This window comes from Rattus norvegicus, chromosome 6, assembly GCF_021556685.1.
Source record: "Rattus norvegicus strain SHRSP/BbbUtx chromosome 6, alternate assembly SHRSP_T2T, whole genome shotgun sequence".
In the NCBI taxonomy this organism is placed as follows: domain Eukaryota; kingdom Metazoa; phylum Chordata; class Mammalia; order Rodentia; family Muridae; genus Rattus; species Rattus norvegicus.
Genome location: NC_141539.1, coordinates 112,044,766 through 112,333,123, shown reverse-complemented (window position 1 = coordinate 112,333,123; position 288,358 = coordinate 112,044,766). Strand labels below are relative to the sequence as shown.

Here is a 288,358-nt window from a genome sequence, read left to right as displayed (position 1 = left end):
CTGGCCATGTCTGTAGAAGGAACTTGGTGGATTAGAGCAGTTGAAGTGGGAAACCCCATCCTAACTGTGGGCAGCATCATGCAGTGGGCTGAGATCCCAGCATGAATAAAGGGAGGGGAACCGGCTGTGGAGACAGTGTGGCTAGTCCAAGTGCCCCTGCCGCCTGTTTTCCCAGTTATGATGGACTATACTCTCAACAACGAGTCAAAACAATCCCTCCCTCCTTTAATTAGTGTCTGCCTGGTGTTTGGTCATAGCAGTGAGAAAGGCAACTCACACAGGAGGGGCTCCTTTGTCTTGATTTTTTTTTTAGTTCAGGTTTTAACTGAGGGTCTAACCCGCTGCTAAGCACAGAGCAGGTGACAGGCTGGCCCCATGTCCTTTTCCTTTAATACAAAGTCTCCTTGACAATGGTCTTATTCTGGTCATCTCCATGCCTGTCAGGCAGACGCCTCAGCCCTGTCAGTTTATCCCCCTACTCCTAGCCGCACAGTAGAACAAGACAAAAGGGACCAAGGAGCAGCAAGGGTAGTTCTCCACTCTACTGTCAGTTAACCATATGCTGTAAATGGTCACTGTTTTCTCACACTTCCTGGAGCCAGTATGGGAAGTTCCAAGATGACCAGGGGAGCAAGTGGAAGGCACCTCCACCTTCACCCACCCGAGCGCCTCAGTAGCCTTTCCTGTGAAATGGCCACAGAAGCAAACCCGGCTGAGCTCTTGGATCCATTGTGAGGTGACTGGTAGGTATATCTGTTGATGTCCTCTGTGTGTTCCCTACACATGGCTTCCTGAACTCTTGGCACCCGCCAGCCCAGCCCATCGTGGTAGTGTGCAGAACTGAGGCTGCCTTTCCAGGAGGGGTCCCGCCATGGTAGCTGTCAGATCTGCCACCTTGGTGCCATCAGCACCACCCAGCTCCCCAAGCTGGCCCTGGCTTTCTCCCTCCTTGCTCAGGTCTACCCCGTACTCCATACCAGGAGATACCTTCTTCAGGATCCAGCTCCCATTCTTTTGGGGATCAGTGGATTGTAGCCTCTGAGGACGAGTCCTGCTCAGGAGTCAGGAGGTCCCTATTCACTAGCCCAGCACTGCCCTCTGGTAAACCTTTGTGCTCTAATGTCATCAAGGAAACCCACCCCCACCTCTCCAGATACCTCACTCTTGTGCTGATCCTCAATACACATTGCAGAATGGTTCTTATAATGTAGATGCACCGATTCACACACCCACCATCTCACAACGTTGTTTCCTTTCTTGTCTTTTGCTCCCTTTGTTGGGCTGGTTTTCCGTGATTCACATACCTTCTTTATAGTCTGTGCCTATTCGTCTTCTTATGGCTATGTTACAAACACCTTTTCCCTTGTGGTTTTCCCTTCACCCCTATTATATCTTCATGAACAAAAGAGCTCTGTTTTCATGTAGGAAAATGTATCAATTATTATCCTTACTGCTTCTGTTCTCTGCATATAGGGAAATCATTTCCCTCCTCACAAGTCACGAAGGAATCCTATTTCCTACCTGTTGCTCAATTAGGCTGCTCTCTTCTCTGGAGAGCCATCCCCGAGGCCCTCACTCATTCCTTTCTCACCTTGGACTTCGTTTACTTGTCTACCCAACCTGGACTGCGAACCGGGACCATCCATCATTGAGTTCTAACTACAACTCCCACAATGCACTGGTGCGCAGCACTCCTTTTCCTCCATGGCTGCCTCCATTTTTGCCTTTAGTTCCTTGGCAAAGAATTCTCAAAGTTACCTGCACATCCCGCAGGACGTTCTTTCTCACCTTATGCTTTCTGATTTAATGTCTGCCTGGGGTCCTGGGATCACGGTATGTATGTATGTATGTATGTATGTATGTATGTATGTATGTATGTATGTATGTATGTATTAATAGATAAGGTCTTACTATGTACGGAGGGAGGCTTGAAACTTTCAGTGCAAACCAAGCTGGACTTGAACTTACTGAGATCCACCTGCCTTCTGTCTTTCAAATGCTGAGATTACACCACATTGATCCTATCACCTCCCTTTTTTAATTTTTTAAAATTAAAATGTAATTATATCACTTCCCCCCTTTTCTTTTCTCTATAACACCTCCCGTTTCCTTCCAATTCAACCTCTCCCATGCCTCCCTCAAATTGATAGCTTTTAAAATTTGATTATTATTGTTACATATATAGTATATGTGTATGTGCACAAAATATATCAATATAACCTTCCAAGCCTTTTTTCTTATTTGTGTATATATTGATTTTTAAAAGTTCCTCAGGGGATGCTGTATGCCTTCATGGTCTGAGAACTCCCCTGCCATAGTTTTGTGGCAAAGGGCAGACCCCCAGCATCTTATCCATAGACTGACGTCTTAGCCTACTATGGCCTCTTAAGATGGAAAGGGTGGAATTTTGAATGGTAGCCTCAGAAAAGACCCCAGAAGGTAGCCTGCAAAGTGCCCACCCCATCTCTGTCCTTGAGGCTACCATATTGCTGCTACTGAGAACTGAGGGAGTGGAAGGTTAACTGGAGCTTTGGAAAAGGACGAGAGGGGGATGGTACCATCTGTGAGGAAGACAGAGGGATTGGGGGAACACTTTTTGGAAAGAGCCAAAGTTTTGACAGGAATCTGCCTCCTCCCCCCTCCTTCTCCCATCTGTTTTGGAGAAATGTGAGTGTGTGGTGTTCCCAGGTGACTGGCCTGCAGGGCCTCTTTGGAATTCTGTAGACTGGCCATCTGTCGTCCTATAATAAATGATACCTATAAAAGAAAGTGATTATGGTGCTGATACGGCAAGAGGCATTTGTTTATATTCTTATAATATGTATCAGATTGAATAGAAAGTATCACTTACAATTGACAAATGGAGTGCGAGTTCCCTGGGGAGGGACCCAGGGGCACAGTGGCAGTGCTGGAGCCAGGTGTCAGACACCAGCGCTGCCTCATGGGTCTCAGAGCACTCCAGGTTCCTGAAGGTGGGCACCCCGTTTTTCACCTTTTCTGGAGGGGTTGGCTATGCCTTGAGCCACTTTGCTGTGGATGGTAAGAAAGGTCACATGTCCCTTCCTACTAGGGAGGAAGAGAGGGTGGCTCTGAGATGTGCACATAGCTGGGCTGGCCGCACTATCCTATGGTGGCTTCTTGACCCCGAGGTGCCTATGTAGAGTGCACCCCCACCCCCACCCCAGTCTAGTCTCCTTAGCTCTATGTGAAAGTGGATTATCAAGGCCTCAGCACACCGGGAGCCAAGGTTTATAGAGAGCTGGTCACTTTTTGTAACCCACAGGTTAGGTGAGGAATGCTTTATTTCCAGCCTCAGTCTGGAGTCTGGACCATCAGAAAGGAGAAGCCAGACGCTCAAGATTGCACCTGAGGGACTAAGAAGCCATTTGCCCTCTTCCCTTGCAAGCAACATTCTTTGCTTGCGCTTTCCACCCACCAAGGGTACATTTAGTGTCTCCCTCCTGTTTTGACATTGACTGCATTCATATACACTTTTATAAACATAAAGTATATTCATATCTTGAACATATGTATATATAAGCAGATCAGAGATTCTTTTTTTTTTTTTTCGGAGCTGGGGACCGAACCCAGGGCCTTGCGCTTCCTAGGCAAGCGCTCTACCACTGAGCTAAATCCCCAACCCCAGATCAGAGATTCTTAGTCCAGAACTCCCAGCCTAACCTTATGTGACTTGCACACACCACACCAGAGTGTGTGAGGTTACCTTTGGGCTGTGCATAGAAGGTATGTATGATGCAGGTTAGGTATATAAGGTACCTGTGAAATGGGTTATGTATATGGGGTATTTGTGAAGCAAAGTTGAATTCCATGTTTACACTTGGGACTCATGCCTAATCTATACCATTACAACACATATATAAATATTCAAAAATTATGAAAACCAGAAATTCAAAACACATATGGTTCTAAGCATCACAACTAAGGAGAGCCAACTCTGTAAACATTTGTCCTTAGTTAATGCTCAGCTCCAGCCTTAGGAGTAGTCGCTCTGACCATCTTGATGGTCCGTGATCATCTTTGGGAGAGCCTCAGGAGAGATTCATGAGGACTTCAGGATTTTGGCTATAATCATTATATTCTTATATATAATATATGATATAGGTATCAGTGTGTGAATAAATTCCTCCATTCACTCTTTTCTCCCAGATTGGCTTTACTTTCTTGCTTTTTAAATTTTTGGCTTCTTTCCCTCAAGTTGGCCACTTTACAGGGATTTGACTGAAGCCCTTTTTCATGCCACCCGTTTTGACTTGTGAGCTCTTGTCTTGTTTGGGTGTGGTTATGGTTAAGACACCCTTCCTGGCTTTCTGCTCTAGACCTTGTCTGTCTATTATTTTCTCGACGGGATCAAAATCAACACCTACTTCTTTTAGAAACCACCTCTTGCACGGTCACCCCCAGTATTGACACATAAAACTCCACTATCCTCCATGACAGCCAACATACCTTGGAAGCAAACTAGCCAAACGAGACTCTGGAACAAGCAAGGACCCCAAATTCAAGGCATAACTTTAGCGAATTAAAATTGCTATTGGAGAGGAGTGCTGGGGGGTCGTCCATGATACGGTTTCAAAGTGCTCTGTGTCTTGAACAAAGAATTAAGCAAAATATGGGAAAAACTATAAGGAAAGTGTAGCTTTAAAAAGCAAAAACATGGGGTTGGGGATTTAGCTCAGTGGTAGAGCGCTTGCCTAGGAAGTGCAAGAACCAAAAAAAAAAAAAAGCAAAAACACCTTCAGGCAGGAATGGACTTGAGGAAAGATGTGGTTTAATGCCTCTTCTTTTCTGGGTCCAAGGTCTTTAATGACTAAAGGGAAGGGAGGGATTCCTTGAGGAGTGGATATTTCATTGACTGACACAGGTGATTGACACTGGGGGTTATACAACAGCATATTTAGTACACGTGCATCATCTCATAACCCTCTTATAATCATATGCATGAGATTCCATCCATATGCATCAGCACTAGGTCACCTTGGGACAATCTTTTTCCTCAGTGCACATACAAGTCTCTGGGGGAATCCTCTACTGGGTTTTATTCTCTGATCGGGTTCTTGTCTTGCCCTCCCTTCAAGAACGGAGCCGGCAGACATCTGCCATATTAGCTGGTGGCAGCAGGAGGGTACCAACAGGGATCTGAGCTCTATCTACTGCGGCAGCCAGGGCTGAAGACTGGGGGCGCAAAGACAATCAGACCTTCAGAGCCTAGCAAGCAAAGCTGAGAGTGGGAAGTATTCAGAGCCCTTGGTGGCAGCTAGATGCCATTAGAGAGGTTGGGGATGCTACGGCTCTGAGCTCTCAGCAGGCTTCCCGGTGCCCGGCTGAGAGGCTGGTGACAAGTGCTGCAGCAAGGATGACAACCGAGAGCAACCCATTGCAGAACGAGTCTGCAGAGGTCGGGTCATGAGAGAGAGAGCAGCAGGGCAGGCAGGTCATTGGAAAGGGCAGCAGGAGAGGCAGGCCGCTGGAGAAGCAGACCCCTATCTCTGGCAGGTCTTAAAGGCTGGGGCAGGAATGATGGATCTTGAAATTGAAGCAGTGACCTACCTCCCTACACCCCAAGGCAGGGATAAATTCCTTACAAAAGAAGTAGGTGCAGCAACTCTGGGAACTCTGAGCAAGTTTGGCTGCTGGTGGCCGGTCTCTGGGTGTCTCCTTCTGACACGTTTCCGGAACAGTCTTCCTTCTGGGGAGCATCCAGAAGCTGGGTGAGAGCCACACTCCAGGTGGGAGCTGGAGGTTAAAATCCTCTTTCTCTGTTTCCTCAAAGCATCTCACAATCTTGTTTATCTGCAACCTGCACACCCCGCTGTATAGAGATGGGTAGGCTCTGATGAGTGTGTGTGTGTGTGTGTGCATGTGTGTGTGTGTGTGTGTGTGTATCTGTGTGTGTTTCTGTGTTTGTGTCTGTGTGTGTATCTGTGTGTGTATGTGTGTGTCTGTGTGTGTATGTGTGTGTCTGTGTGTGTGTATGAGTGTGTCTGTGTGTGTATGTGTGTGTCTGTGTGTGTGTATGAGTGTGTCTGTGTGTGTGTGTGTTTGTGTCTGTGTGTGTGTCTGTTGTGTCTGTGTATCTTTGTGTGTGTGTCTGTGTGTGTGCATGTGTGTGTATGTGTGTGTGTCTGTGTGTGTGTCTGTGTTTGTGTCTGTGTGTGTGTCTGTTGTGTCTGTGTATGTCTTTGTGTGTGTGTCTGTGTGTGTGCATGTGTGTGTCTGTGTGTGTGTCTGTGTGTGTGTCTGTGTGTGTGTCTGTGTTTGTGTCTGTGTGTGTGTCTGTTGTGTCTGTGTATGTCTTTGTGTGTGTGTGCATGTGTGTGCATGTGTGTGCATGTGTGTGTATGTGTGTGTGTGTCTGTGTGTGTCTGTGTGTGTGTCTGTGTGTGTGTCTGTGTGTGTGTCTGTGTCTGTCTGTGTGTCTGTGTCTGAGGGCATGTGGGCAAGTGTGTGCCATTGCTCTATTCCTTTGTCCACCTTCATCTAGCGGTGCTGTGGTAGTGGGAAAAGCAGGAGGAAGTGGGAAAAACCCCAAGGCTTCCCCTCTTTCTCCTAAGCTCCACTGAGCTCATGGTAGCCTGTAGTTTGAGCTTACTTTTGGCCTTTGAGATCTTCATGCCAGGTTACCACAACAAAAGTCTCACCTCTGACTGGCCTGTATAAGCTTCCGCAGCACAGCAGAGCTGATCCTGCAGCTCAGTCCAGGGCTGATGGTCTGAGAACACTGGGGTTATTGGTACAAGTCCTAAAGTCCAAAGGCCAGAGAACCTAATTGTGATGATTTGAATGACCCCCATAGGTTCATCATTTAGATGCTTAAACAACAGGGAGTGTCACCATTTGAAAGGATTAAGAGAAGTGGCCTTGTTGGAAGAAGCGTGTCACTAGGGACAGGCTTTGAGGTTTCAAAAGTCCATGCCAAGCCCAGAGTCTCTACTTAGGAGGATGTGGCTCTCAACTACTGCTCCAGTGCCATGCACGCTACCATGTTCCCTATCATGATGATAACGGACTAAACCTCTGAAACTATAAGCAAGCCCCCAACTAAAAGAGTTACCTCGGTCATGGTGTCTCTTCACAGGAATAGAACAGTGACCTTGGACACTAAGGTCTAATGTACAGAGTCACAGGAAGAAGAGTCTCCCCACCTTACTCTCATCCTTCTTTCTGTTTGTCCTATTTGTCCTTCAGCCAATTGGACAACCCTCTCATTGGGAGGGGTGGAGTCTCCTTATCAGGTGTGCGACTCACTTGCCAATCTACTCTGGAAACACCTCCCAGACACACCCTGGGTAAAGACAACACTTTACCAGCTAACTGGGTATCCCTTAGTCCAGCCAACCAGCATGCAACTTGAGAATGGAGAAGGAAGAGGCAAGATGCCCTGTCTCATGCCAGTGAGAATATTGCACCCAAGAACCCTATGGTGCTCCACCTTGGAGGCCCTGCTGGGTGAAACCCACAGGCAATCTGTGGAGACTGGGAACATGAGTCATCCAGGGACCCATACCAGAAATTCCTTTCTAGTAGCTGTGAACAAAAGAACCCAGACAGCCTCCTGAAACCGAAAGGCAGAACAACAGATCTCTCCAAAGCTTCTAGAAAGTCTCATAGCCATGATGACCTTGGATTTTAGCTATGTTGGATCCATATGGGCTCTGATCTCCAAGGTTTAAGGAGATTTTGGGCTGGTACAACCCAGCTAATGGGAGTCTCTCATAGGTGGATCTGGCTGACATCACCAACTCCCAGCCCAGAGTGGAGCTAACCTGGACCCGAGGATGCCTTTACTCTTCTGGACTTTCTAAACCATCCATCTCAGGAAGGTGTGGGTGTTGGGGTGGTGGCTCCACTGTGAAGACTGGAGACTCAAAGCCTCAGCTGTCCCACCCAACTTGGCCGTTATTCTTTCCAACCCACGGGGCTTTACTCTCTGCCCCATCTCCTTCTCTGGAAGAGGGCACTCTGACTTTTTTGGCCTGATTCTCTATCCCCTTTTTGATCATTGGCCACATGTCAAGCTCTCCAAAGAAAACATACACATCATTTTCTTGTGATTTCCCACAGCATCCTCCACATACATCAGGATTTCTAGCATCTCCCATTGCCAGCTATGCCATTGGACAAGTTACTTAACCTCTCTAAACCCCGAGCTATTTGTCTATAATAAGCACACGATAAATGGACTCCCTCTGAGACTCATTATAAGGACTAGATGGGCCAATGACCATTAAACCTTTAGTACAGTAGCCTGCAGGCAGCACATACTAATAAAACTCAGCTCTGATTGGTGTGGTGGCTTTAGTCCCCACAACAGGTGGGGTCTGAAATTTCAGCACTTGGAAAACAGAGACAGAAGGATCACAAGTTCAAGGTCCTGTTTAAAACATACACACGGAGAGAGGGGGTGGGGAGAAAAAAAAACCTCAAAGCCGCAGCTGCCCAATACATTGAAAAGCTATGTTCTGGTCACATTTTCCATTGAGAAAACTGATATTCAAAGAGTGACAGAGATTGGTGAAGGTAACCCAGTTTGGGATGGTGTTGACTTGGAAACTAAACCCACTTGGTAAAGCCACGATGATGCATAGGTGACGTGCCTGGCCCAGCAGAGGCGCTTACTAAGGGATGCTTTTTCTTGTTGGTGTTAGTTGTCAATTTGATGGATCAAGAATCACCTGAAAGACAGGGCTGTGGGTGTGCTTTTTGGGTTTTATCTTGATCATGTCAATGGAGGAGGGAAAATCTGCCCACTGTGGGTGTGACCACTCCCTAGTTGGTGCTCTTGAACAACATAGAAAGAGTAGTTGAGCACAGGCATTCATTGCTCTCTTTTGACTATGACCATTGCTTCATGCTCCTGCTGCCTTGACTCCCCCACCATGATGACAATGTCTTGAACTATGAGCTTAAATAAAAACCACACCCCCAAATCTTCTTTTAAAAAAAAACATTCTTTTACTTTTGCAATATAATTACATCATGTACTCCTTCTTTCTCCTCCCTCCAGCCCTTCCTTCTTTAAGTTGCTTTTGTGAGGCATTTCATCACAGAAACAAGAAAGGAAACTAACACATCATTGCTTCTACTGCTGTAGTTCATGTCTGTTTATTCCATTAGCTTTAACTGAATACAAGCTACACAGGGGCCAGGTCCTGGCAAGAGCCTGAAGAACACGAAGATGAAAGAGAGGCCCTGGGTCAAGGCCAGCCAGGTGCCGAGATTAGAATCCCTGAAAATTAATAGTCACAGTGCAAAGAACCCACAAGTCAGGACTGGGGTGCAGTGGAGAGCAAGCACCCCACATGCTTCCTTCATGGTGCCTACTGGGGCTACTTTTCACCTCACGCACCCGAGTCTTGCTTTCAGCACTCAGGATTGCAATCCCTCTCCCGAGTCTGTTCCTGGAAATCTCATCATCCTTCAGATCCACCCAGACCCTGCTCTAGTTTTCCTCATGTGGCTCAATGGCCTCTTCAGGGTGATCATCTGAGCCTTGCTCACCAGCTACATAGACCCTAGCTAGTTAAGACCCATCTGCTGCAGATCTCGAGGTTCCATCCGGTTGGCTACCAGCACAGACCACAGACCGTAGATGCTACTGTTTTATATATGGGACTCTTCAACCTTCCATCTCTCTCTCTCTCTCTCTGACTGAACTAGAAACCCCCATGGGTTTCTCATAGCACCTGTCTAGCCCTTGCACCTTGAGTGCCTGTCAGGGATCTTCTCAGATGAAGATAATAGAACAAGCAGTTTGAGACAGACGGGGGAGGGGGAACCTTATCTTCCTCTAACACAAGGAGCCAGCAATGGGTTCTGTGCTGAAGCTTCAACAGCACCAACCAACTGGGCCAGCGCTTCTGTGGCTGTGCCTTCTCCCTCATGTTCAAATGCAATCGTCTCAGCTCCAAACTGGAGGAAAGGAACGCTGTGGTCAGCTTCTGCCCTGGATTCTGCTCTCCTTGTTTTATTGACCACAACAGTGTTCTGTGGCCTCCCTAGACTCTGAGGTTATCAGAGAAACAGATTAGCTGTTCATGTCCCCTCAAAAGTGTCAATATTCTTATCTATCAAGAGGACATTGGCCTTTGGGAGGTGATTGGATCCTAAAGATCAAGTCCCATGAAAGAGATCCTGGGGAACTCCATCACCCCTTCTCCATGTGAGGGATCCTGAAAAGATGATGGGTCAGGAAACTGGTTGCTGCTTTTTTGACTGCAGACTATTCAGCCTCTAGACTGTGAAAAAGACTTTCTGGTATTTATAAGCTACCAAGAAAGGGGTATTGTGTTGAGCAGCCCAAATGATCTGAGGCATTTGAGCATAGAAAAATTCCCTCTTGAGCTCCGAAGGGGAGGGGGATGGAAGTGGACATGGTGTTAGACAACTGACAGGGTTTAGGAATCAATGCATCAATCAATCAATCAATCAGTCAATCAATCAATCAATCAATCAATCAATCAATAGGAAGGGGCTGCAACCAAGACATGTATAGGGTAGAAAGGGCTCCAGGAATCTAGTTGTCAGAGCCAGCATGGCTGCTGAACCAAGGCTTATTGTGAATTTGCCCCCAACTTTCTCCTGGCCCGCCTTCCCTTCCTCAGCCCTCTTCAGAGGCTCCTCTCCAGTGCGGATCGCCAGCACAATGCTTCATGACAGGAGCAAATGGGCAGGGGTCTGTCTTTCGCCGGTCCCTGCCCCCATCCTGTCCATAGAAGATTGATAAATGAAACCAATACCTTCCAACAGCGTAATTTTCATATTTAATGAGCGTGACTCAAAAACTATTACATTAATTAGTCAAATCCCACAAACCGTTAATGATGCACTTGGTAATTAATATTGTATTCAATTAAAAAATGACCTGTTTGGGGGGTTGCTCCCAGGTTACGGGGATAGGTGTGTTGTAACGTTGCCTGACCCTGTTCACCTGCAGAGCTGGGCTGGCTGTTCTTTTCTGTTTCCTGTGACTCATGGAGGGAAAGGTCACCATGAGAGCCTGGTTCCTCCTCCCGTCAGCACCCTGGCCAGCGGCTGGCATCCCTGTGTCTCAGGCTCTCCTCTCTGCCTTTCCCCCTCTGCAGAGGCGGCAGCTGACTTGCTGTGATTTATGGGAGGGCCTGGCACAAGGCTCACAGACTGGAAAATTTCCAGTTTACACAAGAATTCCCTGAAAAATGAGCTTGGTTAATTTATTTCTTTCATTAACGAGTTGGAACTATGAGATAATCTTTCTGCGTGCTACTTCTGTGCCCACCCCACACGCCTCAGAAGCTGACAAGCTTGGCCTTTGCTTCTTCCTGGCAGGATTTGGTGGGGGGGATGAGGGGCTGATCTCGGTGGGTCTGTGCCTGGTGCTGCATCTGCTGGAACTAAGAGCCTTTTGCTGATCAGGAAGACCCATCTCATTGATCCTAGGAGTGATCAGGCCTGAACCATAGACCCCAGCATGGTGTTGACTCAATACAATTTCAGAGAGTACAGCTCTTTGCCAAGCAGGTGACCACTACCAAAGGGTGCGTGTCTGCCATGCAAGTCCATGATGACCATGGATGACCCTCTGAGTCATGAGCCCCAAATTAAATGCTCTCTATCATAGGTTGCCTTGGTCATGGTGTTTTACCACAGCATTAGAAAAGTAGCCAAGACAATAACTATAAAAACAATGTGGTGGGGAGAAATCATATAACCATTAATCTTTGTTGTCAACTTGACTGGACTTGAATCACCTGGGAGACACATGCCAGGGTGTATCCAGAGAGGCTTACCTGAGGCAGAGAAGACTCCCTGAATGTGGGCAGCACTGACCTATGGGCTGGTACCATGGGCTGAAGAAAAAGGGGGAAAAGGAGAGGCTAGTAAATCTAGAACTCATCTGTTTCCTAGTTCATCAAGATGTGAACAAGCAGGGTTGGGGATTTGGCTCGGTGGTAGAGTGCTTGCCTAGCAAGTGCAAGGCCCTGGGTTCGGTCCCCAGCTCCAAAAAAAAAAAAAAAAAAAAAAAAAAAAAGATGTGAACAAGCAGCCTCTCTCTCCTCTCATCACAGCCTCAAGCTACTGCCATGTCCGTGCCCTCACCAACATGGTGGACTAGACTCCCACAATAAACCCTTCCAGCTTTAAACTGTTTCTTGCCAGGTATTTGGCGGTAGCAAGGAGAGTCACCAACATAGGTCATGACAGTGATTTGGGGACATCTGTGCTCTTGGCTGTGGACTCAGGAGACACCTGGCTCTGTGGCTTACTTATCCAGGTTCTCAGGAAAAACACATACCCTACCCGATCCTAGGTGTTTCCGCCTACAAAGTAAAGATGTGCATAACCACCCTGTAGCCCACTATTCACAGTGAAGGAACAAGAACGGGTGAGCTCGTAGGCCTGGTCACACATTTTACCTGAGAAGGGCCTGTGTTCTATGTAACATCTTAGATTCATTGCAGTGTTTGCCCCCCACCCCCCCATTCTAAATAAAGATCTCAGTGGACAATACTTTATTTTCTATTTGAATATGAAATCCATAATGTCATGGTTTCCATAGGTGAGTAATCTGCAGATATTCTCACATTCCTAAATAAAACATAAAGAAGAAACAGTAAAACTAGTACGGCTTTTAAAGCGCGATGTTGGGTATAATTTTTTTAAAATGGTAAAACACAGGTCATTAGCAACAGGAGATTTATATTTTAATCTGTGAGTGATGGAGATGGAGGTGGCTGGTGACACTGAGGGACGTCTGCAGATACTTTCTGTTTTGATCAGAACTTGGAAGATGGCTCCACGCTGTGGGAACATAGTGCTTTCCTGTGCTCTTCATCCACCATCTTCTGTGACCGAGATTATCTCAGAATACAAGCTTCAAATACTTTTTCAATGTGTTCTGTATTTTTTCAGATCTTATAAATTTTTTAAAAATGTTTTTAAAAGTTGGAAGCTTGCATCACTGTGATTTTTTTTTTAAGCCAGGAACTCAGGAAACCCAGGTTGGCCTCTAATTAACTATGTAGCCAAGGTTGGCCTTGAACACTGGATCTTCCTGCCTCCACTGAGTGCTAAGATGGCAGGAATACACCACTGTGCGCGGATTCACTGTGAGTTTAATAGCTATAAACATAGACTGATCCTCCCAAAACAAAATACTTAGTGTCCCAGCATGCAGCTTTTTTTTTTAAATCAATGTCCTAAACAACAAATCTTAATTTTAATTTTCATCTTAATTTTCAAGAGTTGAATTCATGGAAAAATTGGAAATGTTAAAATTTGGAGGATTTCGCCTCTACTAGTTGGGTTTTGGGTTTTGGTTTTTTCAAAGACTAAGCAGTTTCGTTCAGAGCTAGTTTTTGAGGTTTCTCCCCACTGCCATGGAAGATCCATCAGAGAAAGTTGACCCAGTTGTGGACCCAGAAACTCCTTAGACGAAAGATAAAAAGGACCCATCGGTGATTCAGTCCCACAGCTACAAACACTATTAAAGGTCATGAAGAAGCTAACCCTGAAGCCCAGTGCCAAGCGGTTAGCACGTCATCTCAGTCATCGGATTGAGAGCAGACCTGTGGAGAACAGAAGTGAAAGAATCTTGAGGGAAGGGGCTGGAGAGATGGCTCAATGGTTAAGAGCACTGACTGCTCTTCCAGAGGTCCTGAGTTCAGTTCCCAGCACATCCCACATGGTGGCTCACAGCCATATGTAAAGGGATCTGATGCCCTCTTCTGGTGTGTCTGAAGACAGCTACAGTGCACTCATACATAAAATAAATAAATCTTAGAAAAAGAATCTTGAGGGAAGTTCAAAATGCCTTTCCCAGAGGAGTCTGCACACTGTGGTTGGTCGGTGCTGAGAGATCCTATAGCAAGGATGAGAAGATTTGTCTGGACTCATTTCCTTGAAGGAACTGAATATAAAGGGAACAGATTCAGATGTCACTTTCTGCCATTATCAAAGATGGGGCCCCTCTGAGAATGCTAAAATCGGTAAGAATTAGGACAGTCGGTTTAAATGTACACCGTCCTTGCTGTTAACGATGCCACACAGCAGATCTGAAAGCTGTCTTTTGTTTTTTTAAGATTAAACTTTTCCTGGTGCTGGGGAATCTTCTAACTGGTTAACTTTTTTTTTTTTTCCGGAGCTGGGGACTGAACCCAGGGCCTTGTGCTTGCTAGGCAAGCGCTCTACCACTGAGCTAAATCCCCAACCCCCTGGTTAACCTTTAAATTGTACAGGAAGTGCGATGTTTGGATTCATGTGAATGACTTAAATTTACCCAAAAAATCGAGAATGTGTCAAAGCCTTCTGTGAACTTTAGAAGTTCAGGGCTGAGAAACAATGTAACTAGAATTGGGGGTAGTTTGGTTTAGAAGGTAATTGGAGTAGATCTTTGGATTTTTCTAGTTTGCAGAAATTTGTAATCAGGGCAATTTTGTTATCTTGACTCTTTGTAATAAATACACAGAACAGATTAGAATGAGTCATTGGAGATGGGGGAATTGGTTTTACATATGTATGTGTGGGCGTGCACACTTGTGATATCCAGAGTTTGTTATGTGCTACCTGCTTATTTCTGTTTGAGACAGGGTCTCCATGAGGCCTAGCTGGTCTCTTAACTCTTAACTGCCTCTCTGTTTCCCAAGTTTTGACGTCGTAGACTTGTTGGCAAGATCTGGAAAATGCTTGCCTTGATTTTGTATCTGTTCATGCTGTGTAATAAAAAAAATAAACGATTGATTGATATGTTCCTAAATTTAAAAAACATGGGTGGGTGCTTTGTAAACACAAAGCAATGTTTAAAACCGAAAGTTCCAGACTCAGACCTGCATAGATCATGTTCCTCACCTACATGATGAGGCAACATTCAAGTTCCCAAGAGTCGTGAGGTGATCTTTCTTGTGTAGCTTCCTCTATGTGTGTCCAGGAGCTGGTATCCCTAGACAATCCCACTGACCCCCACAGGGAGATTGCCAGTGTCTACCATTCCCTCCCAGAAGGAAGACTCTGACCTCTTTATCTCTAACAGTGGGGCTGACTCTCTTCATGCCCCTAACCATGAACTTGGACCTGCAACGCCCTGAGTCAGCCCCTTGTTAGGAAATGGCTCCCATGCCTTCTTCTCAGTTGCTTTCTTGGGTCCATATTCCATTAGTGCTCTGTACATCAGAGTTTGTGATGGTTAATATTGATTGTCAGGCTAATAGTCAGGAGATAGCAACCTCTCTACCTCTTCCAGCATGCAGATAGCCATTGTTAGACTACCTGGTCCAAACTATGTAAAGCAATCTAGTCAGTACATATATGCATATGAGGCTAGCAAAGGGTGGTTCACAACTTGTTGGAAAACTTGACTCACAATCTAATTTGTCAATAAAGTTTTATAGACACAGGGCTGAGCACATATTTGCATATTGTCTAGTTCTGCTACTGATGGGAGATTTCTGTTCTTCAAAGCCTAAAATTTTTGTTATTTGGTCCTTCCCAAAACAATGTCTTGCTAACTCCTGGTTCATACAATCACTAAAGGCTCTGTCTAAAGAACACACTAAAGGACACTCTATGGCATGTACCCTTCTGTGGTGGGATTTCATAGGGAAGCCAAATCTGTCCTTTGCTCCTCTAATTTCCATCGTCTGCTCCAAAATTCATGCTTTATCCTTGGAATTCTCTTGATTGTCTGTCTCTCATTAGCATCTAAGGTTTCTTGGGAAGGTGTGGCAGGTTGATCCTTGGACTCCTTTCTCAGCCACTACTGGCTCTCTTAGCTCCATTCCTAGAGGTAATCTTTGATCTGCAGTGGGGACACCAAGTGGGTGTCCCCTGCCTCTTTGGAATGGGCATCACTCAGGAACTTATGTGGTGAGTGGAGACCAGCTCCATGCCTTTTTGTCAGGAGGTAACAATAACTAAATGTTGTTGTTATTATTACACACACACACACACACACACACACACACACACACACACACTGCTTTGGGTTCCGTCAAGATCTAGGATGCTCCAGGTTTTATGGAACCTCAGGACTTGTCCTGAAGACCATTCAGGAGAAGTCCCCCTCTTTCACAGTCCTCCCGTTCGTTCTCCAGGGTGGGTGACACTGTAATTCCAAGGCTCTATAATGAGTTCTTAGTTACACAGACACTTAATAGAATTTTCTGAGAAAGAGGTTGAGTCTACATAATTCTAGACCTCCTACTGACTTGGGCATAATTGCTGCCAATAGACGAAGAAGTAATTACTGTGTGTCCTGCCTTCTGTCTGAAGCAAACAGCCAGACTGCTGGGGAGCCGAGGTGTTCTATTGCTCTTGGTTGTATCTGGGCCTCTGTCCTTGAAAAGACCCTCTGATCCCATCAACCACTCATCTGCTGGGTCTCTGACAGGGAAGGGGCATTGAGTCGTGGCCCTCAATGCTGTCCACGTTCCTCTGATCCTTGGGATGTGCTTTAGTGTACAGTGAAGGGGTTGAAGGTTGTTGTGACGTTCCTGTGGAAGATTCTCTGGCTTGTCTGGTGACCCCATAGAATCTGGAGGGTCCAGATAGAATCATAGAATCAGAGGAATCAGAAGGTTGTGACCTGAGGAGGACCACGCCTGTCACTGCTGACTTTGAAGGTAGAAGGCAGAGATACAGAAGGGAATGCATTTCTGTGCTTGTAGAGTATTTGTTTGCCTAGCATGTGTGAAGCTCTCCGTTCTACAGTGGGGGGAAACAAAACAAAAAACATTGATGAGTGACCTCTAGAGCTAGAAAAGGTCTGAGGAAATGGTTTGAATGGTACAAATGCGTGCTGAGCAAGCTGAATGACCTGAGTCCAGAGACCATGGGAAGAACTAGATACAGTGGTGAGAGAGTGGCCATGTTCCCAGAGCACCTCAGTGGGAAGCTGAGGAAGGCTGGGCTGGAAGCTCCTGAGGCAGCTAGCCTGGAATAAGCCACACAGTAAGAGAGACGGCCTCAACGAAGTCTAAGGCAAGAACCAACTTCCCCAAATTGTCCTCTGACCTCTACACACACACACACACACACACACACACACACACACACACACACACCACACCGTGACATACAAACACACATACAAAAGAAAAAGAAGTTAAAATCTTGTTTCTACAAACTAGAAAAGGCAGGAGATGGAATCTTTCCAGAGCTTCTTGTGGAAAAAAAATCATGCTGGTATCTTGGTTTTACTCCAGGGAATCCCATGCTGAGTGTTTACCTTCCAGAGCTGTAAGATAATAAATCTGTTTTTCGTTTTTCATGTCATTAAGTTGCAACTTGTTGCAGAAGCCGACTTGTTAATCAGGTTCCTTACCAGAGGGCAGGAGGAGCCAGATTTGGGGCTCACCAATGTTGATTCTGGCAACAAAGGACCTGGCCCGACCCAAGCATCACTGTGGGACAGAACACAGCTGGTTTTCCCACAGGAACTTCTGCAGCTCCTATGCAATCCCCAGCACCCCCAGCACAACGTGGGCACCAGAAGCATTCGCTGCAGGATCCATGAACAGAGGCACTTCCTGTGGCCCCGCAAGGAACCATGGGAGTTCTCTTACTTCTGCTCCACGCCCAGCACCTCCTCGCTCTTCTGTCCACTGCAGCATCACATCCCCTCCTAAGAACACTTTGTCTGGCCCCCATTTGCAGGAACTGGCAGAACATTACATCCCTGTCCCACCTCTGGCCACGGACATTGATTCAAACACTACATGTGGAGGCCCTTTGAGAACGAGGTCCTCTTCCAGGAGACTCAGGGATCTGAGTTTTGGACAAGTCCTTAGCAGCTAGCTATGCCTGGTCTGTTCTCCCATTTGGAGAGAATCCCTGGGTATTGTTCATGTAAGAACCAACTGCCGATCCTGGAGGCAGATTTTAACTCAGGAACTTATGAGAGCAAGAAAGGAACTGTTCCAGAACAGACAGACGTCTATAATAATAGGCTTATAGGCTGTTTGAATAAACATGTAAAATACACTTTGCTTAAAGAAATAATTTTGTGGAGTCACCTCACCTTTTTTTTTCCCACAAAAGTCGCAATGTGAATGAACTTAAAATGCTAATAACCAGCAAACACCTGTGTATAATTTCTTATGGGAAATATCCCAAAGAGGCAAATCCCTGGAAACAGACAGCAGAGTCGAGGTCCCCCAACCCCCACCCCAGGGAAAGAACAATGACTAGATGCTGTTTGGGGATCACGAGATCTCCACTGAGGGTGATGTAAGTATTTGGAAGCGTTTAGGGATGGTGATGCCCCTAGGGTCACTCACTTGTAACCCTTGAGTGCCTGCTTTGGTATGTGAATTTCACCCCAGTGTTTGAAAAGATGCTCTTATGAAAGAAAAGTACCCATCACAGGGGTATCTTGCAGGTTCAGGGCTTTTCTGTGCCCTGTTCTTCACCTGTGGGGGCTGCTGCATCCTCAGAGACACTGGCAGCATCAGGTAACACAGTCCTTAGCCTCCCTCACTTCCCTTTGTGTTTCTCACCCTGCCTGGACACCTCTCCTGGCCCTGCTGCCTACCTGTCCCCCTGCCAGCAGCCAGACCTAACCTGCTTCTTCCTTTTCTCTAAGTCAGGTTCTATCCAATTTGACATGAACCCCTGAGGCGACTAGTCCCTACTCTCATCCTGCTAGGGCTGTGGCAAAGTTGTCACCCTAGGAAGGGGTTGGAGTTAGCATCCGGTTTTTCCTGGACCACTCTCCATCATCCAGTTCCACCTCAGTGCCGCTACGGTGTGGTAGGCTCTGAGTTATTTCCACTCTGAGGAGTCAAAATGATCTAAAGGGGCTTCCTACTCCTGTCTCTGCTGCCTGCATCTCCGGGTCTCTCTGAAACAGGACTCCCAGCCTTTGTACGATGGCTATTGGGAGCTGCAGCTTCCCCTCTCCATTCCTACATCACCTCTTCCCTCTGCGGCTGCCCCTCCCCCTCCCCCGCACTGTCCCAGAGTGAGCGAAGAGGTAGACAGGGAAAATCACAGGGACTCATTGCAAAGCCTCCTACTGCAGCTGGACACTACACCCAACAAACACATCAGCTCCACATTTAGAACAGGAGGGGGCGCCGTCTGGGAGGTGGTGTCTCTCTCCCCTTAACCTAGCTGTCTCTAAAACTAGAGGTTAAACACAAGTTCACCTGACTTCAAAACATATTTTGAAATCACCGTGCATCTGTGCTGTGCATTGGAGTTTTGACCTCTGCAGCAGACAGGGTTGAGTTCTGACCTCGATCTTCTCTCTGAAAAGAAATCTGTGCCGATGCAGTCAAGATAAGATGAAGCCATGATGGCGAGGTCTCCATAAGAGAGAAGTCTGTGTACAGATACCAGGAGGCAGCCCGGTCTATCTACAGGGCCAGAATCAGCATCATGGATGGATCCAAGATGATCGTATGCTCATGGATGGATGGATAAACAAAACCTGGTGGTAATTATAATCTCAAAATAAGATGGAAATAAAAAAAAATGAGGTCTAGCATCAGTGGGATATTATGAACTAAGGTCTCACGCGTGCTACAATGAAGACGGACTAGAAAGAGTGCAGTAATACACGGGAGTTAAGTCACCATGAACCAGAACAGCCCAGAGCCATAGGAAACCAGGAAGGGAAAGGAAAGTCCCTCATCTAGGCCTAACTGCAGGGAGCAAGGCAAAGCCAGACCCTCTGCTCTCAACTTCTGGCCTCCAGGAGCCTGAGACAATAAACATCTACATTTGGAGCCAGCCAGTTGGTGACACAAAGGCCTTAAACTAAAAACACCCTACGACATCAAGGCACACAGAGAGGAGCACCTGGAGGATCCAGCATTCATTGCTTCCCAGAGCCGCTGACGGCCGGAAAGGCAAACCAAGTGAGAGACAGGGTTTGGAAACTGTGACGTGCCAATCACACGCGATTAGGAAAAAAATTCTATTTACCACCATAGCAGGGGTGGTCTCTTATCACGCAGCCCTGATTTATACCTGGTAATGATTCCTCTCATTCCCCTTTTTCCTCTCCCTTCTCTCGTTCGCTGAATGTGTTGCAGGTATCACCCCCACGGTCTAGTTAGAGAAAAGGGACAGGTTAATCCACTTTCAAAGCCAGGCTAGTAATATATAGTTAACATCACCCCCAAGGAGCCTAGAGACCCCGTTTCCCCCTCCTGGGTGTGTAAGAGGGCACTCGTGTGCACCCCAGAGCGTAGGGAGCGAACCCAGTGATATTTCACACAAATGAGAAATGTTATTCTGCAGATTAAAGCCTCGCTGAGCCTGGTTTTGTCTTTATTTATGCTTTTCCATTTCCCTCCACGCTGACACGGGTGCCCACGCCAGTGAGCACTGAAGGACGTAATTGGAGTGGTGAAAGATGGTGGAGTGGCCCAGATGCTCCCGTGAAGGCCTGCCCCTCTCTCTGCCCCCATCTGTCACCATCTAATGTGACAAAGTTTTTATCGGGCATCAAGGCACGAGAGATTAAAAGTAAATACTGAAATCAGCAGGCAGCTGAGGGTGGGGGGGGGATGCAGAGCACTTCATGGTGAGCTGTGCCACTCGTGGGGCAGCCGTGGGGCCCTGGGGTGGGGCACATGGGAGGTGGGGCTCCAGGCTGGCAGTGCATGAGGACACTGGCCCGAGCAGAAGCACCTTTACTCTCCAGTGAGAGAGGAACGAGGCCATTTTATCATGTGTCTGGCTTACACGTATGTATTTTCTAATTTAAGTGTCAGAATAATAAAAGGAAGCTAGAATAGGCTCCTTTAGCAGGTGAAGAGTCTAGAACCAGTGAAATGGCTCAAGGAGTAAGAGCTGCCAGGTCCGACAACCTGAGGTTAATCCCAGGGACCCACCGGATGGAAGGAGAGATCAGATGCCTGGAAGCTGTCCTCTGACACCTCTCTCTCTCTCTCTCTCTCTCTCTCTCTCTCTCTCTCTCTCTCTCTCTCTCTCTTTCTCTCTCTCTCTCTGTCTGTCTCTCTGTGTGTGTGTGTGTCTGTCTGTCTGTCTGTCTCTCTCTCTCTCTCTCTCTCTCTCTCTCTCTCACACACACATACACACACACATACCACACATGCTTGCCCATGTGTACACATGTTTGTTTGTTTTTTGAGGCAGGTTTTCTCAGTATCTGGAGCTCACAATGGCTAGACAGGCTGGCCACTGAGCCCATGGGACCCTCCCATCTCCATTCCCCAGCACTAGAACTAAATTCCTGGTGTTTTCATGGGTGCTGGGGCTCTGAACTCAAGTCCTCAAGCACTTTACCCACAAGTCATCTCCCTAGCCCCTGAATGAACACTGGTCCAGTACTGGCCATGAGGTTCCTGCTAAGGTATAGTCCTTGGCCCAGCAATGGTACCACCTGCAGCTTACTAGAGATGCAGGGTCTCAGCTGCTGCAGCAGACCCAGGGTCACTCACATGATGCAAATGCCTGGGAAATTCTGGCCTATCTATAAGGTCCTTTGTCCTGATGGCCCAGGATGTCCCAGCTTATCACCATGGCCCAATGAGCTGGAACGCCACACCTGCTTCTGTGACGGTGCGGTGCGCCATCCATCAATTAGTCACTTTGTTAAATTTCTACCCAAGAAGTGTGCATGACTGAACACTGACTGGTCCCTCTGTAGCATCTCCTTCCCCCTCCTTTTTCCCCTCTGCCCTCCCTGCAGGACCAGTCTTGTTATTGTGACTGATACTGAATTCTTGAAGTCTCCTGTGGAGGCTCTAGACCTGGTTGAGATGCTGTCTCTTGCCTATGTAGACCCCAGCTCCTTGCAGCGCAGTCTCTGGGTGGCCTTCAGTGGACCCTTTTCTCCCCTTTTCTCACCATGGTTCTCAATAGTAACTGTAGTGTGTGTGGGTTAAGCACACAGCATGTGAGAGGAAGGGATCCCAGAGGTTTTGTCCTTCAGAGTTCATCCCATTGAGTCCCGTGACTCCCACAGGGCAACCCTTAGCATCCCCCACTATGGTATAAGTGAAACATGGGTGCCTAAGACTATCCGCCGATAAGGCTTCCTCCTTGAGACTTGAACTTACAGTGGGTCCTGCTGTCTCCTACTGCCTGCCGTGACTTGAGTAAGACATGCCCCCCATAGGTGTTTGGGGAGGTTGTGGAACCTTTAGGAAGCTTCATCCTTGCTGGAGGAAATGGGTGACTGAGAGGCAAGCCTTGAGAGTTGCAGCCTGGATTTGCCTCCTGTCTCCTGTGAGGTATGATAAACAGGACCCAAATTCCTGAGCCCCAGACACCATGGCTTCCCTGACCCCCACCACCAAGACAGACTACCACTTTAATCACTGAGCTGAAAGAACCTTTCTTCCCTTAGTGGGTTTCGTAGTGGGTTTTGTTACAGTAACAATGAAGGTAACTCACACACTCTTCACTCTGTGAGCAGTAACCCTCTCCAAGGACTTGCTCCACACAAGGATGCTTGACTCACAACACAGACCTTGCTCCCCATGCAGTGCAGGCAGTGGTGGGTGACATGTCTGGAGTCCCCCTTCCGCTGGATGGCATCCTCCCTCCTTGAAGCAGCAGGAGTCCTCTCTGGGATCGGTTATCAGTGACCCTGCGTCACACCCGAGGGCGCCTCAAGGATGTGAAAAAGAAAAAAGAAATCACTCCATCCTGCCAAAGTTTGAATGAAGTCAGCTTTTCCTGCTGGTGGTTCTTGGAGAAACAGAGCGGCAGTCTTTTGTGTGTACTTAAACCAAAGCCCTAGAAGGCCCAGGTAGGATGATAGTGCCAAACCCTGGGTAGTTTTTGTTCCGTGTCCAACTAAGAAGAAAGTTTCACTTCACTGTGCCTGTGGTTCGCCCCTCCACTTCTGCTGTAGACTTCTGAGATTCTACCGTCTGGGGACATACACAACAATCCGATACTGATCTCACCCTCTGACTCCTCATGTGACTTAGTGCTAGTGGCCGGCCTGGGCAGAAGCTGCAGCAGAGTGAGAATCATAAAACCTTACATTGACTACTGGTAGGATCCACAAATCTACAGCCACAAATAATCTTGTCGGGTACTACAAGCTCGAGTGGAGCTTTCTCATGTAATACTCCCCAAATCAACGTATAGTATATAGGAAGGCCTGATAGGCTGATTTGAGTTTTAAAAAATATTAAAGTTGGGATGGTAACTCAAAATATGGTGTAAGGCTCTAGCAGGCTAGGACACATCCCAGATGACAGCAGGAAATGTGTGAGTGGGAGGAATTGAAAGAACCTAGGTTCTGGCTGTCACACACTCTTGGGAGACACTCTTCAGCCCAGCTCAGCAAATGAGAGATACTGGGAGACAGGAACACAATCCAGAAGGAAATGGAGGACCAGTACCCTGCCCTTGCACTTACTCACATACATACAGGGACAAAGAGGGGTTACCCCAGAGCTCTGTGTGGATGGTTACTATACATGGAGGGAGAGTGTAGTAAATGACTTCTGTGTCCTTCCATCCAAGGTCCTACTGGCTGTGGGCAGAGTTCTGTCTTATTTCAGACATGCAGGCATATGAGGACTTTTTGTTGTCCACAGTCTCTTGTCTTGGCCTCCAGTCTCCCTTCTTTGATGAGTAACCTTCAGACTCTCTCTTGGGGACTTAGATCTCCAGTCAGGACATTCTACTCCTCTAATGCCATTTATATATATATATATGATTAGTTTAGGGTAAATGTGTCTTAGTCAGGGTTTCTATTCCTACACAAAACATCATGACTAAGAAGCCGTTGGGGAGGAAAGGGTTTATACAACTTACACTTCCACACTGCTGTTCATCCCCAAAGGAAGTCAGGACTGGAACTCAGGGAGGCCAGGAGGCAGGAGCTGATGTTACTTACTGGCCATGAACGAATGTTACTTACTGGCTGGCTTGCTCAGCTTGCTTTCTGATAGAACCCAAGACTACCAGCCCATGGATGGTACCACCCACAATGGGCCCTCTCACCCTTGATTACTAATTGAGAAAATGCCTTACAGCTGGATCTCATGGAGGCATTTCCTCAACGGAGGCTCCTTTCTCTGTGATAACTCCAGTTTGTGTCAAATTGACACACGCAACCAGCCAGTACAGTAGACATGTCTTGAGCTAATGCAATCAAGTGTTATTTTGTAGGTTGGCTCCCCATGGTATTGTGGTAGATGGCCTTGGCTTTCTTGGGAGTGTAAGCCATCTGCAGCACCTCTTGACTGGTAGGTATCTGAATGCCTGTATGTTCTAGCTTTGAGAGTGGCTTAGTTTGGGGGTAGGTGGGTGGGTGGAGACCAAACAAATGTGGCTAGGAGGTAAAAATCAATAGAGCTTGATTTTTGGTCCCTTGTTGGGAGCGATGCCCTTGAAGCCCTGAGTGATGTGAAAAGGAAGCACCCAGGCTACAGTCTGGGATTCTAGCTTTGAAAAGAGAGGCTGTCTGCCAGAGATGAGGAGCATGAGCTCAGGCCAGCAGACCTAGAGAAGGAGGGGAGGTTGTTTTCGACCACATTGACTCTTTTGAGGCTTTCCCACATTCAGTGGGATGTCAGAGGGGTACACGGCTTGGGAATCCAGAGAAGAGGCCAGGGTTGTCTGAATGAGAGGCTGTGGGTGTAGGAAAATGACTGAGGGAGATGGGCTAGGATGGGACACAGAGGACCTGACAGGGGAGCATCAACAGTTCAGGAAGCACAGCAGAAGGGGGACTCCTGGCAGAGGCATTCCCAATCTTGTTCTAGCAGGTGCCAGAGCCTGGCCTACAGTCTTCTACTATCCTGAGTCATAAACTGAAAACCATTAGGGATAGAGAAAGACTATGTACATCTGAAATCAGAGCCTTAAATAAAGGGCTAGGTTGGCCCTGTACTTTCTGTATGGGCCCCCTGCTCCCCCTGTACCCCACTCCCCGTGCACTCTTCTCCCCCTACACCTACCTTCCCAGCACCTCTTCCCCCATGCACTCACTTCTATTAGCACCCCTTAACTTCCCTTTCTGCACTCACTGGGGAACCCTGACTCCATTGAGCAGCTGGGACACATGCTCAGTTAAGGTGGAGGCTCTTGAGAGTGTAGAGCCTTGAGAGGAACTCTCAGCTGATGTCCAACGGTGGCTGAAGATCAACACCTTCTCCCCATTCCTCTGCTTGGTGTGGCTGGGACCCTCTGCCGCTGCTTCTAGGCAGAGACCCCAGCATAATGGGCTCCAAGTGCCTGCTGTGGTGAGTTGCACCCTCCCAAGATTCATTCTGTCCTCTTCCTCCCTCCCTCCCTCCCTCCCTCCCTCCCTCCCTCCCTCCCTCCCTTCTCCCCTTCCTTCCTTCCTTCCTTCCCTAGCATTTCCTACTTCCCACCTTTGTCCATGGCCCCATCACATAGTATCCCAGATTCTGCTTTCGGGAAGCCATCCAAGTTTCACTACCAATCACAGAGAACGGGTGTCAATCAAGCACTGAGCCAAGCAAGGAGTGCATTGGTCTGCACCGGGACACAAGATGGAGAGCGCTAACCCTGGGTGAGCTGAGAACTGCAGCAGCTATCCACTCCAGTCACTGCAGCAGTCCCTGACCCCCTCAGAGGTGGAGGTGGTTCCCAGACTGCCTTTCTCCTGCCGAAGGAAGTGACCTGAAGACACTTTGAGCCCAGGTGCAAGAAAATGGCAGAGGACCCTACGCTCCCAAAGGCAGCCAGTGGTCCTGCTCCCTTCTAGAAAATTCCACAGGAGTATGGAATGTATGTTACAAAGCAGGTTTTATTAGACACCCTTATACTATGCGGATTGGAGGTCCAGTGGTGGCTGTCTGTACACTGGAGAGGCTTGAGAACATGGCAATTGCTCAGTTCATGAGGTTGGATATCTCAGCAGGCTCAACCTGTCAGTGAAGGTTTGGAACACTCCTGGGGAGTCAATGGCCTCTAGTTCAAGTTGGAAAGCTGAAGAAGCTGGGTGCTAATGTTAATGAAGGATAATAGCAGCAGCAGCAGCAGCAGCAGCAGCAGCAGCAGCAGCAGCAGCAGCAGCAGCAGCAGCATAGCAATAGCAGAATAGATGCACTCACCACCAGGACATGAAGGCAGGCAGGCAAAACAGCGCTCCCCCAACCCCCTCGCCTCACTACAAACCTTTGTTTCTGGCCAGCTGCTAAGGGTGCCTCTGAGGAAAGGTCTTTTCTCCTCTGTTAATGATTCAGAGACCCACACATAAACAGGTCTGTTAGTTGGTCTTTCAATCAAGTTGACAGTTGAGTTTAAACATCCCCTGGTCTCCCGACTGTCTTTGTGTTAACACACTGTGCCATCTTTCGTGCTTTGCTGTGTGTTTGTGTATACACGGTGGCTGTCTGCCATGCTACTAATGGAAATACAGCCACGGATCACAACTCTCAATTAGCTCCCAGGGTTACTAGGGTGATTGCTGTGACAGGCAGTTACTGAGCAGCAGGGTCTACAGGAAAGGATTAATTTGTAGTACAGGCAGTTGGAGTTACAAGGTTAGGAGTGAGGCTCAACAGCCAGAGACCTGGGGAGAAGCATCTGAGACCAGCAGAACCCGGGAGAGCTCTGTTGAAGCCCTGACCTAAGATCAGAATTACAGTGATACCAGGGACCTTAGCTGAAAGCTGATAGGACATAGGACCATGTATCCTACCAGCCACTGGACAGGGAGTGGGGTGGTGGTGAGGGTGTTAGGGTGCTGGCTGCAGAAAGCCAAGTGATGGTCCAGGTGCCAGGAGCTGGGAGAGGGCAGAGCGCTCTCTCTCTCTCTCTCTCTCTCTCTCTCTCTCTCTCTCTCCCCCCCCCTCTCTCTCTCTCCTCTCTCTGTCTCTCTCCCCCCTCTCCCTCTCTCTGTTTCTCCCCCCTCTCTCTCCATCTTTCTGTCTCTCTCCCTCTCTCTGTCTCACCCTCTCTCTGTCTCTCCCTCACCCTCTCTGTCTCCCTCCCTCTCCCTCTCTCTGTCTCTCTCCTTCTCCCTCTCTGTCTGTTTCTCCCTCCACCTCTCTCTGTCTCTCTCCCTCCTTCTCTCCCTCTCTCTGTCTCTCTCCCTCTCTGTCTGTCCATCCACTCTCTCTGTCTCCCTTCCCTCTCTCTGTCTCTATCCCTCTCTCTCTGTCTCCCCCCTTCTCTGTCTCTCTCCCTCTCTCTATCTCTCCCTCTCCTTCTTTCCTTTCTGTCTCTCTCTCCCTCCCTCCCCCCTCTCTGTCTCTCTCCTTCTATCTCTCCCTCCCTCTCCCTCCCTCTCTCTGTCTCTGTCTCTCTGTCTGTCTCTGTCTCTGTCTCTCTGTCTCTCTCTCTCTCCCCCTCCCAGATAACAGTAATATTACAGGTAGAAGCTATGATCTATGGTAATAGACTTTTCTCCATGCTGGACAATGAGAAGGCCCAGGGGTTAAAACCAACAACAAAACCCCACTCATCCATTTAAACAGTGGCTCCAATTTCTAGTGTTCCTGGGCCAGGGTGACCTAGAGAAGGGGTTGTGTTAGAATTGATCTTAGAACACTGACATGCCTACCCTCCCAAACACCCACCATACCTACTTCCTTGTTTGTTTTTTCAAGATGGAGTTGCTTTGTGTAGCCTTGGCTGTAGAGCAGGCTGGCCTCGAACTCACAGAGATCCACCTGTCTCTGGGATTAAAGATGTGGGCCACTACTACCTGGCATGTACCTGTCTTCTTAAAGGAGTCTTTGCCTGCTTGCTTGAGTCAGAAACTAACACTATAGGCTAGACTAGTCTCAAATGCTGGCAGTCTCCTGCCTCAGCCTCCCAAGTGGGATTATAAAAGTGTGCCAGCACACCTAGGTAGCTCTTAGGGAAAATGTGTGTGTGTGTGTGTGTGTGTGTGTGTGTGTGTGTGTGTGTGACGTGTGTATGTGTTCTCTCTTTAATGGTAGACTTGAGGAGTTGTAACAGAAACAGTTTGCTCTAAAACCCTGAAATATATACCATGGGACTGGTACTGAAAAGTTTGTCAACCTTTCAGAGTTGTCTGGGATCTTCTCTTGTTGAAGACTGACATACCATCCCCCACTGAGTCCCGAGCAGCCCGCTTTACCTATAACTAGGAATCCACGTTGACTATCTGGGCTTTGTCTGCCCACAGGATGCATAGAGTTGGCCTGGCGTGGTAGCACGCACCTGTAATCCCAGCACTTGAGAAGTAGAGGCAAGGTGATCATGGCAGCGAGTGGCTACAGAGAAAGTCTGAGGCTAGCCTGAGCTACGTGAGACTCCATTTAACACCAACTTCTCCCCAAAATTTCACGGAGCGGCCATTGGCAGCAGCACCAGCCTGGAGAACAGCAGGCTCAAGTCTGCTGTGTAATCAGCTGCAATTCAGAACCCGAATCACATATGAGCTAGCAATGCATTCGGGGCGTCCATGATTAAAACCCTAAAATAGCATTCCCCAGAAGCACCGCCATTTGGAGAATTGCAAAGGAAAATTGAACTTAGAAATATTTTGCCAACAGGAAATCTAGAACACACACACACACACACACACACACACACACATACACACACACTCACATGTTTTAAACACATTGAAAGAGATCTTATACCTTTACCCTTGTAATGATTTCAATTATCAATCAATGCTGCAAATGCCACTTAATTACCAATCGTTAAAATCTTTGATAATTCTAACTCTATTTGAAATGCTATGTTTGATTGGTGTAACAATGAGATACCATTTCCTACCAACTGCACTGGGCCGCTAAGAGTTGGATTGCACCTGATGATAGCAGGGCGTGGTGACTGCTCCAACCTCATTGGCTGGGATGAGGCTAAGAACAGCTCAGCAGTCATGTGGGAGGGGCCAGCCTGTGCCAGAGGCTCACACCCAACCACTAGCAATGGCATCTGTTTACTGTGATTCCCCTAACCCCAGGGAACCCTGAGATGCTTCTGAAGGGAGACTCAAGGTTAAAACTCTCAGCACTAAGATGCTATTTGTCATCTGGAAGACACTTGGCCTGGTGGGGTAAGACAATCATGAGTCCACTGGTATGTTAGGAGCCCAGTGACCTTGAACTGTACCAGTTGTCATGGTGTCTTCCACCACCAAGCACTTCCCAAGGGAAACGACTCTGGCTGAGCAGCAACTTTTTTTTTTTTTTTTTTTAGTTAAAAACATCTTGAACCCAGATGGCTGAGATTAAGAGCATGCAGTGTTCTTGTAGAGGACCTGTTTTCAGTTTCTGGCACCTATGTCCAGCAGCTCAGAAATAGAGAGAGAGAGAGAGAGAGAGAGAGAGAGAGAGAGAGAGAGAGAGAGAGAGAGAGAAGAGGGGGAGAAAGGTAGAGAGAGGGAGAGAGAGAAGTGGGGGAGGAACTATACATAGATATATCATTAAAATTTTTTAAGTCATTTTTAGGGGGCAGGTGTTGGGCAGTGTCTCTCCATGTAGCTCTGGCTATCCTAGAACTCACTATGTAGACCAGGCTGACATCAACCTCACAGAGATCTGCTGCCTTTGCCTCTTGACTGCTGGGATTAAAACGATGCCCAGATTTAAAAAATAAAAATCTTGTACCCCAAATCTTTATCTTTTAGTGAATTTGTTTGTTTGTTTGCTTGCTTGCTACCTAGTCATTTATTGGGGTAGGGTCTAAGCTTGTGGGTGCACACATGACAGTGAAGTGTGGAGGTCAGACTGTAGGAGTTGGTCCTTTCCTTCTGTCCTATGAGTCCTGAGGCTCCACCTCAGGTTGTTAGTCTCAGTGGCAAGTGCCCTTACCCACCGGCTGAGCCTTCTCACTGGCTCTAAGTCCCTGACTTCTCATATCCTGTGTGGTAAGATGGAATCCAACACCACACATACACACACACACCATACACAGACACACCAGACACACACACACACACACACATACACACACAGACAGACAGACAGACACAGCACATACATACCACACACACACAGACACACACAGCACATACATACCACACACACACAGACACACACAGCACATACATACCACACACACACAGACACACACAGCACATACATACCACACACACACAGACACACACAGCACATACATACCACACACACACAGACACACACAGCACATACATACCACACACACACAGACACACACAGCACATACATACCACACACACACAGACACACACACATAGCACATACATACCACACACACACAGACAGACAGACACACCAGACAAACACACACACACACAACCACAGACAGACAGACAGACACACACAGCACATATATACCACAGACAGACAGACACACACACACACACAGCACATACATAGCACAGACAGACAGACACACACACAGCACATATATACCACGGACAGACAGACACACACACACACATAGCACATGCATACCACACACACATAGACAGACAGCAGACAGACACACCAGACAAACAAACAAGCACATTCATAGCACAGACAGACAGACACACACACAGCACATATATACCACGGACAGACAGACACACACACATACATAGCACATGCATACCACACACACAGACAGATAGACACACACAGCACATACATAGCACAGACAGACACACACACAGCACATATATACCACAGACAGACAGACACACACACATAGCACATGCATACCACACACACAGACAGACAGCAGACAGACACACCAGACAAACAAACACACACACACACAGCACATACATACCACAGACAGACAGACACACACACACACACACCATACACAGACACACCAGACAAACACACACACACACACACATACATAGCACAGACAGACAGACAGACAGACACACACACACACACACACACACACACAGACACCTCACACACCTCACAACACACATAGCTTTTCTGGTGAATATTTGGAGAGAAGCATGCCGTCGGTGTTGAAGAGTAAACTTAGATTTTCCTCCTGGAACACCATTTTTATCTGAAAGAACAGCAGGTTGATGACTGGGATTTGGATTTGGATATTTGGCAGACATTCTCTCAAAACAGGAAATAGCTATAATGCTAGCAGGACCTTATTCTGCCCTCGCCTCCCATGATCCCCTCTAATGAATTACATTAAGGTCCTCAAGTGCGGGGTAAAGGGCAGGTAGGGTGAGGTCCTCTCAAGGGACACAGGGCAGTAACCAGAGAGACACTCTCAGGGCTGACTGTGAGAGTCATAGCCAGAGAAATCATGGTGCCAGCCTTGAGGTTGGCTTTGGGTTTGTGCTGTTTCTTCAAGTCTCTGTAACAGTTTCCTGGGGGTTTGCTCTCTTGTCCAGGTGATTGACGGGTCCATTTGGACCAACTCTTTAGGAAGGAGATAATATGTCTGTTTTTTACCAGAAAGCTGCCAGATGGGTAGAAACCTCAGGACCCAGGCAGTGGTGGCGCATGCCTTTAATCCCAGCACCGGGGAGGCAGAGACAAATGGAGATGGATCTCTATGAGTTTGAGGCCAGCCTGGCCTACAGAGTAAGTTCCAGAACAGCTGGGGATACACAGAGAAACCCTGTCTCAAAAAAAGAAAAAAGAAAAAGAAAAGAAAAAGAAGGAGGGAAAAGAAAAGAAGGAAGGAAGAAATCAATCAATTAGCCATCAATCATCAATCAATCAATCCCAGGACCTTCCAGGCAACTTAGACTGCCCAGTTTCCTCTCAGAGCAGACCATACACTCAAATCCCATTGTGTTAGCCAGTGGTGACAGTCCTGCAGCTTCGGCTTCTGGCTGCACAAGCTGCTGCTGATGAGGGAAGAGGTTCATCGCCAAAGCCTTTATGCCTACTAATAGCTAACTAGCTGAAACCCAGCCGTCCAGCGAACAGGCCTGCTGCTGTCAAATCTGCAGTAACAGAAGTTACAGGCTGCACAGAGCTCTTCAGAGATCCCTATGGGTGCAACCTGGTTCTTGACTTACGCTGCAGAAAGGAATGCCTGTGGGCGCTAGTTGAAAGAAAACTCGAAATTTATCAAGCAAAGGAAAAGACACACTGAGTGCCCGGCTAGAAACAGGAAAATAAGCTTGGGCTCTTGCTACTTGTGTGTGATTGTGCTTGTTGAGGTTTGGTCTGTTGCTCTGCAATGCTGAATATGGTCCCTGGTTGCCTCAAGGATGAGAGAATCCTCACGGTACACAAAGTGATGCTACCTGACCTTGCTCCTTAATCTAGAACCATCGGTTGAATAAGGATGCGATGACTGAAGAGGCATAGGTGGGGTTTCAGTTCCTGGGCTTGGGGGGTCTGTGGAGGACATCAAGGGAGAGAAGAGGAGGAAGGTGGGGAGAGGAGAAGATGCCATGGGGGGTGTGAGTCATGAAAACAAGGCTATGAGGGTTGGTCAATTGAGTTAAGAGCAGCTTAAATGGAACATGGCAAGTAATAACTCAGGGTTATTGATAGGGAAGTAGGCACTAATAGCTTATAGGGGAGAACCCAGCCTAATACTGATTAAAGCTAAATATAAAAGTTTTTTGTCTTTTATCTGGGGACTGAATGATCTAAGGCAGGGAAAAAAACCCATGTTTGACATTAAATGTTTATAATTATCATCATCATCATCATCATCATCATCATCACCACCACCATCACCACCATCACTACCACCACCACCATCACCACCACCACCATCACCACCACCACCACCACCACCACCACCACCATCATCATCACTATCTTACTCAGGCTGGCCTTGAACTCACCATCCACCAACCTCACTCTCTCATATACTGGGATTATAGGTATGAGCCACCAGGCCTACCACTTGTATACTTATTTTTTTTTATCTAAAGCCTTTTTACTGTGAAGGCTCCGGAGACAGCTCAGTGGTTCAGAGTGCTTATGGTACAAGCATACGGACCTGAATTTGAACCCCCAGCACTCACATTAAAAAAAAAAGCCAGGGATGGTTATATGCGTCTGTAAGGAAGATCTTGGGAGCTTCAGGCTCAACAAGAAACTTTTTCTTGGGCTGGGGATTTAGCTCAGTGGTAGAGCACTTGCCTAGGAAGTGCAAGGCCCTGGGTTCGGTCCCCAGCTCCGAAAAAAAAAGAACCAAAAAAAAAAAAAAAAAAAGAAACGAAACTTTTTCTTGAAGGAATAAGAATAGAGCAAGACCATAAAGATCTTCCTCTGACCCATGAGCACACCTCTACATACAAATACATGGGGTGGGAAAGAAGAAAGGGAAGGAAGGACAGAGGGAGGGAGGGAAGGAGGGAAGGAGGGAGGGAAAAGGAAAGGATTTTTTTTCATAAATGAAGTTTTAAGGTGGTTTGGAGGATATCCAGGTTTATAGATGAGAAAGAAGTCCTTATAAGAAAGTATATTGAAAGCAACCAAACCAAACCAAACCAAAACACCTCAGTAGCCAGTGTGATAGCTTGACAGGTAGTGTGCCTGCTGCCAAGTCTAAAGACCCGAGTTTGAGTCTCAAGACCCACATGGAGGCTCTGACAAGTAAGACATCTGTCTCTCTTCAGCACTGCAGCATCCGTGATCTGACTCAGGCAGCAGAGACTCAGAAGAGGAAGAGGGAGAGAGAGAGACAGACAGACAGACAGACAGACAGACAGACAGACAGAGACAGAGAGGGAGAGATGCAGAGACAGAGACAGACAGAGACAGAGAGGCAGGGAGACAGAGAGACAGAGACAAACAGACAGACAGACAGACAGACAGACAGACAGACAGAGAGTAGCAAAGAGAGGGAGAAGGAACTCATGGTACACTTTACAGAGGTGTGAGGTACCCAGGGCAGGAACCCATCAGTGAGCAGAAAGGTTGAGGGCTGCAGGCAAGAGTTCCACTTCCATCCCCAGCACACAGTTGCGCCCCATTCCTGTACTCGGGGCTTCCTGCTGGTGTCTTACTTTATGCCTCTTCTACCGTTGAGCACCATTCCCTGCACAAGGACCACCACAGTGAACTGTTAGATCACAATGCTGTGACCTCAGGGAGTGGGCAGCCATCTGCTGTGATCCTGCAGTCATAAAGTGTCAATCTCGTCCGCTTCTCCATGCTGCTTGGGAAGAAAGCACTTCAGGCTACCTATTAACTTCTTCCCTGGGACCTCCTGTCCTTTAGAAACTTACAAGAGCTCAAACCATGGTTCCTGGTCTGCTCTGTCTCTGTGTCTCTGTTCCTGGAACTGAGGGCTATCTTCAGACTCCTTCCCTGATGTACACAGTGTTAATAACTCCTTAGGTCATCTCAAACCCCTAAAAGACAAAAGCACATCTCTCTTAAATTCCTCTTATTTCCATCCCCCAATTTGATCTAACATGAACAAGATGTTTGTATGAGGAGACAGGTCACAAGCACAAAAACCAAGTATTTAAATAGCGTCCATCTGAGCCAGCCCCAAGGCCTTGGGTACCTACTGTGCCCACTGAAATGCCATCCAGAGAGAACACACATAGGATGGTAAAACTTAATTCTAACAAACCAAGAAACAGCTAACCAGCCAGCTTTCCTTGTTAAACCATCATCCTTTAGTTGTTTTGCATTTTGCCTATGAACGCCTTTGGGGAGTTCTCGCTTGTGCAACTCCGTAGACCTTGTCCCCTGCTGCTTAGGAAATACTTCGCTAGCTCTGAACCTCTCTTTGCTCAAAACAAAGTCTAATGTGAATACATTTGTCATGTTTATAAAACAAAACATTGTCTTGGGGCTGGAAAGGTAGCTCAGCACTTAAGAGTGTATACTGTTCTTTCAGAGAACCGGAGTTCAGTGCCCCATGTCAGGTAGCTCATAGCCACCTGTAACTCCAGATCCGGGGGACCTGACCCTAAGGACACCTGCACACACATATGTACATATTCCATCACAGACACACACAGAGACACAGGCACACAGAGATGTATGCACATATTCCATACACATACACACACACGGGAGTCGGGGGACACACAGAGACAGACACACACACACACATGAAATTAAAAACTAAATCTTAAAACATAATCTCACTGTGTAGCCCCAGCTGGCCTAGAGCTCGCCATGTTGTATAATCTAGCCTTGAACATGTGTTCACCTTCCTGTCTCTGCCTCCCAAGAGCAGAGATTCCAGGAGTGTACCGAAATGGTCAGTTTCATTTAGTGGCAATTGCAAAGCTGAGGGTGTCATTCATTTAGCAGAGTGTTAACCTGACATGCACGAAGCGCTGGGCTCAAGTCCCAGTACAACACAAACCCCATGTGGGTAGCAGGAGGAACAAAAGATTAAGGACATCTCTAGATCTTAGAAATTCTAAAACACAGGCAATTTACAGAGTACACTATGGTAGAAGGTGATAAATACTTCTGAGGAAACTAAAGCACAGAAGGGAGCAGTGAATGCTGGCAGGCGTGTGTGTGTGTACGCGCGCGCGCGCGCGCGTGCGTGCACATACATGTACGTATGTTCACAGCATAACTTAAAACTCAACAGAGAAGATGACTTTTCAAGATTTCTTTTAGATCTTGCTCAACTGTCTCCAGTCAGATTTATGAGGCTGGGCACAGAAGACATTTAGATGAGAAAGAAATGCATGAATGAATAAAAATGGGAAAACAAAGTGAGTGAGGGGTTAGGAGAGATGTCTCAGCAGTTAAAAGCACCGGCTGCTCTCTTAGAGGGCTAGGATTTGGTTCCCAGCACCTGAATGGCGGCTCACAATGTGTAATGCCGGTTCCAGAACCAGACGCCCCCTTTTGGCTTCTGTAGGCGCTGCATGAGCATTACACATGCGCAGATGTGTAGGTAAAAAAAAAAAAACTTACACAAAAAGGAAAAGTAATAAATACGTTTTAAATGAATGAATAAACGAAAGGTGGGTGGTGTCCTGGGAGTCGTTAGTGCAGTTGCTCTCTTAGTCCAGATATCCAGGGAGAAACAGAGGGACTTTTGGACAAAGGGGAGCTCATCACCAGGGTAGGGAAGTGTAGTAGGTAGGGAGAGGGAAGGAGTTGGGGGAGGCTTGAGAAACCAGGAAGGCCGAAAACAAAAGATCAATAAGAACAGCCTGGAAGTGACAGCAGCCAGCTAGGGAGTGCTCCTCCCTTGATTAGAATTCATGAACTCCCCTCTTACATTAAGTCTTTATATGACACCTGGCCTTTAATGCAAAGTCGGCTGAGAACATTAAAAATTAAAAGGCGAAGGTAGGCCACATCCATCTCTGATAGCGCAGCTCCCCTCCTATCTGAGGCCTGCACAAAGCTATTACACATTGATAGATTATTTTGGGTAATAGCCGAGATATTACATTGTTTCTGAGTGAAGGTAAAATCTTCCCTGGACACGGGCATTTATCAGGAGTGCCTTTCATCGTATTTATTATGGGCCAGAGGAGCAGGGGCTGAGGCTGGCCTCTGGGGTGCTGGTCTGGGTCCTTTCTCTCCTCCTACCCCTCCTTTTCCCTCTGGTGCTCTCTAGATGAGGCACTGATGAGGCTTATGACAAGTTAATTATTAACTTAAGATGCGCCATTCACCTTTAAAGAGTGGGGCTCCTCCGGGAGAAGAGGGAGTTTGGTGGTGGGGCCTCCAGACCCCATAAAGCAGGCTGGGAGGAAACCATGCAGCTAGATCCAAATTCCATCCTGCCCAGCTTGCACCCTCTCCACCCCTCTGCAATCTGGCAACCAATCAGAATTGCTCAGCGTTTCTCTAGCAAAGATTTGAAGGGTGTGGGGGGCCGCACTGCCCTCTCTGAGCAGCATCCACAGCATCCCAAAGGTATGTCTTGAGCCTGGATGCCTTCCACACCTGCCTTCTTCCCGTCCTTGAAATAAAGGATTTCCCAGGGTAGAAGTAAGTCAGAGCTGAAGAAAGGACCAAGGTTCAATGACACTGGGCCACCAAATGTTGTAATCCTTATAAATAGATTGGTTGCTTTTCTGTTTCTGAGACGTATACCCTCACATGAGCAACATTTTGGCTTTTGGTTCCAGAGAGGATCCTGTCCATCATGATGGGGAAGGCTTAGCATGTGGCCAGCCTGGTTGTCAAGAAGCAAAGAAAGAACAGGAAGTTGGGGCGGGCTATAAAAACCCAAGCCCTGTGACATACTTCCTTCCCTTCAGCACAGCTCGCAGCTACCCAAGCAGCAGCATCAAATGATGACCAAGTGTTTGAACACATGAGCCTATTGATGACATTTTTCATATTCAGACGACTAAGACGGGTCGCTTACACAGTGCCCACCTTCTGTATTTGCATCCTGTGGGCTTTTCTTTCCCTGTGTTCGGCCCCTAGGTCTGAGGTTTTCATCTTCTTCCTATCGCTGGTTTCTTTCCTGCGCTAATCTTGGTAGTCCTGGTAACATTCGTATAGTCACCTCCCTCTCCTTCTGACTCCCCTTCCTCTTAGGGGCGTGGCGACAACGTCATCTGCTCTGGGTTAGAAAGAGAGGAGAGGAGAGGACGTCCTAGAAGGTGCGAGAGAGGTGTGGACTGATGGTGTGCCCAGAACAAGTACTGTGGAGAAGTGCCAGTCGTCACTATCGGCCAGTGTGTGTTTGGAATACTCAGTTCACCAACCCACAATACTTTCAGGAAATATTCCCTCCAGGGGTGTTCCCCTAGTGCCTGGTATTTTCCAAGTACGACGACACTAAATGCCAAGCGCTCTGTGCTGCGATGAGCTGCGCGAAGTGTGGTATGGGAGCGTAGTAAACAACATGGAAGGTCCGGGCCCTGCTCTAGAGCTGCTCAGAACCAACCTGCTGTTCTCAGAGAAAAAACCCGGGTGCTACGGATGTTTGTTTACTTGTTCTGCTTTGGTTTCGTTGTTTAGTTGTTTTTCCAGACAGGGTTTCTCTGTGTAGCTCTGGCTGCCCTGGAACTCACTCTGTAGACCAGGCTGGCCCGGGACTCTGAGATCCACCTGCCTCTTTCTCCTAGGTGCTGGGATTAAAGGTGTGTGCCACAAACACTCAGCTGCTGTGAATGTTTTAATCCCCCAAGATGAGGTAGCTCACTGGCCTTCCCAGCCCTTCACAGGAGTGAGCTCCAACTCCCACCAACTCACGCTGCTGGAGTGGAGGGTGACCAGAGTGGGAAATTTTGAACCTTGGTGAGCAGAGTAAGCTGCAGAGTCTCGCTGAGGCCCCAGGAATGAAAGCCTGCTTTCTAGTAAGCAAGCGCTACCAGCTTAGCTCACACGGAAGTGTCTTCCTCACAAAGCGCTAGTCACAAAAGGTGGCAACCCAGCAAAATAAAAAAGAAGCATCTGTGGTAGGCATTAAAGACTTCATCACTGTGGGCAGAAGCAGGGCGACTTTCCTATTCTTAGCATGCGACACTCACAAAACCCTAGCCAGCAGAGGACCGCTGCACCCAGTCACCCTCTCCCTCTGGGCTCAGTGTCTGTCTAGGAGCTGTCCAGAGTATGGAGTAGATGGGTGTGAGGAAGCCTGGAGCTAGGGGTCCAGGTGTCTGTGTCTGGACATCACATCGAGTTATACCGTTTGGGCCACCTCTCTCCCAGCGCCCCCTGCACCAATGACTCCCTCTCAGTTTAGCTTTCAGTCTCTCATCAACCTGGTCTTCCCTGCACCAATCTTCTTTCCCCAAATTCCACATGGGACTTTCAGCCCCAGCAGATGGATGAGCCTGGGGGGCGGGCGGGCGGGGGGAGGGGCTCTCTAAGTGCTGGCTGCTGATTGGCTGTGTTGCGGATGGCTGTCAGGCTAGTTCGGCTCCTTAACAAGCTTTGTCTAACTATAGGAGGCATGCAGCTAAGGGCTGACTGCCTGTCCCGTGGTACTTTCCTTCTCCCCATAGATTCTGATAGAGCGAGAATCACCTCGGTTGACTGCTGAGAACAAGCAAGTCTGAGGAGGCAGGAAAGGGGCTGAGGCCAAGACGCTATAGCTTCCCTTGTGTTAAGCAAAGTTAAAGGCCAATTTCAAAAGGCTTCCGGAAGGAACTCATTGATAAATGACAACAGGGGCAGCCAGAACCTCTTGGGTGTTCACCTCATGCCAGGTGCTCGGAACGTGTTGTGTTTTGTTCTCCTCTCTCCTTTTAATACTCCAAGGAATCCAGGAAGCTGAGGTTACAGAGGTTCAGAGAGACCTGCAGAAAGCCTGCTCCTAGATTTGATGCAGGGTCTCAGTGGAACTGTGCTGAAGGGAAGGAACTCAGGCCACTCTGGCCTCAGTTTCAGACAGGGCAATCCCTTGTCCTGGAGTCAGTGGCAGGGCTAGGACAGGATCCTCCGTGTTCATGCCAAGCTTTTCTTTGTTGTGCTGTGCATAGAACTTGGCTCCTCTCCCTTCCCTCATCCCAGGGCTAGTGAGACCTCAGCAGGGGAGAGGGTCTTAGAGCACCAGCAATGTGTTGTCAAACTATACCCAGCCTGAGGCGAGGTGAGGATGAATCTGCATGAAGCTGGCTTTAAGGATGGGAATCTGAAGTTAGCTGAACGCTGAGATGGATCCAAAGAATGAGAAAAGACCATGTCCAGGAGACTGCTGGGGCTAGGGGAGCTCTGAAAGAGAAGCTCAGCAGTCCGGGACCTGCTGAGGCAGAAGTCCTGGTGGTGTGGAGACAGAGCCCCTGAGGAAGAAAGGGGAAGGCACCACCTGCAAACTCAGGCTGACTCCGGCAGAGAGGTGCAGGCAGTGCCCAGCCCCAGTAGGAGGACAGAGGGAGGGAATCTGCTGACCCACAGGATGGCATGGTCATTTCCTGAGCCAGAGTCACTGCTGTTGTTTCCAGGACTTACTTGGCTCACGGTTGACCACTGGGGAAGAAAACAGATGCTAAGAATGTATTAGAGGTGCTTTCTGGTACTAAGTGAATACCTCTGTCTGCTACTTGGACAATAACTGCTGTCAATATTTTAATTTTGTTTTGTTTTCAACACATGGTTTCTCCATGTAGTCCCCGGCTGTCCTGGAACTCTCTTTATAGACCAGATTGGCTTCGAACTCGAGATCCGCCTGCCTCTGCTGGGATTGAAGGCCTACGCCACCATACTTGGGCTTATTTACATGTTTTAACCACTATTTATTGTTAACTTTAAAACCAGGGTTTTATACCAGCTAGCATTCTACCACTGAACTACACCTCGAAGCCCTTAATCGGTTTGGTCTTGAGACAGGGGTTTGCTATGGACCCAAGGCTAGCCTCAGACTCAGAATATGGGCCAGCTCCATCCTCTAGTCTCAGCCTCTCCGGTACCGGGAAACGGACATATGCCATCATACGAAGCTTTTAATCTCATTTTTCTAAACTAGATTTATTTTTAATGGAAATCTTGACAAACTTGTACAAAAAAAAAAAAAAAAACCTCTGAATTTTCAGCCAGTAAAGAACGGATTTTTTGTTTTTTTGTTTTTTTGTTTTTTGTTTGTTTGTTTTTTAAATCAGGGTAAGGGAATGCACATGCCAGGGCACACAGGGAAAAAAGACAGAGGTGGAACACGGAGAACAATAGCTTTCGTGTTCGAGGGCTGTGTTTTTAAATAAATGTAAGTTTAAAATAATCAAAGAGTGTAATAATTGTATACTCAGCGTCTAAGCCTAGAGACTGCTCCCTACCTATACAATTAAAATCTGACTTTTAATTTTAAAAAGTATTTATTTGGTCACTTAGTGTTTGAGATCTTATACATGTTACCCTGACTGGCCTGGGACTGCTGTGTAGACCATGCTGGCCTCGAACTCATAGATCCACCTGCATTTGCCTCCTGGGTTTGTATTAACAAACCTGTTTCTGTTTGTGTTTTTCTTTTTTAATGTTGGCAAGGAAAGGGATATAGAAAATTCACCGGGATTTTACTTCAAGTTTCCAGGTCATTAGAGGCCTCTCTACCTCTAAAATGAATGGTGCACTCAGGTGGGAAGGGGTGTGCTTTCTCCATTCCGTCCTGTTGACAGTCTGAGAGCAAGAATTTGCACATCTGATAGGCAAAGGAGTTGCAATCACCCAGGGCTCATAAGTAGGCTGGTCTTACCTCCAAAGCCTCTCTTAATCGCTGCAGTATCTCAAAGGGCTAGGCTTTAACCTGGCTATTTACGAGTTAATGTTGCCACGGGGAGGGGTGTGTGTGAAAGGGTCTAGGGGAAGGTGGGGGTGGGGGTGAGTCTGTATAAACCCAGTATTTCTGCATTCAGAGCCTAGTGAGGGGACAGTGGTCAGAAGGAAACAGAGAGAGAGAAAGATATCAAGTGTAGTAATCAGAATGAAAAATGGAGCCCCGGTTACTTTAAACAAGAGCTAATTCATCACCCAGCGAGTGGATAAGTAGCTGAGTTTCAGGCGTTCAGTAAGTTCCCCGTTCTGCTCCAAAAATTATTCCACCCCTGTCTGCATGCTCGCATAAATCATCCCTTCTTCACATCAGCTCCGATTACCAATTACTCCTGCCTGGGCCACGCTTCCCTTGCCCAATGCAGTCCGAAGCGCTTTGCCTTCTCATTTTACATATGCTTTAACCTCCCTCCCCTTTCTTTCTTTCTCTTCTGGTCCCTCCCCTCCCCCAACCGTCTAGTCTGTCTTCTCCTCTCCCTTCAGCCTCTTCAAGTCTCTTACCCGCCCTCTGCTCCCAGGCTCTGGCCAGTCTGACTAGAAGCCACAGTGAGAGCTAGCAGCACTCTCGGTGACAGCTTATGGGAATGTGACATCCCCTACCTTTGGATTTTATAGTAACAGTCATCCAACCCCATCCTATGTCCTGGTCTGTAGATGCGGACAGAGCTTTCCTCTAGGGTTCTCCTGAGCTGCAGAGGTGAAGAAAGGCTAGAAATGGCTGGCTGTCCCTGAAAAGAGGCTGCACCCTCCCCTGGGTTTTGCTAGGTGACAACAGTGCCATAAACAGAAACTGTGATCTGAGTCAGCCACTGAAGCCGTTGGTGGAACTGTGGCGGGCTCCTGCTCTGCCCCAGAACCAGCCAGATCTCAGCCACTAGAGGCTCATTCAGGGAATATGGCAGCATTTCAATTCCACACATATCCTATTTTCTCATAAAAATATACATTTATATTTATTCATTTTCAACTTTCAGAGGTTAATGCCCAGGTCTTCAGTCACTTCCCGTCTTATGTTTTGCGACAGGGCCTCTCAGGAACCTGGAATTTACTGACCTAGCTAAACTAGCCAACCAGCACATTCCAGCTCTGTCCCAGAGCTGGGATTACTGACACTGACTGCCATTGCTTCTTAGGTGGGTGCTGGGGATCAGAATTCAGGTCCTCAGGTTTACAGAGCAAATACTTTAATGACCAAGCCGTCTCCCCATCCACAATAAAGTAAAAACTTCACAGTGGACTAGGTAGCCTGAGAGCCTGATAGCCAAGCCAATCTCACTTCCAGGGACTTTAATTCAAGATTATATCCCAGGCCTAGAGAGGAAGGCATGCTTACCAGGTGTCCCTGCTTGTACTTCGAGACATTCCGGGCTAGCCTGTGCTCTCCATCTGATTTACCTTGTAATCTTAGGAAAAGCTCTTATTTCTTCACTTACTACTGGTTTCCACTGGATCCTAACTGTCCACCCTCCCTGATGGAGATCAGAGAAGATTGGGGCAGCTAAGAAGGGAGGGCTTCGAGCTCTCTGCTCCCAAACCCCGTGGGAGAGAGACCTCACCGCCTGATCAGGTGGGCACTCCTGAGGCTGCAGAGCGGAGGAGACCACCAACACTGCCCACCCCTGCCCACATCCCTGGCCCAAGAGGCAACTGTATAAGGCCTCTGGGTTCCCGTAGGGGAGGGCCCGGGAGCGGCAGGACCCCTGCGCCTGAGACACCGCCGGAACCTGAAGGAAACAGACCGGATAAACAGTTCTCTGCACCCAAATCCCGTGGGAGGGAGAGCTGAACCTTCAGAGAGGCAGACACACCTGGGAAACCAGAAGAGACTGCACTCTGTGCACATCCAGACGCCAGAGGAAAACACCAAACGTCATCTGGAACCCTGGTGCACGGAGGCTCCCGGAAAGAGCGGCGCAGATCTTCCCGGTTGCTGCCACAGCGGAGAGGACTTAGGCAGTACCCCACGAGCAAACTTGAGCCTTGGAACCACAGGTAGGACCAACTTTTCCCCTGCAAGAAACCTGCCTGGTGAACTCAAGACACAGGCCCACAGGAACAGCTGAAGACCTGTAGAGAGGAAAAACTACACGCCCGAAAGCAGAACACTCTGTCCCCATAACTGGCTGAAAGAAAACAGGAAAACAGGTCTACAGCACTCCTGACACACAGGCTTATAGGACAGTCTAGCCACGGTCAGAAATAGCAGAACAAAGTAACACTAGAGATAATCTGATGGCGAGAGGCAAGCGCAGGAACCCAAGCAACAGAAACCAAGACTACATGGCATCATCGGAGCCCAATTCTCCCACCAAAGCAAACACGGAATATCCAAACACACCAGAAAAGCAAGACCTAGTTTCAAAATCATATTTGATCATGATGCTGGAGGACTTCAAGAAAGACATAAAGAACTCCCTTAGAGAACAAGTAGAAGCCTACAGAGAGGAATCGCAAAAATTCCTGAAAGAATTCCAGGAAAACACAATCAAACAGTTGAAGGAATTAAAAATGGAAATAGAAGCAATCAAGAAAGAACACATGGAAACAACCTTGGACATAGAAAATCAAAAGAAAAGACAAGGAGCTGTAGATACAAGCTTCACCAACAGAATACAAGAGATGGAAGAGAGAATCTCGGGAGCAGAAGATTCCATAGAAATCATTGACTCAACTGTCAAAGATAATGTAAAGCAGAAAAAGCTACTGGTCCAAAACATACAGGAAATCCAGGACTCAATGAGAAGATCAAACCTAAGGATAATAGGTATAGAAGAGAGTGAAGACTCCCAGCTCAAAGGACCAGTAAATATCTTCAACAAAATCATAGAAGAAAACTTCCCTAACCTAAAAAAAAAGATACCCATAGGCATACAAGAAGCCTACAGAACTCCAAATAGATTGGACCAGAAAAGAAACACCTCCCGTCACATAATTGTCAAAACACCAAACGCACAAAATAAAGAAAGAATATTAAAAGCAGTAAGGGAAAAAGGTCAAGTAACATATAAAGGCAGACCTATCAGAATCACACCAGACTTTTCGCCAGAAACTATGAAGGCCAGAAGATCCTGGACAGATGTCATACAGACCCTAAGAGAACACAAATGCCAGCCCAGGTTACTGTATCCTGCAAAACTCTCAATTAACATAGATGGAGAAACCAAGATATTCCATGACAAAACCAAATTTACACAATATCTTTCTACAAATCCAGCACTACAAAGGATAATAAAGGGTAAAGCCCAACATAAGGAGGCAAGCTATACCCTAGAAGAAGCAAGAAACTAATCATCTTGGCAACAAAACAAAGAGAAGAAAAGCACACAAACATAACCTCACATCCAAATATGAATATAACAGGAAGCAATAATCACTATTCCTTAATATCTCTCAACATCAATGGCCTCAACTCCCCAATAAAAAGACATAGATTAACAAACTGGATACGCAATGAGGACCCTGCATTCTGCTGCCTACAGGAAACACACCTCAGAGACAAAGACAGACACTACCTCAGAGTGAAAGGCTGGAAAACAACTTTCCAAGCAAATGGTCAGAAGAAGCAAGCTGGAGTAGCCATTCTAATATCAAATAAAATCAATTTTCAATTAAAAGTCATCAAAAAAGATAAGGAAGGACACTTCATATTCATCAAAGGAAAAATCCACCAAGATGAACTCTCAATCCTCATCTTTGGTTGGTTTATATACAAGTGTGCAATTTCTAGGCTTGAAAGTAAAATGATGCTATCTGGTGCTGGATAGAGGAGCCTTATTTTTTATTATGGCAGCTTGCTATTTTTTTAACATGGTGATTTGGTTGAACACAATAAAGTACAGTAGTAACTGGAAAAAAAAAAAAGAGCACCGACTGCTCTTCCAGAGGACCTGAGTTCAAATCCCAGCAACCACATGGTGGCTCACGACCATCTGTAATGAGATCTGATGCCCTCTTCTGGTGTATCTGAAGACAGTTACAGTGCACTCACATACATTAAATAAATAAATAAATAAATAAATAAATAAATAAATAAATAAATAAAGAAGGGAGGGCTTCAAGGGCAGTTCTAAAAAGAGGGGAGGCGTGGATTGTTTCCCTCTCCACCTGCCCAGAACAGGGATTGAACCCCACCACGGGCTTCTGCATGGTAGCCTTCCAGATAGCTCATGGTTGTGACCACACTTGAACTGTACTTCCCCGGAAATTTGAAAAGTCTAAAGTCATGTCAACATGAAAATATAGCTGTCACCTCAAAACGAATAAAGGATAATTTATTCTGGAGTGGAGTATGAATGACCATAACCTGGACACACAGATTCAGCTTACCCCAAATATCATATTCCAGCTTGCTAAGGGCTTCATGAAGTTTGTTTTGAAAGGTATTTATTTATATATTTATTATTTATGTGTATGTATGAGCGTATGCACATATGCGAGTGTTTGTAGAGGCCAGACAAGGGCACTGAACCCTATAGAGCTGACAAGTGTTTGTGAGATACCCAGCTTGGTATGTGGGTGCTGGGATTTGAACTCTGGTCTTCAGGATTGCAGAGCAAGTGGTGCTAACTAAAACCATCTCTCCAGCCCCATGTAAAATGATTACAGTAACAGAACATAGAAAGTTAACAAATCAAGGCACTTCTCAAATACATGGAGTGGGAAGGGTTTTAGCAAAGTGGGGGAGTCTTTGCCATGTAGGCCTCAAGCACTAATGACATTCTTAGTCTTTGGGTTAATGGAAGCTAGGGGGTCTGTGCACTCCAAAAAGATGTCAGGTCAGACACAGAGGTGGGCACTAAATGGCTGTTTCGGGTCTGAAGGTCACTCACCAATGTTGTAACGTTCAATCTGCAACATTTCAACTCTATGACCAATCCGTCTGGCAGAATGTTCAACATGGATGTGGCTTTTTTTTTTCCTCCAGAAAGCACAGGTTCACAGTAGATTCCAGGCCATCTCTGTCATTTGCTATGGTTTTTTGTTCCCTCTAAAATTCAGTTGAAACCTAATCTCCAGTGCAGCAGTATTGAGAGGCGTGGCCACTGGGAGACGATAAAATCCTAAAGGTTCTGTTCCCATGAATCAAGTTAGGGGCCTTATGAAAGGAATCTGTCTGTCTCCTCTTGTCCTTCTTCCTTCTGCTAGGAGAGGACACAGCATCTCCCCTTGGTAGAACAAAGCATTCCAAGATCCACCTTGAAAGCAGAAGCCAGAGGACCATCGTGTAGATATGGAATGAGTCTGCTAGTGCCTTGATCTCAAACTTCCCAACTCCTATAACTGAGAAATATTTCTACTTTTATAAATGATGTAGACCTAGGTATTTTGCTATAGCAATACAAATGGATTCTGAGGCTGTTAAAATAAAAGTGATTTCTTGGCAAAATTTACCAAGAAGCTATGGAGTGGGTTAGAGTGCTCAAGCAAAATGACTGCAACATTTAAGGAGGCTCTTACTCTCGGGGGGGGGGGGGGAGCATTTTCACAGCCCTGAGAGTGAATGCCTCCTTAAATGCTGTGCCCTTACATGAGTGTCTTACTTACCTTAGCAGCCATAGTGTGGTGTTCCTGACCTAAATTCTTACAAGTCAGGGAGAAAGCAAGGGAAAGAGAAATCACAGTCACTGGGTTCTGCCCTGGAAACATCCTGAGAGTAAACTTGAGGACAGTATGGCTTAAAGAGTTAAGAAAGTAGCTGGGCAAGGTGGAGTGCTTCTGTAGTCCCAGCTGGGGGCAGAGGCTCATGAATCTCTGTGAGTTCCAGGCTAGCCTGGTCTACAAAGTTCCAGAACAGCCAGGGTTGTTACACAGAGAAATTCTGCTTCAAAAAAAAAAAAAAAAACTCAACCAATGAACCAGACAAACAAACAAAAGAGTTAAGAAACTTTGGGGGGCAGGGAGGAGGTGGGACAGGGAGGAAAGACAGGAGAGAAGGAGGCTGGGTGGTTTTTTTTCTTTCTCACCAATTACTAATTAAATTAAAGATGAGGTTAGGATGGACCCATGTCATTGTTGTACAGCAATTGCCTAACGTGTATAATTAATGTGTCTGCAAGGGGGAGAGAGAGAGAGGGAGAGAGAGAGAGAGACAGAGACAGAGACAGAGAGAGAGAGACAGAGAGAGAGACAGAGAGACAGAGAGAATTTACTCCATCTCTTGGATGAGTCCAAACAGAAGCTAGAGTTTTCATGTTTTTCTGTAGACTTAATAATTAATTATTTTGAAATTCCTCATTGCCAAAGAAGATTGCAGGTCACCTGTGTTCATGTAGATCTCTTTTTCTAACCACCAACTGTCGTAGAGCAGGCCACAAGTCAGACACAGCAAAGACTCATTCAATTTTGTTGAAATCTTGGGAGCCAGGGGAGTATGTGCACTCGGGATGAGTACGCGGGGGAGGGGGGCACAACATCATGAAGAAAGTTGAACAAGCTAAGAAACGAGCATTTCTTATATAAAATAAAGGAGGGGATTTGTATGCCAGCAAGCAGGCTGGGAGGACAGGCTTTCCCTGGTAAATGCGGACGTTTTCTGGTGGGTAGGAGCTTCCTGGTGTGACTCTGTGAGCCCAGAGCACAGCTGAGAACCTTTACCTGGCCACCATATCTTCACAGGACAGAGCTTGATGGCAGAGCATCAGAGAAGACACTGATAGAGTATGGTCCCAGCTGCCTCGCACCAGGAGGCACTTTGTACTGTTAATCTGCCCTGAATTCATCTTATAGCCTCACTTTTCAGTGTGGAAGGTTGAAAGTTCCCGCGGTGCTCTTATAAAGACCAAAGCTGTCCGCCATAGGGTGAAAACCACCTCTCCCTGCTAAATGGAGAATTAAATAAGTGACATATTTAAGATTTAAATTGCACCCCTGTTTGTTTGGGTGCGATTTTCCTAATGTCTCCTATTCCCTTAGAGCCATCTCTTTCTGCATGGGGTCCCTGTAGAGTTCCAGGGGAGAGACTTTCAGCTGAGGGTGGACACAGGAAGAGGATTCTTACATCATATGCCTGTAAGACTACTCTGGCAGAGCTGTCAGGAACAGCTCTTTGCTGAGAGGGCTCCATCTAGCAATGGCGGCCGGGAACAAGTTTCTCTTCTCTCTGAATTCTTCTGTGACCATGGAAAAACAGTAAAACTGCATTCTTCACATTCCTCTTCGTCATCCACACTCAGGAATGTGTCTTATCGCGTCTGATCTTTCATGTATTTCCCAGAAATTAGACAGAAGGCAGCCAGTCTTCCTCCGGAAGTGTGTAGTTGCTGTCCATGGTACTTAAACAGCAGCTCCGGAAGCCGACTTTAATCTCTTCATTTTACAGATGTGAACGGAACAGGGCCTGGCTCCAACGTCTCTGATCCTAGTTCCTTTGGTGATAGCCTTCCCTAACTTTTGGTGTAGCAATCCTGGGACTAATTACTTCAAGTTGAGACTAACAGGAGCTGAACGATAATTTTGAATACTTGATCACACACCAGGGTCCTCCTCTGTCGGGGCATAGGGCTGGGGTTGAAGTCTGGATCTCCTACTGTCTAACCCAGAGTTTCTCAACTTTGGCTACACTGTAGTAGGTGCACATGGAACTGGTTCTCGGGCTCACGCTGCAGCCCCGTCTTCAGAAGTTATAACCCAGCCTTCAGGCTCCTGCCATCTTGTCCCAAGGACTTTCTCTCCTCTCTTTCTCTGTTCTGGGTGTCTCAGTCACGTAGCATGCCTCCCTCCTCATCAACCTCCTCTTCCACTTCCAATCCATTCCTGGCCATTCTACAGAAGTTCTTCATTCACATATGCAGGGATGTTTCCACCTCAGAGCTGGGCTAGGTCCTTGAGAACCACATCACCCTGCACTGGCAGGACACCGAGTACAGCAGCAGGTTCTCAAGAGACACCGCACTTCACACAGTTGGCGAAAACTGACCTGAGTGTGGCAGGTGGAACTGAAAGCTGGGAAAGGCGGAGGAACCAAGTCTTGGGAAATATTGGGGGTGTTTGCTTGCTTTTTCCAAAACTGAGAAAACCAACTAGACTAGGAAAGCCACAAGGTCCTGCCACTTCGAGGAACACTGCTATTGGGTCATCAGGAGGCTGGGCCCTTCATAAAGGGCCATTTCTGAAACCTGAGAGATGGCTCAAATGCTTGATAAGAAGAGATAAATAAAATGAACTCTGTGTGTCCTCCTGGCCTCTTCCTATGGCACACATACCTAGATGTTCACTCTACTTCTCAGAGCCAGACCCTCAGGGACAAGGCACCCATCATAAGGAAAAGAGATCTGTTCCTGGGTGACTGGCAGGCTTGTGGAATTAATCGGAATCCTTGAGTGCTGAGAAATGAACTAGCTATTAAAACCTGTCTTTAATAAGAAAAATAAAGTTAGGAAATGGGCGCAATTAGTAAGTCATAATAAAGAAACAGGTAAAGGGTCACTTAGAAAAATTAAATGCCAGAGAGATACATAAATCACAGGGTTCTGTGGCATACAAATGGAACGGTCTGGTCAGGGTTAGCTGATGAACTGAGGGAGCCTTTGACATCTGCTTCCAGGGGACAAGAGTGGGAGAGAGAGAGAGAGAGAGAGAGAGAGAGAGAGAGAGAGAGAGAGAGAGAGAGAGAAGAAAAACAGGAGACTTGAAAAACAAGAAGAAGAATGATTCTAGCACCACCACTCCATCCCCTGCCACCCCAGGGAAGTTGTAAGTTCTGTTTGTAGACAGGTCATAGAGAAAAAATTTTATGATTAAAAATTTACGATAAATTTTATGAGTAGAAAATCCAGTAAGCAGCTGGAGGGTAACAGAAGCCGGAGCTGCCATCAACTCCGATGGCAGGTTTACACAGAAGTCATGCCGGGAAGCCATGATGGTTTTTTATGCTAACTAATTTGTAACGTGAGTGGGAAGAGGGGCAACCAAAGATTTAGTGCTTTTTGATTTTAGAAAAGCCTTTGATTCAGTGTCTCGTGAAATCTGACTGGCAAAATTAATTTCAATTGGCACGGACAGGGATCGTCCCTGAGATGGAGCTCAGCTGAAAGTCTATAAATGCAGGTGTGATAAACGGGGTGGGGGTGGGGGGCACAGACGAGGGGGTAAAGGGGAGGCCTGGGTTTCAGCTGGCAGGGCTGAGAGGAGGGAAGCAGACTCTTCCATCACGTGGTGCCTTCACAGATGTGAGGTCCATGGTCGAAGGGTGAAATGTGCATGTGTAATTCATCCAGGCAGACACAGAAAACAGAGGGAGGAGACATGAGAGATGGACACAGAGCAAAATGTGCCACCCACCCTAAATCAGCATGTGCTGCACAGAAGGGTGCCCAGCGCCTGAAGCAGCAATGTCCAGTTGGCAGCAGAAGTCTGAGTCCAGGTAAAACAGAAGGGCCCTAGAGGGGGGGGGGTTCACTCAGGGACTCACAGCTGACAGGAGCTCAAGGAAGAGAAAACAACAAAGACATTTCCATGTAGGGATCGGGAATAAAGGTGAGCTTCAGACACAGGAGCACCAAGTCCCTGGCTTAGACTCCTCCCCTCCACTCCCCCCTCCCTTTAGTCTTTTCCTCTCCCCCCTTCTCTTCCCTCTCTTCCCTCCCCCCTCTATCTCTCCCTCCCCTCCCCTCCCAGCATCGGTCTGTCTTAGTGTTCTATTGCTGTGAAGAGACACCAGGACCATAGCATTCTTTTTTTTTTTTTTTTTTTGGTTCTTTTTTTTTTTTTTTCGGAGCTGGGGACCGAACCCAGGGCCTTGCGCTTCCTAGGCAAGCGCTCTACCACTGAGCTAAATCCCCAACCCCAAGACCATAGCATTCTTATTTTTAAAAAAGCACCTACTGGGAGCTCGCTTACAACTTCAGAGATTTAGTCCATTATCATCCTGGTAGAGAAGCTTGACAGCACACAGACAGACATGGTAGCTGAGAGTTCTGCATCTGGATCTGAAGGCAGCAGGAAAAGAAAGTCACTGGGCCTGGCTTACACTCTTGAAACCCCAAAGTCCACCTCCAGTGACACATCTACTCCAACGAGGCCACACCTCCTAATCCCTCTCAAGTAGTGCCACTCCCTGATGACTAAGCATTCAAATATAAGAGCAGAAGAAGAGACTATTCTTATTCAAACCACTATACTATCTCTCCCTATCTCTCTGTGGGGGAGTGGGGGCATGGAGTGGGCATGGGGTGAATTGGGGGTAAGCTCAGGCATTGTCTAGCTTTCTTCTTAAGACAGGGTCTTTCTCTGACCAGCAGTTTTTGAGTGCTAGACTAGTTGGCTAGGGAGCCCCAAGGATCCACAAGTCTTCACTTCCCCACTGCTGAGATTACATATATGTACAGCCATGCCCTTCATTCTAAAACAGTGGCTTCTGGAGATTGAAATTGGGTCCATGTGCTTGCAAGCAAACATTTTACTCACTGAGCCACGCCCCCTAGTGTTGGCCTAAAGCTGGTTTTGCTTGTGACTGCAAGTCCCAATAATGAGACTACTGAGGTGGTGGTGATCCCCCACCCCCAAAAGGTTATGTTCATGCCCAGAAACATGTGAATCATTTTTTAAAGGAAGACTGAAACTTTTGTTTTTTGTGTTTTTAATTCATTTTTATCTTATGTACATGAAAGTTTTACCTACATATATGTTGTCTATTGTTATGATAAAACACCATGACCAACTTGGGCATTTTCTTAGTGATTGATGGGGGAGGGCCCAGCCCATTGTGGGTAATGCCATCCCTGGGTTGGTGGTCCTGGGTTCTATAAGAAAGCCAGATGAGGGGCTGGAGAGATGGCTCAGCAGTTAAGAGCACTGACTGCTCTTCCAGAGTTCAATTCCCAGCAACCACATGGTGGCTCACAACCGTCTGTAATGGGCATCCGATGCCCTCTTCTGGTGTCTCTGAAGACAGCGACAATGTACTCACATACATAAAATAAGGAAATACATCTTAAAAAGAAAAGAAAAGAAAGCCAGATGAGCAAGCCACGAGGAGCAAGTAAGCAGCACTGCTCCATGGCCTCTGCATCAGCTTCTATATCCAGGATCCTACCTTGTTTGAGCTCCTGCTCTGACATCCATCAGTGATGGACGACGATGCAGAAGTGTAAACCAAATAAACCCTTCCCTCCCTAGCTTGCTTTTGGTCATGGCGTTTCATCACATCAACGGTAATCCAAACTAAGACAGCCTGGAGCTGGAGGGATGTGGAAGGGCGAGGAAGCTACCACCATGGAGCCTTTGGAAGACATGGCTGTGGTGTTCCAGAACTATAGGAGAATGAGGTTTCTGTTGTGTTAATATTCGTTTGTGGAGCCTTAGTTGAAGAGTCTTGGGGAGATCACACAAGGCTTGCTGGGAGCAGCTGTGTGTGGTCAAGCTCAAAGTGAAGAGTTTCCAAAGCCCTGAGGAAACCTCCCTATACTTCTGATTGGCTGATAAGAGCCCAGGCTTGCCCTGGAACAATCCTGAGAAAGATGAAAGCTGCTCATCTCACAGAAACGGAGCCACAGCCACGGGCTGAGCACTCTAAGAGAAGTGGGGCCCCCATAGCCAGTGTTTCTTTATGAGAGTTCATGTGAATTAGATTTCTTTTAAAAATGCCCCCAAAGACTCATGTGTTAAAGACTTGGTCCCAGTTGCTGGCACTGATAAGAGATGATCCTCTCCCTCTCTCCCTTTGTCTCTCTCTCCCTCTGTCCCTTTCTCATTCTCTCACTCTCTCCATCTCTCACTCTCTCTCACTCCCTCTCACTCCCCCTCTGTCTTAGTCAGGGTTTCTATTCCTGCACAAAACATCCTGACCAAGAAGCAAGTTGGGGAGGAAAGGGTTTATTCAGTTTACAATTCCATATTGCTGTTCATCACCAAAGGAAGTCAGGACTGGAACTCAAGCAGGTCAGGAAACAGGAGCTGATGCAGAGGCCATGGAGGGATGTTACTTACTGACTTGCTTCCCCTGGTTTGCTCAGCTTGCTCTCTTATAGAACCCAGGACTACCAGCCCAGGGATGGCACCACTCACAATGGGCTGGGTCCTCCCACCTTGATCACTAGTTGAGAAAATGCCTTACAGCTGGATCTCATGGAGGCATTTCCTCAACTGAGGCTCCTTTCTCTGTTGATAACTCCAGCTTGTGTCAAGTTGACACAGAAAACCAGCAGTACACCCTCCTTCCTCTCTCTCTCTCCTTCTCCCTCCTCCCTCACTTCTTCCTCTTATTTCTGGCTTCATTCATTGAGCAGCTTCCCTTCCCCATGACGTTTTGCTTTGCCACAGCCCAAAAGCAAAAGAGTAGTGTATAGGACTGATACCTCTGAAACTGGAAACCAACACAACCCTGCCTTTTGTGTTTCTGAGATATTTCATCAGAACAATGGGGAAAACCTGATGAACAAAGACTGAGTGGAGACTACCACCCAGCCTGTGCCACCCCCCCATATGACGGGCAAGCACCTGAGGGGGAGCACAACACCTCCTGTTTAAGCCACCTCGAGTGCTGTGACCCAGTGCTCTTGTCTCTCTGCTGGTTCAGAGATTGCTAAAATCACCCAGGGAGATGGGATTCTGACCACAAGATATGAGAGCTATTCCCAGCAAGCAGAGCTGCAAGGGGAAGAAGGGGCCACTAGTCTGGGAAGAGTTTGTAGCTGCACCCCTGGAAATGAGTGTTAGAAGGCAAGAACAGGGCTCAAGAAGGGAAAGATGGATGCTCTTGAGGACAGACCTTAAATTTGAAAAGGAAGGAATAGAGGGTAGGTAGACGCTAGAACCGCAGGCAAGGGAGATAACAAGAATGGTGTGGAAATGCCATTAGGTGGTTTGTCAATAATCGATAGTGATTTTTTTTCACTTACTAGTGTTCGTTATGTGCCAAGGGGCCTGCTGACTGCTTCATCTCTGTGTCCTCATGGAAGGAGGAGCTAGGATTAACCCAGGTACTACCTAGATGAGCTGCAAAGAACCCTGGCCTGTGCCCTAGTATGAAATGCCTCTGCTCTGCCCCCAAGTCTCCTGCTGCACCCACGTGCACCTGCAATGGTGTGTTGTCCTGAGCATGGCTGTCCCTACTCTGTGCTGAATGGGCTGCTGACCTACTGTGGAGAAGATGATCCATGGTTTGAGCCACAGGCTTACACGTCAAGGCATGCATGTCCAGGGCATCTTGTGGCTTTGTGTAATAGGCTACCTTGGGAGCATTAGACTCAGTGAGACACATGAATATCCTGGGGAAGCCTTTAGGAGGTGTCACTCCACTGGAGAAGCAATGCCTGGTTCTGGGAGAGGGACAACAAAAGAAAAAAGTATCACAGCCCACACCATTGAAAGGTCTACCAAGACTGAGTTCAGGAAAAACCCAGTTAGGCTGCTGGGAGGATGTCAGAAGTCCAGCCTTCTGTTAGCCTTCCTTTGCTTTGGTCTCTCTCAACTTGGTAGCAAGGCTGACCTTGACCCTGGTAGCTCCCTTGGAAATCAGTGACCCCAGAGACTGGCACTAGGTATCTTTCCTATGGCTTCATCAAAATCCCCAGCTGTGACTGTTGCTGGCTCCTGGGCATGGTGTTCACATTAAAGACTGGGATAGGGTCTGCTCCGCCAGAAAAGCACAAGTCCAGAGCGACAAGCTGAGGGCAGCTCTCACCGAGCTTGTCCACGGATACACACTGAGACGAGGGCTTCAGAGTGAGCCTTTTGTATGGGAGGTGAGCCCAGGAGGCATGCACAAGAATATACAAGCGTAGGACTAGGGGAAAAAGAAAGCAACAGAGGGTGAGTCACAGCACAGGGCATGTCATGGACAGTGGGGGACTCTGTTCCACTGAAGCCCTGAGAACAGGGTTCAGGGGATGCTGAAGAACATTTATCAGCACACAAACTCATCACTGGTTGAGGGAAGAGCATTGGTCATTAACTCTCAATGCAGGCCCCTACTCCATTTAGGTAGCCAACCATATACAGTGGCTCATGTATGGCCTCTAGATAAGACCTCCCTGTAAGGTGGCAGTGTGCTTGGAACTGAGTGCTTAAAGAAGATCTGCAGGCCATTGATGGCCTCTGTAAATGGTCTCCAAGGAAAGATAGGGAGAGATTATCCAAGAGAAACAGGAATGCACAGGGTAGGCATAGTGTAGACACAGACTGCAGCTGAGCCCCTGGTAATATGAGCTCTGAGCAGTACAGGAAGCTGACCTCTGAAACTCCACCCCCAAATGTTGCATGTTTCTGCACAGGAGATACAGAAGTTGCATAGACTCCCGGACAAAGTCTTGTACTGACTCCAAGAATATTAAGAGCAGCCTGCCTAGGGGTTGAGTTGATCAAAGGTACACTCACCTCAAGGTTGAGGACTTACAGTGGACGGTGGCTGGCACACACAAGAACATCACTAATAGTTTAATTTTGGTCTCCATGAGAGCTGTCCAAATGAGAGAAATTCCTGGGGAGAAAGGGCATATGTAACATAAGACACCTCAGGTCTCACCATTAGGAGCGTTGCAAAGGGTACAACAGAACTACAGCTAAGAACAATGTCGACCTTATCTGGACCACAGAGTGCTCTGAGAGGCAGGAAGAAGTATTAGCCCCACTTCGGAGATGAGAAAACCGAGGCTCAATGAGCTAACGCAGCAGAGCAAGACTCTACTTAGCTCCATCAAAATGTCCTTATAAAATCCACCACCATGGGCTGGAGAGATGGCTCAGTGGTTAAGAGCTCCAACTGCTCTTCCAGAGGTCCTGAGTTCAATTCCCAGCAACCACATGGTGGCTCACAACCATCTGTAATGGTACCTGAAACCTTCTTCTGGTGTGTCTGAAGACAGCTACAGTGTACTCACATACGTAAAATAAATAAAAAAATCTTTTAAAAAAAAATCTACCGGTTGGGGATTTAGCTCAGTGGTAGAGCGCTTGCCTAGCTATTGCAAGGCCCTGGGTTCGGTCCCCAGCTCCGAAAAAAAAAAGAAAAAAAGAAAAAAAAATCTACCACCGTGTACAGTGATTGTATTCTAATTTCAAAAATTTAGATCCGCTTTATTGATTTTCCAGCTGCAGATATCTGTGCCCTCTTGTGTATGCACAAGAAGAACTTTCCAGATGTTCTGGGAAGCTGCACCTCTGGGCTTCCATAGCAGTGAATGGTGCGCTCCCCAGCTCTGCCGACCAAGGCATGATGGGCTTCCGTTTCAGAAAAAGGGATCACAAGTGTTTCCATGAAGTCTCTCACAGCCTTAACAGTGGGCAGAGGTACAACCCGTGTGCCAGGTTACCTGAGTGTGAGCCTCAGCCCTGACGCCTCCTGGTGTGTGATCTTGGTCAAGACTCTTGGGCTCTCCGTCACCTTCATCTCCTCTGCCAGAGGCAGGTTCTAATAGTTCTCGCCCTGGATAGGAACCGATTGGGTAACAAAGGATGCTTGAAACAGAGCCCAGCACATAGCACTCGATAAATGCTAGCCATTTAGATTATTAATGAGTGAGTGCTGTCTGAAAGGGGCCAGCAGTTTGCAGAAGGGGTGTCCCGGGAGGGCTCCTTACAATTTCTCAGCCATCCTTCTTACCACACCATCAATATTTGGTGAGCTGCCTGCAAGAACTGTTGCTGCTGCTGTTTCCCTGACTACCTGTTGCCCTGGAGATGCTTGGCTGAGGGTTTGGGGCGGGGACTGGGGGGGGGTCTTGCATAAAAGAGCTTTGAGATTTGCTGAAGTTTTGTTCCTGGGGGCGGGGGGGGGGGGGAGCTTGGGCAGCCTCACCTATGAAATCCTGCCATCAGTGATGGACTTAGGTAGAACTGGCAGAATTCTTTATTGGTCTTTAGCTGCGTCTCTAGAAAGTGTTTCTCAACCTTTGGGTCTCGACCCTTGTGGGAGGTTCAAATGAAGTTTTCCCAGGAGTCGCCTAAGACCATCAGAAAACACAGATGTTTACATTACAATTCATAACAGTAGCAAGATTGCAGATAAGAAGTAGTAACAAGAAAATTAATTTTGTAGTTGGGGTCACCACAACATGAGGAACTGTATTATAAGGTACAGTATTGGGAAGGTTGAGAACTACTTCTCTGGGTGGTAGTCAGTGGCCCCCCCTGCATTCCTTTCCTCCAAGAACTTGTTGAGGGGAAGTTACCCCTATCACAGAGTCTGGTTAAGGTGGCTCCTGATCAGACATTACTCTGGCTTCTCCTCCCCTCAGGGTCTTGACAATGAGTATTGAGGCCACCTTAGCTGCCAGTTCTGTGAGGGGGAGGGGGATGGAGAGGTAGTGGGAGGGTGGGTCACTCTCTGCACTCACTCTGGTCTCCTCAGGTATGGAGGATTTTGCTGTTCTATTTGATCTTCACAGAAGTCCCACGAACTAAGTACTATCTTATCTCAATTCTAGACTGGGGGTGGGGGTGGGGGTGGGGAACAGAACCGCCAAAGAGGGAAAGTACCTTGCTTGAGGTTACACAGCTATCACACAGTCAGGCTTCTAAACCATCTCTTGGCATCTGATTCTACAACAGACTCTTTAAACTGTTAACCAGAAACCGCAGAAGAACAAACATCCCTACCTCTGCTGGCTGCTCCCCTCTGTGAACTGCTCTGAAGTAATCACAAAGTGAGCTAGCTGCCTGATTAGATTCCAGTTCATGGTTGTTCCAAATGGCCCCCTCCCTGCCCCAGGGTGGGGAGGAGGAGCTTCTAGTATGGACAAGTGCACATTAAAGAGGGAAGAGATGATCCAGAGACCCAGAGAGAAGAAAAGCAAACTTCCAGCCAATTCTGAGTATGCCAAGAGCTGGCTTGGGCTGGCCCCTCCTTCTAATGTACCACAGACTGGACTGGCCAGACTGCAGAGAGAAGGTGCCCTGGGTACCAGGGTGGTTGTAGTCTAGGCTGAGCTCCCATGAGACACCTGCTTTTGCCTTGCATCCTTAGTGTCTAGTCCTGTACAGCTCAGCCACACCCACTACCCCTCCCCAGCCTCCCCAGCCTCCCCAGCCTCCCCAGCCTCCTCAGCCTCTGATCAGGATGCAGCATCACAATGGGTCTTTTTTTTTTTAAATCCTTTTGGGATCTCTTTTATTTTTCCCCCTTTGCTGGGCTTTCTGGGCTGTAATTTTTCCCTCTGTGTCATCCATCACAGACACAGCATCGCTTGTGCAAATTAAAATGCACCTCAGAATAATAAAAAAGGCTTTCTCTCTCCCCCTCCTTTCCTTTCCCAGCAGCAACTCAACACAAAACATTTGTCTCCAGCAAGAACAGAAGTTTTAACCCCATGTGTGCTGTCTCCAGTCCTGTATAACCCTGCAGGCACCAACAGCTGGCTCGGGATTCTATTGGTTTATCTGGACAGAAATCAGATAGCCAAGGAACAGCCCCTTAGTGTTGGTGGACTTGAGTTCCAGAATTTCACAAGATGGACTGCCTAACTCAGAGGTTTAGAGCTCTAACCCTGGAGGACTAAAGGATTATGACTCCTAGCCATCAAAGACAGGGGTGTATTGCTCTATTTGCTCAAGGTGCAGAGGCATATTGCCTAAGAAGTATTGCTCTGAGCTGACAGTATCAACACTGTGCAGCTAAAGCTGGAGCTCTGGAGCCTCATGTCTTTATCCCCCCCCACCCCCCCACCCCCCGCCAATTGCAATTGTGTAACGGTTTCCTCAAAAATTAAAGTGTTCATTCTATCCTGAAGGGAGCTCCTTACACAGGAAGGTAAACAACTCAAAAGAGCTACAGGAAGTTCCTGAAACTGAGCAAATTCACTAGGCCCCTCCCTGACAAAGTAAACAGTAAAAGTTGAGCAGCAAAGAAGGCTCTGAGACCAAACCAGCTCCTTGGAAGAAGCAGAAACCAGTGGCTGAGTTGCCTGAAATTAATTTAGACCAGAGTCACTTGGAAAGGACACTCTCCAACCTGATGAACTGCTTGCAGGCTGTACAGTGTGCTCCACATTCCTGGTTTTTGTGAGCTGGGTGAATTTTTGTAATACAGCTATCTTGAGTTATTTCTGCTGCTGTAAGTAACCTCTCCCATATTCCTGTAAGTAAACCCAATAAAACTCACTGGTAACCATACTTTTGATCTGTCACGAGCTCCCTATGGGGGTGAGAAGATTTGCATGTTGCATTTCCCAGAGAAAAGTTTTCTCACATAACACCCTGGCTTTTTTCTCTTTCAAACCTTTCTAGTGACTGAGGCTTTGAGCCCTTATAGCCTGGGTCCCTTTTTATTCCTCTTTATGCACCATTTACTACAACTTCACCCTCTGTCATTCCCTACTCCCCAAGAGTGTTAACTTTCAGGCTCTTCACTTCTCAGCTTCTGTGCTTGCCAGATCTCTTAGTTCTTTTCCAGTTGCTGGGCACACGATGACAAAGGCAACTTAAGGGAGAAGGATTTTATTTTAGCTCACAGTTCAAGCCGCAATCCATCCTGGCAAGGCAACAGGAGTTAAAGCAGCTGGTTATATTATACACATAGTCAGAAGAGAAATACATAACTGTTCTCTCTCTCTCTCTCTCTCTCTCTCTCTCTCTCTCTCTCTCTCTCTCTCTTTCTCTCTCTCTCTGTCCAGAGCACAGCCCATCTTCCAATGAAAAGAGAATTATACGAATTCTAGGTTTAGAAATATGAAATTAAAAGAGTAAGCCCCAAAAGCCACAAACTCAGGACTAAGCCCTGCCGCCAGGAATAGCAGGCCATAAAGATAAAGAAAAGGAATGCAGGAACCAGCTCAGGCTATCGAGGACTGACCCATAAACCATCCAAAGACATCCCCCCAGCTTACTCAGAGTCATACTTTAACCAGATGTCCTCCAGACCCTGATAAGCCCCTACTTGTGCTTTCCAGCCATTGTGTCCTGCAGAGAGCACTCCAAGAAACCGGGCAGCCCAAACCTAACCAGAGGTGTTTCAAATACAAATGCTCCATCAATTTTGACAAACTTTTAAAAATAATGAGGACCTGAAGACCCTACCCTTCTCCTGATTTAGTAGCTCTGTTCCAGGAACCAGGGGGCCATAAAACCTTCTGGTGTCACCTTATCTCCTGGAGCCATAAAACAATCTTGTAACTTGTGGTGCATTCCCCTTTGACATCCCCCATCCCCTGGTGCTCACAGCCTCTGCCTTTAAATACTCTTTTTCCCAGCCTCTCAGGGCCGACACCTCTGTCTCCTGCGTGAGAAACGTGAGAAACGTGTCAGCCCAGAGATCTCTGTAATAGGTCTCTGTAATAAACCTCGCCTTTGCTTATTACATCCAAAATGGTCTCTCTGTGTCTGGGGTCCGCGATTTCCCAAGACTTGAGTAAGGGTCTCTCTGCGTGGGATCTTTCACCAACATGAATTAATATGCCCAAGATAATCCCCCCGCATGTTCAGAGATCCACCTCCCTGAGTGATTATCAACTTTGAGTTAATAATCAAGTGGACTATTAATGCCAGCCATCAAGGTCAGCTTCTAGAACTTTTCAGCCTCTCCTAGTGTTACAGCCCTGAAATCTGGGCACTGGCAACGTTAGTTCTAAGTGTCTGGGCTCTTCGACTCTATCCTCAGAGGTACCATTAGGCCTGGAGCTGGGGGATTTATCTGTTCTTTGTGCAAGCATCTCAGCCCACTAGGCCCATGATAAAGACCACAAGCAACCCAAAGACCACTCAGGAGAAGCTGTTGTGGGACCTAATATTTCAACACTAGGTGTGTGTGTGAGGGAGAGAAGGCTCTATGACTAAGCCTACTAGACTGAGGAGCAGACAGGGGTGTGGCATGCACCTGTTTAGTTCACAGTTCTTCCAACAATGGCTCTACATGTGCATGGCTTCAAAATCTACCAATCACAAGAGTCTGCTGAGTCAGTATAGAGATGACACCAGCAAGAGTAGCTGCAGGGAGAGCAGAGTCATCTGAAGCTCACCAAAGGCTGTTTGCCTGGAGTGGAGCCTTCCAAAGCAAATGCAGGTCCCGTGGAGCAGCCGTGACTGGAGCAAGGCTTCTAAAGCAGAAGTCAAGACTGCCACAGCAGCTGTGATTTCAGTGAGCCTTGCAGTGGGGTGATCAGTGAGATAAGGGTCTGTCAACTGTCATCAGAGGGCCAGATCAACATGGCTCCAACAGCCTGCTTTATTTGAAGGAGAAGAATTAAAGTGTGTTCACAGCAAAGACTTAACATTCATAATGGTGCGTAACAGTAGTCAAGTCTTGGAAGTCTCCCTTTGAGAGAATTGGGTCCTTCGCCAGTCCTACAGCCAGTGGTTGGGCTGAGGTGGTTGAAAACACAGTAGAGGAGTCTCAGGTCTCCAGACTTTACCCTGGCTTCTGCTCTTATGTCCATTGTCCTACCTGAGAATCAGGTTCACACCACTGTCACTGTGAGAACACGTGAGCTGTGGATGGTTGGTAATTTGCTCACTTCTTTAACTGGAGTATTTGCACTGAAGGCCACATCCTACTCAGCGTGTGGTCCACAAACTGGTCAGTTCATGGACATCTCTTGGGGACTTTTTAAAACCAGTATAGAAGATAAAGAGCTTTCAGGTTAACACAAGGAAAGCAACTCATGGCCATTTACCGGAGATTCTTAAAGGCATCCTACACACAGAGGAGGGGAAAAGACAGTATCGAACACAGAGACTTGGGAAAGAATAACTTCATGAGAGGAATACACGAACGAATGAAAACCAAGAAAGTGTAAAATGTATTCAGATCAATAATCCAGCAAACCCCTACACTGAAAAGAGTAGGCACAAACAAACAATATTTGAATCAATCAGGAAAAGAACCAGCAAAATCATAGGAATCCGTGAGTACACTTCAACAATAACCCTATAAAAGGTCTTAACACTTAGGACTCAATTTAGAAGATTGGATTTAAAAGATCTGGGACTAAAGAGAGATGGCTCAGCAGTTACGAGCACTGTCTGCTCTTCCAGAGGAGCCAGGTTTGATTCCCAAAACCCACACAACAGATCATGACCATCTGTAACTTGAGTCATAAGGAATCCAACACCTTGTTTTGGTCTCTCCATGGATAACACACCACACACACACACACACACACACACACACACACACACACCATATCATATGAAACCCATAGTTCATATGATAACCTAAAAGATTAATGTGAAAAAATATAGCCTAGTAGCTAAGATTACTGGGTGCTCTTTCAAAGGACCCAGGTTCAAGTCCCAGCATCCACACAATGGCTCTCAATTTCCTCTAAATCTAGCTCTATGGGGTCCAATGTCCTCTTCCTGCCTCTGAAGGCACTACACCCATACATACATGCTGACAAAACGCCCATGCACTAAAAACAAAAATTTAACAGTTTATAAATAGCTTGAACATATTTATAATAAGTCATAAGGTTGAAACAATATTACAAAATCTGAGGGAGTGGGGGAGATAGCTCAGTCAATAGATCCTGCTGTGAAAGAAGGAGGACTTAAGTGCATATTCAGAGAGAAACATAGAAATACACATAGATACACACACACACACACACACACACAGTCACTATAGGAAAAAAATCAGTACTTTTATACAATAGTAATAAAAGTGTTGAGAGATCAATCAAGAAAACAATTCCATTTACGATAGCCTTAAATTTTTATCTAGGAATAAATCTAACTAGGGTGGTTAAAAACATCTATACTGAAAACATTAAAACACTGAATAAAGGAACTGAAGGAGACTTTATAAGATTGAAGAGGAGGCTTGGGGGCAGGATGCTAGCACACCTGAGGCCCAGGATTCAGTCCTCAGCACCACAAAGAATAAAGGATGGAGAAGCGCGAAAATAGAGACCTCTGGCGTTCATGCACTGTCAGAATATGTAGTGTGAAAACAGCTATCTATATTACTGAAAGTGATCTACAGATTTAATTCAATCTCCAACAGAATTCTAATGACGTTCTTCACAGAATTAAAAATCAGTCATGAAGTTCATCTGGAAGCACATATCACAACACCTAATCTCAAACTGAACCACAGAGCCATAGTAACAAAAGCAGCACAGTATGGTCATGAGAACAGACACACAGACCAGTAGAGTAACAGAGACCCACAAACAAACACACACAGCTAAATCTGCGGGCTGTAGGCAAACGTGCCCAAACCCACAGTAGCAAAGACAGCTTCGTCAATAAATGACGCTGTGGGGAATCTGGATGTCCACTCGTAGAAGAACGAAGCGTGTTCCTATTTTCACCCTGTTCAAAATCACTCCAAACGCCAGGGCGTGGCCGTTCTGCTCACCACCCAGCTAGGGTCTGGGTAATAGGGCTGCGGAAGGAATAAGATCAAAGAAGATAAGACAAGAGCATGCCGCTTTTATGGGAGGGAAAAAATGGGGCGATGCGGAGAGAGGGAAAGAGAGGTGCAATCGCCATTATTCTTGGACATTCCATGGTATATGAGAATAATCCAGTCATCCTGGGAATCCTAATTAGGCTTGATGAAGAGTAATCCATGTAAGACAAAGCCTGGAACCCGTAGCGTTTTGCCCTTTTTGTTTTGGGTCGGGGTCTTGTGTAGCTCAGGGCTGCCCTTGGATTTGCCAGGTAGCTGAGGCTGGCTTTCAACTCGTTCTTTCTACCTTCTAGGATTACAGCCATGCACCTTCACACTCGTACAAGGTTTTATGGGATGTTCAAACTCAAGCCGGGAGCACAAAGAGCATACTCCGTACCTGCATCCCGGGCCAGCTGCTGCTGCTGCTCTGTGGGTGATGAGGGCATTGAAAAGGCTTGTCTGGGTCTTTGCTAGGAAGGAGCAGTAGTAGCAGTGGGTACATTTCGTTAACTGTGAGATGTAGGAGGCCAGGGTATCATCTCTCTGTAAGCCCATGAAAGGCCCTGCTGCTACTGTCAGAATGAAGGGCTGTTGCTTAGGGCCTCTGACTGCTGACTCGTCTGGCACGAGCGGCTACAACAAGAAGCATCACCGGATGACAGGTGCCACACATGCCTTGGCAGAGTCACATCCATGGGACCTAGGAATCTGGTATGCTGCCAGCAAACCTCCGAGAACTGGTGGGATCTCCAGTGGCTGTGTGTCCCTCCGTTCCTCCCTTCCTCCCTTCCTCCCTTTTTTCCTTCCTTCCCTGTCAGTGTCTTGTACCATTCTCAAAGTTGCCATGTCATCCAAGATAACTTGGAATGCCTACTCTCCCTGCCTCTGCCTCCTGCATGATGGTGTAATCCTCATCCAGTCCCTGCAGTGCTGAGAATCGAGTCCCAGGCTTCACCCAGACTAAGAAGCATTCTACCAACTAAGCCACACCTCCAGACCCATTCCTTGTTTTTCTATTAAAAGCAACCTTGGCGGTGGATGTGGAGATGGACACACCTGTGATGTGGTTGGTCCACAGTCACTTCTTGGATTCAGAATTCACTGACTGCAAGGCACAGGCACTGATGCCAAGAGAAGGACATTTTCCTAGAGCAGCTCCCGATGACAGCCTGTTCTCAGGAAGGGGAGGAACCTGCATAGCTACAACCAGAGCAGAACCCTCAAAAGGTGCCATCACAGGACTGTGCCAGGGTCAGGGTCTGACTGGCCAAGCTCCAGCCTTGGTCCCACACCATGGGGAGGGCGGTATGAGTGGTAAAGTGGGGCATGATATTTGTAGTCGTTGCATTTGCGAGGTGGAGGCAGGATGATAAGGAGTTCATTCAGGGCCAGGCTCAGCTATAGTGAGTTTGATATCAGCCTGGGCTATGGGAGACACCATAGCAAAGTAAATAAATAAATGAGTTAATAAAGACAGCGGGAGGAGTGCCTAAGAGTACCCAAGGACACCCTGGAAGGTGGCTTAGGAGAGAGACCCTGGAAGGTGACTTAGGAGACCCTGGAAGGTGGCTTAGGAGACCCTGGAAGGTGGCTTAGGAGACCCTGGAAGGTGGCTTAGGAGACCCTGGAAGGTGGCTTAGGAGACCCTGGAAGGTGGCTTAGGAGACCCTGGAAGGTGGCTTAGAGTTGTTTACTCAGCCCAGCAAGTAAAGGATAGGACAGCAGGATCAAAGATATCTTCTTCCTTGGAGTCCTGGGCAAAGTGACAAAGATCAGTGCGGTCAGGCAAGCTTCCAGACTCTCATAGTAGGGCTGTTCCCTCATATTTCAGCTGCTTTTGACTCAAAATGCTGCCAGCCTGAGCACCAGGCAGTGAGTGCCTTGGGTTTGGAAGAGGATATCTCTCTGTTTCTTGTTGCTTGGTCCCCAGGAGGATTCTGTCCCCTCAGCAGGTAGACTCCAGTGTGTTCTTCTCAAAGCATCGTGACTTTAATAAGTAAGTCCTCTCCGAAGGAAAGCAGCACAAAAACCTCAATACCAATGAACCCCAGCCCCATCTGGCTGACCCCAGGCACGAAGTGACCAGTAGAGGTAAGTTGACTCACCTCTTGCCTCTCTCACCAACTCGGGGGTAGCCTTCTACCCAGTTTCAAGAGACACTCATTTAATATGATCATCCCCAGTTGTAGCCATTTTATTTTCAAATGACATGATCTCATCCTTCTTTATAGATGAGAAAAGCCCCCACTGATTACAGACCATGTTCTCCTCAGCCATCCTTTGTTGGGGACGCTTAGGTTGGCTTCATAGTGTCGCTGTTATGGATCATGATATGATAAGTATTGATATGAAGTTAGCTATCCCTGTGATAAGTCATCTGAAGTCCCATAGGTGAATGCCCAGGGGTGGAATGGCCAGGCCTTATTATTGTTCATTTTTTTGGGCAACTTCCATATTGATTTCCATACTGGCTGAACTGCCTTCCAATCCCACCAGCACAAGGTTTCCATTTTGTCCATTTTTTCCAGCACTTGTTGTTACTCATTTTCATTTTTTATTGGATTTTTGTATTTACATTTTAAATGTTATCTCCTTTCCCAGATCCCCCCTCCAGAAACCCACTATCCCGTCCCCCCTCCCCCTGCTTCTATGAGGGTGCTCTCTCACTCACCCACCCACTCCCTCCCATCTCTCCGCCCTGACATTCTCCAAACTGAGAACAGGGTCCCCAATGGAGGAGTTAGAGAAAGGACTGAAGTAGCTGAAGGGGTTTGCAACCCCATAGGAAGAACAACAATATCAACCAACCAGACCCCCCAGAGCTCCTAGGGACTAAACCACCAACCTAAGAGAACATGGAATGGACCTATGGCTCCATCTGCATATGTAGCAGAGGATGGCCTTGTCGGGCATCAGTGGGAAGAGAGCCCATTGGTCCCGTTACTCATTTTCTTAATAGCTACTGTTCTAACTAGACCAAGATGGGATCTCACTATAGCTTCAAGTTGCATTTTTTGACATTTTAGTTTATTTTCATTTTATCTGTTTGAGTGTTTTTCTTGAATGTATGTCTGAGTACCACGTGTGTAGTGTGTACTGTGCCAGTGGAGGCCAGAAGAGGGCGTTGGATCCCTTGGAACTGGAGTAACAGAGGGTTGTGAGCCAGGCTGTGCATTCAGGCATTTGAACACAGGTCCCCTGGAAGAGCAGACAGTGCTCTTAACCACTGAGACATCCCTGCATTCTCTAACTTCCAGAGCCAGTCACTATTGTTACAGGCTAGGAAACTTGACTTTCAGATAAGCAAAACAAAAGCCCACAGTGCCCCAGAATACACTTCTGTAAAAATGCACTCTCATGTACCTGAAGTTCAAAGTTAACTAGACTCATCAGGCATGGTGACTCAGACCTGCAATCATAGCACTGGGGAGGCTGAAACAGAAAAATGGCGAGTTCAAGGCTAATTTGTTATGGACTGGCAGGACGGCTCAGGGGGTAAAGGTGCCTGCTGCTGAGCCTGCTGACCTAAATTCAATCCCTAGGCCCTACATGGACGAAAGAGAACCGACTCCCATAAGCTACTCTTTGACCTCCCCATGTATACTATTCGTGTGAGGACACATACACATTTAACTAACTAATTAAAATAGTGAGTTGCAAACAGTCTCACTACAGCAAGACCCTGTCTCAGTAAACAAAAACAGGGTTAGAGAGATGGCTCAGCAGTTAGGAGGGTAGACTACCCTTGTAAGGACCCTGATTTGGTTCCTAGCACCCACACTGAGCTTTAAGCTGCCAGTAACTACAGCTCCGGGGGATCCAGTGGCTTCTTCTGGCCTCCAATGTCACTGTACTTACAGGGGTGTAGCCCACTCCTCACAAACATGTAATTTAAAATATCTTTGAAACAAAGGGCCTCGTGTATCATTTGGAGAGGCTTTCGGGCTGACACATTCTTGTATCTGAGGCTCCAGGCCCTCGCATTCACCATTTTCTTGGGGCAGTTGGTGGGGAATGGGCATCCCCTGTACTCCCAGGGAAGGCTTCTGACTTGCCACCTTGTTTAGATCCCCACCTTTTAGTTGCCTGCAGCATCAGCTCCATCCCGTATCCAAGACCTGCGGGACCAGGGATGCAAGTGACCACCGGGCCTAGATGGGAACCTGCCAACCTAGGGCAAGCTCCCGCCCCGTTTTGGCTCCTTATCTAGTCTCTGGCTGTGGTAAGCTGTTGTCTGCCCTGTGCTGTTCCTTGGGCACACTGCTGTCACCTACACACATCTGATTAGAGGATTGGCGTGACTTACAGGGGCTTCTCTTCCCTGGGGTGGGAATTTGCATAGAGTGATGGATGCTGAGACGTCTTTTGCGGACAGTTGTACTTTGCATATTAAACAAAGCAATTTCCAGAGGAAGCTGGGGGAGCTTGGCCTCCTTCCAGGGATGTTTCCTCTGAGTCAAAGTCCCTTTCATTTCAGTGCTTACCCGTTTAGTGCCCCCCTCCTCCCCATCCCCCATGGGCCCTGGATCCCTGGCATCTACTAGCCTCCTACCCTCCCCCATTGCAGGAACACCATCTTGGCTGCATGGGGCACAGGATGAAGGATCACATGGCCAGGACTAGGACAGTTATTCAGCCTTCTTCCTTACCTGATGCTGGTATCCTCTCCCCATGCCCCACCTCCCAGGAGGCCTATGACTAAAATAGGAGGGGAATCTTAGCCGGTACCAGTTCCCAAGAGACCTGGCTGAGGATCACAACATATCTGCCATCCCCACCCTCAAGCTGCAAGCCCGGGGCTGGCCTCTTGATCCTTCTGGGATGTCTGGAGACACATACTCCTGTCTGGCTGCTAAACTTGGACAGTGCACAGCTGAAATAATCTCTGCTTTAAATGACTCTCAGCTTTCCATCCAGGGACCTTTAGGATGCTGGGAGGGGGGGAAATGTCACAACACCAGCCATGGTTAGACCTAATGTTTTCTTCAAAGATGAACGGCAGAAAGTAAGGTTGGAAGTCTTCTATTTTTGCTTCCATTAGTGTAGACCGAAGGCTACATCAGTGATTGGGCTTCAGTGAGGCATGGCTTAGGGTAGTCACATTGCCACCAAACCAGCACAACAGTGTCTCCTCCAGTGGCCCCACTGGTGTGCATAGGCTGTGGGGGCACCTAGAAAGCTTCCAGTAAATCATTTGGAGCCCTTCCCCAACACACTTCTTATGCATATGCCTGAGCTAGCCCTGGCAGGGTGGGAGCAGACATCTGTGGCTACAGAGGGCTTCTGTGGCCTCATCATAACCAAGGAAGAGGTGAAGATGGAGGGATTTGTTGAGTGGCTACCCTACACTCAGCCCTTTCAGTGACTAGCCAGATTTAGGATATGAGGGTTCAAAGAAGAGACTTCCTTTGGAATTGTTCAAGACTGGGTATGAACCTGGCCTCTGGAACCTTAAGCCTTGCTAAAATCTCAGCCCCCGTAAAGTAAAGGCTGTGGTCACTCATCTAACACATCTGGGATCCATTGAGAAACCTACTGACATTGGTCATGGGCCCAGTGCAAGGCTCTATTACACAGAGGTTAGGGGAGGAGTTAATGCTGGCTCCTAGAATCCTGCTAACCTTGGACCAAAGGTCTTACATCATTCTTACAGCTAATGGTAGATCCATCATTCCTTGCTTGGGACTCTACATGGTTTGCCATTGTTCTGCGGTGCTGAACAGCCTCAAGGCTGACAAAGCCAGGACTCCTACAGTGTGCGTTCTTCTCACTTCCTGTCTTATCCTCTGCCACCAATGAGCTAGACTGTTCAGTGGGTAGAGGCACTTGCCACTCAATGGTGAAAGCTGGACAGATGGTCTGAGTTCAATCCCCACAACCCATCTAATGCTGGAAGGAGAGCAGGGACTCCATATAATTGTCTTCTGTTCTCTACATGCATAGTGCATGCACGCGCGCACGCACACGCGCACACGCGCGCGCACACACACACACACTAAAATAAAATAAAATAAAATAAAATAAAATAAAATGAATCTGAACCTTTAATCCCAGCACTCAGGAGGCAGAGGCAGGCAGATCTCTGAGTTCATGGCCAGCCTGGTCTATATAGTGAGTTGCAGGACACCTAGGGCTCTGTAAAGAGACCCTGTCTCAAAAAAAAAAAAAAATACAATAAAAATTAAAATTTTTAAAATTAAAGAAAATAAAAACCAGTTTTAAAAAATAGGGGGTTGGGGATTTAGCTCAGTGGTAGAGCGCTTGCCTAGCAAACACAAGGCCCTGGGTTCGATCCCCAGCTCCGAAAAAAAGAAAAAAAATAGGATCCAGTGCCTGCTGGCACTCAGACCTTTCTTGAGACTCCTGTGAAGTCTTGGATCATAGCTCGAATTTCCCAGGAAGGATCTTTACTAGAAGCTTCTTTCGGTCCTATTTATCTCACTGGTAAATAATGACGTACAAGGTGGTCCCTGAGTCCTTACTGCTCCACAAAGCAGGGTCTACCTCAGTCACCTCAGAGCCAATGCAGACATGCACCTCAGAGCATATTTCTTTTCCTACACACACACACACACACACACACACACACACACACACACACACACACACGCCCCTCTATGATAAAGTCCAACTTAGCAGGATAGGAGATAAGCAAGTAGTACTAATGAATGCAACAATCATGACAATACAATGTAATAAAGGTTATTTAAAAATTGGAAACTGCTTATTTTTGGAACTTTGCGTAAAGTGTTTTCAGTCTGGTAACTGGCAACTTCAACACTGCTGAAGGTAGCACTGGCAGAGAGAGCCTGCCTCTGTACAGTGGAGGTTGTGTGTTGGGGAAGGAACCCACCCCAGGCAAAGGCTTCCGTGAATCTGTTACTAAGGAAGCTCATGGCATTTCCTGGTTACCTGGAGCACCCCTCTTTGCCCTGATGGTGTCTCCCTAGACAAGCAATAGCATCTTAAACTTCACATCAGTTCTTCTGGTTCCAACCTTCCATCAAGTCCTCCCATCTCAACAGATACCAGCCCTCTCTTCCAGTCCATTTTCAGTGTTATGATTGACACCCCCCTGACATCCCCCACCCCACCCATGCATGCATACACACACACACACACACACACACACACACACACACACACACACACACACTGTTAAGCATAGGTAGCTGCTGGGTGCATTCCCGGGTGCTGAAATTGAGGACAGCCGATGATGGGGACCCTGTGTTGGTGACTTTCATATTTGTTGAAAGCTGGCCAAACTCTGAGCTGTCCACAGATGTGGGGTCTGTGGTCTGCTTCTGAGGGTTTCCAGGCCACTCCTTTCCAGTTGCTTCTCAGCAATGATGTTGAGTGGGATTTACTCTGCCCTCGATGACTAATGATTCCTCCAGGAGAAACCTTGAAACACTGGGATTGAGGATGAGAACCAGGCATTTGCCACATTTGCAATGAGAGATTCTCCCCACCCCCTCCCAGGGTATGAAATAAAACAACAAGAAATCCCTAATCGTCTCTTGCTCCCATGAAAGAAGTTAAGGATGAAGCAGACAGACAGGATTGAACTGACCCAGAGAAGCTGAGCACTCCACAGGAAACCTCCAAGCCATGCAAGGTTGAGGCAGATGAGGCACCCAGTTTCATGGACGCAAAACTACATTGTTCTCAGCCTCTCTGAGACAGCCATTGATGACAACCACTGTATCATGAGAGCTAATCTAATAAACCTCCTTTTACTAGACCTTTTTTTTTTTTTTTTGGTTCTTTTTTTCGGAGCTGGGGACCGAACCCAGGGCCTTGCGCTTCCTAGGTAAGCGCTCTACCACTGAGCTAAATCCCCAGCCCCAAGACTTTTAAAAGTCTAGCTAGAACTATATTGACTTTGCAATTCTGGATCAAACCCACACCTTCACACCAGTCTGATGGTGTCCTACTGCACACACACACACACACACACACACACACACACACACACACACACACACTCACCCTTCCTGTGGGAATTCCCCTTAAGTCAATTTGAGATGGAATGAATGTCCTTTACTTGTAACAAAAGGAATTCTTGTGGGTTTTCCTGGTCTTGGCAGGCAAGCATAGTGAGGTTGTAGCAGCCTTAGACTCTTGCTTAGTTTGAGCTAACCTTATAGCCCTTAGTTTGGGCTATCCTTACACCTCTCTCCCAAAAATGTACCTAGCATCAAGCTGCAGATATACCCCATTTCAAACAATGGAAAGTCGCTCCTTCCTAGTAGCCCCTTAGTGACTGCTCTTTTGTGATCAGTTCCCACTCAAACATATCCCAGAACACATCTGGAAGGAAACTAGAGGCAGAGCACCAATCCAGTCTGAACCAGTTTTGAATGCATAAACCCTATTTACCATGTACAGTTGGACATGCATATGATTAAAACCAGATGCACCATGGGCATATGAGCAGTGAGCTAAGTCTTAAATAATCCAAACCTGCCAATGAAAACAGAGAACCACTTACTTACCCCATGCCCCTTAGCAACCATCTCCTGCCCACAAAAGCAGTATGTAACCAGGGCTTTGTGTTCTCATAACTCAAGGAGCCTGTTTGCAAAGCAACGTATCTGCTTGATACTACCAACTAGCTTTTGAATGAAGTTCCTTGTGACTTTGCCATTTTGTTTCTGTAGGGGGGGGGGGTGACTTCAATGCTTTGAAGAGCCAGGAAGCATGAGGTGACTTAAAGCAGCCCAGGTAGCTGCTGTGCTTAGATTGGTGATGTCCCACCTCCCTGGTGAGCAGCAACAGAGTCTCTATGACCTCCATCTGATATCCCAAGTCACACACTCCTGACTGCTGCTGACCACACTTATGCTCTGCGATGCTAGGGATTAAACCTCGGGCCTCTGGCATGCTGGTCCCACTCACTGACAATCCATGCAGCCTGTACCCACGAGGCCTCTCGGGCACAGTGCTTTCTCCCTGACCTCTCCGGTTATCGAGTCCTAAGGGCAATGTTGTCCAGAGGGCAGTGCTCTCCAACACACAACGAATGTGTGGACAACACAGCAGACCTTTCCTTATTTATTAGATTTCAGATACATGGGAATGGATGGGATAATCCCAGGGCATGTGATTTACATGAGGGCTGTGGGACAACACATACGTACGGGGAGGCGAGACAGCGAGAAGGACTGCCGGTTAAAAAATATATACATCTTAAGTCATTCCAGCCACGACATCATTATCAGAAAATAAAGCAATCTCTCCACATAGTGCTTCTCTTTGGTGCCGTTCCATGGGCTTGGACTCTGGGCCCTCCTGTCTCCTTGTTGCAAGTCTGTCATCCTGGCCTGCCTCTGTATCCCATGGGCAGTCGAGTCTGGAAAAGGACCAGGCACAGACTCTGTCTGACCCAACTATCCCCAAATGAGAGCCTTTTATTGCTCAAGCTGTGTCCTAGGGAAGTCGTCTGTTTATGTACGCAAAAGCTGGGAGGCTTGCCAAAACCATCCGGAATCTTCAGAAAGGTTAGGGGACAAGGGGAAGAAATCCCAGTCAGCACCTCTCTCTCGCTTTTTCCTGTTTTCTGTTTTAAGCACCCTGGCCTCACAAGATCTTCCTCATCTGACTAGTCTTTGAGCAAGTGGGCTCTACCCTCTGACTCCAGGTGCCCAGGGGACCCTGCTTTCCCACGGGGTGCTCAACTGTCACTGGTCCATTCTCTTCACTTGCATTAAAGAAGAGTTCCTATCTAGGGACAGCAGATGAGCAGCCACGTCTGGTGACAAGTGTCCCATACAGAGGTACTTGCATTAGTAGACCAAGGAGGCAAGGCTGCCAACTTAACTGATGCTGCTTCAAAGCAGTGTCCCCTCGGGCAGCTGTGGGCGTTTGTCGGACTCTTGCTGGTGTGTCCCGGAGGCTGAGAAATAGGTGGAATCTTAGGGGACACCCCCTTTCCACAATTCTGGGCACACAAACAGTGTGGCTGAGGGGAGTTTTCAGAGGCCAGGATTATAAGCCCCACCCCTAAGAGTTAACCCAGCTTAATACAAAAGTGGTATCTACCTTGGATCAGGGACAAGGATAGCCCACGCAGAAGCATGAAAGCCTTGACATCCACTCGACAGTGGCTCTGAGATACAATTCCTTGTGGGCAAAAGGACAGGGAAAGGCTCTTCAGGAGAGGTTAGCATTAACTATGTGAAGTAACCAGCCTCTAATCTGGAGTCCTAGCAGCTTCTAAAGTGTCACCAGGGAAGCAGAGTCAATAGCAGTGACAGGTGCCAGAAAGCCTGAAAGAGGGACCCTTGGCACTCCAGGCAGGGATCAGAGTAGGTGAAGCCTGGAGGGCTTCTCAGAAAAGTGGCATGTCCATGTCCATTTTCCAGAATGAATCTCATCTTCTTTAGGACATCCTGTCAACCCATAAACACCAGGATGAGCTCAGGACTGCCCTTTGAGTGAGTGAATTGGAAGAAAGCTGTTTGTGTGCCTAGGACCGAGGGGTTTACTAAGACTGGGATGGGTTGATGGGCCACCCTATAAAGACAACCGGACTGCAGGAGGCTTGGTAGGAATTGACCCAGGAGGGCCACATCAAACAGTCCTGGTACAAACACCAGGAAGCTGCCCTCCCACAGCACAAGGCCTTGCCTTTTATGAGGTAAGGGAAGGGCCAAAGAGGACCTTTAGAACTCCTTCCTTTCCAAGGTGCAATGACACTTCCCCTCTACTCACTGTCCTACAGGCTATTCTACACCCCAACCTAGGCTGCTGACCTTGAGTGTCCTCTGATGGGGCCAGGTCCTGAATTCTCCATAGGTTTCTAGACTCGCCATGCCCAAGAGGATTAGGAGAAACAACAGGCAAGGGTGGGTATAGGACCCAACTCTTTTCTGAGCCAGCGAGTTCCCAGGTGCATGTCCTGGAGTTACCTCAGCTGGCTGAGGTAGGGGCAGGAAGCAGGGGAGGGGCCTCTTAGTGGTGGGGATGTGGCTACTCTAGCAGGAGCATCCACTGAGAGCTGGATGTACTAGGACAAGAAAGGGGGAAGGGGAGGGAGACAGCTAGACTGAGGAGGCACAGAGCCCCAGGAGAGGCCACAGAGACCTCCTGTTCCAAGGGCCTGCCCTCTGTGATACCAACACCTTCAGGAGCACCCAATCTAAGTCTCTTGGGCCCTGGGCACTAAGCCCTGCCCATCCAGGTACCTCCAGGTCCTAAATATGGAGTGGTCCAGAAATGGATCCCTTGCAGGAAGGGATGCTTCCTCCCGTGGTCTCCAGCCCTAAGGGAAGTCAGCCCCGGCCCAAGCCTTAGCACTGCCCATGGAGAAGGAAAAAAAAAATACCAAAGAAAATTCGGGTGACAGATGAGCCCCCCGCCCCCACCCTCCCATCCCCATCTCCCCATCTGCTGCCCCCCAGGAGTCTGCACATGGCCAGGAAGCAAGAAACCCCTTCTTCTGGGACAGCTCAGAGCCCCGATGCAGGTGTGAGAAAGTCGAGGCTGGTGGCCGTGGAAGTCTCCACGTGGATCGTGTCCATCCGTCTGCATGCGGGGCCATCACACCTTGGCCTCCAGCATCTCCAGGAAGAGTTTGTGCATGGGCACCTTGCCCTGCAGTTTCACACTGTAGAAGTGCTGGACGGCTTTGGCTGCCGTCTGCCGCAGCAGGGGCAGTGTCAACAGCAGCTTGCCCGCCCTCCGTGGCTCCTCATGGCGCTGGCTCAGCTCATAGTCCTGCAGCGCCTCATGCAGCAGGTCCTGAAGCTTCTGCACAGCCTCCAGGTTCTCGATGTACATTGAATCTGCAGGCACAGGAGAGGGTCGGTGTCAGTAGGGGTTGAGCATGGGAAGGCATTCCTGGAGTGGAGGACAAGACCAGCAGGCAGCCTGTCTGCCTTCTGCAAAAAGCTGACAGAGTAAAATGAGGATCTTCACTGCAGGGCTGAGTCAGAGACTGAGGGCTGAACTGAGCTCAGCCCTCCCAGAGAGACCAGGAACATGAGCAGACCTGTTGGATGTCCCGGAGGGGTTCAGGGGACTCTGGAATCTGTCTAGCACTGTTGGAGTCCTAGATCCCTCACTTTCAGGCTCTGAGACTTTAGGTAAGTTATAGAACTTTTCTGCCCCCCATTTTCCTAGCCATACCAACGTCATAGGGTTAGGAGGGTAACACAGCTAAGGGTTTAAAACAATTAAGTATCTGTGTCATAGAAGCCTCACTGTTATCACTGCAAACACCATCATGTCTTCACGATGATGCTGGGCCGTGGGTATCACCCACATGCAGTACAGCCACCAACCTTACAACTCTGGCTGCAGAACAGACATAAAGGGGCAGGAGTTAATACCTAGGTGTTGGGAGGCAAGGGGAGTAGGAGTGTGGTAACAGAGGGAGGCGGCAGGAGCAGAGCAGGGGTGGGTGCTTGCCCAGCACACCTGAGGTCTTGCTTGGGTCTGGCCCTCAGCACCATTGGCTTGGGATGTTTATAGCTCATGCACTCAGCCGTCTGAAACACTAGGATACAGCCGGGTCTCAGGAAAACACAAAGGGAATCCCCCAGTCCCGTGGGAGAACTACTCAGACACTTTTTTTTAAACATCCCGTGCTGCCCCCATGAACTGTAGCCCCAAAGCTTGCCGCGTGGACAGAGAGAGCTGAGCCAACCTTCTGCATTCCTTAAAGGAGTGGACGAGTCCAGTGCACACCTGAGCCAAACTGCCAAGGCAGCTGCACCAGCTGGCTGGTCATAGTGATGTGCATGCCCCTGGGTCTCCTCCCAGCCTGTGCTTTCCAGAATCCCTACAGGACTGGGCCCCAGCCACCTCTGACCCCATTTTCCGTCCCGTCACCCTCCCCAAGGAGCCACAATTGACAGGTGCTTTCAACCAAAAATGAAATAAAATAACATTGCAAGATCAATTTCTTTGCAATCCATCAGCAAGTCTGTATCGATGGCATTGATAAACTGTTAATTACAAAATCAATGGCTATGAATTTTTTCCCCTGCTGTCAGAGAGCCCTAGAGATGGCCGGGATGCAGGTGAGTGACAGCTGGCACACTCTCAAGGGGCCCGGGTCAGCTTCTGATGAGCTTTGCTCTTCTGCCAGGTACCTGAGTCACCCCATCCACTTAGCCATGGTGGGGGGCCCTTGTACTGCTGCCAGGAGGCCTGATTGGTCTCCTAGACATCTATCCAATATGCTCTGTAGGCTCCCAGGTCACTGTTCTGCCTTGGAAGAGTGACCTGCAGGGGCCATGTCCACCCAGATCTCCTTTCCTGGACCACAAGGTACTGGGCTTTAGAAACCAATGGAAGACAGGAGGAGTCTCTGGTGCAGGCAAGGGTCACTGCCATGAGAGGGTGGTATGCACCTATAATTACAATACTTGGAAGGCTGATGCAGGAGGATATCCATGGATCAGCCTGGGATATACAGTCAGTCCCAGGCCAGCCTGGGCGACAGACTGATGAAACCTTCAAAAACCCGAGAGGCATCAATCCTCATTGGCTTACTAATTGCAGCAAATTATCTAACACTGGGAGTGGAAAGAGTATGCTGAGGATGGGGAGGAACAGAGAAGACACATGGAATTCCGCGTGCTGTTCATTTATAGAGCTACAGCAAAAAATAAAACACGACAATCTGTGTTAGGTTAGGTCCTTAGGAGCAGAGCCTAAGGTGGGGGTTTAGGATTAGTCATTTATGGAGAGGGAGGGAAGGGGGAAGGGGCGAAGGGGGAGGGGGAAAGGAAGGGCAGGGGAGGAGAGGGGAAGGAGAGGAAGGGGGAGGGGATTTTCAGAAGGAAGAGGGGGCAGGCAGTCAAAAGGAACACAATACAATGCCAAGGCCTGAACCCACACAGATGTCCAAGGTAGACTGCTATGCTATGGGAAGCCTCCATCAGCTGACAATGCCTGGCTGGGGGCTGATTACATCAGGAAAGGCACCAGAGGGTGAATCTGGGGAGCGGAACAGCAACAAAGTCAAGTTGCTAAGGATGGGAGTTCCTGGGCTAAGAGACTTTCGGGGAAAGTCTGGCAAGGACCGAGGAGATGTGGAGTCTGCCTGTGTGCCTGTCTCCACCTGGGAGCCAGATTTCCCTCATCGTGTGCTGGGAGCGCCATTTCTTCCGATGTTCTAACATCAGTGACAATAATCAATATTTACCGGGCTTTCCTCTAGGCCTGGCCCTGGGCTGCATTATCCTTAGTTGATCTTTAATACTCACAGGTGCTTAAAGGTGGACCTGGGAATATCTCCTACTCAAGGACAGAGCTAACCAAGGTCATGCTCTGTGTGTGTGTGTGTGTGTGTGTGTGTGTGTGTGTGTGTGTGTGTGTGTGTTGTGCAAATATGTATATGAACCACGTGTGTGCAGTACCAGGTAAGGCCAGAAGAGGGCGTTGGATCCTTTGGAGTCAGAATTCAAAGTCTGAGTGCTGGGAAGGAAGGGTGTGGGTGCTGGGAACTAAACTCTGGTCCTCTGCAAGAGCAGCCAGTATTCTCGCTAGAATTTGAACTCAGCTCCATCTGGCCCCAGCCGGAGCAAGAAGTCTGCCACATAAATGCCCTGCAACTGGATTACAATTCTGTGTGTGTTCCTAGCACTACTCTCACACACGTAGACCTGTATATGTCTCTTTCCCCAGCACCTGCCCAGTAAGCCAGCCCCGCCTATTGCCTGTGCTGTGCTTGTTAGGCTCCCACAGAAGGGTCACGTGCCACCCTTACCTGAGTTGGCAAGGGCCAGGGCTTTGAGCATCACAAACTCTTCCTTCTCCACCTTGAGCTTCTTGTACCTGCGTACGAGCTGCAAGATGGCTCGGTAAAGCTCCAGCAGCCCCACCAGGCGAGAGTGTTCCTCATCCATGATATAGTCCTCCGCGTATGCCAGCTTGTCATCATAGGGAAGCGAGCGGTACACGATGCCCAGGATGAGGATCTCCATCCAGGCACTCTGCAGCAGGCTCATCTGGTCCCCGAGTGTCAGGTTGGAGAAACCTGACGAAGGAGAAGACCATGATCAGAAGTGGTCCCATGGGCTTCCTTGGCCATTGCTGGAGGGCAGCCTCGAGAATGGACTTTGTCCTTGCATCTCCAGACCCAGCAGGACGTGGGGGAGCCCTGTGGGGCTGTTGCCATCCCCTTAGTAAATGAGTCACACCAGAATTCGTGGAAAAGACTTACATAATAAGAGCTGGGTCAATGTTGACAGTTAATATCGCTACACTCATTGGCTCTAGGTCTTTCCCAGCGTGGAGAGACACACTGATTAATTAGGTGCATATGTAATTGAAGGAGCTGCTGAATTAATAGCAGGATTTGTGGGTGGCAAGATGGGTGTCTCCAACACCAGGGAAGCTCTCTGCTTTCATACCAGATCCTCCCAGCCAGGAAGGAGGATTCAGCTATCCATGGCCTGGGCAGAGGCTGCTGGGAAGGCAAGACTCCAAAGACAGCCTGTGAGCACTCTCTGGCTGCCTAGACTGTCATCACTCTCCCTTGAGAAGACTCAGCAGATGTGCTCTGGGCACTAGTACTTACGAATGCTACCCTCCTCCCTCCAGGGAAGGGAAATAGGTGTTAAAAGTGTGCACTGGCTGTTTGTGTGCCGGCTTGACACAAGCTAGAGTCAGAGAGACCTCAGTTGAGGAAATGCCTCCATGAGATCCAACTGTAAGGCATTTTCTCAATTACTGACTGATTGGGGAGGGCCCAGCCTATTGTGGGTGGTACCATCCCTGGGCAGGTGGTCCTGGGTTCTTTAAGAAAGCCGGGGGTTGGGGATTTAGCTCAGTGGTAGAGCGCTTGCCTAGGAAGCGCAAGGCCCTGTGTTCGGTCCCCAGCTCCGAAAAAAAGAACCAAAAAAAAAAAAAAAAAAAAAAAAAAGCCGGTGGAACAAGCCACTAGGAGCAAGCAAGTAAGCAGCACCCCTCCATGACCTCCATATCGGCTCCTGCCTCCAGATTCCTGCCCCACTTGAGTTCTGTTCTGACTTCCTCCAAGGACAGACTACGAAGGATCTGTCAGTGTAAGCTGAATAAATCCTTCCCTCCTGAGCTTGCTTTTTGGTTGTGGTGTTTGATCACAGCAATAGAGAGACCCTAACTAAGACTGAGGGCTCCATGACACTGCCTTGTCCAATGTACTCTGTAAGGTTGCCTGAGCTTGACCCTGACTGCCCATGTACTAGCTGTGGATGGACCTTGGTGAGGGCCTGTAACTTCTGCAAAAAGCTGAGCCTCTTTGTCATTGGAGTGAGCACAAGAGTGGGCACAAGAGCAGAGTGTGCTCCAGACAGTGGTTGGATGGGCGCCTCGCGGGAAGACAATTATAGAATACATGAGTTCTTATTAATGTTAAGACTGTGTCTGCCGGGCGAGGGTGACAGGGAGGGTGACACGCTGAGATTGAACTGTGTGTGTGGACTTGACAAAGTCACTGAACAGCCTGAAAAGCCAACAGAAAAGGGTAAGGTTGCTAATCTCTGCCATCATAACCACTAAACAGGAAGCAGGAACTTCTCAGGGAGGCTCAGAAATGGCAGCGGATTAGTCAAATTCTAAAGATTTATTAAGAGAAGGAAACGGCTGGACACGAAGGATACATGCCTATAATCCCAGTACTTAGGAGGATCTGGAGTTCAAAGCCCGACTTTGTCTCAAGCAAAACAAACAAACCAACCTGGGCTGAGCATGTAGTTGAGCATATAGTGAGCGTATAGAGCAGTTGTTGAGTTACACAAGTTGGCCTAACTTGTGTAAGACTCTGAATCCAACTCCCATGCCATAGAAGAGTGAGAGAAAAAGGAAGAGTCCACAAAGCCATTCCCACAATGTGCCATGTGCAATTTGAAATCAAGGGCTTCGTTTCTGGGTAGTCCCTGCCAGTGAACGGATTTGCTAGCGTAGGACTTAGCCCTGCCTAGTCACTGCTCACGACACAGAGGTGTCAAGAGGACGAAAGGCATGTATGTGTGAAGACCTCACATTTGTATGTGTGGCACACAGTAGGCCAGCATCCCTCTGCCAAGGATGACGGAGGAGGCTACCATTATCCTTCCCTGCAGTCATTATTACTTCCATCTCCTCTTTGGATTTGCCCAGTGCCTGGATGGCCTTTAGGGCCTGTGCAGTGGTCTCTTTCTTGTCACCCACCCAGGGTAAGTCCCTTCCCTCTTGGACCTGAGGCTGAAGGCCAACTATCTTGCCTTCATTTTCTAAGTCCACCCATTATGGGCCCTGGACCTGTCTATACAACCTTTGTCTTGGATCACCTCCTAACTGCCAGGCTCCATGGGTGACCAATCACAGAGCAGGAGTGCACCCACCAACCAGTGGGCGCTTTAGTGACCGTGCCTCCGTGGGGGTTTGGGTTGGTGGTGGTGGACAGGACAGAACACGGGGGTTAAACTATGTGTATCTGCCCACATTCCCAGTAGTACCACAGAGGGTATGTGGCTACGGGGGTGGGGCTGGGGGGCGGGGTAGGAAGCTGGAGGTAATAAAAGATAGAAATGGACATCCAATTTCCCTTATCAGGTCCGTGAGTAGGAGAGGCTTTGGGTGACATTAATTAACAGATACCAATCAGCCCACATGGGAGGGTGTGGGTGGGGAAGATGTAGACCGCACAGGGAGGGGTAGGCTTGGAGCAGAAGGACTGGGGAGGGTGGAGGAGGCACATGGGAAGGCAGCAGAGATGCCGGGAGTCGGGCACAGCCAGGCTCTGGGCTTGGGAACACGCTGGTGAGGCTCATCCCTCAAGGCATGGCCTCTGCAAGACTGAAGATGGCTTGCTCACACCATAACTCCAAGGCTTACCGTGGAGACCATGTCGCATGTCACTAAATGTCATCAACCATGGGGCGACCCACACCTTTATGAGGCCATAAACTATGAGGCCAAGTGAATCTCTCAGTTTGAGGCCAGCCTGGTTTACAGAGTAGGTTCCAGGACAGCCAGGGAGAGATATAGAGACACACTGTCTAAAAAAAACCACTAAAAACAAACAAACAAACAAACAAATTTTTAAAAAGAAAAAACGAAGACTGGAGGTTCTGAGAACATGCAACCCGTAGTGATGCTAAGGGGAGTCCAGGAATCGCTCGCTGCAGGATTCCCGGGGGCTGAGCTCTGAAGGGAAACCCCACAGAGGTATAGACTTGTTCCTGATCCCTATGCTCGCCTTCCTACCCGCCCATCCTGGTCAGCAGTCACAGCAGAAGATTGACAGATGCCACAGCCTGCCCCTGGGATAGCAGGAAGACAACCTAAAACATTTGCTTAGAGAGCCCATTAGATCCCATGTACGAGGTTGGGGGTGGAGCAGGAGGGTGGAGGGGCCAACAACTACCTGGAAATTTCTAGGCTGCTGTGGGAGAGACCGCTCAGAAGGCTAACTAACTTTCATAAGCTGGGCCAGCTGGGTGTGAGGTCTGAGTAGCAGGCTCACCCCTGGGAGGGAGTCCCTCCCTCCCTCTCCAGCATCTGAGAGGTCCGGGACAGAGTTCGGAAAACCCCAGCACACATGCGTGCGGCATGCCAGCCACCAGGCAGCAGCCAAGTGTGTGCAGTCACTACTTGAAACCGTTTTAATGCTTTCTAACAGTTGAGAAAAGAAACACTACGAGAGGAAATGGGGCTAGTTAACTCCAGGAGAAGACCAGGGTGGAGGTGAGAGAGGGGTTGTTGCGGGCTCACGAGCAGAAAATATGCCAGGCAGAAAACTATGGAAATGTAATGTGTGACACATGTATTAATTATATCAGCCCAACATGCGAGGGAGAACTATTTATGTAGATGTGCAAAGGCATGTTGAATGCACAGACTCCAGAGCCAACTGGTCAAAGTAGTCACTCCGCTGGCCACCAAAGGTTGACCCTAAGCGAGGCCACCTTCTCTGACCCTGTGTATCTACACTCCTCTGTAAAATGGGACTGACAATACCATGTTAGAGGTGCAGAGGTTAAATGTGCCCACACACAGAAGCCTTCTTGGTCTGCTTAGCACCCAAGTAGGGCAAGTAACTATCTACTATCTATCATTGGTGATAAAGTAGGGTGATACAGTGTTAAAATGTGAGCCCGTGGGGGGAGGGAACACACCTTGGCTGGCTGTGTTCTCCCTTCCCTCCCTTGAGCCCTCCATTCCCAGATGACTCCAGGTTTTCCACATTCACCTCTGTTACACCTGGTCTTAGCAGACAAGCAGATTCTCTTGTCATGTAAAACACAAGCACCTTTGGGAAAACACCCTGCACTTGTGTTTCCAATTGGGCTGGGCCTCCAACAATTCATCTGGGATCTGGGCCAGCAAGGTCCCTTGAGCAGAAAGTCCTAGAGCGGTTCAGGGGGCCAGGGCTCAGGACCAGCATGGCTGACCGGTCCCTGCCTGCTGCTCACCCTGGATGGCATTACCGAGTCCTGGACACCCTGGCTCTCAGGCCTCCCTCCGTATGCTCCCCTTCCCCGGGAAAACTGCCTTATCTGCACCAGTGGATCTAATAACAGCAGGCCCCATCCCCCCACTGATACTCTGCACTGCTACAATTTAAAGGAGGGGGGGGGAGCACATAATTTGTGGCAAGTGCAGTTCATAATCTGCTAATTTATGATAGTCTCTGCCGACCTGGAGGGCCATTAGAGAGGTAATAAAGGGAGATGTAATTATAGGATCTGGGGCCACTTCAGACACAGCTGCTGCTGCTCGGCGGTTCATCCTTCATCCAGCCAGACAGCGGTTCCCTGGGAGCAGGCTGTCCAGAGAGCCTTCCTGAAGAGGCCTCTGGGGACCCCCTTGCACATAGCAGCCTGGGCTGGGCAGGAGTGGGGACTCCTGATGAAGGTTCTGTTGGCCAAGGTGGAATCCAAGCTGCCCGGGGAGGGGCAGACGTCGGGACAAGACACAGGAGAGCCACACTCACTGTGTGCTGCCAGCAGCCTAGCTCCAGCAGCCTAGCTCCAGCAGCCTAGCTCCAGCGGCCTCAGGATCCAGCTCTCATCTCTGGGTCACACGGTTCATCAGCTGCCCCTCTCACGCCTAGGGCTTACCCTCCAGGAAGCCCAATACTTGGAAAAAATTCAACTCAGGGCAACATAGTGTAACCAAACAAGAACCGAGCAAAATGTTACTATTCTGACTGAGCCGGTGACTGCAGCATTGAGAGGGAGAGGTAGAAGGGAGGCGGAGCCCAACTTCAAAGCCAGCCAAAGCTACAGTAGTATCCTCATCTCCCAAACAGAAGAGGATGAGCAAAGCTAGTCGGCCCTCCTAGTTCTAGATTTTACTGAGATGCGGTAGAAAATTTCAGAAATAAATTTATTGTAAGTTTTAAGTTTTGCAACATTCTGTGGACTGTGTGACCTCTGTCAGCCTGTGCTACTCTGCTCCATACATCAATCTGGCTGTTTTCTGGTGTAGACAAGTGGTATGTGCTCCTCCCCCATGCTGTCCCAGGAAGCCACCTCAGTTGTGAAGTCGAGTATCAGGGTATGTATGCAGTGCACAGCTATGCTGAGGTGGACCTCAGTTCACTCACTAATGGTCCCAGGTGCAGAAGAGGCACCAGGACATAGACACACAAAGAACAAATAAAATCTAGTCAGTGAGATGATAAAAATTCAATCTATATGGGTTTCAGACACGGGAACCTCTTGGAGGTTTCAGGCTTCTGGGCTGGGGGTGGTGTCTCAGATCACCTCTGGTTAATGAGTGGGTACCCCCTACAACTCTGTCTAAGCCCCATCTTGAGAGAGAACCACTGTCCGGTGCTTACTCTGCAAGCAAGTGCCTTCTGTGCCTCTGGTTGTTAGACCACAGGCTAAAGACACGGAAGGGCGAGCCACCACCCAGTGTCTAAAGACAGTTTCAGAACTCCAGTCCCAGGCAGTCGGAAAGTCTCCCTTCTGAGTGTTCCTGACCAGAATAAACAAGACTCAACATGGGCTTGGGGCAGGCTCTAACATGTTAGCCCTCTAACCAACCTCTGCTTTCTCTCCCTCTGTAAGCCTGTCTTCTGTGTAATCAGAAATAGGGATTCAGTCACCAGCAAGGTCACTTGCTGCTTCTATAGGGAGGGCTCAGGATAGATTCCTAGCACCCAAATGGAGGATCACAGTCATCTGTAATTCCAGTTCCAGGGGATGACGCCCTCTTCTGGTTTCCTTGGGTACTGCATGCACACAGTGCACAGATTTCTACGTCCTCAAAACACTTACCCATAGATTGCTTTTAAAAGACACTTGGTCTTTCTTTGTCCTTAGTGTGAGGTTTACAACCAGTGTTAGGAGACCCTGATTACTTAACTTTACCTTAAACACCCAAGGGTCAAGTCCCAGTGATTGATTGAACACGCAGATTTATACGAAATAGGCATCAGTGATGGGACAGACAAGCAAGCCTTTGTTTGCTTACTTCACTTCCTCTCTGGCTGGCCTGGAATTGGCTATGCGGAATAGACCAGCCTCAACCCTTCGACTAGCCCACTGCCTGTTTCCAGAGTGCCGAGATGACAGGCATGAACCCCCACATTCAGTTGCTCTGTCTCTAATCCACAGGAATCCTGCTTTGGGGATGAAATGCCGGTGCAGGGAGGTTTGTGTCACTCAATTAGTAACTATGACAACCATGGCAGGCATAGCAGTTCTAGCAATATCCTCCCGGGACTCCTAGTGGGGATCTCTGTGGTTCCCATTTTACAGATGGGAACACCGAAGCTCAGAAAAAGCTTACACGAGGTCACCAAGGGCAGAGCTGGGACAGGAGGAGCCCCGCTTGTCTGGATCTAAAGCCTATGTCCCTGCCAACCATTCTTGCCTATCCCTTTTACTTGGCACAGAGGTGAAAGCTATCTGTAGGACACAGGGAGACCAGAGTCCCCTTGGATACTCCCTTCCCCCGTTAAGGGCTATAAAAGGAAGATGTACTACTGCCATAGGAGACGGCCCGCCAGGCGTCACTCCAGAGTCATCTCTAGGACACTGTACCTGTCTGACCGGGAATAGTAGTCTTGAGGGCTGGGCTGGGGTGACTGTGCCCAATTTGGCTTGGGGTTAGTGGAGCAATCCAGGCTGAGGTGTCTTAAGCATCAGCCTGTTGCCACATCTGTGCTGAGTCAGCATGGGGCGGATTTCAAAACTACTGAGTGTGTAATCCCCAGAGGCCGAGCTTCTTACAAAGGGCGTACGTACTAGCCAGGCTCTGGCAAACCCACCCAAGGGTTAGAGATCCGGGAGACCGTGTAGGAAACCTCTAGGCTTCCCAAAGGTCAGTGTTGGCAACAGCGTCTTCAACCCCTGTCCAAAGTTGGTACCTTCCCGTGAGGCATGTGCGAGTCTCACACAGGACCTGAATCACCTCAATCGACTGCTGGCATCCACAGGCCTGGACACCTCTGTTACCACGTGTGCTATGCTCACTTAAAGGGCCACAGCTGAGGAAAAAACTATGCACAGAAAGAAGAACCCATGTGTCACATAGCTAGAAAGAGGCCACAGTGTTAGCTCACTGCCAGAGCTAACAGCCCGTCTCCCACACAATCCACAGGGGCAGGACCTTGAACTGTACAGAGTTCCCACTGTTCACCTGGACTCACCAAGAGGCTTACAATGGGGGTCTGGGTCCAGAGAGTGAGAGGCCCACAGGGCCTGAAACACTGTGCATGCACTTCCTGTCATGGAGTCTCACCCATGAGACAAGGCAAAGCTCCAGCAGGTGGCCACGGTGAGCAGGCAGGTGACACTGGCCCATGCCAGCCAGATGCCACACCTGGGACTCATGACCTCATTTTGCCCGTGAGTTAAGCTAAAAAGGTCGTTTTCTCATATTCCCATTTGACGGAGTGATAGGCTCAGACCTCATGCTTCCAGGCCTAGAATTGGAATCTGAGCTGACTCCCCCAACCTGCTCCTAACTCCTTCTATCTGCCTGCAGCTAATGTTAAAGGAAGGGGAGGGGGGTGCTCTGATTGTAAACCTCTAATTGCAACTCCTCCTATAAAATGAGATGTGGTTCTAATGCGCCCTGGCAGTCCATAAACATTGCTGAGCCTTCCAAATGCTACTCCCTTCAACCCCACAGAAGAGAAAGGGGTCTTTAGAAAAGTGGGGTGGCAAACGTCTTCTAGGCTTCGCTGGGCCAGGGACCAGGCATCCAAGGCACAGCCATGGGACAGGGTGAGTCTAGAGCCCCTTACCATTCCTGCCCCCACCCCACCGTGACTCACCTGGGATGTGCTTGGCCCAGCTAATGAGGAACACAAGCTCCCGATCTGCCAAGTCACAGAGAGTGGTCAGGGCCTTGATATCCCCTTCAGGCACATCGTCGGGAGGCATAGCGTACAGCTTGTCCGGCTCGGCCACCAGTAGATACGAGACAATCTTAGTCACTGCAATGACCAAAGAGGGAGTGAACAATCAATGCCTGGGAAGAGCGGGGACAGAGCCCACGGGAAGGTCAGATAAGGCTGGGGTCAACATCACAAAACTGCTAGCAACAGTGGTGAGAGCACTGAGATGTTCCTGTGAGGGGAAACTACTTCCTGAACGGGAGAGGGCAGCCATGGAGACAAGGTCTGTGTACTGGGGCCCTTATTTCACACGGAGGTGGGGTTTGGGTCATCCCATATAGATGGGCCTTCTGATGAAGCCAGGCAATGCCAGGCACTGTTGGCTGTCTTTAGATCCACACTGCCCACCACCCAGTGTAGGGAGGGAAGACAGATCTGGCCAGGAAGATGCCAGGTATTCCAGCCTGGTACGCACATGGCTTTTTAGCAGGCGGGGAAATCTGTAAGCTCAGGTAGGGGCTGTTCTCCGAATCCAGCCGTCTCTTGTACTTCTGGCGGCCTCCTCGCACCCGGTCAAGGCGCACGCCTGTCAGACAAGAAAGATGTTGGCATCAAGAGTTGATCCAAATCTCCAGTGAATGAGCCCCGACTTGAAAACTGCTGCCCTGGATAAGAGTTTCACAGCCATGCCCAGATGGCCAGCATCACGTCAGACGAGGAGAAATCATCTGAAGTCCATCCCACCAGCTAGCCCGGGTCCTGCCTCTCCAGGTACAGTTCCATCCTAAAATCACCTTGAGACCTCTGAGACCTCAAGCGAGGGCTCAACAAAGCAAGTATCTCAGGTCTGCTTAATGAGCCCTCTCAGGGAGGGCTGGGTTCATTAAGCTAGGAAAAGAGGGCTAGAGATGCAGGTCAGTTGGTACCCTGCTTGCCTGGCATATGCAAAACCCTGGGTCTGATCCCTAACACCTAACAAAGGTGGTATTGGCCAGCACATGCCTGTAATCCCAGCACTCAGTGAAGACAGGGGGATCAGGAGTCCATGGTCAGTCTCAGCAACATAGGGAATTTATGACCAGCCTGGACTACATGAAGAGTGCCTCAGAAGTAAAAAGACAGATGGAGAAAGAGTCCTCAGAGAGAGAGGAAGCAGGGCTACTGCCTCCGAGGCTAAGAAAGTTCTGTACTTTCCCCTGAAGGAAGGCATCACACCTCAAAGTCTGCTCTTCCTTTTCCAGAAAGACTTGCAGATCTACAAGTAAAAGATGGTGGATGGTTGTCAGCGGCCTTAGCCTATACTCAACTCATACCACCCTGCAGAAGAGAAAGCTAAAGTGGCCACCTGATAGAGGGATAATTTACATCCCATTCATGCCCCGGGCTACTTCTTTGATAGTATATACCACTAGTTATGTGCAAACAGGCCAAGGGAAAAGAGGAAGCTGACCAGAGAATGAGAGCAATTGAAAGTGCAGTGATTTTGTAGGTGGAGCACGGCCTTTGGGGCGGAGGAGGGAATACACCCACACATCCACACCCAGTTTCCAGTTAAAGGCTGCAGCCCACATCCTCTCCCTGAAGGGAAAGCCGGTGCTGGAGCTAAGGCAGGAGCCAAAGTCAGCAAGCCCCTGCTGGAACTCCTTCTCACTGAGCCAATTCTCAGCCACATCTAGCCCAGGCTGGCCTCCAAAACGGACCTTGAACTTCGGATCTTCCTGCTTTCACCCCTGAAAGCAATAGGTGTGTACCACCACCCCAGGTTTACACAGTGGGGGAGGGGAGATTGAAGGCAGGGCTCCTTCTGTGCTAGGAAAGCACTCTATAGTAGAATTACATCCTCAGCCTTTTAATCCCTCACTGGAAACGTCTGTAAGGCACTACAGAAGCACAAGGCTATAGTGAACACTGGGGTGAGGAGGACTCAGCCCCCCCCCCCCTTACTTAATGCTAACTCCCATGTGGAGGGAGGGTCATCTTGTTGGAGGTCCTGTTCTGTACTTCCATTGGTAAGTCTGACACAGGCCCATCCAATGGGAAGCAAGAAGGGTACAGAGTGTGGGCGTGGATTCAGGCCGAAACATCCTGGTTACTCTCAGGCCACTTTCCTGAGCATTCTGGGACCTGCTGCTTTCGAAGTCGGGGTCCTTAGACCTCTTGAGAAGCCACCCACAACCCCCTACCTCTGTTTAAAGGGTCAAATGGTCTGCGTTGATTTCTCTAAGAGCGGAACCTGGGCAAAAGATGCACCTGCACGAAGCTGTGAGGGAGGGAGAAGAGAGGCCGTTCTCTTCTCTGTCAGCTCAGGCGGCTGGTACTCCTCAGTGCCTGGTGGTCTAGCCCAGGCTGAGCCAGTGGGTAGCCGAAGCTCTGGGGCAGAACCGAAGTCATGGGACGTTAAGTCAACACACAGACCAGTAGCACCACCATCATCCGGGACTTGACAGAAGAGCAAATTTCTCAGGCGGGACAAGCAAATAGGCCTTTCGCATTCGCGCACCTCTCTACTTGGCCTCCAAACTGCTGAGTTGCCAAGGATCGAGGAGATCCTGAACTCCTGATTCTCCTGCCTCTACCTCCCCAGGGCTGTGATTTTAGGCGTGCGACGCCATACTTAGGGTTCAAGTGTGGGCTTTGTGCACGATAGGCAAGAACTCTGTTAACTAAACCATATCCCCGCACCCAGAATGATCATCTCATCATGATGAGCTATGGTGCGCAGAGCACGGGGCGCTCTGGTGGACCTACTCTAGCTTCCGCCTTCATCACCATCCTGGACGTTAGGGGACAGCAGAAAAGCTCCATTCCCTCAGCACAGACCTTTGTGTCTCGCTCCTGGGATCCCCCGTAGTGGGGGCAGAGACACGAGTAGACAGGAGACTCCTGCTCAACTAACTGCTCTCCCACTAGAACTAAGCTCAGCTCACTCCTTGAAATGCCAACACAACCCAAGTGCAACCCCACCCAATTCACAGTGGACAGCAAGAATTCCCGGGGTACGTACCCTGCATGTGCCAGGGGCTGAGAGGCTGTCGTTCTGAACCCACTTTCCCCACTCCTTTTCCCCACAAGTCACTCCACGGGAGTCTCCTCTTCCCCTCGCTCACCTAACCCTGAAGTGGCTGTTAGCTAGAGAGAGATTTGAAACAGAAAGAAAAAAAAATGGCCAGTTGCCACCTCCACTGATGTTCCTTCTGGAATGTTCTCTGACTTGATTAAAGGCCTCAATAGGTGTTCAAGAAAGACCTCATGTATAAGGGCACACACACCCCAGACCCAGGCCCACTACCAGTAACACACACTGTATTGTTTCTTCACAGCACCAGAGCCTCTCCTGATGACTAGGTAGGTGTCCCTTAAGGCCAGGTTCTGCCATGGTACCTGGTACCCATTGGGTGCTTAGGAAGAGCACTGTGTTCTAAGTCCTATCAACAAAGGTTCAATGCTTCAATGTCATCCTCTGGTTAGAGAAGGCAGCAAGGGTCATCATACCCACTCTGCAGGAATCGGGGCTTTCCCAACAGTTGACCTTGAAGGGGGCTGCAGGTGACCTTGCTGCTCTCAGGCAAGGCTACTACCACAGGCTTGTTCCCATCATGCTGTGGATTCTATATTCCCTACAGTTCGGCACCAGCACAGTCAGGATTTGCTAATGATCTTTTGGAGCAGGGGACATGGGCCTGTGCTTCACGACCTGTGGAGCATAGTGCCACATAGTCGGTGCCACCTCCAAATCCAATGACTTTGTCCTCCTGGCCCACTGCTTGAAGCTCAACTTTGCAGCTGTGTACGACCAGCAGCAAAAAGCAACCTCATAAACCAGCTGTGCCGGTTGGTACCTGCCTGTGATACCAGCGCTTGGGACTGGGGGACAGAAGGATGAACACTTCAGGGTCACGCTCAGCTATACAGCCAAGCTTGAGGCTAGTCTGGGCTACCAGGGACAGAAGGGGGAAAGCATCTCCATTTGCTGATGCTTACACTACCAGCTATCAGAGGATGTGGCAGTAAAGAGCTATCCCCACTGACTGATACAATGAACCATTACTTCTAAATTAGAATGTGACTTCAAACTGGGGAGAGAAAAAATGGAGTCTTTAAATAAGAATGTCTTATTGTTTGTGTACTTATATTAGCAAAAAAAAAAAAAAGCAGCCAGGAAGTGCAAAGAAAATACTAATTAACTTATACTGACTGTCTCAGATTAATAGATCCTATCATTGAGACTTTCCAAATATAAAAAGGTATTAATCATGCTAATATGAAAATCCTTGCTGATCTCCAAATACTTAGTAACACATGGCCCTTGTCCTAACTACTGTCAGATACCGTTTAACCCCTTCAGATGTACAGAGAAATTTAATGCCTAGATAGTATCTCATGAATATATGTGATTGGTAATCAATGCAATTCATAGCTGTGGGCAAACAAGGTCCTTGGAGTTTTAGCCAGAGCTAGACTCCTGGACAAGTGTGATAAGTTCCTAGTATAAGCAGAGTAGTGGCTAGGGCAGATCTGGGTCAACCCAGATGGACCAACTACCTGAGTGGTACTGGGTAGGGAGGGATCTTCCCCTCTTGTACCTCCACTTCTTGGTGTCTAAGATGGGGTAATCGTGCCAACCTCACAGGGCTAACAGCTCATTTAATCCTCATGTCACTTCTTGTGAGCATTTGAGAACCTTCAATGACAACTGAAATAAAGACAATTAAATAAATGCTAATACCAAAATACCTCAACCTGAAGGGGGTTCTGTGTCGCTGCTGTTACTAACATCAGCATCTTGACTATATAAGTGTTACATTTTCAGGACACCGTGATGGAGAAACTGGGTGAAGGGTACACGGAATCACTATGAATTTTCTGACTACTGATCTCAATGATCTCAAAATGAAAAGTTTAAAAACTTCTAGAAAATTCTGGGAGGTATACAATAGTATATATGCTGGTAGCTCAAAAAAAAAAAAAAAAAAAAAAAAAAAAAAAAAAAAAACCTACCCAGAATCACCACAAGCCCCACTCCTAGATTTCTACTCCAACTGAGGATGGAAAGAAGCCAGGGTTAGCTCAAAGCAGGGAGCAACCTTGTGGCCATCAGATGCCATAGGCAAACAAATGTGGCCTATAATATTGGTCTACTATTCAGTCATCCTGAGTGAAATAAGACAGAAAGGCAACTATAGGCTAGTTCCATCTTTGAGGTTTCTGGAGTCGGCAAGATCAGACACAGAAAGCCTAGGGAGAGGGTGGTTAGGAATCTGGAACATAGACTTAATATGCCCGGGGTCCCACTTGGAGCAAGCATGGGGGTTTTGTGCTTGTAGCATTTGAGAAGCTGGGGCAGGAGGATCAACGTGAGTTCCAAGTTAGCTTGGGTGTTACACTGAGTTCCAGGTCAGCCTTGGCGACAGTTTGAGACCCCATTTCAAAAAAAGTAAAAGTGTCAAGTTGCCAGACAGGACAGCAACAGAACCCAGCACCCACCTCTGTCCAGCCCAAGGACAGAACTCTTGGCCTTGGCTAAGTCACACTTGCTCCACCCTTCACCAGCCTTATAACAGGAGCCCAGGAGCCTGCAGGGGCCCAGTTCAGAGCCCAGAAATCAGCATACAAGATTCACACACAGGAGGGGAGGGTCTCAAATCTATGCCCCACCTCCTGGCCTCTGCCATCCACGGCAGGCACCTCAGAGCCGCAGATCAGGCACAGATTAAATGGACGCCACGACTTCGTTGGGCTACTCGTTCTTTCTTTCTTTCTTTCTTTCTTTTTTTTTTTTTTTTTTTTTGGTTCTTTTTTTTCGGAGCTGGGGACCGAACCCAGGGCCTTGCGCTTGCTAGGTAAGCGCTCTACCACTGAGCTAAATCCCCAGCCCTCATTCTTTCTTTCTTTTTTTTTTTTTTTTTAGCTGGGGACCGAACCCAGGGCTTTGGGCTTCCTAGGTAAGCGCTCTACCACTGAGCTAAATCCCCAGCCCCCCCCCCTCATTCTTTCTTAATGGAATAGCAACACTTCCCACTTCCCGCCACCCACCTGCCTTGCTTCTCACTTGCAACCCTCCTCCCCCAGGGCTGGATGGGATCCCAGTCTTTCAGAAGCAAAAATAGCTGATCGCACTGGGGTAGCAGCCAGTTTAAGTTTCTTTCATTTACACTAAAAATAGCCAACTGAGGCATGGTACCACCACCTGGCCCCAAGCCTGTCCCGGTGCTGCCCTCTGACTATATGTCTCTACCCTTGGGGGTGGGCGGGGCTGTGTGTCTGGAAGCCAGTATCCTTCCCCCATTTCTGTCCCAGGTTAAAGCCAGGAAAAATCCCTGTTGACCTTGCTGAGGTATTCAGGGTTGACATGCTTCCTCTCCAAAACCCAGCACCACCACTGACCCCACCATCTTCTGTTTCTTATTCAGTGAAGTAGGCCCTGAACGGAATGGGCTCTGCTTATAGAGCTGCTCATCTCATTTTTGAGCTGCATGACAACCCTGGGAAGGGGGAGAAAAAAAACAAGACTAGAGAAAGGTCAGGCGGACTTGGGGGCACAGCTCAGGCGATAGAGTGCTGGCTTAGCACGCATAAAGCCTTGCATTCAGTCTCCAATGCGGTATAAACCTGTGCGATGGAATCTGCCTGGAATCCAGTCCTCTTGAAGGCTGAGGCAACACAGCCTGAGGAATGCAGGGTCATTTTTGGATACTTTATGAAGTTCAAGGCTAGCCCGGGATACATAAGACCTGAGTGAGGTCACTCCACCAGAAAGCCCAAAGGATCTGCGGATTTGTGGATGACCAAATGTTAGTCCATTTCAGTCCTCCATGGTGAGTATGGCCTGGAAGGAGACTGGAGGACTTGTTCCTTGAAGACACTGAGCCTGGGGGCTCTGGGGTCATGTATTCTCTACAAGAGTTTAAAATTCTGGTGGTTGTATGTATACTGGACCTGGGTCTTTATGATACATTTATTTTCGCTGAGTATTCTTCCCTGGGGGATTATGGGTTGAAGCTTAACCTGGTGTCCCAGTTTGCTGTGATAAACACCATGGCTAAAAGCAACTTGGGGAGGAAAGGGTTTGTATGGCTTATGGGTTACAGTCTATCGTTGGGGGACTCCAAGGAATGAACTCAAGGCAGGAACCTGAAAGCAGGAACTGAAGCAGAGACTATGGAGGGATGCTGCTTACTGGATGGCTCCTCATGGATTGCTCAGCCTGCTTTCTTATACAACCCAGGTCCACCAACCAACCCAGGGATGGCATCACTCACAAGTGGGCTGGATGCTTCTGTATAAAGATAGCACACCCATAGACTTGACTTGCCAATGTGATGGGGAAATTTCCTTAGTTAAGATCACCTCTTCCCAGATACATCTAGGTTTATGTAAAACTGACGAAAACTAACCATACATCTGGTGATGGGGACAAAGAGGGGGATGAGGAGGGGGAGAAGGAAGTGGGGAAGGGGATGCTCTCCTGGTGGGTAAACAAACACACCTCTACCTTATATGTTTCCAGGCTCCTGCCAACTCTCTGTACCAGGTACTCCAGGTCTAACAGCTAAAGGGAAACTCCAGTATTGTGTCTGTCTACTACTGTCACTTTCCTTCCTCTAGACCCTTCTGGTCCATGGCATCACACTAGTGATGACACTTTGCCTGTGTCATCCCTGTGTTCCCACCGGCCAATACCTAAAACTACCATCTACCATGGAAAAGTCAGTTCAGCCAGGCCCTACTCCAAGCTTGCTAGGGAGGGACTGCAGGCTCCTGCTGGGTAAGGAAAGCTCACTGAGGTTAGAACCAGCTCCCTACAAGAAGTCTAGGTTACACCCAGCTCTGTCCTGTCCTAGCTGTGTAGGTCTAGGGGGAAAGAATCACCCGGGCGTACCTGGACCAGATCAAGCATGGCGGGTCTCATCCCTGTGCCCCAGCCTGCCATTTCCTTGCCTGGGATAGACATTGCTAATCAATCACAGTACTGCAGCCTGCTGGTCTCAGATACTCCACTGGGGCCTCTCAATCATGCATCCTACCACCCTGGAGCTGACAGGCTGGTGGAGAGGCAATTTGCCACCCTGCTTCCTGAATTAAGAACAGGGATGATAGGAGATGGCAGAATAAACAAAATAAGCTAAGTGCATAAACAAAACGAGGTCATTTCTCGAGGAGGGGGAGTTCAATGACAAGGTCTTCAAGGGCCTTGACAGCAAGTGATGGGGATGCTGACATCTACATGGAAACTGAAAGGACAAGAAGCCTGCCTTCAGGAAGGCAGGCCAAGGCAGGCAAGGGAATTCCTAAGGAGAGAAGTTAGTCATGCTCAGAGACTGAAAGCCAGCCCACGAAAGTCTAGAGCTTAAGGGATTGGAGAACGGAGAGGACACGGTGGCGAGGTTGATGGCGGAGTATCAGCAGACCTGAACCGTGTGGTCAGATTCTAGGCATTATTCTAAGTGCAATGGAGAACTTCAGGAGGATAGAAAACAAGACGATAGACTCTCGTTAAGGCTTTTAAAAGGCTCCTCTGAGCTGGGTGAGGTGGCACCTACCAATAAGCCCAACACTTGGGAGGCACAGGTAGGCGAATCTCTGAGTTCAAGACCAGCCTGGTCTACAGAGTGAGTCCCAGGACAGCCAGAGAAACCTTGTCATGAAATCGTAAAAAGCAAACAAACAAACAAATAAACAAAAGCTAGCATGGCTTCTAACCCAGCACTGTGTGGGGGCAGAGATGGGGAGACTACTCACTGTAGCTTGCAGGTACCTGCTTAGCTCCAAGTTCTGCAGTCTAAGGGGATAAGGCAAAAAGTGACAAAGCAGGGTAGTCGGTGTCCTCTTCTGGCCTGGGCACCGATACATACACACTATATACTATGTGCTATATACCATATATACCATATATACCATATATACCATATATACCATATATACCATATATACCATATATACCATATATACTGTGATGGTTTGCATATGCTTGGCCCAGGGAGTGGCACTATTAGAAGGTGTGGCCTTGTTGGAGGAAGTGTGTCACTGTGGGGTGGGCTTAGAGACCCTCCTCCTAGCTGCCTGGGGATGCTCAGTCTGTTCCTGGCTTCCTTCAGGTACAGATGTAGAACTCAGCTCCTCCTGCACCATGCCTATCTGGATGCTGCCATGCTCCCCTGCCTTGATGATAATGGACTGAACCTCTGAACCTGTAAGCCAGCCCCAATTAAATGTTGTCCTTTATAAAACTTACATTGGTCATGATGTCTGTTCACAGCAATAAGACCCTAACTAAGACATATACTATATATTGTATATTACACACACACACACACACACACACACACACATCCTGAGCTGAAGTTGTATTCCAGGTCCTTCTCCTGGGAAAAACTAACAACTCTTCCACATACACATCTAGGAAACAAACATAAGCACAGTGCTTCTACGACAGCCTAAAGCCCAAATGCTAAGGAAGGGAGTTAGTACACTCCAGTCCAAGGGCCAAGTCCAACCTCCGCCCTTTATGAAAACACTGCTCAGCTGATCATTACATCAGTGGGGTTGAGTACTTATGGCAAAACAACCTGTTTAGTAGCTTCTGTTTCAGAGAAATAAAACACCTTCTTAGCAGCACTGCCTAGGAGTCACTGGCTCCTGTGGTAGGATCCTAGGCTAGAGAGATGCTGCAGTAGTCAGGAACACCGGCCGCTCTTTCAATGGACATGAGTTCAAATCCCAGCAGCAGTGTCAGGTGACTCCCAGCTGCCCAATTCCAGCTCTGGGGGGGGGATCCAATGCCCTCTTCTGGCCTCCAAGGGTACCAATGAACACGTGGTACACACAGACAAACACAACTTTTGTTTTGAGGCAGGATCTCAGACCACCCAAGAACTTAATATGTAGACCAGGCTGTCTGCCTCTACCTCCCAAATGCTGGGATTAAAGGCCTGCAAACCTACCCCCAGCACACAGAATAAAGACAAACTCATGAGTGTACTCCAAAATAGACAGCACTACATAGCGAGGCCCTATCTCGAAAAAACAAAACAAAACAAAACAAAACAAAACACAACCACCTCACTCCACCCCTCCAAACATCACACAAAGTCATTACAAGTAAAGGCCAAAATACTAGAATAAAAAGAAGCTCGGTGAGATGGCTCATCCCTGTAATCCCAGCCTTGGGGAAACTGAGGCAGAGGATTGCTGAGACTGTTACCCTGAGCTGCAGAATGAAAGCCCTTCCCAACAAACAAAAACCTCCAGATGAACCTGCAGGGAAAGGCCAAGAGAAAATAATGCAATAGCCAGGATAATGGTTTCTTCCAAGAATCTGGAGGTGGTGGTGGGGGGGGGGGGGGTGACAGGAGGAAATGACAGGGAACTTTAATGGTGCTTCTACCTTCCTGTGGTGGAGGTGTCCATATTCTTCCTGTTTGGCATGTGCTCACACCTGTCCTGGACCCCTGAGATGGCCCACCAGGTAAGGGTGGCACGACCCAACCTGATAACCTGGGACCCACATATTAGAAGGAAAGGACTCCCGAAGATGACCTCTGACCTCCATGGCATGTGCAGGCACACACATAAGAAATAAAGGTAAGAATGTATATTTGAAGATGTGTGTACTTTAGAAGACGTGAGTCTTTTTTTTTTTCTTTTCCGGGGCTGGGGATCGAACCCAGGGCCTTGCGCTTCCTAGGCAAGCGCTCTACCACTGAGCCAAATCCCCAACCCCGATGTGTGTACTTTAAATACCCTTCTTCCTTACCAACTGGGCTTTTGTGCAGCACACCACATTCCAGATAAAGAACGATTCCCAGAGTCTTCTACGGAGGGGGGATGGTCATGTGCTTAGGCTCTGCCAAGTCTGTGAATGAAAGGACCCTGTGTCCTGACTACCTTGAGAACTGGAGTCATAGGTATAGATCACAGGCTTGTGAGGATTGTGGAGCTGTTACCCTGTCCTGTACAGACCTTTGAACTACTATCTTTCTATTCAAGAGAATCAAACAAAAGGAGCTGGGGTGTGGTGCCCCATGACTTTAATCCTAGCTCTTGGGAGGCAGAGGCAGGAAAATCTTTTTGAGTTTAAAGTCAGCCTGGTCTACAGAGCCATACTCCAGGACAGCTGGTCCTGCAAAAAGAAACCCTGTCTCAAGACGGAAACTGATTTGATACATGGGACTGAGGCAGAAGACCTTCCTACTCAACAAACAGGGAGGACTCCATGGGAGATGGATAAAAAGTTTCCGCCTGGCCCAGAGCTGCTACTTGGGAGGCTGAGGCAGAAGAGTCAGGGTTCAAGGCCTGCCCAAGGAACTTAGTGAGATCCTGTCTCAAAGGGGAGAGAGCTGGGGTTGTAGCTCAGATAGGAAGAACAGCTGTCTAATATACATGTGACCCTGGGTTTTACTCCAGCACTTATTAATTGGAAATTTTCTATTTTACTATTTCTACTTTCAAGACAACACGAAGCAGGGGTCATTAGCTAAGTGTGTATGGGGACCCCAAACTGCTTTCCAGATTACAAAAAAGAAGAGAATCACTTTGGGGGAAGATTCAAACAAAAGAGCCAGGGAAGCTTTGTCTGCACTGCCTGGGCTCACATCAAATAAAGCGATGCACTCAGGTGTCAGCTAATAAAGAATTTTAATGACAAAATGAACTGGCGACATGATAGGTATGTTCGGTAATATGCTTGAATCTTCATATAGTATTTACATAAAGCCGAGGGCCACAATGTGCCCTATAAATGCAGTCACCCACCAGTTAAAAATAAAACAACCACAAGAATCAATGCTATTCCATGAAGACTATCTCTCATCAAAAGTCAACACTGGACAGCATGGTGGAATCCCAGAGGCATCCCTGGAGATGGGGAAAACAAGATGACAATAACCACGCCAGGGTCCTCATTTTCCGGAGGAGGGAAGTGAAGCTTAGGGGCGTCTAAGTGGCTTTCCCACAGAGCTGCTAAATGGCCAAGCAGGGTCTGACCCAGTGGGGTGAACCTGTGAACCAATGCTCTGGCGTTAAGTGCCCGGAGTGAAAGGTAATAAGAATTCCACACAGCCACAAGCAGCTGTCTGTATTCAATCAACACCTGTCCAGCCAGAGTGTGGAGAAGGCTTTAGGAAGACCATGTGAGCTAGCAGATTGGGGGGCTGGGAGGGCACTGTGTATAGGCAGAGAGTAGTTCAATGGTGTCCTCTGACATGCTGGAGAGTTGGTTTGTTTCAAAACATAAATATATTTCGGAAAAGCAAAAGAATGTCTCCTCCTTCATCCACGAGGCCAGAACAAGTAGTATTTCTGGCACAGACTTGAGGCAGAGCACTCTATAAATACAAAACTATTAGATTCCATGCAGTCGGAACCTGATCAGGGCCCCCTTTTAATTCCCTGACATGAGCTGGCCACTAACCCAATTACCCAGAATCCCTGGAGGAGCTCTCCGCTTTTCCATCGCTCACAGAGAGAGTGAAAGCATATTGCATGGCCATCAGCCCAGCCTCTCACTGAAATCAGATTTCTTTCAGAAAACACTTGGGAAAGAGGCAGGCAGGGCTGGACAGGGAGGAAACAGCAGGAGCGGCTAGAGGGTGGGTAAGTCGGGCAAGGTGAAGGTAGAGCTGGCAGGGAGAAACCGGCTGGGGGCGGGGGTTCAGAAGCTGAACCGAAGACTTGGTGGGGTGGGGCGCCTGATAAACGCAGCAAGTGAGTTGGTCTTCAGAGTTCTGATCTGGAGACTAAATCAGCCCACACCTGAGATGCCAGGGGACCATCTGACTCCATCCTGATCCCAGAACTTAGCGAGGATCAGCTCAAGGTAATGCCATCCCCTGTAGAGCGCCCCCAACAGGTCCAAAGGAGATCAATGGGTCCTGTCAATCTCACTCAACTCTGTGGGTGGTTGAAGAAAAGACAAGCAGAACCGGAGCCAATCTAACTCTAGCTGAACTGGCGCCAGGGAGCTGACACACCAAGGCAACGTCATGGCTGTCTGACTGGATCCTCACCTTTACCTGGTGAACAGTACGGGTATCAATACAAGTGAAGAAAGGTCCAGCGAGTGTTAAGTACAGGAACCACAAATGCCAGTCACCAGCTCTGAACCCAAGTCCCATTTTAAATTTGATTCTGCATACTGAAAAAGGACGGCTTTCCCTGAAAATGTGAATTGGCATAGAAAAGATCTGCATAAAGACTCTGGGACACCATCTTCATTCTCTGACCACTCCAGTCATCCCGGGATAGACCGGGCAAAGCCAAAGGAAGTCACGTGGGAAACAGGATCCATCTCCAAACATCTAAGGAATGGGGCAGGCTTTGATCCGGAGACAGAAGACACCACACATTTGACGTCATCCCTAATAATGGTGGAGCCCCTACATCAAGGATCAGTGACACGCACTCTTTACTAAGAAAGTTATTGGAGACGTCTTGAGCTGCTTTAGGGTGTTGAGCTAAGAGCCCTGGGAAGGGCGTGCTAACCAAGGGAGATTAGAAGCGCCCAGCAATTGAGCCATAAGGCAGGTTGAAAAATAAGTTAATGTGTGTGTGTTTCCGGAGCTTAACGCCCGGGTAGCAAAAAATACTCCCTACAAGCTGCTGGTAGTTGGAAAATATGGTTCTGACATGTAGAACTTAGGTGGGGGCGTGGGGGAGGGCAGTGTTTCTATTCCCTGTGAGACTCCGGAACCCCTGCTGCCCAGCTTGACTGTGAGGCCCTCCTGACACAGGAAGCAACCAGCATGGCGAAGTGCGCCGCTTGTTTCCAGAACCAAGTTGGAGTGGGGCAGGAGCCCAGGCTAGCCCCCAGGGACTAGACCCTGAGCATGTAAGCGAGGAGGGACACTTCCAAACAAAGCAGGGGCCAGGACTACTGCCAAAAGCTCTTTCTGGCAGAGTCCCAGACTCCTGCAGGCTCCTCCAAGGCTGGTCCAGTGGGGCTTCCGATGCCAGGTACCACTGAGCTCTATGGGGATCCACACTAAGCCAAGAGCTCAGCTTCACTCACACTCAGGAGGCTTCCTGTCAGTTTTTCTCTTTCAGATACAGGCCTGCCAGCGCTGGAGGTATGGTGGGATGTGTCCTGGTAACTCTCTCTTCCTCCCTCAGGTAAAGCTCCCTAATGGCTGAATTGGGCTCAGTGTTATCAGGACAGGAGACATCTGGCTGCCATGGGGGAAGCCACTCCTGGAGGAGGGGCAACTCTGGGACCACCCGGTCCTCCCACATAGCCAGCATCCTTGCAGCACCCCACCCCATTCCCACCACTGGAGACCTGCATTAGCCATGGGCTTCTCTCTCAGGAGCCAGCCCAGGATCTCCCCACCACGGTCCTTCAGTGCGCTTGGTCACGACTCTCCCGTCTTTGGTGAGATGACAGGAGACCTTTCTGGGGACCACTAGAAAAGTATCCTCCTTTTTCCCAGCCCTGGATAACTCCTGGGCATTCCAATTGTCAAGGGCCTGAGTGGCGACTCCCCCATTCCTGGCTTCTATCACGGGGAGATGGAGTGGGGTGGGGTGGAGTGGGGGTGGGGTAAGGGAGCAGAAGGCATGGAACAGAAAGGTCCAGACCTCGGCCTGACCTTCTCAAGCCAGAGGATGGCTGAAGGTGCAATAGCTAGCCATCTCACTTGAGCCCCTGAGAGCCCCATTATCACCTTAAAGGAGAGAGGCTGCCTTTTGGCCTGATTCCCTTAGATGTGGAAAGCAGGCAGCGAGCAAGGCATACTCCAGTCAAGGAAGTATCTACCTAACAGATCATGCCTGACCGGGTGTCTCACTCAGCTTCTAGAACAAGATGGCAGTTCTATCTCTGGGGCTTAGGAGGAAGAAGTCTCTTCAAATCCTAAAAACCCTCAGGCTCCCAGCACCAACCATGCCTGCCTCTCTGGGTCTCCTCGTCTGTGAACACTGGGAGTCTTGGCAGCAGAAAGAGCCTGGTGTGGGGGGCAGGGGGTCAAGTCCAACCTCCATTGTGGTCATGCCTATATACAACCAAGGCCAAAACTGTGCCACAGAGTGACACATGGTCTTCCATACAGCAAGCCCAACACAGGACACTCCAAACAAGGAGGCTGTTTCCTCCAGAGCCCTCTGAACTTCAGCCAACAGACCACTAGGAAATGACAAAGAAGGGATTTGTGGTAAATAGTTTTATGTCAACTTGATACAAGCTATAAAGTTATCTGAGGAGGGAGCCTCAATTAAGAAAATGCCTCCATAAAAATCAGGCTGTAAGCAAGCCTGTAGGGCATTTTCTTAATTAGTGATTGATGTGGGAGGGCCCGGCCCATTGTGGGTAGTACCATCCTTGGGACAGTGATACTGGGCTCTATGGAGGAGACTGAGCAAGCCATGAAGAGGAAGTCAGTAAGCAGCACCTCTCCATGGCCTCTGCATCAGCTCCTACCTCCAGGATCCTGCCCTATTTGAGTTTCTTTCCTGACTTTAACGATGGACTAGTGGAAGCATAAGCCAAAATAAACCCTTTCCTCCCCAACTTGCTTTGGTCATGGTGTTTCACTGCACCGCAGATCCAAAAGGCAATTGGGATCTGCCCTGAGAGCTTATTCAAAATGCTAAACTGAGCCCAGGTAAGGAGAGAAAGGACCTGGAATTTTCCATGCCCAAGCTGTCTCACAGGCAACACAGCTCAGAGGTAGACACTTCTCCAGGGCACAGGAGAGGAGCCGGGAAGGTCCCTAGTCTGCTGAAGGTTGAGCTAGGTTTGGGAGGCGAGCAACCCCACCTTGCCCTTCTCAGGGAGGACTGCACCCCTAGCATGCCCCTTCCTCTTTGCCTGCCCTGTTCCTCACCCCCAGAAACTTTCCCTGTTTCCTTCCATGTTGAGAAGGATCAAGGCTCAGATGCTGATCTGTAAGCATTTACACTGGCTCTCTCTGAGGGAGACACACATGTGCCCATGCACTGATGTGGGTACATACAAGGGACGCATGCATGCACTCACGCACGTACGCATGCACGCCATTCCCAAAATGGTACTGAACAAGATGCAAACCAGGCAGATCCACAGAGAGGGTGAGGAAAGGAGGGCCTTACAGCAGCCTTCCTTTCAGGCTACAACGAACCTGACATCACCCCCACAGTTCCTAGGAGCCACCTTTCAAGTAAAAAAGATGCTAGTTTGTTAGTTTCACAGTGCTTTAGTTGACTCAGCCTAGGACCAGGGTTTGGATTCCAGGACCCGCACAGCAACTTACAACCACTCCCAGGGTATGGATGGCCTCTTCTGACCTCCATGAGCACCAGGTATGCACATACATGCATGCAGGCACTCACGCATACACACAGAACAAATACAAACTTTTAAAGCTGATTTCCTTAATAAAATATCTTTTTTTAAAAAAAAATCTATGAAGGATAAAAGCTATTCATAGAGCCAAAGATATTTAAAAAAAAAAAAAAAGTACCCTGGCTGAAACTAAATAAAACTCATTCAGCATTTGCGACACCTACGGCATGGTGTAGCTCTGGAGTGTGCAAGGGCTCACCTGCACACCTGAGGGAGGACCAGGGATCCTAAGGTCACTTGCTAAGATGGATTGGGGGGCAGGGGGTAGATAGTCCAAATGAGGAACTTCCCAAAGTGACAAGCTTACAGCTGAGGCTCCAAATAGGGTCTGGAGTCCCAAAAGGAATCTTGGAACCTCTGGACTTCCATACTGCTGGCCCACAGACTGCCAAGAAGAGATGCCCAGCAGGCTACAGTATGACAGCTATGATGTCAGCCAGCCTGTAGCTGCATTTACACACATACTGCCCTCGGGAAGGTCCTGGGTGTGACCCTCAGCCTCAGGTACCCTTACACAGGCCTGACTCTCCCCACCAAGACAAACCAAGTGGAACCCCGACCCTGGTGCTTGGCTATGGGCCTCTTACCTTCCTTCAGCATCCCCACTTTGAGGCATTTCATGAACCGGCAGGCCTGACAGGACTTGCGCCTCCGTTTGGTGATCTCACACTCGTTGGTGGCAGGGCAGCTGTATTCGATGTTTCCTGCAACAGAGAGATGGGTTGCCAGGTGTCTGCTGTCCGGCCAGGACCCCGACCAATTAGGTTAGCAATCTGGGGATTAATTGGCTAGGGCTGACTTGCCCCACCCAGGGCTGCATAGGGAATTGCTTCTGGAATAGGGGATTCTAAATGGCTGTCGGAATGCTTCAGGCTCTCCCGTGCCAGTTCCAGCCTGTGAGCTGGGTAGGCCAAGAAGCCACCTGGAGAAAAAAAATGTTCTTCTGAGAATGGTCACTCACGGTTCTGAAACAGCCAAGGGATTTGGGGGAGGGGTGGAATCAAAATATGTTGAGCCAGCATTTTACCTCAGGAAAAAACAGCCACCATGCAGAGCTGAATGTTGACACAGATCACTCCAGCTCCCCAGCCTCTAACTTGCACCAGTTACTAGGAAAGAAAGGCCCAGGAAACTCTGGTAGAACCTGGACTCTGCCTCCTATTGGGTCCAGGCCACCTAGCTCCCCAGATTTTAAGGAAACATTTTCCTGTCACCAAGCCTTAGTTTTCTCACCTACAAACCAGTTATTAGCTCCTAAGGGAAGGGTTAAGCAATTTAAATACTTGTAGCCTTGGAGGGCAGTGGTGGCACACGCCTTTCATCCCAGCACTCCTTGAGTTCAAGGCCAGTCTGAGTTCCAAGACGGCCAGGGATGCAGAGGAAAACCTGTATTGAAAAAAATTGTAGCCTAGGCTGGTTGAGGTGATACTCACCTTTAATAAGCAAGCCAATCTCTGAGTTTGAGGCCAGCCAGTGGTCGAGGGCAGCCTAGACCATAGATACACAGCCTGTCTCAAAAAAGAACTACATGGCATGTCTTATACAGAACTACTAAGTATGGCCACCCATTCAATTTGTCCCAGCACATGGGAGGCTAACACAGGATGCTCAATGGTTTGAGGGCAACCGGAGCTACAGAGCTTCATGTCGAGACGGTCTCAAACTATTAAACCATTTCAGCACACAGGTTGGTTGTTATATAAACACATGTTCATCTTGAAAATATGACTGCCTCCTGCCTGACACAGGGACAGTATCTACCCTGAGTTCCCTATCTATTCAACACCTAATTAACAAATGTGGGCTGTAAGCCTACAACATGCCTGGTACTAGAAGAGGAATAAAGGAAGGCACCAGGTCCTCATCCTATCCCAGAGGGCTGGGGAGAACGTGAAGACCTGCCCTGCTCCCCTTCTACCCACTCATAGTAATAATATCCAGGGCTTATTTATTGTGCACCTACTCTGTGCAGCCTCTGGATCAGCTCTCTAGACCTTTACCCCAACTCTGAGCTGGCCTATCAGTGCCCAATTCACAGACCAAGAAATGGGGACTGAGGAAGCCAAAATGAACTACCTCAGGCTCAGAGCCCTTAGACTCCCTCCCCTGTACCTCCCCAGGAGCCTGACGGAAATCAGGAAGTACCTCCCCCACAAAGGCAGGCTGTTGCTAACCTACAACTGAGGTGGCCTGGTGGTTGGGAGGGGAGGTAAGTGTCCCAGGGCATCCTGCACCACAGCTTCATGGTGTGGGATGTGGAAACACTGTCAGATCTAAGATGGGCCACCAATGAAGGAGGGCTCTGAAGCAGGGTCAGGGATGGACCCAAGTTACCACACTGCAGCACCCCCTACAGCACAGGTAGGGAATCCCAGAGACCCTTGTAAAGAACAGGACTGTTTTCTCACACATGCTCTCATTCCTTGCCCTACAGCCCCTCACCTCTTCTATGTTTTTGTGTGTGTGTGTGTGTGTGTGTGTGTGTGTGTGTGTGTGTGTGTGTGTTGCATTGATGTTGTGTGTGTATGTATATGTGCACTGTGTATGTATGGGACCTGGGTATCCACAGTGCATGTTTGGAGATCAGAGGATAGCTTCTGGTTCCCTCCTTCCAACATGTGGATCCTGAGGTTCGAAGTCAGGTCATCAAGCTTAGCAACAAGCACCCACAGAGCCCTGTTGCCAACCCCACTAATGTTATTTCTTAGAACTCACTTGTGTAACTTTATGGGAAGTCAAGTGAGGTGTGGCAGTAATTTCAAGAATCACACAAACATGTTTCCTGTTTGGTTTTAGATTTTCAGTAATTTTTAATCTTTGAGATAGGGTCTCACTCTGTAGCACAGGCTAGCCTCAAACTCAGTTCTTGGATTACAGATGTGAGTCTTTACACCAGGCTATACATGGTAATATTAAAAATAAATGAGAAGGGAAAACACAGGCTCAGCTGATGCATCGGTCCATGTGTGTTGGCTTTGAGGCTCTGTAGGCTGTTCCCTACCCAACCCCACCATCCCCACAACGTCCACAGCCTGACCCCCTCCCACTCCCCAGCACTGTATGCAACAACCAACTCCTAGAACTGGCACAGAGGCAGGTCCACCAAGTGCCCTCTGCCCCAGGCCTGCAGTCACCAATCCAGATTCCACTGGGAAGGTGTTGCTTCTCTGTGCTGACTATCCCACGATGCCCAACTGTCTGTGGCCTCTCTATATCCTTGTGCAGGCCAGATCCTCTTGGCAGATCAAACATCTGACACACCAAGGCTCCTAAGGCACGCTAACGGCTAAATAACCAGGTGTTTGGTGACACAGCTGCAGCCCTGCTCAACTTAACCAACTTCTCCCCTTCTTACAGATGAGAGCCAGGGATGCAGCAGGATAGGGGAGGTTTTACAGTGAGAGGCTGGGGGTTTCATTGTTAGTAGAAGCAGCCTGGGAACTGAGCCTAGGTGGCCTGCTTGGGATGACAGTGAAGACCTCTGCACTCACTCTCAGTTGCCCTGGGTCAGCCACTCCCGTGTGTGAGAGCGGGGCCATGGGATATGGCTCAGAATGGGGTTGGGGGTGGGGGTGAAGAGCATGTGTGGGTTTGATCATGCTGTCCTCCTAAGGCAAAGTGACAGGACAAGAGTACTTCCTAAGGCCAGAGTGCTAACAATGTTCTTGACCTTTCAGGCTACATGTGTGTACACGCGCATGCCTGCCAACACGCTCGAGTGCCTGTGTGTGTGTCCCTCATGCTACTTATTTATTTGGTTCCTTTCAATTTGTTTTATGGGCCTGGCGGCTGGCTGCCAGCAAAACCAGGCTGGTGGCCTCGTCTTGTAATTTCTCTAAGTGCCTCCTTGATAAAGTGATGAGATTAATTCATCATTGTTCCGGTGGTCTCAAGGGGAGTCTAGGGGAGCTTAGCACAGGGAGGAGGCATCGGTGGGGCACTCACACACACACACACATACACCATCATCAACTCAGTCGTGGCCAAGTTAGTGAACAGACCCCTCATAGGACAGGGGCATTAACCAATTCAGGTCCCAAACTGAATCTCCTAACTTGTCTGAGCCTCAGTTTCCTCATCTATGAAATGGGTGTGTAGTTTCCATCTCAAAGTTGGATGAACTCAGCACACCAGGACTGAGTGAAGCATAGACCCTGGCATCCTGGCAGGCAAGGCTGACAAACTAAGTCGTACATCCAAGCAGATCCGATAGAGTAGATGCAGAGGACATTACCATCTAGCCCGCCAGGACAGAAGGCTGTCCTGTCCATCCAAGGACACTTGAGAACACTGTAATCGATCTATGGATGGCTAGACCTCAGCTCCTGTTCATGCCCGAGGTTACATCCGGAGCTGAGCTGGAACTCTGTGTGACCCTGAGGCAGAAGGGTAGTCTCTTTGATCCTAAGCCACCCTGAGAAGGGAACCCCAGGGGAAACCCCACCAGCTGTCCCTGTAAGCAAGCCAGGCGTCCCATCCTGGCTCCGGCACAGGGGAGCTGCTAAGCTCTAACAGTTCTAAGGCCCCAGCTGACCTCAGGGGCTGTGGTGAGCAGCGGTAGTGAAAGGCTGAGCGCTCATTTATCTCAGTCCTGTAGGACAGAGACATCCCTTTCTCTCTGTGTGGTCCCCTGTCTTCAACCCTCTCTCTACCCTTCCCTCCCCATCCACAGCTAGATAATCTCAGTCCTGTGTTGACTCCCCGTCACCCAACTGCAGTGTCCTGCATTGACAGATGGTCTGTCCTGGACCCGCACGCTGCCTTTGGGCTTCTCAGCTTTCTCCAACTGAACCAACCCTCACAATGTGTTCCTCCATCTTCCTCATCATGTCAGAGAGAGTTGACTCTCCAGCCTGCCTCTTGGGCCGAACACTGAGGAAGCTTCCGGAGTCTTACACAATTTGCACCCAACGCTCTTTCCATCCTCCTTCTTCCCTGGAGACCACATTCCAACAGGCAAATTCCCTGTCTGTGATGTAATGCAGTGGCCTCTGCTATCTACGTCCCTTCCAGTCACAGCCACAATGAGACACACATCTACGTGCCTTCCCTGACGCTTGTTAAAGGCTGGCGCAACAGTGAGAGTCTGGGAACGGGACAGGTAGAGCAGAGCATTAGGGACGCACCTCAGCTGGTAGAGAACTTGTCCAGCACACGAAGCCCTGCGATCATTCACCGAAACCGCATCACAGCGAGCGTGGCGGCACACACCCATGATCCAAGTACTCAGGAGGAAAAAGAAATGAGGACCAAGAGTTGAGGGCAGCCCTTGGCTATACCGAGTATGAGGCTCATCTGGGATCCAGGAGACCTTCTCTCAAAGAGGTGTGAGGAGAGGAGCAGGACAGAGGAGAAAGTAAAAAGGCCTGAAGCTCAAATGGATGCAGATGAGAAGCTGTTGGATCTTTGAGAAGATCCCTCAGGGAAAGTGCTTGCCTCTCTGTACTGACCTCCGCACACGTACACAAACAATAAATAAAAATAAAGAATAAAGAAAGGACCCAGAAGGAAGAAGATACACTTGACCAGAATCTCAGAAGGCCTCAGGCACAGAAGATTCAAGATAATGCAAGAGATAGGTGTAGGCCTGGGCTAAACATGGGTTTCCTGGAAGTGTACGCTGTGGGAGTGTCTGGCTAACTCAAACCAGCTCTACAGCCTCCTCAGGGCCTCAGTCCCTCGAAGGTCTACACAAGAGGAAGCTGACAGTCTCTGGAGAAGAGGAACCAAAGATGTCCGGGGTGCTGGATCAAAGGCAAAGATAAAGTGTAGCAGAGAAGGAAACACAGATGGACGGATGGACAGACGAACAGACAGACGGACAGATGGTGGGACCACTCAGCCCCCTAAATAAGCCAAACAGGGGATTCCCCCACACACCAAGGAAGAATACAGAGGGCTCGTCTCTGAAGGAGCAACACGTGCGCAGAGTAAGATAAATAAGTAAACACCTTTCTATAAGCTGCATTCCTGCCCTGCCACACTCAGAACCCCCACACTAGTGAGAGGGCAACTTGGGAACATTTACCAAGGTGAAACGGGGTGAGGGGCACGCCCAGTCACTCTGTGTGTTGCCTACAGCTTCACATGGTCTGTAATTACCTCAAAAACAAAAGATCCAGAAAAATGACAATTTACAGGGTAGTTTTTTGTTTGTTTTTTTTTTGTTTTTGTTTTTGTTTTTGTTTTGTTATTGTAAAGGTTACAGCAGCTGAGCTCTGGGGAGGTCACTGCAGCAGGATTGGGATGGAGTTCGCAAGCCAGCAAAGGCTACATGGTGAGCCCCTGAGCTGCACTGAGACTGCTCTCTAGTACCTCAACGTGTTTCCTGCCCTTGCTTTTCTACTTAAGGGCAAACATCCAGGTTAGGGGGACGGCAGGTGGTGGTGACTGTCAGCCAGAATCCCACAGAACTCAAGGCACGATACAGTAAGAGTCCAAGGGTTAAAAAAAAAAAAGTCCTTCCCAGGCTAGAGAGAGAGATGGCTCGGTGGTCAAGAGCACTGACTGCTCTTCCAGAGGTCCTGAGTTCAACTCCCAGCAGCCACATGGTGGCTCACAACCATCTGTAATGGGATCCGATGCCCTCTTCTGGTGTGCCTGAGCATATACATTGTGCTCATATAAATAAAATAAATAAGTGTTAAAAGAAAAAAATCCTTCCCACTCACACAATACATCGGGAGTGCTTTTTCTCCAACATGTCAAGCGGCATATGCCGTGGGCCCCACAGAGAGCAAACTACAAAAAGTGGAAGAAGCCAAAACCATCGTTTAACCTAGAAACAAGAGGATGCAAAACAAGGAGGAAAACAGAAAAAAAAAAGGTTTCAACCAAATAAGGGGAAGGGGTGAAGGAGAGATGGACAAACAGTAACACTGGGTGTAATGCCACAGGCCTATGATTTAAGGGCTAAGGGGACGGGAGTTCAAGGCCAGCCTAGACTGTAAGGGAACCCATTTTGAAAACATCAAGCTTTCTAAGGCAGTAAGTACAGGTGTGACATTATAACCTTAGTAACTAGGAAGATGCTAGAGGGTTTTTGTAGTTGTTTGGTTTGGATTATTTTTTTAATGGTTAACTTTGGATTACAAAGAAGATGGGTAGGGCCAGGCACTCTATCTCTCCTTAGACATTTGTATTTCTAAGCGCAGTTAGATAGCTCAGGGAGGAAAGGTGTATGTCCAACCCTGAGAACTTGAGAAGGATCCCAACCCATGTGGTAGAGATCTACCAACTCCTTCCTACAAGTTCTGACCTCTACCTGTGTTCTGTGGGTTAAGGGCTTGTCCACAATAAACAAAACGTCATACCAATTTTAAAAAGAGAACCTATGTTTCTATTATAGTCTTAGTTAATAGAATTTTGAAACTGTATTTTATGAAAACTTAAGAAATTCTGTGGCCTGCGGTGTAGCTCTGTGCCTTACCTGACAGGCCTTGGCCCCTAGGTTTGATCTGCTTCGGACTCTTAACGAGGAAGACAGCACATCAATCTATGGTGCACTTTAATTGTCTATGGTGCACTTTAATCGTCTACGGTGCATCTCACTCATGCAAAGAAATCCAAACTCCCTGGCAACCTCTGGGGACCTCTGACCAGTGTGACCTATTCTCCCCCAGAGGCTCCTGAATCACCAATGCCCCCTATGAGTTCATGAAACCCAGAACCCATCAACTCCCTACACCCCAAACTCCTTCATTTGTCCACCACACAATCTCCTCCCAGTTCTGGGTCTGTCCATGTGGCCTTCTGGGCAACACCTTCCACCCTTCTATCTTTCCCACTGACAGCAACTGATACAAATTTGTGTTGGAGTCCTTACTACAAATAGACACTATCGTATTGGGTTTTTTTTTTTTTTTCTCTTTTAAGACAGCCCTGTGTAGCCCTGGCTATCCTGTATGTAACTCACTCTGTACAGACCAGGTTGGCCTCAAACTCATAGAGATCTGCCTGCCTCTGCCCCCTGCATGCTGGTTTTAAAACCACTCAATATTTTTGAGTCACGGTCTCATTTATGACAAGCTGGCTTCAATGTTGCTGGGTGGCCGTTGACCTTGCAGGTCTGGTCCTCCCACTTCCACCTCAGTTACAGGTCTTCACCACCACACATGGTGTCTGTGAGTACTCATCAAAGGGCCTCATGCAGAGCTAGGGGAACCAACTGAACGACACCCTTTTCCCTCCCCCACCTGTCATTCCTCCATAGTCCTGGCTGGTCAGTAAGTCAGTGTAATCCTCCTGCCTCTGTTTCCCAAGCACTAGATTTACATGTGTGTTAGCATACTCCGTACCACACTCATTAACAAGTAGAGTGCCCAGCACTGATTATCTATCTGTTGAATTAAGGCTGAATACAAGTAAACAGAAAGCTTGAAGAACCCCACAGAAAACCCCAAAGAGCAATGGTGGACTGCCAGTGGCCATGAGTGTGCCAAGGAGGTCCCTATCGTCCACTGAGTTCTTCCCAGGGAACCACCCCCATCACCACCAACTTAGCTAAGACTGATGCCCACATTCCTCTCCCTTTTCTATGCAAAAGCTGTCATCCACATCGCCTGACAGGTGTACTTCTTCATCTCTAAGGTAATAAAATACATCTGTCTGTCTGTCTATGCGACTTCTCAAGGCAGGACTTCTCTTTGTAGCCTCGGCTGTCCTGGAACTCACCCTGTAGACCAGGCTGGCTTCAAAAATCTCAGAGCTCTGCCAAGTGCTGGGATTAGAGGCGTGTGGTACCACGGCCCCGTCTTAAAATGCACTTTCAATGTGGCACCAAGAAAGAAAAAGAGAACTCCACCGATTAAACCTCTGCTTCGGGCAGTGTGGTGAACTCCTTTAATCCCAGCACCCTGAAGGCATAGATCCACCCTGAAGGTGGATCCAGGCCAGGCTGGTCTACAGAGCAAGTCCCAGCATAGCCAGACTATGTAGAGAGACCCTGTCTTTAAAAAAAAAAGCTGTTCTAGTATGACCAGCATTTTCATGTGTTGTTTCAAGTTCAAGGAGGTTTTTATTTGTGCATTTTGCTTACTAAATTCACCAGCTCACAGGACTTTCCTTCATAACTAGGAGTGGACAATCTGTTTCTTTAGCTGAGCAGCCACTGCTATCTCAGTCTTCCTCAGATTCTAGAAGGCACGTGAGGTTACTGACCTCACCATCACCAGTACAGGTGTATGAGCCGCAGCCATAACCGGGGCGAACCAGTGTTTCAGAACTGATGGGACAGTGTTTTCAACTCCTTTGAAGGATCTTCCTCCTTCCCTTCCTTCATCCCTCCCTCCCAACCTGCCCACAGAACTGGCTGGGTGTGGTACATAGATAGCTGAGCCCAGTAGCAGTCAGGAGTCTCTCACAAGTTCTTCAGTTCAGGGGTAGGGCTCTACGTTTGCACTTCTAAGGAAGCCAAATAGGTGGGCGTGGGTGGGGTGGGACACATTTGGAGAGCCACAGCCCTAGATCCCATTTAACCTAAAGCCTAGACAGAGCATGCAATCCTGGGCTCCAGGATTTTTTCCCTCTATTCCCCATCCTTCGGCCACCATCCTGCCATCCACGTTTCTTTTCCCAGATGCCCATGCACCTATGTCTAACAGAGCCTCACTAGTCACTGTGCTTTGAACCCTCTGCTGCTCTCTGCCCTTCTGGATTCTTTAACTGGATGCTACCTGACTCCATGCTTGCCCCCCAGATACACTTGGCTTCCAGACCCTTCCTTCCGATCACTGCCAGAATTCTTTTGCTACAAGGACAACTAATTCCCTACCCAGGAACCTTCAATGGCTTCCTTTGGTCAAGCGTAGTGAACACTCAAGTGTTATTTTTGTATCGATTATAAACCAGGCAGTCAGTTACACACATTTTGTGCATGGTTCAGTTTCTGCAATAACACTTGAGAGGACTGACATTTTTTTTTTTAGCAGTGCTTTGCTAATGAAGAAATGAAAGCTCAAAGAGTACTAGTTCAAAAAGTATAGCTTTAAAAAAAAACTGGATGGGTATGACTTCCAATAGTTTGAACAGCCCTCCTTGGACTCTCGTCACCAAGTCAGAGTCACATTCTGAGTGCATCCACTGGTCTTCGACAGAGGATCATGAGCTGTCTCTCCCATTCTCTGGTGGTTCCATTTTAACAGACCGATGACCGAGAAGTTGAGGCCAGGGGACTCAAGTTCCTGTCCAAGGTCAGCCAGCTGGCTTGTCATTGGCCTGAAAACTGCTTCAGATTCTGGGCTCTGTCCCCATACCTGGGTCCCCCAGGATTCACCAACCAGCCTCGTTCTCTAAGACAAAAGGCCTGGAGGTGGTCCCAGACAGAACAACCCATCAGTCATGCCTCAGCCCTGCTCCATGGAGACTTTCCCCGCCGAGCCTGGAGCTGGGCCTCTGGTGGGCAGGAGCCAAGTCAGGATCCCTCCCTAGTTCCTAGGCTTAAATCACAAATCCAGGGAGGGCTGGCAGGGTGTCTCTCTCCTGCTGTGTTGATCACAGCTTCCAGGCAGTCAGGGTGGGTACAGACTGGCTCCATGGTTCACACTCGCCATCTTTCTGTGCTGGGCACTGAAGCCAAGGCTTACACATGCTAAGTGTCTGTTCTACCAATAGGCCACACTCCCAGTTCCCACTCTTGAAAAAAGAATTAGTGGAGAGGTGATATAGGGCACACACTTGAAAGGTGGAAGCAGGTAGATCTGGTCTACACACCAAGTCCTAGACCAACCAAGACTACAAAGAGAGACCTTATCTCAAAAGCAAAGCAAAGGGGAAAAAAGGAGGCGGGGAGGGGGTAATTGGAAAGATGACTCAGTGGGTAAGGCCACATACTGCTCTGGCAGAGGACCCAAGTTCCGTTCCTAGCACCCACATTAAAGGGCTCACAACTTCAGCCAGGCACCTTTAATCACAGCACTCGAGAGGTAGACGCAGGAGGATCTGTAAATTTGAGGCCAGAGTGATCTACAGAGCAAGTTCCAGGACAGGCAGGGCTACTCAGAGAATGTCAGTCTCAATAAAGTGTGTGTGTGTGTGTGTGTGTGTGTGTGTGTGTGTGTGTGTGTGTGTGCATGTGACAACTGCCTCTAACTCTAGCTCCTGAGATGTGAGGACCTCCTCTGGCCTCAACAGGCACCAGGCACGCATGCACACAGACAGCCCTGTTTTATAAGATACCTAAGCTCCAAGCTGGTCTTTAACTTCTGAGTTCAATCCGTCCTCCTGCTTCAGCTCCTGGAGCAGCTGAGACTCTGCCTTTACTACACTTGACGTTCCCTCTGCCCACAGCTGCTCCCCAGGGCTCCTACCTGGGCCTCAACTTACCCTGAAAGCTACTTCCTCACATAGCCTTCCCAGCCCCTCCCTCACCTTTGTTCTCCGTCTGTCACTAAAGGTTGATCCCATCTCAGTCTGTTCCTCGGACATCTTTTGTCACATTGGAGAGGCTGGAGTAGAGGCCCTCGGTTGGTGCCCAGTGCAGTGATTGGCACTCAACACAAACTCACTGAAGAACTTAAAGACCTGGTCACAAGCTCAAATATAAGGCAGGGGCTTCAGTCATTTAGAAAAAGGGGAAGTCGCTTAATATTCACGCTTTCAATGGTCTCATATTAGAGATGATATCATGGCAGCTCTCTGTTTCTCTCGGTCTCTCTCTGTGCCACCAACTCCCCCCCACCCCCCAATCTCATTTTGATACAGAATCTCCCTCTCCTCCAACTCACTAAAAAGACCAGGCTGGCCTCGAACTCTGATCTGTCTGCCTCTATCTCCTGAGTGCTGGGATTAAAGGTATGCACCACCACGCCTTTCAGTAACTTAAGATTTAACTAGAAATCAATGGCACTGTCTAAAGACTGCAATCAACGCTGGTCACCTGAATGAATCAGCAGCAAGAGAACAAAGAAATGTTAAGACAAATTTTGCTACCCTCAGAAATGAGAATTGACAGTTAAAACTGTTGGGGAGTCAAAAGCAGTATACTGCCCAGTTAAGTCTGACACCTGGAAATGAAGAACACATAAAAGAATTATCCTAACAGTGTATACACACACACACACACACACACACACACACACACACACACACACACATTATGGCTTTAAAAAAAAAAACAAAACAGTTAAGGAGAACAGTCCGTACATTCAGCCAACCTAGAAGGAATAGAGGAACCTGAAACGCAACTCAAAATGTAGCTAAAAGGCTGGCAAAGACCCAGGATTCTAAGGGCAAACTCAATAAAGTCTACCCCACAAACTGTGCACAGGAAAGCTTTTTTACAGGCCTGTACTCCCAGTACTGGGCAAGTGGAAGCCGCCAGCCACGTATGAAACCCTATCTCAAAACGAAACAAAGTATCAGTTGAGTATGGTGCCTCTCACCAGGAATTGAAGCACTTGGGAGACTGAGGCAGATGAACTGCAGAAAATGTGAGGCCTGCCTGGGCTTACACAGTGGGTCTCACACACACACACACACACACACACACACACACACACACACACTTTTTTAAAAGGCTGGAGATGACTCAGCAAATAAAGGCACTTGCCATGATTGAAAACCTATGTGGGGCCCTCAGGACCTACATAGGATTGACTGACTCTCATAAGTTGGATATCCTGACACCACACCCCTCCTCCCCCAAACTGTGGTGGCACACACAATAAACAAATGTAATAAAAATACCAAAACCAACAAAGGCTGTGCATAGTGACTCTCTCCAGTAACCCCAGCACGCAGGAGGCGGAGGAAGTTCTGTCAAAAAAATAATTGTCTTACATCATGAGATTTCAAATCCAAGCTTTCTGCCCTCTCAGAGGGGAATCAGCCCAGTGCTAAGGGTGTCCGAGACATCCTAAGGGCTGGTGATGGAGAAAAACATAGGGACTCCAAAAGGGAACCTCACTGAAAATGACCCCACAACCATAACCATTAAAAACAAACAAAAAAAACAGAGAGGAGGAAGGGAAGCAAGAAGGGAGGCTGAGGGTGGAGGGCATTTGGAGGACTGGGGGCTCCTACGTATTTAAAAGCGACAGAAGGATCCACACTCAGTGAAAGGTAGGCAGTCACTGCTAGAGTGGTCAAGGTTGACTGACAGGGCCCTGGAACTGCTCCTCAGAAGACCTAACGTCTACAGCCAGCTTCCATCAGTGTGGGCGTTGAGGTCAGTACCGCAGGCAGGAATCTGACCCCTAAGACTCCCATAAGTCAGTCAGATGACACTAGCCACAGAGAGGGGCTGTCTGTGACTTAAAGAGCATGATGTATAAGCCCCAGAGACTCCAAGGCAGAAACAAAGCCTCTAACTTCATTGATCTGTCTACTTAACTAGAAAGTTCCCAACTTGACTGAGAGAACCAAGTCCTAATCAGAAAGGTATTAATCACATCACCTGAACGTTTAATGTGTCAGCACCCACAGGCTACCCCTTAGCTTCAGTTTCCCCTTTCCTGGGCAGGAAGAGACCTTGGCCAGTCTCTCTGCTCCAAGGGCAGGCTAATCGTCCTGGACAGTCAGTCACAAACCCTCCTTTAGATATGCTAGCAAATTCAATCAGGACCCCGTCTTCCCTGTGCCGGGAGCCACTGGTCTGTCAGCAGGAAGGTGCCTTTGTTTATCTCTGAGATCATCTATTCTGGTCTACGCTCCTAACAGCTCCCAGCTCCACAGACAATCTCCACTCAGTGAAGAGATTCCACTTACACCAACTGGAGCTGATTTTAAATGGCAGGAGCCGGAGAACGGACTGTGGCTTGCTCTCTAAGGAGTAGATAGTAAAAGTCTAGGGTTTTGTGGCCCTACAGCCAGCCGTTCTAGCTCAGTCATGTGTTGGAAACAATAAGTCTGTGCTAGGAGTGTCTGGGTCCCGGCACTACTTGATTTACAAAAGCTGAAGGCAGGCTGATTGGCTCGTCCTGTGAGCCACCCTTCTACTTCACCTGCAGCCAAGCCCAGAGGATGAACCACCAGGGGTGGTCTCCCAGTGTCTGTCAGGACGACATGCTGGTTTCTGTAAACTTCCTTTCCTAAGGGAAGGAGCAGACAGAAATTTCCGACAGGAAGGGATGGCAGAGTTGGAGCCTCCGCTGCGCTCAGAGCCTGCAGGTGCTTGGATATCAATCCACAGACTAAACCTTTTCTTTGTAGCCTAGGTTGACCTTAAACTTGCTAATATAGACCTGGCCGACTTTCCCACTGCCTCCCAGTGCTTCAAAAGCTTTCATCACTAGGCCAGCTCACAAAGCCAGACTTTTAAAAGATGGCTTGGGGTTGAGGTGTAGCTTAACGAAACGCTAACCTTGCTCTCAAGAAACCTTTGGTTCCAGTTTGGCACATCATCTCCGCTCCAATCCTAGCATATAGGAAGAAGGCAGAGGCAGCTGGATCTGTGAATTCAAGGCCAGCCTGGACTACATAGCAAATTCTGGGCTAACCAGGTCTCAAAAGTTAAACAAAAAGACTGAGCCTACACACATAGCCCAGTCCTGGAAATACCCTCCCTGACCAGGCACACAAAGGAAATGGTCTGGATCTCCCTAGTAAGAAGAAAGTCGCCGTGGTCCGGAGCCTTCTGTCATGCCCGCAGACCCTGCAGACCCCTAGGCACTCAGCATTAAATTCCACCTTTTTTTGGGAGACCCGATCCACATCTCCACCTCTCCAGCCTCAAATTCCTGCTGTGTAATGTGCAGGAATTTCCAATGAAGTGATTGCTTCATTCTTCTGCTATTGACTCCGTTTAGAAACAATAAAACCATCCCAGAGAATTACGAAACCCGCGGGGTGAGAGGCAGAGACAGGACAACAGCGAGCCTGCGAGGGCTACAAGGTGATAGCAATCTTCGTTAGAACGAAACTAAAGAGTTAATAAGGAGAGCATCCGGCCAACTTCTGGCCTCGAGCTACCTTCCCCCTGCTTGCGAGAGGAGCATCTCCTGTAATGAGTTCCGACCTCTCCCGGAGATAAGGGCCCCAGCATTCAGCCAACTTCTAGGAAGAGATCCGTATCCTTTTCATGGTAGCACATAATTAATACTGTTTACAGACCTTCCCTAAGAAAAACTCCCAGCCACCTGGTAAGGAGGTGGGCAGAGGCCCTGGGTCTATACATACCAGCCTTGGTTTCTAGAAAAAATCTGATCTAGAATATCTCCTGCCCCATTTAAAGAAGCCAGGGAAAGGAGAAAATGCGATTGTCTCCTAAAAATCCCATTTTCAAACAAAATTGTCTTGAGGAGTATAAAACGAAAGGGGAAGGTTACTTCCCAATTTAACAAGAAAAACCCTGTGGTTTCGGTAACATATAATGTTGTTTCAAATGTATGCGGCCAACGTTTGCTCACTTTAAGTTCTCTGCCCTGACTGAAGCAAGAGAAAGAACTGTTTGCCACACCATTCATTTCACCTATAAAGACCCTGAGAGTCCTTCCACCCAAGGGCAGGGGTATATAATACAGCAGATGCCCAGTACGCCATGTCTTGAGTTACACCCCCGGCACCACAAAGGGGAATACGAAGCAAGAGCCGCCTAGAAGGCATTCATTGTTTGCCTCTGTTTCTGGTATACAACAAATGTTCAAATGTGTTCCACCTACACATTTTCGGGCTGGCTTGGCCAAAAGATTCTAAGGGAGGTTTTGTTCATGCCGGGCGATTGTGGCACACGCCTTTAATCCCAACACTCGGGAAGCAGAGGCAGGCAGGGGTCTTTGAGTTTGAGGCCAGCCTGGTCTACACAGCAAGTTCCAGGACAACCAGGGCTACATAGAAAAACCCTATGGAAGGGGGAGAATTATTCATGGCCCGACAGGTTAGTATATTCCTTTAATCCCAGTCCTCAGGAAATAGAGGCAGGTGGATCTCTTGTGTTTTGGGTGAGTCAGGGCTATACAGTAAGATCCTGTCACAAAATACCAAATAAATATTATTCATGAACACAATAGACTAATTGTATTTTAGTAATGTTGTGTATACGGGTGGGCTTGTGAGGTCGGAAGTTGTCCACCATGTGGGTGGGTTTCAGTGATCGAAAGGTTGCTAGACTTGGTGACCGGCATATTTACACTAAGCAATCTCAGAGGCTCTAAAACGGTTTAATAACCTAAATTTCCTAGAACAAAGTAATTACACTAGTTTACTTAAATATATGCACATGACAGAGCTTGTTCTGCATGATGAAATTTGTTGTTATAGTAAAAGCAATATTGTTAAAAAGTAGAAAACAGCAATGAACACTAAGCTGGGGCCAGCAAGATGGCTCAGTGGTGAAAGACACTTATTGTAAGCCAAGGCCCCTGATATTGCCCTGACTTCTACATGCATGCCTTGGTAAGCACACACAACCAGTTCCTACTTTCAATTCCCAATAGTGTGCAGGGAAAAAAAGAAAAGAAGGAAGATGGGAAAGGGAAAACAACAGGTACGGTAGTGACGGAAGATTCCGTAGTCCCCGCACGTGGGAATTTGGAAGGTAGAGATGGCGGGTGATCCAGAGATGGAGACCAGCCTTGGTTACCCAGGAAACTGAGCCTACAGAGGGCTTCGCTCACTCTATAAGGCGCACGAGGACACTGAGGCAGCACACCCAAGTTTGAGCTCACAGGTACGGGCTTGGTCAAGTGTCTGACCCAGGAGCCCGCTGGGTTAGCCCAGCCTTCCAGTAGTTAAGTAGAACTGTAAACTTATCCAACCTTTAATGCCCCCAGTTAATCTAACAGAGCATTATCCAATGAGATTAACAAATATAAACATGTTGAATAAACAGAGTCGCCCTAGGGAAGCTTGGCCAAGGCCTGCCAAAGTGGCCCAGGGAGAACAGTGGAACGGAACACTGTTGAGGCCAACAGGTAGGACACAAGAGTGGTAGGGTGAGTGGGGGTGGGGGATAAGGGGTGGGGGTGGGAGAACTGGGCAGCATCCTTGGGTTTGGCAGTGTGTCCGTCCAGGCGGAGGGAATTGAATTGGGGTCTCTCTCTCTCTCTCTCTCTCTCTCTCTCTCTCTCTCTCTCCCTCTCTCTCTCTCGGTTTACCAGCATAGATGGTGCTTAGGAGGTGCTCAACAGATATCTTGACTGACCGAGTGTTCAACACTAAGCCTGAGACATTAAGATTCTCAATCCCGGTCCCACCCGGCCAGAAAGAATATTGCCCAGTGAGGGCTTGATTGGTTCACCATTATCCTCCACTCACCTGCACAGAGGGACACTCCAGGACTCCCGAACACATTCATCAAGAGCTGAATACCCCAGGGCTATCTGCATGTGACCCTAGTGATATGCAAATGTAACGAGAAATAGCCCAAAGCCGCCTGCCAGGATCTCAGTCAGTTCCTGTCTACGTGAATACGGGCCTACCTTTCAACTTGTGTGATTAACATAGAAGCAAAAAGATAGCTTAAATATGATATAGCAAGGCAAATAATGGTATCTCTCTCTCTCTCTCTCTCTCTCTCTCTCTCTCTCTCTCTCTCTCTCTCTCACACACACACACACACACACACACAAATAGGTTTCTGGAGGGGAGGGCTCATGCACCGGACAGTATCCATGGTGAGAGCTGTCCGGGATCAAGTATTCCTGTGGATCTTTCTATGGCATTTCATGGAAGAAGCAAAAAGAAACATGGTATATCTATGAGTCCTTGTCTAGAATCCCCGAGGGAAAAACATCAAGACACAGGAGACCTCCAGAGCGCCTTGGCGCTCAGGAAACTAGACTTGTATTTAAGGGAACAACCCAACAAGACCTGTAGACCAATGTCCCCACCCAAAGCCAGCATCCCAGGTCTTGCACTGCCCACCACGCACCTTGAATGGTTCTCTTGAAGAACGCCTTGCAAGCCTCGCAGGAGGCCACTCCATAGTGGTAGCCAGAAGCAATGTCCCCGCACACGAGGCACAGGCGCTTGGGGATGGCGTTAAGCATGTACTCGCACTTGATGGCCGAGTCCTCCATGATACCGCTAGTACAGTCCTCGTAGCTCTTGCGACACGGGTTGCCTCCCAGCCCCGCACCTGCGAACATAGGCGGAGAGTCCAGACCGTTGGCGTGGGTGCCCAGGGCCATGCCAAAGCCACCGCTGGCGTCCGACGAGCCGCTGGGGCTGTGGTGGCTGAGGGCATCAATGCCCGAGGATGGGCTAGATGGCTCCGTCTTGATGAAGGAGCCGCAGCTAGAGCCCAGGTGCCTGTCTTCGGACGACATTCGGTTCAGCAACCTGCAGGCACAGAACGCGGGAGTCAGTTCTAAGCGAGGTGAGAAGGTGGGCAGGAGTTAGTTCAAGGCAAGGTGAGGAGGTGGGCGGGGCGCCATCCTAGTGGGCGGGCACATGGGCGTGCCTACAGGTAAGGCGTAGGGGAGCTGCAATGGTAGTCGGTCAGGAGCTGCCGCCCAGAACAAGTCTCTGCGACTTCAGAGTGCTAAGAAACTTTTAATAATTCGGTAAGCTTCAAATCAAAGAACCTGTCTTTTGCAAATTGCTGGCCTAAGGGTGACAATATGCTAACTGCCTCTTCTAAATATTTGGCCAGCCTGCCTACTAGACAAAAAGTGGAAGCCGACAGTGTACCTGTCCCAAGCAGGGAGCCTCACACCTCAGGCACTCACAGTAAAAGGGCCTTTTAGAACCTCCCACAACATCTTCCAATCCCAAAGAGTTGTGAAGCCCAAGCTTGGAATTTGCCTCAATACTAAGTACCTCACAGTCACCAAGATTGCCAAGTTTTCTAACAGGAACAAGAGGGACAGTTTAACCAAAGGCACTAAGTGAGTTTTTACCCATGGTCCAGGCTGGATAATGGAGGTCCTATCTAAAATGTGATTTCCTGATCCTGTTTTCTCTTTCTCTGCCTTTTTTTTTTTTTCCTTGAGACAGGGTTTCTCTGTGTAGCTCAGGCCAACACCAAGATCTTGCACTGGAGAACAGACTGGCCTCAGCCTAGAGATCCCCCCTGACTCTGTCCCAACCCCTGGGATTCAAGCTGTACTCCACCACTGCTCCCTTCCATTTTTCCTTCTTAGCCCCGGGATAAACCAGCTTGAACCCAGCTCCCCAGTCCCAAAACACTGTTTCCAGGTTTGACACATGAGGGAATCAGTCAAACCTAATACTACACACACACACACACACACACACACACACACACACCTTCCTACTCCCTCTCTTTTTGCGAAGGAACCTCTGAGAGTAGCCCTGACTGGCATAGAATTCATTAAGTAGACCAGGCTAACCACAATCTGTATCCCATTTGCCTCACCCAACAAGGAACTTGAACTACAGGTCTGTGCCACCATGTAACAGAGTCACTCTGTGTAGCCCAGGCTAGCCTAGAACTGACTATGTAGACCAGGCTGGGCGCAAACTCACAGAGATATGCCTGCCTCTGCCTCCCAAGGGCTGGGACTAAAGGCGTGTTCCACTAGACCTTGCATGCCACCATGTAACACTTAGCCGAAGTTGTTTTATTTTTCTTTTAGAGATTAAACACCCACCCACCCCCTAACTCACATAAGCTCGAAAGCATTCTACTTACACCTACACTCCTTTCACTTCAATTTTTTTTTTTTTTTTTTTAGTTCAGAACCTTCAGGAATGCTTTGGAGCCTCACCAATACAGTAGATCATCTGGGATCCTTGAAAACTGTGGGATAATCAAAACTTTCTGATTACTGGGAATCCTGTCTCTCCAGCCAAGTTCATGTAAAGGGGACTGGATTGAAGGATCGTTCAGGGGAACCTAGTTGTTCACCATGTTCAGTTAAAATTGTCTCCTGCTAGGCATGGTGGCACATCAGAAGCAAAGACACTAAGATCGAGAGTTTGGGGCTAGCCTGGTCTACAAAGAGAGTACCAGAACAGCCAGGACTGCAGAGAGTGATCCTGTCTCCAATAAACAAACAAAACCATCTAGAGACATGATCCCCGAAAGTAGCCTCGATCCCAGTGGAGAGGGTTGGTACCAGCTTGTGCACCCAGAAACAGGGAAAGGGAGCAGGGGGAAAAACAACACAGAAGGGAAGGTTCCTGGGTAGGAAGGAAGATCTCAGAGCTGGAGGCTCTGCACTTCCTGTACCACTCTTAGGTAACTCACTCGAGAGCTCCTTTTTTTCTTAAAGTGCCCATGAAAAGGGTCACTCCATAGTGAATGGGGGGAGGGAGGAGCTTCATCGTTACACCCACCTAACAATCCTTGGTCTAGCCTCAAATTGAGAACAGAATTGGTAATGTGACCTGGCTTTTGGTCCCACCGAAGTGCAATGACACTCAGCACACCTCCTGAGGGTGTCACTCACCCATCTGCACTTGAGTGTATAGAGAGAGGGGGCTTCTGGTACTGGAACAAAAGGCCCATTAAAGGCCCTTGTACTCCAGCTTACGAGCCCACGTATGTAAAGACTGGGTTCCAGGTCCCTACTGTTCCACATGGAATGTTCCTTTCAACTCTGGGGATCCTCTCCTACCAGACTCTGTTCTCCAGGTCCCCAGGTAAGGGTCTCCTCTGGATCCTTCCCACATCTCTGGCTGGCCTTGTCTTCTTCCTGGGTCCTGCTACCCACCAGCTAAGGTATCCTGAGGAAATAACAGGGCACCATCTGGAGGGGAGTCTGACTGAACACATGGCCTAAAGCACTGCTCTGCTCCTCCCCTCATGCCCTTCACAGGGCAGAGAAGACGGCTGACTCCTCTCCATTAACTTCTGACCCGCTCTGACCGCTCCGGGCTGTAATCCTCTCAGGGGCACCTTGGGCTCAGTGTGAAGGCCTGGGGACCAGAACTCATAAATTCCCTAATTCTACCCAGCCTTCCACAGGCTTCCGAAGAGCACCAACAATTTCCCAATTTACACCTGACACAGGAAGTCCTGGCAGCAGCTTCTGTTGAACATGCCCCATAAGCCCCTGCTTCTGGAGGCACAGGAAGCATTTGCCCGGAGGGAGGGAGAGAGAGGCTTCAGCTTCCCCTGGGAGGGTATGGGCCACAATTTCCCACTGCCTTCCCAGTCTTGAAGCTCAACCTACCCTGAAAGATACTAGAGATATCAAGTTGTGCCCCCCAAGCCCTGGCTCCTCCCCCCCCCCCCCCCCAGTCCTGTGTCTTGATTCAGAAGGTCCCAAGGTAGCCTTCGCTGGATCCTGGTCTCAGTCAGACTTGGCGTACGATAAGCAGCTAGTAATTTAGTATCTGGATCCAAGTAGAGGGGCATATCTTTAATGATGTAATTAGTTATTTACCTTCCACACTCACCCCTCCCTCCTCTCCCCACCTTCCCTCCTCCCTCCCTCTCTTTCTCTTCTTTGCATTTCTATTTCTTTAGTGTGTGTGTGTGTGTGGTTTTTTTTTTTGTTTGTTTGTTTGTTTGTTTTTAAGATAGGATCTATGTACTCTTGGCTGTCTTGGAACTCACTAGTCTGTAAACTAGCTGGCCTCAAACTTAAGAGATCCACCCGTCTCTGCCTTCTGAGTGCTGGGATGATCAAAGGCATGCGCCATCTTGTCTGGCTAAGACCATGTCTCAAAACAAACAGATGAAAAAGTGAGGCATAATTAAGACACCCAACGTCAACCTCTGGCCCCCATGGACATACAGGCACCCCCTCTTCAAACACATGCACACTGAAGAGACTAGAAAGAGCCCATTTCGAAAGTAATGTCAGAGCCATCTGGAAGGGGGTAAACAGACAGCACATCGGATACGGCCACAAGGTGAGACAGGAAGGGAGGGCTGGTATCCTCTGTAGTCATTAGGAGGTGGCCTGGCTCCAGAGCAAGCTCACCTTTATGGTGGGAAGAGATTCGGTGGTGTTGCAATGGCCAGAGGGGAAGTGAAGGCAGACAATTCTTCAGGAAGTTTGGCAGCCTGGGGTGGAGGATGAAGGGGGGGGGGGAGTGCCTTTCTTACCTGCAGTGAGCAGCACCTGCTTACACACTTGGCAGGGTGTGGAGACAGGATGCACTTTAGACTAGTGAGAGCCGTGTTAGAATCTTGATGAGAAGCCATTCATTGAGAATGGGAGGAATTTAAGGTATTTAAGAAGAACCATCGAATACTTTCCAGTCTGCCCTGAGCAATTCAGTCCCTCCAGCTGACCATTAATTCAGCCCCGCACCACTAACCTTCCCATTTCCCCAACGCAGACTGCAGATCACTGATTGAGTAGTCTTTGATGCAACGCCTCAGACCAATGGGTATTTTGAATTTGAATTTGAGTTTTTGTTTTTTGATTTTGGAATATTTGGATATAAACAGTAAGATTGGGGAAAATAGGAAACTCTAAACATGCAGTGGATTTATTTTTCCCAGAAGGTTCTCCCAAAGGCTATTAATCTACATAGCCAGAGGGTATTTTTTTTTCAATGCTTGGGATCAAACCCAGGGCCAGCCCCCCAAATCTTTTGGAAAACTACTCTGATGCTACAAGTCTGAAGTCTTAATAAAGTTTTAAATTATTAGGACACTTGCATAATATTGTGGATACAATTCAGGTGAAAACCACGTATGACACCTTGGGTCCAATCCCAGCACCAAAACAAAGCAAAAATCCAGATTAGAGTCCACGCCACTTTCTGTCCGTTGCTGATGGTGGCTAATGGTTTTGTGTGGAGCATTGTGGGCATATGCCTTCAATCCCAGCTACTTGAGCTGAGTTGAGAAGGTCACGAGTTCTAGGCCACCTCCAGCCCACACCATAGAACTCAGTTTCAAAAACCAGTGGATAAAATAATAAAGTGTAGGGATAAAAAAGGGAGGATTGTTCAAGTCCCCAAGATGGAGACACACTAAAAACAGTAGCGCATTCCACCCTGGAGCCCAGCTGAAGGTAGCAGAACTTCAAAGAGCTGCCCTCTGCTCTCTCCATGTTCTCCAGCTCTTTGGAAAATAGGAAGAAGGTTAGGCAGAGGTGGGGGATACAGCTTAGTGGGTAGACTTTTGCCCGGTTTGTATAACGCCCTGGGTTTGGTCCCCCATCCTGCAAAACCTCATGCCTGACAGTGTATGCCCGTAACTCCGGCACTCAGGAGGTAGACACAGGAGGGTCTGAAGCTCAGATACACGGTGAGTTGAGTCTGCTACAAAAAGTTGTCACATACCTTTAATCCAAGCATTTGTGAGACAGAAGCAGTGGATATTTGTGAGGTAAAGGCCAGCCTGGTCTGCAGGGACAGTTCTAGGCCAAGAAGGGCTAACATAGTAAAACCCTTTCTCAAAAATAAAATAAAATAAAATAAAACAAAGGAAAAGATAATTAAAGATGAAAAGATTTTAGAGGTGACTCTGGAGTGGAAGTCCAGGGAGGGTACAGACTCAGGATGAAAGCAGGAGACAACCACGACTGCTCTGGGAGGGGCTCAGGCTAGACCCTCATTTGGGGCTGGCTGGATCAATAACTATTGACTCCTTGTGGGAAGGGAGCAGGCATCCCATGTCAGGGCCTTTGCAAGAGCAATCATTAGTGGTCGAAGCCCCACAAGGCATCGTTTCTCTTTGATCCGTTTGGTAACTGGAGCCCAACGAGCCACCGTCCCCTCAATGTCACTACCCTCTGACTAAATGTGGGCTCCATCTTGTTGGACATCCCTACACAGGGCTGAAGATTCTTTATGTACAAAGAGACTGACAAATGCTGGGCAGAGAACTGGTACTCAGAAATTTAGCAGGAATTCCAGGGATAGGTCCCCTTGAGGTGCTAGCGGGTGGGCAGGTAGAGGGAGGTGTAGACTGGCTTGCCCATTTTCTACTTCGGGGTAGGGTCCTCTCACTATTAAAAGGAATCTGTGTCACAAAAAAAAAAAAAAAAAAAAAACCTGTCACCCTAGCTACAGCCATCTGGCTTTCAGCTCAGGTCATGTGTCTGTACCAAACATACCTAAATTTGCCCCAAAGTATGGTTCTGAGTAGCCAGGTTGTGCCTTCTCCAGACCTGGGTGCTCATGAGCGGAACAGCCTCTGTTTCCCAGGGTATCTCGATGATGGAGCTGAGGAGGTAACCAGCTCCAAACAGCCCTGGTCCCAAGTTGACACAGCATGGGTGCTGTGGTTGGGATAATTCCCATGGACAGCTTCCGGAAAAATCCAGCAGCTGGCTGACCTGGAGCTACCTGACGAACCCCACCCTCATCCAAAACTGAGGAGAAAATGAAAGGAATTTGCCAAAATACTAGGATGGGGAGGAGCTGCCAAGTGAAGAGGACAGACAGACCTAGACTGGGAAGCCATGGCGGGAGGGGGGTGGTGGTGTCTGAGATACTGACTCACACGTTTTAGTAATCATTGACCTAACTGGAAGCCAGGGACTCTTAGGTAAGGCAGAGCCTCAGACCCTCAGGCACCTGGGAGGAACACAACTAAACTTCCTGCAGAGGGATGCTCTGCAGCTTGGCTCTACAGGGAGTTAGTTCCAGACCAGTCTCGAGCAAGTGAGATCCCGACTCTAAAAACCAGCACTTAAGAAAGGTTGGACATATTGGCTCATGCCTAAAATCCCAGCACCAGGACGATGGAAGCAGAGAAATCAGAAATGCAAGACCGGCCTCAGCAATCAGAAGGTTCAAGACCCTGTTTCACAAAAAAAAAAAAAAAAAAAAAAAAAAAAAAGGCAGCAACAGGATGTAAATGCTCACTACCTTGAAGGGAAGGAGGAGGAGTGGGTGGGCCAAGGATGAGATGAGTTAGCACTGTGATAAATCAGGTTCTGTGCACTGAAGTTCATTAGTTACAGATGCATTTCTTTCTTAAACCCAGACCCTTCATTCATTCAAACCTTTCCCCTAGTAGTCTGAATTACTCATTTTAATAGAAGATACTTTAAAAAAAAAAATCATTCCTGCGAGATTGACAGCTTGCAAACATGTATCTTTCAACTTTCAGAACCCGGCACCCCCGCCTAGCAGAAGTCACTAACCCACAAATTCCCAGGGGGCTTTATGCCTAACTTGGCAACTTTTAGAATAGGTAACCATAGCCTGGGAAACCCACTTGTCCCAGTCACTAAGGGACCAGGCTAGCTGGTGGGCAGCATCCCAGAAGCATAGGGCTGATGGGGAGACCAAGCTGACAGAGAAAGCCACCCACCTGTCACCATCCCGGGTCACCTTGCTATTCAGACACTTTCCTCTGTAAAGTCTAGATTTTGTTTTTATTTGTCTCCCTAGAAGTATTTTCCAAACAGGGTGCCCCCCCCCCCACCTTGGGACTCAGGACAACTGAATGCATAACAATGTAACAGAGCCAATGACAGCCTCCCTCCTTTTGCATGCTCCAGAGCTCAGGCAGAAATCTATAATTAAGCGCCGTGTCGCTTGAAAGATTAGTCAAAACCACGCTGATCCCAGACAACTGATGGAAATCTCGTTGCACGCAAATTGCGGCATGGGGAAATAATGATAGGTAATTAGCGCCTTTCAGTTGGGGCTCTTTATCCATCCATTTTCAGGCTGTATACACCAGAATGGGAAGAGAGGATGTCCGGAAGATAAAGAATGGCTGCTCCAGGACAGCCATGAAGTCCCAGTCCCCTGGCCCACAGATGACCACTGCTAGCTTGTGAACCATCAGCCCAGAGGACCACGGTTTGATTATTAACACCCAGACGGCAGCTGAGGGTACCAGGCACACATTTGGTGCACAAACACACATGCAAGCAAAACATCCCCAACACTTGGGCCGGGGCGGTGGGGGAGAGGGACTTTATTCCCGGCAGTCAAGAAGCAGAGGGAGGCCAATCTCTGAGTTCAAGGCCTGCCTGATCTACAGACTGAGTTCCAGAACAGCCAGGGCTACACAGAGAAACCCCATTTCAAACAAACAAAACAAACACAAACAACAAGAAAGGGACAGGAAACCAAAACAACAACCAAAACCCAAACACATAAAAATAAATATAAATGGACCAAAAAGAAATGTCAAAGGGCCAGCAAGATGGCTCAGTAGGTAAAAGCGCTTGCTGCCAAACCTGATGATCTGAGTTCAATCCCTGGGACCCTCATGGTAGAAGAACAAATATACATATGTGCACACACATAAGCACACACATACACACATACATGGTGGGAGATGGGCACGGGCACACTCACATATAATGCAAAAAATTTAAATGGTTAAAATTGTTTCTATCCCATCTCTCAAGTGCTAATGAAGATGACATGGCATTTGTGAACTATCACAGCTCGTCTTGAGCCTGTTTGTATATCTCACCCTGTGTCAGTTACTGATGTGGCATAAATACCTTCCAGACTGCGGCTGAACACACTTGACTTTGATCTCACGTGAGCCACAGGCATGGCCTCAGAGTTTAACTCGGAGTTGGACAGTGTGAACTTGAACCCCAGTTCTGCCGGTCATGATCTGGGTTAGTTGACCTCTAGATGCCTCAACTTCCTCATTCATGGCAGCAGGGTATGAGCAAGAGTGCTCACCCTTTGGGGCAGTCTTGAGAATGAACAGTTTGACACGGAAAAGGCCCTGGCACATGGTAGCTTCTCATCCACATGAGGAGTTCCACCTTCCTTACTTAGCAATAAGGAGATGGTCTATACTTACCCTCTATCCAAGCATCTGTCTCCATGTACCTGTCCATCCACCCCTTTAATCATAGACTCACACACCTGCTGCTTCCACTGAGAAAGTTCCTGCAGGCAAAAAGGTGCCTTCATTCAGGTACTTCTGGAGACCTGACGTCCAATCCCAACATGCTTCTCTCACACAGGGGTGTGAGTGCCTGACATAAGACAGGCCACCAAGTCCCTCCCAGAAGATTTCTGGTGTTGTAGCTGCCTCTTCAGGAACAGCAAGCTGCAGAGCTCAGGTGTTGAGTAAGGTCACACACCCCTCCAGTGTGTAGTGGGAAAGAATATTGAGGCAGGCAGTAACAAAGAACAAGGGTCAGAGGCAGAGAATTCTGGGAGGCTCTCCTGCTGTAGCAGCCGCAAACCAAGGAGCATGGCTTCGTCCCTGAGGTGAGTCCACACAGGGGGCTTCAGACACTTGAAAGCATGACTTGAGCACCAGCCCCACCTCACCCTCACACACTCCTTCAATGGCTGTTCTTTGAGTATCTGCAATACAATCCACTGTTCCTCTGGTCAACAAAGCAGACAGACCCCTGCCTTGAAGACAGACAATACCATATTGCGTTAATTCTAGGCAACTTTCCCTGCTCCCCCTCCCACCCCTGGACATTTTGCCATCTAGGTGATGAGAATGCATCTGAAATTAATCACCAGTTATAGTTGAAATGGCGACTTAGAAAATAACGGGGCCTTACCTCAAAGATGTCACTAATGCAAGGAAACAGAAAGGAGTTCACCAGATCCCATTCTGCTTTCCAATTGCCCTAGCACTGGATGTAACAGCATCACTGACAATGTGACGGAACAATTGCTCTTTGCTGGGAACAGGACAGGTATGCATGAGGTCCTTGACTCACTGTAACTTGCTGAGGTGGGGCTCTGTCACTCGCTGGTTCTGTGCTGCCTCCCGCACTCATCCCAGCCTTTTTACAGCTTTGAGACAAGATTTCACTCTATAGCCAGACTGGCCTGGAACTTGCTGTGTAGACCAGGCTGGTCTGGAAGTCATAACCATCCTTTTGTCTTAGCCCTAGCAACCACTGGGGTTATAAGCACGTGTGGCTGTGCCTAGCTCTTGTTTTCCCATTTTTCAGATGAGGAAATTGAGGTCCAGGAGGAAAAGAATCAATATCTTGGCAGGCGTTACAAAGTCAGAAAATGCTGAAGTGTGTTACTGTGCAAAGGGGACAGTCCCACACTCATAACAAGGACTTTTACCCAAGCTGGGGCCATCCAGGATCATCCCACTGCCTCTGCTGATTCCTGCCCACTTGTCTCCAGGGCTATACCATCTCAGCCTGTTGACCCCTTCTGCTGTGAGACAAAACTTTTCCTGGGAGATGTAACACTGGTCTTCTCACCCCAGATTCATAGGGAACCCACAACAGAGCAAAGTACAGATACCACCGAAGTCCTGCTTGATGAACCAATGAGTTTTATTGGGGTTGCTTACAGGAGCTGAAACGACTCAAAGACAGATGTACCACCAAAGTCCACCCCAGCATGGGTGACAGCTCCCAAAAGCTGGGAACCTGGAGCACACTGCACAGCTTAACAGGTTGGAGATTGTCCACTTCAGGTGACTGTTTTTAACCTCCTCCAGACAGCTAGTCTAGTGGCTAAGAACTCTGCAGTTTTTCTCCTGGGTGAGTCTTCTTGGCGTGTCAACTCATCTGCAGCTTAGCTTTTACTTTCTTTTGTCTCTTGAGCAACTCTCAGCTTTTATTCACTCTGGCAGGGAGGAGCCTAGTGAATCTGGTCAGTTTCAGGGAGTTCCTGGAGCTACTTTTTAGTTGTTTACCTGCTTAAGGAGCTCCCCAGCAGGACGGAATGATTTGTTTGTTTTTAATCTCAGAGGAAATTGTCACACAACACCTTCTCCCTCACCTGTTTTGGGTTGGGGGTCAAGGGCCTGCCACACAGTGGTTCCTGGCTCCACCAAGGCATAGCCACCTGCCCTATCTTGGCTGCATGGATCAAGCCCTGTTCCTCTATGCGACTAGGAGTTCCATTTGGTTTCTCCCTTGGTTTCCACCAATGCCTAGAACTCTGACAGGCTGCGCTGGCTAGTTTTATGTCAAACTGGAGTCATTTGGGAAGAAAGAACCTCAGTTGAGAAAAGGGGTAAACCTCTGGTACATTTTTAAAATTGGTTGATTGATGTGGAAGGGCTCCGCCCATTGTGGGTGGTGCCACATCTACGCTGGTGGTTCTGGGGTGTATAAGAAAGCTGATTGAGAAAGCCGTATGCAGCAAGCCAGTAAGCAGTTCTCTTCCATGGCCTCTGTATCATTCCTACTTCCAGATTCCTGCCTTGCATTCTTACCCTGCCTTCCCTGGATGGTGGACTGTAAGCTATAAGAAGAAAGAAAGTCTTTCCTCCCCAAGTCGCTTTGGGCCATAGTGTGTTATCACAGCAATAGAAACCCCAACTAAAACACAGACAAGCATTATTATTAGGAAATAATAAGGAAAGTCGGAAAACTGCTGAGTGTCAGTATAGAAACAGGGTCTGAAAAGGGGGACAGCCGATGCTGTACAGAGGCTGGACCCCCAGTCTTCTGAGAGTGACTATCAGATCTGCCTCCTCCTCATTCTATCAGAGTCCCAAGAATCTCGGTTTAGATACTTCACATATGAAGTACAAAGGGCTCTAACAGGCCCAGGTTTGGCAAACATGGAGCCGGCAGACCTTACCCTTCTGCCCCATTTCATCTGCCTTGCTAAAAAACGATTAGGTCACATTCCTAAAGGTGGCCACCAAGGTCTATTCCCTCCTTTGGCCACTTCCTCCTTCTGAGGCTGACCACCAAGGTCCAGCTATCAAAGTATTGATGTCCAGCAATCAAAAGCCCCCTTTGGCTTACATAATTAACACACCCGATTAAAATTAAACATCTCATGCTAACCAGGGTTTTCCCTTTTACCATTACAAACCACCATTTTCCTATGGGCCACATATGTTTCCCCTCTATCTAAAGACAGTTCTTTGTCCCATTCCAGGACAAATATCCTTGACCCCTCTCCCTTGTTCCCTACTCTTCTTCCTTGTCTGTTTGTTCTCTACATCTTGTCTTTGTTCCTTAGTCCCTGCCCTCTGTCCCTCTGGGACAAGTAATTCTCCTTTGCACTGAGAACTTGGTTTTAGGGATCCCAAGTAGATAGAGCCAATCTTTACAAAGAATAGATGTATCTTTCTTATTTTTTCAATTCTTTGTGATATTTATTTACTGTGTGTTTGGGTGTGTATTCAGTTTGATCCTTCTGTCACTGTGGAGACTGAATTAAAAATGCCAGACATGATGCCATGTGATTATATGCCTTCACCTGCTGAGCCAAGGCTGTTTATTGACTTTTTTTTTTTTTTAGATAAGTCTCACTATGTAGCCCAGGCTGCCCTTGAACTCATAACTCCCTTGCCTTTGCCCTTCCCTTAATGCTGTCTGGCTTCTTTAAAAGCAAACAAGCAAACAAACAAAAGCCCCTGAGTTTGGGGAAATGGCTCAGTGGGTTTTACTCTTGGAGAAGACCTAAGTTCAGTTCTCAGCAGCCACATCCCAGGCAACTCATAACTGCCTATGCCTCCAGCTCCAGGGAATCCGACACCCTCTTCTGGCCTCTACAGCTATCTGCATTCATGTGCACATATGCACACAATTAAAAATGACTCTTCAGGGCTGGAGAGATGGCTCAGTGGTTAAGAGCACTGACTGCTCTTCCAGAGGTCCTGAGTTCAATTTCCAGTAACCACATGGTGGCTCACAACCATCTGTAATGGGGATCTGGTACTCTCTTCCGGTGTGGGTGAAGACAGCTACAGTGTACTCATATACATTAGATTAAAAAAAACTTTAAAAATATGTAAGTTAAGTTAAAAATGACTCTTCAAAAACTCTGGAAACCATGCCATGTGTTCCGGAAGTATCAGAACCCAGAGTCGGAGGATTGCTTATGGAGAAATAGGGTTCCAAAATGCTACAAAGAAGCCGGAGTTACAGGAAATTGTAATCACCTGATCTCAGAACATTTTCTTTAGATAGGCTGTAACTATGTATCTCTGCATAGTTACTTACTATGCAGTTATGTAGACCAGGCTAGCTTCCAACAGAGATATTCCTGTGCATGCACACACACTCACACACAGCTGTGAGCCACCCAACATGGGTACTGCGAATTAAACTCAGATCCTCTCCATAGAAACCAATACGTGTTCTTAACCACTGAGCCACCTCTCCAGTCCCCCAACCCCCATGCTATTTTAATATGATGACATTGACTTAGAAAAGAGCCTCATGACTTCAGGGACAACCACCATATGTAAGTAATAATGATCCGCAAGGCTCCTACCCCTAAGACAGGAACCCACAGGATGAAGGCACACATTGCCTGGTTCTGAGTCTCAGCTTTGGCATTTGCTGACTATGAAATCCCTTACTTAACCTCTCCAGTTTACACCCAACTCCTGGAACTTTTCTGAGGGTTGAATGTCAATAAACAGAAAGCAACAAGGAGCAACACCTGCATGTAGTAAATGCTCAATAAACCCGAGCTCGTCTGATTTCCAAGCCCCAGTGGTGGCACAGTTTGTGATTATGGTGAGGCCCTCCCTGACTGAGGACTGCATTACTCTCTCTTGTGATCTGGATACAAGAAGAAAGTGAGGAAGCAGTGTGCATGCATGTACACCCTATTTGTAATGTTTATTTTTTTTTTAGCAGAGGATGGCCCATATAGCCCAGAATAGCCTTAACCATATTATACATGCTATGTATCTGAGGATAGCCTTGAACTTCTGCTCTTCCAGCCTTTACTTCCTGAGAGTTAGGATTTCAAGCTTGTGCCACCATGCCCATTTTATGCAGTGCTGGAGTTTGAACCCGGGGCCTTGTGTGTGCTAGGCAGGCACTCACCCACTAAGCTAGATCCCTTGGCCCTACTTTACCACTCAAAAGGGGAGGCCAAGGTGGCATCATCCTTGACTTTTGGCCTCCCTACTCCAAGCTGCTGTGGGATGGGCTGGAGCAGCAAGGGTTGCCCCCTGGCTATGCTGCTACTCACCACTGACTGACCCCAGTGTTTGACTATTGATCTGGTAAATTAACAGCTGGTTGGTTCCATCAAAATGGCATTCCTCAATTCAATTACCGCTCAGGACTGCAGAGCTCATCCTGTGGGGAAGCTACTGGTTGTGGCAATGGCCCTGCCCAAAGCTAGGGAGGTAGAGTTACCTCCGCCAGCACCGAGGAGACTGAGGCTATGCTTCTCGAGAGGCCAGCATGAGAGAGAGAGGAAAGAGAGTGCCAGTCATGCCAGCAAGGGTAGGACCTATGTGTGAGCTTCGGGGAGCTGGGGGTCGGGTCCAGTCTCAGCTTCCAGCTTTGCAGAGACACCTCAGATGCTGTCACATGCCACTGAGCCTTAGCTCCTGGACCAGTAAACTAGGTCCAAGACAAAACTTCATGGCACTGGGTTGTAAAGACATCAGAAAAAGAAAGAAACAAACAAATAACAAAAAAACTGAAGGGGCGCACCGTTCTTCCTCTGGGAGCACCTGCCATCTGCATATATATATATATATATATATATATATATAGATATAGATATAGATATAGATATAGATATAGATATATAGATATAGATATATAGATATATAGATATATATATTCATACACACACATTCAGGCTCCTCATCTCCAAAACAACTAATGTGGGGGTGGAGAGATACTTAACAATTAAGAGCACTGGCTCTTCTTACAGAAGACCTGTGTTTGGTTCCCAGCACCCACACAATGGCTCACAACCATTCCTAACTCTACTCCAAGGGATCCAATACAGAAGAGAAAGTCTGAGCTTCTGGGTTTTGAAAACCCACCAATCCCTGAGCTCCAAAACCCAACAATCCCTGGGCTCGCCCCAAACTCAGGACTTGAAAACCCATCAGTCCCCACCCTGGAAATATCTGCCCTGAAAAACTCCATTGTGGAGGAACCCTATATATGCCTTCTTCCTGCTCAGGTCTTTACTGCTTCTTGCCTAAGCAGAAGTAGCCACCCTTTTGTGTCTTTATCATTAAATCCCTCGGGTAAGGTTTGTCATGCCTTATGACTTTGTGGTATTCCTTTGGCTCCAAACTGCCAGGATACCAAATCTAAACAAATACCTCTGCTGTTTTCTCACCTGGCACTTGCCTAAGAACCAGCTCTAGAAAAGCATCAGGAAGGCCAGGCTGGAAAGACACAGGTTAGGAAGATGGGCCTCTATCCTGCAGGTGGATCGAGGCAAAAGAGATGTCACTTGGTAACTTATTAGTGTTTTGGGTGGCCTGCAAGCCCTGAAGTTAGAGAGCTCAAAGTGGGTGGGGGAGGAACTTCTAATGCGAGGGCATGGCTAGTCTGGCTTGGTGGTGCAATTCCAGTTCTGAGGCTGCCCAAGGCAGGAGGATCTCAAACTCAAGGCCTGCCTGGTCCACAGAAAGTGGGCAACCTCAGGCCCCAAGAGCCTCCACCCCAAACTCACATGCCTTGGTTGCCTTGATATCAAGTTTTGGCTATTTGACCTGAGTCCCAAATTACTTTGTGTTGTTTTCATAATGAATTGATCTAATGTCCCCTCCCATCTCTCCATCCCTCCCTCTCCCTCTCCTCACACACTTAGAATGGTAGCCTCCTAGCCCCATCCTCTTTAAGCCCTATGTCTCAGGCTTAAAGACATACAAAGCCCAGATCCTCTAAGCCTGCTGGAAAGAACCCGGATGCTGAGGATTCCAAAACTGTGTGCTTTGACATGGTTCCTCACCTTGCCTGATCTGTCAGTCTACGCCCCTTTCTAGAAAAGGAAGGCAACTCTCACCATCGGCTAGAAGGGTCTGAAGGATCCAGGAAGCAGATTGTGAGATACTCCACCCTGAAAGAGAGCTAGACCCCCTGGACCTAGAGCTGACCTCAGAGGCTGAAGCCAGGTATGATCTTTTTACTTATTGGCTCAATTTCACTGAGAATGAGAAAGTTAAAAAAAAATTAAACCACAGCCAGAGGTGGCAGGGCAGGTCTTTGATTCCAGCCCTCGGGAGACAGAGGCAGAGGGATCTCTGTGAGTTTGAAGCTAGCCTATCTACAAAGTGAGTTCCAAGACAGTCGGGGCCACACAGAGGAAACCTGCCTCAATCAAACAAACAAACAATGGAATCACCCAAAGGCAGTGAAAATCCACAGGACAGAATCAAACACTGGATGAATACAATGGCTGGAGATCAATATGACTGATAGACAGGGACTGGGAATCCCTGCTTACAGTCCTCTATCCCTTGTGTCTGGTCAGCTAAAATGCTGCTTCCAGGAGCGAGGGGCCAGGAACTATGGGCTAGGAGGCAAAGACAAGGCTTTGCCACTCATAACACCCAGGAACCTTCGGCCTTGGGAAGGAAGGGACACCAGAGCCTGTGAGCCAGGCTCACACTCCAGCCTGCCCCTTCTCCCTCGGATCTCCAGAAAGTCCTTGACCTCCTCTAAGGCCCAACTCTTCATTTCAAGCAGGAATGATCCATTTTATAAAAACTAAGGATAGAGTGTGTTTGTGAGGACTGAATTAAAGTCAGCTTCTGTTAAGTTTGTCTCACCCTCTGGGTCTTCCTCCATCTGCATTTTATAACCCCAGCTCCAGGGAGAGGCAAAGAACTGCAGGGCAGATCACTGCTCTGGTGACACACCCACAAAGAACACTGGAGGAGCCAAGTCTGTGTCTTACTCCAGCTTAGCCCCACAAGGCCCCCAAGGAGGCTCCCTAATTTGTGTGGCTTAGTGGCAGAGGGGAACCTGAAGCTAGTCCCCAAGCCCCGTATTTCCGAGTTCTGGATTCAACTTTGACCTTTTAGTCCTTCAGCATCACAACTTAGAGAATTGGGGGAAAAAAAAACCTGGCTTGTGTGCCTCAAAACTATTAGCGGCACAAGAACTAAGGAACTCGTGAGAAAATGTCACAGGCAGAACAGGGATGACTCAAGAGACATGACAGCTAAATGTAAAGTGGGGTCTGGAGAAGGAGACATCGGCAGAAAAACCAACAAAATCTGAGAAGAGTGAGTTTATACAGCTCACAGCAATGGAGCAAGGTCCGTTTCTTAGCAGGGATATAAGTTTGACGTTTACCATGGCGACACGAGGATAAGGAACCCTCATGAGGGGCATGCAGGAATTCAGTTGGGAACTGGTCTATAATGAAAAACCCATTCCAATAAAATGTTTTAAAGAAAGACTGTAAAGACCAGGAGGGGTGGTACCCGCCTGGAATGACAGCACTGGAGACATGGACCCAAGAGGGTCAGGACTTCAAGGCTAGCCTGGACTACACGAGACAAGAAAGAAGAGAAAGGAAGGAAGGAAGGAAGGAAGGAAGGAAGGAAGGAAGGAAGGAAGGAGAGGGAGGGAAAGGAAGGAAGAGGAAGGGAGGGAAGGAAGGAAAAGGGAAGGAGGGGAAGGAAGGAAGAAGGGAGGGAAGGAAGGAAAAATTAGAAATAAGTAAGAAAAAGGAAAAAAAAAAAAAACTCAACTAAGCCTGGTAGAATAGGCCTGTGATCTCATGACTCTGGAGACTCAGACAATGAGACAGAAGAATGGGGGGTAGGGAGGCTAGCCTGGGCTACACACTGAGTTAAAAGCCAGTCTGGACAACTTAGACCTTATTTCAAAATAAAACTAGGTTAGGAATACTGCCCTGTGGTAGAGTGTGTGACTTGCTCAGCATGTTCAAAACTCTGGGTTTGATTCCCAATACTTGGGGAAGGGAGTTAGAATTAAACACAAGCAAAAAAAAAAAAAAAAAAAAAACCAAGCAAACTATTTAGCATATGCCTTAGTGCTTTGTCGTAAGCATGTTCCACCCCTCAGGGCTCTCCTTCAGACTGGACCCAAATCCTGCCCTCCCATCCTGGAGCCCTCTCTCTTCCCCCAAAACTGACTCATAGAAGGCAAGTTTGTTTCCCATTTGGGTCTCCACAGACCTAGCCACACTCTGGGCCTGGCTAGGTTGCGACTGCAACAAAGGTCCGAGTCACAAGCCAGAGGAGTGGATACAATGTGACTCCAGTATATCAGGGGCAAAGCCAGAGGTTCTGAGACAGCAACAGACTGGTCTAAGGACACCAGGTTTGGGGGACCTGCACCAGCTCCCAGTGCATACACTCCACACTGTATCTCAGGACCCAGGGTGTGACAGGAGGGACAGACAAGCTGCTAACAGGAGGCCAGGGTTACACACCAAAACTCTCTCCCATCAGCATGTGTGACTCAATCACCTCAATTAGTCTGGAAAGCTGGGGTGGGGGCTTGTGGGGAGGCATAAATGAAAAGAAATAGCAGCAGAAAACAGTGTGTAGTAATCTAGTGTCATTAGATTCAGTGTGTGTGTGTGTGTGTGTGTGTGTGTGTGTGTGTGTGTGCTGCCCAGATAGGCTGATCGAGGAAGCAAGGAAGCTCAGTAGTGTGAGTGAGGGGAATCTAGCCCTGCATCAGAGAGCACCCAGACACCACTGCAATCACCACTGTCAGAGCTGGAGGAACATTAGCAGCCCCTCCAGTCTTTGCAACAGCAAAGATACCAGAGCAGACAGAGCTAGGGTCCCTTCAGCCTTGTGGGAGCCAACCCAAGGTCTGCCACAAGCATGCCTTGTGTGTTTCTAGGGCACAGGGTATCCCTTACACCCACAGGGATGTGTTTACATGTCCTTCCTACAAACGGTATAGGCTATGCATTTAATTCGATGTACCACTCATTTATTGAGTCAATACAATAGACTCCGCACCTAAAGACATTCAGGCAGTCAGTCACGGTGTCTCGCTTCAGCTGAGGCAGGAGGATTGCCCTAAGTTTGACTCAGCCTATGTAGCCTCATAGTGAGTTCCAAGCCAACCACAGCTACCTAGTTAGAACCCATATTCAAAATAAAAAACCTACCAGGTAGTTAGTGGCAATAAAGCCACCCAGTGGTAAAGTGTTCTAATGTGTCCTATTGGATCACAAAATGCAGTATTATTCACAGAGAAGCATCCATTTGCACTCCTGAGGGGAAGAGGGTCAGAGGATGCTTCCTCAAGGAGGTGAGGCCTGGCTTGAGAGATAAGAAGGTGTCATTAGGTAGTAGAACTAGTGGTGACTTCTGGTGTCCCTTCAGAGGAAAGGAAGGCTCCAGGGGTTTATGGCTGCCTCAAAACCTCTTACCTTGAGGGCCTCCCTTTTCTCTCCAGCCCCCCTTTCTCCTCAGCACCAAGGCTTCGGCAAAGCTAGCTGGCTATTTAAAGGAACGCAAAGCTAATCCTCATGCAAATGGAACATCTTCAAGTAAAGCTAATAATCGCTCCATAACACAGCTGTTATGCAATTCAGGATTTTACAGTAAGGCTTCTGGCTGGGGTGTTCTGGTTCTTACAAACCTTTCTTCACTGAGGGAGGATGGGTTCTGGATAAAGGATGGTAAAATGTGTCAGGAGGATGGGGGACAGGTTGCTAGGAGGCACAGGTTGTAGTAGGGTAGGGGCAGAGGGCCCTTCAAGAGCAAGAAGCTGTGCTCCTGCAGGTCTGTAAGCAAACCAGAGCCTTTCGGCTCCCAGGGAAGGGGGGCAGGGCAGAGAGGGGGTGGGGAGGGCTGGGGAGGGGTTGGCGCTACTCGATTGTAGGGAAGAACCCTGGCTTAGCGCTTCCAGCCTCTACATCTTCCAAAGGTCTCAGAATGGAAAAGTGATTTACACAGCACAAATCGAAAAGTCCATTCTGTACTGGTTACCCCAAACCTCCAAACCCCCAAACACTGCCCCTCCCAATTCTGTTCTTCTCCACAGTTCCTCTGCGCTCTCAGGCCTCCAGGGTAAGCTCCATTCAGGGGTTGTCTCATGGCCCCACCATACAACCAGATGCTGAGTAAACAGCACGTGCTCAATCACTGTGTTGAGAAGAAACTAAGATCAGGTTCAGGATACAGAGCAAGTGAAAGTAGTTTTCTAATTATTTACTTGTTGGCTCGTTTGTTTTTGAGACACAATCTTACTCTGTACACCATGATTGGCCAGACTCTTAATTTAAAGTTTACGGTAAGGGAACAGGGTGAGAAATCACACTTCCTGGATCTCTCCTAAACCAAGGCATTATGCTAATTTTGTTTAAAGCGAAACTGTCTTACTATGTAAACACATTACTTTGAAAAAACATCAGCCATCGAAAGCATAATAATATAAGAACAGCTGTATTCTTACACTTCAGAGGAAGCAAATACCACAGAGTAAGGAAGTCACATTGCCATGGCTCACAAGGCTCTGCCTGCCTCTGTCCCATATTGCGGGTGTGGGGGGTGGGGGGTGGGGGGTGGGGATTGCAGCCCGGCACCACCCGCCTGGCTTGCTGTTTGGTTTATTTTGTTTGCTGGAAACAAGGTTTCACATATCTCAGTAGCCAAGGCTCTCTGTGTGTGTGTGTGTGTGCGTGTGGTGTGTGTGTGTGTGTGTGTGTGTGTGTGTGTGTGTGTGTGTGTGTGTAGGGGGCTAGAGAAACGCCAGCTCACAGTACTAGTAATTACTAGCTCCTGTGTGTTTGCACATGCACGTGCCGTGGCGCACTGTGGAGGTCACAGGACAACTTGAAGGGGGTTAATTCTTTCCTTCTATCTTTACGGGGGTTCTAGGGATCCAACCCAGATCATCAGGCATTTTTAACCTGTTGAGCCAAGTTGTTGGTCCTGAACTTCTGATCCTTTTGACTCAACCAACACACAGCTTTTAGCAGGAAAGTGGACAGATCTAGATGAAACTAGCAAAAGTTACACAAGTCACTCCCCCAAAGGCAGGGCCCCAAAGGAGACCCTGAAAAACAAGTCCTTGAAAGTTTCCATCCTGCCCCAAGGAAGCCTGGGCACAAGCCAAAAAAGTAACAGAAGGAACAATCCGAGAAGTGAAAACCAAAGTATGTCCTCCTTTGTTAGTGTCTTCCTTCTGTGAACACCACTGGGGACAGAGAGTCACAGAAAGATCTCAGGATTTGAATCCAGACCACCCACAGTTTGGTTCCTGGGCTTGTCACTCAGCAATTGTCACTTAGCTAATATGAACCTCCACTCTACCCATCTGCAAAATGGGAACAATCAGGGTTCTCCTATAAGGTAATTGGAGATATTTTTATTTTTAATTAATTTATGTATTTGTGGTGTGTGTGTGTGTGTGTGTGAGAGAGAGAGAGAGAGAGACAGAGACAGAGACAGAGACAGAGACAGAGACAGAGAGACAGAGTTTATGCATGCACAAAGGTGACTGCAGAGACCCGAGGGTTTCAGATCTGTTGGAGCCTCCTGATGTGGGTGCTGGCAACCAAACTCAGGTCCTTTGGAAAAGCCGTGTTCTACTTCGCTTCTCTGTTGATGTCATGAAACACTGACCAAAAGCAACTTGAGGTGGAAGGCTTTAGAACTTACAGCTCCCAGGTCACAACCCATTACCAAGGGATGTCAGGGCAGGCAATCAAGGCAGGAAGCTGAAAGGTACTGAAGAAAGCCCATGGAGGAAGGCTGATGCTGCTTTCTGGCTCTCTTTCCTGGCTTGCTCAGTTAGGTCTCCTATACAACCCAAGACCTAGCCTAGGGGTGGCACCACCCACAGAGGGCTGGACTCTTCTATATGAACCACTAAGCAAGACACTACCTTACAGACAACCCCACCCCCAACCCCTGGCTAATCCGATGGAGGAAATTCCTCAATTGAGCTTCCCCTTTTCTGGGTTTTTCTAGTTTGTGTCAAGTTGACAAAAACTCCATAACAAAAGCAGCACGTACTCTTAACTGCCCTTGTTGGAGAGATTTACAGTGCTGACTATGAATGCTTCCACCTCCTGAGTGCTGGGGGAATTACAGGCGACTGCTGCTGTACCTGGTTTTGTGGGATGCTGGGGCTTGAACCCAGGGCACTGTGCCTGATAGGCATGCACTTAACCAACTGAACCACACCCCCTCCCCCATATTCCTTTATTTGTTTGTTTGTTTGTTGTTTTTTTTAAGACTGGGTTTCTCTATGTAGCCCAGGCTGTCCTAGAACTCACTCTGTAGATCAGGCTGGCCTTGAACTTAGAGATCAGCCTGCTTCTGCCTCTTTCCGGCACCATCACCTCGTAACTTTTTCAAAAAGATTTTATTTTAATGTTATGTGTATGATTGTTTTGTCTGCATGTACGTCTGTTTGCCCCATTCATTCAAGAGCCTGTAGAGACTAGAAGAGGGCATTGGATTTGGATCCCCTGGCACAGGTGTTACAGATGACTGTGAGTTGCTATGTGGGTGCCGGGAACTGAACCCAGGTCCTTTGGAGGAGCAGGAAGTGAGTCACCTTTCTGGACCCCGGTATTATTATTTTTTTTTTTAAAGATGAAAAATGAAAACAGGAAAGTACTCAAAGAAGTTCAAAAATGGCAAAGCAATAAGTAACAAGCCTCCTTATATGGCTGCTTTAGTCTTCTGAATGCCCCCCTCCCCTTCCCCCATCATCAGAACTACAGTTCACCGCTCAAGACAAGAGCAGTGCTCACTTCTCTCCATCGGGGGCCCGGTGCTTTGTTCCCACTCTCCAAAAATCCACTCCCCTAGGGAGTGCCCTCGGCTTGCTTAGCTAATGTATTCACAAACCAAATTAGGGGAGTCCTGGCTCCAGGGGAGGCCCCCCAGTCTGATTGCTCTATGAAGAGAATTAGATATCATCTGGTGCACAAATGCAATTAGGCCCACGGTCCCCACCCCACATGCAAAAGCCCGCTTTCTAATCAGTTTTATGAGGGGCCTCTGCAGATAGACACTAATGGTATTGAGTGAAATCTTTACGGGAGCCTGCCTGAGTGAAGTCTGGGGAGATAAAACGCGCATGCTGGATTAAGGCAAAAGCCTGGTGCCAGACCATGTCCTTCTTGCTGTCCCCACTCTAGGAACTCCAGCCTTACTTTCCCTCACCCAGACCTAACTCCTACCCACAATCCTCTTGTCACCTATCTGTTACCTATCAGAAACCCAGGAAGGGGCCCAGTAATTAATCAGAATGTTCTTTCTCCAAAATCTTTTTGTTGTTGTTGTTGTTGTTGTTGTTGTTGTTGTGCATTTGTTTGGTTTTGTTTTGGTTATGTAGCTCTGGCTGTCCTGAAACTCTCTCTGTAGACCAGGCTGGCCTCGCCCTCAGAGATCCACCTGTCTCTGCCTCCTGAGTGCTGGGATTTTTTTTTTTTTTTTTTTTGATCTCACAATTGTACCTGACGTCCATTTGTTTCCTGTGTCCTCAGACGAGAACTTGATTTTTTTTTTCCTGGCCTTGCAGCTGCGTAGCTGCAAACTGGGAATATGGACAACCGTGTAAAGAGATGGAATGTTCTGGAACAACCATTCTCAGCCAAAGTGGTCTTATTCCTCTCCCCTACACTACAGGTTACACTAAATCCCTCCTCACTTCCTGATGGCTCCTCAAAGCTCTCTGGTGACTCAGGGACTCCGAAGACTTAATGTCTGAAGTCTGATACCCCCATCACTGAAAAAAACGGGCCCTGTCATTGATGATGATTGTTAGGGCCTCAGCTCCATGTGCTGTTAGCATCTGTCTGAGAACCAGACTGCCAGGAGCCTGTCGTCCTGCACCCTAGTCACCCCACACTGTGGCTAGATCAGAGAGAACTGTAGGCTGCTCACACAGGTCAAGGAGGCTTCAAGGAGCTGTTTTGCTTCAGGTGCCTGTTGGTGAGATTACAGGAGACAGATTATGAGGGCCCTTTGCCCTCCTAGAAGCCCCACTTCCAGAACAGCAGTTCCCATCCCTGTCAACTGCAAGGGCTCCAGCCCAAATAGAACCCTACTGCCCTACTGACCCACTTTTGTACTGAGAAGCCTGTTGACAGCACGGAGTGACAAAGGGTCATGCACCACACCCCTAACCTGCTTATCTGTCAGTAGAGCATTAATGGCTTCTTCGTTGTTGTCCCATCTGAGTGTCCTATAGGTCAGGGTAACTTCAACTTTGCTTTATAGCCAAAGGTGACCTTGAACTCCTAATTCTCCTGTCTAAGTTTCCCAAATGTCCTTGTACTGGTCTATGTCACCCCACCTGGCTTGCTTGTTTCCTTCCTTCCTTCCTTCCTTCCTTCCTTCCTTCCTTCCTTCCTTCCTTCCTTTCTCTCTCTCTCTCTCTCTCTCTCTCTCTCTCTCTCTCTCTCTCTCTCTCTCTCTTTTTCTTCCTTTCTTTCTTTCTTTCTTCCTTTTCAGTTTTCTTTCTTAAACAAGAACTAAGGAGGTACCCCAGGGTGAGTTCAAACTTGATGTGGAGGCCAGTCTCAAACCATGTTTCCCTTTGCTTTGTTTTTTGTTTCTGAAACTCTGGTTGGTTCCAAACTCACAGGATTCCGCTGCCTTAGCCTCCCGAGGTGTTGGGTTTAAATGTGCACTATCACCGCTGGCCTCTGAGATCCCTCCCAAGAAAATTTAAGCTACAAATGGCACTCTGGTAGAAGGAGATATTTATACCTGTGTCGTCATCCAAAACCTGTCTCAAAACAAACAAACAAACGAGAATCTGGGAGGAGGAGCTCGCAAGTCCCCACCCTCCATGGGTGAGGCCAATAGTTAATGGTTTCAGGGGAGGGAGAGGTATTCTGTTGAGTGGTGTAGTTACTAGTAAGGTTCATGTAGATAACCCCTCACCTGACTCTAATAAAACTCAAATAATCAATCAATCAGTCAACAGTCAATCAATATCAGTCAGTCAGCTGGTCCTGGTATTGAATACCTGTATGTCCACTACTAGGGAGGAAGAGGAAGGACGATCAGGAATTCAAGGTCATCCTCTGCTACTGTGGTGAGTTCAAGGCCAGCCTGATTTGTGAGATTCTGCCTTTAAAGTACATTAGAAAAAAAAGGGGGGGGGGTTGTAATGTCCCTGGTGACACAAAAAAACCAGAGAGGCATCTGGGTAGGGAAGACAGCTAAACCCTGTATGTGTTGGACACCCTGACTACAGCAGGACTGCACTCTGGAGTATGTGCACACGAGTGTGTGCTGTTGCTACAGAGGCTTGTCCTATTTATTTTATTTATTTATAACTTTAACTTTTATTTTTAATTATGTGTAGCTGGGATTGCATGTGAATTGGATGCTTACAGAGACTAGAGGCACTGTAAGATTCCCCTGGACCTGGAGTTATAGGCAGTTATGAGCCAACAACAGACATAGGGGCTAAGGATTGAACTATGTCCTCTGCAAGGGCAGTACAGGCTCGCTGGGCCATCTCTCCAGATCCTTACACATCTTCTGGTGAGCCTGTGGACTTACAGGCCCAAGGTAGAGTCCCATTACTGCCTCAAGAGGAAACTTACTTGAGACACCCTTTGCTCCTACCATAGGTTTGACCCAGCCTGGTACAACTCACCCCACAAACTCTGAAAACTCTCTTCCCCCTCCCACTGCCAGACAATTTAAGTTCTCCTTAATGTTTTCCTCACTTAGCTTGCTTTGAAGAAAAGCGCCCCTGAGTATCCACTGTCCACCTCTGTTGGTCTGACCTCAAGTTCCAGGATCCTCAGGTTCATGGCTGGCCTTGAACTCACTAAACAGCTGACAGTGGCCTTGAACTTCTGATCCTCCTCTCCAACTTCTGAATGCTGTGATTACAAGTGTGCATCATCACACCCAGATGGTGAGGTGCTGCCGATCAAACCCAGGGCTTCATGCATGCGAGGCATATACTCTCCCAACTGAGCTACATCCCTTGTCTTCACTGCCCTCCTTCTCACACAAGATCTTGCTCTGTAGCCAAGTTGACTTTGAATTCAAGGGCTGAGATTACAGGCAGGTGCCACACCTCATTTGGCAAAATAAAACAAAACAAAAATTATGTCTTATTGCTCCAGTCACTTCTAGGGTTGGGATTTATCCAGTAGCCAGCAGGCCAACTCAAACGCCTCCTTCTGAATGATTTTTTTTTAATATTTATTTATTTTATGTATATGAGTACACTGTAGCTGTCTTCAGACACACCAGAAGAGGGCATCAGATCTTATTACAGATGGTTGTGAGCCACCATATGGTTGCTGGGATTTGAACTCAGGACCTCTGGAAGAGCAGTCAGTGCTCTTAACCACTGAGCCATCTCTCCAGCCCCCGAATGATTTTTGTTGCTTTTGGAGAGAAGCAAAACCACATTAAGCCTATTCAAAAGACTAGACAGGAGCTGTGGCCATGATGGTTCTAGACACTGCATGATAGAGCAGGTGTACCGAGGAGTGAAGAAGAAGCTGGGGTCGGGGCTGAGGCAGTAAACTGCAGTGTCCTGGGGAGGGTTGGTTGAAGGACAGCAGTTCATATGTCCATGAAGTTCTAGGGCACTGACCAAAAGGTCACCTGGTAGTCTGTCTGGTTATCCAGTCATATATTGGAGATGAGGCTGCTGTTCTGGCGGTGATACCAAGAGCTCTGGTTCCACATTTAAGGCACTTGTGTGTTTTTTACAGTAGTGAGAATGGAAGATGATGAATAGGACAGGAAGCTATTGGAACATAGATAGTTTAAAGTCCAGTGGCACACAGGGCTGTATCTACATATAGTCTGTGCACATACAGATGCAGATATACTATTTAGGGGCACCTTGATGGCAAGGCCAGTCCCTGGTTAGTAGATAACAGAGTCACATGTGCATGCATACATCTACACACACACACACACACACACACACACACACACACACACACACACAAAACATGGCTACAAATGCATACACACTAAACGTTCATGCAAACAGGCTCACATACAAACACATGGTTCATACACATATGTTCCCATGCATGCCTGCACACACACATTCTTCCTCATGGAAAGCCCTCATGCAAATCAGAATGCTTAGGACACAAGCAGATAGCATACTGGGTACTAGAGAGTAGCCATTCTCCAAGATACACCAAGTACTAGTCTATCAAAAGTTCCTGCCCTCCATTAGTTGGTCTTTCTGCCCATCGTCATGTCTGCCTCGGAGAGTCCTGGGCCCTCACATAGCTAATGAAGCCAGAACTAAGCAAGATCTTTCACCAGCGTAGCAGATGGCAGCGCAGGACATTCTGTGCCCAGTGTTCATTTTTCTGACTACGCCTCTGGAGGTGGGAATATCAGGTTAGTCCACAGCCCTAGGCTCACCACAGCCCTGACCATCTCTCCTATCTCCTCCTATTACCAAAAGTACTTGCTGTCGACAAAGGGTTTTCAGATGAACTGAGCCACCCAAACGGTACGGCTGGGGAGCTTCCTTACTCTGCAGAACTGCCCTTATCCAGTAAGACCCAGGCAAGATGGTGGTGGTCAGATCACTGCTCTGAACTCACATGGATCAGGATCCAGAGGCAGAGACAAGTGGATCTCTGAATTCGAGGCCACCCTGGTCTGCAGAGTGAGTTTCAGGACAGTCAGGACTACACAGAGAAACCCTGTCTTGAAAAAAAAATGAAAACAAAAATGAAGAAAAAGAGGAAGGAAAAAAAAGAAGGGAAGAAAGGAAAAAAGGAAGGGAGAGAAAGTTGGCCTAGCTTAAGCTGTAAAAGAGCCCAGAGCTTGTGAGCAAACAGCATGATTCCTGCCTCAAGGCTCCTACTTTGAGTTCCTGAAATTACTCCCTTAGTGATGAGGCCTGAAAGTGTAAGCCAAATAACCCCTTCCTCCCCAGGTTGTTTTTGGTCAGCGTTTCACCATGTCAACAGAACAAAACCAGGCCAATGGTCACCTCAGCTGAATTGAGTTCTGGAAAATTCTTGGCCTTTGACGGTCTACCTCTGTTCTCAAGCCTGCGGGCCTGTGTTTGAGGCCATCTACAGCCTTTTACGCTCCTATTCAAAACACCTAGGCCTCTGCCTCTCCAAATGACTTTTCTAGAAGGTTTTCCAGAATAACGCCAGCTTACGGTAGCTCGAGAGAAAGGGGGTGAGTTGCCCTCTCAGGGTCCTGCTGCCCAGCTAATTCTCAAGGGCAGAGGATGGGACCAGAGCAGGAAAACCTGTGTGTCATGCTTCCTTCCCTTGGCCTTCAGCGAGCTCTGCAAGCTCTGGCTCATTTGGTCCTCCAGGCCAAACCAGCGTGGGTTCTGTCAGGCAATGTGCAGGCGCGAAGAGAAAGTTACAGATATCTTGCTGGGCCATCGCTTATTCTGCATGGAACTGGATGGAACCCGACCAGTGGCTGCCACAGCTACTCATGAAGTAATTGTTCCCTCTGAGACTTACGTGAACTCCCACCAAGTTTACAACGTGAAGCAGGGACAGCTGGTCTGGGGCATCCGCTGTGACTGTGAAGTCAGGAGACCCATTGTGACCAGTGATATTTATATACCTGGAGAGTGCAGTTCCCCTCAAAACGGTCACCTTGGACATCTCCGTTCCCAGCCGTGCTGCCTTTGGTCATATTCTTGACGTTTCTTTTGGGAACTGCCTTTGGGGTCGGTCAGATCCTCTGAGGAAGAGTCACAACCTCTCTTTGTCATCAAAAAATCGCTTTGCTAAGCTTTGTCACCTACCTAATTCCCCAGCATGACTTCTAAATGACCTTGGCCACATGAACTCCACCCCGGCCCCAGCTCTAGGAAAGAATTCACCGTTAGTTAGAGCAATGCTCACAGTAAGTGTAACAAACAGGGAGCACAGGGGTGAGAGGGAGGAAGGGGCTGTTAGAACCCAAGTCTGATCTAAGCACACCTCACCCACAGTCGGCTTCGTCTCCTTGGCTCTCCTAAGAACTGGCAGTTATACCCACTCTCCAAGTGAACCCACAAGGTTCCGAATGAAGACCTTTCTAAGAGTCCCGAGCTCCCAGAGAGGGCTTGGACGCCATCACAGAGAGCTATGTTTACATCACCCGAATGAAGACGCAATAGTACATGCCTGTATTTGCAACCCTTGGCAGGTGATATCAGGAGGACTGCCTGGGGTTCAGGGTCAGCCTGGGCTACATAGCAAGACTCCCTTTCAGAAACAAAAGCAACAAAAGTATCCACCAGTCCACCCACCAACCATCCCATCCTGTACCTTTAAACATCACCATGGTGACTAGTCCCTTCCACAGCATTGACATCTGTGCTTTAGGCATGCCTGGAAAGAGGCAGCTGGAGGTGGGGGTGGGTCAGAGGGCGTACAGAACACGGGAACGTCTGGTGCACCACACTCAAGCTTGAGTCTCGCTCTGTGCTATAATGCTGGGCCACCCTGGACCAGTCAAAGAACCTCTCCAGGCTGTAGTCGCAACATCTTGAAACAAGGATCAGAAGGGGTCGTTGCAAGGGCCCCAGGTGTAATTTATTTGGTACCCACAGCAGCTGGTATGAAAGTGATGTCTAAGGCCATCACTCGCTGGACCCTGCTAGGAAAAAGGGAGAAGTCCAGTCTGTAAGCAGCAAAACAGAGACCTCCCTCTCTCTGGATGGCCTCTGAACTCTAGTGGGGGAAATGTGATCAATTGGAGGTAAGCTGCCACTCATCGGGCAGTGTGCTCACCTGTCACACAGGAAGCACAAAGCATGTGAAAGCATGTGCCTGTTCCCACTGGAGTGGGGTCACATACCTGCAATCCCGGCACTTGGGAGGTGGAAGCAAAGGGACCGGAGGCCAAAGTCATCCTAGGCTACATGGTGTGCTTGAGGAGAGCCTGGGATATACAAAGCCCTGTCTAATGAGAGGGAGAGAGAGAAAGAGAGGGAGGGAGGGAGGGAGAGGGAGAGGGAGAGGGAGAGGGAGAGAGAGAGAGAGAGAGAGAGAGAGAGAGAGAGAGAGAGAACACAGTTGAGATGGCTCAGTTAGAGAAAGCTTTGCTGCCAAACCTGATGATCCAGGCACCATCCTGGGACCCTGGAAGGAGGGAACTCCCACATGTTGTTCTCTGACCTCAGCATGTGCACATACACCACATAAGTGAACAAAATTAAAACCAGGTGGGAGGGGGATACAGGAGTCATTTGTCATCTGCAGGTGTGCCTAGCATGGCAGACCTGTGTGTGTGTGTGTGTGTGTGTGTGTGTGTGTGTGTGTGTGTAGAAGCCAGAGGAGGGCATTAGATCCCTTGAAGCTGGAGTTTAGTAGGCAGATGGAAACTGCTATACACTAATGTTTGGAGCAAAGCTCAGATTCTCTGGAAGAACAGCAAACACTCTTAACCACAGAGGCAGCTCTCCAGCCCCAGTCTTGTGAGTTTTACCAGGTTCTGTGCCTTTGGGGCCAACGCTCCATCTTCCAACCCCATCTCCTTGCTGAGGAAAATGTATGTGCACAGCAGAGAGAGTCAAGGCAGAAAGCGGGAGAGCACACTGCAGTGTTCCTATGGCAGAGTAGATGGCAGGCCTCCGCTGACTCCTCAGGCCGTAGAGGCAATTTCCCACGGCCACAGGCTGGCTGAGGAGGTACCGCTCACACCTCAAAGATCAGGAGTGAAGCGATGAGACCATGCCAGGGCTCACAGGAGCCCACTCAACAGTGCCCATCAAGTCGAATGAAGAGGTTGCTCTACAGGGTAAAGGGCACACACAAGAGCGGTTTACTCATTTATTTCTCATTTGAGGCAGGGTCAAATGTAGCCCAGGCTGTCCTCCAACTTGATATGTAGCAGAGGAAGACTGAACTTTTGATCTCTTGTCTCCACCTCCCAAGTGCTGGGCTCTGAGTGCTGGGATTACAGAAATGCATTGTTAGCATGCAGATGGCTTGGGCTTTAAAAAAAAAAAATTATTTTACGTGCATTGGTGTTTTTGCCAGCACGTATGTCTGTCTGTATGAGGGTGTCAACGCTGGATTACAGACAATAGGGAGCTGTCATGTGGGCTCTGAGAATTGAACCCAGGTCCTCTGGAAGAACAGCTGATGCTTTTAGCCACTGAACCATCTCTCTAGCCCCTAACTTCGGCTTTCTTAGCATGAAGAAAATAGAGTTCCTCAGCTGCTGCTGATATTCATGGCCAGGCCCAGACTCCATCTATCTGGTACCCAGATGGCTTGTGGTCTGCACTTGGTCAATCCATGGGGAAAGATGAGCTAGACCAGGAGAACCAGGGCAGGGAATTAGAATCTCTGCTGCTCAGTAGGGCTGATCAGCTAGATGCAGTAAGCCTTAAGCTGCAGGTCACCCTTTGGAAGCGTCCTTGGGGGGACCCACAGGTGACTCGAGGGGTGCCTACATAGCCATGACCTTGAATGCTAAGGTCTTGCCAAGGGTATAGCAATGAGATTTCACCAGGCAGGGCTCTCCTTGATGTATCCTGACCTGGAGAGTTGGTGTCAGAAGACTCAAAAAATAAAAGGCAGATGGTGTTTTCCAGGGTCCTGGCCTAGCATGGAGAGAAGCCGAGGGCCTCATTCATGTCCTTCTCCACCACAGTTGGTGCCAGGCGGGCTGGCAAAGGACGACAAGGGCCCGCAGAGACACAAGATTAATGGCGTTTGAGGCAGGTGATCTTCTGTCCCTTGCCAACTCCCATGGCCCAGCCAGGCTGTGTGAGGCATGCAGCGTAGCAAGAGCCTGGCAGGGAGGCCAGCCCTCACCAAGCAGGCAGAGTCTGTCACTGTCTCCATCCACTGTCCATGCCCCAGCCCAAGCCCCGAGCCTTTGATTCACCCCCACCCCGCCCCCCATTGCTAGACTTTGGACAAGCAGAGGGACAACTTGGTGGCAGAGAAAGAGAGAGAGAGAGAGAGAGAGAGAGAGAGAGAGAGAGAGAGAGAGAGAGCGAGCACAGTAGAGAGCAAGGATAGGCAGAGCTTCTGTAGGCCAGAGCTTGGGCTCCATGATATGGTTCTTTGTGATTCTGCTTTTCTTTCACGAGAAAGATGCCTGCCTTCTGGCTTTCCCAACTTGCTTCGTTAACATAAATTATTGCTTTTATTGAAGAATACTTGCATGGGATCATAAGAAAGAGAAAAGCAAAACAAAACAAAGCAAAACAAAAACAAACAAAGAAACAAACAAACAAAAAACCCTCAATATCAGGACCCCCAGAAGTCCTTCAAAATCACAGTGTGTGTGTCTCCTTCCAGAACTTTCCAAAGCTCATACCTGGCATTTTAGGGCTTAGAGAACTTTGATTTTACTGCTTATATTACTCCATTGCTTTTTAAATTTATGATGATGATGATGATGATGATGGTGGTGATGATGATGATGATGGTGACAACGACGACAACAACTATGACCCTAAGTTGCTTGTTTTTTCATCCAATCCCCACGTTCCCATGAGGACATCTCCCAGCTGCTGGGGTCATGAATGTCCTCCCCACCTCCTGCTCTACAACCTTCCTTCCCAGCCAGAGATCCTACACACATAGTCCCAGAGTCCACCTCCGAGTAAGGATGGTCCAGGTAGGCTGTAAGCTTGGACATGGGTGTGATGCTGACTGGCAGTCATCATCCAGAGGGTAGTAGGGCAGCATCAATGTAGTAGGGCAGCAGCAGTGCGTCTGCACCAGCCACTGACGGCCACAGTGAGGCATCCGGAGAACACAGCCACATTTGCTCCTGTTCTGAGCTTTTCCCACCTCACAGCCTTTCCATCCCCGCCATCCCCACCACTCTGTCCCCACAGATCTTTTTTTGCAAGGTTCCTCTCTGACGATGAAGACAAAGATAAGTAGCCCTCACAGTATTTGCTGCTGGTGGCCACACATGCAGGCTCTTCTGTTCTGAAGATTCACCTTGGATCCCCTGAGATCCCTGCATGGCTGCCAAGTAGGACCCCTCTGCTTCCCATTCTCTCTGGAAGAAGGCCTGCCCGTCACAGGCATAATCTCAGGCTGATCCATGTGGCCAGGACTAGGGTAGCAGAGGCACAGGATCTGAAGCATTCTCTCCTGCCTGGTCAAGTGCCAGAGCTTGCTAGGGTGTCCAAGTCTTGCAGGTGTCTGGGACACACGAAGGCTCTGGCAATTCAGTCCCCCATAGCTACTCCTCAAAGACCTGTCTTCTGCTTCCAGAGGACCCTGTTTGATATTACTGCATTGATCACTTAAATATTGTTTTTCCTTTCTTTCTTTCTTTGTTTCTTTTTTTTTCTTTTCCTGTTTTCCAAATAGGGTTTCTCTGTGTAGCCCTGGTTATCCTGGAACTTGCTCTGCAAAGCGGGTTGGCCTTGAACTTGGAGATCTGCCTGCCTCTGCCTTCTGAATGCTGGGATTAAAGGCATGTATCACTGCGCCCGGCTAATATTTTCATTGTAATAAAGATGGCTTGAGTAGTATGTCTATGACATAAAACAGTGCCCGTGTGTCTTCACACAGGCCTTCCATGGCACCAATACAGGCCACATTTGGTTCATTTGATAGTCACTCTCTGTGTCCCTATAGGGACAGAGGCTATGTTCTCACCTTCCTCCTTCCTTCCTGGCAGGGGCCACCACAGACAGGGTCACTTCCAGATGCTCAAATCTTCTGAACAGCCACAGGCCTTCTCAAAGGTTCCCTAGCACCTTTCTAAGCACTTTGTCCACACGCATGGAGGAAGCACTTCCTCACAGCTGGTCCATGCTGGACCGCCATGAGATGGCATAGAGAAGCTGCTTTCCAAGCGTGTGGACTTCAGAGTTATTTCAGGAAATGGCTTTGTTTTGGACCTGACTCCAGTGGATCCCTGGATCACCTGGGCAGGCCGTTCCCCCTCTGTAAAGCAGGGCAAGGTTTCCCACTTAGAGTCACTGTCAAAAGCCAAGAGCAAATTCTACTACGCACAGTGGTCCCCTCCCCTCCGACGGCCTCTCAGAGTGCCTGCACACTCCCAAACCTGCTCACCGAGACCTCAGAGCCTGAGGATCCCAGTGTTGCTCCAGAAGATTCTTTTTTTTTTTCTCCTGTCAGCCAGGGAATGCTCAACTCAGGGAGTCAACATGGTTCTTACCCCTGAGCACTGGATTCTCAGCAGTGAGAGCAAGCCAGGGTGACTGAGTGATAGGCTGCTCTCATCGAATGAGTAGACCCAGGTTCCTCAGCTTCTCTACACCCACAAATCCTCAGATACTCACTCCCCTCTTCTCCCTGCTATGCCTGCCTCGTGACTGAGGAAAAACAAGCCTCAGATCTCACCCATGCCCTCAAAACAGTCCTTCATGCTCAGTGAACAACCTGTACAGCTAGCTGTACGGTGGACCAAGAGTGGCCCAGCCTAACAGAACATTCTCAGCTGTATCATATTTAGGAGAGGCTCCTCCGATCCCAGCCCTGTGTTTTGATTCACAGATAATTCAGAGCCAGGCAGGCCCCAGAGTTGCTCCGGGAAAGACCAGAATTCCATGAGAAGTAACAAGTCGGGATAGACTTTTCAAGGCTGCTCATTCTAGACACAGTCACTTCCAGGACTATTGGTCTGTGAGTCTAGGGTTAAAAAATGGGACCACAACAATCAGTGAGAGGCAACTCTAACAGTTACTGGGAATCCATAGGCTCCCAGTTAGCTTACTGTTGGAAGTGGGCTGGGCTGCCATTTGGGTAGGGCCTGTCTGGGTGTGACTTAGCAATGTCAGATAACTTCAGAGCAAATGGCCTTTTAGGGCCAGAGCTGAGCCGGGTGACTAAGAACCAGAGCACCTTTGCCCACTTGGCCTCTGCTGCCTGAGTGGCTGCAGCACAGAGTGACTGGGTCTTTCAGCCTCTCACTCAATATCCCAAGAAACAACAGCACAGTCAATATGGTCCAGCCCAAGACATTCACTGTGCATGCTCCCTCGGGATAGCCTGGGACAAGTCTTCTGTCCCCAGTATCACGGGAGTCCCTGCCTACTGGGGCACAGCTTCTGTGTCCTACACTCACAGGGAGGACAGGAGTCTCTTCACAGAGCTTCAGTGTGCCAACAGCCATCTGCCGACCTTCCCTACTTATGGAGGTTGGCTATGGTTGACATCAGCCCCACTCTGCCCAGACCTCCTCTGTGTCTCCTCACTCGTTTCTCAGTCTGTTGCAGCCCTGACCTCAAAGCCTCATAGGCCCTGGGTCACAAACCTCTACTCTACAGGGCTATTCCTCTGGGACACTCAGTATTTTCTGCTTCTTGCTCTGAGCCACTCAGGTTCAACGCCATGGGCAAGGTGGGGGCAGGAGGGAAAAGCAATGGACCTTAGAATCCAGACATACACTGCGCATTCCTCTACCTGGGAAGTCTTCCGTGGTGGTGGGGTTTGGACACGTGTTTCAGGACAGTGAGGAGCTTAAGTGCCATGAGTCAAGGCTTACTGAGCACTTACTGTGTACCAGTCTCTGCCTGAGCTCATGACGCTTACCACGTTTTAGTCATGCCAGCAGCACAAGAAGGCTCACTGCAGAGAAGGAATCTGAGGCACAGAGAGGTCAAGTCAATTATCCGGAGTCACAGAGCAGGATGCAAGGGAGCCAGACAGTGTGTTGGTGGCCGATGCTGAACTCAGAGGAGTCAATGACTGACCTACAGTATTTTCTGAGTTTTCGTGGTGTCCTATTTCAAGCTACCAGTGTGGCAACTCTGAAGTGCTGAGGGTGACGGGCCACAAATTGCCACGGTGCAGTACAGCATGCCCCTTGACAAGCTCGGAGATGGCTATCTGCTTCGAACATCGAAAGTGAAGAGTCCCACAGCCTCAGGAAAGGCTGAGCTTTTTGTATTATGATCTTTGGTTTTGCTATGATGTGTCGAATTACACAGTTATATTATTTCATTCTCAACAGCGATTGCATTTAACAATTAACCTTTAAAACAAACTGACAATTTAACAACGGAGTTTCCTGGGGCCCTTGGCACCTAGAGATAGGTTTTCTCCCAACGGCTGCACTAGCGGCTTCCCAGAAGAGCGGACACACTCCCAGCCACCTACCTTAGTGTTGGGCGGCTCCTTGCCCAGCCTGAGCAGCAGGTGTGGAGCCACAGAGAGCCCTGGTCATCACTTTCTACAGGGCCCTCGTCCCCCTTTTGGCTTCCCTCTCCTCCCTTCTAACCTCTCAAACAGGAGTTAGTAAGACTTGCTCTATGCTAGGAAGAGGCCCAGAGCCACTGGGCAGCTTCAAGGAGATCCAGCCTTCTGGGGACATAAGAGATGGCTTCACAGAGAGAGGCATACTTGGGCAGGGTTTCACAGGATCCACAGAAGCTCTCGGGGTTTGGGAAAAGCCTTCTGGGGAGGAACAGATCTCAAGTGTGGATTTGGATGTGTTTTCAGGTGTCGATGGGCGTTCGACAATGAAGAGATGGAAAAGAACTGAAGATACTCTCAGTGTCTTGCTGGAAATCTCTGGGTTATTGAGCAGAGCGAGGGAAGGCACACGGATGGCTGGGCTGCTGCCCTGGGGCTGTGCACTGCTGCCAGGCACAAGCCAGATTCAAGGAAGGCCCCAGCATCACACACAGACTCCAGCTTAGGAACCGATGGAGAAAGAGTGAGGCAGAGATCAGGGCTCGGGAAGGGAGAAACGGGCTACAAGAGAGGATTCTGTACGGAACGCCCTTATGATGCCTGAGAAAGGGCAGCAGAGACAAGGGTTGAAACAGTGACCTAATATCCCTCATCCTGCCTTTATCTAGCTATGGAATGAGGTTCCTGGGGCTGTTGTGAGGAAGCAAGGAGTGAATATGTAAAATATCTTTTAGGAACATGTGTCACACAGTAAGCACCCACTAAAGGTCAGTTGTGATTGTTGTGATTGTTACTATTATTGTTATTAAGATCATCCATGGAACCGAAAACCACCATCGAGCTCTGCACCTGGCTGCCAGGCTTCTGCATATTCAGCAGCCAGAGGGCATTCCTCAGAATAAGTGGGGCTGCAACACTTGCCAGGCTGTCTGAAGGTCAGGCAAGCCGCAGAGGCAGCGGGTGTGTCCTGTCCTGCTGGTGCGTGTGCCTGAGTGTGTGTGCGCGCACCCGCGCGCTCCCGCGCGTGCCCGCGCGCGAGGAAGGCACTCCACAGCTGGAGGCAGCGCTACGGCTCAGAAGGAGAACTAGAAACTAGGGGTGAGCTGTGATCCCAGCTTCTGAGGCGTCCATGCGCCTCTCCTTTCCGCTTAGCTGTCGGGCTGGTGCCCACGAGCTGCAGAGTCGGAGAAGGCCTGTAGGGGGCTCTAGAGCCCTTTTATTCCCGGTATCCAGGCAGAGAGGACAGCCTTAGGTAAAACAATGGTATTTACCAGTTCTGGGAAGCGGGTGAGTAGCAGCTGGGCTTCGCTGGTATTCTGTTACTAGCGGGTCCTAATTTATCTACAACCCCTCGCTGATGGCTCTGTTCAGCTTTGATCGCTAGTCCCCTCTGCTTCCAATACGACACTGATGCGAGCGGATTTTCCACAGCCTCTTACCCGTGTTCTCCATAGGAAGATGGGATAGTATCTTTCTTGGCCATTTAGGTAGAGCACGGATTCCCTTCTCATTGCTTGAATGTCGGGTTCTCGTAGCAGTTGTCCAACATGTCTGAGGGTGGGGTGGAGGGCGGAACACCAAGCAAATACAGGTCTGCAAAAAAGTTTTTCCTCTGCTTCTCTCTAAAGCAAACCTCAACTGCTGTGGGTGCTACGTGTCCCAAGGACTTATTTACACAATAGCGATCCCACTGAGAGCGGAACTCACTTCTACCACTAACCCCTGAGGCTAGGTATGACCAATCTAACCAGCTATGATTGACAAGATTCCGGAGACAGTCACTTAATACTCTGAGGGGCCAGAAAGATGGTTCAGCGGGTAAGGGCACCTCTTGCCGAACCCACCGAGCAGAGTCTGATCCCTGGAGACACATGGCAGAGAGAGAGAGAACCGACTCTCACATACTGTCTTCTGACCTGCACATGGTATCACGGCACGCACATGCCCATACCTACACATGCATACAGAAACACAAAATAAATGAATAAAAACGTAATTCGAAGTAATTTGAGGGGAGCATAATACGGCATGTCTGTAATCCCAGCACTTGGAGGATGAGGAGTTCAAGGTCATCAGTGGCTACGTAGTGAATTCCAGACCAAACTAAGCTGTGTGAGACTCAGTCAGAAAACACCAAAAATAAATTAAATGAGTTGGAAGGAACCCCTCCCCCCAACACCCCTCCTCTTTCCCCAAACCCCTAAGCATATAACCACCCTTTGGTGTTTTGCCAAAAGCAGCAACAACAATAACGATAAGAATATACTAGCTCACCACTTAATCAGACGAATTTAAGACTTAGCAGATATTGCATGAGGTTTACACTAAAAGCATCATTGTTTATCTAAATTAGACCAAATTACCCAACTCAAAATCACATCTAACTGTATGGTATTCTCTACTTCATCAAGCAGCTCTTCTCAGGAGGCTGAGGATATACACGCCCATTCAGAGGAAAATTTTCCTATTCATCACTGCCCGCTCCCGGCTAATCCCTTCTCTAATCCCCTATGTCACACATACAGAAATCCAAGCCACAGTGATCACATTAAGCTAAGTCCGGTTCAGGCACCCCACTTTCATTAACTCGAAACATTTGTGGCACGCCCACCGCATGCCTGCTAAGTGCCTGGCACTTCTCAATGACTTGGTTTGATCACCGCTGCAACCTAAAGAGAGGTAGATGTTATCTGTGGAAAAGAGGGGATACAGTTTCTGCAAAAAAAAAAAGAAAAAGTCTATGAGTCTGGGTGTGGTGGTACATGCCTTTAGTGTTAGCACTCTGAAGGCAGAGGCAGGTGGATTCCCTTGAGTTGGAGGACAGACTAGCTACAGAGCAGGCTAACTAGTGAGGCTCCGTCTCAGGGCAAACAAATAAAAACAAACACATGCAACCCTACAAAAGTCCACGAGTCTCATTTCCACGACTCTTCCAAAAAGGCACGCATGTTTCCTGTTAGTTACGTCTTGGGGAAAAGAGGGAAGAAGCCAGAAAGACTCTGTCACCAATAAACAAGCAGGCACACAGCCATGGCTGTTTGGTTGTGTGCTAGTTGTATAGGAAAATGTCTTTATTTCAACCCAGTTGCCTCTGGAATCAGCACGGGATGAGGCACACACAGAAGGGACACCCCCAACAGCCAATAGCAGGTTGGCCATGCACCTGCTGGAGATGTGTTACAAAGGCCGGCAGGCATGCTCGGGCCATCCCTGAACTCTCAGTGACAAGGACACACAGATTCCAAATGGTCTTTGGAAGAAAATAATAAAAATTTAAAAATTTAAAAAATTAAAGTCTTTCTCCTAATCGTTCTTACGTTCAACAAAACCGATTTGATTGTTGTTATTTATTATTAAAAAAAACAAAAAACAAAACAAAACAAACAAAACCTCTGAATCCAACAAGGGAACTGCAGCCCTACGATTTCTCACTGACCGGATGAAAATCAGATTTGAACCCGAACAGCACAGCTACCCCTGCTTGCATTTCCAGAGGGGACTGGTTTGTTTGCTAAATCGCTTACTGATCAACTCGTAATCCAAAGCTTGCATTTTATTTTCTTTGGGGGAGGGTAAGAAGCTGAGTAATATTGATGCTAAGTTGTTCAAAAGAATGCAGCCACCAGGGTCCTTGACATACTAGGGGAGACCGAGCTGTGGCTTATGTTCCAAAGTGCACGCACAAGCACAGACACGAGCAAACGAAAGCGAACACAAACGTGGCATTGTTGTGTCACACAGAAGCAACTTAGAGGCTCTCGGAGAGGTCCACACCCTGCAAGCTGAGACAAGAGCCTGACAGACATGGAATGGCCAGTAAGGCTACTGACTGGGGCTAGGGAGGTGACTTTGCTCACCTCATGCCACTCTCAAAGATGCTCCATGTCAAAGCGCCACCCCCCTTGTCCCTCAGAAGCCCCCAACCTGCAAACATCGGAAAACATAGCCGGAAGAATCAGTGGATGGCAATAGGACAGGTGGAGCTCCACAAAGGCTGCTGATGTAGTGGGGCCGCCGAACCGGCCTCCTTAAAGAGAGACACCTCTCTTCCTCATTTCTCTGGAGTTGGGCACATGTGGTTAACACCGACCAGATTCTCTGCCACCTGCCTGCTCATATCCAGACACTGGGCTGGCTTTGCTCCTGGATGATGAATTCAAATATGCAAGCCTGAGGCCTTTGCGTATTTTATATTCCCACAAATATATTTATGCTCTGGGGCAAAACGTGGCCACCCTCATCCAGAGACTGTGAGAACACGGATCATGTGAACTGCTTGGCTCTCTGAGGGGAGGAAAAGGTGAAAGCTGTTATTACCATTCTTATAATCATTACAGCCATCACCTTCTCGCTATTTTCTTATTTCTGTGAAAAGCGGTGTTCTTTCTGACAGCGCTTGTTAGCCTGACTGTTTAGGTAGACAGCAGCGCCAACAGACCCAGGAGATGGCTGACAGAAGAGTCAGGCGGAAAGGAGGCGGCTAAATATTGTTTTATGCGTGCCGAAGGCCTGGTTTATTACTAAGGAAGTTCTCTGCAGACCGATCAGAAATGAGAGGATATAGCAGGCCTACTCTGCTTCACCAGGATCCCAACCAAGGGCACCCGGGACCGGGCAGTGAGGCGGGGGAAGATTTGAAAACTGACCCTGAAGAGTTTTGCCTTTTCCTGCTACCTCCATTCATACTCTATCACTGGTTTCCCAGGTAACAGACAGACAGCTTGAATGAAATATGAAGACTGGGTCTCTCTTCACTATTCTGGCTGGTTTTACCAAAAGAGATGAGCAGGTGGGCGACAGAGGATAAAGAGATCGATGGATGAATCAAAGTGGAATGGCTCACGACACTCTGTATCGGACTTTACCAGCTCCGCCCCACGGCAGCTCAGACGTGCTCCTGCTTGCACTGAGACATGTGTGCGTAGTCAGGCCCTCGTGCCTACAGTCTCCCTCCGAAACGTGAAATCGGAGCAGGATAGTGGACGAGGATGTCCTGTACCAGGTTGGGATGGAAACGGCGAGGGTGATGAATGAGGACAGAAGATGAGGCTGAGTTGTCACCTAGGGCATTCCCCCTTCACCCCATCTCTCCCCAGAATGTGTCCTTAGGGCTGCATGACCTTATTCTTCATCCTTCCAGACCCAAGAGCACAGGACAAAGCTGTCGATGTTCAAAACCACCTTTCCAGTCTTCCTTCTCCTCTCTCACTCTTTCTCTTATTAACATAGATCCTCTTCTTTCTCATTTAATGTAGATCTCCTATAGCCCAGGCTAGCCTCCTACTCTATATGCAGCTGAGGATGACTTTGAACCCCCGATTCTCCTGTCATCACAGGTGTTGGGATTGCAGACATGCACTGTCCTGACAGCTTCAGGTATCTACACAGTCAGGTTAAATAAATAAATAAATAAATAAATAAATAAATAAATAAATAAATAAATAAATTTCTCAAACCAGAAACCGGAGTGAATTAGCAGAAGAATCGATAATTTAAAAAACTAATACACGAACTCCAGTTAATCGGGCAACTGAGAATTAAAGAGCCACGTGTGACGAATACTTTCTACTTCAGATCTGGAGCTCTGGGATGGCAGTGCCCAGTGTGATGTCTGTGTGTCACCTTCGCTCTGTTTTAGAGGCTGCGTTTTTTAGTAAAATGCCGGTTATCGGCTGCCAGCTAGCTGTTTCTGTAACTGTCCTGAGAGGACCACGCCAGACCGTTAAACAAAAAAAATTGATCTCATTTGAAGCCAGACGATAAAAACAAAAGCCGGTCAGAGTTTGTGCAACTCCCCTTTGACCCTTGAATAAGATGATATTGAAGAATAAAATAACATATTCTAGAAACCCATTCCCAGAAATGGCTCCATCCCGGCAGTGCTGAATGACAGCCCGGGATAGAAAAGGCTCCACCCCGGACAAAGCTGAATCCAGTATAGAACAGACAATTTGGGGGTCTTAAGGAACAAGAAAGGAACACTTATTATTATTATTTTTTTTTTTTATTTTTTTTAATCTATACAGGTTTTAAGGCACAACAAAACGAAGAGTGGTCATACACTCTCACACACGTGTCCACCTTCAGCAAAACTTTAGCTTTACATCACTGTAATTCACACTGAGGCGATCCTAATCTTAAGATGTTCAGCTGACCATCCCCCCCCCACCTTATCTTATCAGATCCCATATAGAAAGGACAGATGAACTACAATTTATTTTCCTCGATGTAAGAAACCATCGGACTCTTTAAACTTCAGGTTTTTGGTGACCTAGCTGTCCAGGGAGCAGAGGACACAGAGGCCTGAAGCAGAAGGGCCAGGTCCTCAAGTGTTCCTCAGAATAGGTGGCCATCTGTTAGAGGGGCAGGGCAGCCTTCACTCTCTCTCCCCAGTCCAGTCCATGGTAAAGTTGGAAAAGAGGCTTCTGAGCGAAGCTAGGATCGTTTGTACCAAAGAAACACCAGCCAGTGGGTCCCTCTGTGGTCCCTTCCATACTCTGGATCAACTTCAAGATGAGAGTTTTTACTGGAATGTCGCCAGACCTGATCTCAGCTCAGGCAAAGGACAGGCAGGCATTGGGTTTTTTTTTTTTCTTCTTCTTGTACACTGTTCTTTTAAAGGGGGGCAATGCCCATGGTGCACGCTTGTATACACCAGCACACACAGCTCTCCAGAGCATAGTGACCCAGGGCTGGATGCAGATCCTGATGGGGTCACAAAAAGGCGTGACACTTCTTTACCCTAGTACTTGCAAATTAAAATCTCCTTAAGATCCTTTCTGATATTAATCCTGACCAAGGCAGAAAGGTAGAGAGAGAGAGAGAGAGAGAGAGAGAGAGAGAGAGAGAGAGAGAGAGAGAGAGGGAGAGAGGGAGAGATGGAGAGATGCTCTTGGGGTAGGGGGAGGAGGGAGAAGACTAGGTTGCCGCATGTGTCCGCACTTGCATGGTGGTTGATGTTTAATTTTGGAAGATGAACTCAATGACCAGCCACTACAAATCTCCGAGCAGAACAGGCAGAAGCTGGGCTGCCTCGAGGAGCACGCTCAGGAAGAGCTCACGCTCTGGGGAAGCAGTCTCTTCCTGCAAGCTGACTGTGGCTGAGGCTGATGAGATGGGTGAATACAAGCCCCTGCCCCTGAGCCCCAAGTGCTTCGGGCAGAAGTCATCATGAGCTCTTTTCAGAGTTTTCTCTCCAGCACTGCGACTCCCAGGGTCACAGGACGAACCAGCATGCAGTCAAAGGTTCCCATCCCACCATCCCAGTGTGACTAGGAAAATGGGGAAGGAAATGCTCCAGCAGACAAGAATTGAGGGTCACTAACCCAGTGTCCAAGGGAAGAAAAGGCTCCAAGTACCAATTGCCCGGAGAGCCTCTCCAGAGGAAGGGGTCTGGTCTCAGCAGAGCTCTGCTGTGGTCAGCGAAAGATCAGTGGGCCCCACTGGTGGCAAGAAGCAGGCTGGTCCTTCGAGGGTTAATCTGCCAGGCTAGCTATCACAGGGGTCACTGAGATGTGCAGAGAAGTTGAGCATCCCAGTCCCCCATGACTGGTCTGCTAATTACATTTGCAATTATAAGCACCACAGCCTCCCTGCACAAGGACCAGACCACATTGGGCCAATGGGGCAACCAGATGTAAACCGGCCCCAGGCTCCTCTGGTTCCACCAGGAGAGACTAGGGCCAGCTGAAGCCTGTGGGCCCTACCTCTAAGGAATGGCCTTCTCTGCAAGCATTCCACAGAGGTATGAGTGTGCTGGACAGAGATAGGAAACTGGGTAGGCTTAAAGAAGGTCTGTCAGGGGTCACAGATGTATAACACACACACACACACACACACACACACACAGAGTGTTTTTTTTTTTTTCCTCCCCTTCAGAGCTGGAAGCAGCAGGAGTCTCAAGGGCACACAGCAGAATGTTCAGGATGCTTCCAAGCTGACTGACTGGATTGGCTGCAGCCCATCCTCCTCAACTCTTCCCTGTGGCTTCCAGGGAGCAATCTGTAGACCCTGTACTCACAGTCCACTCCTGCCCCAGCTACTCTTGGGGAATTACAGAGAAGGACAGATGCTAGAAGCTGAACATCCCAGCCAAACTGGAACATTGCAGTAACGTTGAGTTAAGAGTCATCGGAATCCAGGATGGACATTCCCAGAGCCCATCAGCAGGGCTGGTTAAGGCTGGGCAGAGCTTCTGTTTATTCTATTTATTCGGGAGGAGCATTGTGAGAGTCTCCTGCTGAGAGAGAAGGGCAGACCTGGGAAAGCCAGCAGGTCAGGGAGGGCATCAGAGTCAGGCTCAGGGTATGGGTCTGGCTTTATTTAAAAAGGTAGGTCATGGCCTAAAGATCTACCATTCTTTCCTTTAAAATTTGGACCGTGGCTTAATCGCACCTTGAGATGACAAGTTCTTACAGCTAAGTTCTAGGGAGCCAGGTCAATAGCACCCTGCCTGTGGTCTATGTGCTGTTGGCCACACACACTCTCCCGCAGCCTGCCTGCTCCTGAGCCTTTCCCAGCTACCCTCTGAGGTACCACCACAGCCTAGAAACGAGAGACCTCTGTGCCAGGGAAGCAAGACATCTTACAATGGAGCCGAGGAAGAAGGGAAACTTTTCGATGGCTTTAGGCCCTCCTCAGAAGCCATCTGACAAAATGTCCAGCTGCAGGAACATGAAGCCCAAAGTACGGAGTTGTGAGAGAGCACTGCTACGGACAGGGCACTCTGAGAAGGCTGGGTGTGACATCCAGTTACTGTCACAGCTTCCACCCCCTCCTACAGACTGCTGTCCCAAAAGTCTCCTCTGTCCCTTTTCTCGACTAAATGGGATATTTATTGATTACTCCAAATCAATAGAATGAAAAGGTTCCTGTTTGGAGGATCAAGTTGTTTCTCTGGTGCATGCTCTTATAAAAGAAAATCTTTTACACACACACGCACGCACACACACACACACACACACTCACACACTCACACACATACTCACACATACTCATACACACTCACACACGCACACACTCACACACACTCACATAAACACACACTCACACACACTCACATACGCACACACTCACACACATAGACACACACACTCACACACATAGACACACACACTCACACATGCACACACACACACTCACACATACTATAATTATTGGCAGAATAGAAGATTGTTTCAAAGATGAGAGGAATTGGTAAAATAATCTACCCCAAGAGGAAATTTCCAAGGGTATTAGAGCTGCCACCGACCCGGAAGGGCCTCAGTACTGACTAGGGCCCTGTGACACTGACCTAATGTTTTTTCCTATTCATTGCCTTGGGGCTGAACAACTCGGGCTGGCTATACCACCATCCTCTACCAGTTATGGGCACCTCCAGAGGAGTGGCAGACACATAAAGGTTTCTTTTCTGGAGCCCCTCCCCTGGAAAACCACGACTAATGCCTTCCCTCTGATTTATTTTTGAATGTACCATTAAAAATTAATCCCCCCCTTTGTTTTTCTCCAGGTCACTGATTTTGAATTACCATGTGGCATTTTTTCCTACGTGTGAACTGACATATTTTACCTTCGGGACAGTTTGTTCTTTGTTTCCTTAACAACAGCAAGGTGGTCTTCCTCCTCCTCCTCCTCCTCAGAAGGCAGCAACTCTACCCTCACACCCACCCCCCCCACACACACATTGGGTTTTGTGCCTCGGGTCTCCAGCCAGTGCCTCATCGAGTCATTCATACACAGGCAACTCGCAGGAGAGGACGTTCGGTCTGCCTGTGGCAGGTCATACGAGTACATAAAACACTGATTAGGAAGGGTGAGGGAGTCACCTCCAGGATGGACTATGGAAAAATGAAAATGGAGGGCAGTAAGGTAGGGGAGATGGTGCACACAGGGGTGCTCATCCCTGGGGCAAGGCAGACGACACAGAGAATGTGATGAATGTTCTCCGTGTGAGGAGGGGACAGGAGAGCTGCACCCCCACCCCTGACTCACACTCCCTGTGCCCTTGGGCTTTCTAAAGTCTAGGGATGTCAATGAATCCACACAGAGGTATAAAATGTATAGACAGAGCACATCCCCCCCCTCCAACTGCACCCCATGACAGGCTCCCTGCCATAAATGCATGTATTCCACCATCCCTCCAACAAACCAGAGTGTGCGGCACCCCCGTTTGGTTACTTTGCTAGAGGAGACTCCAAAGCGACCTGTCCCTGTCCTCCACAAGCTCATGTTTATGTCCCTGGGCAAATGCGAACCATGGTTTTGGCAAACACCTTTAGGTGCTGCAGCTCTGAAGGTCCTGCCTGGGTTTAAAAAACAAACAAACAAACAAACAAACCAAAACAAAAACAGGCAGCCTTCTGACTTTTGGCTCAAGGAAGAAGGAGCTATTGTTATTGTTATTATTATTTTGAAAAAGAGGAGAGAGAGAGAGAGAGAGAGAGAGAGAGAGAGAGAGAGAGAGAGGCCAGAAAAGAGAGAGAATCTACATCACTGCCAGGCTTATTTTATAAATGATTTTCACTCAACACCTTTCCCAGACCTACAAGACCTTGGCTCCATCATCCTGTTTTGCACCTCCCTCAGGAGCCCTCTTAATCCACAAATCCCCCCAAACTGAAATCAGGCCTTGGGGGGGGGTGTGTGTGTGTGTGCTCAACACTATCGATGCATACATTCCGGCCCCTCCACACGCACACACATTTTCATATTGATCGATGATGACTTGAGCTAGGGACAAACACAGAGATATTTCAGGCTCAGGGGAAGAAGTCACCTCCGGAGAAAGGGAGCCTAAATAATTTAAATATCCAATATTTGACGTACTTGGTAATTTTATGTGAGGAAATGTCCAACAAGCATTACGGTCCACAGCCCCAACCTTTTTCTTCCCCGGGGTTCCCGAAGCTCTCATACTCCCTTGAGGAGGAGCCTGAGCGCAAAGACCCCTAGTCCCACACGGCAGCCCCAGGAGCAGCATAACCTTGAAAGAGAATTGAAAAGCCACTTTTCACGATGGAAATCAGAATCCATTATAATTAAGGATTGCTTTCCTCTCCGTCAACACCTCCTTCTGAACCTCTGTTTAATTCTGCAGGTATCTAAAAGGACTTTTTGCCAGGGAGAAAATCCCGAAACTAGAAGCGAAAGGGTCACTGTTTCAGGCGTGAGGGTGGGGAGCAGGATGGCCTGGTCATTAACACACTAGCTGCGTTGCTAAGTTGCCTCCTCGTGCTGGCCCGGGCTAGTGGGAGGTGAGGGTTCGAAACTTCACCTAACCAGAGGTGGTCCACAGCTAGTCTCAGAGCTGTCTCCCAAGTTCTTTGGCGGGATGGTGCAAGGAAAGGACGCGTGGTGTGGAAAGGAAAGGACCGTGGTAAGAAAGAAAACCTGACTCTAAGTTTCTTTCATGAAAAAAGAAGGAAGACAAACGAGGGGCGTGGGGGCGGAGGAAAGAAAAACACAAAGTTACTTAAAAAAGCTGCCGGTGAGAAACTAGAGTTTTCATTAGATTCTTTTTAATCTTAATTATTAAGTCTGAGGAGGGCCATTTCTAGAACGGCACAACCGGTACGAACGCTCACCGAAGCGCTATGGGACGCGGAGCGCCAGAAGAGAGACCCCGGCAGGTGCTTGAGCAGGTGGCACAGCCACCTTGGAGAGCGCGGGCCGCCCGTGTTGAACTGAGATAGTCCAGGCTTGGGTCAATTCTCCCCTTCCCACCCAACACGCTGAGAAAACTGTCCCAAGACCCCGGAGCTACGGAGAGTCGTGTCCGGTCGCCGCAGCCTCAGCCACCCGTGTCGCTCACTTAATCTACGTTCTGGCCCGCGGCAAGGAAACAGCACCCGACAAGCTGCCCCGAACGTCCAACCGACTTCACCTCTGCAGCACCGAGAGGGACACCAGGCTCCCGGCGGGACACGGCTCCCCAAGCAGGACGTGCGGAGCGCAGTGCTCCGGGGCCCTGCCGCGCCCCAGGGGTTCCTAGGGACCGCCACACCGAGAGCGTCCCGCTGGGACCCCCGCGCCCACCTGACATTGGTCACCTGCAGTTTTCCCTCACGGGACCCAGCACACCTGATTTTTCTGCCCCTGGCTGAAATCATTTTGCCCCAGGATGGAAATCAAAGCGCCCGTGGGGAGGATTCCTAGGACGGGACAGAACACCCTTGCTGTCACGTTCCCGCACCTGTTCTGGGCTTCCGCCTGCCCGCCACGGAAATGGAGATATTTGTCACCGTGGAGCAAATTCAAAGTGAACGAGAAAGCGCCACTGTTGTCTAAAAGTAAGAGCTCATGAAAGAGGATGCGGGAAAAAGTTAAGAGGAGGGTTTAAGAAACCCTGGCAAGTGTGCGGTTTGCTCCCTCCTACGTCCGGAGTGCCCCTCCTAGGTCCCTGCCACTTCAGGAATGTGTAGAAGAGGAACTGCGACATCCAGGAGAGAGACTCTTGGATGGGGAGAAGGATAGACAGACAGACGGACAGACAGACAGACAGACAGGAAAGTAAGGCACCTACTGGTTGTGGTAGCCGAGGGGGTCCGGGATGCAGAGTTCGGACACGTCCATCAGTCCCGTTTTAGCATTCCCAGTTGGAGGAGAAAGGCGGCGGGGAAATCACGCGGAAGACGAGTGAAGGGCACAGGCGAGGTGCGAGTCCCGGCCGGGCACCGTGAGCCGGAGAAGGCGGAGTGGAAGGACGCGGCCGCGGCCGGGGAGCCGGAGGCAGAGAGCCGCGCGCAGCTCCGCGCTCCCACTCATCCGCGCGCTCAGCGAACGGGCAGAGGGGACGCGAAGCGGTGGAGGAGGCTGGGGCGCCCGACACTTGGAGCCCACTAACCCTACTGTAGCTTTAAGGCTGAGAGACTGATGTATGATTTGGCTCCTATTGGCTATCTCTCAGGGGCTGGACTTAAAGTGACAGAATCGAGCTGGGGTGGGGGGAGGGGGGCCAGCCCAAGAGACTTCAATGGAATAGGACACTCCCGCGGGCAAGCAAGGTCCCCACCTCCTGTGGAGTAGGAAGGCTGGATTTTAGAGTCCGAAAGCTTGCGGTCTTGCTTTTGCAGCAGAAAACCAGAGAGGAAAGTCAAACTGCTTGGTGGGACTGTCGGTAGGGAGGGTGCTAACATCCGCATGCCCCCCCTCCCTCTTTACGGTCCAGCTCTATGAACAGGCTTGGCAAACCTCTCTGAGTCTCTTGGTATGGGTTTGTTCTCCAAATTAAAAACCAGTCACATTCCGCCGCACCATCACCACTATGGAGAAGCGGCCAGTGGCTTAGAAATCCGCAGGCTCTAACCTCTCAGCGCACAAGGGTCAGGCCAGCAGGTGAAGTGCTTGCAGCCAGAAGAGAGAGACAGATTTCCTTTCCTGCTCCTATCACCTGGGTCAGTCTGCTCTAAACCGCTGACATGTGGCTTGATGCAGGGTGTGCGCCCATAAAATGCCTCTAGACTACACAAATTAGGCTTTGCCCATTGGCAAATCTCAACAGTGCACTCAGGCCCCGGGTTCCAGACATAAATCCCTGTCTGTTTGGGGAAAACATAATTGTGCTTTGAAACCTCCAACTTACCTGTCACAGCTTCTCGGAGGCACTAGTTGACACTTTCAAACACACACACCTGAATTCCCAGCTATCAACACACCTGCATCCCTGTCTGCCTCTCCCTCTGTGAACCAGAACATTATGGGCTGCCACTGTACCAAAATGAGCCGTAAGTCAAGTCTCGTCTCTTCCTGTGGGGCTCTTCACCTTGGGGATGTGCCTGTCACAGGGATAATAATCAATTTGATTATGTGTGCTGGTGTGGATACAGAATTATTTAAAAGGGGGAGGAAAAGCCCTCAGGAGAGAGTATTATACCTTATTCTCTACAAAAGACAATGTGTGTGTTTGTGTGTGGGGGGGGCGACAAAATTTTATCAACAAAATAACGTCTAAGCAGAGTGTAATGCTGTGTGTTTTGGGAATAAAGCTGGGAGGGTAGGTTCTGGAAGCTTCAGGAGGGGTTAGCCACTGTGGAGGGACTTGGGGAGTAGGCACTGGCTTCAAGGGTGATGCTTGACTTGGGTAAGTGCACTAGTGGAGGCTGCGGAGGGCAGCTGATAACAACGTTCACGTTTGCTGAAGTGGAACAAAGTGTGGGGTGGTCCTGAGGCATCCAATCAAGAGATGGGCAGGGATGTTTGCTCTATCAACACCCCCCCCCCAGCAGACCTGCATCATTAAAACAAAATAAAACAAGCAAATAAACAAAACCCATTATTTTATTAGAGACAAAGTGACACAGAGGGTATTACCCTTGAGCCTGGTTTCCACTGACTCCCATCTCTTGGGAAGGCCTCATTGACGGGCTTCTCTGACTTCTTTCTGTTCCCAGGCTTACCCAGGGCTTGACAGTGCTTTAAAAATGCACAGTTAATGACTCCTGTGGCAGTGAGGAATGAAGCTTGCTCTTTGGCCTGTGTGAACATGGACACAGGGCAGGATCCTGTAGGTGTCTCTATACCCTTCCCTCCACAGCCCAATCTCTAGAGCTCTCATCTAGAAGACCATTCCCTCCCTTCCAGGCAGCACCCAAATCTACTGCCTGTTACATTGTTTCAAGTTGCTTGACACAGTTAGCCATCACGACTTTATTGATGAGAGAGGTACCGTCCCTCCTCCATAGATTGGAAGTCTCATGAGAGGAGTGATTGTGTGTGTGTGTGTGTGTGTGTGTGTGTGTTGCTCACTGGAGAATTCCAGCATCCTATACCCAGCAGTGCTTTGTGAAGAGCAGTTCATGGACCAAGGTTACACAGCAAGATCTTTTTTTGGGGGGGTGGGGGAATCCTTTTCAAAGCATATACAAATGTGTGCCACACTGCCTCAATTTGCCAGGCTGTGACAGCCCCTACTCAGCCCCAAAACATGAGGAGGGGCACAGTGCACCGTGTAGTTTAGTCATGAGGTTCACTGGGATGGGTATGTTCAATGCCTTTCCAACCTACGATCATTTCGATTCATGATAGACTGATGGGGATGTAACCCCATCCTGAGCTGAGAAGCACCTGCATGTAGACCTCTCACCAGATTTGATAAATGGAGAGATTCGTGCACTTCCCTGTGTGCTGAAATGTCCTTCTCCAGGTCACACAACACATACCAGACAGCATGCCACCCAGGGTCTGGATTTCTGCTTAATACCACTTCTTGATGTTTGCAGATGGGTCTCTCTCCTTTCCCTGCCTCCTCCTCCCCTGAGTGCAAGTTCTTTTAGAAGTTGTGAGGTCAGTAGCATGAGCCTCTGGGTGTATTCTGCACATAGATACACTAGGGTCTGGGCATCCGTGTCTCTCTCTCTCTCTCTCTCTCTCTCTCTCTCTCTCTCTCTCTCTCTCTCTTTTTTTTTCCTTTTTTTTCAGAGCTGGGGACCGAACCCAGGGCCTTGCGCATGCTAGGCAAGTGCTCTACCACTGAGCTAAATCCCCAACCCCCCGTGTCTATCTCTTACATCATGATGACAAAAGGAATTGCTAGTTGGTGAGGGCCCGTTTCACAACCTGCTTTCCTGCCCTAATACACTGTCTATAGCCAGGGCCATTCAACACTACCTACTATGCTCCAAATCCCGTGCTTTCCTTTGAACAGAAAGCTCCAAGTAGGCCATGAATCCAATCAAAAAGGTCCACACAGACCCATCTTTTGCTGGCCCTATCACAGCTGGTCTCTGTTACCATAATGTCTGTACCTGAGTCTTTTTGCCATTTTTGCAACCAGTCCAAGCATGGCAACCCTTGTCTCTGGTGTGGTGCAAAGCACATCTTTGTTCCTTCAGAGCCCAGTCTCGATTTTATCCCACATCCCTTGGTACAGCCTTCCCAAACCAGTCTTACGTTTTCCACAAATGAGGCAATAGTTAAGAAATGTCCGTCATGTCCCATAACTTCCTCCTCACACATGCTCTAAGACCAATTGCTAGAGGAAGTTGTTTGTATCTCTCAAACCACAAAAAGTCAACACAACTGGTGGATCCAGTTTGGTCCCTCCCAGAGGATGGCTTCATCATTGAATAAGACCCACCAGGCAGTTTTAGGAAATCTACCCTGTGGTCACTAAGTCCAGTGGATGTTAGGGTTCGCAGTTTGGTACTGCCGTCCCTCAGCCATTCCTACATCTCCTGAAATCAAGGGTGCAGGGTGAGAACAAGGCTGTGGGGAAACACACAACGTGTAGACACGCTTCTTACCATCAGTCCCAGAAGAGGAGGCTGACTCCGTGGAATTGTTTGGATCATAAGCCAAACCCGAGTCTGCTCCAGCCCACTGTGAAGACTGGAGAAGGTGGATCCTGGGAAGACATCCATTGACAGTCCCCAGTGACTAAGGCAGGCCTGACCAAGACAGTGACCTTAACCTGAGCATATCTGAGGTTCGTGTTTCCTGGGCTCCAGGCTGGAGGAATGCCCCCAGCCACACACCTCTGCAGACCCACTGCTTTCTCATATGCTTGAATCTGCGTATGGAGTTATATCATCCAGTGGGGACCAGCAGACTGCCAGCCCATTGGCTGACACTTGTGCCAAGGATCATAAGGAACTGATAACACTAATACAATGTGAGTTTGTGCTCTGTAATAGTCTCCTGCTGACAGATAAATGCTACAGAAACATGATGGCTTTTCCTGAAGCTCTAATGGGCCATTATTGGGGCTAGAAAGCCTGAGTTCTATTAGCACTGTCACCATAACACCAAAAACTATGAAGGGGGAGGGATCTCGAGTGGACAAATACTAGGATTCTTGCTTAATACTTCTATCTGAAATCCATACCAAGGGTCTTGGAAGAATGTCCAGATATTTCAAAACTCTGTTACCTGTCCCCTCATTACGCACCCTGAAGATATGCTCCCCAACACAGCTGAACAGTCTATTAAAGCTCACTGCTTGGCATACAGATCGGTTCTTCCTATAGATCTCATGCAGAAGACAACTGAAGCCAGTAGGGAGAATAAAGGACCAGAAAATTGAGAAACAAAGATCTTCCTTCCCTCCTCCCTATCACCAGGACAATCAGAGGGCATCATGGCTGTAATAGCATTGTTGACAAAGTTCTGGGGGAGGAAAAGAACTGTTGGCAGGAAACAAAGAGAGAGGAGTCAGAGGAATGAGGGAGAGGAGGAAAAACAAGAAGGAAAGCCATGCCTTGACAGTACCTGGTAGCTAAGCGGCATTGAACAAGGAGCTATTGACTGGATGAATGAGCTAATTAAGTATTTTCCATTACAGTGCATTCTGGGTTTTTTTCCCTTATAACAAAGAAACTTGACCTTATTTTTGTCTGTGTCACATGTTAATTTATCATCCAATTTCTTGTGACTCTGGCATCAATTTGAGCACAAAACATCCCTGACTAGAAAAGATAGTAAGGGCAATTCATCTCGAGTCTTATTGGTAAAGAAAAACTTCTCAACCAATGATAGTCTAACTACGAATGTCCCGCTGTCAAGATCCTCTGGCCACAAAGGAAAAGGAAAATTGGACTGCATTTACATTTCTTTTTTAAAACTGTGTGTTTACACACCACCCCCTCCCCCCACACACACATATCACCCATTTACATTGCTAGTCTCAAGTACAACTATTTTAAAGGAAACATAGAATACATGAAGCTTTGGGGGAAATGAAACCCTAACACTGAAATGTTATTATCAAGTAAGAACAACAACAAAAAAATCACATCAGTTGTAACTGTCTCAGCACTCACACCAGAATTCAAACCTGCGATGGTGACTTCCAGGCCAGGGCTACATAGCAAGGAAAAAGCAAAATCAAAATCGGAAACATTTAAGCGAGCCGTGGCAGCGCATGCTCGAGAGTCCAGCCAGAGGGCCACTGAGGCAAGGGGGATTTGTGAATTTTGAGTCAAAACAAATCAACAAGACAAACCAGCAAGATGCCCACGGTCGATTAGGGAATCGTGTAACCTATTTTGAATCCCTAATGATGCAGAGAGCTTTAGCTCTCTCAGAATGTTTTACAGAGAGTGATATGGGGGTGACAGCTTCCAGGTTTAGAGGGGGAGAAACATGGAAAGGTTTTGTGAGGTGTAACGTGCTATGCCTATGCTAGACACGATAGAGAAGATAGCTTTCACTAGAGCTGTGGTGGGAGCAAACTCAGGCCCACCACTGCCTTTACAGATGTGTAATGTAATTACATCAATCCCCTTGGTGAGCTCCCCCACTGCTCTGAATGATACAATTATGAATGGGTCAGCAGCGACTCCACATGAAGACTCCAGCTTTGTAGGCAGGGCCACCCATAGCACCTTTACTCTTCTTGAGCGTCTGGAAACCCAAGACCACAATAGACTCCTGACTTAGGAGGGAACGGCCAGGCAGAAAGCGAGGCTGCAGGAGAAGCGAAGAGAGTTTAGAAAGATGGGTAAAAGGCAGTCACCGATCCAAGATTTAATATGGATAAACACCGGTAATACACTTGTCAGGGATGACCCTCCGAGCCACAGACTGTAGGATAGCTGTGGGGAAGGAGCAGCGAAGCAGAGAGACACCTGGGGTCAGCGTAGATAGCACATTAAACATGGGCACAAGGTTCAACGGCATGATAAACACGGCTTTGGGGTAATTCAGCCAGGCCCAGCAGAGCAGGGAGCAGCAGTAATTTCTCTTTACACCTGCTGACTGAAGGCACAGTGCGGTTTATACTCAACCCCAGGGACTTGCTCTGAAAGACAACTGCAAGTCTGGCAATGAAGGGATGTGGGGAAAGGTGGTGTCAGCAGCACTGTGGAGGGCATGTGAACCCCAGAGAGAAAGGGACAAACACGGGACAAGGAGGGGTGGGCTCTGGGGCCTACCAAAGCACAGACTCACTGACTGGTCCCTGTTTTCTCTCACCTGCAGCCGTGTCCAGAGTTCCCCAAACTCTGTCCTTTCTGCTCCCCTCTGTGGGATGGCTTTCAGGTAGGGTCTCTCTTCTCTTCTTTTGTTCTAGGTTTTTGGTTTGTTTTAGACAAGGTCTTACCACATAGTTCTGACTGACCAGGGCATTGCTATGTGGACCAGGTTCAAGCTTGGGGCAATCCTCCTGCTCCTGAGTTCTGGGATTACCAGTGTGAGGTACCTGGGCTAAGGCAAATCAAAACTGCCTGGGTCTGTGACTTCTTCCTTAAAGCTCCTGTTACTCAATGGGCCTTTTGGCATAGGGAGGAGGACTACAGTTGAAGGGCAGTCCTTGTGGTCTTGAATCACTTGCCCACTGTGTAGAATCTAAGGAAGGGCTGAATGCATGCACGCCTGTGTTGAGGCAAATGCTGCTCCTCCTTGCTCTAGTTTACTCTGCTTAGCTTGACTTGTATTTGCTTCAGACAGATTCCTCCCCACCCCCCCAACCCCCGCCACAGGAGTTCTCAGTTCCTACCCAAGATGATTCATCTTCCTGCTTTCTTTCCAGGGGATGGAACTCAGGGTCTTGTACACTAGACAAGCACTCTACCAGTGTGGTGTGCTTTCGAGCCCTTATCCTTCTGAGACGGGGTCTTACTATTTACAAGTATATGCTACCACACCAGTATGCTCACTCCCTAAGTGGCCAGAATTCAGTCACATGCTCACCCTCCAATCAATCACAGTCAAGGAAGAACTAGCCTATCATGACTACCTTAAAAACCTATTTACTCACAGGAGGGAAAGGCTTGGCTTTCTTGAACACCCGAATGCTTAAAACCAAGGTATTCGATTCCGTTAAAGAAAGAAGTGGAGGTGACTCTTGGGTGGGCAACCAGTAGAGTGTACTATAGCTGGGGGTGAATCATGGGCAGTTGATGGGATCAGGCTACCATGTCGGCAAGCATAAATAGGACCCTGGTTTATCTGGATACAGAAACAAAAATAAAACTGGCTAAAAGTTGGGTTTGCTTTTTAATAAATAGCATCTTGCCCAGCAAATCCAAACTATTGATAAAAAAATTCTTCCATGAAAGTCATTTGCGGGCCAAAGTCCTAAGCAATTTCTGCAGGTGCAGGTGCACACACATGCTGCATCGTGCATGCAGACGCTGCAGTCGCTGGCACGCACACATGCTGTGTTGTGCGTGCAGACATCTGAGAATGACTTTTGGGAGTTGGTTCATTGCTTCAACCATGTACGTTCCAGGCCTGGAACTGGTGTTCCCAGAAACGGTGGCAAGTTCCTCCAGCAGGTGAACCATTTGCTGGCTCTCGTCTTAAACTCCTAACCATCCACCTCTGAGGGATTCCACCAGGAGATGTCACAATGAGTTCTAGGAACTTCTTCCCATAGATAAATAATGGTCATCTCCAAGGCACTGAAAGGGTCCAGAGCTGCTCACAGAACAGTCATGATTTGCCCAGCCCCTCTAACCATTCTTTCTAACTGAATAATTCTACCTTTTGTCAAATAACACAATGAAGACTTACTATTTTACCTCCCTCCCTTCTTCCCTTCCCTTCCCTCCCTCTCTCCTCTTTTTTTTCACTACTCAGCTACACAGTTGGTCTCATGTAACCTAAACTGGCCTTAAACCCCTGACCTTGAACCCCTGACCCTTCTACTTCCACCTCTCAAATGCATGTTTTAAGACAGTCCATTTCTTTTCTTTTCTTTTTTTTTTTTTTTTTGGTTCTTTTTTTCGGAGCTGGGGACCGAACCCAGGGCCTTGCGCTTCCTAGGCAAGCGCTCTACCGCTGAGCTAAATCCCCAACCCCAGACAGTCCATTTCTTATTTAATCCCATGGTAGAATTTCTGTTTGGGCCCATGCCTTAGTTATTGTTTCAAAGAGATACCATGACCAAGGCACAGCTCTTCTAAAAGAAGGCATTTAACTGGGAGTGTGCTGATAGTTCCAGAGGGTTATGGTCACAGTGGCAGGAAGCAAACAGGCATGGAGCTTAAGCAGTATTTGAAAACCTTCCATTCTTATCCACAGGCATATGGGCTTTTGAAACTCCAAATCCCACCCCTAGTGACACACCTCCAAATGAGGCCACAACTACTTTAACAAGGTCACACCTCCTAATCCTCTCCAAAAAGTTCTACTAGCTGGTTACTACACTTTCAAATATCTGAACCTATGGGGGCCATTCTCACTCAAACCCACCACAGTTCATCGTTAAAGTTCATTTTCATTGCTGTCCTCTGTTAGTCACAGAAGGAGTGTATTAATTATGCTGTGTTTTCTGGTTCAATGAGCTGGATGGTATGCAAGCCAGTGTTTCTGAATGTTCACTTAGTACTGGCCACTAGACACTATCCTGAGGTTTATTCTTACTACAGGGTAAGCAAGGCAGCCCACAGCTAGGTTGGGTAGCACTGCCCTCATCTTACTATCTGAGGAGGAAACTGAAAATCTGCAAGTACACTATTCGGGGCCAGAAGAAAATCTGGAGTTAAAAACCAAGTCAAATCCACCCTCACATTACTCTCTGTTTTACTCTGCTATCTTCAACAGAGTCAATACCAGTGATTTTGGGGGCTAGCTTGGGAACCTAATCACTATGGATAACGGGAAATTTATGCTTCGTACAGCCAACAGATTTATGTCAGGGCTTTAGAAAAACAGTCTGTTGGGAAGCCACTGTGGACCAGACCTATGCCCACATGGGTTTAATGGCACACCCAGCTCTTACTGAAGAGTTCTTTCAAATTGGAGTGAGGTTTGCTATCAGCAGAGAGGGGAGAAAAACTGAGAAGGAATGTGATATTGGGGAAGGGACTAACCAGTTATGGACGGAAGCCAGAGGGTATAGTTTAACTTTCCATGACCCAGAGAAAGTGAAGTACTGCCAGAAGATGGCGGAGGAGGTGATGGAAAAGAAGACCATCTATTGCCAAGCCAAAGCGTCCCATCGGGGTCACGTGCGTGGTTGGGGCAGCTCAAATAGGCAGCACTTCTAAGCCGAATGGATGCTCTCACAACTTTCTGCACAGATACCCAAGAAATGGGGAGGCCTCTCCTGATGCTAGGGTAGGTCCTAGGATTACATAAGCAAGCTCAGGAGTTCATGTCCTTCCCTTGTCCAACTTGAAAGGCTATTCAAGCACAAACGGGTGGTTTTTATTTTCCTGTTCCTTCCAACACCAACCGGTGCACATTTCCTTTCATCCTGTGGGTGGGTACTGGCTAACTTATCAATTCCAGTATGAAGAGAGAGAGTCCTTCCTTGCTCCCAATACCAAAGGGTGGACTAGAGAATGGAGTTCTATGGTGTCTTGATTCCTTCATAGCTCTTGATGTCTTCAATCCACAGAAGAGAGACGTGCCACTAGAAGACATGTTTTTGCCTGTGGGATTGCAGAAACACCATTTGAGAGCACTGGTTTTGAGACTTTAAAAGAAAGCCCCAGATAATTACCTTTCACTAAAACTGAACCTGGGACCCTGAGATACAAAGCAGTCAAAAATAACTATCCAAGTTCAGACAAGGAGGAAAAGAACGGATCACTCCATCTGGGGTCACCCCCCACCTATGTTGCTTATGTGTGGGGTGTTGTTGTTGTTGTTGTTGTTTTGGTTTTTTGTTTTGTCTTGTTTTCCATCTATCCAGCATCAAGCTGATATCATCTCTATGGCCGGACTTGAAGCACATTCATGACAATACCAGGCTCATCCTGATGGGTACTGTGACTTAGTTGTTCTTTCCTAGTGTCACGATGCCCACATGGACCGGAGTCAGCAACACAACTTGTTGCTGTGACTATTATAATTGACAAAGGACACTGGCTTTGGAGTCTTGCAAAGCTTAGTTCAAATCTTGGCCGTGTCCTTTGTTACCAGCATGATCCTGGAGCAATATATACTTCTGTGATGTGACCTCAGGATTGCGGTCTGTCAATATGCCTTTGATTCCAGCATTCGGTGGGCAAAAGCAGAAGCAGCAGCAGGCAAATCTCTATGTTCAAGGTTAGCCAGCCTACACGGTGAGTTCCAGGCCATCTAGGACCACAGAGAACTTGCCAATCAATCAATGGATCAATACATCGATCAACAAGTAAGGTCGTTTGGTGCAGGGCGGGTATGCAGTTTGCACATGCCTAGCACAAACCTGGTTTTACCTCTTCCTTTCCTAAATGGAGGTTCTGACTTCAATTCTGAGGACAGAGAGACTGATCTCAGAAGTGGTATCCCCCACTGTAACATGCGTGCCCTGAGTCCTTCAGCCCGATGAGGCTCAGCGCCCACAACCGAGGCATTAGGTTGTATCTGTTTCTACTAATAATACAATTCAGATGCTTCTGACCGTCCCATCCTATCTTCAACCCCTCGAAGAGCCTAACCCATCTCTAAGATGTACCGACTCAATAACCCAATGCATGGTTGGTCACAGGGAGCCACAGACACCTACAGAAGGGCAGGGATGAGACCACAAAGGCAAGATCATCTTTAGGGTTGCTGTGGGTCTGTTTTAAGCCTTATTATGATTCAAGACAACTCATCGTATACAAGCACCTAGTCTTTCAACAGGTATAAAAAGAACTGCCATTCCAGAAGCCTGAGACTTAGCCACGGTTGCAAACCTTTTTGTCCCCTGTGTAGACAAGGTGCTACTCTCAGCCCTTCATCTTGGAGAAAGCATCATCAATACACAAAAGTCTAAACTTTAACCATTTCTGCTGCTAAGGACCCTGGGAGAGAATAGTGAAAGAAAGCCTGGTTCAACCCCTCCTGCCAGCTCACGGCTCCAGCGGATGGAGCAGACTGCCTCCCGTGTCAAAGGACTGCCCAGTGCTCTCCCCACGAGTAGATCAGACAACAGTCTAGGTAGAGATGATTGCAGATTGTGACCTCATTTGTCTGGACACTACTCAAAGCAAACCATTCCACCTCTTCCAAGTTCAGTTGTCTGAACATGATGAACACACATACAGCTTCTTGGTGTGTGCCAGGCCACCCATAATGTGGGAGGACCCCTGCAGGAATAACTGAGAAGGAACACTTCTGGGTATGGTAGGGGCCATGCACGAGTTGTACACTAGTCTCTTTTCTATTGCTGGGATAAAACACCATGACCAAGGCAACTTGAAGGAGAAAAAAAGCTAGAAATTAGTAGTGTGTCCTAGGACAGGGTGGAGCAATCCCAAAAGGTAACCAGGTGTGTACAGAGTTGAGACCACTGGGGCAGAGACATGGTAAATCTTCTTCATCTAAATCTTAGTTCAAGGACTAACAGCAGCCTGCACGATCACGACCCTGGGAGGAGCCCCCAACAAATGCAATGACTACTAAACAGAAAGGGGGAGACTTGGGGTCCTCCTCCCATATTGCCACTCCTGGATACTAGAGAGGGAGGAACTGTTGGTCTGATTGGTCAGCACCCAGGACCTTCTCGGGGTCACATCCCACTGGCACTCAGGCCACCGTATATTACTTAAAGATCATACATCTGCAAAAGCTTGCCCACGTGTTCTGTAGGGTTTTCAGGAGCTCCCTCCGAAGTCAGTATTTCTACTTTGTCTCACATTCTGAAGATCTCAGTGGCTGTTTTTTTCTACCACCTCTGTCCACAGCTTAGACACCAGGGTCTGCTCCAGAGACCTTGGGAGTGTGCAGCATAGAACAGGCCAAGGAACTCAGATGAGAACAGTAGTGCAAGGCTGGAGAGATGGCTCAGCGGTTAAGAGCACTGACTGCCCTTCCAGAGGTCCTGAGTTCAATTCCCAGCAATCACATGGTGGCTCACAACCAATGGGATCTGATGTCCCCTTCTGGTGTGTCTGAGGACAGCTACAGTGTACTCATATACATAAAGTAAATATTTTTTTTTAAAAAGAAGAGTAGTGCAGACATTCGAGGCCACAGGCCTTCGGAAACAAGTCTTCCCTCTGCCACGGAAGGGAAGATGGGAAGTCAGACTCATTCCTACTTGCAGGTCTTGAAGCTCATCAGCAAGTTACTCTAACAGTTGAAAACTGTGACCTGCAGTTGGACAGTAGCGTTGTCACCTCTGCCTTCCTTCTTTATTGTGTCCCTTTAGAAAAGGCATGATGTCATGAGGAGCGGTAGAAGGTTCCTAGATCCAGCTCTCTCTGAAGACGGAATCTGCCCTGGACGCAGAAGCAGCATGATCCTCAGGGATGTTTTCTCCTGGGATTTGTTGTGTCTTACTCCCAAGAGTCCTGGCAAATATGGGCCACACCCTGTCCATACAAATTCTTTCCCCACCCTCATCAACATGTCCTCCTTCCCTAGAGCTTTGCACCAAGCAATTGTTCAATAAACGTTTGCCTTTTTCACCCCTAAAAAGACATTCTCTTGAGGCTGGAGAGATGGCTCAGTGATTAAGAACACCGAACGCTCTTCCAGAGGACCTGAGCTCATTTCCCAGCAACCACATGGTGGCTCACAACCATCTGTAATGGGATCCCATGCCTTCTTCTGGTGTGTCTGAAGACAGCTGCAGTGTACTCACATACATACATACATACATACATACATACATACATACATACACACATACATACATCTGGGAAAAAAAAGACATTCTCTTGTGTTCAAGTATACAATGTATACAATGCCAATAATTTAAATTTGTGCCTTGCCTTGTCCTTAAACAAGTATGCTTCCATGTTCCTTTCATATCTGGTAATACCAACACAGGTCTAGATCTCTGACTGGAAATGTTTGAGACCAGAGCTGTTTGGATTTCTCACTAGGGCATGTTAATAAGATATGATAGGTTTGACAAGATTTGACAGATAAGGCGATGGTAAAGGAATAGCGTCCATACTACATGTAAAATTCATGTCTGTGTCATAGTCACCTCATGCACACAGCCTGAGGGTTATTCCACACAACTTTTAGTGTGCCCCTTTGCCCAAGATGGATGGACGACACAGGGTTAGGTGTGGAGTATTCCACTTGTGTTGTCACACTGGTGCTCTGAAAGTTTTTCAGATTTGGTGACTAAAGTTTCTCAGACCTTGAGTAGCAGCTTAGGTTAGAGTTTTTGGAGAAGGCACGCATGAACAAGACCATTAACATGAATTAATCCTGCACTGATCACAAGTTGGGTGCTCACAGGCACTGACTGCTAGCTTCTGTTTGTTTGTTTTGAGTCAGAGTCTCAGTTCATAGCCCTGGATGTCCTGAAACTTATTGTGTAGATCAGATTGGCCTCAAACTCACAGAGATCCTCCTGCCTCTGCCTCTGCCTCTGCCTCTGCCTCTGCCTCTGCCTCTGCCTCTGCCTCTGCCTCTGCCTCTGCCTCTGCCTCTGCCTCTGCCTCTGCCTCTGCCTCTGCCTCTGCCTCTGCCTCTGCCTCTGCCTCTGCCTCTGCCTCTGCCTCTGCCTCTGCCTCTGCCTCTGCCTCTGCCTCTGCCTCTGCCTCTGCCTCTGCCTCTGCCTCTGCCTCTGCCTCTGCCTCTGCCTCTGCCTCTGCCTCTGCCTCTGCCTGTGTGCTGGAGTTAAAGGCATGCACACCCAGCCATCGACAGCTTCTGGAACTGTGGATAATCCTCTCACCCAGACCTGGTGGCAGTTATAGTCTTGCAGAGGGGGAACATACCTTAGTACACATCACCTATGCCCTCCCTGCCAGGGATGCTAGATGGTGATGGTGGTGTCTCTTCTCGTTCCCTTCTTACTCCTCTTTCTGCTCTGAGACAGAACCTAGCCTAGGATGGCCTCAAACTCGTTATGTAGCAGAGGATAAACTTAAACTTCTGATCCTTCTGCAGAATAGTGGTTCGTAAGAGGGTTCTGTAGAAGTAGGTGTGGTGGTCCATGCCTTTAATCCAAGCACTTGGGAGGCAGAGGCAAGAAGACCTCAGTTTGGGGCCAGGCTGGTCTATATCAAGAGTTCTAGGACAGTCATAGCGATATAGGATAACCCTGTCTAAAAAGGGGGGACAGGATTCTGTAGGTAGAGCTGTTGAAACTCTTCAGGCCCACACCTGCTGGGTGAGCTCTGTCTTCTGTGTTTGAGCCCCACTGCACAGGTTTGAATTTCTTCAATGTTGGAATCACTAAATTTTAGAAACGGTAAGTATTTTACGTCCTCGATTCTATTTTCTTATAGCCAAATGCTGATGTCTTCAGATTCAAGGAAAAAGCAACTTTTAAAAACAGCCCATTACCAAAGTATTTTTAAAAAAAGTCAGGCAGAGTCTCACTGGGTGACCCAGGCTGGCCTCAAGCTCATAATCTTTCTGCCTCAACTTACTAAATGCTGGGATTAAAGGTGCACACCACACACCCGGCTCATTGTTAATTTTTAAATTTATATTATTATTATTCATATTGTGTGGGAGCAGGTATGTGCCACAGCATGTGTGTGGAAGTTAAAGGACGAACTTTATACAACAAGTTCACCCCATCTGCCTTTTCGTGGATCCTAAGGCTCAAACTCAAGTCACCAAGGTCATGCAGCAAGTGCTTTAACCCCCTTAGCCATCACAACAGTCCCTTGCTACTAACATGTATTTATTTAGCCATTCATTCATTCATTCATTCATTCATTCATTCATTGTTCTTCCTAGATTTGCTTCTTTAAGATTTATTTTTATAAATGGAGCAGAGATTGAAGGAAAAGCCACCCAGAGACTGCCCCACCTTGGGATCCATCCCAACTGTAGATACTAAACCCCGATACTGTTGCTGATGCCAAGAAGTGCCTGCAGACAGGAGCATGGCTATCCTCTGAGAGGCTCTGCCAGTACCTGACTAAGACAGATGGGGATACTCACAGCCAACCATTGGACTGAGCTCAGGGACCCCAATGGAAGAGTAAGGGGAAGGACTGAAGGAGCTGAAAGGGGTTGCAACCCCATAGGAAGACCAACAATATCAACCAACCAGACTCCTCAGAGCTCCCAGGGACTAAACCACCAACCAGAGTATACATTAGTGGGTCTGTGGCTTCTACTACTTATGTAGCAGAGGACTGCCTTATTTGGCATCAGTGGGAGGGGAAGTCATTGGTCCTGTGGAGGCTTGTTGCCCCAACAAAGGGGGATGCTGGAGGGGTGAGGCTGGAGTGTGTAGGTGGGTGGGGGACTACCTTCTTAGAAGCAAAGAGGGGGGGGCTTGCAGAGAGGAGACTGGGAAGGGGATGACATTTGAAATGTAAATAAATAAATTAATAAAAAGATTTACTTTTATTACACATTTGCATGTGTGTCTGGGTGGGTATGTGCATATGAGTGGCCAGAAGAGGGCTCTAAATTCCCTGGATTTTTAAGTGTTTTTGATACACCCAATGTGGGTGCCAAAAATGGAACTCTGACTCTCTGCAAGAGCAGTGTGCCCTTTTAACCTCTGAGCTACACTTCCAACATTACCATTTTTCTTTCCTTCCTTTTTCTTTCTATTTTGTTTTGTTTGTTTGTTTTGTTTTTTTAATGCAGAGTCTCATACAGCATAGATTAGCCTCAAACAAACCCTGTGTCCGTGGCAAATCTCTAGTTCCTCATCCTCCTGCCTCTCCTTTCCAAGTGCTGGGACTGCAAGTGTGCACAGCTACATTCGTTGTTTCCTTACTTTAATTAAGAACAACTAACCATAATGAATTTAGATTAAAAAAATGTTTGGTACCATCAGGAAGGGACGGGGGCTATTAGATAGGCGTCAGTGTGGCAGGGACCTCAGGCAGAGGCTCAGTCAACCTCTCTCACTGGTGTACCTGGTGGACAAGGTAGCTCAAGCAGAAGTGGATGGCAACCGTGGTGGTGAGTTTTAATTGTCAATTGAGATGGTTTAGAATCACCGGGGAAGAGAGTCTCACTGAGGGATTGACTGGATCAGGTTCATGTCTGTAAGGGGTAGTCTTGATTAATCAATGTGAGAAGACCCAGCTTGGAAACAGGAAACACTATTACCTGGGTTAATGAGCAGGTGTCTGAGCACCAGGCTTGAGGGCATGCCTTTCTCCCTGCTAGGAGGGGCGGTATCCTGGAGCTAAGAGCTAAAATCCTTTCTCCTCTAAGTTGCCTTTGCTGGGGTTTCTTATCACAGCAACAAAAAAGAAACTAGGATGGTGACTACCAAACGCCTTCTTTAAGAGAGACCGAAATAGTGGTGGACGTAGTAAGCACAAACGCCCATAAGAGAGGTTACAGCCCTGGGACCACCCCAGGGCATCACCTATTGGACTGGGTGAAATGACCACCATTGGTATGCTACGTGTCCCCTTTAAAGGGGTACTGCCTGGAGTAACGGAAAATGGGAGGAGGCCAAGTGAAACAAGCTGACCCACGTAGCCCTGTGCCAAAAAGGCAGGCTTTGACAAGAAGAAACCAGGCTGTAGAATTTAAGTTCTATATCACCTGGGAGACAACATAGCATAATGGTGACCACCACAGCCTCAGAGTGGGACTCTCTGGGATACTTGCATGATCTGAGTATGCCCCTTTGCATCCGTGTGGTTCAGTTTCTCTCCGTCAAAAGTAGCATCTGCCTTCTAGGACGAAGGCAAGAAAGCATCAATGAAACCATCCCTGGGTAGGGCAGGAGGAACCAGGGTATTACACAGAGACACAACTGTGCAGAGAGGGCTTATCTCATGGCCCCTGCATAGCTGTCACTAACCCCACCCAGACATTGCTATTTAAATGGGAAATGGCAAGGGACTTCCAAGCTGGTCAGGCCAGCAGCGGTCACAGTTAAACTTGTACCCTAAGCTCCTACTGGGCATTGTGGGAAACAAGCAAGACCCTCCACTCTGCTGGAGCCCAATAAGCCCCCTGCTGTTTCCCTCTACTTCATATTCAATCCCTAAATAGAGGGATCACCGGGGACCCTTGGAAGCCAAGAGAGCACACTATTTGCTACTCTTTCCCCAGTGGGAGAGGAAGCTGGGATAAAGCAGGAAATGGTTAGTGGGAGAGATGGGAAATTAGCATGAAACAACTTCCTACTGCGTGCCGGGTGCAAAGAAAGCCAGCAGCTTCTGCTACTGATAGATAGGCTCAGAATCCCCCAACAAAAGTGGGAGAGTCCCAAAGAGGGCAGCCTCCTGTAAAGACTGGGGAGCATGCAGGGTCTGGGAACAGAGGGGAGCAGGAAGAGTGCCGGTCAGGCTTGTTTATCAGGGCGGGACAGTAGGACATTTTAGATGGAAAGATGGGGTACCATCTTCAGAGGCAAGTGAGCAGGAGAGACCGTACAGGGTTTGGTATGGAGACTGCAGGACATGGGGCTGACATTAGCATAGAACCTGACTATCAGGATACACATTTCCATCTGTGTGATCTTGAACGCATCCCTAACATCTCTGTGCCTCGGTTTCCCCGTAGGTGCTACTGTACAGATAGGTCTCTCTCTCCGGGGTAAAATGGGTTACACACACAGTCCTTAGCACAGCACCTGGTTCAGAGATGATAGGGTAAAAGCTTGGGGCTGGTCTCCTACACAGTAGCTGCGTGTCCGTCTCCCTGTCCCGTGGGTAGATTTGCAGACGCCAGATCCCTTTAGCTATCAGTGGGTTTTGATATCACAGTAAGGGGGGGGGGGAGGCGAGATAGTTGGGATTCTCAAGAGAGCTAGGGTCAGCTGTGTTTGTGTGCTCTTTCACACTGGAAGCCTAGAGGTGAGGATGACGGGTGTTGTCCTCCCTCCCTCATCCCTTTCTCACCCGGGTCCTACCCACTTGCACTCGGGACAAATAGAGGTTGCACCTAAGCCACGGAGGGAGGAAATTCAAGGTCAACGGTGCCTAGTCATCGAAATCAGGAAACATTGGAGTTAGAGTACCGGTGACATTCAGAGCTGCAAGAGCGCTCCAGGGACCTCTCCGCGCCGGTCCGGGGCTGTGCGCCACCAGAGGGCGCGCTGGGTCTCAGAGTGCTCGCAGGGTCGGCAGAGGTGCTGCGGGTGGGCAAGCGCAGCAGCCGGGAAGCGCCCAGATGAGCGACTGGGAACCGGAGAAGAAAGGCCACAAGCTCAGAGTCAGCCCAGAGTTCAGGGATCAGGGCTTTCTGATGATCTAGCCCTGACCTGTCAGGGAGGAAGACATCGAAAACTGATGCCAAGAAAACAAAACTGGTCACTTATGTGTCAGACTCTGTGGTACAGTCGCCAAAGGTACATTGTTCGGCTCCCACTTCTCAGAGGGTTCCTCATGACCTCTGGTTGAGACAGTCCAAACGGTCCCTGAAGCAAAGAAAGTGAGTCCCAACGTCACCTACTCCTGGAGCTGGTGCCTGCCTCCCCTCAGCAGCCTAAAGACCCAGCATACCTAGGATCTCCAGCAGAATCTGACTGAGCACTTCCTGAATACCAGCACTGCAGTTCACGAACGTCTATGGGGTCAAATGAACACCGCACCAATGAGGTATATACACGGCGAACTTCTTTTGTTTTCCAGACTGGATCTTGCTACGGAGCCTAGTCAAGATTTAGAACTCACTGGATAGTTCAGCTTGCCCTTAAACTCAAGAGTCTCCTGCCTCAGCACCCAGCAAACTTATGGAGGTAAGTGGTTTTCTTTCAGTCACGCGGTTGAGATCCCTCTCGTTCTCTGGAGCCGCCAGCACCTTAGTCATTCGTGATTCACTCAACAAACCCTGAGCACTCTCTCTGCTTAGGTGACCGACTCCACAGTGAGCAGGACCAATTAACAGCCCCTGCTTTCGAGAAGTTTCCGATCTTACACCAGCCATGGGGCTGCCCACGACATTATCCTGCTTTGTGTTTCCTGAGGGTTCATGAGGAAGGACATGCACACTGAGCAGAAAAGAAGCCAGCCTTTTGCTCACCGTGACATTTATGACTCAATATTCCTGCCCCTCCACCGGGAGATGGAGAATTGACAACTGTTCCAAGTTCTCCTTTCCTGAAGCACTGACATCCTAACCCCTGGTACCTGAGGATGGGACCTTATTTGGAAATAGGATGGCTGTGACGTAGTCAAGTGAAGACTAAGCTCATAGCAACAGGAGGCCTAATCGAATGCTAGTGCCCTCAGGAGACAAGGTCAGATCACCCATCCCTGACAATGGTCAGAAACTGGAAGGCAGCTACAGCCACCAAAGAATGCCACCAACCCCCAGCAAGCGACTGAAGTGAAGAAGGGATGTGGAAGAACCCTTCATCGAGTTTCAGAGGGAGTCTGGCCTGCCCACATCTTAGTCTTGGAAGTCTAACCTCAGGTTCAAAGGTCTCTGGCCACCATGGCCTCAAGTCCAAGCCAGTAACCTCAGGGTCACAGTACCTGTCTTCTCTCTCACAGAAACCCTCCTCCTCCACAGTTCCCAGCCTGGTTGACAAAGGTACGTTCAGCTGGCAGAGGCAGGGTAGACAACAGGCAGGTGTGCCCAGGGCCCCTGCACCTCACGTGCCAACCCGAGCTCTGCCAGCCTCTCCCGGCATTGCCAAAGCCTCCTGTCACTGATATATTGCCTGTTTGGTTCCTGGAGAAGGATGAGGACAAAGGGAGAGATTATGTCAGGCTAGTCCATCCCGCTGTGTCCAGGTGGCCCATGACAGTAGCAGGAAGAGGCCAGTCCTGTGGTGAGCCATGCCTATCTGGGTCTTTCACTCAGCAGTGTCCCCAGAGAGAGCCTGGACAGAGCTGTCACTGTAGCTGGATCAGCCGAGGACTCCGGACTCAGGGAGGCAGGACAGGGCTTGGCTTGCTTAAGAGGTTCTGGTTGGGAAGGAACAAAGTGTCGAATTCAAACGCTGGAAGAGTACCCAGGAGCTAGATAGATGGAGACGCTCCCTCCATCTAAGACATCCCAGGGTGGCTGCTTTCTATCTCGGAGACAAGTCTTACATCACTTCTCAGGCCCTTCCTTCCGCCCAACATTCCACTGGGCACAAAGATGTTGTGCTCATGTGCTCATTTCCTCGGAAGTCAGCAAACTTTACCCAGCAGGGCTGTTCAGGGCCATCTGTGGCTAACGTAGCATCTTCAACACTCAGAGTCAGCACTGGTCCCATCCACGGCACCTGCTGGCTTCAGAAGGGTGCCCACGCCTTTAGTCCTAGCACAAGGAGGCAGAGGCAGGTGAATTTGAGGCCAGCCTGGTCTACAAAGAAGAATGCATTTGCGGAAGCCACAGAGGTCTTCCAAAATGCCTTGTCCTGCTTGTTAGGTGGAGGTGAGCAGAGATTCAAGAAGGACCATGTGTAGGACAGGAGAGAGCTGTTAGCTGAGACATGGGACATGGTGGGCGGACACTTCCAAGGTGGGTGGCCTCAGGATGAGGAGGGGGAGACAGGCTGTCTAATGTTCTCCCATAGGACCAGGTACCTTAAAAATGGGGTAAAAGGTAGCATAGAAGATGCTGTTGCTGGCATCAAATTTTCTCTAAATTCTGGTAGACTCACTCTGGTTCACAGGCCACTGCCTCCCTAGATGTACGACAGTGTTTTCCTATGTGTTAAGCCATTTTCCTTTCCCAATTTTACTTCTCTCTCTCTCTCTCTCTCTCTCTCTCTTTCTTTCTTTCTTTCTCCCTTCCTTCCTTCCTTCCCTCCTTTCTTCCTTTGTTCCTTCCTTCCTTCCTTCCCTCCTTTCTTCCTTCCTTCCTTCCTTCCTTCCTTCCTTCCTTCCTTCCTTCCTTCCTTCCTTTCTTTTCTGTCCACTCATTGTCAAGAAAACATTCCCTGAGCATCCACAAAGAGCTTAGTATTGTTCTAGGGCCAGGTACATCCAACTTTTCCATATTGCAACATGACACTGTCCTTTGCAAAGTTCCCACTCAAGAACCCTGCAGGGAAGTTCGCTTTTGAAACCCCACAAGACAACCGTAAGGCTTCCAGTAGGTTTTCACTTTTGTGCTGAGCTGAGCTGCGTGCGTAACTATCTTATCCACACGTGGCTGCCCGTGGGCTGTGAGTTGGACACACCTGTAGTTACCAGGGACCTTAGCAATAACCAAGACACTTCACCTTTGTGAAATTTATACCTGTCCTAGGGTTTTGTTGCTGTGCACAGATATCATGACCAAGGCAACTCTTATAAAGGAAAATATTTCATTGGGGCTGGCTTATAGTTTCAGAGGCTCAGTCCATTGTCATCATGGCGGGAAGCATGGCAGTGCCCAGGCAGACATGGTGGTGGAGGAGGAGTCAATATTTCTAAATCTTGATCCAAAGGCATCAGGGAGGGACTCTGTGCCACACTGGGTGTAGCTTGAGCCTAAGGAGACCTCCCCACAGTGACACATTCCCTCCAACAAGGCCACACCTCCTATTAGTGCTGCCTCCCCGGGCCAAGCATTCAAACACATGAGCCTATGAGGGCCATACCCGTTCACACCACCACAACATCCGAGTGAGTGTATCTCCTTCATTTCCTTTCAGTTCATCTTTTAGCCCATCTTCCCCTTACCCCCTATCGTGCAGTAGCAGCTCAACTAAACCTCGGTTGGAAGATCACCCATTCGTTCACACTGGAGCTGCCCACTGTGCGGCACCATTCTGCAACTGGACAGCTTGGCCACCCGCCACCCTGGCTTAGCATCTAAGGAAATTACATCTTCCTTCCTCCCCTCTGTCTCGCTCAGTCCCCTCCAGGCACAGAGAAAATCCTGGGAGACTCCTGGGTATTCTTAGAGATTGTGAATGGAATCCAAAGGAAGCTCTAAGAGCTGCAATTAGCCATTGTACTGAGCAGTTTTGGAGAGTCATGGAGGCCCTGACCTCCACCCTTCATTTCCCCTGCAGACCCTGGTTGCTCCTTTTCTAACTTTGGCCTCTCTTTGCACTTTTGGAGCCCAGCAGACCATTGAGGGAATCCTGTTATCAAAAGGGCTGTCCCTGCCTCACAGTAGACCACAGAGGGAGCCCCATTCCCAACAGGAGCTGTCCCTGCCTTGAGGCTCCGCACTCCAGACTACAACCCCCCCCCCCCACTGCTTTAATTAATTCTGCCCGGATGTGCTGACTCATTCATTGGCTCTGTGACCCGCCTGGTTGCAAAGGACACCTCCTCAGACACAATTACATTTGAGGATGAAGCATTTTCCTCTGGGCAAAGAACAAGGCTGTGAAAGCCTGCTGTGGAAGTGGGAATACCAGGAGGGGTGGAGTGTCTCTTTGGAGATGACTCATGGGACAAACCTGGAGGTTAGTGGCTTCCCACCAACCTCGAATCTCTCTCTCTTTGAGGCAAATGGCATTAATATATTTATTCATCACCATTCGGTGTTACAGGCCCTGGCAGAAACAAGTGCGCTGTGCTCAGAATCCCTTAGGTCTTAGCGTCACCTCAAAGCTCCACAATCCATCACCTATATTTATTGGAGACTGTCTATGTCCCTGGCCAGACGTGGAAGAAATGAGGTGTGATCTTCCACCCTGGGTTTGAGGACAAACTTACAGGCTCCTACATAGCCCCCTGTGATACAGGGACTCTCTGTCCCTTTTCATGGATCTGAAAGTGGAGGTCTAGACACTGGTAGCTCTTCCAGAGGACTTGGGAGTGGAGAAAAGATAAACATACAGGCCAAACACCCAGAATCATACATTTTTAAAAAAATTGGAGAAAGATAAAAATGGATTGAGCCAGCATGACTTAATCCTAGCACAAATGAGCCCTGAGGAATGGAGTCTCTTTCTTGACTTACAATCCAAAGACATAAGAGGAGAAAGTAAGACCTGTTTGTTATGCTTGTGAGGAAACGGACTTCAAGTTTGGTAATGTCCTACCATCCTCCAACTATGGCCAGCCCATGGGCCAACGGTGTCAAACTCAAGTGGCTGGGTCCACCCCTGAGCTTGAGAGAAACACGAGCTGTGCTTGCTTTGCTAATATTGAGGCAATCGCATCTGTATTTAATGACAATTGTTCCAGATTGTGGCACTTTGAAGAGGTGTTATTAAAGGAGACTAAACAAGGCAGAGTTGGTGGGAAACAGGGTAGATGTTTACATTAAAACCCCATCCTTTGATATATAGACACACCATCCATCTATCCATCCATCCATTCATCTAACCATCCATCCATTCATCTATCCATCCATCCACCCATCTAACCATCTGTCTATCCAACCATCCATCCATCCATCCATCCATCTATCCATCCACCCATCTATCCATCTGTCCATCAATCTGTTTGTCCATCTGTCCGTCCATCCATCCATCCATCCATCCATCCACCCATCTAACCATCTGTCTATCCAACCATCCATCCATCCATCCATCTATCCACCCATCTATCCATCTGTCCATCAATCTGTTTGTCCATCTGTCCGTCCATCCATCCATCCACCTATCTACTATGTATCCAAATACTTCCTGAAAGGTGTAGGAACAGCGCTTGGTCCACACCTGCAGCAAACTCACATATGAGTCTCTCAGTCTAAAGCATATGACAGAAGAGGTAAGAGACTCCAAATAGCCACGTTGCTATTCCTTACCACGTTCTAAATCTTATCCTTATAGCCACAGACAAATGTGGCTACCAGCCTCATCAAAGAAGTTTCTGTATACATCCAATGGAGACCATTACAGAAAACTACAATGGATTGTAGAAATCCCAGTCTCAGGGAATACATGTGCATCGAAGAATCTATGGCTCAGGGAACATCTGGGATGAGGGGACAGAAAGACTGTAAGAACCAGAAAAGCAGGAAGTAACTCTCCTAGAAAGGGCTATGTACACTAGACCAGAGCAATGGCTATACCAACAGACCTGCTAATATGAGGGAGGGAAGTTTCACGGGACCCCACCCAACACAAGGAACTATAGACAACTAATGACTGCTGGGTGAAGGGATAGTGCCTCTCAGGGATGAGACTCTTTATTGATACCCCCCCTCAGGGATATCATCCCTGAGATCACATACTCGCAGACAACAAAAAACAGACTCAATAGGTTCTCTCTCTCTCTCTCTCTCTCTCTCTCTCTCTCTCTCTCTCTCTCTCTGTGTGTGTGTGTGTGTGTATAATAATAATAATAATAATCAAATGAAAAGAGGTTATCAATTTGAGATGGGGCATGGGAGGACCAGAGGGAGTGCCGGAAGGAGGAAGATGATGCAATTCTATTTTAATTAAAATGTATTTAAAATTTTAAAAAGAGACACTAAACTAAAAAGAAAAAAAAAGCAAATATCTAATAAACCCTGAATAAGAAAAATCGGGTTTACATTTCATAACGAGGATAAAAGTCCACTCTTGAAGTTCCTGCATGAATTAGGTAGGAATTATTTGCTGGGGGCCATGACTTTCAGGAAAGCTTAATCTCGGTGTTCTGGTCTGAAAGGCCAAGCAGAACTGGCTTTGAGTTCTTGCTTTGTTATGCACACTGTATGTGCACACAGTGTTGGGCAAATCGCTTATCCCTTCTGAGCCTTGATTTGGTTCTTTCTGAGTTGGGCCTGCAAACAGTGCCAGTGTCCTATCTGAATTCCCATTTCATACCCTCTCTCTTTCTCCACCCTGCCCCACAAATTAACATTGTTAGCCATCCTATTTAATAGATGTGGAAACTAAGACCCTGATGCTAGCCCAGGCTAGCCTGGTGAGTAAGGCCTCCCTGGGTTTTGAATACCAAACATGATTCCCACCGCTCACTTCATTGGCAGTGGTCTAGTTCAGTCAGAGTCTGGACTTCTCCCTAAGTTCACAGAAGCCACCTTAACTTTGATGGGAAAAGAATGGAGCAGTCACCCGTGAGGCAAGGTTATGGCACAGTGACTAGCCCCTTGCTGGTTTCAATACTCTGGGGCAAGGAGAGCACCTCAGAGTATTTGGGACATCACAGAGGTATTCGAGAACTCTCAGGCCTGGATTCCTAGGCAGTGTCCTTGTGAGTGTGTGCTGGGGCCGGGTTGTTCACGCACAGATGCTGGCCGCAGTAAATAAGCCAGTGGAGTTTGATTCATGAGCTCTGACAGGAAATCTATAGCAAGTGGTGTCTATAATCCACACGCTGCGTCGCAGCAAAATGAGAGAACAACAGTCCAATTACGGGTCCCCGTTGATCCCCGGCATCCTCCTCAGCCCTTCAAGGCTTGAGCTGGGCTGGTCAGGGCCAGCCATCAGAATTAGCCAGAGTGGGCACCCCTATGGTCTGGCTACATGGGGCCCAGTCCCCGGATCAGCCACGGGAGGAAGTGCATGGGCAGAGCGGAGGTCCTGCTTGTCAGAGAGATAGGACTGAGGGCAGGGACACCTGTACTCCAGCTCCACCACGCCGGGTTTTGCCAGCTCTGAGCACCGGGGCCCCTGAAGTGCCAGTCTCCGGTTAACAGAAGCACTGGGTGAACCCCTGTTCTCTGCATCTTGCTTTCTTTTAAAACAAGGGCGCTGCTGCCTTAGAAAGACAGGAAACGGCACCCTGGGGGGGTCGTTTTCAGGGCTGGCTTCTGGGTTTAGCAGAGGCTAAAACCTAAGTGACTCAGTGATTAGGAATGTCAATGGCCCTTGCTCAGGACACTCAGAAGCCCCATACCAGACAGTTCCGGAACTAAGGGTAGAGTTTCCCATCTCCCCAGGGGCCGGATCTTCAACTCGTCCTGTTAGCTCTGATATCAGCCTGATCTTATCCCAGGTTAAAAAGTGGTCTGCGAAATTCATGTCCACTTTGAGTGTCACTAGACATTGTCACTGAACCCGTGATGGCTTAAGAGGGCCCCATGTCCTTGTAAGAAAAGAAAAAAAAGTCCCCTCATTTTAAAGACAAGATTTTATCTTACTGTGTATCCCAGAGCCCGGTCTGCTCTGGAACAATGTAGCTCAGGCCCGCCTCAAACTGGTGATACCCTACTTTATACTACTGTGATTAGGGGTACCTATCACCATGCATGGCCAGAAGAGGAGACTTTGGATGGACACGGGCAGAGGGGAGAAGGAATATGAAACCAGGAACGTAGATGGGAGAGATGTAGCTCTAAGCCAGGGACCACCGGAAGCAAAGCGGAAGCGGAAGGGAGGCTTGGAACAACACCTTCCAAGCTGTGAGGAAATACACTCCTGTTTGAAGTAACCCAGTTGTGGCTGCTTGCGACATGTTACTGTTGAGTGTCAACTGATGGGATCTCTAGTGACCTAGGAGACAGACCTCTAGGCATGTCTGTGAGAGGGCTTCGAGGCTGGGTTAATTGAGGTAAAAAAAAAGAAAGAAAGAAAGAAAGAAAGAAAGAAAGAAAGAAAGAAAGAAAGAAAGAAAGAAAGAAAGAAAGAAAAGAAAGAAAGAAAGAAAGATCTACCTACTGTGGGCAGCCGCATACCAGCCGGTCTTGGACTGAAGAAAAAGAGGAAGTGGGCTGAGTACCAGCATTCATTGCTCTCTACTTCCTGACTGCATTTAAAGTCATCAGCTGCCTCACACTCTTGCCTCACACCAAGCTTTCCCGAGTGTCTGAACTATGACCGACTGAACCCTCAAACTGTGAGCCAAAGAAACCCTCCCTTCCTTGAGTTGCTTTGTCAGGTATATTATTCCAGAGGGGGGAAAAAATCACAGAAAAATAATGCAAACACTGTTGTAGCTGCACACAGCGATAGGAAGCAAAATAATGTAAGCTGAGTGAATGGGGCCTGAGTTCAAATTTTGGCTCTGTCAGCTAAGGCCCTCTTCAAGCCATTCTATGAAGTGGCTCTGTGTCAAAGGTTTAACCTTTAAGGCTGGCACAGTGGGTAAGGCACTTGCATACAAGTCTGAGGACCTGAGTTCTAATCCCTAGAAGTCATGGAAAGCCATACCTGGGAGCACATCTGTAATCCCAGTACTCTATGATGAGATGGAATGTGGAAATCTCATGGGCCAGCGAGTTCAGCATATACAGGAACAAACTACAGGGGCCCTGTCTCAAACAAGGTAGAAGTAGATACCAGACAGCTGAGGCTGCCCTCTGATCTCTCTCTCTCTCTCTCTCTCTCTCTCTCTCTCTCTCTCTCTCTCTCACACACACACACACACACACACACACACACACACACACACACACACACACACTAAATAGATGCAAATCTTTAACAGCCACAGTGAAGTTCTGAACATAGAAGATGTGCCAGGTTCTGCTATGCTATGTCCCTCACAGAAATTGAATTATTGTTATCCTTTGACTGGACCTCGGAGGGAAGCACTGTCATCGATCCCATTTTACAAATAGGAAAACTGAGCTCACGAAGTTGTAGAAAATGTTGAAAGCCAGACAGCTAGTGAGCAAGGCAGGCACCATTTAGATTCCAGCCATCGAATCACAAAACCCATTCCATTTCCACTGTACTTACAGCCATTAATGAAGCTGGGCTGTGTGTGGGTGTTGTACACCCCTGTAATACCCTACTCAGGAGGCAGAGGTAGGAGGAGTGCTGTGAGGTTAAGGCCCGCTGGATCTGTGAGTTACAGGCTAGCCAGGATTGTAGGGGGTGGGGATCTTGTTTAAAACCCCCCAAAAAACCCCAAACACAAACTATTAATGACTTCTCGTTGACCATCATAGTAAATGAAAACTCCTGTGACCTACAAGATCTTGCCCAGTTTCTTGCTGACCAAATTGTAGGCAGGTCCAACCTGCAGCCCCTGGGCCACATATGGCCAAGAATAACTATGAATGCAGCCTAACATACAATCATAAACTATGGGCTGGGCAGAGTGGTCCATGCTCTTAATCTCAGCACTCAGGAGGCAGAGGCAGAGGCAGAGGCAGGCAGTTCTGTGAGTTCAAGGCTGGCATGGTCTGCAGAATGAGTTCCGGGACATCACCACCAGCAACAGCAGCAGCAGCAACAACAATTTAAACGTTATGAGACCTTTTTGGATGACTTCTTTTTAAAAAGCATTTGATTGCGTAGTTCTGAAGCATATATGACAATGTCATATCGCAATGTCAGGAGGTTGAGCATTGTGAGAGCACTGCTACACTTTATATACCTTATAGAGAGACTGAGTGTAATTCCTGTCCCCTTGAATGAGACTAGCCTTAGTGACCAGCTCAGTCAGCTGTATACAATCTCCAAGATCAGGTCAGAAGAAATCATGCAGTTGACAATACAAGATGCTGAACGAGCCACCATGCTGTGAGGAAGCCCAGTCCACACTGAGGAGAGGCCCTGGTGGAAAAGAACATGGGCTGCTAGCTGAGTCTCCTCCCTCCATGACTAGAAGTCCTGGCCAAGCCACCCAGGCAGATGTTGTGACAAGCAGCCGAAATCGACTCTCCCAGAGCCCTGTTGATAGCTCCATTTTTAAGAAGTGGACTCCATTTTTCAGGGAGTCACTTATGTTTGTTGGATTAGGATCCAGACAGCCTGGCTCCGCCCACTTTGCAGTAACCTCATTGTTTTCTCCTTGGCTTCCTCAGTCACTGGCTGCTGGAACATCTGTGCCCTGAGTACAGGGTGGGAGCTGCCAAGCTCTGTGATCCGAGAATCTGGCAGAGGCATTTTCTCCATGAATAAATAAATCCATCGATAGCCAAGATGGTTACTGTTTGCTGAGATTTTACTAGGAACGGACCGCATCAGGAAACACCCTCAGAGACAGACACACACTCTGGGACATGGCACAGTTCCCGTTCTGTGGATAAGGAAAGCAGGGCTCCCGGGGACAGAATCCAAGCTCCCCGGATCACATGACCAGTGCACCTTCCCTGCCCCTCGCTCTGCTTTGTCTGAGGCCTCATCTGGATCAAAGGAACTGAAGCCACATCAGCTTCAAGGGAAGCGAAGCGTGTGTGTGTGTGTGTGTGTGTGTGTGTGTGTGTGTGTGTGTGTGTATTTGGTTTGTTCAAGGCATGGTTTCTCTTTCTAGTCCTGGCTGTCCTGGAACTCGCTCTGTAGATCAGGCTGGCCCCAAACTCAAGAGGTCTACTTGTCTCTCCTTCCCGAGTGATGGAATTAAAGATCTGTACCACCAACGTCCAGCCAAGGAAAGGATTTATATGTCTCAGGTGAGGGAACACTCTCATTCCCGGACTAGGCATTGTTCACAGACCTTGTCAGAGTGGTCAGGGTCCTGGGGGCATCATTCACAGACCTTCACAGGATTTTGTTGCATCTATGCTGCCCTCAGATGAAGGTGCATGCTATTCTTGCTTTCCTAACCATTCTCATCTCTCCAGAAACCTGTGTCTGACATAGAGAGACAGGGAGGGGTGGCTGGGTCTTTCCAGGAAGGCTGACTGACTCTAAGCCCAGTGTCACTTCTGCCTTCCTGCAAATACCCACTGGGAGACTGACAGAGTAAGTCTCTGTCAAATAAAATCTGTCTCTAGTAAAATAAAATCTGTGTGATAGCTCCTCGTTCTCATATACACTGAGGTGGGACAGGTCCTCATCACTACCTCCTGGAGTCCCGTGTGGCTGGCATTCTGAAACTCTACATAGGGGTCACTGTCAGTCCAAGTCTGGGCTCATCAGGTCAGACTTCCCTGGGCAAACCTCCAGGACTCATGATCTCTTGCCTGGTAGACTTGTTCTACCGCCTTCTACTTTTTCACCACAGAATGCAAGCATCCACCCTCAGAAAGATCCAGGCTTTTAAAATCTGTCAAAGCGTATGATAATTCTGCAGGCACCCCTGGATGCTCCTCAGCCCATGGTGCCCAGTTTTACTCTCTTCTCGGTCTGGTGGCATAATCCACACCACATTAACTCTCCCCAATACCACCCTGAACTGGGCTCAAATACTGACTCTAGCATCGTTTTAACTGTTCAAAGTGAGACGTGAGTTCACTGCCCATTGCCTGAGGAGACAGAGCTCAGTTTTGCTTCTGCCCGTGTGGAGTCAAGAAGCCCACTAGCATGAGACCTAGAAGACCAGAATACTGAGAACTGTCAAGCCAATCCCCAGGGAGAAAATTCTTGGCACCTGGGCCTGGACACAAGGAGGTGTCAGATGGGACCAGGTAGGCCTTAGAGAGGAGAGGAACTACAGGGAGTAGCCGGCAACTGCTTAGTGGAGGCCCAGGCATGGGGGAGTGGAGTTATGTTTGGTTTCTGTTTTCTGAGATAGGAGCTAATGTAGCTCAGGCTACCCTCAACTCCTGGTTCTCCCGCCTCCACCTTCCAGAGTGCTGGGAGACAGATTCCGAGGATTGAGTCACTCTGAAGATGACTAGAATACGGTAGTTTGGGGAGGGGGAGACAGTGGGACACAGCCCCAGGCTGAGTGTTAGTGTCTGATACTGTGCCTGAAGCTGTAGTGGGAACAATTCAGGCTTCTTTTTTTGAGGGGCACTAGGATTGTGGAAAGGGTCCCCATATTCAGGAGGCCCTGTCCTGGCAAGGAGAACAGAGCAAGAGGCATCACACACTTCGCGGACTACGGCTCCCATTACAGTATGATCTGTGCAGTCTGTCTTGATAAACCGCCAGTCAGGGCAGTGACCAGGCGCAGGACTGAGTCTGAGTACTTCATGTGTCCACTGTCCAGTCCTCAGGGGAACCTGATTCACTCAGTTCTGCTCTTGAGGAACCTGAGGGTCAGGGGAAACCAGCACTGACCTCAGTTTATAACTGTGAGAATGGGCATCTTTACTCAAGACCACTACAGAGAATACTCGCTAAGGAGCCTTGACCCAAGACAGTGTGCCTACCCGCTGCTCTGGGCCTGGCCTAAGATCCGTGGTCCTGTGGTTCTTAGTTCAACATCACAGAGAAGAGTCACTCAGGCAGGAGGTTTTCTTGTCTTTAGTGTTTGTTTATCTGAACAGCATCCCTCTCCCCAGCTCTATTCTCTAACAGGAGGCTGAGCAGGACGCACACTCTTGCACATACATCATTTCTTTTGTGTGCATGTGCATGTACATGTGTGCATGTGCATGCACACACACACACACACACACACACACACACACACACACACACACACACACACACACGCACATGCAGAGAGGCCAGGGATCAACTTCAGCTGCAGTCCATCTGGGACCTGAGGCTTACTAATTAGGCTAGGCTGGCTGGCCGAAAGCTCCAGGGATTTGCTTGTCTGAACTTCCCTGAGTGCTGGGATTACAAGTGTGTGCCACAGTGCCGGAACCATAGGGTGGGTTCTGGGGTCAAACTCGGGCTCTCATGCTTGTATGGAATGCGCTTTACTGACTGAACCTCCCCAGCTCTGTCATTTCCATACACAGTCAAGGAAATCCTTGGATGGAACCATTTCATTTGGTCAGGAAGGCAGCTGGGCCTAGAAAGTTTAGGACACTTGTCTGAGGTCACATAAGCTGGTTGATATGGATCCAAGGATCCAAACCATAGGATCCAAATCTAGATCTTTCTTGATATTTCCACAAGACTACTAAAAAAACCCTGGGTAATAACAGAGTAATACGATGAAAAGAGATAGGTGGTGATGGTGCACGTCTTTAGTACCAGCACTCAGGAGGCAGAGGCAGGAGGATCTCTGTGAATTTGAGGTCAACCTGGTCTACAAAGTAAGTTCGAGGCCAGCCAGAGCTGTGAAGAGAGACCCCTGTGCCCTCTCTCTACATACATTGGAAAGAAAGCTACGTATATCAGGGCATGGATTGAGGGCTGGAAACATGATCCCCTGTCACATCTGCCCAGATGCCAGCCTGGCCATTCTCTACACCCGCTGCCGTCACTCTGAAGGGTGTTATCTGAGGCCATATCCCTGTCCCTGGACATTTGGGTTACAGCAGTTTGGTCCAGGTTGCCTTGGAAGGCCATTCTCCTTGGGCAAGTGGCCATCTTCAGCCCCACTGTCCTTTCTCTGCCTCCTGCCTCCCCCACCTTCCACATGCTTCCCAATTGTTATCTGTCAGTACACAGTAATTAGAGATGTGGCATGCGTGATAAAGATTGCCGCCCGCCCCGAGATGGAACTGCCCTCTCGGACGTGTCTAATTAAAGTCCTGATTGATAAGATGAAGAAATCCCACCCAGATGGATGTGTGCTGGCTCTCCCCCCGCCTCCGTGCCTCAGCCTCCTCATTACGCCTGACGAAGGAGAGAGATATAAAGGACCCCAGGAAATGCGCCTATGAAACAATCAATATGTCCTTTTGTGCGACGTGATGGGGCAACGAGGCGCAGGGGTTTGAACCATTCCTGGATCCACAGAGGCTGTACTGCGGGGATGGCCCCTCGCTCCAGGCTGGCAGGCTGTGTAGGAGTGTGTGTCGAGGGGTGTTCACTTTTGCTCCAGCTGGAGTCTGCTCAGGGGATGGTGGCCTCAAGTGAGGCGCGCCCCCTTTTATAGGCCGCTCGCTCTGAGTAGTGGATTGCAAAATTTCAGAGCGCCGGGGAGAACAGATATGTGGCCACACACCTGCTGCCTGTTGGAACACCGTGCATGCTTCCCTGAGGGGCTGAAACAGGATGCAAAGGGGTGCCCGATCAAGGTGGTGCTGCCCCACCCACCCCCGTGCTATGCCTTGCAACCATGACACTGTTTTCCAGTTAGTTCTGGGAAGGACAGGTAGCCTTGTCTGAGATTTGCTCTGTGGCCGAGGGGAACACACACGGGTGAGTTCAAGAGGTTGCTTTTGCTATGTGCTGCTAAGCCTGGTCTGGGATGCTCATCCTAGCTCTTCCGATCCCCCACTTTAGGGCCAGCAGAAGCAGTAGGTGGTCCATTTAAGGCTATCCCTTCAGAAACCAAGGAGCCAAGGTGCTAGGGTGCACGGGGCCGGCCCGTCCTGCCGGAGCCAGGGGCTTGTTGGAAAGCCACATCGCTGCACCAACGAATAAACAGAAGTACTTTGATTAGCTTTCCTAACTGGTGATACGATCCTGACAACCCCTTTTTTAATGCGTTTCTGGAGCAGGATGAAATTGTTTCATTCTGAGAGCAGGGCCCCCCGGGAGTTGCCTTGAAGCTCCTTTAGTGAGTGGTAAAAATATGCCAATCATTAATGAGGGGAGAATTACGGAGACTTTAATGCAATCAGAAAGAGGAGCCCCGAGGCAGCTTGGGAATAAAACCTGCCCTTAAATCAGAGAGAGGCAGCGGTAGGGAAGGCAGGAGGAGACAACAGAAAGCTTAGGCTTTGGGCCCTCCAGGCAAAATGGCCTTAGCTTCATGGCTTATGTCTCCACAAGATTGGACGAACAGCAGGGACTCCGTACCACACAGGAACTAGAAGATAGGGCCAAATGAGGCAGCCGGTTATTGAGTGTGTCCTCCCCCTTACAACTCCCCTCAGAACAACGGCCAGACTCTTCTAAGTTCCTAGGAAAGTCAATGACTGGTAGGCCTCCTTCCTGGGACAACTGTGGAAGGAAGAATACTTAGAAGCTTTTTACTGGAGCCAAGAGAGTTCATTTGCCTGAGTGTGGTGACCCTCACCAGCACTCAACACGGAGGCTGAGGGAGGAGGATCATGGGTTCAAGGCCAACCCGAGGTTACAAAGTAAGATTGTGTAAAACACTGAAAGAAAGAGGAAGGAAGGAAGTGGGGAAGGAAGGCGGGGAGAAGAGAGAATCCTGTCACCTGTAAGGCATTCCAGTGACAGAGTTTTAGTAATAATCTAATACCTTATCCCTTCCAGTACTCCTTGTTGGCCCCTATTACTCATTCCCTAGAAAGTTCTACAGCTTCTGCCTGTAGTACTACCAAAGGAAAGAGAGGTGGCAGAAGCAATTGGATTCCTTTGCTCAGGAAGTAGGGGTGCAAAGCCAGAAACATCTACCATTGAGCGTCCCTAATACCTTGTCTATAGCACTGGTGGATCCTTAGCTGAGAGGGCAGCTGGAGAGGGCTTCTACAGTTAGATGTGTGGTGGTTTAAATAGGAGTGGCTCCCAAAGGTTCATGTGTTCAACCGCTTGGCCCATGGGAGAGGCATTATTAGGAGGTGTGGCCTTGTTGTAGGAGGTGTGGCCTTGTTGTAAGAGGTGTGGCCTTGTAGGAGGTGTGGCCTTGTTGCAGGAAGTGTGTCACTGTGGGGTCAGGCTTTGAGGTTTCCTGTGCTCAAGCTCTGCCCACTATGGAATCCAGTCTCCTTCTGGCTGGCAGCTGATCAAGATGCAGAACTCTCAGCTCCTTCTCCAAACCCACGCCTGCCTGAATGCTGCCATGCTTCCCTCCATGATGATAATGGACTGAACCTCTGAAACTGTAAGCCAGCCCCAGTTAAATGTTTTCCTTTATAAGAGTTGCCTTGGTCATGATGTCTCTTCACAGCAGTGGAAATCCTAAGAGAGAAGGAATCCTAGCTAAGAGAGAGAGGGCTCCTCTTATACAGTTAGATGTCTACTCTGGCTTCCTCTCATTGTGGAAACAGGACACCTCAGCTCCCACAGAGTCAGGTCACAACTAGTGATTTCTGCTTTCCATAGACACCTTTATTGATGGGGTCACTCCCATACCTGTCTGTCCACACTCCCTCAATGTCCCCTGTACTCCCACTGTGTGCTTCCTTTCTGTACCTGCACCCACTGAGCTCACTTCTACTTCAGGGCATTTGCACCCTTTGTGTCTTCCCTCTTCTTGAGCTGCTCAGATTCGGGGCGACTCTCTCCCTTCCTTCAGAAGCAGTGAAGCACAGCGAGTGACTCCCTGACTCCCAGCTTCACCTCCTGTCTACTGCACTCACCTACACTAAGTAGCCACAGCCCCTTGGTACTCCACAGTTCATAGAAGACACATGGTGGTGGGGATGGAGGTCTGCTCATTATGAGATGCTCCACACCCAGATCTGGGTGAGTAAATTGAGTGAGGGAGTGGAGGCCTCGAGGAGCCCTGAAACCAACTCGAATTTTCACCCCCCCACCCCCCAGCTTCCGCCACTCCTGTCTTTCCGGGGTGGGGTGGGGGTTGTAGAGGGGAGGAGGAAGAGCCAGGTGTAGAGGGATGTCAGGGAACAACAGGCTGGAGTCCTGGAACAAGGTGCAGAGCCAAGGTCATGGGGCTCCTTGTGTGGCCATCTGAGACCAGTCACATACTATCTAGGTTCTGCTGAACCTGGAGAACGGTGTTTGGGGAGCTACCCAGAGGAGAGGCAGCCACGAGCCCTCAGGCCAGGCCCTTCCTTCTGCTGAACCGTAAGAGAAGAGTATGATGGGATGGGAAGAAGCTCTTTCTGACCTGCTTTCCACGTGACTAAGAGGCGGCTGCCAAATGACACAGGGTCACAGGGCAGACAAAGGGCTAAATTCCCTGGGTTTATATCCCATGCACAGCCCACGATTTGCTGTGCAACCTTGGAATAAGTGACTTAACATCTCCTGTCTCCCTTTTCTCTTTAATAAAATGGGTTAAGCAATAAAAACAAATCCCAGTAGGAAGCACAAGGCCCTGGGTTCGGTCCCCAGCTCCGAAAAAAAGAACCAAAAAAAAAAAAAAAAAAAAACAAATCCCAGGGGCTGGCCGAAGTTATATTAATGGTGGCAACCAATGCTTACCCTGCCACACATTGAGCATCGTAAATGCTCACCACTATGGTTACTAAGCTATGACGAATCAGGACAAAGTACTCCTCAGCAGGCAGCAGGTAAAGGTGTAATTTTGGAATCAGTATCACAAATACAAGCCAGGGAGCGTATGTGGCAGTCAGAGAACGGTCAACTGAGGACCCACAGTCTATTTACTGAATGTCCATTCTGCACAAAGCATAGGAAGCCATGAGAGGGAGCAAGGGGCAGTGCTGTCTAACCTTCTCCCCCTAAATGAGAGCTCTGGGAAGGCAGAGATCCAGCTTGGCCATCTTCTTTGCCATCGCACCCACCATCCCCAGTGCCTGGCACATAGTAGGTGGTTCACATGTATGGGATGAGTATGTAGTAAGCACAGTAATAATGGCCAGCCCTTCCGATGGCTACCTCCTCCAGCTCGTCCCATGGCTGAGAGTCTCTGGACACACTGCCCCCTTGTCTTCTCCACTTGACTGAGCTGGCCGGAGCATGGCTAATGCATACCGGATGTCCAGAGGTCCTAATCTGAACAGTGTAATGGCCCAGGGGGCGGCAGTCTGGCAAGGGAACAGTGCAGAATGGGGGTGGTGGATATTCAAGCTGGATTCTCAAGGGAATCAAGGAAAGTGAAAGAGAGTCAGGCCTGATGCCACACCTAAGTCCCAGCACTCTAGAGACAGAGGTAGGAGGATCTCTTTGAGTTCAAGGCCAGCCTGGTCTACCATAGTGAGTTCCGGGATAGCCAGGACTACGCAGAGTGACACTTAACAAACAGACAAAGCAAACAGCAAGGTGGAGGAGAACATTCTGGACTGATTCTGTGAAAACTCAGTTGTTTAAAAAGGATGGACCAGGGCCCACAGATAGGGAATCCGTGCTACCTTCATCAGCACAGAATAAGCCAGTCACCAACATTCCACACAGAAGGCCCTGCTGTACTCAACCCAGGAGGTAGGAAGATGAACTCAGGATGCTGGGGATGGGTCTGTTACCAGCTCCATGCTCACAGACCCCTCCCTCTTCGTCTCTGGCTTTCAGGCCTGCTAAGAAGCAGGGACTCTGAGGGTCCGGTTGGAGCTCTGCACCCCCAGTGACCAACATTTTCACCTGATGGTACCCAGGTTTTTCTTTTCCCCAACCTGGAAAAGAGGTACAGCCCCAGAAAAAGTCTTACTCCAGCAGAGACAGAGGCAGAGAGACAGAGACAGAGAGGCAGAGAGATGGGGAAAGAGACAGAGAGGTAGGGAGATAGAAAGGCAGAGAGACAGAGAGGCAGAGACAGAGAGACAGAGGGGCAGAGAGATAGAGAGGGAGGAGCAAGAGAGACAGAAAGATAGGGAAGCAGGAAACAGAGAGGCAGAGAGGCTGCATGGCTACCCCTTTTCATAAGCCGACCCTTCAGGGGGGCCAGCCAGCAGGGGCTGCCTTGCTGCAAATGACTCCCTTTGTCATTCTGTTTTGTTATGATTAAAAATGCATGTCGCAGGCGAGGCCCTGGAGTGGAACCCGGTTGAAAATTGAATCATTAATATTCCCCCTGCAGCTGATGCCTGGTGCTTCCCATGCAGCTGAGAGGCCGGCATGCAACAGTTTCGAGTCCTGGCAAGAGTAGGGATGAGACAGAGCATGCACCAGCCCCTCCCCAGGGCTCCTGCCCCATCTTTTGGGATAGGAACAGGTGTCAGGCAAAAGCTCTCTGAACTTTTTTCTTTATCTTGGGCTCTGTTCAGGACCGGAAGGGAAGCCAAGCTCTTGGGGGACCAGATGTGTTCAGCCTGGTCGCTGCCCTCCTGACCCCTACCTTGCCCCTCCGACCTTCTCTGCTGTTTTCTGCCTTGACTGCTTTTCCTTCAAGGTGATAATAATAATATTTCCATTTTATTTTCTTCTTATTATTAATTAGACATTGCTCTCTGTCTGCCAGTTGCCTTTTGAGCTACCTTATATGTATAAACTTAGGTAATTCTCTCAAACAACTCTGTGTGTGTGTGTGTGTGTGTGTGTGTGTGTGTGTGTGTGTGTGTGTCTTCTATTATAACTCCATTTGTACAGATATAAAAGGGGAGGCACTGAGAACTTGGCCAACACCACCCAGCTATAAACTAGCTTCAGAGTTTGTGTTCATCTCTGGACTCCCACCTGTGGCTGCTGGCCACTTAGGATGTCGCCATGAGGAGAGAGAGAGGGGTATGGGGAAGTGAAGTACAGAGCAGAATGTCAAGACTCAGGTCAACAAAAAGAAGGCAGAGTGACCCAGTAGAAGCTTTTCTTTTTATTGGCCAGATGTGGAAGTAAACAATCTTCATCTCATCTGTCATCATTAAGAGGCGTGGCTACTAGAAATTGAGAACCATGCACGGTGCCCCTCTGGTGGCTGATATTGGGTTTGGTCTCACCTATCCCGATCTTAAAACTTAAATGTTACTCTTCAGAGAGGCCTTTTCCAGCCCCCAGAAAAGCCTCTGTCGCTGACCCACGTAGTTGTGCAGGATCACATTCTCCCATCCGGTACGTGACAGATGTGTCCATAGACTTCTGCAGTCTGATGTGTGAGCAGGGGTGGGACTGGTGGGGAGAGGAGCTAGCTGTCTGCACATCTTCACTTTTATTTATTTATTTATTTATTTATTTATTTATTTATTCATTTATTCATTTATTTATAGACAGGATTTCTCTCTATAGCCCTGGCTGTCCTCGAAACTTGCTCTGTAGACCAGGCTGGCCTCGAACTCAGAGATCCACCTGACTCTGCCTTCCCAACTGCTGAGATTGCCGCCCCTCCCCCACCCCACCCCCAGCTTGAATTTCCCCTCTCTTAAGTGAGGATGACAGCCACCCATCAAAGCTGCAATGTCCTGAGAAGATGACAGTTGAAAGAGTTGGGCCCCCACCCTACCAAATGGCCATATGAGCCAGACCAAGGGGACAGCAGAGCCAGGCACGTGGCTTGGGTCCAGGGTCTGCCGTAAGGCTTCCTTCACAGACCAAATAGGAAGAGAGTGGGCGGAGAAGCACATCTGGGCCTCCGTGCTGGGGAGATGTGTTTCAAGGCTGATTCTCCAAGGTAAATCACTGTGCATGACAGGCTGCTGCTCACCCCAGCACCTGTTCCTCAACAAGGAAAGGGTTCAAGTAGCCCTCTGGTGTTGTACCTCTGATAAACCGAGCATCCGACACTCCAAATGTGGAGGCAGGGGGATCAGAAGTTCGAGGCCATCCCATGGCTGCACAGTAAATTTGAGACCAGCTTGGGGGTTACAAGAGACCCTGTCTCACAAAACAAACCAACAAACACCATCATGAACAACGACAAAAAAGAGCCCCGACAACAGAGGCTCGGTCTGTAAAGCACTTATCATGTGAGCATGAGGACCTGAGTTGAGAGGCCCAGCACCCACACACAAAAAAGCTGTGCTCATCGGTCTGTCTGTAACCTCGATGCTGGGTGTGTGCATGTGTGTATGGGCATGTGTGTACATACAAGTGTGTATGTGTGTGTGCGCATGTGTATGGGGGTGTATGTGCATGCATCTGTGTTTATGTGAGTGTGTGTGTGTGTGTGTGTGTGTGTGTGTGTGTGTGCACTTGCAAAAAAGAGATAGAAAATTCTTGGCCAGCCAATCTAACCAATCAGAGAGCTCCAGCGTCACTGAGGGGGCCTGTCTCAAATCATAAGATGGGCAGTAATTGAGGAAGGCCTTTCTGTACATGTATACACACACACACACACACACACACACACACACACACACACACACACCACATGAGAGAGAGCACGAGAGAGAGAGAGAGAGAGAGAGAGAGAGAGAGAGAGAGAAAGAAGAAGAAGGAGGAGGAGGAGGAGGAAGAAGAGGAAGAAGAGGGGGAGGAGGAGGAGGAAGAGGGGGCAGGTAAAGGAGGAGAGGCTCTGATGCTCCCTCACCTCTCTACTCCATATCTCCCTTCCTGCATCTTCTCCTTTTCTCGGTGCTGAGCCTGTGCCCAGCCCCCCATTCATGCTAAGCGAGTGCTCTACCACTGAACTGCACTCGCATCATTAAACGAAGGGGCTAGCATAGTAGAAGCCTCACTGTGAACTAGCCTGTGCCATGCGTGTCACAGGTGTGATCTCATAGAGGCGGCTACTCTTACTGAGCATGTGTGACAGGTCAGGAAACTGAGGCACAGAGTGGTGATCATAAAAGAGTCAAGTTTTGACCCCAGGTCTTCAGAACTTGGAAGCTTCCAACTCCAGTCAGAAGCACCAACTGGTCCCTCACCCTTGCCTCCCAAAGCCCTCAAAGGCCACTTGACCACTCAGCCCACAGTTGTCTTCCCTGCATGGGGTTAGTTACTTGTTTTTCCCCAGTCAGAGAGCTACAACACCCCACCCTCCCCCTCCACCCCCGCCTCTCATATAGGCCTTGCTCTCTGAGAGACAAACACTCCATTCAAATATAATAGGACAGATCAAAGGGCAGCTTGGTCCACTCCTACCATGTCGCCCTTTTAAGGGCACTCAACACTACTTTGGAAATTCCTGATTTGAGTAGGAGGGATGTTAGAGTTGTTAGCCAAATTCTGTTAGCCAGCCAACAGCTGTGCAGGTAGCCACGCTAACTCTGTCACTGGGGTCGAAAAGCAAGAGGCTATGGGGTCTAGTTTGTGGGACCTGAGTCCTTGGAAAACCATCACCCAAAGCTCTAAGTCTCAACCCTAAGACTTCTTCCACAGCCATTCACAGTCTGAGAAGCCAGCTCCAAGTACACGCTGAGTGTCCCTCAGTACAAGATAGTCCCAAGAGTGCAAAGGCAGAACTTCTTGCTTCTGCAATGTGGCTACTGTGGAGGGCAGTGGTTGGCACTCGCCCCCAGAGTATGGAACACATCCTGTACAGCTGAACCAGAGGACTCACCCTGCACACAGGCCAGAGGTTGGGAGGTCATCCAGGAGGATAGGAGGGGGTACCATTCATGTGGTACCATCTCCCAGCCTTTGCCCCAGCCTTCCCTCCATCCACCCCACCTTCAGCCCCTCTCATCCCTTCCCCCTGCTCCCACTTTCCTCCCCCATTCACACCTCCCCAAGGACAAGCAAAGTTATTACAATAATGAATTAGCCAGCCCGCTTACTGCCGCCACTGGCGGAGACAATTATCCACCCCCCCCCCTCGCATCCCTAGCCGCTGCTCGGATCCCTCATAAAGACGGGCTTTTGGGGCCGCTTTGTGCTTTGATTGGAAATGAAGAGATTGCTAATTAGGGAACACCTGCTGGGACCCAGGCTGGCAGGAACAGAGGCAGGACCAGGACGGACTGAGCAGCCATTGCAGGAGGGCCGAATGTGGATGAGTGTGTCTGTGCGAGCGGTGGTGCCTGGTCCTGTGTGCCTACGGGGTGCTGGGGGAAGCTAAGAGGAAGAGGGGAGAGTCTGCTGCTCCTTGCAGACACCTCCGTGATTTAATCCAGCTCCTGGCCCCAGCCCCTGGAAGCTGTAAACAAAACCCAGACATTTTATGGTGCTTTTCACCTTTTAAAGGATGCTAATTTGTTTATGGGTGGCTGTAATTCTGCCCGTGTTTGCATAGGTCAGCTCGGGCTGGGATGTGTCTTCCACACTCCTAGTTCCAATTGGGCTCACCAGCATCAGTGGTGAGATCCACAGAGCCTGCCAGCTCCCTGAGGAGGGATGAGATGGGAAACAGGTATCACAGAGGTATCTTGCTTGCCCGGTGACAAGGACATGAGCTGAAAGGGCAAAGAAAGGGCGCTTAAACCCGAGATTGACGTCATTCGATAGTTATCTATACCCTTTCTTTGCTCTGTAAGTTTTATTTATTATTACTCTGTGTGTGTGTGTGTGTGTGTGTGTGTGTGTGTGTGTGTGTGTGTGTTATGTGTGTTTGGAGTGGGGCTCTTGTGCTATGGCACATGTATAGGGGTCAGAGGACAGCTCTGTGGATTCGGTTCTCTCCCCGCTCCTTTACAGGGGTTCTGGGGATTGAAGGCAGGTTGTTCAGCGAGGGCGGACTCCTGAGACACCTTTATCTAGTTGCCTCCTTTCTCCCCTCTACCTACCTCCCTGCACTAAAGTAGACTAAAACACACCTTGGCATACCCACACCTGCCTCCATGGAGCAATGGCTGAAATGCATCCACGGCACCCAGCACCCTGCAGCTTACACCAGGAAGAAACAAAGTTCCTCAGATTCTTTTCTTGACTGGAACACTACTAGACAAAGGCTGTTCTGACTCTGGCCTCAATTTTCCCACTTACAAAATGGGAAGACGTTCTTTGCCTGCTAAGAGGCTCTCCTCTGCAGCTCCCGTGTTCTGACTCTACGTTGCCAGGGTTTCGATTCACCACGCCAGAAAATGGCCACAAGCGTAGGATTTGAGTACAGCCTTGTCTCAGATTCCAGGGCTGCAATTCAGGAGCCACTGCAATCTTAGGCTGGGGCACAAAACTCTACTGGGCCTTGTCTTTCTCATCTGTCACACGTAGGAGGGGGCAATTCCAGCACCCTCTTTCTTGAGTTGTGGAACACGGGCAGGGTCAGGAATAGAACCAGAAACAGAGCTTGCTTTGCAGTGTGTGCTCAGAGCAAGGGATGCCTTCTCCCTCTTTCTCGTTGTCATCATTACTGCCCACGACTGCTGGGACCATGACAGCTATACACCATTCCACAGAGACAGCTAGACTGGAACACTACTAGACTGAGGCTGTTCTGACCCTGGCCTCAATTTTCCCGCAGGCAAAATGGGAAGATGTCCCTGTCCGTATCCGCTTAGTCCACCAAGGCTTGCTTTCTGAGTTCTTTCCACCCCTCACCCCCGCTTGACTTGTGTGAGCATAGACGTCTCTTGATAAGGTTCCAGATCATTCTTTGGGAGACAGAAAGCCTGGTGGAGACCTAGGAAGTAGAGGCTGTGTTTATCTGTCTTCCACATGGGTGTTCAGAGCTTTCACAACCCATGAGCTTGAGCCATGAAGCCACAGGAAGAGTGGAGCCCTGAGCCAATTTGGAGCTACGGCTTCATCTCCTTTGATCCTTAAACTCCCACAGGACTGGCTTTTATGACCTCATGAGCAGATGAGGAAGCCAATGCCCCAGAAACAGGGCACGGATAGGGTGAGCTCTCCTGTGACCATAAAACTAATAAGCCAGAGAGAAGACCCAGATCTGCCCAAGTCTGGATGTTTCCCATCCATTATGCTGGCAGTGGCCACCAGGTTCCAGTAGACCGTGGACTCCATCAGCATGGACTCACAGTGTCTTGAATTTCCTTGTTAGTGTTGGCAGTGGGAGCACAAGGCAGGCATCAGAGACACTTGTGAGTAGAACTGAGTAGGTAGACAAGGGGCACCAGGCAGACATTTGGCTGGGCACACAGAGTGAACACATGCACCCCTACCAGGGGGTGGATTTGAGCTCTTGTGACAGGTCCATGGGTACATGTGGAGTACTGGGTACAGGAACCGGATGTACTTCGCCCTTGGGCTTTTCATCCCATTCAGAGAAGGGTAAGATGAGGCATTTTAATGCAATAGAGAGGTTTGGTTTGGGGCAGGGCAGGAGGTGAGATATACTGGACCACTTTGAGTCACTGGGCCAGCATGTCATCATGGACCTGCCCCCTTCCCCACTCCTCAGTAACCCAAGAGCAGAGTAGCCACCACCACACAGTTCAGTAATGAAAGCATAGCAACAGAGGGAACTGTTTTGAGTTTGAAATTGTTTGATATTTCCTAGGGCCAGTGTCCTCTCCATTGGGCAGATTGGAGGACCTCTCTTTCCTTGGTAGTACATGGGAGACGACACCCATTTTAAGGGACTGCATGGAGAAGATGTCAATCAGACACCGGTACTCCACTCAGCATAGTTCTTTGCATTTTGAGGTCCTCTACCTCTGTGCTTGCTCTCTCTCTATACACGTTCTCCACCTTGCCATCTGAGACGGTCAGACTGACTCCAGGTAGATGAAGGAAACTGACCTTTCTCCTCACACCCTTGCCCAATTCATCCTCTTTTTTTTTTTAAGATTTATGTATTTATTATGCGTAAGTACACTGTAGCTGTCTTCAGACACCCCAGAAGAGGGCATCAGATCCGATTACAGATGGTTGTGAGCCATCATGTGGCTGCTGGGAACTGAACTCAGGACCTCTGGAGGAGCAGTCAGTGCTCTTAACCACTGAGCCATCTCTCCAGCCCTCTCAATTCATCTTCTAACTCAACGGCCAGGCTTGTGGCCATAGATGGTCCAGCTTTTCATGAAGTGGAAACACAAAGAAGTGAGTGGTTCCCTTTTACACAGGAATTGATGATAGCTGTATATTGGGCCAACAGGAGAGCGGCAGAAATTCAGATTCTAGAGGGGTCCAAGTGAAAGTGAAAGGAAAGAGGCCATGCTTGGTGGGTCCTCTGTCCCAGTGTAGACACCCCGTTGGAGCTCTAGGTTCCACTTGGCTCCATTCATTTCTTCTGCCCCACAGTGTTTTATTTCCATCTAAAACGGCCACCTCTGACAATTGTCCTTGATCAGAAGTGCCCAGTTGATCCAGATGAGTCTTGTGGGTTCTTCCATCAACTAGGACGACTGTCATCTGATTGCAGATTGGTTTGGGGGTAGAACTAGCTAATCTCTCCACCTCAAGGTAGGAAGTTCCACAGAGAGGTGCACAGCTAAACCTGCGAGTTTGCTTGGTGGCTGACTCCACCTTTTATTTCTGGCCCGCCCCTCCTAATAGAGCTTACTCCCATAGCTGATTGCTCTGCAGCTTGGCATTGGGAGGTTTCAGAGGCAACATAAGTAGTGTCATCATGGTCCATACCCCCGCTGGCGCATTTTAGCAACCTCTCTACAAAAAAAAAAAAAAAAAAAAAAAAAAAAAATGAGACCAGAACTGGGAATGATTAAAAACACCATAGAAGCAGGGAAAGCAGCTGCCATGGAAAGTCCACTGAATGGTCCAGTGGTTCCATCTCCCTATTGGTCTCCCTAAGGTTTCCAACAGGACACTTTAGCTCAGGGAGAAAGGGGAGGTGCCAAATACCGTGGATCACCTCTGTGTCTGTACAAACCCTGCAGCAAGCTACCCTCCCTCAGCCCCACCCCTGCCCCATAGTCCAGGAGGAAGGCTTCTCTCTGCAGTTCAAGAGAAGAGGAGGACAGAACAGCATTAACCCAGTGGACTCTCGTCTGTGGAAGGTCACAGACACAGAGGATAAACACTTTGTCCCAAATGGTGAGCACATGTTGGACTCCATCCAAGGTGGGAAGATAGTCTGACTCGCCTTGGGAATGTGATTAGCATCTTGAGAGCCAAGGTAGGTGGATAAAAAGGAGACCAGGGTCACAGGAGAGTGGGCAAGGAGTTCAGCTACAAATGCTGTGGCCTTGGCAAGAGACTCTCCCTCCCTCTCCCCCCCTCCTTCCCTCCTTTTCCTCCATCCCTCCCCCCTCCAGCCCACATAGAGGGAAAAGAGATGGTACCTAGAGAAGGAAGGGAGATAGCCCCCAAGAGAGGAAGGTCTCATAGGGAGCTGTGCTGATCTTCATGTAGGGAAGGTGATGGCCCACCAGGTTCAAGTTTCTGGAAAGATCAAACATGAAGGGTGTGGTGCAAAAAACAAACAGGAAACATAAAGGGGAGAGTGTTGCTTGCAGATGACTGAAGGAGGGTATAAAGTCTCACATGGGAATTCTATAGAGAAGGAAGGAGTGGACATCACAGGAGACACTGGGCATGTGCAGTGTGACGATGGTGCTTGCTAAGTCTCTCTGTGAAGCTCACAGAGTAGGTCCACATTTTCCCAGTATGCCTTCCTGCTGCTCCATATACACATTGAAAATTATTTGCTATGGTGGAGAGATGGCCCTGGCAGTAAAGTGCATGTAAAACAAAGACTTGCGTTTGATCACTAGAACCCATGTAAAAAAGCTGGGTGTGGAGGTGTGCACCTGCAATCTTACACTGGGGAGACAGAGAGGGGCAGGTTTGCTGGCCAACCCAGTCTAGCCTATTTGGAGATCTATAGTCAAGGAAGAAACTTTCTCAAGAATAAATATGTGGGCTGGAGAGATGGCTCAGCGGTTAAGAGCACCCGACTGCCCTTCCAGAGGTCATGAGTTCAATTCCCAGCAACCACATGGTGGCTCACAACCATCTGTAAAGAGATCCGATGCCCTCTTCTGGTGTGTCTGAAGACAGCTACAGTGTACTTATATATAATAAATAAATAAATCTTAAAAAAAGATAAAAAAGAATAAATATGTGTACACACATGCACACATATATGTGCACACATACGTGTATATACAAACACACATAATGAATGATATGTGGGAAAAGGGAGGCTGTGAGAGGGAGAACAGGAGATAAGGGGGAGGAAGGGAACTTTCTTAATGGTCACACTGTGATGTAATGTAACTTAGAAAGATTCTAGAATAAGTAACAAATTTCAGGCTGACTCTGGTGGGACTCTGAAAGGATATAAAGGACACATCTCAAATAAAATCAATGAAAATATGAAATTGTTAGGCCAAGTTCTGTGTCTGTGTCAGTAGTACAAAATGGTAGACTGAGGTAGAAGGACCAAAAGTCCAAGGATAGCCCCAGCTACTTAGTAAGATCTTATCTCAAAATAAAATGTAAGTGGGCTGGCAAGATGGCTCTGTAGGTAGAGGGGCTTGCTGCCAAGCTGAACTGCTTATATTTGATCCCTGCAACTCGGAGAGACAATTCACTAGTATAAATTGCCTACTGGCCTCCACATGTACACATGCATGTATCAACACAAAATCAGTGGGTAAATATAATACATGTTTTAAGAAATAAAATAAAAAGGCTGTGAATGTAACTGTGATAGAGAGCTTTTCTAGTGTGGATGAGGCCTCAACAGTCCTCAGAGCAACTTCATGCTTTAATCTTCATTGTCTACGTGACTGGGGTTAGAGACACTGATGGTCCTGTCTGTGAGGTGCTTCTAGAGGTGTTTAACTGAAGAATCTCCCTAAACATGGACAACACAACCCTGTGAGCTTGGATCCCATTTAAATAAACAGGGAACAAAAGCAACAAAGTAAGGTAAGTACCAGCATTCATCTTCCACTGCCTCTGACTGGGAATGTAACATGACCCATGACCTCTGACCTGTGACCCATGCATGACCTGTGACCTGTGACCTGCTGCCCCATGTTCCTGTTGAAGGTCCTTTTCCATCACGATGACTGGATACTTTCAAACGGTAAACTGAAATAAACCTTTCTTCCCTTGAGTTGCTTCTTGTTAGTATTTGGTCAAGTAACAAGAAAATGAGCTGATCTGAACATACACACATGCACATGCACAACGTACCACATACCATACACAAACACACCACATGCACACAACATACAAAGCGCATGCGCGCGCACGTGCGCACACACACACACACACACACACACACACAAACATACCACACACACAACACATACACTAAAATACACAAACCATAAACACAGATACAATACCACATACATGCACCATACCACACAAACACAACACAGATCATATGCACACATATACCACAACGCAACAAATCACACACACAGATACAACACCACATCCACATACCATAACACACACACAGCACAACACACAAACCATACACAATATAATACACATATATATGCACCACACATACACTACAACACTCTACATACTACATACCCCCCCCCACACACACACACATTTTCTACTGACTGTTTCTTATACTGAATCTTACAGGAACCTGTGCAAGGTAACATTCAATGGTGTAACTATTTGATTGGCCTTATGCAAGATCCTTAACCTCAGTGCCTCAGTTTCCCCTTCTGTAAGTCAGGAGTGATCATGACACCTACAAAGATGAATAGGACAAACTAAGGAAAGTCTCTATCACGTAGGAGCTCCTTAGAAATGTCTGTCCCTCTCCCACACTCAGAAGAGGCATTGAAGAAAGGCATGTACTGGATGCCAAGACAGCAGGGGACACTAAACCATGAACAGCAGAGAAACATCTTCAGGAGATGTCATGGTTAGGTCTCAAGTAGCAGTGCAGCTGAGAGAATGAGGGTGGGAAGCTGAAGGCATCACAATATGAAGTAAAAGGAAAATAGACATTTTCAAGTTTTAAATTTATGATATGGTTCACCCCCTACCTACAGGTTGTTCAAGAAAAGATGAAGTTTTAGGGACTGGAGTGCAAAGCATTTCCCTGGGCCCTGTATGGAAATGACAGAGACCCAGGACCACCTGAACCGTGGAAATCAAACTGCAAGGATCACCCTTCTGGGAAATATGGTGGAGGAAGAGGGAAGGCCGGAGATCAAGGGTCCACTGTCTGTAGGAATCTCTTGAAGCGACTTCTGAAATGCATAGACAGGGGAGAGGGGAGTACAGAGACCATTAGAAGTAGACTGCAGGACCCAGGGGAAAATATTTTAGAAATAAGTTAGACACAGAAAAAGGAATTATCACTCGGCGATTAATGATAAAAATCAAGGCCATTTAGTAAAAAGTGAGAGACAATCTTTACAAAGGGGAACACAGGGACAGAGCAAATGGATGAGGAGCACACACTCTGTGCTCTGAGGACTCTTTAGTTAGCGTGTCTCCAAATGTAATACTTTTAAGTTAATAAGTAAAACAGAGGGGGCACAGAAAGAGATGAGAACAGCCCTGTGGACCAGCCATTCCAGGAGGAATGAACCTTCCTAAACAGGGTTTGGGGCAGATCCACTTACTCATTTGATTGTTGTTGTTGTTATTATTATTATTATTATTATTATTTACTACTACTACTATTGTGTATGTGATTGTTTGTGCACCATTGGGGGTGGGCACATGTGTCATGGCACACCTGTGCAAGTCAGAGGACCACTTGTAGATAGAGTTGGATCTCTTTCTACCTTTTTACGTGGGGACTGAACTCCATTTCTAGGCTTGCATGGCAACATCCTTTAGCCCTTGAGTCATCTTGCCAACCCAAGTATGGGCTTTTCCCACCCAGCTCAATTTACATATTATTACTGAAAGATGCTTCTGTTCAAACCATGAAAGCAACACCCTTGATCCCTGACCAACGGCAGTCTAGAGGGAAGAAACAAGAGGCACTGAGCTCAAGTAGCCAGGCCTGTAACACTTGTGGTTCCTCCAGGTGAAGCTGGGGTGGGGAGCTGGTATCACTTATTCCTCAGCCTCTTGAGGGTTAGAATTCCACACCTGTGCTACCACAATGGCTTCATCAGTACATACAAAGCCTGTTGCGTGTCTGTCACACCCAGGTGCTGCTGGGAAAGAGACCCTCTATTCCTGCAACAGAATCCTTGACCCTAGAGATAGCTGTGAAATGAGGCTTCCTGCCCAGGGAGACAGAGACACTCAGCAAGATGCTGAGAAGTCCTTGGGGATTGTCCATCCCTCATTCTTTCTGCAGACAGAGACACAGAGGCAAAGGGAGACAAGTGGCTTGGAGAAAGCCACCAGGCAGTAGCTTCTGGAAGCTAACGTAAGGGATTGCTCAATGCACTGATCTAAAAAACCGGTTTGTTTCCGTACACAGCCTGGTCGCCTCCACAACAGTGTCCAGCTACAGCACTAGAGTGTCACATTTCAAGGTAATATTTCTGATATTTTTAGCAAACAGATTCCATGGGTTTAATTATAATGCATTCACTTGTTCTCTCTCTCTCTCTCTCTCTCTCTCTCTCTCTCTCTCTCTCTCTCTCTTTCTCTATTTCTCTCGTCAAGCAAAAGAGGTGACTGGGAAAGCCAAAGTTGTTGGATACCACGGACAAGTGAGTATAGAGAGTGCCCCCAAATGGTGCCCCCACCCTCCTGTGGGTGGCATTTCTCACCCCCACGCTCCTCTTTCCTCTCATCCCTGTGTGATGAACTATATCTTTTGCACATTTTATAACTTTATATAAGTGGTATCTGCCTGACTCTAAGATTTTTGTTTTTAACTATGATTCTCTGGTCAATGTGACTGACTAGTCAGGGCTGACCCATTAGTCAGAGCTGGCCTAACAACAGAGGTCTGTGTTAAGAGTCTGCCAAGAAAGGTGCCATCTCTGTCTATCTGTGGCCCAAAAGCAGCATCTCACAGGGCCTAGTTTCCATCTCCGGATCCCTTCCTCTGGGCTAAGAGTGATGCTCACTCCCTGCTTCCCAAGGAGCCACAGCAGATGGGCGGCGGAACATGGAATTAGCGAGAGTCATTACGTGAGGGTGTTCTCAGTTGAGTGCCCCAGAGTAAATAGTAATTACACGTTCCTTCTAGATTGCTCGCAGACTGAGATGGGGAAGAAGAGTCATGGATGGCTGACCACAATACTCCGAACATGCACACGTGCGCGCAAACACGCAGGCTGGTCACAAGTCTGGCTTTGGAATTTTCCCTTAAGAACATGATAGTAGTTCCGCTGTTCTGTGGGATACACAAATCGCACACCCTCACACCCCCAGGCACTAGAAATTGCCCTTCCCTGTTCCCATTTTTCTTTCCTTATTGAGTACTCCCAGAAGACGTCCCATCAAACATGTGGGAAGCAAGCAATCCCCTCTTAGTTACTCTTTACAGCGGAGAAGAATTGGCCTTACACAGGAACTGCACTGTGGGGACTTAGATTCACAGACACACAAGGCAACTTAGTGCAAATCATCTTCTACATACAAGCAGCCCCATATGCTGGCCTATGGAAGAGCAGCTTTGCAGTCTTCCATAGGCAAAGCCCTGGAGTAGGCAAGCCCTGGATAGGTAATAAAGTAGACCTTTAGTCACTGGGACAAAATCCCCAGCAACATGACTTGGGGAAGGAAGGGTTTGCTTTGGCTCATGGGTGTGGAGGTTTTAGTCCATGGTTGGCTGGCTCTGCTGTTTCTGAGCCATGAAGAGGCAGAATATCACAGCAGAAGAGTCTGGGGTACAGAGCTGCTCCCCACATGGTAACCAGGAAGCAGGGATGGGGACATCTGCCTAGGGATAGGCCAGGAAGTCACAGAAATCTTTAAAGGTGCATCTCTAATGGCCCAGCCTCCCAAGAGTCTATTCAGATTTTAATTCTATCAATGGATTAGGCCAAAGTCCCCATGGTCTCTGGAAATGTCCTCACAGAAGTACCTGTAGCTTTGCTTTAATAATATAGGCAGCTTTCAGTCCATGACCCCCAAGCACCCAAACGTATTTCCATAGTTAAGAGTCATCCAAAAATTATGTGTGTGTGTGTGTGTGTGTGTGTGTGTGTGTGTGTGTGTGTGTGTGTGTAGTGGAATGAATATATATATCAAGAAAAAGAGGACATGAATTTGGAAGAGAGCAAATGGGGATACTTGGGAAGGGTTGGAGGGAGGGAAGGGAAAGAGGAAATGACGTAAGTATATTACAATTTCAAAAAATAAGAAAAGTTATTGTAAGTGTCTGTGCACATGCAGCCAGCTTAAGGGCACACTGCCACTTGCATCCCACAGTGCACACAGCCATGCACAGTGCAGGACCAGGTGTGTCTTGAAACTATCTCAGCAGCAACACCATCCCTGATCTTTGTGAAGTGACCAGGATGATTCTGGAAGGAATGTAGGAATCTTGGAAGCTTCCGAAGCCACCATGTCATCTCCTCCACCACAATGAGTCTGAGCACTTATCCAGTGAGCACTGCCCAGGGGACCTTCACGGCTCCTGTGGTCCTCAGGACTCCACTAAGGAGGTGCTCTTACCACCTTGGTAGATGTTGAGACTCGGGGGTAAGATAGGATGGAAGCTCTTTTGTCCATCGTCACAACCGGAGGGAGATGAGTATGGCCCTTGCTCATACTTCCGTGCACAAAGCATCATCGAGTCGGGGCAGGAACTTCTGGTAGAAACGACAGAGGAGCCCTACCTCCTGGATCACTGGCTTTCTTAGACATTTTCCTTACACAGCCCAGACCCACCTGCCTAAGGATGGGAACACCCATTAACCCATCAATCAAGACAATCTGTCCCAGGCACTGAGTGGGAGGGGTGGAGGGGTGAGGCCCACAAAGCCACAGAATTGTAGCTTCTGCAAACTGAGGACTAAGACTTTTGGATCTATGTGTTTGGACAGGTGGTCCTGGCCAGTTTCTCTAGCATTTCTCTAGCATGCTTCATGATAGCGGACTATGAGACTGAAGAGGGAGACAAGTCAAGGAAAATTACAGCAAACTCACAAAACTCAGGCAAGACCACATCTGAGTTCACAACATTGGATGAGAGGGCTAGCGGACCAAATGTGACTGGATATGCTACAAGCAGGCATAGGCTCACCAGAACCCTTGTCTCTCAACATGAAACCACTTAAAGCTATAGGCTAAGAGACCTCCTGCTAGACCTCCTGTTTTGACCACACTCTGGACAGGCTGAGCACCCGTGTTCCCATGGACTGACCCTTTGACCTCTATCTCCTCTCATGGCAGCAGGCTATCCTTAGACTATCAGGGTCTGCAAATGGAAGAGAACTCCCTCAACCTGGAGGCCCACTCTCTAACTGACGTTCAGTGTTCAACATGCTGTAAGCATGCATGTGTGCACGTGAGTGTGTGTGTGCCTGTGTGTGTGTGTGTGTGTGTGTGTGTGTGTGGTGTGTTCATGCTTATCAAGAATGTCATTCACCTTGTTTCCTGAGATAGTGTCTTATTGGCTGGGACTCACTGTTAGGGTAGGCTAGCTTACCCACAAACACCAGGGATCTGCCTATCTCTGTTTCTGTAGTTCTGAACTATAAATGCTGTCGCTATGCTAACACCCCCCCCCCCACATTCTCCACATCATTTCAGCCCTTTGGTGTCCTTTGAATTTTAAAGTAACTATAATTTCCCAGGAAGTCACAAAGAGAAGGTATAAAAAAAATGTCCTGCACACCTTCCTCCTGTCTCTCCCAACTGAATTGTACACACACAAAAGCATGCTGTTGATACCTGACCTGACATATACAAGGGACAGTAGGGCCCTGCCTGAGACTAGCACAGAACCAATACACCCATGCCGGTTCTTTCTGCTGTCTGATCCTGCCTCTTTATCATCGGAAGCTCTAAAATACTCACACATCCACACACAGTGCCTAATCAGCAAGAATTTTGCTCCTGAATATTGCTAGAAAGATCACTACGACAAGCTAATCAATTGTCTCAGTCAGCCACCGCTCCCCAAGGGATGTCCAGACTTTTCATTGCTATCATTTAACCCTCAGTGGCCCGAGGTTCTGCACTGCATCTTCCCAATAGAGATGCCATTCTGGGAGGAATCCAGTACCTGGACCTATGTTCATGGCTCACCACCTTTCAAAGGCCTTGTCTGTGTTAATGGAAGCAGACACTCTGCAAGGCTTCAGAGAGAAAGGCTCCCTCTTATGTGTACCCCTGGGACCAAAGAGGGGGCCTGACAGAGTCTGAACAGTCAGAGGAAGTGGTGGTGGGGGAGAAATTGGAAAAAGAGAGGCACCTGTTCAGCAATTAAATCCGACATCAAGTCAGACAAAGCTTCTTCAGTGAAAAATATATACAATTCCTGGGATTGACTAAGCTCTCTCTTCTCTCTCTCTCTCTCTCTCTCTCTCTCTCTCTCTCTCTCTCTCTCTCTCTTTCTCTCTCCCTTCTCTTTCTCTCTCTGAAGTGGGAGGGTCAGAGAGGGAGGGACTGGAGCCAGAACCATGGTCCGTGGGTCATGGGCTGCTGTTGTACTGCATATTCAGTGGTTCTCAACCTGTGTGTGGGTCATGACTTTGCCAAACATCGGTCTCTACAAAATTTACATTACAATTCATAACAGTAGCAAAATTACAGTTATCAAGTTGTAGCAAAAATAATCTTATGGTTTTGGGGGAGGTGCCCACAACACGAGAAACTTTATTATAGTAGTTAAGAAAGCTGAGAAGCACTGATATAGATGATACAGCTTCAATTCACTCTCTTATTATTAGGCCATTGGACAGTCCCCTTAAGAGAAGAGATTTAGAAATTCATTTGAGTGCATTCATTGAACACTTATTGTATACCAGGCACTGCAGCAGGAGTGAGGTACACACAGCCCTGGCACACACAGGGCTCTGGGGACTGGAGTATCATACAATAGGATAACCCTTGCTGAAACTAGAGTGGTACCCACTTAGGCTAGAATTGATCTGTTAAGGCAGTTCTAGCAAGAGAAATGGAGATCAGTCACCTGTAGCCCTGTGATCACAGGAGTGCTGGCTTTACCTTGACTTGTCAGCTTTTCTGCATGTAACAATAGAAACTGGCCTCTGAGAATGTGAGGAACAGGGCAGGAGGACTTGAGACACAAGAACCAAACTTCTCATGGGAATGAGAACCAGTTCCCAGAGGCTGGAGAAAAATCAATTTCTGGAGTCAGACCTATCCCTGACTGAGCAAGGCTGCCCCTGGTCATGCCCTCCCTGCTTTGTCATGGTGACTTAAAATTCCAAATTCTTTTGAGGTCCAAGGCCTCCCTAGGACACCCTGAGCTCTGCTCCTGGGATGGGGGTATTCACTGGAGGGACAGCTGCTGACTATCGACTGTTAGCTGACAGTGCTGCTGGCCCAGGATTCCATTTAACAATGCATCAGGGATAGCAGCCCCTTGGGGAGGTGTGCAACCTGCTTCATAGGTTATACCCCAAGATGTGCAGAAGCCAGCACTCTGGACTGAGCAAAGCCAAACCAAACCAAACCAAACCAAACCAAACCAAACCAAACCAAACCAAACCAAACCAAACCAGGTGTATGCACTGGTTAGATCCAGGGCTTAAACAATTCATCTTCCCTGGGCAATTGACACAGATTCTACCCCGAGCAAAGGGTGATGAATGACCCTAAGGGTCCAGCAGCTCTAGTGTTACATGAGAAATGGTATTGGTGGTATTGGAGTTGCAGCTGTCTGAGTCATCAGAGGGTACCTAGGGCATCTCGCATCAGCAGTGGACCAGGCCAACGTGGGAACGCAGCATAGACGTTTCAGGTCTAATGATTTGGTTAACCATTCCACTGGAAGTGAATGCCACAGAGTGGGGGGTGGGGGTCACGGAGAGTGAAAGCCCCAAGAAGAGGAAGACTTGAGGGAAGGTTGCTGAGGGCACATGAAGAGCACCACTTGACTGTGAGAGCAAATACACAACTCAGGGGCCACCACACCTCTTGGCAGGGACCCAGGGTTTATTCAGCGGTCACATGGCTCTACCATCTCCTTCCTTTACCGCACTCCAGAGAGCCAGGAGAACGAGGCCAGGAGGATTGCATGGGCTTGGACAAGTGACCTCAAGTTGACCTTGTTATGACTTGACCTTGGCCCAGTCGTTCCTGATTTTCTCTGGCTGGAGATCAGGGAGTTCTCTACCTGCCTGCACCTGGTACAGTAAGCCAGAGAGGTTCAGAGGGTCTAGGGGAAGAACTCAAGCAAGCAGACCTAGTGGAGATCCCTGGCACTGGCTGGCATGGTGGCTCCTGTTCCAGGGACAGGGACAGCCACTGGTCCTCTGCACTGCCTAGGTAATGAGAGGAACTGTCTAGATGCAGGCAAACTGAGCTCCCGTCCTGTCCCTTCTTCTCACCTCCAGACTGGAGAAAGATGAATTGGAGGAGCCAGCATTGTTCAGCCCCTCCAAGCCGCTGGAGGACCCAGCAGCCCAGTCTGCTGTAAGGTTCTTTTGGAGCTGTTTAGCAGGCTCTGGTTCCAGTTTCCTGTCCTTTCCTCCCCACCCCAGTTCATCCCACCTTTCACTTTGAAGAGCCCAGAAGTTCTACAGCTGCCTGGAAATGCTGACGACTTAACTGGTTTAATTTTTTTTTTCCCCAGCAGCCCTGAGGGGTTTTAACTCTTTCCTCCCGCAGAAACCCCGGCTTTTGGAGTTGAAGGTTTAAACTCTCACTGGGAGACTCATAAATATTCGGAATCACTCTCTCCCTCTCTGTTTGATTAGGAAATGAGCCTTTAACTCAATGTAATCCCCAAGCCATTAACAAAAAAGCCCTCAACAGCTCTACTATTAGAATCTCACTCCTAACCCTCGGAGGATTGAATTAGATTAACATAACTACCCGCAATCTGAGTTTATTTTCCGTGCCAGATAGAAATGTGTTTTCAGGAAAGGTGAGAGGTGGGGGTGGGGCGTGGGGGTGGAAGATGATAAGAAAAAGAAAAGGAGGGACTAGAAAATGGAATGTAAAACTAGAGATAAGAAAGATGGACAGAGATGCAGCAGAACTTCCTCGGCCACGGGAAGAAAGCTTCGCTGTGGTCTTCGGTTTAAAGTCCCTGCCAGCTGCCCGTTTTTTATTCATGGGGTATTTGGAGAGACCTCAACTGCCTACATTGTTTGAATCAGGGGAGTGCTTTCTGGCTTCTGTCAACCCTTCTTCCTGGAGATTGATGGTCCTGCACCTGAGCCTGCAGCATTCCACAGCACCTGCTCGTTGGCCCCACTGTCCCCAATTTGGGAAGAGGTCAGAATGGATTCCTGCATGCTCCAGGGAGGGGGGGGGGGCTCCTGTCACCACAGCGCGCACACATAGGAGTCAGCGTGTTCACATGCACAGAGACAAGTGACCGTGCCAAGAACGGTGTTAGATTCTGCCCACACGAAGTCACAGACAGCTCCGTGACCAATTGCATTTAAGAAGTCAGTTAGGGGGGAAAATGAGTCTGATGGGAGCTCGGACCACATAAAATTAATGGTTATTGAAGCAGAAACTAAGTAATCAGGGGCTGTATGCAAATGGCCTGAAGTTTCCCCCACTGCATCCCCCATAGGGAAGTCAATGGGGGGCAAAGCACTTCTTAAACATTCGGACCAATGCCAAGGTTAGTTATGATACCCAGCTTTCCCCCCAAGTCCATCCAAATCCACCTGCAGCTCAAGGGAAAGACTAGCTTGTTTCTAAGTGTTTCAGCAAATGCTCTCCACTCTGGACCGTGAACGCTAACAAGCACACAAGACTTCCCCCACCTTAGCTTGTCAGGAGCCCTCACCAGTCCAGCCTCAGAGTGCATGTGGGGGGGGGGAGCCCGGGGGGAGGGAAGGATTTACTCCTGAACTGAAAGGTTAAAAACAAATTCCAGACTTTGTTTTAAAAGCCACTGAGCTCAGAAGGCCGGGGAAGTTCAGCTTCACAGTGGACCGCTCAGACTTCTGTGCGCAATGTCTCAATCACTCAAGTCACAGGAGCCTTAATTAACAACAACCCACAAAATCCCGCTCCAGCACAGTGAGGGGAAAGCTTGGTGGCATTGGTTTGTCACACAGAGACCTTGAAATAGGAACTAACAATAACCTTACATGGACAGTATACCTAGCTTCCCTTTCCATGGATTCTTGAACATGATTTTGATACTAGATTTTAAATAATGACAGTCATTCTTTTTACCTGCCTTCCTTCCTTCCTTCCTTCCTCCCTTCCTTCCTTCCTTCCTTTTTTTCTTATTTCTGAGACAGTATACTTATAGCATCCTGGTAGCCCTGACTGTCCTAGAACTCACTCTGTAGACCAGGCTGGCCTCGAATTGACGGTGATCTGCCTGCCTCTGCCTCCCAAGTGCTGGGATTAAAGGTGTGAGCCGCCACACCAGGCTAGCTCCTTTATTCTTTATTCTGGGTTTTCCCACCGGTGACCACATTCGGTTCACCTTCTCCTTTCTTTTTCCTTCTTGATCCCAGCCCTCCCTCCACAAAAGCAAATTAAAGATATTAATAACCCAACATAAAATGCAGGTAGCAATAAGGAGCCAAGAGGAAGGAAAGTTAAAATGAAAATGAGGTGGAATGGTCCCTGGAAGCATATGTGTGCACCCCCATGTTACTTAACTTCCCTCAACTATTTTGCTGACAAACCTATTCTGCTTGTAATCAAAAACAATTCAGGCCGACTTGCTTTGTTTAATGCTTTTAAATTGTAGAAAGGATTGTTTCTTTGTTCGGATACTGTTTTCCTAAACAAATCTAGAAGTAGTCCTTAGCAATATAGCATCTGGTAACCAATGCATAAGTAAATAGAAACTCATTGTAAAAAGAATGAATTCTATTTAAAAGGTTGTACATAGTATACATTAAATACCAACACATAGATTTTTTTTTTAAGTTTAAGGCCTTCTCTTTTAGAAATGCTGTAAAGCCAATCTCCCCCAAGTGCAGGGATTCTGGAAAATATGACCCGTTATCTAGAAACTAAAGCCCCAAGGATCCATGAGACAGTCAAGGCAGCTAAGACTCAGTCGGGACAGTGATGGGGGAGGTGGAGAGCGTGCTCCACAGACACCTCATGTGCAGTTGCCCACTTTGTGTGTGCTGAGCCTAGCTTTGACAAAATGGGTAACATCTTCCCCCTCAACGACGGGTGCAGAGCCCTCCACAACTGGCTCACTACCTACCTCCTAATACCGTCCCTTCCCAGGCCAAGCTCCCTAACTCCTTCCAGAATTGAGAAATACACCCAGCGATGAAGCCAGCCCCAGGCAGAGAAACAAAACAAAACAAGGATCAGGTTGGCAGCTTTTGTCTCCCTTCACTTTGCAAAGGAGAATCACTCCATGGAAGGGTGTGTGTGTGTGTGTGTGTGTGTGTGTGTGTGTGTGTGTGTGTGCCTTTTCCTTGGAGGCGCTGTAAATAATATAGTTATTGGAGCTGTCATGACTCTAGCTGAACCTGAAAGCTCCCAGGGTGCCCCCAAGTCTGTCAGCACCCCTACATCATCACCCTGAGAAGCCAGTCACCCCTCCTTTGTCACCTTCCTCGCGCTCACCAAATGCTGGAGCTGCCAGCAAATAAAAGTTTTCACGCTGGGAGCCACCCCACTGAGCCGTGTGCGAACTTTCCTTTGCCCTTTTGATTGACTTACTTTCTCTCCATGAAAACAAATAAAAACCGGAGGGGACCCACAGATTCCGAATGAGTTTGTGTAACCATCGGATCCAGCCACGCCGAGACCCTCTGACCTTCCCATGACAGTCTGAGAGAGGCAGCATTTACCTCTCAGCCACACAGGGACGGATGCTTTAGTGCACAGAAGCCAGGATGAAAAAGCAGGCATGGGGAGATATTTTTATCCATTAAAAAGAGAGAGCAAGCACACTGGAGAGAGGAGGGTGTGAAAGGAGGAGGGCAGAAGGCACAGGGCAGTCTGGGGAGGAGGGAGAGGAGAAGTTAGCTTACTTACATGGTTGGGCTGGCTGGAGAACGGGGCTGTGAGGAAAGGTTACCCTCAGGTGTTTCAGTGGCTGATGACTCGTTGCCTGGCTCCTCCGACACCAGCTGACAGTCCCCTGTCTGTGTCTCTTTGTGACTAAGGACACAGTACTCCCAACCTATAAATAGATCCCGACTCCGTGATTGATATAACAGGCAGCTGACAGAAAAAAAAAATCCCACAACCATAACCAGGTCTCGAGCAAAACAGCAAAAACCTCTGGACCTACAACTCCACAGAGCCCCATGCAAGCTTCCTAGTCTCCTATGGGGCACGAGAAAGGGATGGACAAAGGGGGAGGACCAGGGTTGGCAAGTACTGTGGGAGTGTGGAAGACAATGGCTTCTTGAGTGGCGCAGCTCACTTGGGTCACACAGGTCTGTGGAAAGGGGTGGGGGAGGAGCCTGTAGGAGGTCGTGACCCCGAGAAGGAGAGTCCCCTTCCGCCACCCCCACCCCCCACCAGGGCCTGCGTAGTCAACATTCTGACTTTGGAGCATTCGTCAGCTCAAGTGCTTTCCACGAAAGTTTCCATTCCCTGTGCCAGATCAGGAGGCAGGGAGGGTGTGCAGCTCTCCCTGTCTGAGGGCCGGAGGGACTGTGGGGCCAGGCAGAAGGCCCTGGAGGGTAGGGAGAATGTGTAGGTAAGGAGCCCAGGAAGAAGCTGAACCCAGAGCCCTGGCAAAGGCAGGTGGCATTCTTCATAAAAGAAAGGTCCATGGCGCCTGCTTTTCCAGAACGATTTGCTAGGCGGTCAGGATCTGCACAGGTTCCTTCTCAGAAATGAGCCTCACTTTTTGGGATACTGAAGGGTGTTTAAAGAACATTCCCTGTTCCAGGTTCTATACAGTTGACATAGGCTCCCTGGAACTGTGTCCATATCTAGGAGTTGAACAAGGGGATGAAGTTTCCAGAAAATGGTAGCATCATGGGGGAAATGGCTCGATCGGGCAGGGCTATGGGCCCTCGGCTTGGAGTTATACATACTTAATCAGGCACAGTTCATACGCAGTCCCCTTTCAAGGGGGTCGTGAAACCAGCCCTTGCTGGTATAGAAGGCACATAAGAAAACCCTTAAAACTTCTTGATCTCGATATTTAAAGGAAGAAGTTAAACTGTCTCTTCCCGTTAGATCCGATTCTATCCTCCCTAGGTGAGCAGAACCACAAGGATATGTGGTACCCAACATATGAAAACCAAAGGTCTATTTGACTTATAGGTCCTTTCTTAAGTATCCTGTTGCAGCCAGACAGTGGAGTGAATGCTTCATGAAAGGTAAACACCATGTTTGCCTTACTCACCTTGTGCCCCAGTGTTACCATGGTAACTGATGCATAGCAAGGCTTCCTGATTGTGGACTTCCTGGTTGACTAAATAAATGGATGAATGAGTGTTTGAATGAATGCTCAACTAAGTGGTACCTAAGACACTGAGAGTCATCTTCTGGAATGTCAGAAGTGTGTATTTCATGAGAATGCCCCTGGGAAAGTAGAGAATTGAGACAGGGACTTGAGGAGAATCAGTCTGATGTGTCTGTCTGTCATGTATGCATGGATCTGTCCAAGAACCCAGAGCTTCTGGGTACCAGGCCAGCGTGGCTAGTGGCCACCAAGTGCATCCCTCCCAAGTTCCACCTCTGCAGGGCCTTCTCCTTCCCTAGCAGCAACACTTGCAAGTTACCCTGCTGATGATTGGATTCCGGATTCAGAGGCACTCGCCACACGTTCTTCACCAGGCGTCTTCCTGGGGAAACCCTCTCTTCTGAGGCAGACTGAGACTCTCCCTTCCTAATCATCTTTCTCTGTACGGTCTCCAGCAGGCTGTCTGGCTTCTCACTGACCCCTCACTGCTTCCTGGCAGAAAGCTCTGTGTGTGTGTGTGTGTGTGTGTGTGTGTGTGTGTGTGTGTACATGCAAGCATCTTTCTGTCTGTGGCCACAGTCCTCCCCTGACCCTCAGAGCGGTTCCTGCTCTGATCCAAGTGCACAATGAAGTAGTTGACCACGTACCTTCAGGAAGCATTTGCTTAGAGAGACCCTGTAAAATCCTGGTTTTGACTGTTAGCCCCAGGCTGATTTCTGAATTGATCTAGTCTCAGTCTCAGCTCTTCTAACTGCACCCAGCCTTGGAATTGCCCATTTGAGTTACCCCGTGCAGGGGAGGGGCACCCCAGTGGTAACTAACAGAGTTCTTTTGAATGCTGGTCATCATCATGGGAGACCACCAGTCTCTGCTCTCAAGAGACTCACCTCCCACTGGACACCTACTTCCATAAACCAGCCTATCAACTGACTTCTTTCCTTGTCTGTCTGTTACTACGAAATGTGAGTCAAGCCCCTTACACTCTGAGCCTCACTGTCCTCATTTGCAACTGGAAGCCTCAAGGGTCTAACTCATGAAATTAGCAGGAGAATACAATGACTCAGTCCAAGAGGCCGTGGAGGACAGTACCTGAACCCCGGAGGGTTCTGTATAAATACTCTGGGCTTCTATAACACCCACGAGCGTCCTGCATTCCTTCCGGATAGGACCCCTGCTCATCTTTACCACCTCCCTCCTTGCCTCCGTTCTCCCCCATCTAGAAGGAGCACTGGCAGGACAGGCTGATGACAAATGACGTAGCCACTGGCTGTAGGTCAGAGGTCAGGAAGAGAAGACTGGGGACTCTTGGAGTCTTGGTGTGTCCATCACAGGCATGGGAAGAGATGAGCAAAGCAAGTCCAGAAGACACTGGAGGCTGGAGCTTTACCTGTCACCCCAATGGCCAGGTTCATTATCACACACACACACACACACACACACACACACACACACACACACACACACGAGTGCCTTCCCAATACCCCATCCATTTATCCCAAAACATTCCACTCACTTTGAGTGTCCTAGGCTCTCTAAAGAGTTGAGAATCCTCCACCTTCCTGAATTTCCCATCCAGAAGTCAGTCACAGCATTGCTTTAAAATAGCTGATCTGGGTGCCAGGGAGATGGCTCAGAAGATAAGAGTGCTTGTCTCCAGGCCTGATGCACTGAATTCAAACCCACATGGTTGAAGAGAATCAACTCCCACAAGTTGTCCTCTGACCTCTGTACACATGCCACCCCCCAATGTGTGTATGTGTGTGTGTGTGTGTGCATGCGTGCATGCGTGTGTGTATGTGTAGATAGATAAATAGATTATAATATATATATATATATATATATATATATATATATATATATTCCTCAGGTAATTCAGGTGGCTGGAAAGATGGTTCAGTGGGTGAAGTGCTAGCCTTGCGGACATCATAGCCTGAGTTTAGATCCCCAGAGTCCACGTAAAGAGCCAGATGCGATGATGCACAGCTGTAATCCCAGTGACTGACAGCCCAGTGACTGACAGGTATAAGTGAATCCTTGGAAGCAGGAAACTAGTGTATCCCACGTGGCAAAGCCCCAGGCCATTGAAAGATCCTGTCTCAAGCGAAAAGTAAGGATGTCTGAGGCCACACTGAAGATTGTCTTCATATGTACATGTACCCAACACACATGTGCGCACACACACAGACTCACACACAGACACACACTCACGCACACACACAGACACACATACACAGACACACACACAGACTCACACAGACATACACACACAGACACACATAGACACACACACAGACACACACAGAGAGAGAGAGAGAGAGAGAGAGAGAGAGAGAGAGAGAGAGAGAGAGAATAAAAAAATAGAAACAGGTGATCCCTATTTTTCTAGAACCTAATTGACTCTATGCTCCAACCAAGAGAGTAGAGGCTTCTCCTTCAAAAGAGACTCAGCCCGAGGTCTTCTTGAGAGTTCCCTCCCTAGAGTGGTTTGCTTTTAGTGTTTGATACACTTTCACGTAAGCACACCCTCTTGAAGCAGGCACTTGAGCGTGGTAAGTTCATCCACACGTTGCACAGTAAGTTCCATTAAGCCTCTCTATCTAGAACGTTCACAGCACTCCCAAAGGAGCCTCCCTATACTAGACAGGTGCTTCCGTTTCTCCCTGAATTAGTCTGCAATGGCCACCCCAGTACAACACCTCAGCCTGGGTGTCTTAAGCAAGAGAAATCAGTTTCTCTTTAACATACGTATTTGGGGGTCCTCAGCTTCCGGGAAGATTATCTTCTTTCTGTTTCTGTGCATTTTCCAGCCTGAGAATTTCATATACAAAGAATCATGCAGCATGTGAGTCCTCTCCTAAACTCCTGAACCCAAGTGGGTATGAGCCCAGGGCAGCCACATGTCTTGTGTGATTTCTCTGGCCCTCTGCCTCTTGCCACCCCAGTTCTCAGCTATGTCCGGGGTGAGCCTCCCAGACTTAACATTCAACTCCTGTTCTATTGTGACTGTTTCACAGGGCTCTCTTTGACACTTTCTCACCACACACATGTGGAAAAGACTACTGCTCTGAACTGGTTTGCAAAGGCTAGATAATCAAGTGTTCCAAACTATGTGGCCCAGAACAACAGAAATAGATTGACTTTTGGTCCTAGAAGCAAGATGTCCAAGATCAATGCAGGATTGCATCCTTTTGAGGCCATATTGGACCCTGTTCCATGACCTCCTCTGAATTGTAAAGAGGCCTGTTGGTCACCTTTGGTGTCCTTGGGTTCAAAGGGCCGCTGCATGTCATCATTCATGTATGCCTCCCTGTCGCTGTGTCTGAATTGATCCTTTCTGTGAAGACCCTGGTCTTCCTCTTAATGTTACCGTTCGCAGAGGCCTCATTTCCTGAGAGTCAGGGCCACAAGTATTGGAAGTTGGGATTTCATAGTCTTTTGGGGACAGGTTGGGCACACAATGTAGATTTATGGACTAGACAGAGACGTGGAGCCCTGAGACACAGAGTCGAGAGTGTGTCATCTCAGGAAGAGGACACAGGCAGAAAGAGGGGCACACCCCGCCTCCCGGTGGCTCCTTCTGCCTTAGGGATGCGTGGCCCTGTACTGGCTCTGTGCCACCCAACTCCACCGTCATTAGTCCTGGCACATCAAGGTGACTTTACACTGTTTACAAGAGCTACTGAAGATACAGCCTGTTCCCTGCCCCCGCTGCCTTATCAATTCATTTACCTTTCAGAGTTCCCTGTAGCAGGCTGCCAACCCAGAGGGAGGAGTGGGCCAGGAGCCACAGCCCAGGGAGGGCCCGGGAGCATTTTATCTGCAAAGACAATCTATCTGCTTGGGGACAGAGTTAAATACAACACAGTGACACAGCCATGCCATTAATCATCTGCTGGGACATGGGAGACCGGGAGAGGGCCACAGTGGGCACACTGGCTTCAAACACAAGGACAAGGTTTCCTGGGGGAGAGGATGCTGCTGGCCTCTTCCTTTCCAGACACCATTACAGACCAGTGGGGGCAGCATGGCATTGTGGGCAAGGGTGGAAAAGTTCCATGCTGGTCACGGCAGGCACACAAGAAGAATCCCGGAGGACCCTCGTTGTCACTTGACTCACCAGGTCTAGCAATTTGACACAGCTGTCATCTACGGGGGTTCTATGCTCTTCCTAGGGGAAAGGGAAGGGGAAGGCATCGGAACATAAAGGCAAGAGACATAATGTAACCTGTGGCAAAGTCAATATGTCGGAAGCTTCAGGCTTGAGCAGTCTTTTTCAGCTCCGTCCATCATAGCAACACAGAAGACCTGCTTGCTGTCTGCTAGTCACTTAGCATCCCAAAGGCAAGCTCTCGTCATTGGGTGCAACCCCAGCTCCGCTCTCCCTCATTCTATATCTCACTTCTAGTTATTCATCCCTGCCCAGCTCAAGTTGGGGCATCCTCCCTGTCTAAGCTCTCTGCTCTTGGGATCCTCACCATAATCCCCACCATCACCAACGATACAACTCAGCCCATGCTGCTCACCTCATGCTAAATTGCTAAGTGTATACTTACTCTTTAGGTCCACTGTCTCAGGTTGCAAAGAAGCAACAGGCCTGGAATTGATCATGCGTGAACCTTGAGATCTTTTGTGTGCCAAGCGCTCTTGGAGTCACCTGATCTATATCGTCTTATTTCATCGTACAGTTACCTTGATGAGCTGATGAACAGGGATTCTTTTCTCTGCCTCATAATCCAGGAAGCTACCAGGTCAGAGTAGTCAAGTGATTTGCCTAGATTGTTGAGTTGGCAAACTGTAGAGACAAGAAGACCGGCACCGAAGCTGCTGATTAGCCATGTCTACTACAGCCTCCCTCCAAGAGGAGGGGCATCATGACACAGCCTTGAGGTGCTGTTCAACTAAACGGATAGGGCTTCCACAGACACACAGCTGGAAGGGGGAAGGAGACAAGAATTTAGTCTTGGTGGAATGAGTGGGCCTCGACTGTTGTCTCTGGGCCCTCAGGTCACTTCCAGAGGTTTGTATCTTTTGTTCTGGTGAGTAAAGTAAGACCTTAGAACCCAGAGACTTCTGGGAGATTCCTCACTGTTGGATGGACTCCAGAGGGAACAGTCAGGACCCTCCAGCCTCCTTTCCAGAATAGGATTCAGCATAAACATGGAGGAGGAGAGGAGTCAGGAGAGAGGGGATGGAGGGTGAGGAAAGCCTGGAGTTCAAGCTGGTCAGAGACCCTGGCATCCTGTCCCAGCTTTGCACCTTGTTTTCCTGTGAACTAAGGAGAGAGAGGTACCGTACCCACAGCCTGCTCTGTAAAATGGGAAGGCCCAGGACACCTCTGGAATATTCTGTTACTCCAAAATGGGCCACGTGGGTCAAAACCAGCAGAAGCTGGCTGTGGCTACCTGAATTGGATACAAAGAGGACTGGTATGGTCTGGGTGGCCTTTGAAAACAGAACCTTGTAGGTAAATTCTTTGTGGTACTGACACAGGATGAAGGAACAAACATTTGACTGCTTAACCCTGCTCGCTCTTTCCAAAGGCCGAAGGCCCTGGGAAGATTCTAATTGGCTTAGCGTGGACCATGTGACCAGCCTGCAGGTGAGGAAGCAGACAGCCCACCATGACTACAATGGGAGAGGTTACTCCCAAGGAGGGAAGCACACTGACCATGCTAAGACACTCTGCTAAGAGTCAAACCTCACAGGTAAAAATTGTCCAGGACTCTTAGGAATATGGATTTTCTATATCCAAAAGGAAATCTGTGGAGGAACACAAGCCTTTTGGGGAAGCAAGATTAATGGCGACCCTCTTCTCCTATCTCAGATTAATTACTGCTCCTCTGCCTGCCCCCAGCTAGCAGCACCATCTGGGCCCTGCATCTCGCCCCGCCAGGACTCTCCTTCCTTCTCTCTGTCATCAATCCTCCCACAGCTCCTTCCACTGAGCACATCAAACACTTTAGTCTCCTCTGTGCTAAATCAGAACAAATCAGGCCTCCTGTGGGGCCTCCTCAGCCTTCCTTTCCTGGTACACTGTCCCCTGGACCTTTAAAGCTGTGTATAAGTTTTCCTTCCGTGTCATCAGCCTGGGAGTCCTATTACTGTGTTTGACTCACTGCACCAAAACCCAGACTTGTCTTCTCCTTCAAGACATATTCTTCCCTCTGTGTTCCTTGATTACCAAGGCACCACCATCCTCAGCATCCCCTAACAGAAGCCCCATCTTCTCTCTCCAGTCCTAACCCTAAACTTAACCATCTCTCCGGCCATCATGTCAGACGGACCAGTAGGATACGTTCAACTTGATCTCAGTCTCCCAGGCCCAGACCTTCATCTGGTTTTAACTCAAGCTCTTACCGGTGTTTACTTGGACCACGTGGACAATCTTCTTGTTGGTTACTCTGACCGAATCACTTCCGTACGTGCACCGGGGATGTTGTTTGGGTTTCTGTGACGATGAAGACACAGTGTGGTGTCTGTGCACACTGACAGCCTTGCTAACCAAGAGTGCAGTGCTGCACAGCAGGACACTCTAGCACACGATCTTCTTACAAAGACAGAACTTTATTCCCCCACTGAACAGCCACTCTCTGTTGTCCCCGCCCCCACCCCTCGACAAGTAACAGTCCAGTGTTTCCATGAATATGACTTCGGGTGCATCCTGTCAGGAGGGTCATGCAGGGTTTGTCCTTCTGTCAGTGGCTTACTTCACATCCCATAATGCCTTCCAGATTATTCCGTGTTGTCTCACATGGCAGGACTTCCTTTAAAGGGTACCATTTCTCTCTCTCTCTCTCTCTCTCTCTCTCTCTCTCTCTCTCTCTCTCTCTCTCTGTGTGTGTGTGTGTGTGTGTGTGTGACAATTGTCTTTTCAATTTTGAGGAAGTATTGTGTTTTCCACAGTGGCATAATTTTTCACTCCTACCAATAGCACGCACAATTCTAACTTATCTGCGTGCTCGACAAGACTTGCTATTTTTTGTTTGTTTGTTTTTCTTGCTATTTGCTGTAGCAATGGCCACTCTCGCAAATGTGAGACGGTGACCCCACTGAGGCTTTGATTTGCATTTCTCTGATGGGGGTGTCCAGCAACTTTTCACACACTCATTGGCTGCGTTTGTATCTTCTCTAGAGAAATCTTTTTAAAAAGTTCTTTACCTCCTCTCCCTCTTCTCACTGTGCAGTTCAGGTTAGCTTTCCACCCAAGCTCCCCCTGCCTCAGCCTCTTTAGTGCTGAAATTACAGGCTGTCCCATCACGTCTGCCCTACAGATGGTTGTGTGGGTATACCCGGATGCATGAGTGAGTGCGCATGCGCAGGTCAACACCTGCTATCTTTCTCAGTCACTCTTCACCTTATATTTTGAGGCAGAGTCTCTCATTGACTTGGCTGCTCTATCTGGCTGGGAATCCTCCTCTCTCTGCTGGGATTACACATGCCCGGACGCGTGCTCTAGAGATCCAAACTCAGGTCCCCTTGCTCTCGCAGAAAGCCGCTTATGAGCCGAGCCAGCTCCCAGTCTTGGCTTACCGGGTTTTTACCAGGTTGGTCAGCCTTGGCTTCAGAGTTCGGGAGTTCCTCATGTGTTTTTTATCAATGCCTTGCCTGGCATTTGCCTGTTTCACCAATCGGCTCTCACTCTTGGCCTGGTGCCTTCTCACGCTGCTGCTTCCGCCCCGCACAGGTGCTTCTTTCGATGCAGCCTCGGTCTCATTTTGCTTTTGTAGCTGGTCTTTTCGGTGCCAGATCCAACACGGACTCAGCTCTCCTTGATGGGCTCTTCTAGGACTTTTACACTTGCAGGCTAGTGTGTCCGCCAGATCCATTTAACTCTCGGGTGTGGTATAAGGTAAACCTCGCCCTTTTTGCATGTGGATAGCCATCTTCCCAAGTGCCTTTTGTTGAAGAGACCATTCTTTCCCTCTTGTATGTTCTCTCTTGTCACAGACCACATACTCCTCAAATGCATGATTTTATTGTCAAGTAAATAATAGATCAGGGGTCTGTTCTGAGCTCTGTATTCTAGTCCACCACTTCATATTTTCTTTTATATACCAGAAATGTTCTCTCTCTCTCTCTCTCTCTCTCTCTCTCTCTCTCTCTCTCTCTCTCTCTCTTCCTCTTTCACAACACCTACAGAGCTGGCTGACACACTCTACTCCCATCACATAGTTGTGTAAGTATCTGTTCACTTCTTAGGATGTAACTCCCAGAGAAGGAGAACTTGCTTTTTCACGTTTAGAGCCTACAACCAACCAGTGCCAGTCCAGACTCTTGGCATTTATTTTTTTTTCTTTTTCTTTTTTTCGGAGCTGGGGACCGAACCCAGGGCCTTGTGTTTGCTAGGCAAGCGCTCTACTACTGAGCTAAATCCCCAATCCCGACTCTTGGCATTTATAAGGTAATCTCTATATGTTCACTGGATGGATGGATGGATGGATGGATGGATGGATGGATGGATGGATGCCAATGAGGTAGGCAACATAGTGTCTAAGGACGGAGAGTTTGGAACACAGTGTCCACAGGGCTCTGGATGGAAATGTTACACCCTGCATCACTGCAGGAGGCACTGTTCCTTTGACTGGTGGTCCGTGTGAACTTTGCAGACCCCTGCAAATCACATTTTAGGCAGCGGCTTTATAAAAGGATCTGGCTTAGGAAGTATAGACTACCAGTTAGCTCTCGAGTGGGACAAGGTTTTTGGGCTGAGGAAGACAGCGGAGGATTATGAAACGAGAGCTGGAGCAGGCTTGGCCAGCTTCCTTGGCCTCTGAGCATGCAGTCTCCTCCTGGGGTTTCCTGGCTGGCCAGCCTTGTCGTATATGGCAGAGCTGAAATCCAGTTGTTATTTTCAGCCTTCCTTCTAGCTAGAAGTTTCCATGTGTCCCAGTTAGACAATGAGACTTAAGGGAGAGATTACTGGGGAGAAGGGGGTGGGTATGAGGTAGCTGGAAGCAGGGTTGGGGAGATGAAGGAACCCTTTTGCAACCACAGTGGAGAAGCTTGGAGAAGGAAAGCCAGCATGCCCAGGCCAGTGGGATGAGAAGGAAATGGAGTGGGTGCTGATACTCCTGGGGGCTGCAGAACTGAGACCAGCCCCAAAGCATCCAGAGGTCTTAGGGGAAGATGTTCACTTTAGTGATCAAGTTTCTCCCTCTTTTTCTTATTTCCTTGTGCTTGCATTTCAAATTCTGATGTCCCGACACCCTCAATAAATGCTATGTGTGATGTCAGAAGCTGAGAGTTGGAGGATGAATGTACACTGGGTAAAAATCAACCCATCGCCTTCACAGCCTGAGAATCTCCACTATTCAGACACTGGATCAGGTGTGGTGGCACACGCCGTAATCCTAGCACCCCGGAGGCAGAGGCAGAAGGAAGTCAAATTTGAGACCAGCCTGGGCTACACAGCCAGATTAACTGGGGAAATGTCACTCCCATTGACTCCATGATTTCAATGATCCCATTTCTGAGTCAGGTATAAGAACCTGACTGTCGAGGGCAGGCAGAGCCCATGCCCCCACACAGTGATCCCCACGACTTGAGTAGCTCTCAGGAAGAGGAATATGGGCGAAGAAGCATCCAGGGACAATTGGCTGCAGTGAATCAGGGCTCCTCTTCCAGAGGTCAGCTGGATGCAGCCTCTTTGGGGACACCACTGTCCCCAAGTCCCCATGCGATGCACACTTCATGTATGTGTGAGCTCACCTCCTCATGGCACATATCAGAGAACCGCCCAGGATCCCTTCTGTTCCTACCTAGGATCTCTTCTGCTCCTACCCAAGATCCCTTCTGCTTCTACCACACAGCAGCAGCCCAGAGCACAGCCAGGGTATGAGACCAGATGATCTGGCTCCAGGGCCACTTTTCCTTCAACCTCTCCATAAAGAGGAGCTGGAGGGATTTGAATCGGTGTCCCCTCAGCAAGGGACTGCTTGTATTTGATTCCTGAGCCTTTCTATTGACTGACACCATGCAGTAGACTCTTTGAAGCCACTCCACCAACCTTCCCCAGGGACTGCCAGGTACTTGCACTCCTCATAGACTCAGGGGCGATGAAAAGCCACCCAACCAGCCTGCAGGTCTCCCCAAGTCCAGTCTTGCTAATTCAGGCAAGCGGGAGCCCATTGGGGAAGGCCAAGAGATACCTTTTCATATCCCCAGCCCTTCCAGTAAATCAGTGTGGATGCTAATAGTAGCCAAATGAGGCTCATGCTGTGTCTGTGTGAATGAATAAATAAAGTTAATTTAATCAGCACATCCTTGTATACAAATATCTCCCTTAATTGTCTGGAAAGCTCTTTGAAGGTTAGACATTCATTCATGCATCTGACAGGCCTGGAGAAGCATCACTGAAGGAGCAGCATGCCCCACTATGTGCTGCTGTGCCAGAAGCCGAGGACAAAGGCATGAACGAGACTCATGATTTGCTGGAAAGATCTGCAGAGCAACAGATGCACAAATACAAGGACCTGATGATGCAGTGCGTGTGTGTGTGTGTGTGTGTGTGCGCGCGTGTGCATGTGCGTGTGTATGTGTGCGTGTGTGTGTATGTGTGTGTGTATGTGTGTGTGTGCGTGAGTATGTGTGTGTGCGTGTGTGTGTGCGCGTGTGTGTGTGGGCGCGCTTACAAGTACACTTGTGCTTCTTACAAGTACACTTGAGTGGTGCCGGGACCCTCAGGGTAAGAGCAATGCTGCACAAGCATAAAGACCTTAGTTTGGATACCCGGAACCCACATAAAAAGCCACACATGTGGCTCCTGATACCAGTGCTGTGAAGGGCAGAGACAGTCCCAGAGGAATAAGGGGAGAAACAAGAGGAGTAACAGAACAGGACAACTGTCAGTCTCCTCTAGCTTCCATGCATGTACACAGATGCGTGCATAGCACAGAAATATATAACACACACACACACACACACACACACACACACACACAGAGTTTTCTAAGCAAGCACAATTATAGACCAAGTGACAACTCTCTGAGGAGAGATAAAGAAAGCCTTCACCCAGGCAGTGATCTTTGAGTTGGGTTTTGAAGGATGAGTAAGAGTCCGCCAAGAAAAGAAAAGGAAGCAGACAAAGGTGGCCGTCGGACGGGGGACTCAGGGACGAGTTCAAAGTGATTATTCATCACCACATGGAGCACGATGTTTGGATTACAAGCTTTGAATTACTGGATAAAAAGTTTAATTAGGCCAAGTGATGGTGGTGCACACATTTAATCCTAGCACCAAGTAGGCAGAGGTAGGAGGGTCTCTGAGTTCAAGGCTATCCTGGTCTACAGAGTAAGTTCCATGGCAGCCAGGGTTACACAGAGAACCCTGTCTCAAAAAAATAAATAAATAAATAAATAAATAAAAACCCAAAAAAGCAAAAAAAAAAAAACAAGTAAGCAAATTTAATTAGATAAAAACATTAAATACAGAACACTTGGTCTTCGGCCATCATCATCATCATCATCAATTATAAGGCCTCTAATTCAATATATAGCATAGGATGACCTTGAACTTCTGACCCTCCTGCCTCTACTTCCCGAGTGCTGGGATGGTAGACATGAGGCACTATGTCTGGCTTATGTGGGTGCTGGAGATTGATTCTAGGGTTTCAGTCACTGATGCCCAAATAAATAAATAGTAGCATTGTGTTATTAGCTAGACTTTTTTTTTTTTAAAAGGTTACATTACAGTTTATTGAGACCTCTCTCTCCTGTCTCCTGCAATCTCTTGGACACTTTCTCTGCCTGTAGACTTTTTTCCCTTCTAATTTCAAGAAGATGGCAGGACCCGGGAGCAAGGGGCAACATGCAGCAGGAGGAGAGTCTTGAGATGGCTGGAACTGTTTTTCTCATACTTCAAGAAGTATTTGCCTGGCGGGCACAATGTCTAGGACATTTTCTCTGAATCCTTCTACCCATAATTCTGTAATATCTGCTGCTGTTCAATGGCGGCCCATTGCGGACACTGGTCGATTACCAGGCTGCATTTGTTCCCGGATGTCAGTGCCAACACTGGGGTCCTCAAGAGGATCAAAGTAACCATCCCTATCTGAAAGAACTCATCTCTAGCAGGACCTTCCGGGGCTTCCCATCCATGCCTGCTGTTTGTGGCAGCTGGAAGGTGTACTGTGCTGCCTCGTACTTGACAATAGGTGCACCTCTGTCTGCAGTGTGTCTTCCCCGACCCACGTGACCAGGAGCACAGTGGTGAGTCCAGAGTCTGCCTATCTCAGTTGGCTGCAGGAAGCGCTCCCGCAGTGAAACCTCGGCAGGCAGGAGATACGGGCGTCCAGAAGCCGAGCATCACAGATGGCCTCCAGACCTATGCCTGGCCTCTGATACCAGCAGCTCTGCCCCCAGCAAGTGATAGAAGAATCCATGACGTCATCTCATGCAAGGAACAAAGCTTGGAGCAGTCCCACACGGCAGCCCGCAGGCCAGGGTCAGACAGAAACTACCAGCATCTCGCTTCCTCGGTTCTCGGTTCCAGGCATACCTTCAGCACAGGCAAGACCTGGTGGTACTTGTCTCCAGTGGCAGGGTACTCCAGGAGTTGCTGGCACAGGAGCACAGGGCAACAGCATCTACCTCCTGTCTCTAGTTCGTCCTCAGTCAGTCCTTCAACAATATGAGCACAGACATCCAGTTTCTTGCTCCCATTCATTCTGAGGGAGGAGCAAAATGATCCGTTCATAGACGTGGGTTATAGATTCTATTCTACATCATTAAGGCATTGGTAACACCAGGAGGGCTCACCTGAAATTCCAGCTTCAGGGGGAGGGGATCCCCGGAGCAAGCTGGCTACTGAGATTCGCAATATTGGGGAGCCTTGGGTTTAATTGAGAGACCCTGGTATAAAGGATATGGTCAGCAAGTGGTCGGGGGTAATGGTGCAGTACTTATGCACATGTGTACACACGCATGCATGCGTGCACACACACATGCACACACAGAGAGAGAGAGAGACAGAGAGAGAGAGAGAGAGAGGCGGGGGGGGGGAGAGAGAACACAGTAGTACTTATCTGGCCAGTCACCTTTTCCGACAGCTCCTCCCCTGACTGTAGTCCTCAGAGCCCACTCTCCTCTTCTCTGTGGGGACCTCTAATACTTCCCCTCCTGTGAGGTCACCTTGTTGAGCCGCTGACACATTCCCTACTGTAAGGTCATTTCCACAAAAGAGACCAGCCTGCTCCCTGTGGTTCTTCCAAGGCTTCTGCAAGCTAGGTACTCGGTAAACATCTGTGGAAGGAGAGAAAGGGAAGAAGGAAGGGCTTGGAGGGCCTCGGCAGGAGGAAGAGCAGCCATTTATTAGAACCCCACAAACTCTTCTGATGAGCAAGACTCTGGAAGGCTGCAGAGGCTCTTACCTGAAGGCACCCCTGCCTCATCGATGGTTGAGGTGTCCCGGATTGGGGATCGGTCAGTGCACAGGTGTATTCCGTGGGCAGGAGGCATCTAGATTAGGCCAATGGCCAGTGGCAAAGGCCCAAAGACATCATCAGCCAACACAGAGTGGAGGTGGTTGTATCGGGTTACCGTGCTGGGAATGACACACCGCACTCAAGGGACACGAACAACGCGACATGTTTTAGGCAAATGAAAGAAAATGACATTTAGGAAAGGTGATAAGTTACACATTAAGCCGTGTGATGGGAGAGGGTGGAGATCTCCTGCTCTGTAGCATAGCCCTGAATGCTGCCTTTGAGCCCAGCAGGTGGAAGGATGTCTATCAGTTTCAGACACCAAGATTCCCTGTCCTCAAACTCCATGGAGGTTTTCACACAGAAGGGTTTGGCAGGAAGGGACTGAACAACAGGGGCCTGACCTTGGCCGTTATCCTGATTCTCCTCCTTGGTCAGTCCACAAGCATCAGTCATTCTACGAAAGCTTATTGGACACCATAGGCCGCCCCGTGTTGGGCTAAGGACAGGGGACATAGAGATCAGCAGGCCACCATCACTGTTTCTATTTGCTTGTTTCCCAAGACAGGGTCTCTCTGTGTGGCCCTGGCTGTCCTGGAACTTGCTCTGAAGACCAGGCTGGCTTTGAACTCACAGAGATCCTCCTGCCTCTGCCCTCTGAGTTGACTGGGATCAAAGGCATGAGTTACCACCACCCAGATACCATCACTGTTCTTAAAAGAAGATAAATCCCGAAAGCCAACGTTTAGAAAGGAACAGTCGTGACTGACTGGGTGCCTGGGATGCTCAGAAAAGTCTACTATGACTTGCAAACAGGTTCTGAGGTTCTGGGGTCTTCAAGCTGGCTCTCGGAGGCTTAAGAAGAGACTGTTAGGTGCACGAATGGGTGCCATTTTCCAGATGATAAAGCAAAAAGGTGCTGAGGCCTCTAGAGAAGGCAGGAAGTGTCAAGACCTGTGTTGCTTTGTCTAAATTGCTTGGCAGTGCCCGGCAGTGCCTCCTTGCCTTGTGGGGCTGCTTCTTGTCCTTGAGAGTTCAGCTACATGGTCACCTCAACAGGTTGTACCAAACAACCACCTGTTAGCTTGTATCCTATGCCTTAAACCTTCCCTGTGTGTGTGCGTGTGTGTGTGTGCTTGCGCATGCGTGCATGTGTGTGACTAAGGGTGTAGTAAAACCTAGGAGCTACTAGCGTGTTCTGGATAGTTTTGTGTCAACTAGGCCCAAGCTAGAGTCATTTGGGACAAGGGAACCATAGCTGAGAAAATGCCCCCATTAAACTGGCCTGTGGGGGAGACTGCTGTATCTTCTTGGTAAATGAACGAAGTGGGAGGGCGCAGTTCACTGTGGGTGGTGCTCCCCTGCCCTGACTGAGTTCCTGTCCTAAATTGCCTCAGTGATGGGCTGCTCCACCGAAGTGGAAGATGAGTTTTGGTCATGGGGTTTATCACAGCAGTAAGATGTAATGTTCTTCTGAAGGATACGCAGCACAGTGGGAGGCCCACTGTGACCTGCTCTATGAGCCACATGAGTCAGCGACACGGTGAGGTAAGCGGACTGTGAGTGGTCTGTGAACATTCACTCTCGAGTTAGACATGGGTGCTCTCACAAATGCATCATGTCTTGGCCTCCACCTACCTGGGGCTCCTCTGCTCCTGAGGTGGACACACCTGCTGCCTCAGGAACCTGAATTCTCTCTTCTTTTCAGGCAATCTCTCTCTACTGGAAGTTCTGCCTGATCTCTCAACCAGTGAGGTAGACCTTGGTCATTTCTGAAGTCTTACAGGATCCCCCACTGGGTTGAGGCCTGCCAGTTGGGGCTCAGGAAGGCCCTGACCCTGCGGGACCCTAAGGCTCATGAATGAAATGGCAGAGACTTCCAATGCTCATGTCTTAGTTAGGGTTTTACTGCTGTGACACCATGATCAAGGCAACTCTTATAAAGGACAACATTTAATTGGGGCTGGCTTCCAGGTTCAGAGGGTCAGTCCATTATCATCAAGGCAGGAACATGGTAGCATCCAGGCAGGCATGGTGCAGGCAGAGCTGAGAGTTCTACATCTTCATCTGAAGGTTGCTAGAAGACTGACTTCCAGGCAGCTAGGATAAGGGTCTTAAAGCCCATGCCCACTGTGACACACCTACTCCAACAGGGCCACACCTCCTAAGCATATACAAACCGTCACAGCCCAGATGTTACTTAGCAGGCTTAAGGCTTCAGCCAGGCTCTTATGACCAGAGACAAGGGTCCAAGGTCCCTCTAAGACAGCATAAATCCCTGAGGTGGCCAGGCCATGACTGGTCACCCCTTCCATACCTCCCCTTCCACAACCCTGCTCTCTGCTTCTTTACTCCTCACTTGTACTTCCTGGATGGTCTAAATAAGGTGGCTGTGTTAGGGAGCCATCTCAAGGTTTGCTTGTGATGAACAGGTTATGACATCTGGAAGGGGGTGGGGCTAAAATGTCCACCAAACAAACGTCCATCATTCCTGGGTCATGGAGTGGAAGAATCCAGAGTGGTCTGGAGCTCCATTTGGTGAGATTCTTTTCCAGTTTAATAAAACAGGTCTCTGTGTGTGGGGTTGTGTAGCCAGATTACAGGGTTGAGAATAATTTACGAACAGTGAAAGGTCTTGGAAGAACAAACCCCTCAATGAATCCCAAGCTGAATGTGTAACGAATCTGAGCTGTTTCTGCCTGGGCTCACGCAAGCTGCATCTCACGCTTCACGGCAGCCTTGGGATCTGAACACGGTGCTACTACACCACACACGGTCAGTTAGCGCTGCCTGAAGCACCTCAGCTCGGGTTTGAGACTATTACATGTTAGGAATTAAGAGTGTTCTTGGCTGCACACACAACATTTCTCCTCCTTACAGAAACGTAATAGCTCAACTATGGTAAGCAAAGACTTTTGATATTCTCCTACCGTCACTCCTCATCATGGAAACAGCAAATCGGTATTCTTTGTATTATATTGTACTTGGACATTTCATTTAATCTTTAAAATAGTTATATTAATTTATTTAGATACAGGGTCTCCCTATGTAGCCCTAGTTGTCCTGGAACTCTTTTTTTTTTGGTTCTTTTTTTTGGAGCTGGGGACCGAACCCAGGGCCTTGTGCTTCCTAGGCAAGCGCTCTACCACTGAGCTAAATCCCCAACCCCTGTCCTGGAACTCTTATGTGTACCAAGTTTTCCTCAAACTCACAAAGGTCTACCACTCTCGGTTAAGGTAAAAGCCACCACATTTAGCTAGTTTTTATTTTTTAAGTGTGTGTGTGTGTGTGTGTGTGTGTGTGTGTATGTGTGTGTGTGTGTGTGTGTGTGTTTGAGAGACAGAGAGAGAGTTTGTGCACATAAGTGCAGTACCTGTGGTGGCCAGAAGAGGGCATTTGACTTTTCTAAAACTGGAGTTAGTGACAGTTATGGACAACCTGATGTGGGTGCTGGCAATTTAACTTAGGTCCTCTGTAAGAGGACTCACTCTGAACCCCTTGAGCCACCCCTCTAGGCAGAATATATGATTTAAAAATTGCTACTCGAGTTTCCAGTTCAACTTTGATAAAAATCCATTGAATGAATCTTGGCTTGAGATGAGGGCAGACTTTCTAAAATAGTCCTGGTCACACCCCGGCCATTTCTGTGCTGTGCATTTATGCAAAGTAGAAATTCGTTACGTTTTTAAATTGCTTATTATTTATTTATTTATTTATTTATTTATTTATTTATTTATTTAGGGGCTGTGGCATGGCGCTTGTGTGGAGGTCAGAGGACTGCTTGCAGAAGTCAGTTCCCAGCTTCCACAATATGAGTCCGGGAGATCATATTCAGGTTGTGAGGCCTGGTGGAGAGATGCCTCTATCCACTGAGACATCTTGCTGATCCCAAGACTTAGTTCACTGTGGAAAAAAATGGAAGAGCTCGGCTGTCTCAATGGTCTGCACAGTTGTTTCCAACTTTAATAGACAGTGAAATTGTATGCATACCAAACCAAGTTCTTGAGGTTTTCATGGGTATGAATATTTTTTTGTCTCCATGTACTTCTTTGCATCACGTGTGTGCAAATGCCCATGGAGGCCATACAAGAGCATTAGGTCTCCAGGAACTGGAGTTACAGGTGGCCGTTAACTGCCATGAGGATGCTGGGAACCAAACCTGGGTCCTGTGCATGAACAGTGCTATTAACCTCTGGGCCATCTATCTCTCCAGCCCCAAAGAATTGTTTTAAAATAAAACTTCAATGATTTGCTATTGGTAAATGTTTGATGGTGTGCCTGTTCTACACACATGGGATTATATTAAAAAAATTGGACACTAAGGGGTTTTTGAGTGGGAAATATATATAGTGTATATGTGTAAAAGAGTGTTTTACGGGGCTGGGGATTTAGCTCAGTGGTAGAGCGCTTACCTAGGAAGCGCAAGGCCCTGGGTTCGGTCCCCAGCTCCGAAAAAAAAAACCATAAAAAAAAAAAAAGAGTGTTTTACCTGCCTGCCTCTCTGTCTCTGTCTCTCTCTGTCTCTCTCTGTCTCTGTCTCTCTCTGTCTCTGTCTCTCTCTCTCTCTCTCTCTCTCTCTGTGTGTGTGTGTGTGTGTGTGTGTGTGTTACTTGTGGAGGGAGTCGTCCCTGGAACTGCAGTTACAGATGGTTGTGAGCCAACATGTGGGTGCTGAGAATTGACCCTGGGTCTGCTGCTGCAAGAGTGAGTAGTCAGTGCTCTTAACCACTGCGCCATCTCCCCAACCCCCTTGAGTGAAACAGTTTAAGAAGTCCTGCTTTAAGTCACATTTCTCAATTCTGTGATGCTGGGAGATGCTGCTGCTGCTTCTGCCGCCGCCGCCGCCGCCGCCGCCGCCGCCGCCGCCGCCGCCGCCGCCGCCGCCGCCGCCGCCGCCGCCGCCACCGGAGGACAAGTAAAGTCCTGGGCCTGGATTGCTGGGTACTTGCCTAAATGAGCCATCCAAGAGAAGCATCTCTTGAGAGCATCCGACATCCCAGAAAGCTTGGACTCCCTCAAGCCTGCAGAATTGCCCGTCTAATCAACTTGGATCTTGCTGCTGGTATAGAAAGTGTTCCTGTAAGTCTCTAAGGACATTTGGTCAGTGATTTGCACCTCACATTAAGTGGTCGAGAGTGGCTGAGAGGGCAGTGGTTGTTGCCCACATGCTTTGATGTTCTTGAGTGTCCCACCTGTGAGACTGGGACGCCGGTGAATGAGGACACCATCATGATCACATTTCCAAGTGAGTTCCAAACGAGACCCTGTCATCTCTATTCTGGCCTCTTTGGGCCTGCTCTTCTCATCTTAGTAAATGGATTTCCCATCCTTCCAGTTCCCGAGGCCAGCCCTGCGTCTTCTCTCTGACTCTTGTCTTTTCCCGGTACGTGATCCTCTGGCTCAGCTGTAGCTCTTCCTCTTCTTTTACAGCCTGGTCTTTCTACCCCCATAAATTTATAAGCAGAAAGCAAGCAAAGTTCAGTGGATGAATGAATGAACCCCACCCTCTTTGGTTTGCCCAGTTAAACTGAATAAATTTGTTGCTGAGTTTCAGGGCTTCTCTGTGTGAGTCTTGTTGCCCCTGCCTGCCCTCTATTTACTACTTAGAGGCTCTGAGTAAAAGCCACCCCCCAGCTGCACTCTCTAAAGACTCCCGTAAGCTGCCTACTTTTCCTGTGATCCCCTCTTCCTCTGCGCATGTCTTCTCCCACACCCGTTCCAGCCTCACTGGCCTCAGCACTGTGTGGGTCCCTGTCTGTGGCTTTTGCCCTTACAGTCCCATTTTCCTGGAATACTCTTCCCCACACACCTGCAGGACTGGCTCCTGTCCATACCGATCTCTGTGTAGTGTATGCCACCCTCCCATGGGACTTAGCTGTCCTACGTAAAATTACAACTCACTCCCCAAAACACTTCTATTCCCCTTCTCGGTTTTTATTCTTTAATGATCTTCGTTGTTTAACATTCTGTGTATCCTGCTTACTCTTCATTGATTGTCTCTCTCTTCCAGTAAAACATAAGTAACCGTGTGCAGCCACCTTTTGCTCATTGCCTCTTTCTGAGTCCCCAGACCTGGAGCAGCACCTGAAACATAGTGGAGATTTGATTAGGATAGCTCAGAAAATGTATCAATGCTAGTCCTGGGCCAGCACCTACCTGATAGTTCTAGAGAGCGTGAAAAAGAGCCTGCCTGTATTTTACTGGGATGGTGTGGCTTGTATCAGACTAGCGTACCCACTGAGAAGGCACAGGAATGCCCAAGGATTCCCACTGTAAAACGCAAAACTACGGGGCTTTGGAGATCTGCCAAGACAGATCAACACTGAGGAAGGAGTAAGGCTTGGAAACACCTTGAGCTTCCCGTGAGGAGCTTTGAAGAGCCATATCCTGGGAGTGAGGGATGCAATTTGTGTTGTCTTCAGCTGCTAAGTCTGGGGCAATTTGTTCCAGTGTTAACAAGAACCGAATACAGACATCATTAAGAAAATGAAAATTCAAGCCACAGGCTGGAGGGAAATCAATCTCTCTCTCTCTCTCTCTCTCTCTCTCTCTCTCTCTCTCAGTTCGTCTCAAGAATATGTAAAGAAACCTCACAGCTCAATAAGACAAACGACACAGCTAAAAATACACAAAAGATTTGAACCATGATAGGAGAGAAACAAATGACCTATACAGATACAAATGAAGTGTGTTGTCAATTATCAGAGAAATGCTAGTTAAACACATGAAATAGATATTCTGAGGCTGCGTCTTATGAAATTCCAGGAGACACATAGGTGAGCTAGAACATCCTCAGGCAGAGCAGTGGTTGCTGGGACCAGGAGTGGGGTGGACAGAGGGCAGGAAGGGGCGTTTTCTGGGTGATAGAATATTCCATTTTTGGGTTGTGGCAGGTTAGAGCAGCAAAGCCCTTCCTATGAAGAGCCGGAAGGTAACTATTTTAGGAAGGGAGAGGCATGTAAGTCGGTTACTAGTACCCAGCTTTGCCAGTGTGCTGTAAGCAACTGACACGCAATGGCCATAGTTGGGGGACAGAGTTCACTGATCCCTGGCTTACAGTCATCAGCTGGACCCTTAGGATGGGTGTACTTTATTATATATAAATTATACCTTAACAAATTTGAGAAAAATACAGCTTTAAAATAACGAATACTATTTATGAAAGTCCCCCCCAATACATTTATAAACAGAGAGCAAGCAAAGTTTAATGGATGAACCCCACCCTCTTTGGTTTGCCCAGTTAAATTGAATTAATTTTTTGCTGAGTTTTAGGGCTTCTCTATGTGCTCTAGATAGTATTTCTTTATCAGATGTATCACTTGCAAATAATTTTTGTAAAATTACTTTTGTTCTCTATCTCTCATGCATGCGTGCGCGCGCGCGCGCGCGCACACACACACACACACACACACACACACACACACACACACACAGGTTATTGCTATGTAGCTCAAGTTAGCTTGGCATTTGGAATTGACAATCCTCGTGTCTCAGCCTCCCCAAGCCCCACGCCCAGAAAGTTTGGCTTCTGTAAAAGTCATTACGATCGTCTATGGTGCTCCTTTTAAGATGATAGTGAAATAAATAAAATCTCTACGTGCATTAGTTTCTTTCTTTTTCTCTGCTGTGATAAAAGAACCTTGACTACAGGCAACTTAAGGAAGAGTCATTTAGGTCTGAGGTTCCAGAGAGCTAGATGACCATATTGGCAGGGAGGTACGGCATCAGGTAGCCAGAGCAGGAAGTTGAGAGATCACATCTCAGGCACACACAGGAAGCTGAGAGTGAAGTAGAAGTGGGTGGGGCTATAAACCCTAGGAGCCCACTCCCAGACGCTGACTCCGTAACTATACCAAGCAACAGCACCTACTGGGAGCAAGGCGTTCATTTGACATTATAGACTGTGACTCAGTGATTCTGAGTGGGGCTCCTGGGGTCAGTGTCAGTGAGGGGTGGAGCACACGTCCATCTGGGACTTTCTGACTGGATCCTTCCCTTTTCCCCAAGAACATTCTGGTTACTTGTATCGGGTCTCACTTGTTTCCTTCTCCTGTCTTGATCTCACCTCCCACTTACTGGACTCTAACATTTGCAAGGCATCCACATCTGTACACACACACACACACACACACACACACACACGCACGCACGCACACACACACACACACACACACACTCAGTGGAAGCCCCCGTGGTGGTTAGGTCAGAGTCTGCCTATCACCAAGCACTGCTGAAAGCAGGCACATCAAGGAAGCTTCCAGGTCCTCCCACTGCCAGCCCAGGCCTCTGAATCGGGGATTTCTCCTTCTCCCAGCTTACCTGCTTGGCTGCTCTTGGAAGAGGCTGCAGATGTCCATCTCTGGGTGGATGCTTTGACCCTTTCCCCTGCCTTTCCATAGATATTCGATCTTGCACAAAGCGTCGCACGACGGCTGCCAGAGGACCCATCCTTCACCACAGGAAAGTGGTGCTGCTATTTTTAGGTAACCCACTTGCTCTGCCACCCCACCATTCTGTGCTCACGCGGGGCTGCTGGGAGCAAGCAGGTTTTCCGGGACACTGTTCCATTCCTGGCATCCTGGGTACCATCGTCCCGGAAGCTCACACCACGGCCTGGCTTCTGAAGTTCTGAGATCATGGAGCAGCACCACATATCCATCTCTGCCTGCTAGAAGCAGCTCCCTTCACAACGTGGCCTCTACTCATTCCACGTGGAGACAGGACTCGGACACACATGGGTCTAATGATGGCTCTCAAGTGCTGACGCCCTCCTCAGCACTGGATATTCAAACAAGTACCAATGAGGTGTCCAGCAGCAGTTTAAAACCCAGGAAGACATTTAACATCAGGCTAGACAAGATCGAAGGGTCTTACTCTGAGCTAGACAGTGTTTGTGGGATAGTCATTACCTAGAACCCTGCTGCAATTTAAAGGCAGGAGATGCAAAAACATGTGAGACACGATTCTTGGCCTTAAGCAACACACAGGGTGGCACACGTGCTGTTTGGACCAGAGGGAGACATTATGACAGAAAGAAGGGTGTTGTCAGAGAGAATTTTGAAGGTAGGGAAAAAATATACCAATAGCTCAGGACTCCCTAAAAGGAATGCTTATCGTGGACAATGAGCACGCAGTGACCCCTGTCCAGAAAGGAAGCATGGAGGGGGAGGGTGGGGAGTGGGAGAAGGGCTGATGGAGGCCCACTGCCCACTGCCCATTCGCCTGCCTGGTCTCCAGCCAAGACAGCATACAAGGAGACCAACATCACCCAGCCGGATGAAGCTGGCATCGGGCTGTCCGCAGAATGCCAGGGTGTACCAGTTGGTACCCTAAGTTGGGTCCCTGGAGATAACACAGTGTTGGTGAACACACACTATATGTAGAACAGAGAGCAGACAGGACTGGGCGAAGGCAGGTCTTGGATTGAGAACTCAGGCTTTTTCTTGACTGTGTAATCACAGGCAAGTTAATTAACATCTCTGGGCCCCAGTTTCCTTATCTAGCAAAAAAGGGGCTAAACTGCTTTACCGTAGTTGGGAGAACAGGTGGGGCAACTATATGGTAATTTCCTGACCTTTCACATGCTTGAGAGAATGACTGAATGGCTTGATTTGGAAGACAGATCCTTTAAAAAAAATTATTACATTGTACAATGAGCATAGCGTGAAGGCCAGAGGATACCTCAGGAGAGTTCGTTCTCTCCTACTCTGTGGGTCTGAGGGACCATGGTCAGGTCATCAGTCTTGACAGAAAGCTCCTTTATTTACCTGCCAAGCCATCTCTCCAGCCCAGGAAGATAGGTCCCAGCAGATAATCAGCACCCAGTAAACCTGCTATTATAACTGGCTCCATCAAAATTCTCCCTGCCAGTGCCTGTCCTCCCCAAGATGGAGATTTGTGGGGAATAGTGACACACCCAGGACAGCAGCTCTCAGCCAGCTCCGCCCATCAGCCCTGACCCCTCTGAGCTCCACTCCTTCGCAATCCCAGCCAGCCGGTTCCGGAAAGGCACGGAGAAGACCCCGCTCTGCTCCTCTAGCTCTGCCTTAGCTGCTCTCCCCTCCTCCCCTTTTATTTTGGTCCAGGAACATGTCCCCAGCATGTCAACAGCAGTGGGAAGTAACCTAATTAGTAGCTATTTGATAGACTGCCCACCCTCGAGTCCCACCGGCAATCCAGCAGCCTTTCTCTGCAGACAGGAAAATATTTCCTTGCTAATTAATCTGAGCACAGGGACTTGCGTTTGGGCCGAGGCAGGGAAACCCATCTCCAGGAGCCTTGCTCCACTGCATCTGTTTCTTCTCCAGCAGTCATTTCCTTCCTGCAGACTCCCCCTGCTTCCGCCCAGCCTCCCCAGCTTGTCTGACTGTATTAAGGCTGGGTACCTCAGGAGCTCTCGGTTCCTCAGGAAGAGCCCCCCTCACCTTGTTTAGGGCTGATAGTCCTTCAGCACCCAGAGCCGCCCCAGGATGGGAGTTGGGGGAATTCAGTTTCTCAGCTTGTGGCAGATGCCATACAATGATTTCTGCTTTGCTCTAGGCCCGATGGGGACAGCACGCATCTCACCTCAGTGCCCCCTGCCCCTGCACAGAGCACTCCAAACAAATGCAGGCCTCTCTCCGCCATGCTTTAAGTAAGGCTCAGCGTCCGTCCTGGGTCCTGCCCTGGTGCTTAGTAGATTTGCCCCAGCTGTATGCAGAGGTGTCTTGAAAAGGGGCAAGTATACACAGTATTCCAAACCCATTTCCTCCTAAGACCAGGTTTTCAAATTTTTAAGAAAATCTATTTATTTTTATTTTGTATGTGGGGTGTGTGAGTGTGTGTGTGTGTGTGTGTGTGTGTGTGTGTGTGTGTGTGTGTGTGTGTTTCCCTATATGTATGGATGTACACCATATGTATGCAGTGCCCCCAAAGGCCAGAAGAGGGCATTACATCCCCGGGACCTGGAGTTAGACAATGGTGAGTCTCCAAGTGAGTGCTGGGAATGGAACTCTGGCCTCTACTACAGCAGCACGTGCTCTTACCTGCTGGGCCCTCTCTTCAGCCCCGGATATTCTTCTCCATTCAGCGGTTAGGTGACTTTGAAATCACTATGTAAGTGCGGAGAGTTAATATGCTCTCCTCATCCTTGTCTCTCCCTAGACTATTTCCAGAAATCCTGTCCACCCCCACTGGGAGCCACCGCAGCACAAAAGAGCCCCCTCCTCTCTCATTGTCTTTGCCATCCTCACAGACTGCTTCCCCACCTGATCCACTCACTCTGGAGTGGATTGGCCAGGTCTGACAAATGACCAGAGATGATCAAGCTCTAACAGACAGTCTGGAAGACAACAGGGCCCTGTGGTGGACATGGGTCCTTCTGGATGGACACTCCCTTCAGTAGCTAACTGCAGGAAACAGAGAGAGGCTACACACTCATTTTTGTCTGCTGGCCCTTAAGGTGGGCACATGGGCCACTCCCCCAAATATACTAATCTGTGTCAAGAAAATCATGTGGTGGTCAAATGCCAATTTGAAAATAAAAATGTTCGAGTAAGGAGTGTGATGCTTACCTGTAATTCCAGTACTTAGAAGATGGGAGCAAGAAGATCAAGGTCTCCCTTGGGTATACAGTGAGCTTGAGGCCAGACTGGGGGGGGGGGACTTATCCAAACAAACAAACAAACAAACAAACAAACAAACAAACAAAGGGATGTTTTCTCAATGTTGGTACATGTTCTCCTTCAGGTAAGACGATGCTACAACTTATACATAACCTTCGTCTTCTCCTGTCATGGGGTCCTACCTCTGGACTCAGACACCACTGTCGTGAGGCCTCCACCAGGGAAGAGCCCATGGGCATGGGTCAGGCTAATAGAAAGCTTTTATTAACCTCTGGCAACTACACCCAGTACCCTGGACCCAAGCTTAGTCCCAAGCCTTTCTCGGGATAAACTTTTAAACACAAAAACCACATTCCGGGTTGACACGTCTCAGTGAGCAAGAACAGTTAACCAGAAGCAGAACTACAGAAGCCAAAAAGCAAGTCCATTTGGGGACTTTCCCAGAGCTCTGGACTTTTTTTTTTTTTTTAAATGTACAGGGTTTTTCATTGTTCATTTATTTATTTATTTATTTATTTATTTATTTATTTATTTATTTATTTATTTTCGGAGCTGGGGACCGAACCCAGGGCCTTGCGCTTCCTAGGCAAGCGCTCCACCACTGAGTTAAATCCCCAACCCCAGCTCTGGACTTTTGACGGATTCGGTTTGACTTGCACTTGGTAAGGCCTGAGTGGTACTCCCGTCATAGTCTCAGTTGTGCTAAGGTCTGAGGGGCTGTCACACCACGCTGGCCTTCATGAGGTGCTTCGTTACTCACTGATGGGCCCTGGACGCTGGTGAAATGTTTCTACCATAACTTAAAATTTGCATGCATGTGGGGACAACATACAGGGGCCACGGCACATCTTTGGAAGTTACAGGAACTCAGTGGTGCCAGTCCCCGGCTTCCAGCTGCTCTGAATCAGGGTCTCTTATTGTTCCCCACATCCCATGCCAGGCTAGCTGGCTCAGGAGCCTCTGGGGACTCTTCTGTCTCTGCCTCCCACCTCACTAGAAGCTCAAGCACAAGAGATGTGCCACCACACTTAGCCTTGCTTGAGTTCTGAGGATCTGGATTCGGATTCTCACGTTTCCATGGTAACAACGTTGCCCAGAGTCACATCTGCAGCCTTTCTGCTAAGCTCCAAGGTTCCACGCTCTCCCTCCTAGGAGCTGAAGGAAGCCTTTCAGTTGGTGGGAAGAATGTTGGAAACATGGCCCCAATGACATATTTGTGTCATCCCCATCTCCTGAGGAGCAGGGTCCCACCATTTAAAAAGCACATGGGTGATCTGGATTGGTTCTTGTCATTCCATCACTATGGCAGTGCTGGTGTATAATTCTGGGGTAGCTAAGATCCTCCAGCCAGAAGGCATTCTGGACCAGGGAGACTTGCGTGGCCTGGAGATGGGTCTCAAGGATCCTATCAAAGCCAATTCTTACCTGTCCCTGGCCCAAGACACCACATATCTTCTCACACCTCAAGAAGGAAGTTCTATATAAGACTCAAATCTGGACAGTACTTGATTCCTTTGCAAGGGAGACCACAATATGAGGTATTAAGTATTAAAGGGTCCTGGCATTAGGAAGGTTGAGAACCACTACTCTAAGTTAAAAGCCAACAGCCTACCCAGGTCAGACCTGATTCAAGCATGCTCTGGGCTCAGTCCCAGAGGGCTCTTTGGGTTTCGTAGCATGTGATGTCTGTGAGCAAAGGCTCAAGGGGACCCAGGTGAGCTGTGAGTAGAGGTCAGAGGTCAACTTGCAGGAACTGTTCTGTTCCCCTTTCTCCAAATGGATCCTGAAATCAATCCTAGGTCATCAAGCTTGGGGTCAAATACCTTTACCCACTGAGCCATCCACCAGTCAGAGAATATTGTTTTGATGCACGTCAATAGTCACAGGTATCAGAGGGTAAGGGAAATATCGAAGAATGTTTTGAAGGTCTCAGAGCTCACTCCTGGAAGGAGGGCCCTGCCTCCTTGGTTGGGGAAGTCGTTCTGAACTGCAGAGAAGCAGAGAAGAAGGAAAGGGGGAGGGAAAGGTTGCAGATGGACAGGTTATCAGAAAGAGCAAAGCCAGGGCAGGGTCTAGACAGTCATAGACAGCCCAGCTATTCCAAGAGTCCAGTGTTTTGTTTCTTTCTTTTTTCCCCCCACATGGAGAGGTCTAATGTGAGAAGATGAGGAGAGAAAAGGAAAGGCTGGCCAGGGCACTTGGAGGGAAGGAGTTGGGGGCGGAGGTGGACAGGGATAGAGGGGAAGAGAGCAGAGAAGAACAAAAAGCAAGAAGAGCCAATGCTTCATTTCTTAAAGGGCCCAGGGCTTGGGTTTATCATCGCAGTATACATACTGAGTTTATTTTTCGTACAGGTGAGATCCTGGGTGACCTGTGCCACACCCTGCAACACACAGTAAAGCGGGTACTGTTTACAGATTTACAGACTGTACACACTCCAAAAGAAGGACTATAAATGAGGGATTTATAGACTGGACACTGGCATTCAGCGAGATTAAGAAAGTGCCGGGTCACAGAGGTTTATACTGACGTTGTAAACAGTCAGCTTGCTATTCGCCCACATTGACGCTCACCCCGCAGCTTCTCAGCCTGACGTGCAGGGCAGTTGCTCTCTCCAGATCTGTACAAATGATTGTCCAATGTTCACAATCCACTCCTACAACCCAGTGTGGGTCTTGATGTGGTTCAGATTCCAGACTCTTCCTCCTTGGCCCCTCATAGCAACTTTTCTGCCCTGCACTAGATGTGTGGATCCTGTAACGGCCATGCTCACATGTGGTTTTAGAGATGGTACCTCTGGCAAGTGCTAAATCACCACGGTGGAGCCCTCATCATAAACTGCGTCCCTTCCAAGGAAGAGGCAGGAGACACAGAAGGCTGTCTCCCGCGGAACTGCGGGCTATGGTAAAGAACTATTAGAGATGGCACAGGCCCTGGGTTCAGTACCCAGCCTCCCCAACCCCATACACAAAGTAACACTTTCTGCCTGCCTGCCTTTTTCCTTCCTTTCTTCCTTCCTCCCTCCCTCCCTCTCTCCCTCCCTTCCTTCCTTCCTCCCTTCTTCCTTCTGCCAAATAAGAGTACAACAAAGGCATCCACAGGAAGCCTACCACACTGTCATCCTGAACTTGATCCCTCCATCTGTGAGCAGTAGCCACTTCCGGCTACACTCCCAGCCCGTGGCAATGCTCTGGCAGCCTGAGATGATGAACTGGGGCTCTTCAAACAAGAGCTCTGACTCCACTCTGGGAGCACACCCCTTCACTGAGGGAGCACACCCCTTCACTGAGGGAGCACGCCCCTTCACTGAGGGAGCACGCCCTTCTACTGAGGGAGCACACCCCTTCACTGAGGGAGCATACCCCTTCACTGAGGGAGCACGCCCTTCTACTGAGGGAGCACACCCCTTCACTGAGGGAGCACACCCCTTCACTGAGGGAGCACGCCCTTCTACTGAGGGAGCACACCCCTTCACTGAGGGAGCACACCCCTTCACTGAGGGAGCACGCCCTTCTACTGAGGGAGCACACCCTTCTACTGGGGGAGCACACCCCTTCACTGAGGGAGCACACCCCTTCACTGGGGGAGCACACCCCGTCACTGGGGGAGCACACCCCTTCACTGAGGGAGCACACCCCTTCACTGGGGGAGCACACCCCTTCACTGGGGGAGCACACCCCTTCACTGGGGGAGCACACCCCGTCACTGGGGGAGCACACCCCTTCACTGGGGGAGCACACCCCTTCACTGAGGGAGCACACCCCTTCACTGGGGGAGCACACCCCTTCACTGGGGGAGTACACCCCGTCACTGAGGGAGCACACCCCTTCACTGAGGGAGCACGCCCTTCTACTGGGGGAGCACACCCCTTCACTGGGGGAGCACACCCCGTCACTGAGGGAGCACACCCCTTCACTGAGGGAGCACACCCCTTCACTGAGGGAGCACACCCCTTCACTGAGGGAGCACGCCCTTCTACTGGGGGAGCACACCCCTTCACTGAGGGAGCACACCCCCTCACTGAGGGAGCACGCCCTTCTACTGGGGGAGCACACCCCTTCACTGGGAAAGTACACTCCTTTAGATCCCCTACCATTGTCACACTCTGCTGCCGTGCACTTTCCAAAGTCACCTTCCTTCTCCACCTTCACCTTAAACCTCTTCCTTTCGATTATCCTCATCCATCTTTTATGCTGAAGATGGCCTTGATGACCCCTAATTCGTCCAACAACACAGAGACCCTCCCTCCTGCCAAGCGCTACCTCCCAGGTCGGAAACCCCCACACGGCCCCCTGTGCTGACCGTACTCTGCTCCATCGCCAGCATGGAGGAGGCCGAACACCCAGAGAAGAGAAAAGGAGAATGACGGAAATCGAGGTGCAAAAGCGAGGGGAGATGGCGGGCTCCGGGGGGCTATAAATTCCCTTCTAATTCCAAATAATTCCGATTACACGGATGAGCAGTTTTCAATCAGGAAGATAATCTCAGAGATAGATGGCGGGATAATTGTTCGTAGCGCCGACGTAAATATTGTGTCGTTTCTATTAATCTCTGCGAATCGGCTGTCAGAGGTGCCACTCATTCATCACAACAAATTAAAAATAAAATTTTAAGAGAGAAAGTCATGCCTGGGGGTGGGGCGGAAGAGGCCAGGGTTGCTTTGGAAACTGTGAATAAGAGGGAGAGGTGTTGCCAGCAAGCTGTTACTAGAAATAAATTCAGCTTACCGAGCTAATGTATTTATTTATGAAAGCAAACGGGAATGAGGGCCGTAGATCTCTATTAACTTCCCCGTGGGAGTGTGCACACATGTGAGCGTGGGCGTGCACATGCACCCGTGCAGAATGTAACACCAAGCGCAGCTAGGGAGGCTGTATTAGCATCACAGGCCGCAGAACACAGCCTTAGGCCCATACGGGACTAATCAGTCACCTACCGTCTCTACACTCCAGACCATGGCCACCGGAAGATCAGGACAGTGAGACCCTTAGAGCAGAGCTTGGCCGCCAACAGAAGCACCTGCTGACTCACAGGGATGTTTCTGCAATGCAATGATCTTGCAGGTTCTACAGCCACCGAGGAGTTGAGGGACAGAGTCAACTCCCGTGAGAGATGCCTATAGCTGTGGGGTGTGTGGTACCCGGGGTATGGCATGTTTGCACTTGGGAAGCTAAAGTTGGAAGATTGAGAGTTTGGGGCCAGCATTGTCTGTGCTGCAGACCCGTGTATATGGAGAGAGGCGGGGAGGGAGGAGAGAGAGAGAGAGAGAGAGAGAGAGAGAGAGAGAGAGAGAGAGAGAGAGAGAGAGAGAGAGAGAGAGAGAGAGAGAGAGAGAGAGAACGAGAAGAGTGCGAGCGCCTGGGGCAAGATCCATGCCCATCCTAAGCCCTGCTTCCCTGAACCCTCTCCCAACCAGTACCCTAGTAGGTCCCATAAAGGAGGTGCACTGTACTCTCCAGCCACACAATGGAAGATCAACTTTACTCTCTGTACACAGACACTCACCCATAAGTTGTAAGCCCTTCGGTGGACACTTGAAACCCTTACTCTCGGGGTTGGGGATTTAGCTCAGTGGTAGAGCGCTTGCCTAACAAGCGCAAGGCCCTGGGTTCGGTCCCCAGCTCCGAAAAAAAAAAAAAAAAGAAAAGAAAAAAGAAAAAAAGAAAAAAAGAAACCCTTACTCTCAAGGCAGAGGAGTAATTGTTTTCTGAGGCACTCAAGAGACTACATTTCCCAGAATCCCTTGCACCTAGGCAAGCTCTGTCAGTGAATTCAGCTCATATGCTCTTCAACCTTGCTCTCATCTTCTAGAAAGGAGAGAAAAACTCAGTTGCACCCATTTTTTTCTGATTGAAAAAATATATACCATGGCCATATATGTTCGTTTTTTTTTTTTTTTTTTTTTTTTACCCATTCCTCTGTGGTTCTATACTGAGGTTAGGTCCATAAGCCAGCTGTTGTGAATAGTTGTAGCTGCTGTTTACAGCACACTTCAGTTAAAGCCAAGGACACATTCCCCAAAGACAGGTGGATACTGGGGTAAAAGCCACACAGTGAAGCACGCTGCAGTCCCCTTGACCCCGCCTTGCACTGTGCAACGTTAGAGGAACTAGATGCCATTGTAAATGCTCCCTACAGTCTTTCTTGAGAATTACTTTTAGAAATGCAAATGTTTATGAGTTGGCCGGGAAAGTCTGGGGAGTTACTTTCCTTGGTAGGAATTTGTAATGCAGATATTATATTGTGTTTCCATTAAGCATCCAGACATACGCCTTGACAATGGGCCAGGTGAGAAATGGGATTAACATTCTCTTAGCAAAATGAAGTTGCTAACCATTTTTCCGCTTGAATAGAAGGGCAGTTTTGAGGGCTCTGGTCTAAGGAATTGGGTCAAGCAGGGCCGAGGCATGCCACAAACAACAATCCCAGAATCCTCTATGGCTGATACCAAAAGGGTGAAGGCCAAATGATAGGTGCGTAATCAGAAACTGGGGAGAGAACCCAGTCAGTAAAGTGCTTGCCTCATAAGAATGAAAACCCAAGTTCAATTCCCAGAACCTACATGGGGTGGGGGCTAGGGGGAGCATTGTAGCATGTGTTGTAATCTCAGTGCCTGGAAGCAGAAACTGGAGGATCTTGGCGCTCGCTAGTCAAGCAGCTTTTGAAATGGACTGCATTTCTGAGGATGACACCCAAGTTTGACACACACACACACACACACACACACACACACACACACACACACACACATTTTTAAAAAGATAGATGGACAGATGTGATCCATCAGCCTATCAAGTCTTTCCCTACTTTCCACGGGAAGAATTTCTTTTCCTTCTCTTCCACCAGACGGAGTGAAGTGTGGCTGACCTGTGTCCCGCCCAGACATGTGACCCAGTTATCCAATCAGCACCCTGCATCCCTTTGGCTGCCATAACAGGTTCAATAAAGATAGAATTGAAGATTTTTGCGAAACTACTGAAAAGGAATGTGTTTCCCCTGGGATTAGGCTCTTGACCCCAAGTTTGGGGATGCTGAAAACCCTGGCGTCGCCCGTGGAGTTCACTTTTCTGGGAATTAGGACTCACCATAGAAGTAGAGCAGGAAGAAGAGGGGGCAACTTTCTGAGATCCTACCTTAAAACAACAACAAAAATAAAAAATGGGCTGCGGGCACAGTGCAGAAGGTCATCGCCTTGCTTTGCCTCTCAGGTTAAATGTCCATTTCTCAGAGGGCTCTTCCAAGACCCCACCCCAGTCAAACTGGGTATCTCTCCAACCTTTACTTCCCTGCACAACACAGACGCCAAAGGACCACTGTATGTTCTTGTCTTTCTCATTCCTTAGGCCATGGATCCCACTTAGGTCGCAGGGTAGAGAACAGCCAGTGCCCTCTCCCACCATGTTCAACAAACACGTGATGCATCTGAGCGTTTAGTACCCGTTCGCTGAGTGAACAAAAGCAGTAAAAACAATTCCAAACGTCTTCTCCCTCAGGCCTCAGGATCTGGAGCGCGTTTCAGCTTCATGAGGAGCTGTGAGCTGCTCAGGTGCTTCCTTACAAAGGCTCCTTCACCGAGAGCCACTGAAATGAGGCTCACGGGGCGTTTTCCTGCTTCGGCTCCGGCAATCAACTAGCACCTAACAAAAGCGCGACCTTTCATTCAAATAACTTGTTTCTGTCTGTGGCATAGGCCCATAATGGAGCCTTCCTCAAAAAGAAAAACAAGCCAAAAACCAAAAACCAAAACCCCAACAAATCATTCCCGGCATCTGTAACGGACATTAAGTTAAATTAATAGGCTCAGCTTTTATTGTTATGCCGTTCACATTTTCATCATTTGTTCTACAGTAGTTCAAATTCTGTAAAAACCCGAAGTTTTGAAACGGTCTTGAGTTTCAGGGTTGATTTTCATATTAACTTAAGCTATAGACACGATTAGGTAGTAAATCTCTGCCATATAAGAGTGTGTGTGTGTGTGTGTGTGTGTGTGTGTGTGTGTGTGTGTGTGTGTGTGTGCGTGTGTGTGTGTATGTGTTCTGAAATCAAAGGTCCATTTGGGATTATCAGTGGATATGGGTTTCCAAATGAAAGAATGCTCAGTTCATGTGGGCGGATGGAAAAGAGCTGTATTTTTCACTAGTTACATTTTTTTTTCACAAAGGTCAGCTTTTGAAGTTCCATGTACCGTGTTAATTAGCAATTTCCCTTCCTTAAAACTGTCCCTAGTGACTCTCTTCTTTTCCGAAGCTTTAACTAAGCCCCTCTTCAAGAAGTGCAAAGTCAGACACAACTCTTACCTGCCTGATCCACCTCCATCAGATCAGGGCACCTGCTCCCAACCCAGAGCTGCAGAGATGGGGAGAGAAGGACTCCAGGGTATCAACTCTGAAAGATCCCTGTGGCGTCCACCTGCAGGATGGAGAGATGGACAAGGCCTTGACTCCCGGTTTTTCCATGAGAGGGAGGGAGGCCTCGGAGGACTTTGAAGTTAGATTTGATGGTGCTTTAGTGTGCTACTGTCTCTGTGCCTGCCGGGAAGCCTCTATTCCCACCTGGTCGGCCATTTTGTTTGTTTGTTTGTTTGTTTGTTCAGTACATGAGTTAGAGTCATCTGAGAAGGGGTAACCTCAGTTGAGAAAATGCCTCCATCAGATTGGTCTGTGGGACATTTTCCTGATTAATGATTGATCAGACCACTGTGAGTGGTACCACTCCTGGGCAGGTGGGCCCAGAGCACAGAAGAAATGAAACTGGGCAAATCATGGAGACTAAGACAGTAAGTATCTCTCTATGGTCTCTGTTCCAGGTCCTACCTCCCACCTCAGGGTCCTTCCCTCAGGGATGGGTCGGATAAACCAGATAAACCATCCCTACTTCCCAGGTCAGTTTTGGTCACAGAAACCAAGAAGCAAAGTAGGACACCACTGTGCCTGTCACCTCTAACATCCTTCATGTCACAGCTTTGCAGTTCCACTAAGCCTCTAGCCATTTGGATTCTGCCAAGTGCAGACGCCGAGGTCTGACTACTCCACTGAAAATGCTAGTAGGTGCAAAGCTCCCTCCAAGCCCAGCCTTGGGGTTCTGTTCCTCTGGAGAACCCTGATTAATACAGCCCAAAAGCGCGTTTAAAGGGGCAAACACAAAAAGGAAAAAAGAGCAGGAGGCTTTAATGAGTGCTTCAAAGGGCCAACAGAGACATGAAAATGTTAGCTACTTTCCTACTGGGAGACGTACGTGAGAATCAGGAGTTGCCAGGACCTGCCTGAAAATCACTGTCCCCAGTGTTATCGAGGGGACAAGGTGCAAGGACCCTCCTGCAGTGCTGGTGGGGGGCTCAAACCAAAGCCCAACATAGGGACACACTTTGACCCAGAAACTCCACTCCTATATTCAAAAGAATATGCACATGAGAACTCTGAGATGCAGGCCTACAGTGTGTAGTGGTGTCTTCCTAACATTCTGTATATTTTTACAGCAGAACACTACAGTCAGATGAGAACAGATGCATACAGTTACACACCCCAGTGTGTTAGAAGCTCACACACACAAAGTGGACTGGAAGAGGCCAGATGCAAACGGAGGCTTTTCTTCATAACCCCACATAGTTTTAGCTCAGGGGTGGTCAAATCTACCCATCAGGTTGTTATTCAAGAAGAAGAATGAGAGCTAAAGTGGGACCTCAGGGTTTTTTTTGTTTTTTTTTTTTGTTTTGTTTTTTTTTTGCAATGTTAGTAATGTCTAGGTGGTAAAGACATGGGTGAGCATGGTGTTAGTGACTCATCGCCCTTATGCGGTTCCCTGTACGTGTGCTGCATTCTTCAGTATAAAAACACCACCCACTGCACCAGGAGCTCACGGCCAAGCTGAGGAGATGGGAACTCGAGAGAGTATAGGGAGCACAGTGAAGCTCACATCTTCATGAGCAAGACTACCTGGCTCCCTTTGCCATCTCTGGCCCAACCCAGCTGTGTGATGGCCAACCATGTCTGCCCCGTGGGGATGGTTAGGGAAATGAACTAAGAAGACGGTGGAGTCAGGCATGGTGCTGCACACCTTCGGTCCCAGCACTCAGGAGGCAAGGACAGGCAGAGGTCTGTGAATTCAAGGCTAGCCTGGTCTACAAAGCGAGTTCTAGGATAGCCAAGACAGTATAGAGAAGTCCTGTCTTGAAAAACCAAAGAAGAGGAGGAGGAGGAGGAGGAGGAGGAGGAAGAGGAAGGGGAAGAGGAAGAGGAGGAAGGGGAAGAGGAAGAGGAAGATGAAGAGGAGGAGGAAAGAGGAAGAGGAGGAGGAAAGAGGAAGAGGAGGAGGAAAAAGGAAGAGGAAGAGGAAGATGAAGAGGAGGAGGAAAGAGGAAGAGGAAGAGGAAAGAGGAAGAGGAGGAGGGAAGAGGAAGAGGAGGAGGAAAGAGGAAGAGGAGGAGGAAAAAGGAAGAGGAAGAGGAAGATGAAGAGGAGGAAAGAGGAAGAGGAGGAGGAAAAAGGAAGAGGAGGAGGAAATAGGAAGAGGAGGAGGAAAGAGGAAGAGGAAGAGGAGGAGGAAAGAGGAAGAGGAAGAGGAGAAAAGGGGAAGAGGAGGAGGAGAAGGAGAGGGAAGAAGAAGAGGAAGAATAAGAGGAAGAGGAAGAGGAGGAAGAATAGGAGAAGGAGGAAGACAAAGAGGAGGAGGAGGTGGTGGAGGAGGAAGTGGAAACAACAAGTAGGAATACTATTTGTATATATGAGTTCTTTTGACCGTCATTGTCATCCAGCTGACTGTCCATCACTGTGTGGGGTACAAAGTGCAGAGTGGCACACGAGGAAGCCGTTAAAACTTGCGCCCCTCCTTTTTTTAAACTGCAACAGCTAGTGACCTTCCACTCTGACACATTCACTGTGCACAGAGGGGTGTACTGTCCATTAAAAAAAACAGTAGAGGCTGCCGCACCTTTTCAGATTCCTCTTCACAATGTCCAGCTGGTGCATCTGGGAAGACGGGAACCATTGGGTCATCCTCCTTCCCCTTTCTTCTCTTGGGTCCTAGAGTTGGCTTTGGCTCAAGATTTCAAATGAAATGCCGGAGGAACTCCTAGGGCTGAAGACTCCTGTGGCCTGTATGCCATCAGTGTTTGTTAGTGGCTGTAAAATAGGGGGTGAATAACCCAGAAGTAACAAGGAGTGCACTGGGCAGCCAATAGGAAACGATTTTACAGAGATAGAGAGGAAGTAAGGCAGCTCTCTCCTGTTCCCTTTTCACAGCCCAATCCTGGTTTTTCCTTGTCCTCATCCAGCCCAAGCCCCTGAGAGGTCACAGTGCCAGTCGCTGAGCCACAGGGCTCCTATGGCAATGGGAGGGAGTCACTATTTATCTTTGTTACTGCTGCAAGTGTCCGAGAGAAAACAGCTTCAAAGAGCCAGCCTGTTGGGATAACCTATTGATTTGTGTCACGTTTCTCCCAATCCCTGTTTTATTGTTGTTCAAGACAGGGTCAGGGGAGGTCGAAAATCACGGTCTCTACTGGAGGCAACAGAGTGAATTCTAAAATTCTAGGAAGAATTCTAAGTTCTGTGTGGCTGGGGAGGTAATGGAGGGCCACACTGTCCTGGCCAAGTGAATTGGTTAATATGTCTAAGTATTTGCCAACTGTTCTGTGATTGATGACCGAGTTGACACTTCATTAAAAGCCTTTTGTTGTTATTTGTGTTTTGAGGACATGGTCTCATGATGTAGCCCTGGCTGGCCTGAAACTTGCCGTGTAGACCAGGCTGTCCTCACACTCACCGAGATCCATCTGCTTCTGCCTTCCAGGTGTTGAGATTAAATGCATGCACCACGATGCCTAAAAATTACCAAATTACATTTAATTACTTGGGGAGAGGCCAAGCACATGGCACATGTAGAAGCCAGAGGACAGCTCGGGAGAGCCATTTCTCTCCAGCCACTGTGCAGATCCCATGGATTGAACTCAGGTCAGCAGACTTGGCAGCAGGCATCTGAGCCATTTCGATGATGGTAGCATTTCATATTTATGAATGGCAGATCACTCTCTAGATAGCTGATCTATAGTACACTTTGGCGTACTTCATCCACATCCATCCACTGCTGTTTTTAATCAATCAAGCTTTGTTGGAGAACACTGGTGCCCATTCACCAATGTGCCTGGCCACTGCTATTTTAATACAATGGCAATTAAGTGTGGCAATAGAGACGGTTTGGACTGGATAGCCTTAGATGTATACAGTCTGGCTTCTTACAGAAAACAGTTGCCTACCGTGCCCCCACCGAATATAGTTTTTATATCCCCACTTTATAAAAGGGAGATTTAATTATAAGGGCCAATAACCCATCCAGGATTGAAATCAAAGATGGTGTTGGGATGTGAACATAGTCTGTTTAATATAAAAATAAATAATTTCCCACAATCATGCTCTTTCCAAAGGAGACATTATTACCACTACTAGTAACAGCCTGTAAACATCTATACAAATCAAGCTCCCATCTACAAGTCAGATTTGATCTAATACTGTTCAAATCTCAGTTTTGATAAGATAGTGGTCCAGTTAGGTCTTTTAAAAAATTAATTATTCTATGTGATGAGTGTTTAGTCTGTATGTGTGCCTGGTGCCTGCAGAGGCCAGAAGAGAGTGTGACATCTTCTGGGAGTAGAGTTACAGATAATTGTGAACCAGTAGGTGGATGCTGGGAATCAAACCCTCTGGAAGAACAGCCAGTGCTCTTAGTTGCTGAGCCATCTCTCCAGCCTGGTTAAGTAGTTTCTTACAGTGGGTTTTTTGCTTATTTGTTTGTTTTGTTTAAGAGATGGTCTCTCTATAGTTCTTGCTGGCCTGGAACTTTTTATGCGGTCTAAGCTGGTCTTAAACTCATAGAGATCCTCCTACCTCTGCCTCCCAAGTGCTGACATTAAAGGTGTGCACATGCCCGGCCCATTTGAGCAGTTTTTGTAGTTGAGTAAGTTATCATCCTACATTTAGAAATCTTGTGATTCTACCAAGACCAGATTAAAGTTATTGTCACAGGGTTAACGTGACTTCATTTTGTCTTGGTAGTATTGAGCACCTCCTTGGTCTTGACCAAGCCCCACCCATTGGCTGATGGAGCCAATGTGAATTCTCCTGTGCAGGTTGAGAAGTGGAAGCATGTGTCTCGATTTGATTGTGGAATGCCCCCAATGGGCTCATGGGCTTGAGCATTCTGTCCACATCCGGTGGTGCTGGTTTGCGAGGTTATGAAAGCTTTTGGACTTGGGCTTAGCTGGAGGACAAAAGGCACTAGTGGTGGCCTGGCTCTGCTTCCTGATCTTCCAAGATGTGGGAAGCACGCTCCCACCTTCCTGGGGTCACGGACCTTCTCTACCAGCCACGATAGTCCCTTACATTCACCAGTTAAAGGGCTGTCACATTTGCATCTTGGAAATATTAGGAAATGGGGCTTAGAGAAGTAATTTGGATAAGGCTATCAGTCATCGCCATAACAGAACCGGTAGCTATGTAAACAGAGGAAGCGAGCTGAGCCAAACTGAAGCAAACTCGCTCTACTTCATGATGGCCTCCAACACCAGGCAGAGGATGCTGAACAGATAGATGCCAGTGCCACGCCCCGGCCTCCAGAATCCTGTGGCTGAGCCTCTATTCTGTAAGTTACTTGGCCTCCAGGATTTTGTTAGGGCCACAGGGAGAGACATCAGGGTATACTCTACAGTGGTTTAGAGGTGAAAGCCAAGTGTTCTGTGTCCTTCTTCCCTGGAGACAGAGCTCTCCCCGAGACACTGGGTGTGGCTGAGACAATATCTAGGTGAACCAGGAAGTGTAGCAGAAAGGTGGGCGTTTTTGAAATATTGAGAATGTGGTACTTTCTACACAGTCTCTGATTCTCCTTGTAAGGCAGTGAGTAGCAGAGGATTCACCAAGCTCAGAATAAAGAGAAAGGAAGGGCTGTTTCTGGATTGTGAGAGAAACCAGTGGGTGAGTGAAATGGGGTTGGCCAGTATGGAGGGGTCAAGCTCCATACTGCACATATCATAGCAGTCACAGCATCACTGACATTGCGTTAGCATCTCAGTAGAGAGATGTTTAAGGAGAGTCAGGAGAAAAGACCCTCAGGTGAGAACGCTGACTAGGTCCTACTTCTGAGGGGCTCGTGTAAGACGCTGTTTCCAGGAGCCTGGTAGCTCTGTGATCTTGGAACAACATAGTGTGTTACAAGTAGGTTGACAGCATTTTTCTGAGGCTTGTAGAGAAGATGTATAGAACCCAAGGAAAGAACTCAAGAGATTGAGAAAGAGCAGCTGCATAATAATGTGGGACAAACTCCATCCAAACAATGTCCACCTTCCCAACTCTACCAAACCTAATTCTCAAACAAGACAAGTTCAGGAACAGGATGGGTCAGTCAATGTGCGACCCCAGGAGGCATCATGAACTTTGTCTGCCTTTGGAATAGGAGTGGCCCAGGTAAAAAACCAGTTCTTTCAGAGATCCAAAGTTGACCCAAATTTCCAGGCTTACTTCTCACCGCTTGATCCCTTTGCTTCAGACAGGCTAGGATTCAACTTCCCGTGCGTCCCCTGAGCACACAGGCGGGGCTGTGTGTCCTGACCCTGTCCCATCCTCTCAGCTGACCTGCACAGGAACCCTTGCTGCAGAACTGAGGCCAGTCCTCAGACCACCTGTCTTATGGAGACTCCAGGGCAGCTTGGTTACGGTGACAGAGAAGCTCGAAGGCCCAAATATAGACAAAGCACAGAAACCGATAAACTCGGAAAGACGAGATGAAAGGGCCAGGCTGCCCCGGCGAAAATAACCTCAATTTACTTTGTTTCTGCAAACTTCTGACCTCACTACTAAAGGGGAATGGAGGTTGGGAGAGGCAAATAAACAATAGTAAAGATAGGAAATGATATGCCCTTACCACCAACCCTGACCCTGGCTTCCTCTCTCTTGGGGCCGCCCTTCTTTCTATAGGTGGTTGGTTACCCTGGTCTCAGGTGAGGCACCTCAGGAGTTAAGCTGCTATTTATTTACAGGTTAAGGAGGCAAGCTCCGGGAGTGAGGGCGGGGCTGAGGCGACAGGAGCACAACTAACAAGCAAGCGGCTCTCTCAGGCAGCATTCTGGGCGATTACTCCCGAGCACCCAGCCATACCAAAATCAATAAACAATTTCAGCTCAGCCCAGGGAACTTTGCCACACTTAATAAAAGTCTCCAGCTGCGGTTATGGCTTCATTTCACCTTAACGTCTTCTTTAACTGTCCCTTCTTTTCAAGATCAATTAGAGGAACATGCAAAGAGAATAAAGAAATACACACGCAAACGCAGGGGGCGCCGGGGCCAACGAATGCCCCCTAAACAAACAAGGTCAAAACTAGTTAACTGTATGGAGCCTCTCCCCTCCTAATTCATGACTCCACTTCAAATGGACCAATGGGGAGTAAGACTGGGGACATGGTTGTAGGACAGGAACTGAACATTAGGAGGAAGGAAAAGGGAGGAGAGGGAGTAGCCTCGGTTCCTAGTGTGGAATGTCCCCTTATTTTCTTCACGGGCTTCTTGGGTCCCCCTCTTCTCCGCAAACCACATATCCTTCAGAATGAATAGAAAAGGGGAAATGGAGAACTGGAGAGAGAGCTCAGCTGGTAAAGCGCTTGCCACGCAAGCCTGAGGGCCTGAGTTCAGATCTCCAGCACCCAGGTAAAAACCTGGGATGACAGCATATGCCTGTCATCCCAGTGCCGGGGAGATGGAGACAAGAGGACCCCTGGGGATTGCTGGCCAGCAAGTCTAGCCAGTCAGCAAGCTCCAGATTCGAGGAAGGGAGGAGAGAGACCCTATCTCAAAAAATAATAATGTAGCAAGTGGTTGATGGAGACATAAAACACTGACCTAAGGCTAGCACACTCATGTGCACACACTTGTATGCACATCTGCACATGCACAAACGCAAGTGTACACACATCTATGCTACACATAAATAAAAAGATAAAGGAAAGGGGGGAATGTATAGAAGTCACTGTTGGAGTCTTCCTCTAGGGGCTGAGGAATGCTGCCTGAGGTGGGCAGGTCCCCGACCCATCCATTAGCCTGAATGATGTGTGTAGTTGGGTAACGAGTGTGTCTGCCTTTCGGCTACCCAGAGGCACTTGCCAGGCACTTGTCAGCCCTGTTAGGACTTTCTCAAAATGGAGTAAGTCATGGTCTGTAAATCCGCAAGTCCACGTCTCCACAGGGCCGAACCATTTCCTCAACTGTTGAAATTGCCAGCCTCCTGCTTATTGTTCAGAACATCAATAACACTAACTAATTCATCATTGTCCTCAGCTTCTCGGCCTCTCAAGTGCATATATTGGAAAACCCATCTGTGAAGAGTGGATAGATGAGGACCTCCCATGCCAACACTTCACAGAAACGGCTGAGACGGCTGGAGATGGTTGGAGAACATTCTGGGTGAGGATGAGCTTGGTAGGTCCCAGTCCCACCCTTCCTTCCGATCGAAACAGCTCAGCTACGACTAATGGCTCCCAGAAGGGATCGAACAGGCATCGTCCTTCTAGGAAAAAGCTTCTTACTCAGTAACATAGGCTGGCCTTAAACTCACAGCAATCCTCCTGCCTCTGACCCTCTACAGTGCTAAGACCACAGGGCTGTGCCACCACAGTCATCTTGCTTCGTTTGTTTGTGGTCATTGGCTTTTTATTACAACACGATGCTTGTAGTTTTTATGGGACAGCTCGGTGATTTGGTGCATGGGCTCAGCGTGTGATGATCACATCAGGGGAATAAGCGCTTGCCCCCCAGCATTAATCATGCTTCTGCGCTGGGGCCATTCCTGATGCTCCAGGAACTGTATCAGATTTCGTAAGCAGTGGCTAGCCTGCCATGCTGTAGGAAGCCAGGGCTCATTCCTCCCTAGTCGTGTTTGGCTGCCTCTTACCCTGCTCTCTTCTGTACATTCTCAGGTCCCTGCCCTCTGCCTCTGGCCTAACTGATGCTGTCCTTCCCCTGGACTTAAAAAAAAAAAAACAGCTTTGCACTTGCACACGTGAGAAGCTCACTTGGAGAAAGGAATGGCTTGCTGAAGGACCAGAGTCCCAGCACCCTCTGCCTCAGAAGGACAGTTCCGCCCCAGCCTCCCATGGCTTGACTCCATCGCCACGGTAGCCCTATCTAATGGGCTTTACCTTCTGTCTCTGGATCATCTCTCCAGTTCCCAGCATTCTCCTCTCACCTGCTTCCCCCATTTACCCCGGGGCTACCATTCAATCCAGTTTTGGGAGAACTTGGGAGAGAGAAGAGCTGAGAGCAGTAATTTTAGCAAAATTCACCTTCTCTTCCCCCCCCCGCCCCCAGCTTATAAAGAGTCTCTGTTTATAAGGGGTTCAAAGACGGAGCATCTGACCACTTCATGCCATCGCTACAGACCAGAGTGCAAAAGGAGTCAATCTGTTGGGACAGTGTTTAACAGTTCAGAGTGAAGAACAAAGGCCCACCAACCACTGCGATAAAGCAAGCTCTCTAAGTGGGTCCAGTTTTGTTCTAAGACCAAACCCAGTGTGCCCACAAGCCACTTACACAGCTGCCCAGGCTCCAGGCATTTCCTCGGGTTCTGGTGGCCTTCTATACAGCTCCCTAGGTGTGACAGGTTCACGACACCTAGTTAGCACATTAGGCAAGCAATTCTAGTCCTCCTGGGAGACAACACAGATGAAGCCACAGGTCCACCTCACTTTCTAAAAGTGTCAGTAAACACGTTTGTAAAAATATTCCACAAAATGGAGACAGAGCCACAGGATCCGGTGGAAAAACACGGCTACAAAGGTGTGTGTTCCTGCACCTTCCTCACACCTCCATCCTGTTTAATATTTTCATGGTGAGCACAGAGGGAGAAGCTCATGGCTAATTCTGTCTTTTGATATCCGGCAGGAGCTCAGGATGTACAACCGTCTTTATAAGCAACCTTCACCAGCTGAGAGGCACTCGCTTGGAAAAAAAAAATCAACTGGGAACCTGGTTAGTGTAACACTTTGCAAATGAGGTCTAAGAAAGGCCCTGTGGAGATTGAGGCAGACTCTGTTAGGAGGCTGGAAGTGAAAGGCAAGTGGCCACGTGGGTGTCTGAAGACCTCCTTCACTGTGGGAAACGCTCACGACTTGTAGGGAAATAAACCATCAAGAGGCGATTCAAATGGCATCATTCACCAAATCCACAAGTGACAAGAGCGGCTCTTTGTAGGCTGCCTCTTCTCTCTATGGCTCTGAGCACCACGCAGAACTTTGAAATATATATTTGGAGTGGAGCGACCTGACTAGAAACTGATTCAGTTATAAACCAACTCCGGGCTCACTGACTACGTTTCCATTCATTTTTTACCAGTATGCATTAATCTACAAAGTACTGAGTTTTATTACGACGTTTCCATATGTGCACGTGCCGCACACTCGTCCTCTCTCATCCCCTTTCCTGCTCCCCACTCTTCACCGAGGCACCCCGGCTACTTCCACTCTTTTTTTTCCTTTGTTCTATTTAAAAGTCTAGGTTATGCATGAGGGGGAAAGGGATGCTCGTTTCTCTAGGTTTGACTTGTTTTCCTTATCATGGGGATCTCCAGTCCCGGCTGTTAGCCTGAAAATGACAGGGCTTTTCTCTCTTTCATGGCTAAAGGAAACTCCCCTGTATTAATACGCTTCACTTTCTTTGTCTGCACCGTCAGTGAGGGCCCATGGCTCTTGTGAATAGTGAATATAGCTGTACCAATCGATGTCTCCAGATTAGGCTCCTTTGAGTGGCATAGCTGGATGCTTAGGGTTTTTGAGGGACCTCTAGTCTGATTTCCATAGTGACTGGCTAATCCTCCTCCTCCTCCTCCTCCTCTTCCTCCTCATCGTCTTCCTCCTCATCTTCTTCCTCCTCTTCTTCCTCCTCATCTTCTTCCTTCTCTTCCTCCTCCTCATCTTCTTCCTTCTCTTCCTCCTCCTCTTCCTCCTTCTCCTCCTCTTCTTCCTCCTTCTCCTCCTCCTCTTCCAATTTTTGATTTTTTTGAGGGTTTCACAGGATCTCACTATGTATCCCTGGATGTCCTGGAATTCACTCTGTAGACCAGGTTGGACTCAAACTCAGAGATTCCCCTGCCTCTGCCTCCTGAGCACTGGGACTAAAGAAGTGCACCCCCCACCCCCACCCCTACCACCCCCCCCCCACCGTCCAGCTGTTACTTTCTTCTGCAGCTTTGTATAAGCCACACGAGGTGAACAGAAATCTTGCTGTAGAGCAAAAAAAAAAAAAAAAAAAAAAAAAAAAAAAAAAAAAAAAAAAAAAAAAGGCTAGAAATATACAAACAATGAACTGTCCGGGCCACTCGCAACACAGACCACCTCTAATGCCCACCATCACCACCACTGCGACAAACATAGTAATCCATCACCCCAGTCTAGTCTTAACCAAACGTACTCATCTGCCATGTGGGATACACCGAAGGTTAGCATTTTAGTCTGTGGCTGTTCCTCCAGTTTGTGCTCCTTAAACTCATCCTGCACATCCCACGTCCTGCAAGAAGATTTCAGCTGGCACAACAGACCTTGTCTTAGGGTTGCTATTGCCTGTGTCAGGTTAACATAAAACCAGCCAGCACGCCTGACCCTTTGTCAACTTGGCACAGAGATAATCACCATCAATTTTTTCTTTGTTGTTCATCCTCAAGACCACGAATTAATAAAGATATCACAACAGTTTACAAACTTAAAAGGTCCCACAGCCTTTAGAAATTTAAACGTTTAAAAATTCAGTTTCTCCAAAATGTGTAGTCTCTTAAAACCCAGTCTTTTACAATCTAATGTCTTTCAACTGTGGGTTCCTGTAAAATAAAAAAAAATAAGTTAAATACCTTCTTACTTCAAGAGAAAAGAACCAGGACATAATCACGAGCACATCAAAGCAAAACCAAACTCCAACCGCTTAAAAAACAGTGTCCAGGATCTGGGATTGACTCACGATTTTCTGGGCTCCTCCAAAGGGCTTGGGTCACTTCTCTGGATCTGCTCTCGGTAGCACACGAAGCTCGTTTTCTAAACTTCAGCTGGCTCTGCTCCACCACTGATGCTGTTCCTAGTGGTCATCACGTGGTACTGGGATCCCCAAAATGCTGGGGTCTCTGCTGCAACTGGACTGCACTTTCACCAATGACCTCTTCTGGCCTCTCCCAGTGCCACACCTCAGTTACTCTCCATGACCCCTTCATGCCTTCAAAGCCAGTGCCACCTGGGTGATGCTTACCCATTACCAAGTCCTGTTGCCAGCACAAGGCACAACCTTGGCCACCTCTGGAACTCAGTTTTTAATACGTTGACTCTGAGTCACAGAAGAGTTCACTACAATGATGGTGGCCTCTTTTTCATCACTGCTAATTTCTCAGTTCCAGCATCACTTGACCCAGTAGGACCCCCATTCACTTCAGGGATGTGGGTCTCTTGTTAATCATGGCTGACTCTACATCCCCAGCACACCAGAACCACAGGCTCTTGATTCAAACCATCCAACAGTCTTTACATGACTCTTAAATTCCCTCTGGGATTTCACAAGCTAGGTCTCCATCATCTGCACTTCCAAGTTCCCACAGAACAGCTCACCAAGGTTTGAACCCTCAATGGCTTTTCTAGCTCAAAGTTCTTCCACAACCCTCTCCTAAAACACAGTCGGGTCTGTCCCAGCAATGCCCCACATTCGTGGCACCTACCGATTTCTATCTTAGGGTTGCTATGTGATGAACACCATGACCGAAAAGCAAGTCAGGGACGAAAGGGTTTATTTGGCTTACACTTCCATTGTGCTAGTCCATCATTGATGGTAGTCAGGACAGGAACTCAAGCAGGGCAGAAATCTAGAAGCAGGATCAGATGCAGAGGCAATGAGGAATGTGGCTGACTGGCTTGCTCTCCATGGCTTGTTTAGCCTGCTTTCTTACAGAATCCAAGACTACCAGCCCAGGGGTGGCATCATCCACAGTGAGCTGAGTTCTTCCCCAACAATCACTAATTAAGACGTTGCCCTAGAGTCTTGCCTATAGCCCAATCTTATGGCGTCATAGTCTCAATCGAGGCTCCCTCATCTCAAACAACGCTGGCTCTTGTCAAATTGAAAACTATCCAGTGCACACCTCTACTCCTTTTTCACTCAGTGGAAGAGCTCGTCGTATCCCACTGGTGAGCTGAGCAGAGTCCCCTGTTGGGCAGGAAACGACATGCCTCATTTCTTGGTTCTGAAGAGCAAAGAAGAGGAAACTTACAAAGGCTTTCTTCCCTCTCTCCCTTCATGATAAAGGAGTTTGACCTAATGACTTCCTAGAGCAATGGTTCTCACCCTATGGGACGCAACCCCTTTGGGGTTGAACAGTCCTCTCACAGGGTCACATGTCATATATTATACATATCATATATGGACATTATGATTCATAACAGTAGCAAAAATATGGCACAAATAATTTTAGAGTTGGGACTCACCACAATGTGAGACATTAAATTAAAGGGTTGAAGCATTAGGAAGGGTGAGAACCACTGTCCTAGGATGTTCTTAAGGACTGGAGAATTCCACAGTGCAATATAAGCTTCCATGATCAAACTCCTAGCATTCACTGGAAATGTGTCTAGTCCAGGGTCTGTGCAGTTATTAGTCACCACAGAGCACCCACTGAACTCACTTGCACACAGAATTCCATCCCTTTGGAAGAAGATACTCCAGCGTGGCGCTCCACCAGTCTCGGGGTTAATATGGCTCGCCCATAGCGGTCATGCTCAAGAGTCGCTCCTCCTCCTCTACAGTTTCCCCGTAGTTGGACTTCACATGCACTTGTTCAGTTGTTATGAATCCTATCGTGTTTTTTGACACAGCTTTGCATGTGCATTTGGAGTTCTGCTTTCCTGAGCACTTGAATTAAAGAACTGTATTTTTGGCGTTTAAATGGCAGCCCTCTGCACCCTTCACAGTGAGAGACATTCATGGACTCATCCTCCCCAGCTCATGAAATTTCCCTGAGACCAGAGATCACAAACACTAGTTAATTTTCTTTTTTTCTATTAGAAACCAGTAACAGAGCTGAACCTGTGGTCCAGGGCTGTAATCGCAGAGCTTGGAAGAGAGTTGAGAGTTCAAGGTCAAAGTCATAGCTCATAGTGAGTCTAAGGGCATCCTGGTCTGTATGGTAAGCCTCTGTCTTTAAGAAAGGAAAAGGAAAAAGAAGCTGGGGACAGGTTGGCTGAAGTCATGGTTCTGGACCTTTCCATGAGCTTGGGGGTCTTGGATATTTGTGGTTTAATATCAGAGACTTATCACTTGTGGGAAATTATATATTTATCAACAGCATTCGATTTTTCCCATGAGGCCAATCGAGAGCAAATCAAATAATATATACTTTTGCATCCTACTGTGAGAAAAAAAGATCCCCAACACAATAATGTCTTCTTTTACAGAAATTCTAAAGATTGATCCTGGTTTTGTGAGACAGCTCATAGAAGAGCTGTGTTAATATTGCACGGCAGCCCAAGTTGTTTCCAAAGGTTGAATGAGGAAAAAGCATGCAGGAAAAGGTGGTTTGTTGAAAACAAAAATAATTCTAAAAAAATCAATACTGCATCTGAGACCTTGGCCTGGCAGCTTTTACTAGACTGTTCTCCCACCGAAGATTTTATTCTCTGCTCTAAATAGCCCACGTGGAACATCTTCTCCTAAGTACAGTGCTGTGGCGGAAAAGCCTCTTTGTTCTTCCTACTTACAATTTGTCAAATAACCATAAGAACTAAGTGAATTATAGCAACTTCCAGAATGCAAGCCAATGGCAACTGACGTATTCCTGGGGATGTATCCATTGATGAACGGCATCTAAGATGGGAATGGGTATCCCTGGCCATTCTCATAGCTAAGATAGTTTGACATTCCATTATTGCTATATATCTAATGTTGCATATTATATATACTTTATACACACGTATTTGTGTACACATTTGTATATGTACACTCGTGTGTATGTGTGTACCTGCAGCTACACATGTACATACACGATGGTGTTATGAATAACCTGTTTTATATTTTGTGTGAAGTGAGTTCTTTGAGTGAAAAGGGACAGAAAAGAGTGCAAGGACACAAAGAGAAGTAAAAGGTATCTGAAATTCAATCAGAAATATAGACGCTGAGCATAAACACCGGCCTACTGTGTAGCCCATCAATTCATCCCAAAGTGTGTGTACACACTCACCAAGACAGTGTGTGCTTGTTCGTGGGAATGCTATCTGTCACAGCCTCGAAGTGGACTACCCTATCAATAGACAATCTATAACAAGTGTGGTAGATGTTACGCAGCGCTCCCAGTCCACAACACGAGTACACCGCTGACCCCTACAACAAACCAGGTAAACCCACAGCTGTAAGGGCAAGCGACAGCGCCAGGCCAAAACGCACACTTACTGGGGTTCTGCTTCATGAAATTGGAAGACAGCTCTCCCTGGCTCACGTTCTTAGAAGCAGAATCATATGACAGGGGTTCCAATTAAAACAGGGAGGTAAAAAAAAATTCTTTTCATACAGAGCCTTAGCAGAGTATGAGCTTTCTGCCTCAGTCTCCCCAAATCCCTAAGTGGTGAGATTTTTTCCCCTCCCCTCCCCTCTCCTCCTACACCCTCTCCTACCTAACCCTTTTCCTCCCTTCTTTTCCCCTTCCCCTATTTTTATTCCTCTCCCCACAAGGGATCTGACCAACCTAGGGCTGGGTCGAGCTAGACAAACAAAAAGATTCCTCCTCTGAGCTACAGCTTAGTCAAGTGGTCTGTTTCCTGCTCTGGGCACTGCTTACATAAGCTGTGTAAGCTGATAATTTGTGAACATTCATCAAGCTAGAACTAGAAGCATATACATTCATTATACGTCAACAAAATCCTGTCACTCTGCTCCGGATTGCAACAGGATACACGAAACACATGAGTGTGAGGATAACTCAAGTAAACCTTTCTATTGCAGAGTTTCTGTGCCATTTAGGGCGTTTCCATCCGTAAGTAGCAACAAGCTCGCTCAATCTATTGTAGACTATTGAATGCCGTGAGGAGCAGGCAGTAACAGTACTGGCTAATTTATGTCCTGACAAAAGTCATACAGGCAGGATGTGGTAGCACACATCTTTAATCCTGGCACAAGAGACATGAAGCAGGCAGATCTCTGTGAGATTGAGATCACTCTTGTCTGTCTGCACAGTAAGTTCCAGGCCCAAAACAAAAGCAGACAGACAAACAGAAAGACAGAGTCCTGCAGTCCCATTTTCTTGCCCTCTTTTCTCTTAGGCTGCTCTCTTTGTGTTAATAAGACAGCAATCGGGTTCTAGACATGAAATTAATGTGCAGCAAAAATTGCAGCTATGAAGTAGCAATGAAAATAATTCTGTAATTCGGGGTCACCACGACAGGAGGTGTGTTAAAGGGTGGCAGCACTGGGGAGGTTGAGAACCACTGCCTTAGGGCGAAGGAAGAGGTGCTGATGCTGAGAGCATGTTAGAAAGCTGAGGGTACGTGATGTCTGATTGACACTCAAGTTCAGGAAGTCAGTAGCTTTGGGTTTTAGACCCAAGAAGACTCAAGAAGATTTAAAAGGCAGGACCCTGGAGGTGGTGAAAGTTTGAAAGGTGTTCATCAGACACAGCGCTCAGTCTAATGTACTCTGGTTATGGAAACAGAGGGAAAGGACAAGGAAGACTGTGGTCTTCGGAGCTGTGAACTTTGATGTGAAGTAATGTCATGAAAAGTTTCTTTGAGGACTTGTCACAAGTGTCATCTATTACCATGTAACCAACTACCCCTTAAAACTATTTGTAGTTTTAAGTGCCTTAAAACTACAAATGTATAACTCATGGTTTCCATGAGTCAGGAGCTCGAGATTGGCTCATCTGGGTCGTTTTGGCTCATGGTCCATTTGAAGTTGGAACTGCAGTGTTTGCTGGGTGGTCATTTGAAGGTGTGACCAACGCTGGAAGGTCCCCACTGTTGCTAAGAGGCTTGGGTTCCCCACCACATGCCTTTCCATCACTTTGCTTCAGCCAAGGACAACTGGGTCCCCAGAGAGAAAGACCACAGGACAGGGCGGAAAGGAGGAAGATACCATGCCCTTCATGACTCCATTTTAGATGTGGCCAAGAATTGGGTAAAATCTAGGCTGGAGAGACGACGGTTCAGTGGTTAGGAACACTTGCTGCCCTTGCAGAGAAGCTGAGTTTGGTCCCTAGCATCCAAATAGGGTAGCTTACAATGACCTGTAATTATGGCTTCAGGAGCTCTTACACCCCTTTCTGGTGCACGCACTCGCGCGCGCGCACGCACGCGCGCACACACACACACACACACACACACACACACACAATTATTTTTTTTCAAAGAATTGGGCAAAGTAGAATTTCTGCAGGATTATGCTCACTCTAGCAACTGGTGAAGCAAAGCCTACAAGTGTGGGAGTCTGTGAGTGTGTTTACTTCTTCCGGAAAATTCCGAAGCAAATTAGCAATTGGACATCAGTCTGCTTTTGGTATAAGAGGTTCAAGTGACTCTGTCTCATTGTTCTCTGCCTTTGTTTCCCTGATTGATCCGCCTCTCTTCTCTCTGCTTTGCTATACTATGCAGTAAGTGGATCTCTGTTAAAATGAGGGAGAAAAGGGGGCTCTTTGCTTTCCTTGGTGGAGAGGCAGGGGTTCAGGAGCAGTTACTTGTGACAGAGATGCTCTTTGCCCAGGTTATTGCCTGGGGTTGGGATTGAAAGGAGGTTGAGAGAAAAAGAAGACTGTGGTCTAGCATCTGCTGTCTTGGTAAGCAGTCACCACGGAACCCCTTGCTTTGAGACAGGTCAGAATCCACAGGGTATTAGTGAGCCTGTTGCAGCATCCTAGGTCTCAGCACAGCTCCTCACCCGGGTCATGCACCTACCTTAGCTCTGGCCCACTGTGCTGGCTAGTCTTATGTCAACTTCACAGGCACTAAAGGTATCTGAAAGGAGGGAGCCTCAATTGAGAAAAACGCCTCCATAAGATCCAGCTAGAAGCATTTTATTAATTAGTGATTGATGGAGGTGGGCTCAGCCCATTGTGGGTGGTACCATCACTGGGATGGGGGTCATGGGTTCTATAAGAAGGCAGGCTGGGCAAGTCATGAGGAGCAAGACAGTAAGCACCACTTCTCCATGGCCTCAGCTCAGCTCCCGACTCCAGGTTCCTTTCCCTGCCTGAGTTCCAGTCCTGACTTCCTTTGGTGATGAACAGCAATGTGGAAGTGTAAGCTGAATAAACCCTTTCCCTCCCCAGCCAACTTGTTTTTTAGTCACAGTGTTTCTTCACAGCAATAAAGCCCCGACTAAGATATGCACCCTGCTTCTATCCTGCTCAGAATCCTTGGCAACAAGAGCCAATAGGACCAGGATGGGAAAGTAAAAACTGCCAGGAGCAACCGACTCAGGTTTCTTTGCAAATCCCAACAATCTGTCTCAAGTCACTGCAGAAGAAAAAAAAATGCATCCCTTCACTGTTCAGCCACAATCTTACCACTACTCTTCCCTTCCTCTTTATGGAATAAAAACAGACTAAATGGTTTGAAACCATTGGTTTCAAACACTTAGACTGGAGTAGGGGAAGTGGCAGAGGGAGCACTAGAAATAGAACAGGTCTATCTATGGAAACCTGGACCATAAAAGCTGAGAGAATAGTCCTATGTGTGGAAGAGAAAGGAAGCTGCCCAGGGTTCTTGATCATGAGGTGACCACAGAGGCTCAGCTCAAAGATAGATGTTTCGCTTCAAAAGCTTCCTGAGAGTGATTTACGGTCATTCGGGAATCAGTCTGGGGAAGCTGTGTGTAGAGTACACCAAAGGCAGAAATGTCCCCAGCAGGGAGAAGGAGCAGATACCCAATATCACCTGCCCAGTGTTGCCCAGTGTCAGAAAAATGGCTTTCAGGTCCATTGAGCCGAAGGTGTATTTCTCAGGATGGTGCTTGCCTCTCCAGAACTTCACCCAAGGGTCCACAGAGACATCTGAAGAGGAGAGGAGATGGTTATTTTAGTGGAGATAGAGAAGCAAATGTTGGGTGTACCAATGTCAACCAGACAGGAAGGGAGCTGAGCACACCAGTCAGTGGTGATGTAAGTCACTAGACCACAAGGCAATGTGTTGATGGAGTTTAACCTTCTTCTAGTCAATGGCTAGAGTACTCATTCAGCTAAAAAAAAAGCATCGTGCTTGAGCAATTCTTAACCAGCCTCTGTCTGTTTGTGCAATCAATCCAACATGCTTTGGTGAGTGCTACAAACCACTTCAAACTTAGCAGCTGTAGACAGCACGGACTTATCTCTAATCTCTCCAGGTCATGTGGCTACATTTGGCTTGGCTGATTTAGCAGCTTCAGGTACTCCTGGGGCTGCAAGCCAGATGTTGACTGGGACTGTGGTCTCATCCAAGGCTCAACCAAAGAAAGAGCTGTTTCCAAACTACTGAATGTTGTTGGCAGAACGTATCCCTTCATTGTCTTGCTAAATCTGCCGTAGGTCCTGGTATGGAAATGTCTGCTGTAGTTCTGCTGAGGGACACGATGTGCCCATCAAATTGCCTTCTCGGTAACTATGGTTCTGTCCCATGTTAGTGTTACCATCAGCTTTGTGAGGGAAGCTTCCTTCTTGCAGTGATGATTACAGAGACACTGGTCAATGCACTGAGAAAAGTCACTGATGAATGCTTAGTGAGGAACAAGATGTCTAGAGCATCTCTCCACACAGGGGATACTGCAGAAGAAGGGGCAGAATGGTTGTAGGGACCAGAGAAAAGGGAGAATCACCAGGATGCAAATATTGAGCTCTGGGTATGATGTGTCCATTCATGTCTGCATAAGATGAGTCCATCAATGTTCTGTCATGGAGTGGGGAGGCCCTTCTAGGGATTCACCCTTCTGTGAGGGTTTATATTCATTGATGGTTGATGGGGAAGAACATTTTCTTCAGTGGTATAGCCATTGGTAAGGTATGCTCCTCTAAACAAACATTGTCCATGATCCTGTACACAAACATACTGAAATTCATTGGGCCATTGATGAAGATGATGATGAGGAAGAAGAGGAGGAGGAGGAGAAGGAGGAGGAGGAGGAGGAAGAAACATGCCTTTAACTCAAACACTTGGGAAGAGATCTGCCTAGATCTTGGTGAGTTCAAAGCCAGCCTGATCTACATAGTGACCTCCAGAACAGCTAGAACTACATAGTGAGATCCTGTGGGGTGCAGGGGGGTATGTGGGGGAAGGGGCAGACAAAAAGACATGAAAGTATAAGTGAATTAGTTGGGAAGAGAAACAATATCAGTAGGAGGGGACAAAAGATGATAACAAGGTGAATAGAATTAAAATAGAGTATGTGCATGTATGAAAGTGACATAATGAAACCATTATTTTTCATAATTAATATATGTTAATAAAATGTTACAATTTTATACTAACATGATAGAAAATTTTATAAAATGTCAATACAAAATATTTAATATATAGTATAGTTACTATTCAAAAGTAGATTTTCTTCCCTTCTTGTGGAGGAAGGCAAGGTCTCTGTGGCTGTCTTGGAACTCGCTATGGCTGAGACTGCCATCAAAGTCACAGAAACTCATCTGTACCTTCCTCCCAGAGTGCTAGGATTAAAGGCGTGCATTACCCTGTCCGGCCCTCAAATATAGACTTTTAAAACAGAGAAAAGGATCCAGGGGGGTTATATCAAGATGCCCAATAAGAAGCTGTCTTGAGGCAGCAATATTTATAATTTAGTTCTTGTGATGTCCAGTTCTCTGATTTTTTAAAAGTGGTTTATAATATACTAATACGCATGATTTACTTTATTACTGGTGTCTTGGTCTTTTTTGTGTTGATATTAAAAAAAAAAAAAGTTTGCTTATCTCGCAGTCCCGGAGACCTAAAAGCAAGGGCAGCAGAGATCTGGAGCTCAGGGCAGTAGCGCCACAAGATGGGAGTGGCCGGAGTCATGCCAGAAAGGACTTAAGAACCAGCGTGCCAGAAAAGCTTGAGCTCACCCTGTATCATCTTCTTCTCATAGACCCCTAACCCACTTCCAACGGATGTGCCTGACAGAGTCAACAGTCAGACTGCCACCCGGAGAGCCCCGCCTGCCTGTGAAGTCCACCAACCTCTCGACATGGTGGACTTCTGAAGAAAGGGCCAGATCCAAGCCATCAGAACCCGGAGGTCCGCAAAAGCTCAGAGCTTACTGTGGAACTAGAAACAGAGCCAAACAGGAAGAGAGAGATGAAGTGTGAGAAAATACAAACGCTGCAGACGATAGTGAAAGGTCAAACTTAGTGAAAAGCGATGAGATGAAGATTCCTAGGTTTACCAAACCCAGGGCCCACAACACCACCGCACCACTGCGTGGGCCTCAGAGGCCAGCCCCGGATGCTGCAGAACAGAACTTCCGGATGACAGATACCTGTGTCTGGGAGGCCAAGTGTTATTGGGGTAAGTGCTATATAGGCCTAGTCCAGGCGTAGGGCAGTGCTGGGAGGTGACAGCGCCCTAGGAGGTGGGGTCTACTCTCCTCTGCTCTATCCCCTCCCACCCCCACCCCACCCCCACCCCCACCCCCACCCCGCTGAGTTTGTTTTAAACAGGATCTCATGCAAGGAGCCCAGGATGTACATCTGAGGGTAAGCTTGAGGTTCTAAGCCTCCCATCTTCCCACATTCTGGGAATCACAGGCACGGCCACCATGCCGGGATATTTTCTCCATACAAGTGATTATCCCAGGCGTTTGTGGCGCTAACAGGAATTTCACTGCCCACAATCAGTTTTAATAGCGAATATGACATTTGCTTTAAGGGTGTCAGAAGCTGAGGAATGAGTGGAGACATCAAAAAAGTCATCAAAGTAGATTTTTTAAAGTTAAATTGGGGGCAAATAGAAGGAAAAAAAATCCCACAGTGACGCAGGTCGCTGTTTAAAGCACCCGTGACTTTTTATCAAAAAAGAGGTTGGCACCTCTACACGCCCAGCTTTCTCCCAGCTTTACTGCCAAATACAATCTTTTACCACGAAACGGGTAACAAAGACATTGATAAGAGAGAATTAGAGCTTGGAGTTTAGAGATTATAGAAAGTGCCCCCTTTCTTTAGCTATGTAATGAATTAAAGTCACTCACCTCGATGAATTACTTCCCAGGACGCTGATAACCCTTGCAAATGGGATTGCCGCTCGGAGAAACCAGAAGAGCAGGTGCCAGCAGACGAGAGATAGGGTTTTTATAACACACACACACACACACACACACACACACACACACACACACACACACATCAGACTGGCATTATCTTTGCCATAATTGTTGGCTTCTCCAATATGACTCCAATATGTCACTTTCATACATTCACAAATATGGGCATGGTATTATATACATCTTATCAAAGTGGTTCTTAGTCCCCTCCCCGCCAGGCAGGAGGCTGAGCTGTGTCTTGATAGACAGGGGAAGCCTGATAGAGCCAACAAGGAAACATGGCAAGTCAGATGAGAGGGGCTAGAAGCTGAGTCCAAGCAGGGACTCAGAGCCTGATTGCAATTGAACCTGCCTTTCACGTTGCCTGGAGTCTCTTTGCTGTGGGCAGGCAGCTTTAATCCCTCAGGCATTTGAGAGCAGCAGAGGACTTTCCTGGATACATCTTGAAGAACTTGCCGGTTAGCAGGAAGAAAGAGATGGGCAGGGCTCACTTGGCCAGAAGAGACACCTGCCCAGGACCCCAGGAGGAGTGTAGGAGGTAGGGAGGCAGAGCTTGCTCCTGGCAGCCCCTTGCTCCGGAAGAAACAGACATTGCCCTAGAGCTCACAAGTAGGAGTGGAGGAACACAGACCCCCAGAAGCAATCGGTTTTTGTTTTGTTTTGTTTTTCTTGAAATAAAGTTGAGGGAACTTAACATCACCTTACAGTTCTTTTGCAGGGATCTAGGTAGAGGGCTCCTTGAGAGAAGCTATGCTTCAGGGGCCCATGTTGACCTTAGAGGGACTTCAGAGAGGAAAAATACCCTTCAGCCCCTTACACTAATCTGGGTAGTGTGAATGGGGTGTGTGTGTGTGAAAAACAGCAGGGAGATGCTTCGCCCCTACTGCCAGAAGGGAGGAAGGCCTGGTGAACTTGCACAAGGAGCTGCTCTCCCTCCCTCTGATGGCCTACTCTGCTCCCTGCTCTGCCACACTGCCTACTCTGGCACACTACTCTCTGCTATGTCTTGACTCAGCCAGCTAAGCTCTGTCCCCTTAACCAGAGGAGAAATGCAACTCCTCTGTGTGTCTGATGCCTCCAAACTCCTGTACTCTGTACAGTTACGAAGCTGACATCTGGGTCTGCTGGGCCCCACCCTCTCGTGTTTGCCAGGAGAGAAAAGGCTTGCTTTCAGAATTTCCAGATTAGCCAAAACTGTGAATGAAAGTGGATGTTTCAATAGTGGAAACTGATTTAAACGCATCTAACCTGAGATCGTGTGCTGACAGGAGATGCATGGTTCTTTGTGTAGGTCCAAAACAGGCCAGCCATGCAGGCCTAGGATGGGAAAGTGTTAACTTCAGATAGAGCATGCGTCAAAAATGCAGAGGCTGAGACACAAGGCTTGCCACGTGTTCAAGGCCAAGCTAGACTACACAAAGAGTACAAGGCAGGGACCATGTAGCTCAGGTGGTAGGCTTTACCTGTCGTGCATTGAGACCCTGGGTTCTATCCCTGGCACTGCATAAAACTGGGGATGAAAGCACAAATCTGTAATCTCAGGAGGTAGAGGCAGGAGAATTATCCTTATCCAAGGCCATCTCAGCTACATATCAAGTTGGGGGCTAACCTCAGCTCCCTTAGACTCTGTCTTAAAAAGGAAATAAAAGAGTTTAGGATGTGGCTTAGAGGTAGAGCGTTTGCTAGAACACCTAACAGCCTAGGTTCATCTCCCTCCCAACCCCTGCTGCATATCACCCCCAGTAATAAATGTATGACTTCTCCTTGGAGATTGAGTGTCTGTTCATCCCAGCTGGGGCAGCAGAGCAGACCAAAGGAGGATTCCACCCAAGTCTAGTTGAGTGAGACGGTGAGTTTATGGGGCATGCTTCAGGAGGGTAGAGAAGAACTCTCAGAAAGGTGTGTCCTAGCATGGGTGAGGGATCACAAAACCCCTGGAGTTCCTGCCCAACTTGCAGGCAGCTCCAGCAGTCTCCCTCCACAGTGAGCAATTGCTCTTATACCCTGGGGAGGGGATTTAGAAATGTTGGGGCTTTCTGAGCTTCTTGACTCTTGCAAGTTTCCATAGAGGACCCCCACCTCCCATTCTCCAGGAGGACATGGGTACCCAATGAAAAGCAAAGGGACTTTAAACTAGAACTACCATCAAACAAGTTCAATGATTATCTTCTGAAGCCTTCAGCCCTGTCAACACAGGGAAAATGGAAGGACTGCTCCCACATACCTCTGAGCTGAAGTGTGGGGACAGGGAAGGCAAAGAGGCTACCCCAGGGGTTGGAAGAAGAGCCCTGGAATGCTTGAATAGAGGCATGAGTCTCAATCTAAAAGAATTTCACAGCCTTGTAAGTGGGAGAATGAGGAGCGAGGAGAAGTAGGAATTGAATCTGCAAGGCCAGAGGAAGTATTGCCTTGAAGCAATGCACCAAGGCCTTGTACTGATGGCCAGCCCAGCTCCCAGCACCTAGCACATGAGGGAACACCAGCTCCTGATGAAACTCCCAGGTTAGCATACATAAAAGCCCCTCCCGGCCTGCCAAGTTTGTGAGGTAACTAAGTTGCTGACTGAGAGTTCAAAGAAACTGGTCCTGATGCTTATGGAGAGCCTGTGGTCCCCTGGCCATGAGCTTCAGGCCTCTGGGTGGGAAGCATGTCTGAGTTGGTGCCTGTCAGGAGACGGATGGAAGTGGCCACATGACCCCCTGTCCCACATCCATTCCACCAAGTGGAGAGACATGACAAGCCTTTTATTTTCAGGACACAGCATCATTGATTATTCCCCGTTAATGCTTCCCCATCGATGGCGGGCAGGCACTAGAGGGAAAAGGAAGGATGTGATATCCGGCCCTCCCCACAAGAGGAAAAATCAATGTGATACGGTTTGATATTTCATCCTAGGATAACCTCTCTCTCCAAGCTGCAACCCACGGGCCACTGATTCCCCCTCCACCAGCTCCCCCAGGCGTTGTCATATCCTCTGCACACACCAAAGGGCAGGGAGGAGGGAAGAAATGGGGACCAGGAATGATGAGTCTGCCTCTGACCTCTCCTAGGAAAACATAGCGACTAGACAGTCTGCAGGCTACATCACGCAGTTTCCGGGTCCAAGAGGCCCAGCTTCCCTCCTGAGTGAGCAGAGCAAGCCGGTGCTTACTACAGATACACCCAGCAGTCAGCCAGTCTCAAAGGATGACCTTGGGAAACTGACAGACTAGAAACCGCGTGCCCCCTGGCAGAAGTTAACAGAAGTTCAGAGTGAGAGAAAGAGTTGTAATGCAGAGGGGTGACAGGAAGAAGTGGCCTCTTTTTCTGTACACACAAGCACACACGCATGCACCACCACTAAAAGGAATCAGAAGTTCCTCTGTCCCCCAAAGTGGAACGACATTCAAAACAAGACCCTCGGGAATCTTGGAAGTGACAAAGGGGAAGCTCTGCTCCTTCTAGGGCCTTGGAGTTAACGAGGAAGTGAGCTTACCTGGGGAAGCAAATCACACACATTTGGATGCCTACAGCAATAATGCTGGTGTTCCAAGCAGGCTTCCAATGAGCATTTAAGTGAGTGTGTACAATAAGCACATTGCTTTCTGAAAGCCCCAGGGGTACCCCCCACCACATATCCTGTGTGTGCTGAGGGTATCCTAGAAGAAAGTTAAGTTTTGTTATTTTCCTTGCTCCAGAAGCTGAGAATTATGGAGTGAGCCTCTGCCTGGGAGAGAGGCTCCCAGTGGTTCTCAACATTCTTAATGTTGTGACCCCTTAATGTTTCTCATGTCATGGAAAACCCCAAACTGATATAAATTAATTTTTGTTGCTATTTCATAACTGTAATTTTGCTACTATTATGGATTGTAATGTAAATATCTGATATGCAGATGGTCTTAGGTAACCCTCATGAAAAATGGGTCAAGACCCACAGGTTGAGAACCAGTGCTATAAACGTTGGACTGTCAAGTCATATAGGCATCCTGAATAGCTGAACCCATCAGTCTGTCTGCTGCCTAGAGGGCGAATTAACTTGTGTTGGCAC

General features: G+C 48.4%; 1 protein-coding gene, 1 long non-coding RNA gene and 1 pseudogene across 4 annotated transcripts in view; 2 read left to right on the top strand and 1 right to left on the bottom strand.

The window, feature by feature from the left end:
* The first annotated feature begins 13,314 nt into the window (after positions 1 to 13,314).
* LOC148005399 (developmental pluripotency-associated protein 3-like) lies at positions 13,315 to 13,996 on the top strand (annotated as a pseudogene).
* Positions 13,997 to 72,275: 58,279 nt separating this feature from the next.
* Esrrb (estrogen-related receptor beta) lies at positions 72,276 to 228,063 on the bottom strand. 3 transcript variants are annotated; one of them, NM_001008516.3, is given in 7 exon segments: positions 72,276 to 75,020; positions 77,954 to 78,223; positions 86,447 to 86,608; positions 86,985 to 87,095; positions 103,409 to 103,525; positions 120,628 to 121,037; positions 227,668 to 228,063. In NM_001008516.3, coding segments are annotated over 7 exon segments (1,533 nt in total). In that variant the 5' UTR covers positions 227,886 to 228,063; the 3' UTR covers positions 72,276 to 74,775.
* Positions 228,064 to 283,008: 54,945 nt separating this feature from the next.
* The window catches only part of LOC148005398 (uncharacterized), an 8,668-nt gene continuing 3,318 nt past the window's right edge, over positions 283,009 to 288,358 (top strand). The window contains exon 1 of the long non-coding RNA XR_015623238.1: positions 283,009 to 283,580. This is a non-coding gene — a long non-coding RNA (uncharacterized LOC148005398). The remainder of the gene's footprint in view (positions 283,581 to 288,358) is intronic.

Bases quoted from the DNA above. Each gene is read 5' to 3' on its own strand.
- Esrrb (XM_087552876.1), bottom strand. From the start codon at position 168,824: ATGGACGTGTCCGAACTCTGCATCCCGGACCCCCTCGGCTACCACAAC. The intron at 121,038-168,774 runs GTAGGTGCCTTA...CTGTGCCTGCAG, and splicing joins CCCCTCGGCTACCACAACCA to GTTGCTGAACCGAATGTCGT. The intron at 78,224-86,446 runs GTGAGTCACGGT...CTCCTTCGTCAG, and splicing joins CTGGGCCAAGCACATCCCAG to GTTTCTCCAACCTGACACTC.